The following is a 273,763-nucleotide window of genomic DNA, read 5'->3' as shown; positions in this document are numbered from 1 at the left end:
CCACAGTCCCACATCGAAAATATGAGCACAGTGCACACCTCCCAAGGCCTATTTAAGGAGACCCCTATCCCCAAAAGGAGGGGATCAGAACTAACGGTACGCTATCGATTGATCTGTCAGTTATCTTTACTAAAACCGTACTTACTAAAGCATCGGAGAGCCTTCGGCCGGTACCACACCGGTACCCCAAGGACTTACCGAACGTGACCTTTTGTAGGTACTCTCCCTTCTGCAGTAGAACATCTACCGAGGACAGTCATCTATCGAAGGCCTAAAATCACTAAGTTGACGAAATACGTGCAGAACCATTTTTTCGCATCAACAGTATTGATTTTACGCATAATCAGAAAATGATTGACGCATAATCATTAAACCCAGCACCTCTTCGAAATTGATTCCTGCATAATCAGAAAATGAAAGCACCTCATTAGCTGCTTTCCCTTATAGTTTTCTCTTATAATAATTTTTAACAATAAGTGATTTTCTCACAGTTTACCAAACGGGTTGAACTTCTCAAAATTAAAAAAAAAGCACTTATTACCTAAATAAGCAATGCCAAACAGACACTAAAAGCATTTAACCTTGCATCCGAATCATGTGCTCGATTCCCCTACCTAGTATCATTTCTATTGAATGAAGAAAAAAAAATTTATGCTACAAATATCTTGGGCCCAAAATATGGGCCTTGGCTTGCCCACAAGTCATAAATATATAAAATAAAATTTAAATTAAAGGCCCAGCTTGGCAGCTTGGTGCTTAAACCCTTAAACCCCTTCGGCATCAACCAAACTATCAAAGTCTCGTAGACGTTACCGCCACAGCAGCAGAGCAAAGCAAAGCGAAACGCAGCCATGGTGAAGTCGTACCTTCGGTACGAGCAGGCGGCGGTCTTTGGCGTCATCGTCTCCGTCGATTCGAACATTACCTACGACAGCTCCGGAAAGCACCTTCTCGCTCCGGCTCTGGAAAAGGTCGGCGTGTGGCACGTACGACAAGGCGTTTGCACTAAAACCCTAATCCCTGCTGTTCCCACTAAAGGGCACTCTCTCTCCGTCACCTCCATCGCGTCCTCGCATACTTCTCTGGTAAAGTTACGCTTTTGAATCTTCTACTTCTGTGTGTGTTTTTTTTCAAAATTTTGCAATTTGTTGGTTGCTGATAAATGGCAAGTAACGAAGTTCCTTGTTTTTGTGTGTGGATATAATTAATTCTGAAACTTTAAGTAATTGGATTCAATGAGCTTGAGTTAGACATTTTTTAGGGAAATTCTGACACTTGGTTTGGTTGCTGAGAAAGCTGAGTAAAAGTAAAATGCTCAATGTCCTTCAAATATTTAGTAAGGGGTTTTTTAAATTAATCACAACAGTGAACATTTTCCTAAGAGTTATAACTCCCAACTTTTGTGGCTTCGCTGATAATACAGTAAGTTCAAAACTTTCGAATTGAGTTGCTGTGTGCAGTAAGCTGATGGTCAAATTGATGAGAATCTAATATTTAGAAAGTAAATTCTATGTTTTTCTATGAAATGCTTTGTTTATGGGATGGTAACAAGGAAGGAGATTGGTTTGATAATTTAGATATGGTTTAAGAATTTCTTATCGACAATTTTATCCACTGGCTGGTGTGTGAGGTAATGTAACTCGTTTTGATTGCAGGTGGCTAGTGGGTATGCTGATGGTAGTATAAGAATTTGGGATTCTGACAAAGGAACCTGCGAGACAACATTGAATGGACATAAAGGAGCAGTCACTGCCTTACGGTACAACAAGCTTGGATCTATGCTTGCATCTGGAGGCAAAGATAATGACATTATATTATGGGATGTAGTTGGTGAGACTGGCCTATATCGCCTCCGTGGGCATCGAGATCAGGTTCATTATCAAAGTTTTCCAAATTAAACTTATAAATTTTGAATTTTACTGGAATCAGTGCTGAGCCTTGCTTATTGTTCTTAATTATCTCAATTTTCAAGTTTGACACTGAGATTTTGTAATTTTTATGGTTTGTTTCATTCATGTAATGTAGGTCACTGACCTTGTCTTCTTGGATTCTGGTAAAAAACTCGTCAGTTCATCGAAAGATAAATTTTTGAGGGTGTGGGATCTTGATACCCAGCATTGCATGCAGACAATTAGTGGCCATCATAGTGAAGTTTGGTCCATAGACAGCGATCCAGAAGAAAGATATTTGGTCACTGGGTCAGCGGATCCAGAACTGAGGTTTTACACCATTAAGCATGACATGGAAGATGGCCAATCCATTTCTAATGTGAGCGGAACTGAAATTGTGAACGGTGGTGATCCACCCACCCAAAATAAATGGGAAGTTTTGAAGCTGTTTGGTGAAGTTCGGCGGCAAAGCAAGGATAGAGTTGCAACTGTGAGATTCAACAAGTCTGGAAATTTGCTGGCCTGCCAAGTGGCAGGAAAGACAGTAGATGTATTTCACGTACTGGATGAGGCTGAATCAAAGCGTAAGGCAAAACGTAGGCTTCACCGGAAGAAAGAGAAAAAATCAGCGAAAGGGGCACCTGAGGTGATGGAAAATGGAGACACAAATCGTGGAGCTGGAGAAGATGGAAGTAGTCTTGTGGTTACAGTTCCTGATGTCTTTAAGCTTCTTCAAACAATTCGAGCTAGCAAAAAGATATGTTCCATCTCTTTCTGTCCAAACACTCCAAAGAGTTCGCTAGCTACAATAGCTTTGTCTTTGAACAATAATTTATTGGAATTTTATTCTGTTGAGAGCAACACAACAACAAAAACACATGCTGTAGAGCTCCAAGGACATCGATCTGATGTCAGAAGTGTAACACTTAGCTCAGACAATTCACTCTTGATGTCAACTAGTCACAATGCAGTAAAAATTTGGAATCCAAGTACTGGTTCCTGCCTTCGAACTATTGATTCCGGATACGGCCTGTGTAGTTTTATCTTTCCTAACAGCAAGTATGCACTTGTTGGAACTAAAGGTGGAACAATGGAAATTATTGATATTGGTAGTGGCACTTCCGTTGAAGTAGTGGAAGCTCATGGTGGCTCTGTTCGTTCCATTGCAGCCATTCCCAATGAAAATGGTTTTGTCACAGGAAGTGCAGATCATGATGTTAAGTTTTGGGAATATCAATTTAAACAAAAGTCTGCCCAAGTATGTATTTTACACCTTCACCTACTTGGAGTTCTAATCTTGCAGTAGTTTCATTATGGTTTTTTTCTTTTGGATACACTACTTATTTCTGGAGCATGATACTCTCTGGACTTAGTAACCTGATCTATGCTCAGAAGTGGTGCTGTTTATTTATTTATTTATTTCTAAAAGGAAATTATAATATATTAGGCATGCTTTCTGAAATCCATGAAAAGCTTTGATGATATATGAACTCAAATATGTTCTGCTTCTAGGACTTCTGGATGCTTAAGTCATTTCAACAATTAGGAGAATAAATCCCTACCCTTTACCTCAGGACATCTATATTGATACATTTACATATTTGTATGATCATTCATACATCTGCGTGCACGCACGAGGGTATAATTGGATATTTGAAGGGGCCATCATTTAAGGTTTTAAGTGTGCATATATCTAGTGAGTGAATGTCGTCATTTTTAATGGGTGTCTTATATCATAAAATTCCATTCTTGATGTTGATGGCCTCCTTTTCCATTTTTTTTTTCCTTCTCATAAATGTTACTATGTTTGAAACAGGATTCTAAGCAACTAATGGTGTCAAATGTAAGGACTATGAAGATGAACGATGATGTCCTTGTGGTTGCTGTCAGCCCTGATGCCAAATATATTTTGGTTGCGCTGTTGGATTGCACAGTGAAGGTCAAATTGACTTAGTCTTGTCCATTTTGATTGTTGTTTTGATGGTTTCTTCCTAGGTTGTAAACCAACACATTATTTGGTTTTAAATTTCAACTCTCAGAAATGTTGTACATCTGAATATGTGATATAATTATTTAGTTTCACTTTTGTTAGCATACGTGCTCTGAATCTATGTTCAAACGTAATATCTCTCTTGACATGCATTACATCCTTGATTAACTATGTAAAGATAGAGTGTTAGTGGCATCTGAAACTAATATATTGAGGATAAGGATATTAGATTGATATGACAAACTGATCTTAACATCTTTAAGCTATCTATGATGAAAACTTCTGGTAGGAAATGCTTAGAATTAGCTTTGAACAAATTATAGGGCATGGAGAAAGTAACCTAAAAGTTTATTGTTCCCTTTAATATTATTATTTTCTCCCTGAAATAGCTTCTTCTAGTATTTTAATATCTGCATTACTTAGTGCCTGTTGTTAACTTATGCATTATGTTTTCTATCCTTAGGTTTTCTTTTTGGACTCGCTCAAACTTTTCCTTTCCTTATATGGTCACAAGCTTCCTGTTCTATGTATGGACATTTCATCTGATGGAGATCTGATAGTGACTGGATCTGCTGACAAAAATATGAAGATTTGGGGTTTAGATTTTGGTGATTGTCATAAATCCATTTTCGCTCATGCTGACAGGTGCAGTTTTTGTATAAATGAACATAAGTTTAGATGTGTGAAGTTTTACTGACAATTTTGATGAAATGTTTCGGCAATGCAGTGTCATGGGAGTGCAATTTGTACGAAATACACATTACATGTTTAGTGTTGGGAAAGATCGCCTAGTAAAATACTGGGATGCTGACAAATTTGAGTTGCTTTTAACTCTTGAGGGACACCATGCTGATGTTTGGTGCCTTGCAATTAGTAACCGTGGTGATTTCATTGTCACGGGGTCTCATGACCGATCAATACGTCGTTGGGATCGTACTGAAGAGCCATTTTTTATTGAGGTAATTGCTCCTTATTGAGAAAAAAAAAGTAATTTCCACCTTAAATTTGTTTTATTAAGTAAAAGTTGATTGTGTAGTTTATGTTTTCTAGTGATACTTATGCTTTAGGTTAAAGATGAGACTTGTTTGTGACACGTGTTCTTCCCCTATTAAAATATTCCATTTGAATTGCAGGAAGAGAAAGAAAAAAGGTTGGAAGAGTTGTTTGAGTCTGACCTCGATAATGCGTTTGAGAACAGGTACGCACCCAACGAAGAAATCCCTGAGGAGGGAGCTGTGGCCTTAGCAGGGAAGAAATCAAAAGAAACAATTACCGCGACTGATTCAATTATAGATGCACTAGATATAGCTGAGGTAGAATTGAAGCGAATTGCCGAACATGAGGTATATTTGGTTTTTTGCTCTATAGTCTCTGTACTAGTTTGATGTCTGGCATGATGTGTATAATCTGTGTATAAATTTACTGGTAGTTCTAACACTATAACATAACCCAACATTGTTTCACCATGCCTATTCAGGAGGAGAAAAGCAGGGGAAAAGTTGCTGAGTTTCAACCAAATATTGTTTTGCTTGGTCTCTCTCCATCTGATTATGTTCTTCGCGCAGTTTCAAATGTCCAGACAAATGATCTGGAGCAGACACTACTGGTATGCTTGTAGTTTTCCTGACATGAAAACTCATTAAAACAAGTGAAATTTACTTATTGCAAGCTCAAATTTTAACAGTTTGACTTGTTTGTTTAGCTGGTTTTAGTCATTCTTCAAATGGAGGTTTTGTCTAGTTTGTTGAATTAATAAATTGGACCTGGCTTTAAAAATCATTGTTAGAATGCATAATCCTTGTCTGCACTTTCCTTTAACATTTCTTTTATTCATGCCACACAATTTGGCTGTGGAGCTCGTACAACTATATTTTTATATTTTAAAATTTTGAATCGAAACTGATGGCAATTATCTACCCCAATGGGATGAACTGATTTAAAAGTCACAGTACTCCTTTCATTGCCTCAAGCCTATTGAACTTCTCTTTCTGGGATTTTACCCTATGTTTGTGTATAGTATGCATGACCTGTAACTTCTCATTTTCAGTTCCGACGTTAACCTGGCTGTCTAATTTGAACTGCATTTATGTGCAGGCTTTATCATTCTCAGATGCTTTGAAGCTCTTGTCTTACTCGAAGGACTGGATTTTGCATCCTGATAAGGTTGGTGTCTCTGCACTTGTTCAAATACATTGGCATCCCTAGATTTCTATTTGAGGCACATGCTTGTATCTATCTATTCTACACAGTTTTTTCAAGTGTGGTTATTATCTATCATATCATGTAGTTGCTCCAATGTGTTTTTTAAATTGTTTGCAGGTTGAACTCATCTGCAGAGTTGTTACATTGCTAGTACGGACACATTATAATCAGTTGCATAGTACACCTGCAGCAAGACCTGTGTTGGGTGCTTTGACAGAGATTCATCCGAGAGTTAAGGTAATTGGACTGCCTGCACATTCTTTCATAGAAATTTTACGAGGTTAATGATGCCTTCACAGAATCAATACTTTTGTGTAGCTAGAATTTTGTGATTAAAGTCTATGTATCTGTTTTCTGTTGAGATGTTTGTCAATCTTTGGTAATATTTTAATAATGTGGAGAAAAAGCAATTGCACACATATTACTCACATCCACGTGCATATTAGCATACATTTGATAAGCTGCAGAGTTTTGCTTTTAACACTTGCTACTACTGCCTCTATCCAGAAGTTACTTGAAATTAAATTAGTTTTTAAAAGAAAAAGTACACTAAGTTCCCTTTTCTAGTCTTAATTTAAGGCTTTATTATTCCCTCCTAGTGGTGTGTATGTAGTTTCTACGTAAAACTAAAGAAACTTAAATCTCTGTTAACATCATGAGCATTGAATCTCTGTCAGGAATGCAAAGATATCATTGGTTACAACCTTGCAGCAATGGAGCATATTAAGGTGCGGGCATGAATCTTTGGGTATATCTCGTCTTTTAAGAAAAATAATTTAACTTATTCCATTTTTTGTTTCAGCAAGTGAAGGCTTCAAAATCAGGTGCATTATTTCAAGATGCAAAATCAAAGTTACAAGAAATTCGCGCCCAACATTCTAAGCGACTGGAAACAAAGACAGATCTGAGAGAAGAAAATGGAAGAAAGAGAAGGAGAAAGAACAAGAATTCAAGTGATGTACATGTTAGATTGTTCGACAAATGAGTTGAGTCTGCTAAAACTGGCTTATTTGAGAAATTTACACTCCGGCGTGTATTAAACCTACTAAATGGGAGAAGAATTCTCCACCGACTGGAAGGGCCTCAGCAATCTGCAATGCTGCTATCAGTTTCATCAAGGCAGGTGTATAAATCTCCCCAAATTGTTTCCATTTACTGCACTGCTGGTGGTCCATCCCAGACTTTCCAACCGGTGGATATTTTGGCCCCGTGTTCTGGGAGAATCTTCGTAGTGAAAAAGGATTGCGGAGATTCCGGTTTTGTAACAAGTTTAAATCAACCTCCTTATTAATGTATTAACCAAGTAAAAATTTTTGCTGGCTGATGCCAACAGTGTGTTCCTAGTACTCAGAGTCAAATGAATTTTCACATAAGATTTTGAGCATCAATGGTTTTTAAACCACATCCGAAATGGACCTCATATGCCTATATGGTTGTTGGGATTTGAGCAACTTTAGCGGCAAGAATTGTTCTATAATAACATATAATAGCCAAAATGCCAGTTCTTTCCAACTTGACATGAGGTAGAGTTTCTTATCACTTGCTTTGACCCGGAAGGTCAGTGACTCGCCAACCAACTTGTCGCCGGTAAGCCACAGCTGACGCCCACATCCGACTCATCATTGCCCATTTGAGCTGGTCGTGGCCCTTGACCTGCTTAACCTTTTAACTTGGCGCCCGTAGCCATTAACCTTTGACACCTTTCTGTATTGTCCCTCATCGAGTTCTCAACTCTATCATCTCTCTTTTCACTTCTTTAACTACGAATAAATAAAACAGTAAAAATGATACCAAGCTGGTCTTCGTTACCCTTCGTATTTATTTAATTTCACAACTAACAAACTGAAATCACTGAATTCTATGTAAAAGAAAATATAGCAAAAAAACACCAAAACTTTCTTCATTGACATCCGTCGAAAGCATTAGAACTCATGACATGTTTCTTTTCCAAGCTAGTCGAAGTTCTTGCCTTCGTAGGTCTGGCCAAACTGCCAATTCTTGGGGGCAACATTCACAGAGGTTATGGTTCTCCCATCACTCTCTCCAACCCTAAATGTCAGTGCCTCCCCAGAAAGCTTAGCACCAGTGACCCACCTCTGACCCCACATTCGCTCCAGCGGCGTCCATTGAAGCTTCCCACCCTTCACTTCCACACTTGTCACATCCCCAGAGCCAGCCGCATTCCAAACCAACACTTCATGGAAATAAGGGTTCCCAGTTATTGTAAACCTAATTCCTCCTTTCTTCTTGCATGGAACTCTTCGGTATTCTACCGGCACGATGCCGGCCTTGTGCTGGGCAACAATATTGAGGAAGACAGGCTTGGCTATGTCGAAATGCTCGCGTGGAGGATTGCACCATCCTCCATTGTCACTAGGCTGATTCCAATTTGGTGGGCAGTGGTTTGTTGCTGTGACTGCGAGAACTGGCTGCCCGGGTTTGCACCATTGAGGCGAGTCTACACATTTGATTTCAAAACATGAACCACATGACTGTCCTTTGTTAAACAATGCATCGCTTAATGCTACGGTTTCTAGGCCATAGCCTTCTTTAACAACGTCATGGTAACCACAAGCTCCACCTAGGATGTTGATTAAAAAAAATTCCATAAATTAGTCGCACAAATATTGTAAATATTCTAATTAATGGAATTTATGTCCTAATACAGAAGCAAGCAACCAGTAAGCCATGTGTCATGGAAAAGAATCTCAAATTAGATAGGAAAATGAGTTTCATATGGGAAATATTCTTGCACGGCACTTTAACCCAAAGTGTATCATCACCACTCTTCTCAACACTTGACATGTATTCATATGCATAACCACGGTTTTATAAATACAAAGTAAAAAAATCACTTGAATTCGATATCATTTGACCATTCAATTGAGTTATTGAAATTTTAGTACTTTCTTGAAACACCGTGTTCATTGATTTTGTAGGACACAATTGGATGTTGAAACGGTTTTCCGATTTGTCTAATTTTTTGTAAGGATGATCTATGAATGAAGACCTAAAAAATAGATGGTTTGGATCATTGGAAAAAAAAAATGTAAGGTACCCTAAAGGGCGTCCCCTAAATAAAATTATTTGAGGGATCCCTCAATAAAAGAGGACTGATATATATATATATATATATAGTTTGTATTGGGAATATATAGTTAAATGGAAGCCTATAATGACATCTTTTTGAACATAAATACGATATATACAAGTAGAAGATCTGGATCGCTTAAGAGGATTGATCATTAATTCATACCAAAGGTTCCGGAGCCTCCTTCATAGAATGTGGCATGAGCACGCTTCCAAGGGCTGGGCTTGAACCTTGGCCCATCCTCATCGTGCTCCTCCTTGGCGCCAAGAAGTACACGGTTAGCAGCAAAGACTTGGACATGGTCAGGTAGCAGAAGAAGAAAGAGCAGCAATGACCCCAAGAGGGCTTGCAATGTCTTCATTGTCATGGCTTTTGCACTCAGTGACGACATTGGCATGGCCATTAATTAATTAATTGGTATATATTTTTGTTTCTCAGATGTTAATTTCTGGCTTGGGTTGAGTATATATAGTACAAGATTTAACATATTATTGTAGCAGTTATTTCGGTTTAATTAGTTGGAAGTTGATTTGTGCCACTAGTGATAGGAGGAGGTGAACATACTTTACCTCTCGACCTCTCTTTCAAATGCCATTGCTAGCTATATATAGGGCTTATAATCTGAAACATTCATCTTTTAGCTACCTTTTTTTGTTTCGGTAGATTGGGGGCTGAGGCCAAGAAGCAGCTAAACAGAAACAAACGCAGACTTTAAAGGCCACACCTCTATCTTTTATAGGTCCCACTCTTATTCGGTGATCCTTTCTATGCTTCATTAAAATTTTGTCTTAAAAACTTCTTTAGGAAGAAAATTGGACAATACTTAAATGCACTAATGAATCTTCACCATTCACATATCATAAGAAGCCAAATTTAAGTTAAATTTGTTTGCTCTTTTGGTGAACGAAAACTTATATAATCATTAGTGAGGCCTTATGGACTTGTATGCCATTTTAATAATTTTTTCTATTCATATTGTCTATACAAACTTTGAAAACGAAGGCTAACGATACACCATGGCAAATAAAGCGCATCAATGCAACCCATGGCAAATCTCCAAGCCGCAATCTACATGTACTACGGAATATAAAAAAACTTCAAACTAAAAATAATCCACTGCCGGAAGTTGAATCTGAAATAAAAATAAAACTAATCTCAAGTAAAGTGTCCTAGCCCAAATCAAAAGGGTTGGATTAAAAAATTCACTCAAATGTCACAAAACTTGGAACATAGAGAAAAAAAAAAATCCTTTTAGGTGTAAGATTTCTTTGATATGAAATATGTAGAATAGATTGTCTCGAGCTCCCAAAATTTTAGGGTCGATTTTGTTCTTAACTCTCAACTTATATCCGTATTTTATGAAAGTGTCCTTATAAAGTCTTTTTTTAGTAATAATAGTGAGTCTCATGTACATATTATAGGAGAACATTTTTACTCACCGCTTTAATCAGATGTGTACTCTCACCCAACCCATGACTTGACATATATCCATACCTATAACTCGGTTAACTATTTATTTTTAAATATTTTAAAGTATTTAAAACTAAAAAATAAAACAAAATAATAACAAATAATATTTAAAAACAAAGAAAAAAAGTATATGTCTCCTTCTCTCCCTCCCCCTTCTCCCCCTCCAGTGAGAAATGAGAGAGGGGAAGGATGGTTTCAAGATGCCAAGAATCTACAAATTCCAAGCACTTCAACGGCCCAAATCTAAAGGATATTCCACATCCGAAGAAGTTGGAAAGGCGACGACAGTGACAAACAAGAGATGGCAGTGACGAAACTACGAGTAAATTAGAAACTGTGACACTGACAGACATGTCTTTTTTCCTTTTCCATTTTATCTTTCTGATTATTGAGGGTGAACGAGGAGAGGGAGAGAATGGTGGCCGGGTTGCTGAGGGAGGTGGCTAAAGAAAATAGGGCCTCTGGGTTGGGGTGGTTCGGGAGAAAGGGAGAGAGAAGGAGAAAGTTTTTTTAAATATAATTTTTTTAAAAAAATTATTATTTTATTTTTCAGTTTTAAATACTTCAAAAGATTTAAAAACAAATAGTTAACCAAAGTTATAGGTTTGGATAGATGTCAAGTCATGAGTTGGGTGGTGAATTTACACGTATAGTTAAAGTCCCCATATTATACATGAGAGGAATCTCCAAAAACTACTTCATTAACTCTCTTTACATGATGAAGGGTAAATATGTTACAATTCTTCAAAAAATGAAAGAGGAAATTCACCCAAAAAATATAAAATTCCTATAATGGATAGCCAGCAAGCATATTTACAATTTTTACGTACTCAACCATGAGGGGTCAAGAAGAAACCAGCAAGTTTTGTCTACTTGAAATTCTTGCCTTCGAAGGTCTGCCCAAACTGCCAATTGTTGGGGGCAACATGCCATGACGTTGAGTATCTTCCATCGCTCCCTCTGACTCGGAAGGTCAACGACTCACCGACCATCTTGGCGTCGGTCTCCCACTTCTGACCCCACAGCCGCTTCATTGCTGTCCATTTGAGGTTCTTGTTGCCCTTCACTTGCAAGCTCGTCACTTCCCCAGCTCCTCCCACATTCCACACCAGCACTTGGTTGAAATATGGGTTCCCAGTTATTGTGAACTTTATACCTCCTTTCTTCATGCATGGGACTCTGCAAATTATTCAAATCATTATATTTACATTAAACCCTAATTAACTTTGATTCAAAACATTCTATTATCTTGACATTGCCATTACTTTCTGTCTCATTTCATAGGTGAGAGTTGGATTATAAAGCATTTTCAGTTGGAATAAAAGATATAGGGCTTATTGTAGTAGTTCTATTTACACCCCAAAATCTCATAACCGACCCTGATATTTTTTCATGCTTCTATATCTCAACATTCCCCTTAATTTTTCCATCCTTTTTTTGTTTTGATAAATTTTTCCGTGGTTTTAAGGCCACGATCATATTCATTCTTCCTCCCACAAATTTTTTCTTCTTCATATTTTTATTTACCAAGGAGGCGTAGTAAAAAAGAATGTAATTACATTTACCTGCGGTACATGATAGGAACAATGCCAGCCTTGTACTCAGCAATTTTGGCGAAGGCAGGCTTGGCTATGTCAAAATGCTCGCGCGGAGGATTGCACCATCCTCCATTGTCACTTGCTTGGTTCCAGTTTGGCGGGCAATTGTTGGTACCGGTGACCATGAGAGTTAGCTGCCCTGGCTTGCACCACTTAGGGTCGTCCACGCATTTGATCTCGTAGCATGACCCGCATCCCTGCCCTTTGTTGAACAATGCCTCGCTTAATGCTGCTGTTTCTAGGCCATATCCTTCTTGTACCACGTCCTCGTATCCACAAGCTCCCCCTGCATTATTCATCAAAATCATTAGTCTTGATAATGATTTGATTTTTGGAGAATAAGTAGTATATCCTAATTGAGATCATATATGGAATTTGGTGTGTTACACTAAGAAATTAGAGTATACCACATTATAGACTGGATCTTTAATCTCTATTATATAGGCTTGATTCACTTGTTAATGGGTCATATCTTTTATAGATGAAGTTTATAATCTGATTGGTAAATATGGTTACATTGAAATAGAGACTAGAGATGTGGGTTTTCTTTTTCTTAGAGAATAGAGATGTGATCTACAATGTGATACGTAAATATGATAGAGATAGTTTATACGTAAAAACTATGAATTTTAATTTTTACATGGTAGATCTTAAAAAAAAAAAAATTGGGGATGAGGGTTTGAACTCATAGCTAGGTGGTCACATTTAAACAAAACGATTTTTTTTTTCGGAAGATGTGAGGCAGTGAATGTCTAGAAAAATAGAAGAAGCAAATTATATATTCATACCAAAGGTTCCAGAGCCCCCTTCATAGAATGTGGCATGAGCATGCTTCCAAGCACCGGGAGCGAACTTTGGCCTGTGGTGGTGGTTGTGGGAAACTACATGAATGTCATGCCCATCGCCATCAGCCACCAAACAAAGAAAGATGGGCAGCAACAAGCACATTTTATATGCCATTTTTATTTGTATGTAGAAGATTTGGTTCTTGGTTTTTCAATTCGATTTGCTTTAGATTCTTGTGCTGCGCCAGATTTTTATATGGTTCTAGAATTTAGGCAGTGTCACGATTAGTTCGGTTAACTTGGTTTTGGAAGGATGCAAGTGATCCGGGTCGTTACAATGCTGCTATTATTTCACAAGGATAAATATTTAGATATGAAGATATATAGTAGTTTCTATAAATTAACAAAATTCTACGAACAGGACGTGAAAGTTTTTATTTAGCTTCTTCTGCTTTGTGGTATAATCGCATCGTTTCTCTAGGTTCCTCACAAGGTCTACGGTGGCACCTACCCAACAGCAAGGCGTTGATCTTATATCGGTCGTCAATGTGACTGAAATCATCATCCACCAATCCGCGCGACCGCGGTACGCAATTGAGAGATATAATTTTTTAAAATTCGGTATAAGTCCAAAATCAAAAACAGAATTTCGATGAAAACAAAATATATGCAGCTCATGAGAATGTCTGAGAATTGGTCAGGTGAGTCATGTGATAGTTTTCAATGAAATCACTGGTCCCTGCACTTAGAAGGTGAATGGCTCCAGATAATGTGGCATTGGCTTTAGCTCTTCCCACCATACTCACCACTTCATTTTGATACTACCTGTAGTTATTCAGCTGCCCGGTCAGCGAAATGGCACCCTACAAAACCAAACCAGCCAATTAAATGGAAGTGGTAGCATTGACAAAGATCTTTCACGCTCAAACAGTAATTCCACCGCAGCATATATCAATACAACTAGATCATATTAACCCATCATCCACTTGCATTACTTTTTCGTTTCGAACTTGAACTTCTTTCAATATTGAAAAGAGAAATACTACTAAACTGATAGCTAGTTAGTTTGCATCCATACTTGCATTACCAATGATGAAAGAAAGACAATACCTACATAAAATTAATGAAATTACCTAGAATGTGTATGGGATCGCTTATTGCCTCTCATTTGGCTGCTTCCAACACTGGAAACTGATGTTAATGTTTTCTTTGAGGAATAAAACTTCTATCATTTATTGGCAAAAAAAAGATTATAAAACTAATGAAAGTATCTAGAATTAATTACCTAGAACAAAACAAATTAATCTATATCTTAACTTGAAGAGTGGGCCCCCGGGGCTTCAATCATCACTCTTATATGTATCAACATTCCTCCAACAAATTTACGAGACACGCATCTCTCAAAAACAAAATATAAAAATAAATTGATAAATGTTCAAAGTATTCTACATCCTGTGTTTGGATCTCCATATTGGTGTCCCGCATGCGGTTGCTTGATGATCCGTTGTCATTCTCAAACTCCCTGCCTCATTAATATGACTATTGTTACTATTATTATTATTATTATCAGTATCATTTGAGAAAACTCGGACTTGGATCTGGTTGCAAAAGTAGTGCGCGGAAATAGATTCAGGAGTTCTCTTGTTCCTCAGTGAGCCCTATAACTACAGTGAACCGAAATCATGAGCCCGAACCTGAACGCCAGAGCTGTGGTGTTGTCATCTGAGATTTCTTTGGCCACATCATAGGGGACGTAAGCACTGATCATGGGTAATTTGAAACTCACACTTGTCTGGTTCGAAGATTTTAATAACAACGGACGCAGCGAGGTCGATGCCAGCCTGAGGCCTGTGGGTTTGTGGCTATGAGTGTCACGTCCCACGCTGTGTGGGTACTGTAGGGCTGCTGAGTCGACTCGGGGGAATATTTGAAATGATTAATTGTTGTTAATGATTTCAGAGAGATGAATATTCAATATTCAGGGGGGCTTGTGTACTCACGGGAGTTTAGAATTGGATTGAGTTGTGGTGTTTTTTTTTTCTTTTTCAAGGAGGATTTCTTTCTGTTGAACCGTTAGCATGCAATTGCAAAGCTGATTGGATAAGTTATAAGGATGTGTATATATATTCCTCCAGATCCAGATAGATAGATAGTTAGTTGACTTGGGATGGATATTAGAATTAGATTTTGATTTTGATTTCTGGTTGGCAAAAGTTTAGGGGGAAGATTGGCTACTCTCACCACCAGCGCCAGGACAGACCCACAACCTTGAACTGGAAAGACTTACGTGTGGCACCCAACTGAATAATTTTGTATATTGAGACCTTTTGTTTATTTATCTTGCATATTGAGACCATTTGTTTATTTATTTATTTATTTATCTTGTATATTGTGACATTTTGTTTATTTATCTTTTAAAAAAAATAGTAACCAAAATAAATCTCCTTCTTCTGTCCAGTCCAGTCACTTTGCTACATATAGTTATATAAGAGGATTCATTATTGTCATGTAATTGTATTTGTTTGATAATGGTAAAGATTAATGATTCTTTTAGATCTATATATATCACCCCACAACCTCATCCATAACATGATTTTGATAGTCCTTCGAAATCCATAACACGATCCTGTCCGACTTGTCAACAAACACACCCACACATCCCCCACCTCAAGTACACGTGCACTTCCTCGGGGATAACAATCAGCATCACTTTCATAATCATCCAACACTTGAGCATAATCTTGGGGCAGCGGCACCAATCTGAATGTCTCCTCTCTAACGTCAAATACCACTATCACTTTCTGCTTCTTATGGATCTAATGTACGGCCCCATTGATGTACACTCCATTATTTCTTATCCCACGCGCTATATCAGAAAGAAGGTGGCTATGTTGGTGCACCTGCAATGGCCTCCACGAAGAATCCGTACCTATTGTGAATATGTTCAACTCAAAATCCCATTTTCTAAGTCCCCTGGGATCAACACAGATGAACTGGAGAACCCTATACTCGTTTGTGAGTGGATTGAACCCAAAGTTATAGTTAGCGGATGCCTTGACCATGGACGATCCTTGTGTATCTATAAGTACATCGGTATGGGGAAGTTCGATAGACTCGTATGAAAACAGGGCCAAACCAAGTGGATGCGCAAACCAAGCCATGCACAGTTTTCTCATCATGAAAACTCCCTTTGACAGCTTTGCACTGAGTCAGGTATGGAAGTTCGGGCATTCCCTTGTTGCTCTATTTTTGACGAGAAGTAGCGGTTATTGTATTTGAAAAGGAAGTGAGTGGTGTCCCTGCAGCGAAAGTTCAAGAAGGCTGCGGCAAAGGAAGGACTGCGGATGAGGGAGGGCCAAGACTTGCATACCCACCTGCACCGCATCATCAGATCCTCTGCTGGTAACCGTGGGAGTATATGCGAGAATATGATTTCAGTTGGAAGCTCTGGGATTGGATGATCATGATAAGCTTCCTGTAAAGTTTTGTCCACAATTATATATATGTAAAAATTAAGAAGAAACAAAGAGCAGCCAAAACGGCAATCATAAAATTCAAATACATATATATTCATATCAATCTCGGATTTACCATGTTCCTTGAACAACTTTCTCTAGCCACCGAAAGACCTCCAACCAACCACCAAGTCAAAAAAAGCCTTCAAATTAACCCTTAGAACTAGAACTCAAAAGATCAGGAAGCAACAGAATATATAGCACGCTAAGAGGTAGGAAGAAACCAAGAGATGCGATGCTTTTGCTAGGGTTTCCCTGGTATGGATAGGAAAACCAAAAAACCCTAGTCATACAATAAGTGGCCCACTCATATGGCAGACTTTTGGTTAGTTTTCTATCTATGGCATTGGCAGTATACGGTCCGACTATGGCCTGACTGAGTCAACCTTTTGATATAGGAAAATATATTAGGCTTACCACATTTTTATACCACATTGTGTACCACCTCTGTAATAGAGGTAGAACCCACAAATACAAGCCTAGCATTACCCTTTGATATAACACAATTTCTTTAAAAACGGTGTATGACTTCCTCTAAGCGTTTCTTATGTTGCCAGAAATTGTTAGTGTCTCCCTCTCTCTCAGTCACCAAGTTCTCCATTGATTGTTATTGTTTCACAAAAGATACTCTGGCAATGCACACGATTTTTCCAAAATTTGCTTAAGTCGGACTAGCTTGATATAAGGATTCGCATTTTATGGGAATTATTCAACTGTACTGTAGCCAGATATACTGTAAGCGGTATTTAGGGATAATGGAAGCACTTATGATCAATAATATTTTGAAGAAGTGGATTTCTCACAAACACACTATCAATGTATCACAGGAATTCGAACCTGAAACTCTTTGCAAGTCAATGCCCTTTTCCAATGGAGTAGACCACATTGGTCATGGACGGTTATTTCATTGCTCCTATTATTTCACAAGGAAAATTATTTCGCTTCTTTGCTTACATTATTCTTAATTTATTTACGTAACGTGGAAGGCATCTCAAGCAAGTACACGAACAGAGCCACACTGATGGCAGAATGATCAGAAGACAATAAACTCAGTAGCGGTATATAAGTTGCTTGTATGCATCTTTGTGATTTGAGTAGTAATCGATCTCCGCCTGCAAACAAAACAAATTGTGCAAAGCATCATTATAAGCATTTCAATGAAAGGGCATGCTAATGTTTTCGAGGACATTTTGTAATGGTTGAAATCATTTAATAGGTCAGCATTTAAAAAATTACATCCAAAATGTACCTTGCGGATCCCCTTTATGGCGACCAATAGCTTTTCACCAATTAAATCTGTGAAGACATTGTCTTCCTTTAGAGCTTCTAAAGATTCAGAAAGTGATTTTGGCAACCTTTGTAGTTCTGCGTCAAGGCTAGAAGGATTTGTATCTGTTCAATGAAGAAATATTACTAAGATGTTAGACCACAGTATCTAACATTCTTGAAAAGAAAAAGACCATAACCTCTATGGAAAATTTTGCTTAAAATAGTAGACAGAGAATGAAAAGAAATTAAAACATCAAGGATTATCGTGTAATCTTACCAATAGGTTCTGGGAGAGAAAGATGATTCCTAAGACCATCAATGCCAGCAGCAAGTATTGCAGCCAAGCCTAAGTGTGGATTTGCACACCCATCAAATGATTTGATCTCAAAGTTGCTCACCAAACCATGTTGAATTCCAGGTGGGCACGCAGTTCTTAGTGGAGCTTCTCTGTTGTCTTTTCCCCAGCACTTGTATGCTCCACTCCATGTGTTAGGCTGTATCCGGTCATAACTACACATCGATAATGGTTGAAAATAAGAGAGGATAGACCAATCCAAGCATTTTTCAAGCGAAATAAAAAGTATGAGAAGGCAGTCTCAGCTATGCTATTTCCTACTCAATTGCATAACAATATGGTGAAACAGTTGCTCGCAAGAACAACAATAAGTACAATAATTCAGGGATAAATAGGAGCACCTATTTGGAATTGGTGCTGTAAATGCCAAAATTGCAGGGAGATGATGTAAAACCCCTGCCAAGAATTCCTCCCCAACCTTGGACATTCCATGCCGAGAGGATCCACCAGATCCCATAAATACATTTTGTCCATTCTGCCACAAACTGATATGCACATGGGCTCCAGAGCCAATTTCATCTAGAGCATACCTGTCCAAGAGACCACAAAGTTATGTAGAGTAATATGGACATTGAAGGACAAAAATTTCTACAGACCTACAGCTCATCAGCTATCAGGTAAGAAGCAACGTTCAGCCAAGTTAAACATTGAGTCTCCATAGGCCAGAATTCACCTTCGCACAAAATTCTAAAATCCAAAAATTCTTTTGGGTCAATTTTAAACTTCTTTTTGCAATGAAATAAGCATCTAGCATACGTGGGGAAAAATTAGGAACCTACTTTGGCATAAAAGTTGCCAACAACCCATGCTTCCTTGTAATCGCCCTAATAACTTCACGGGTATAAATCAAGTTGTCAGCAGCATGCATACAAGCTGTGTGCCCCAGCGCCATCTCAAATTGTCCTTTTCCAGATTCTGCATGTAACTACAGTTTGTACAATGTAAATAGTACAGAAGCTGGTGATACTTGAATTGCATAATCATTTGGGAGGGGGCACTCTTAAACAAAGGATGGCCTAGAGTGCTATATTTTATGTCACTACACCTTCTGTTGAATTTTATTGAAATTTGAAAAGAAAAGAAAAACTTTCATATAAAATATCAGTAAGCATGGTATTATATGGAAAAGTTCCTCCTACAAAATACAAAAACAAGCAGCAAAGATATCATGAGTTTTCTTCTGCACCTGTTCAACGGTAATATTCAAGGAATGGAGAGCAGGAATAACTTCATGAAATAAATAGGAAGCAGCATCATATGATGATGTGGAGCAGTAGGGTGCTGAGTCAAATGGCACCAATTCTTCCTTCCCGTCCCTGCACAAGTTTTTCATTTGTATTCCAAATTATCACCATGCTTCTAAAATGTTCAATTACAAATTTACCTAGAGACAGAAGTATCCCATACCTTAGTATACCTTTCAAGATAAAAAACTCATTTTCAAAGCCTGCATTCATTACCTGGACAAATAGCATTAAAGGTTTTTTTAAAATTCTTTTAGTGAGATAGAAAACATATGAAACTTATTCATGGAAACAAGCAGTCCACCTACAATGTAAACATAAATTTAATAGCTCACATTGCAAACATCTAAAATCAAGATCTCCTAAGTAACAGCAGTCTATCAATTTGCATGAATTGGAAAGAAAGAAAAAAGTATTTTCTATCATTTAGAAGACCCTCATTCTTTTTCTGGATTACCCACCCTTAAGCCTCCTTTCTCAAGGGCTGGAGACAGAAATAGCATTAAAGTTAATTACCAGAGTTATACATATGTCAGACACAAACTATTCAACATACCAAGTTAAATTCATCTTTCAAAATTTTTGAAACCCTGCGTAAGGCCTCTCTTGGGCAGTATTCCCATGCTTCACCTGGTTTTAGGTGCATGTCAGCCAAAACCATTTCCTCTTGTTTTACCCTGTTGAGAAAAATATTGGTATTAAATAAATTAGTGGCAATAAATATTTTCACCTGTGACAGATTTTACCTGATATAGAAGCATATATAAGTCGGAAAATATTATTATTTATTAAATCATGTCTATGGCTACAAATAGTTTGTGTAAGTGATAGTATCTTAACAGATGTGATTATGCAAGGACATACTTGTGTGAGGCTGTGTGTATGTATGCATAGATTTTTCTATTTTATCAAAAAAAGTGTAGTAGTACATAGTATGTCACCAACTACTGCATGCAATCATAATAAACTACAAAGAAAAAAAAAGACAGGTTTTAACTTAATGTGTAACGAAAAATAATAAGCTCCTATAAGAAAAAGTCTAATAAGCTACACATATCATTTCAGTTATACTATACTAAGATAAATACATTGTTACTTAAGAAGACATATGTAGTGTAAATATTTATTTGAAACCTCAGCAGAGCTATTCAGTACCATGGGATTCTCCATTTAGTCGATAAATCAGGCATGAGTCTGATCTCACCCACTCCAGTCAAATTAGTCTCATCAGCCGGACCATCAGTGAATGAAGTCATTCCCATAGAAGCAAAAGTCAAACCAATGCCATTTTTTGTAACAACATAATTGAATCTATTTTTAGGAACAACCTGAAAAGATGGACAACAAATGGGACAAAAGAAATAAAAATTAAAAAATAGTCCTTATCCTATGCAAATTCAAGAAGTCACCTACAAAAACTAGAAATTGTTTAGTGGGATAACTTCCCCATTATAAAAGAACATAAGTATGCCATTCTATGAAAAATCAATAGCCACTGGTTTCGTACAATCATTTACTGTACAAGCTTGCTTCAACCAAGAAGGGATAACTAGTTGCACAGGTTGTATCTTTCATTACACAAATTGAATATATCAAACCATGGATAAAACATACGAAGTCATGGTTGTACGTCTGGTATGCTATAGTGCTCTAGAATATGGATACCGTGCCATGCGTGAGTATATGTGTGTGTGTGTGTGTGTATCCTTACACTCTCTCACAAGAATATAAAAACAAAAGTACTCATCAATTTTAAAACTTAAACCAAAAGGAAAAAAACTCACACGACATCTTTGTTGTCCAGAAGCATCAGACCAGATAACACGAACAAATAAGACATCATCTTCTGAGTCATTACCGTTCACTTTCACAAAGTTAGGAGATACACGATTCTCTGACCCAGAGGATTTGACAGAATAATTAATCTTGTAAAACTGAATTGCATTTTGTGAAAAGATGTCTTTAGCAGCCTCAATAGCTTCAGGAATTGAGAGATCACCATCAGCACAAGCATCACACAGGACAGAAAATACAACTTCACGTGCTTTTTTTGCACCTGTCAAAGATGAAGGGGCACTTGAAGTGATTACCTGCACAAAATATCTCTACATATACAGTTTATAATATTATTATAACAAACCTGAGTAGAAAGTTTAACAAACCTAAATAGAAAGTTTCAGGAAACGCGTAGCCATCAGTGCTGAACATCACCTGCGAATAAATTATGTTCAACACCCAATGTTTTATTAATGCATTTATTTATTTAGGGGGATGGGGAGCACACATGTACATGGGCATGCACACGCACAGGAAACATCTTTTCATTTTTCTTCTCAGTACCAGGACCCTTCTGCCGAATTTTCAGAGAGCTTAAGATGAATGTATAAACAAGACAAAGAGATACTTTCAGTCAGATCCTGGAAGAATGCCCTAATAACTAGACTGCTTCAATGGAGTTTATTGACAAGAAAAAGTACATATACCATTGTTAGAGTTTACCAAAAGTATTGTATTTACTCCATAAGCTCGTCATAGCAAGATATTGTATGATAGTGAAAAACCACTCTATGTGTTCTTAGAATTATAATGCGCAGTTCCTTAATTTATTCTAGGCTAAGGCTTCATGAGTTCTTACCTTCTTAATTGGAGCTAGCTCCAAAAGTTCTTTGACTGAAGATATCATCCCATGGACACTGAGCTTAGGTACAGCCAAACCAAAGTCAAGGTACACCTGTAAGTGAAAATGTTTGCGACCAGCAAGGTTATACCGAATGTGCAGAAAAATGAAACTCACTGAGAACTACAAAATTTTACCTGGGGATAAATGGAGGCTAGATATGATGCTTCTTTTGAAAATGGGTAGGATGCATGTAAAAGAACTATACGGCATTTAGAAAATCTCTTGTCCTCAAGCACATCCCGAAGATGAAGAGGATTGGATAGCCGCATATCCAAATCTTTGTCGCCAAAACTAGTTACAAGTAAAGAATATCAATTATTAATAAACAGACAACATAATTTTGAACAATCGTAGTATCATAAGGATTGAAGTACTTTTCTATTCTACTTCAAAAAGGACAGGGAATAATAGAATCTGTTTTGTGATTCCTAGAACTTATACATTACATTATTCACATAGAAATCAACATGAAATTTAATTAATTTCCTGACATAACCTTCAGAAACATTCCTTCAAACGGAGACAACAAATTCTAAGTTTTCAGTTCCTTTCTATAAGTATCAGCAATCAATCAAAGTATAATGCAAAACAATTTTGAGAAATTTAAAACTTCCAATTACCCTGTATGTATCTGCATCGGCAAGTCAAAAAGTTGAGCAACCTCCAAACTACGAATGAAGACATAGTCGATAAAACTTTTATTTGATATGCGAACAGGCTTTGCAGCTGGAGAGATAGACTAATCAGTATACCTTGTGGTTAACATAGAGAAAAAAAAACCCCATCCAAATGTGATACTCACCATGTAAAACCTCAGCTAGACCTTCCTCAGCATCCTTCTTAGTGACATTTGTATTAATTTCCAGGCCGCTGCGGTATGCAGCTATGCTTTTCAAGCCAAAAATCTTATCACCAACTGTAGCATAGTTGATAAGGAATTCAACAAAATCAGGGAGTTACATTTTTACACCAGTAGATGACAAAGTGACATAAATATCCCACAGCTAACTAAAAGGATATGACTTCAACTTTCCAACAAATATTTCGGTGAAAAAATCCAATGTCCAAGAAGATCCAACGGGCAATTCCTAAAAGGGACAGAAAATGGCAAGAACAAATAATTACTATGTGTTTGTTGCTCAGTCAATCAAAATAACTAATGATATCATCCATAATACTTATAATTACAACCCAACAACAAAAATGCCTGATAAACTGTAAACATAGATAAACATTTAAAATTAAAAAACTAGCTGAAAGCATCAAACACTCATCCAAGAAAAAGAAAAATGAAGATGCATAAGGTGTCTCACTCACTTCATTAAGAATCTCCTCAGCCAGATGTTCAATTCTCAAAATTCTTCCAACAACTGGTGCAAAATTCTTATGCCAATCTATCTCATGCTTTTTGTCCAACCTCAACCCATCATCAATGAGAATGGCGGAGATTCCTGCAGCTCTGAAGCAAGTGGAGCTAACCGACTGCAATCCGGCAAGTCTGCGATGTACTTCAACTCCATGCAAGGTCTTCTCACACCCATAGAGCTCGGCAACATCCTTCAAATTTCTCTGCAAGACAAAACGCAGTGTTTGGCACATAACAGAAGTTCAGCATCTCGATTTGACAAAACAGAACATCAGATAGATACGATCATAATCAACGAATAATTCAGTGTCGTTGACTTGAGTTTGACCGCGCCTAGAGGCGTAAGATAGCAGGGAAGCGTTGAAGGGAGGCGGAGACTGGAGAGAGAGCAGTGCGCATACCTTGAAGGAGAGGGAATGGGGTGCGTAGGATAAGGCGTCGCCGTTGGCTTCAGAGAAGCCACTAATGAAGGGTAAGGCAGAGTCAATGGCGACGATGTTGTGCGCGTGGGCGTCGACGAGCTCCGCTTCCTTCACCGCCTTTCTCAGCTCCGTCAAATCCATGCCGTCGACTGTTTCTGCGAGCGTTGAACCGGGAAAGCTAGGGGTCGTCAGTCTTCTATAAATTATAACAGACGAAATTTTTTACTTTTTTAACCCAAAAAGATATTATGGGTTTTTCTACTTTTGTCTCAACTCAATCTTCAATAACGGTCAAAAACTGTAATATCACTTGTGCCTTTTTCTCCTCCTGTGATGTCTACGGATTTCCAACTTTTATCTATATGAGTGGAAATGGAAGAATTCAATGAAATTATCTTGGATGTCGGATGTCGGATGTCTAGGAGTTTCGAATATTTTTCTCTCGTAATTTTAATTTCATTATTACTTGATTTTCACTTTCGTATTTATTTTTAAATTCTATAGTTTTTGGGTGACAGAAAGTTACATTGGCAAGAGAAAAATTGTAGGTGTTTGACTTGAAGCAATGAAAATTGTCATTGAAAAGCATTTTTATCTCTTTCTTTCATTCTTTTCTTAAAATCCCTTTTGATACAACACAACTTCTCTTAAAATAGTAGAGGAAATCTTTAAAAATATGCATATACTTCCTCTACTTTAAAAAAAAAAAATTTCTGGAGGAGTACATTAGTCAAAAAGCTTAACAATAATTATGAGTTGTTGTTTCTCCCACCTTTTTTTCTCTCAGTAACCAAGTTTTTATTTTTATTTTTCTGACTCTGATAGTTTATGGTTGTACATTGTTGACAAAGTTTTCAGTTTCAGTTTCCAACTGTAATAGCTGGGTTGGGTTGGTTTGGAAGAGATGGGCTGAGATATAAAGTAAGATAGTTTGTAGGCTAGTGTCTTCAATGGCTGTGAAAAGAAAAGGAAAAACTCAAGGGGTCGAATGAGAGCTTGCCGACTTTTACTGTTTGAGAAAAATGTCGAAGAAAAAAGTTTGGAGATTGAAATATTAGAATCGTGGTTGACAAACAATTAATCTTTTGTTAGCTTACATGTGTTATAAACTCACACATATTATAACACTGTATTTTTTTACTCTATAAATTAGTCATCCATTGATATTATAATAAGTGAATTAGTAACACCTACACGGCACAACGAAAATCACCACAAAAAATTATTCATATGTAGCATCCACAACTTTTTATTTTAGAATGGGAATTAAAATTTTTAACTTGGTGTTTTAATTTTCAAAGCATTTACTGAATTTGGTGACAAGACAGAGGGCAACTTGATCCTCTAGCTCTTACAGTTGTATACCCATAGAGGATGAAAGCGACCTTCAATTTGTCTTATTTCTTTGTGTCTGACTTTTATATTGGTTTGATTTTAGAGTTTTATCTCACCTTCGTATATTGCAGGCTTTATAAAATTTTTGTATATCTCATTGCATACAATTTGTTCTTGTGCAAGTGGTTAATTAAGATCGTTGTCCTTTGCATCCGAAGTCCTTCATTTCCCTCATCTCCCAATATTATTTGTATATAAAAAAATAGTTAATATAGCTTTGAGATTTTTCATTACGTAAATTAATAATTAGTAGTAAATACATAATAATAACGTGGAGTATTCCATTTTGTGAGCCTTGAAAATAAAATGCATATGAGCCTTTCTCTCCCGGCAGATACAATATTATCTTTAGGACCGTCTATCACGCGGTTGCATGTGACAAGCAGTTTTTCATACATTGTTTGACAAAAGCGTAATCTACTTGCATTCAATGTTTAAATGCCAAATGTCATACGATTTTTCCAATTTGCTAAAGTCGGGCTAGCTTCATATAAAGGATAAGGATTCGCATTTTATGGAATATACCAGCTGTCCGTAGGGATAATGAAAATACTTATAATTAATAGTACAAATATAAAATAATATTTCAAAAACAAAAATATCAAAAATATTTCCATTTAAGAAAATTACCAATAATACATATATTTTTTATTTTTAAACAATTCATTGAAAAATTCCAATCATCTTGCACTATCTGTATCCTTGACACTTGGTAGTTATATAGACACCAATATACAATAAGAAAATACTTAGCTCGTTGTATGTAAGAAACTCTTCCTCCTTGCAGACAAATTACTTCCTTGGCATAATGCAGGTGCTCATGCAGCTACGATTACCTTCACAAACAAATGCTCCTACACCGTATGGCTAGGAACCCTAACTGCCGACCAACAACCTCAACTGTCCACCACAGGCTTCGAGTTAGCATCCCAAGCTACTAGCTTAGTGATCACTCTAGTCCCATGGATAGGCCGCTTTTGGGGCCGAACTGGATGCTCCACCGATGCCTCCGGAAGGTTCAACTGCGCCACAGCAGAGTGCGGCTCCGGCCAAGTCACATGCAACGGAAACGGCGCCGTTCCACCAGCAACCCTAGTTGAAATCAACATTTTACCCAACGGGGGCCAAGACTTCTACGACGTGAGCCTCGTCGACGGCTTTAACCTTCTCGTTTCCGTCTCTTCGCAAGGCAGCACCGGCGACTGCCAGACCTCTACCTGTCCCGCCAACGTCAACGTTGCCTGCCCGGCTGAGCTGCAAGTGACCGGGTCCGACGACGTTATCGCTTGCAAGAGTGCGTGTATGGCTTTCAACCAGCCTTAGTACTGTTGCACTGGACCTAATGACCAACCGTCGACATGCCCTCCCACAAACTACTCTCAGATATTCGAGAGCCAGTGCCCTCAAGCTTATAGCTACGCTTACGATGACATCAAGATTATCAACATTATCAGAGCTAGCTAATGGATATGATATTTACGTGTATTATTTATGTTTTAGTGAGGTATTTTAAATTTTCCTAAAGTTATTATTTTTTTAGGACTTTTGAGAGGGGCGATAATATACTAAACTTACACATACTACACGAATATTAAGACTCGAACCCAAAAACTTGCCTAAAGAAGCAATTGCTCCGAATCAAGGATTTTCTTAAGGTTTTGTCAACCCTTGTAAAGAAGGGGAAAAAAAACTAGTATGTGCCTGTTTTACCAATTTTACCCCCATTAAAAGAAATGCATAACAAATGTAAAGGTAAACAAGTAATCAGAATTTCTTTTTCTGAAAACTGAAATTATATATTTTAAAATATGAAGATGTTTAGATGAACACATGTCCTTTTGTAAGTAGCCGGGGATAGTAGGAAGACTCGCTTTCAAATTAGACACCAGACTGCCGAATAACGAAAAATAAATAATGTCACTTTTACCCCTACTAGAGAACCGTTATAACGGTAGTTTGGTAACTCAAATTTGTCCTTCCCAATCCAATAAGGAAATGGTATTTCGACAAATAGAAAAAGGAAATGGTAAATATCATATGTGGCCTCGTCCAAAATTCCAAGAGCCCCTCAAATGGCTCCCACAGCGTCATCCTCTTTAGCCCGATTAGCCCAAAGCCCATGATCTTCTACGGCTGCTGGACGTTACGTATATGCAATCTGGGCCTAATTTTAACGACTGGGTTATTCCGAGGCAAACAGTTCCCGCGGGTCTGCCGAGATCCAGAAGTAAAATTATTCACTTGAAAAAGATGGCACCGAGTTAGATTAGATCTGTGCGGCAAAACAATTTACCGTTTACCGTTGAAAGTTTGCGGGGCAAATAGCTGCAGGGTCTCAAGCCGTGGCTTCTTCTCGAACATCGCTCCCCTTTTCTTCTTCTGTTTTCTTCTGGTTCTTCTATGGCATCGTCAAGCTCTGGAAGTTCAATTCCCGCTCTAGGTACTTTCATTGTAATTTATTATTATTATTATTTTTCACATTGGCACTCTCTGATCTTGAAAATTTGACCGTTTGGTGAGCTTTCATCGCAGAGGCTGTTCAAGTTCTGGTTTCGTCACTCGCTGATGAATCCCCCATGGTCAGAGAGGCCTCCATAGCCTCGCTCAAGGACATTGCTGCCCTGTACTCTCTCTCTCTCTCTCTCTATATATATATTATATAAATTGTGTGTTTATATGTGTATATTGAACTGTAATTGCCATTGCAGGAGTCCTCTCTTGGTTCTCGATTGTTGCTCGGCCAGTTCGCGAGGAGGACGTCGGGTATTTTTCAGTTCTCTGTGTCTATTTCCTTGGAATTGAAGTTGGGGTTTATTTCGATATATTTTCAAGTGGAATATGTGGTGTGATCGGGGTTTTTATTTTTAATATGACGGGTTCAGCGTTTTGGTAACATGGCTGGGGTTTTCCAAGTGATGGCATACGGAGTCAGAGCCTTGGACAAGGACGAAGTCGACCCTCTTTTCATGTCTAAGATCGCGAAGATTGCCACCACAGAGATCATCTCCTCCAAGGTACCTTGTGTTCTTCATCCGGATGATGCTCCGTTGATTTCTTAGTGGAACTACTTGCATGATTTAATTGAAGTGTTTTGTTTGATATAGGAGCTCAATACAGACTGGCAAAGAGCTGCATCAGGCCTTCTTGTTTCAATTGGCTTACATTTGCCAGACCTAGTAAGTTTCTTAGTATAAGCAGAAACTCACATTTTCCTATCTTACATTTATGCTATGACTTCACTCACTCTCTCCCACTCCCTCCCTTTCTCCTGGTTCTCCCTGAGATTCTTCATTAACCTTTTCTTCTACTCTGTTTTTCTTTTATTTTCTTAATTTGGCAGATGATGGAAGAAATTTTTCTACATTTACCTGGGCCAAACTCAGCTTTACCAGCTATGGTTCAGATACTAGCAGACTTTGCTTATGCTGATGGTTAACTATTAAACTATAATTTTGTTTGTGCTTTTTGTGGAGCTTGGGGTTTTCATATGTTATTGCATTTCTTTTTTGGCTTAAACTAAAATATGTCATACCTTATTTCTTTTGCTTTAATTATATTAAAGCATTGCAGTTCACCCCACGATTGAAAGATGTGCTTTCACGGGTTCTACCTATTCTTGGAAGTGTACGAGATGTCCATCGACCCGTTTTTGCTAATGGTATGCCAAATTGTCTTTGGCCTCTTTCTCCTGTTGAATTTCTCTTTGCCTTCTAATATTGTGAAGTGAAATTGGAGTTTACCAACATGTTTTCCGGTCTCCTTGGAATTAACTGAAACAACTTCATCAATCTGGCCAAAAAAAGAAAAAGAAAAAAACTAAGTCTATCTGTTTGATAGAGGAAAAAAAGGAAGAATATCTTAAATTGATTAACTCATGGTTAACATGCTTGATTGCCTGGTCCACCATGGCTTACTTAACCCATTCTCGTTTTAGGTTGGTTTCTAGTTTGGTTTTCTATATATGACTGAGTAATGCTGTCCAAAGCATGGCATCATTGAATTCATAAACACAGAGATGCTGGCCATTAGTTTGCATTTAATTACAAGACTCTTCCATGTGCCTGTTTTTACGTAAAGTTTGTAAGAAGTGTTTTCTTGGAAGTTGTAATTTGCAGTACATTTTCCGTTTCAATCTCTCTCTCTCTCTCTCTCTCTCTCTCTCTCTCTCTCTCTCTCGTGCTAGATTTGACACAGTTTCAGTAAAACGGTTACTAAGCTAATTTTACTCAATTATTTTCCCTATTCATGTTCACTGTCTTTGACCTATTCTTTTCAGCTTTTAAATGTTGGTGTCAGGCTGTTTGGCAATATAGTCTTGATATCCCTTCGCATTCACCTCTGGATGGTGACATCATGTGAGATCAAGTTTTTGTTGTTCGTAGTGTTACATTTTCTTCAGTCCTGGTTCCTTTTTTTTTTCATATGCTCGTTTCATATTTTATGTCTAAATGACTAAAAACTGCAGGTCATTTCTGAATTCTGTTTTTGAGCTTTTGTTGAGAGTTTGGGCGGCTTCACGGGATCTAAAGGTTTGGAAAGTATTTTTGCTCTATTTCTTATTGTAATATCTCACTATTTTCCATTGCGATTCTGTTTTGTTTATCTCCATTGCCATTTATTTTCTTTTTTCCCTGGATCTATGGCATGCTTTTTTCGTTCTTTTTATATATATATATATATATATGTATATATAAGAGAACCCATTGCATCATTTTATTGACATGATCTGGTTTTGATTAAACTCTTTTTTGAGTAGGTTCGCATATCTTCTGTAGAAGCATTAGGTCAGATGGTTGGCCTTATTACCCGGACACAATTGAAGGCGGCTTTACCCAGACTTGTCCCCACAATATTGGAATTGTAAGATTGATTTGTCATACATTATTTCTTCATCCTGGCTGTATATGTTTATGATTCTGCAATATACATATATGTTTTATGTACAAGTCCTTGTTAAAATAGTTTCTTTCTGGTCGTGTGCTTATATATTTTCAAGGACAAACATGGATACACACATCCTCACTAATTTCACATCCATACACATCAATAAGGATCATATGTTTTTTCTTTTTCCTGTAAATCAGGTATAAAAGAGATCAAGATGTTGCCTTTTTGGCAACATGCAGTCTTCACAATCTCTTACATGCTTCTCTACTGTCAGAAAGTGGTCCTCCTTTACTTGATTTTGAGGTATGTACACTCTATCACGTTCTTTTGTTTTTAATGAGTTTGTTGGTTCTGAAGTTTCAGAATACTGCTTTTGCATAGGTTGAGCTTGTTGATGTTTTTTTTCTTTTTTTTTTTCCTGGTTCAACCTTGTTACCAATTCTCAAGGAATGAAACACCTAATCTGTTGTAAAGTGAGACCATGAGTATGGCCTTATCACGGAGGAGGTCATAGTGTATATCATAGGCTTTAATTATCAAAAGTTGTTTTCTCTGTTGGGCTACTACTAATTTTGTTATGCATGTGTGAGATGAAAAAAATAATCTATTTGGTGCTGGTTTGTTCTCATGATGGTTTGCAGGAGCTCACAGTCATTCTATCAACACTCCTGCCGGTGGTTTGCATCAATAATGACAACAAGGAGCATTCAGATTTCTCAGTTGGACTGAAGGTGTAAAAATGTATTTCTTTATGATTTGTTGAGAGTAGAATCCCAGATCATGAGTTAAGCCTTGTCTTACATTCTACTAATTTTCATTATGGGTATTATTATTTATTGCTATTAATTTTCCATCTGTCAAATTGGTTGAATTTTGGGGATCTTTTCTTTACATCTTGCCTTTATGTGTACTTTATATTTTCTTCCTTGGATTAGCTAGCATGTTTTATCCTGAATAACTTTGACATTTGTGTAACAAGTAGGATACATTTTCTGTTCTTTTTTCCCAGAGCAACAAAAGTTGCTTCCTGCCTTTTGCTTCATGGACTTTGTCCACATAGTTTTCTGTGGTTTTGTGCTGATGTCGATGGCTAACTGTTTCAGTAGTCAATAATTATGTTACTTCTTTTTCTTGTGGGCAGACATATAATGAAGTTCAACGTTGCTTCCTGACAGTTGGTTTGGTATACCCTGAGGATTTATTTGTGTTCCTTATTAATGTGAGTATCATTTTCTTCCCCAAGTGTTTATTCTTATTGCCCAGTATTTATCTAACATACAAATGAAGCTGGTGTTTTTTTTTTCTGTATTAGTTTTCAAAGTATAACTAAAATTTTGGTGGTCTCTTTTGTTTTGTGCATGTCTGCTACCAGAAATGCAGATTGAAGGAAGAACCTTTGACGTTTGGTGCGCTATGTGTTCTAAAACATCTCTTGCCAAGGTTTCTTTACCTTCTGTTGCTTTGTCAGTGGCCTCTATTTTGATTCTCTTACATGATCTGACATCTTTATGATTTTATTTGGAGGCTATCTGAAGCTTGGCACAGCAAACGGCATAATCTCGTTGAAGCTGTACAGTTCCTGCTAGATGATCAAGATTTAGGTGTCCGAAAGGTGCTTTCAGAGGTATGTCGTATTAATTGATTGTTGTAAGCCTTGGGTTTTTCTTTTCTGCAAGACTTTCAGTAAAACACTTATGTCATTCCTGTCTCCTAATTTCAGATTGTTTTCCTTTGGTGTAGTTGATTGTCGTTATGGCTTCACATTGTTACTTAATTGGTTCGTCTGGCGAGCTGTTTGTGGAATATCTTGTGCGTCATTGTGCTCTAACCAATAAGGATAGTAATGACCTTGAGAGGTCCAAGGATGCATCAGGCAACCCCAATATTCCTTTCCAATACAAGAGATTGGAGGTTTGCATCTGATTCTATTGATTCCAAAACATAAATGCTGCGACTGATCTTCTTAACTGCCACAAAAGAAATTTATATTTTGATGTTCTTAACATTTATCTAACATTAGCAAGAAAGAAAATGATAAAATCTTGATGATATATGGCCCTGAAAATCTCTCATGTCAGTTACAGAATAAGGTGGATTTTTACTTTAATATTAAAATCATAGAGCTTTCTAAGGATCAGATTTGTGGAGGAGATTCAAGGTGTTTATAGGAAAGTAATACTTGTTGCCTAATATACATTTAATACTAGTTTGCTCTTCTTAGGTGAAAATTGGGACACTTTGTCCAGCAGAGTTAAGGGCAATCTGTGAAAAAGGCCTTCTTCTGCTGACTATTACGATCCCAGAAATGGAGGTATGCCAAATTGTCAATTCTGCATTCAGTACATCTGCTGTTATCTGATTGTTTGAGCTTCGGAAGGGGTTTCTCTGTACATGTATGAATGGTAATGTTATCTGAAATAAAATAAAAAACTTTTCTATTTTTGTGCAGCATATACTTTGGCCTTTTCTACTGAAGATGATTATTCCACAGGCTTATACTGGTGCAGTTGCTATGGTAGGACTTCCTCTGCATCCTCATATTATTTCCCTTTTTTGCATGGAGGTTATTTTAGATACCCAAAATTCAGCTGTTTTATTTGAATGCAATTTCCTAGTTTGTGGGGGCATAGATCTCATGAATTTTAACACTTTCTGCTGCTACAGGTTTGCAGATGCATCTCAGAATTGTGCAGGCATGGATCTAATAGCAATACTATGCTTGCTGAGTGCAAAGCTCGTGCTGATATACCAAATCCCGAGGTAGATTTCTTGTTATATTGAATTTTAGACTTCTCCTTGTGCACTACAAGACAATTGATCTCAGCAACCCTTGTTTTACTTGTGTTAATAGGAGCTTTTTGTTCGCTTGGTGGTGCTTTTGCATGATCCTTTAGCTAGGGAGCAGCTGGCGAGTCAGATTTTGACAGTAAGCATATCATAATCATATTCCTTTTTAACGTGCTTTTAGCTTTTGTCTTAAATTAGAAGGTTTGGAGGAATTTCATGTTATTGTTTATGCTATTTCTTTTCGAAAAATAAATAAATGATATTGGTAATGCTCTGGTGACCATTCACCTTATATTGGAATAGTCTGTAATTCTTCATATGTTGCCTTGCAGGTTCTTTGCTATCTGGCACCTCTCTTTCCAAAAAATATCAACTTGTTTTGGCAAGATGAGGTATATCATCATCATGCAGCTAAAAAATTACGTATTTGAGTTATATTTGGAAGGGTTTATGTTGGAATTTATGTACTGTCATGTTCTCATGAACTTCATTGGGTTAAAAGGTGGTAAATACCCTTGTGACAAAATCTTTTCAGAAAGAGAAGAAAAAGTAGTATCTGATGATGATCCGATTTGTGTTACCCAATTCTTTTGTACCAAATTCCCTGCTATTTCAGTTTTTTTGTTTGTTCTTTCTTTGGGAGGAGAAGAGAGGGGATGGTGGGGGTTGTTAGGTTTCTGTTTTGTTCCTGATGGACTTTTCTTGTCCATCCTGTTTTTGCAATTTCTTCTATATTAAAATTGTTGTTTCCTGAAAAAGAATTTGGCAAAAGATTTCACAGCTAAGAATTTACCTTTGTTTATGTGTTCTATTCTTTTTACTCAATTACAGTCAAAATGAATGACTAGTAATGCAGCCTAATTAATTTTGTTCTTTGGTAAGCTCTAGATTCCAAAATTAAAGGCATATGTTAGTGACACAGAAGATTTAAGGCAAGATCCTTCTTATCAAGAGACTTGGGACGACATGATAATCAATGTAAGTGCAATTGAACTTTGAAATTCGGTGATATCTGTTTCATTTTTCATAAGTATTCTTGTTTTTTGGGCAAAAAACTCATTGGCAAAGTTTTCAATTTTTTTTCTAACATGTTTCTGTAACGTCGTAGTTTTTTCATCTTCCTTCTTTTCTTTTGGAATGGGAGCAATTGGGTTCATGTTGTAAATTGGTAACATATAGGCTCATCCAGATTTCGTTGACAAAGAAGATGAATTAATCACTTTGATTTGTGTGACAGTTTTTTGCAGAATCTTTGGATGTGATTCAAGATTCTGACTGGGTGATACCCCTTGGAAATGCAATTACCAAACAGTATGGACTTTATACATCTGATGACGAACACTCTGCACTTCTTCATCGGTATTATTCCTTCCAAGCCAGTGTTGCTTTACTAGATCCTTACTAGATATGAGGAAGCAATGTTATATTCAGTATTGCTTTATTATGCTCCAAAGAGAGACTATTTTGAATGTTAGCAACGAATTTATGATGCTTGCTGAATATGAGAATGTGCACGGTATCGTTGGGTGTCTTACTTTTGTGGTCGATTGGGGTTTCCACTAATGTATCGATTGAGTTGGGAGGTGTTTTTAAAATTTGATTATTATCTTCTCTATTGCAGCTGCTTTGGTGTGTTTCTTCAAAAAGTGAATGACAGGGCCTATGTCCGTGATAAGATAGATTGGATGTATAAACAAGCTAACATCACAATTCCAACAAATAGGCTTGGTTTGGCAAAAGCCATGGGGCTGGTATCTTACTATTCATAGTTAATTTTCTACTCTTTCCATCTTTCCAGCATTTGTTATTCATTCCTTTTGGCCTCCCACGTCCAGGTTGCAGCATCCCACTTGGACACAGTCCTGGAAAAGCTAAAAGGCATTCTGGATAATGTTGAGCAAAGCATTTTTCGAAGGTTCTTGCCTGTCTTCTTGAATGCTATATATATACATTGTTAGATTCTCTGTGCGTGTGTCTCTACTACCCCAAAAGCTTTCTAGCTTTCTTTCTTTCTTTCTTTTTTAAAGGATTTTGGTACTTCTCATTATGCTGATTACTTTATTCATGATTTTGTGCTTTTCACTTGTTATCCAGAGTATGTTTGCAGATCATTAAGAAATTGCCATCATGGTACATTCAAATTAAACAAAAGGAAATTCGGTGTTGAGAAAAGTAATTATGTGTTTACATTATGAAAAGCTTTATGCTGTTCATTAGTACACCGCATACACTGAAACTGTGCAAACTTCCTCTGTTACCGGTGAAAATTTCAGACCACCACATTTAAATTTCTCCACTACCCACCAAGAGCAGGCACTGGGATATTGTGATTATGCTTCTGGATTTAATTGTGTGTCAAGCTTCCCTTCAAAATTTTGGGAGGGAGGTGGAGAACATGCAACAAATATCATCTACAAGGGTTTGTTTTTCTCTCCCACAACATGTATCTATAATGCAAGTGGAAACTTTAAGGTGGAATTCTCTAAAAACATAAAACGAGGTAACAATTTACCTAGCATGAAACAAATGTCCATCAAATAACTTTTAAGATGTGTTCCTTTGATATTTTCAGTAAATGTAGTTACTCATTTAAAAAAATTGTGAGAAATTGTTGACCGTGATGCAGTGTACCTTTATTTCTTTGTTTTATTATTTATTTATTTATATCTTTTCTGAGTTCCAATTGGCAATTTACTTTTTGTATGGGTGTAAATATATATTTTCTTATCGTATACAACATAAACAATTTTGTTGCTTCATTTATTGCAGATTCTTATCTTTTTTCTCTGATGATTTCAAAACCGAAGAATCTGATGATATACATGCTGCTTTGGCTCTAATGTATGGATATGCTGCAAAATATGCTCCGTCAACGGTAATTGAAGCCAGAATAGATGCACTTGTGGTATGATGTCTCGTCTTTTTCTTATCCCCTCTAACAATCAAGAAATAAAATATTCTTTTCTTCTCCCTTCTTTGTTCTCTGTGAACTTATATCGTGATTCGTTAAAGTGTTAATATTATTCAAAATGTAAAAGTCTAAGAATAGAGAGCAGGTGGTCACTCTCTGTATGCTTCACGTAAGCTTAGCCATAGTTTCTGGCCAGGGATGTGGGTGATACAGGTTGTTCATTCATGCAGATGCACAAATGTACATGCATTTCCTTGACTAAGAATAACAGTAGTTGTATTTCTTTAGTATAATGTAATGTGAGTGTAGACTCACACAGATACTGGAAATGAAGTCATGTGGTCTCATGGCTTGAATTTTAGTATAATGCAATCTCAGTGTAGACTCACACAATATACTTGGAGTATTAAGTCACAAGGTCTCATATGCTCGTGCACAAATTCACTCCTGCATGTCCATGTACATACAACAAGATGCACATTTAAAAGAAACTTCGGCAGCCTTTTCTCCCTTTTAAAGTGTAAATACATAATGTACTAAGAATCAATGGCATGAAAAGGAGGGGATTTGTATAATATAAGTTAGTTAGGTTTGCTACATCATTTTGGCGGTTTAATGTTAATGAGAATTTCATAAAAGTTTACAAATTCCTATTGCTTAGAATTCTGACCCTATAATGAATTTAAAAAGGCCAATTTATTTGTAAGTAATCATAAGAATTTATAAATTGATTACTTATTTTTAATGTAGGGGACTAATATGCTCTCACGGCTTCTTCATGTGCGCCACCCTACTGCAAAGCAAGCAGTCATTACTGCTATTGATTTACTAGGTTTGTTGAAATCATTAAATATTGGGTGTCATTTTTACACTTGCTTATTTTTAAAGCTGCTGCTGTGGGCTTGGACTTATTGTGTTTTGGTAAGGTTTTTAATATGCTCTTTATATGAAAATTTTGTTCATAAAACTTTGGCGACTTTCAGTTTATAAACCTTGTTCATTTCCATGTTTTTGTTTATAAAAAAGTTTGAACTTCCAAGAGCTTGTTCCTCTTGGGTTGGTTTACATCTTGCTAAGAGTAGGTTGTCTCTTGAATTGATTCTTTCTTTTATATCACCCCAGGGAATTTTGTTTCTTTCATGCATGTTTCCATAGAGATTGGGGCCATATGTGTGGCTGATTCTTGTTCATGTGGTGCTTGCATAGTTGATTCCAAGGGTGTAGGTCACGTACTTTTTCTTTTGGTTAAGTAAACATACTTTCGTTGAATCTGTGTAATGGTACATAGTAGACAAACTAAGTCTTCTGATCAATGCCTAAGAGTAATTACATCCACCTGAGAACATCATGAAATATAGACAAAACCCTCTAAGACACAACCGCTTCCCATGCTAATTTCTTTTTTCAGTCAATGGTCCAACTTAAACTCTAAAAGAAACATAGGCGATGACATGAGAGATACTGTTTATGTAGTAGATTGGGTGATGGTGTATACATGTTTTGTTGTAAAAGGCTTGATATTTTCCATTAAAGTGAGATATTATAATCACAATCCTCAAAATAGGATACAATTGCTCTTGCATAATGGGATGCAGTTGCTCGCTGGACACATTTGTTATGTTCTGTGCTATATGGTTTAGATGACTTGCATTCATTAGTACAATGCAACTCTTCAGAAACTTATGTGTTGATATTTCAGGTCGTGCTGTCATTAATGCTGCAGAAAATGGTTCATCATTTCCATTAAAAAGAAGGGACCAAATGCTTGACTATATATTAACTTTAATGGGACGAGATGACAGTGAAAGCTTTTCAGATTCTAGTCTGGAACTTCTGGACACGCAAGTTAGTAATATTTTTGGAGTTATTGTGTTTATTTTGCCTGAAAAACCATGGAAAATAAGTAAATTCTGGGAAAACACAATTTTCTAGGTGTTTGACTCAATTTTCCACAATCTAGGGAACCATATTTTTCCTAAGATTAGGAGAAACCTGGAAAATGTTTTGGGGGGATATTTTCCAATACAACTATAAATATAAATTTTTTAAAACTTAAATTTTTTATTAAATCTACACCTATTTCCTTTTAGAAATTATTCCATTGCAAATCAATGTCGTAGCAAAATGAATACTTGGAAGGAAAAAATTTCACTAATATATTTCCAAGAAGAAAATGATTGCTTGGTAATTTTTTTTTGAAACAAACTCCCAAAATGTGATGGTCAACTTCTGTTGTACCTTTTCCAATTTTCTCACTCTTCATTAATTTCTACAGGCCCGTGCTTTAAGTGCCTGCACTACATTGGTCTCTGTGGAGCCAAAACTAACGATTGAAACCAGAAACCATGTATTAAAGGTTTGCTGTTTATTTTGCTGATGCACTATTTGTAACAGGAAACACAATTTTGATTGGTTGTTGCTTAATTTTTTTTTTATTTATTGTGATAATTTTGACAGGCCACCTTAGGGTTCTTTGCTTTACCAAATGATCCAATAGATGTCGTCAATCGTCTTATTGACAACCTCATCACTCTCTTGTGTGCGATTCTTCTTACAAGGTATATTAAATCACATATAGTATGCTTTTCAGAAGTGTTTATTCTTCTCAAACATCATCCTGTCATCATTTTGAAGTCTTGCTCAACTGCTTTGCTTTTTGGTTTTGTTTTTGTTTCCTTTTTTTGTGTGAAAGTTACCAGATGCTTTACCAGGATTCTTTAATAATTTTGGAATATATACTAAATCATGTTATGTGCAATTTTCTATTATTAATTTATTCAGTTGTGAAATATTTGACACCTGCTGGATAAAACTATGAGTTTTCACTCTGGACGGTGAATCCCTCCTATATTTTTTGAGAATACAGATTTTTGTTGTACCCCAAAATTTTGTTTTTTGGTAGGGATTGACGATATAAAAATCTCAAATCAAGAAATTCTAAGCCTTGCATCTCTCAATATATAGAATTTTAGCTTCTTCAGTCATTGTCAACCGGTTTTGGGTTGGACAGTCTCTAACTCTAATGTGGTATCAAAGCGGGCAGTAATATATGTGCCAGGTTCAATTTGGTCACACATGCTCTGCACCACCTAATATAAGTGATACAGATGTTTCACTTAGTAGGCCATATGTGAATTGTAGGCTTCTCCATTCATTGCCAGTTTGTTTTGGGTTGAAGGCTCTAACTTTAACATACATATAATATGTCTTATGTATCCAAGCGTCTCTCTAAAACATACATATTAGCTAACTCCTTTGAGTTATATGTGTTTCTTTTCTTTACAATTTAATGTATAATGATTATGAAGTTATATGTTTTATAAATTAATTAATTAGGGAAATTCTATGGGGTTTATATGTTCCATACATATCTGCTTTATTTACAATGTCATGCATATTGCTTCTGATTAGCATTATATGACAATTTAGTGGAGAAGATGGGAGAAGTCGAGCAGAGCAGTTATTGCACATCTTGAGACAAATTGATCAGTATGTTTCTTCACCTATGGATTATCAAAGGAGAAGAGGTTGTCTTGCAGTACATGAGATGCTTCTCAAGTTTCGGACAGTTTGCATCACTGCACATTGTGCCCTGGGCTGCCAAGGAAGTTGCACGCACAACAAGCAATTTGACCGTAACTTGCATGGGAACTTTTCCAACTTACCATGTAAAAATATCTCTTGAAACAGCTTTCCATTTATTTTTGCTTTTGCCTACCCGCATTCTTATCATTTTGTTCAACTGCCAGCGGCTTTTGTATTGCCAAGTCGTGAGGCCTTGTCATTGGGAGACAGGGTCATTATGTATCTTCCACGTTGTGCAGACACTAATTCTGAAGTTAGAACAGTCTCTGCGCAGGTAATGTTTTTGCAGACTTAGCCTTTTTTTAAGCATCACTTAAGTTACATTTGGTTAATCCCCAATAGTGAAACATGTTACCCTCATTGTTATCTGGAAATGCATATGGATATCTAAATATTGTTTCTCAATTTGGCTGCATGTGACCTAACTCTCTCTGTGTGTATAGATTCTTGATCAGCTTTTTAGCATCTCACTTTCACTTCCACGGCCTGAAACTTCCAGTTATGGTGTGGACATAGAATTGTCCTACAGTGCTTTATCGTCCCTTGAGGATGTCATCGCTATTTTGAGGAGTGTAGGTTCATTGCCAGTTCTTTTCATACATTTACCTGCTTTCTTAATTTTTCTTCTGTTCTCTCATCATATCTTTCATGCGAAACCATGGGTGGACAAATGTAAAACTACGGAAATCTTTTGGTTCTTCTATATTCCCAGGATGCTTCTATAGATCCATCTGAGGTTTTCAACAGAATTATTTCCTCTGTCTGCATATTACTGACAAAGAATGAGGTAATTGCTTTTTTGATGAATATGTTTTTCAAAATTGAAACCAATAGTCCAACAACATCATCTTATTCTTGAGGAATCCTTGCAGCTTATAGCTACTCTGCATGGTTGCACATCAGCTATATGTGATAAGATCAAGCAATCAGCTGAAGGGGCCATTCAAGCTGTAATTGAGTTTGTCACAAGAAGAGGGAAAGAACTGAGTGAAGCTGATGTTTCAAGGTTACCAAATAATGAAATTTTAAATTAGTAACATATTTCGAAAGGGAATACAGAGTGTAGAGAGCTTTTCTCCTTTTGATTAAGAAATAGATTTACATGTTCTCTCACTTTGATAGTATATATTGTGTGTGTGTCTATAGGACGACCCAAGCTCTGCTGATGGCTGCCACCCATGTAACTGAGAAGCATTTACGTCAGGAAACTCTTGCTGCTGTATCTTTTTTAACCTCTATTATATAGACCGTCCCCTTCTTAAAAGGATCCCTCTTACTATGAAAGAAAGGGACCACCATATTGGGGCCTATCTGGCAACGTGCTCCAATGATCTAAACTGTATATCTTTGGGTCTCTGTTCAAGGATCATCCTTCGAAAAAAATCAACCAAGTAGGAAAGTTTTTAGCCATTTGATTATCATGGTAATTTTCACTGCTTATGGGAAAAATTGTAATTTTCTTTTCATAAAAAGAGGAATCTCGCTTTTGGAGCTGCTTATCTAAGTGTATAACTCTTTATTGTTGCCTGTTTTAACCTCTTTGCTGGTTGTGTCAGAAACGTCAGTACACTTGTCTATCTTTAATCCTTACTTCTGATAGGTAGTTCTGTTTTTCTTTTGGTTCTCTTTCCAATATTTGTGAAGTATCCTTAACTGCCAGAAGATTTCTTCTCTAGCTGAGAGCACTAGTTCGAAAGTTGTCTTCAATGAAGTTTTGGCCACATCTGGAAGGGATATAGTAACAAAAGATATATCTAGACTACGTGGTGGCTGGCCAATGCAGGATGCATTTTATGTGAGTCCCACGTGGCTTTCAGTTAGGATATTTTTATCTGTATCAGAGTTTTTGTTTACTGAAATATTACCAATAAAGTTCAAAAGGTTATATTGCTTCTGTTGCAATTGAGAATTGTGGTTGGTTGACCAAACATGAGAGAGAGAGAGAGAGAGAGAGAGAGAGAGAGAGAGAGAGAGAGAGAGAGAGAGAGAGAGAGAGAGAGAGAGAGAGTGAGAGTGAGAGTGTGTGTGTATGTTCTCCTTGCTTTGATTTGTTCAGTTTGATCTTAACAGTATTTATTCAGTCTTCTTCTTAACTTCTTGTAAGTTTATTATTTGACATTTGTCCTGCAGGCATTTTCCCAGCATACAGTTCTTTCATCTTTGTTTCTGGAGCATGTGATAGGTGTCTTTGGCCAGTATCCCATCCATAAAGGTGATTCAGTAAAAGGAGACAATCCTAGCCATTTGGTTGACGGTCAAATGGAGGATGACATTCTACAAGCTGCTATTATTGCTGTCACTGCATTTTTCAGGTTTCTAGAATTAGCCTTGATTATCAAAATTTCAGATGTATTTATTCAGGTTAGTCGATTTTATTATGTTCCACTTTTTTTTGTAGGGGTGGTGGTAAAATAGGCAAGAAGGCTGTTCAACAAAATTATGCTTCTGTTCTTGCTGAACTCACTCTCCAATTGGGAACTTGTCATGGTCTAGCTAGCTGTGGTCAACATGATCCATTACGGTAAGCATCTAGTACCCACATTTTTTATATATTGGTAATGTTATGTTGCCAGACAATTTGAGAAGATTAGATGCTTGTGTTGCCAGATTGGGAATCTGGACCACCTAATTAATGGCTCAGATTCATAGTACGGAAAAAAGAGCATGTCCGCTATGTATATTTTGTTCTTTTTCCAGAGAATTTGACGTGTACCAGATTGTCAGTTAAGACAGCACATCCAAATACAATTGTACCTCTTGTTTGACAGTTTGATGCCAACATAACATGTCAGACTGTGATTGGCAAGAAACTTACCCTGTATAAAGATCAACACACACATGTGAGTTGTAAGAATGTGTAGAGTTTAACTGTTAAATTTGTTATTTTGTCCCACTTTTCATGCTCTTTCAGGGCTCTTCTAACTGCATTCCAAGCGTTCTGTGAATGTGTTGGAGATCTTGAGATGGGAAAGGTAGAAAAGGATATAAAGACAACAATTACTCAGCTATGTTATTATGGATTCTTCAATTGTTTCTTGCAATCTGAAGGGAATGTAATTTAGATGTACTATCTATAGATTCTGGCTAGAGATGGAGAGCATAATGAAAATGAGAGGTGGATCAATCTTATTGGAGACATAGCGGGCTGCATCTCTATAAAAAGACCAAAAGAGGTAATATGGTTGACTTGAGACGATTTCATATTATTGTTTTAAATATCTAGTTTTATTCTGTGATCTTTAGTGGAACTTATTAGTTGAGATGAAAACAACATATGACAAATGACACTAGGTGGAGACTTCTAAGAGATAAATGTTTAAGCTGTGTTCTACTTCTATCACATTATAGTGAATTTGTTGATAGTGGTAGCTTGCCAATTTCTTATGGACACTTTTTTTTAAAGGTTCAAAGCATAAGTGTAATTTTAAGTAAATCATTAAATCGACACCAAAGATACCAAAGGGAAGCTGCAGCTGCTGCATTATCAGAGTTTGTTCGCTACAGGTATGCACAATATGTCAATTAATGCTCTCAACTTTTTATTGGTTTCATTTATTTCACTTTATTTAGTATATAGGTTATTTTTTATTTCCATGATATGAATTGTTATCGTGGGATCTGGTTGTTGCAAACATTGTTTGCGTGAAATGTCATTGTTGGTAATGTGGCTATTTTCCGTTCACCTTTGTGATTACCTGGGCCTGTATCATTGTTCCTGTCCATAATAACAATTGTTTGCTCTCTTTCCTTCAGTTTCTTGTGTGCTTTTGAGATTCAATTTAGTTCTTTGCTTATTGTTAGTTTAGTTGCTTTTTTGTGTTATTAGAAAAAATGATTGGTCAACTTTTTATTTCAAGTTATTAAATAATATTCTTGACAATGCAGCGATGGATTTGGCTCCCTATTGGAGCAGATCGTGGAGGTGTTGTGTCGACATGTATCAGATGAGTCTCCAACAGTTAGGCGCTTGTGTTTGAGAGGACTAGTACAGGTTTCCCGATTCTTACACACAATTGTCAGGAATGATTGTTTAGATTTTTATGCATGCTTCTCTTTCCTTAGTTTTTCTTTTATAATTATCAGTTTTTGCTGAAAAGCTTTCCATATATGAATATGTGCACTTCCCACTTCACTCATTGGTGTTTGTATGCATGTGCTTTTAGTTATATTTGTTTTGAGGTAAGCATTGCATTGTTTGTTGGAAAAAGAATTCTACTCTGGTATAGAATTTTCTTTGGCTTTCAAGAGAAAAGAGTCATTCGATTTCTTTTGGACTTTGGACGATGTTTTGTAATCATATGTCCATTCTCAATCTTGTTATTTATCTGCGTGCCTGAGAAAATTGTCTGATTTGAACATTTTTGTTTGATTGTTTGTCCTTCAGATAGAATTATATGCCTATGGATCTTATTATTTCTTGTTGTATTATATTCTTATTTTCATTCTTTGCACTGTGGAGGAAATGACATTTCTCAAACTATTGAGTTGCAGATACCTTCAATCCATATGTTGCAGTACACAACTCAAGTTCTGGGTGTAATATTAGCTTTACTCGATGATTCTGATGAATCTGTGCAATTAACTGCAGTCTCTTGCTTACTCACGGTGACTCCCACTCCCTTTTTCTCTCATGCATGTTTGTAATTTAATTTTTAAGAATTATCTTTTGATTACTTTTATTTTTCGTAATCATTGCTTTACTATCAATTTTTGAGTACTCATTTCTCATGTATTAGATGCTTGAGGCATCACCCAACGATGCAGTGGAACCCATTTTGCTTAGTCTTTCTGTACGGCTTCGAAATCTTCAGGTGCAGTACTTCACTCTTTAATAATACTGTTCAAGAAATTATTTATGTTTCTTGGTACCTCCTTTGTTACCATATTTTGATTCCGTATGATAAAATGTTTCCAAAATACTTGTAAAGTTGCGTACTTGTTCAAGGATATGTTGGTAGTTTATATTTTAGGCTTATTTATTGTTTTCCCTCTTGTGCTTTACCGAAAATCTCAATTTCCCCCCTACATTTCAATTGGTTCAATGTGCCACCTGTGATTTCATCCATGTCCCATGTCCCCCATTCCTCCAATTTTCAATGTTCAACATTGATTCTTTTTAGCGAAAGAGGTTGCCAGTAGTATCAGAATTTGCCAACATCCTGGTGACATATCACGGGGGATGCTGGCAACACATGGAAGGATAAACCTTCCACCCCCACATCAATGCCCGCACTCCTAAAAATTTGGTAATTCATTACAAAGATCTAATCATGAACGTTTCCTTCCTAAATTAATTTTGTTATTAAGTCTTCGGAGGAGCCGATAATAACACTTTCTATAAACATTCTTCAAATCCCTTTACTTTGCACGTACTAACCATGACATAATGCTGGGAAAGGATTAAAAAGCTTCTTCTAGAAATGAAGGGAGGAGGGACTTTGGTAAACAGTGGAAATTAACTTTTGAGGGATGTTCCCGGAAGTTATTTTTTAAGAAACTCGGTTAGAACAGTCTTTAAATTGGGCCCAAGGATACCATGCATTTTATGTCACTTAATATTTGGGAATAAGTTGGCATCTTGCATGTTGTTTGGAGTATGTTTCATTTGATTTTGCTCATATGTAGACTAATGTACCACATGTTTGAAACAGGTATGCATGAACCCAAAGATGCGAGCTAATGCTTTTGCAGCTTTTGGAGCACTAAGCAACTACGGAATTGGGGCACAGCACGAAGCATTTCTTGAGCAGGTCTCTTACTCATTCTGATCCTATGAAGAACTAACTTTGTTTTCATTTTTAAGAACTGTACCCTTTTTCTTTGATGACCTATGAATGGTCAATGTGAGCATAGACATTATTTAGATTATCATGGTTTAAATTTTTTTGGCGGTAGTTTACTCAATTATTGTTCTAACTTAGCCACTTGTTTAATTATTATGGTTAATGGAATAACTTTCCAACTTAACAGGGGTTTACCTATAAAAGCTCATATAGTTGTAATTTCTTTTCTCAGGTACATGCTGCCATCCCACGCTTGGTTCTGCATTTGCATGATGATGATGTTAGTGTGCGACAGGCTTGCCGGGTAATTGGTTAAAATCCCTTTTACATCTTCTGTGCACGAAGCTTTACAGATACATTTTTGACTTATTTTTTCTATTGATAAATAGAGTACTCTCAAACGAATTGCCCCCTTGCTGGAAATGGAAGGATTGTTGCCCTTGTTCAACATGCATTGCTTCAATCATGATCATCGGTATCCCTTGACATATTTTGAGGCCGAGTTTATGAAATGATTATGGCAGTAAAACTTTATATGGATACCTGAAGTCACACCAACTGTTCTCTTTTCAGAACTGACTACGAGGACTTTGTCAGAGACCTTACAAAGCAATTTGCTCAGCATCTTCCCTCTAGAGTTGATACTTACATGGCATCGACAATACAGGTTCCCATGCTGGAAAGCCTTCATTTTTTTTATTTGAAAAATATATGTCTTGGTTGCCATGTTAAGTGAATGTAATGCATATTTCAACTGAAGCATGAGGTAGCCTTAACCCTGCTAAGGGGTGGCAGCACCAAATGCCTATCCAAAAGGAAAGTTAAGGGTTCACTGTTTCTCCTACTCCATACACCTACATCTCATCTTAGATCCTACACCTTGTAGCCTTCTACAAACACCTGCATCCATGTCCTTTAGAGCTTTTATAACTTGAAATTTTTTACCACGCTGCTCACTCTGCCAAATGGTCTCATCCCTCTTGTGCTTGGTTGGGGTCTTAGGCTTCTGTCATCACACCAAGCTGTTTAATATCGATATTCATGTTAAACATGTTAATTGACTGATTTAAATTGGCATATCATGAAGATTAATGCTTGCTATATGTACCAAGTTGGCTTGATAAGATGGTGTGGCAGCTTGCATGGCAAGCCACTGATGGCTCGTTACATGCTGGGGTAGAGTAGTGTGATACGCATAGAGTGCCATGTAAGCTGTTACATCAGTTTCCAAACTAAAGTTTCTACAAGTTTTAGTGTTTTTTCCTATCATAAATAATGGTTGGCCTTTATAGATACTTCATAATGTCCTGTGATTTTATGGGTATAAGCCTAGCACTTCAAATGGTTATGTTACCTGTTTCCTTTTTTTGCAATATGTGTACCAAAAGACTTGTCTTGCATTTTTTTATGTTGCAGGCTTTCGATGCACCATGGCCAATAATTCAGGCAAATGCTATATACTTCTCCAGTTGTATGCTATCTCTGTCAGATGATCAGCACATTTTGACTCTCTATTATGCACAGGTCAGTTTCAGACAAGCGCTATCTTTTTATGACATAGCAAAGACTAACATAGGATATTGATATTCACAAAGATTCATGGCTTCATATAGGTGTTTGGAACATTAGTAGGCAAAATGAGTAAGTCAGCAGATGCGGTGGTGAGAGCAACATGTTCTTCTGCTCTTGGTTTGTTATTAAAATTCTCAAAGTCATCCTCATGGAAAGCAGCTCGAGTTGATCGTGTGGAATCAGGTCGAAGAAGTCATGATTCTTCAGCCTAAAATGAAGCAGAAATCTATAAAAGAGAAATTCAAATGGTCATCTTCATCTGTGTACTCGAAAACACATCCCCATGTTTGATGACTTGGATCCTGGATGACCACAAGTTCCGGAGTTTGAAGAAAAAGCAATGCATGAGGGAATGTGGAAGTCATGATGTTCATTTTCAAGGTGCAGAATGAAGCAGCTAGGGTGCATGTTTAGAGCTCTGCATTGACCTCTTTAGTATGTAGGGTTATCGAATATCGATGTCTATACTTGTAAGTGACTTATGCCAATTTCTCAGCTGTTGTAAATCATGTCAATTGTAGCCTTGTCAGTTGTCAATCCATAATTTGTGCCTAGGGTCATCTGTGTATTTGTTTGTTGTAGATTTATGTCACATGCATAATTTAGACTTGTCTTGTAACATTATGCCGATTTACCCAGAAACAAGTGAGTGTGTAAAATATTTGTAAATTCCAATGTTTAAACATACTATCGGTCATATGTGAACCATTTGTCACTTCATTTGCATATGAATTTTTGTCACGTGCTCTACTTCATCCAGTTGATTTTGAGTTTGAATGCTCTAAAATCACATGAATTTGAAGATTTTCATCGAATTATGAATGTTGCAATGGAAGCTCTCTCTTTCTTATGTATATATAGAATGTGTGTAATTTTTGTTTTAAGGTAAGAATAATGTTGCGCACACTGAAGCTGCTGCCTCCGCATTCACAATTTTTACAGTCCATGAAAGCCTGCAGCTTCCTCTGTTTACTTCTGTCAACTTCTATTCTATAAATATCCGTAGGAAATGCAGCCAAGTGAAAAGTCCTGCATGAAGGGGAAAGAGAGGAGATGCAAAGAGAATGAAAGTTAGGTGGAAGTGGGAAAACAGTCCACGGAATTCTGATCCATGAATTCTTCTTTCTTTGGATAACAAACAAATGCATATGTATGCTCTTACGTCACCAGAAAACTCACCATTGTCTGCTAGCAACAATTTTGTTATTTAACCCAAGCAAGAGGGTCTACTTCATAGAGCAACAATTTTATTTTCCATGGCTTCCCGTGATGAAGAGCGCCAGCTTCACTTTGTCTTGTTTCCTTTCATGGCCCAAGGCCACATGATCCCAATGATGGACTTTGCCAGGCTGTTGGCACAAAGAGGCATCACCATCACCATAGTCACCACCCCGCATAATGCCGCCCGTTTTCGAACAGTTGTTACTCGTGCCATACAATCTGCGCTCCAAATCCGGTTGGTCCAACTGAGATTTCCATCTGAAGAAGCAGGGTTGCCGGACGGATGTGAGAACCTTGACATGCTACCTGCAATAGGTTCGGCAGATAAATTTTTTTTTGCAACTGCCCTGCTACAACAGCCGGCAGAGAAATTGTTTGAAGAGCTAACTCCCAAGCCAAATGCAATATTCTCTGACGTGTGTTTGCCATGGACAATCAGCATTGCTCAAAAGTTTCACATTCCAAGGATATCATTCAGTGGATTCTGTTGCTTTTGCCTCCTTTGCGTCCACAGTTTACATACATCCAAGGTTCTTGAGAATGTAACGTCTGATTCGGAGTACTTTGTTGTGCCTGACTTCCCCAATCGATTCGAGGTTACCAAAGCTCAGTTGCCAGGACCCCTGACTCCAAATATGACAGATTTTTATGACCAACTTGAAGCAGCCGAGAAGGCAACATATGGGATAATCATGAATACTTTTGAAGAATTGGAGCCAGCATATGTTGAAGCATACAAGAAGGCGGCTAAAGTCTGGTGTATAGGCCCGGCTTCGCTATGCAACAAAGATGACTTGGATAAGGCGCATAGAGGTAACGAGGCCTCCATTGATGAACATCACTGCTTGAAGTGGCTTGACTCATGGGAACCAAGTTCTGTAGTTTATGCTTGCCTTGGAAGTTTATGCAATCTCATAACCGACCAGCTGATAGAGCTTGCATTGGGTTTAGAGGCATCAGAAAAACCATTCATTTGGGTTGTAAGGGGATGCAGTCAATCAGAGGAGTTGGAAAATTGGATTTCAGAAACTGGATTCGAGGAAAGAACGAAAGCAAGGAGCCTTTTGATTCGGGGTTGGGCGCCGCAAACACTCATTTTATCACACCCTGCAGTTGGGGGGTTCTTAACACATTGTGGTTGGAATTCGACGTTGGAAGGGATATGTGCAGGGCTGCCCTTAGTCACATGGCCACTGTTCGCAGACCAATTTCTCAATGAAAAACTAGTTGTACAAGTTCTTAAAATTGCTGTGAGTGTTGGGGTGGAATATCCAGTAAAGTGGGGAGAGGAAGAGAAGATTGGGGTAATGGTGAGAAAGGAAAATGTGCAGGAAGCCATAGAGAAAGTGATGGATGGAGAAGAAAGACAAGGGAGAACAGAGAGAGCCAGAGAGTTTGGAGAGATGGCAAAGAAAGCAGTAGCAGAAGGTGGATCTTCTCACCTTAACATGACACAGCTAATCCAAGATATCATGCAACAAGGAAGTAATTGCAGTGAGAATTTCAGAAAGTGAGAGATAAAAGATAGATTTCCAACTCCCTTGTTCTTTTTTACCAGACTAACATATTGAATATCCATCCTACAAGCTTAAACCAATTTGTACAGAATTCCTCTATTTACTTCTTTTACCTTCTATGGTAATAGTAGGCGCTATTTCAATGTTCCATATTTAGATGTGTGGGAGATATAGGGTTGCGTGGTTCGATACAAGTCATGAATGGAAATTAGCATAACCTTTATATCGGAAAAGTATCACAATAATCTAAGATAAAATTCCACACTTGTATGGATCCATTGGACCTCATTTCACCCAGGCCAAAAGACTTTCACCCTTAATCTTTTCTCTCCTCCCTGCACACACCGATGGTCACTCACAGAATGCTTACATCTCATCTCACAATCTGCTACTTCGCAATGAAGAATTTCTTTAGCCATAGTCAAAGTTTGCTGCTGCCTAACTTCATACTCCTTATCTTGTGGGCAAAATCACCGTGATATTTTCATCAGTTTCAACGTATCTTGCTAGTTTGGACTTTGGGGTGGTGTAAGTGGCTCCACCGCACAAGGCTCCTAATTTTTTAAGGCCACCAAAAAAAAAAGTTGATATAGATCCAAATTCCCATTGAGAAGTTGGGTTTAATCCTTGGATTTAGTGACTTCGATACAAGTCATTTGACTTTTGTGCCACATAGGATTACATTCATTTTTTAATATTTTCTGATATAATATTTTTATTTTTATTTTTTCACCCTCATATTTTGTTCCAATGTTGCCCCTATGCCTTGAATTGAGTAATAATAATTCACGTGATAATCTGAAGCCATTTACCACATTTGTCATTGAATAGAAAAGGAAAATATCTCAAATATATCCCAGGTAATACGTATTGTCATTTAGTATGGGTTCTGGTTAACATTTCTGGGTATAATTAAGCCTATGAAATGTGTGATATAAGCTACCTATTACACAGGTATTCGTTGTATCTTTGTTTACATTGACTGGCATCTTGTGGTAGGGGTACAATATGAATTAGTTACCTTTGATACAGGTATCACATTCTCAGCGTTGAAGAAAACTTCATCTCATATGTTTCTACCTAGGTATTTTTTACTATAAGTATTTTTCGTCGTCTACCCATTCGCCAGGTATAATTAAATAACAGATGTGGAATCTATGTACTTTTCTGAGGAAAAAACCAGTGGTATAGGCATAGTTTGCTAATGCTACCTACATAACAGGTAGGTGTTTAAGGAAAACGAATCATTTCCAGAAAAACAATTCCAAATGATTTTTTATTATTTAGGGATTAAAAAATACTTTGTTTCGTTTAATTTAAGATCTACATTCAAAGTCATGGGTTTTTTCAAAGGAGAAGGTTCAAATATGAAAGGAAGGTTCTTCCTCAATTAAGTTAGAAGCACCCTTGACTGCATCCAACCACTAAAGCGTTTACATTGAAAGGGAATCTATTCAACCCTATGTGAGGAACTGCACTCTAGCAACCCAATGTCAGAAGACCCAATCCCTATTTTGTCGACAATTGATTTCTTGCTTTTGACAATCAGGTTCCTAAAATTTTCATACCCAAAAAAATCTCCATTAATGTAGCAAGAAATTTGCAGCAAATGGGACGAAATCTGGAGCGCTTGGACAGAATGAACATGATTGCAGGAAATAACCATGAAAGTTGGGATGTGTCGATCTATTTACCTTTTCTATTTAATGGCATTGGAAGTAATTAAGTTTGACAAGAAGGACAAACTCTTTGTTTATATGTACACATGTTGACTTGGAGGACTTCTATTGAGGAGTCCAATATTGATGTCCTGTATCCATTATATCTATAAAAAATAGGACTTGTAACAATTTCTTTATATTATATATATTAATATTATAGAAATTGTATATATACTTTAGCGTGCTACATATTATTACAAAAGTGTGTGTGGCGGGAGCTTGCTTTGTAGTGCATATCCGTTACTAGAAGGGCCCGTGTTTGAGTCTCATTGAAGTCATTCTACCTATTTTTATTAGTATTGAGAAATTGACAATTCCCTTATTTGGCAACTTAAGCATGGAATTTATTAAATGATGCGCAGAAAAATCGTGGAAATTGAGGCATCAAACTCCCAAGTTTAATTTCCACCAAAATATGCGTCATTTCATAATTTCCATAGTGCGGGAATTCATATTTTCCAGTGTGCCAAAACTTGAATTAAAAAAACAGAGCCGAACTTTTCATTTAAAAAAAAAAAGAAGCCAAAATTTATTTCACAATTATTGTTTATAAAATGATCTTTTTTATGGTTACGCTAGTACAATGGTATTATGATATTTTCGTGTTAAAGAACATTCACATGATTGGGATGAAGAAATGTGATTTTATTTGAACCGTATGTACAATGGAAAAGAAGTTGATTGTATTGATCAATTCTGAATTAGCATAAGTGCATTCAAAAAGTTATGTAGAATTTTAGAAGAAAATGGTGGGTTGGTTCGAACAAGAAATATTTCAATTGAAAAATCTATAGCAATATTTTTGAAAATAATTGCTCACAACTTGAAATACAGAGTCATTGGTTTTGACTATTACCGTTCAATCGAAACAATTAGTTAGCAATTTAACAGAGTCCTATATGCAATGATGAGAATTAGTAAAGAATACATAAAATTCTAGCCAAGTACTGTTGGGAGTTCCAAAAGAAGCAAATGGCAGTGGTTTGAGGTACTTATATAACTAGAAAAGAAAAAAAGATTTTTATTTTATTTTTCAACTAGTTATCTTAAGTTTCACACTTATATTGTTTTATATTTCATGTTTAGAATTGTCTTGGGGCACTTCATGGAACTCACATTCCAATAATAGTGACTGCAGAAGAAAGACCAAGATATTGAAATATTTAATTTTTGTCATTTACAATTTACATGAGCTATTCAAACATTGAAAATTTTAATTTTTTGTCGTTTACAAAATTCGACATACATAAATCCAAACATTCAAATCTTCAATTGCCAGAAATTGAAATGACGGAAATCTAAATTCCATCATTTTAGAATTCTATGTAATTTGTAATTCTTTCATCCAAACAGAGGCCTAAGGTATGTTTTTGTCATTTCATGTTTATTGATGATGACTTTTAGGTCTCGTTTGGTTCACGGAATGGATTTGAGGGGAAATAATTTTCCATGTCATTTCTCAAGGAATGAGAATAAAAGATTCCTTTCCTACGTTTGGTAATGTCAGGAAAGTAATCGGGAGATTTCACTTTGTTTCATTTCCCATGTTTGTTTTGAGTAGGAATGGAAAACAAAGTTTGTATAATTTTTCAATTATACCCATATTAAATTAAATTAAAAAAGGAATGCATTTAATGATACGTTGTAATTATAAATTGTTCATAGGGACAAAATAGTTATGAAAATTGTGCATTGAATGTTGGCTCATTTTCTCAAACTTTCCTATGAGGAGGGAAAACAAAACCCAAGTTAAGAGGAGGGCTTCACTTTCCCCCCTACTTTCCCATGTGCCAGGCAATCATTTCCCATGCTTGGACTTACCAAACATGGGAAAACAATTGAATTCCCATTCTCAAGCCTCCTTTCCCATGAACCAAACGGGGCCTTAGTCATAAGTATTTTTGTATTAGATTATATATGGCCCTAATTTAATGGGCCCTGCGGGCTGTATTCAATTGAGATTTTAAAAGATTATTTTGGGATAAATAAGTCTTGTGGTATTCAATTAAGACTTTTAAATAATCTAAACAAGTCTTGTGGTATTCCATTAAAACTATTAGGATTTTTTTAAAGAGAGTGTCAAAATCTTGTGGTATTCAATCAAGACTTTAAACAAGTAACAAAAAGTCTTATGGTATTCAACAACTTGTGAATTTCGAAGGATTTTTTCTACTGCGAAATTTTGTGAGACTTTTTAGTGAGATGTATCCCTATCTCAAATCCCACCCTAACCCATGAGACTTTTTGTTTTCACGTGAGATTGTTTTTTGTGCTCATCCACTTCGCCTTTTCTCAAAGCCAACTTCAACACCCAAAGCTTCACCGCCACCAGCCATCTCTGTAACTCTACCTGCAAACCCACTTCACCTTCTCTGCTTTACATGCAAACCCACATCACCTTCTCTGCTGTACCTACAAACCCACTTCACCTTCACTGCATATAGCCATGATTCATGTTGTTTACTCATACGAGGTTTGGGAGAATTTCAATGGAAGTAAATTTTCGTCTTTTCTTTCCTTTTCCCCTTTTTTACTGGGAATAGTATACACTCCAGCCAAGCATATTGTTACTCTATACATGTCAACTTTCTTATGCAGTTTTTTTTTGGGAGCTTTGAGATTCAATGAAACTATCCATTAGACGAACAAGACTAGAAATTCACACACAAGATGACCAACAAGAATACTTTTTTTTTTTTTTTGTTCTTGTTGCCTTGGTCAGCATGGATAGAAGAGAAAAAGAAGGTGGTAGGGGATAGAAGAGAAAATACTACCACCAAAAAAAACATAGGGCAGAAACTCCACTTGCATAGAACCACATGATATCTCATAATAGTAACAGTTCATAAGGTAACACAGGCAAGTTCCTTTTACACTATTTGACTGGAGTTATCAGCTGTGCAGCAAGCCAGCGTTAAGATGGTAAAACCAGCAGCCTCCCCTATTCTGGGTTCACTATATTTGTCGGGCTAGGTATTTAAAAAAGTTTCACATTTTGGTTTGGGCTATGGCCCTATAGTCAGACCCAGATCTTATGATATAATCTTTAAAATCCAAAAGTTAAAAATCTTGATTATACAAAATTATCAATAAAATCTTATAAGTCATTATATTATGATTAAATCAGCTGGATTTTTTTATCGTTAAATAGTCTTTTAAAATCTCAATTGAATACACCCCTTAGTACATGAAAGAGAAAGGTCATAGGAAACAATCCACAAACCTCTTTGCTACTCTTGAGTCATTAGATTCTTCTTTGGATAAACTTAATAATGTATAGGTATGCGCTTACGTCACCAACAAAGAACAATTGAGTGGTAGCATCAAAGCTTTGATGTATCAGTACTTAAATAAGAGACTTAAGCCTGCTTAATTCATAGAACATTATTGTTGTTCATCCCTTCCTCTTAATTTCCATGGCTTCTCATCAAGACCACCAGCTTCACTTTGTGTTCTTTCCTCTAATGGCTTCAGGCCACATGATCCCATTGATAGACATTGCTAGATTGTTTGCACAACAAGGCATCATTGTCACCATATTCACCACACCCCACAATGCAACCCGATTTCAAGCAGTTCTTACTCGAGACCTAGAATCTAGTCTCCAAATCCGCATAATCCAAGTGAAATTTCCAGCCGAAGAAGTAGGATCGCCCGAAGGCTGCGAAAACTACGACATGCTACCTTCACCAAACTTGGTCGTCAATCTCTCTGCTGCAACTACCTTGCTTCACAAGCCAGTAGAGAAATTGTTTGAAGAGCTAACTCCAAAGCCAAACTGCATAATCTCAGACATGTGTTTAACATGGACAACCAGCATTGCCAGAAAGTATCACATTCCAAGGATATCTTTCTCTGGAAGAGGCTGCTTTTCTGACTTGTGCGTTCACAATTTGCGTGTATCCAACGTGCTTGAGAGTGTAACGTCTGATTCAGAGTACCTTGTTCTGCCCAACCTGCCTGATCGAATTGAGATGACGAAAGCTCAGCTTCCAGAGGGGACAGTGACAGCAAGACTGAAAGATTTTCTTGACAAAATAATAGCAACTGAGACTGAGACATATGCGATGATCATGAATACTTTTGAGGAATTGGAGCCAGCATATGTTCAAGCATACAAGGTAACAAAGGATAAACTCTGGTGCATTGGCCCTGCTTCCCTATGCAACAAGGATGACTTGGACAAGGCACAAAGAGGTAACAAGGTGTCCATTGATGAGCTTCATAGCTTCAAGTGGCTTGACTCAAGGGCACCAGCTTCTGTAATTTATGTTTGCCTTGGAAGTATGTGTAACCTCAGCTCTGAACAGTTGATAGAGATTGGATTGGCATTAGAGGTGTCGAATAAACCGTTCATTTGGGTTGTAAGGGGTTGCAATGAAACACAGGAATTGGAGAAGTGGATTGCAGAAAGTGGATTTGAGGAAAGGAATGAAGCAAGGAGCATCGTGATTCGGGGTTGGGCTCCGCAGACACTCATATTATCACACCCTGCAGTTGGTGGGTTCTTGACACATTGTGGCTGGAATTCCACATTGGAAGGGATTTGTGCTGGGGTGCCTTTGCTCACATGGCCAATGTTTGGGGACCAATTTCTGAATGAGAAACTTGTTGAACAGATTCTAAAGATTGCAGTGAGAGTTGGGGTGGAATTTCCAGTGAAATGGGGAGAGGAGGAGAAGATTAGGGTGGTGGTAAGAAAGGAAAAGGTGAAGGAGGCCATAGAGAAATTGATGGACGGAGAAGAAAGCCAAGGGAGAAGAGAGAGAGCCAGAGAGTTAGCAGAGATGGCAAAGAGAGCGGTAGCAGAAGGTGGATCTTCTGACCTCAACATTAAACAGCTAATCCAAGAGATCAAAGAACTAACTGCATAAAAAGAAACTAAGAAGAGTTTGAATGTTAGTTTGAATGTTCTTTTCTCAAGCATACTGCTTACTGCATACATTCTGTTCTGTAATGATTGTAAGGCAGTTGTTTATTTTAATATTATTGTTCTCATTACTGTCCTTAGGTTGATTTGGAATGTTATTACGTTCATTTAGATGTTTAAGATAAAAACTCCACACTTGGATTGGATGGATCCATTGGAACTCAAATCACCCAGCCAAAAGAGACTTAAAGTCTATGGAGCCGTATCGTGACTGTATGGATGGAGTATCGGAGCCGTATGTATTGATGCCATATCGATGCTGTATTGTATCGGAGCCCTATCTAATACGGGCATACCCCCAATTTTTGGCGTATCGGTGCAAAACACACCCTTAGTCTTTTCTGTCCTCCCTGCACAAACCAATGCAATGGGTACTCACATAATGCTTACATCTCACAATCTGCTACTTCACAATGAAGAATTTCTTTAGCCATAGTCAAAGTTGGCTGCTGCAAAACTTCTCACACCATATCTTGTGGGGCCAATCACCATGATATTTTCGTATTCAACGTATCAATGCAACTTTGGGCTTAGTAGTGGCCCCCTGTAAGTTTGTCTTAGTACATGAAAGAGAAAGGTCATAGGAAACAGTCCACAAACCTCTTTGCTACTCTTGAGTCATTAGAATCTTCTTTGGATAAACTTAATAATGTATAGGTATGCGCTTACGTCACCAACAAAGAACAATTGAGTGGTAGCATCAAAGCTTTGATGTATCAGTACTTAAATAAGAGACTTAAGCCTGCTTAATTCATAGAACATTATTGTTGTTCATCCCTTCCTCTTAACTTACATGGCTTCTCATCAAGACCACCAGCTTCACTTTGTGTTCTTTCCTCTAATGGCTTCAGGCCACATGATCCCATTGATAGACATTGCTAGATTGTTTGCACAACAAGGCATCATTGTCACCATATTCACCACACCCCACAATGCAGCCCGATTTCAAACAGTTCTTACTCGAGACCTAGAATCTGGGCTCCAAATTCGAGTAATCCAAGTGAAATTTCCAGCCGAAGAAGCAGGATTGCCCGAAGGCTGCGAAAACTTCGACATGCTACCTTCACCAGACTTGGTCTTCAATTGCTTTGCTGCAACTACCTTGCTTCACAAGCCAGTAGAGAAATTGTTTGAAGAGCTCACTCCAAAGCCAAATTGCATAATCTCAGACGTGAGTTTTCCATGGACTTATGACCTTGCTAGCAAGCATCACATTCCAAGGATATCTTTTGGTGGAACAAACTGCATCACTTTCTTGTGCGTTCACAATTTGAGCGTATCCAACGTGCTTGAGAGTGTAACGTCTGATTCAGAGTACCTTGTTCTGCCAAACCTGCCTGATCGAATTGAGATGACGAAAGATCAGCTTCCAGATGGGTCAGTGACAGCAAGACTGAAAGATTTTTTTGACAAAATGGGAGCAGTAGAAACGGAGACATATGGGATGATCGTGAATACTTTTGAGGAATTGGAGCCAGCATATGTTCAAGCATACAAAAAGGTAAAAAATGATAAACTCTGGTGCATTGGCCCTGCTTCCCTATGCAACAAAGATGACTTGGACAAGGCACAAAGGGGCAACAAAGTCTCCATTGATGAACTTCACTGCTTCAAATGGCTCGACTCATGGGCACCAGCTTCTGTACTTTATGCTTGCTTTGGAAGTATGTGTCACCTCAGCTCTGAACAGTTGATAGAGATTGGATTGGCGTTAGAGGCATCAAATAAACCGTTCATTTGGGTTGTAAGGGGCTGCATTGAAATACAGGAATTGCAGAAATGGATTGCAGAAAGTGGATTTGAGGAAAGGAACAGAGCAAGGAGCCTCGTGATTCATGGTTGGGCTCCGCAGACGCTTATATTATCACACCCTGCAGTTGGTGGGTTCTTGACACATTGTGGCTGGAATTCCACATTGGAAGGGATTTGTGCTGGGGTGCCTTTGCTCACATGGCCACTGCATGGGGACCAATTTATAAATGAGAAACTTGTTGAACAGATTCTAAAGATTTCAGTGAGAGTTGGTGTGGAATTTTCAGTTTTGTGGGGAGAGGAGGAGAAGATTAGGGTGGTTTTGAGAAAGGAGAAGGTGAAGGAGGCCATAGAGAAATTGATTGATGGAGAAGATAGCCAAGGGAGAAGAGAGAGAGCCAGAGAGTTAGCAAAGATGGCAAAGAGAGCAGTAGCAGAAGGTGGATCTTCTCACCTCAACATAAAACAGCTAATCCAAGAGATCAAAGAACTAACTGCATAAACACAAACTAAGAAGAGTTTTTTTAAATTTTTGGAAGAAAAAACTAAGAAGAGTTTGAATGTTCTTTTCTCAAGCATACTGCTTACTGCATACATTCTGCTCTGTAATGATTGTAATGCAGTTGTTTATTTTACTATTGCTCTCATTACTGTCTTTAGTTTGATTTGGAATGTTATTAGGTTGATTTAGAAGAACCAAATATAGGTGTGTTTTCGGCCTATTAATTTCTTATAAAAACAATAATTAAACAAAATAAGAAAATTGGTGTGTAAAGAGAAATCAAAATGACCAACCCAAATCACGAATCTTAATAAACCGAACAGACCTAAACTAATTTTATTGGTTCGGTTTATGGTTTGACCAAATTATTATCGACATGATCGGTTTGATTCACAATTTAGGCTCTAGACCAAACCAAACTGAACGGTGTCCTGCCTACCTTCGCATGTTATCCAACGGCTGCTGCAAAAAAGAATCTGACAGAGCAACCTACTGTTGGGTGCTCAGTGAGATCCCAACAAATATCTTGTATGTTCCATATTTAGCAATGGGAGATGCTTCACGTAACTCCAGAAATTCTTGGATAACAAAGGCAAGGGAGAAGAGAGTAAGCCAGAGAGTTTGGGGAGACGGCAAAGAAAGAAGGTGGATCTTCTGACCTTAACATTACACAGCTAAAAGCTCTAACCAATTTGTACAGAATTCCACTATTTCCTTCTTTTACCTTGTATGGTAATAGCAGGGGCTATTTCATATGATCTTTCATGTTCCATATTTAGATGTGTGGGAGATATTAATGTTGTTGGAGTTGCGTGGTTGGGTACAAGTCATGAATGATGATTAGTATAATCTTACATTGGAGGAGTATCACAATAATCTATTGCTTAAAAGTAAGTAGTCCCTTGCTAACTGCGCCGAGATGTTTAAGATAAAAACTCCACGCCTGGACCACTGGATACTTTCACTCTCTAGTCTTTTCTTTCCTCTGTGACTCACTGAATGCTTACATCTCACAATCTGTTACTTCACAAGGAAGACGTTCTTTAGCCATAGTCAAAGTTTGCTGCTGCGAAACTTCTCACACCTAGCCTGTGGGCCCAATCACCATGACATTTTCATCAATTCAATGTATCAATAAGTTTGGAGGACTTAGTAGCGGGCCCCCGCAGGTCTGTCTTAGCAGATGAAAGAGAAAGGTCAGAGGTAACGTTATCCACAAAGCTCTTTTCTACACTTGTGTGTCGGATAATATAGAAAAATCTGAGCAAACCCACTTAGTGTGTATATATATATATATAGATAATAGACTTTAAAAATACACTCAAAGTCCATCTACAATATAACAAAGAAGCTTTTAACTTCTTATAAATTATAAAACTGTATTTAATTTCTTAAAACAAGTCCAATCCTAAAACTTCATAAAAAATCCAAAACACTAAATAGGACATCAAAGTAATTTAATAATCAAAATTAAATTCAATATGGTCAGCTGTCATTTGTTGGTTCGTTTATAAAAATGAGTACATGACTAAATATTTCTATAATAAACTAACTAAGTCGGTTAGGACTCTCCTATATATAGGCTTGTTGCCTTAACAAATATATAAGCTGAAAAACAACCAGCTGTCCTATATCCCACTAAGGCTTATATCTAAGCTTTGTACCTTTTCTCCTCATTCAAATAAAATTTTACTTTGTTACTCTTCTAAAAGTTTTCTATACATAGTCAAGCTATTGTCCCAAACACTAAAACCAACTATTTCCTAAACCTCTTCATCCATAAACAACATTTTCTTCTCTGAGTCATAATCTTCTTTGGATAAACTAATACATGTATACATATGCTCTTACATATCTTCTTTGGATAAACTAATACATGTATAAACAAAGAACAATTGACTGGTAGCATCAAAGTTTTTATATATAGCAGTACTTAAATAAGAAACTTAAGCCTGCTTAATTCATTTCATGAACATTATTGTTGTTCATCTCTTCCCCTTAATTTCCATGGCTTCTCATCAAGACCACCAGCTTCACTTTGTGTTCTTTCCTCTAATGGCTTCAGGCCACATGATCCCATTGATAGACATTGCTAGATTGTTTGCACAACAAGGCATCATTGTCACCATATTCACCACACCCCACAATGCAGCCCGATTTCAAACAGTTCTTACTCGAGACCTAGAATCTGGGCTCCAAATCCGAGTAATCCAAGTGAAATTTCCAGCCGAAGAAGCAGGATTGCCCGAAGGCTGCGAAAACTTCGACATGCTACCTTCACCAGAATTGGTCTTCAATTTCTGTGCTGCAACTGCCCTGCTTCACAAGCCAGTAGAGAAATTATTTGAAGAGCTCACTCCAAAGCCAAATTGCATAATCTCAGACGTGACTTTTCCATGGACATATAGCATTGCTAGCAAGCATCACATTCCAAGGATATCTTTTGGTGGAACAGGCTGCTTCAGCTTCTTGTGCGCTCACAATTTGCGCGTATCCAACGTGCTTGAGAGTGTAACGTCTGATTCAGAGTACCTTGTTCTGCCCGACCTGCCTGATCGAATTGAGATGACAAAAGCTCAGCTTCCAGACGGGACAGTGACAGCAAAACTGAAAGATATTGGTGACGAAATGGCAGCAGCTGACACAGAGACATATGGGATGATCATGAATACTTTTGAGGAATTGGAGCCAGCATACGTTAAAGAATACAAAAAGGTAAAGAAGGATAAACTCTGGTGCATTGGCCCTGCTTCCCTATGCAACAAAGACGACTTGGACAAGGCACAAAGGGGCAACAAAATCTCCATTGATGAACTTCACTGCTTCAAGTGGCTTGATTCATGGGCACCAGCTTCTGTACTTTATGCTTGCCTTGGAAGTATGTGTAACCTCAGCTCTAAACATTTGGTAGAGATTGGATTGGGGTTAGAGGCATCAAATAAACCGTTCATTTGGGTTGTAAGGGGCTGCAAAGAATCACAGGAATTGGATAAGTGGATTGCAGAAAGTGGATTTGAGGAAACGAACAAAGCAAGGAGCCTCTTGATTCGGGGTTGGGCTCCCCAGACGCTCATATTATCGCACCCTGCAGTTGGTGGGTTCTTGACACATTGTGGCTGGAATTCCACATTGGAAGGGATTTGTGCTGGGGTGCCTTTGCTCACATGGCCACTTTTTGGGGACCAATTTATGAATGAGAAATTTGTTGAACAGATTCTAAAGATTGCAGTGAGAGTTGGTGTGGAATTTCCAGTGACTTGGGGAGAGGAGGAGAAGATTAGGAGGGTGTTGAGAAAGAAGAAAGTGAAGGAGGCCATAGAGAAATTGATGGATGGAAAAGAAAGCCAAGGAAGGAGAGAGAGAGCCAGAGAGTTAGCAGATATGGCAAAGAGAGCAGTAGCAGAAGGTGGATCTTCTTACCTGAACATTAAACAGCTAATCCAAGAGATCAAAGAACTAAATTGCATAAACACAAACTAAAAAGGATGTGAAGGATCTTTTCTCAAGCATACTGCTTACTGCATAGATTTTTGAAATGATTATAATGCAGTTTTTTATTTCACTATTTGTCTCATTACAGTACTTAGGTTGATTTGGAAGAACCAAATATAGGTGTGTTTCAGCCTATTAATTTTGTAAAAGCAATAATTAAACAAAAAATAAGAAAATTGGTGTGAAATAGAAATCGAAATGACCACCCGAAATCGCGAATCTTGATAAACTGAACCGGCCTAAACTAATCTTATTGGTTTGGCTTACGGTCCCGCTTGGTCAGTTCGATTCACAATTTGGTGTTGAAGAATACACGAGTCCCACATCGGAAACTTAACAAAATAGAAAGTCTCATAAAATAAATGGTTCCACTCCTAATAACATCGAGACCTTTTGTATAAAACCTCACACCTGCTAAACAGGTGGTTAAGTTGGGAGCAATATTGATGTTGCTAGTGGTGGGCCAAGGGTCTGTCCCTCTGAAATCTTAATATGGTATCAGAGTGGGTCGGTTGACTGGACCCGATTAAACCCAAATCAAACAAACTCAAATCAAACAAAAACCCCAAATTAAAAATAAAAGAAAAAAAAGAAAAAAAAAGTGATCGATGTGGAATTGGTTGCACGTGTGGTCCACTAAAAAGTGGTCTCACGTGAGGAGGAGTTTTGAAGAATACACAAGTCTCACATCGGAAACTTAACAAAATAGAAAGTCTCATATAATAAATGGTTCCATTCCTAATAACATCAAGGCCTTTTGTATAAAACCCCACACTCATATTTAGCAATGGGAGATGCTTCAAAAGTGCTATAGAAAACAGAGAATGACATGGGAAGACAATGAGAGTTTTGTAACATTATACTGTCCATAGAACAGAATTTTGTTCTACTCTCTCAACCACTACAATATTCTTGGATAAATCAATGCACATATATACGTATGCTCTTACGTCACCAGCAAAGCAGTTTGCTATATATAAATCACTACTCATTAAGCAAGTGACTTAAGCCTCTGCTTAATTCATAGAACATTTATAGTTGTTTATCAATTCCATTTAGTTTCCATGGCTTCTCATCAACAAAGCCAGCTTCACTTTCTCTTGTTGCCCTTTCCGGCCTCAGGCCACTTGATCCCAATGACAGACATTGGCAGACTGTTGGCACAACAAGGGATCCTTGTCACCCTAGTCACCACCCCACATAATGCAGCACGTGTTGAAGCAGTCGTTACTCGAGCCATAGAATCCGGGCTCCAAATCCGGTTAATCCAACTGAAATTTCCAAGTGAAGAAGCAGGATTGCCTGGTGGTTGCGAGAACCCTGACATGCTACCTTCACAAGACCTGATCTTGAATTTTTTTGCAGCAACTGCCCTGCTTCAACAGCCGGTAGAGAAACTGTTTGAAGAGCTTATCCCGAAGCCGAACTGCATAATCTCAGACATGTGTCTTCCATGGACAGCCAGCATTGCCAGCAAGTTTCACATTCCAAGGATATCGTTCAGTGGAACATGCTGCTTCTGTCTCTTGTTCATTCACAATTTGCGAGTATCCAAAGTTCTTGAGAATGTAACATCCGAATCAGAGTACCTTGTTGTACCTGACTTGCCTGATCGAATTGAGATAACGAAAGCTCAGGTTTCTGGGAGACTGACAACAAGAGTGGAAGGTTTTACTGAGAAAGTGGCAGCAGCTGAGATGGAGTCATATGGGATGATCATGAATACTTTTGAGGAATTGGAGCCAGAATATGTTAAAGAATACAGGAATGCAAGAAAGAATAAAGTCTGGTGCATTGGCCCTGCTTCACTATGCAACAAAGATGACTTGGACAAGGCACAAAGGGGTAACAAGGCCTCAATTGATGAACATCACTGCTTGAAGTGGCTTGACTCATGGGCACCAGGTTCTGTAGTTTATGCTTGCCTTGGAAGTATGTGTAACCTCATCTCGGAACAACTGATAGAGCTTGGGTTGGGGTTAGAGGCATCAAATAAACCGTTCATTTGGGTTGTAAGGGGATGGAAGCAATCAGAGGAACTGGAGAAATGGATTTCAGAAAATGGATTCAAGGAAAGAACGAAAGAAAGGAGCCTTCTGATTCGGGGTTGGGCTCCACAAACACTTATATTATCACATCCTGCAATTGGGGGGTTCTTAACACACTGTGGCTGGAACTCCACATTGGAAGCGATATCGGCCGGGCTGCCCTTGATCACATGGCCACTGTTTTCAGACCAATTCCTCAATGAGAAACTAGTTGAACAGATTCTAAAGATTGCAGTGAAAGTTGGGGTGGAATATCCAGTGAAGTGGGGAGAGGAGGAGAAGATTGGGGTGTTGGTGAAAAAGGAAAATGTGAAGGAGGCCATAGAAAAATTGATGGATGGAGAAGAAAGCCGAGGCAGAAGAGAAAGAGCTAAAAATTTTGGAGAGATGGCAAGGAGAGCAGTAGAAGAAGGGGGATCTTCTCACCTCAACATTGCACTGCTAATCCAAGATATCATGCAACAGGGAAGTAACTGCAGTCAGACAAACTAAGAAGAGATCATGTGACATACTTATCATATGGCATGTTGCTACTGACTACCCATAATTAAAGTTGTTAATGTAATTACATATCCCCAAACCCACTTAATGTTATTTTCATGGACCATGGTGTGCCTCAGTTGGTACTTCCTCAGTTGCTATCTCCTCTAATCTTAAACTAAATAATATTATACCTCTAATCAAAGGGATTTGGGTCAATGCATTGCATAGTTAGTCAAAGTCTTACGGTATCTAGATATTAAAGCATCTAATTATTGTGATAGCATCTTTCAGACTCCTAAAACATCCAAAATGAAAAATATTAACAAATTCAGAAGAGACAATTGGGCCACACGTGCCTTGAAAAACACTTATCATAAAACAAACCAAGATGTAAGCTCTGACCTCACTATATTCCAATCCATCTAATTCAAAAAGACCACACACATACACATACACACACTAAAGTCCATCTTCATCCAGATTTGGATATCTTTGATTTATTATCAATCTCTTCTCTCCAACAATTCCAATCGCAATGGCTTCAGAATCCCATGATGATCAGCTGCACTTTGTTTTGATACCATTGATGTCTCCGGGCCACCTTATACCAATGGCAGACAATGCCAAGCTATTAGCAGAGCGTGGTGTGGTTGTTACAATTGTAACCACACCCCTCAATGCCATCAGAATCAAACCGATCATCGATCGTTCCATCGATTCTGGTCTCCCTATCCAACTTGTCCAGTTCAGTTTGCCACTCCAAGAGTTTGGCTTGCCAGAGGGATGTGAAAACATGGATTCAGTTCCCTCAAGAAAATTGTTTTGGAATTTCTTTGCTGCAGTTGAAAAGCTGCAAGAACCAGTTGAGAAATTTCTTGAAACTATGAAACCCAATCCCAGCTGCATAATAGCTGATAAATATATGGCATGGACGGCTAACATTGCTCGAAAGTTTCGGATCCCAAGGCTTTTGTTTGATGGGACTAGTTGCTTCGCTCTCTTGTGTTCTCATAACATACAAGAACACAAGGTCCTAGAGAGTGTCTCAGGATCAGAGCCTTTTTTGGTGCCTGGTTTGCCTGATGAGATTGAGCTTACTAAATTCCAACTTCCGGGGAATATGAATCCAGGTTCAAAAGATTTCAGTAGTCTTCACGACAAAGTAAAAGAATCTGAAGAAGGGGCGTATGGGATTGTTGTCAATAGCTTTGAGGAGCTGGAGTTCGAATACGTCAAAGAGTTCAAAAAGGTCAATCAGGGTAGAGTTTGGAGCATTGGCCCAGTTTCACTATCCAACAAGACAGCTTTGGACAAGGCTCAGAGAGGCAACATGGCCTCAATTGATGAAAACAAGTGCTTGAACTGGCTTGGTTCATGGCCTCAGAGCTCAGTGGTTTATGCATGTCTTGGAAGCCTTAGCCAAGTTACAACCCTTCAATTGGTAGAGCTTGGTTTGGGGTTAGAAGCATCGAACCGGCCTTTCGTGTGGGTGATCAGCAGAAACAAAATAGATGAATGGGAAAAATGGCTATTGGAAGATGGATTTGAGGAGAGGATAAACGGGAGAGGTTTGTTGATCCATGGTTGGGCTCCACAGGTGCTTATATTGTCACACCCTGCAGTTGGAGGATTTCTAACACATTGTGGTTGGAACTCAACATTGGAAGGCATTTGTGCTGGAATTCCAATGATCACATGGCCCTTATTTGCTGAGCAGTTCTACAATGAGAAGTTTATAGTGCAAGTCCTGAAGATTGGTGAGAGTGTGGGGGCTAAAGTTGCAATTCCCTTGGGGGAACAAGAGATATCTAAGGTGTTGGTGAAGAGGGTTGAGTTTAAGGAAGCTATAGACAAAGTTATGATCAAGGAAGGGAAAGAAGGAGAAGACAGAAGGAAGAGAGCAAGAGAGCTTGCAGTTTTGGCCAAGAAGGCTACAGAAGGAAGAGGATCTTCTTACCTCAACATGACATTGTTGATTGAAGATATAAGATCGTGCAAAGCAAACAACTAGCAATATCCATTTAGGGTAAGAGCACATGAATCATTTTAAAATTTGTAGTTAAATGTTTTGCCATTAAATGCTTTTAATTAGCTGTTTGGAACTTCGGTGCATGATTAGAATTGCCAAAATTCAATCAAATACTCCTGTGCTTATCCAAATTTGAACTTTCTATTTCATTGTCAATCTTTCCCATTAATCTGACTGCCCATTTCATTCTGAATACCATCTGTGAATTTGTGCGCCCAAGAGGTGACCTTATCCTTTTGACAGACATGTCCAGATAGGCACAGCATGGTGTGCTTGTCCCAATTTACAGTAGTGTGAGTATAATATGGACTACAACCCGGCCCACTAAAGCTCATTGAACACTAGAGACACAACAAAAAGATAGAAGAGCCCAAAGTAGAAGCCCAGAAAAGCGGGATGAAAAATTGAGTGAAAGACAAAGTTTGAGATTACTAGTTTTTATTTTTTTATTTTTATGCAAGCGATATTGGAGGAGTGAGAAATCGAACCTAAGGCCATCTCCAAGTGAGAGCTATACCTCAAATATAACCCAAAATTCCCAAAATCCGTCTCCAAGAGTGGGCTATACAAAGGATTACAAAAAAAAAGGAGGGTTACACAAAGGGCCAATTCCTAAAATGAGGGCCACATGTGGCCCTTTGGCCTAAATACTTGGATGGGGGCCACCTGACGTCACCTAACAATTAGGTGATGTCATAAAGGCTTTTTTTTTAATTCGAAAAAAATGATTTTTTAATTTAAAAAAACCTTTTTTTTATTTTTATTTTATAAATGCCTACCTCATTCTTACATAATTTCTCACCACATCTTCATCCATTTACATATTATACTTCCTTAATTTCATCATTTTACATAATTTCTCACAATCTCTTTATTCTTTTACAAACTATCCTTCTTCTTTTTTCTTTTTTTTTCCATTTAAATTAAATTTTAAGTTCTTTTTAGAAATAGAAAAAATATAATCATAACATCTATAGGGCTAATCATGTGCCGACAAGTGGATGTAAAAAATCCTATCCCAAAATATTTTTCTATTGTCAAATGTATTTTAAATAGGGTATAAATAGTAGTTTAATTAAATTAACTAATAAATTTACATCATATACTTAAAACTATTAAAATATTAAATTTAGCCCTTTGTTGTCGGAGACAATTAAAATGTAGTCTAAAACTATTCCTTATAAAATCATTTTTTAGAGGATTAAATGTAGCCCTCCCCACCTGAAGATGACATAAGACCTCAGATGCATGCGTAAATACTATTAGCTAATTGAGTTACAAATCCTTGTCTGATAAATTAAGTGTTTAAAATTGTTTTAAAAAGAGCTAATAGCTCAAGTAACTAAAAATCTTTATATATGTACTCATTGTTATGTGTTCAATTTCCTATCTCCTAATTTGTATAAATAATAAAATAAAAAAGCTTACCATCAATTTTCGATGAAACAGAACATGTTAATGTGTTTTTGTGATTGAGACGTTTAAGGGTATAAAGAGTACTTCCAGTTTCTGGCCGGAAAATAGTACTTCCTATAAGAGATATAATATATACAAATTGATACCGTGACTGCTCACCTGCTTGGTTGTTATGACACATCAAACTTACTAACACGTCGTTGCTAAATAAAGTATAATATGATTTAGTTACCCTGTCAATTTGTTTTAATGCTCTTTGATACATTCATTTTCATTTGTGGAGTTGTTCAAGCAGATGTTGATAATTATCAATCGTCAAACTCTTGAAAACGATTACACAACATATAGCGACATGACGCTTATCGTTAATGTAGAGACGTGAAGAAAACTCTTATAAACAAATCTCTCTTTTATTTTTGTTACTGAACTGGACAAGACAACGTGTAGCTAACGTTGTGTCCAGGTCAGTGAAGCTAGAGTTCAAAAAAACAAACCTCTTTCCATAGAAATTGAAGTTGTTGAAACCTATGGGCACGCAAAGTATTGACTGAGGCAAAACCAAATGGGGGGTTGAGCCATTGGATATGTAACAGAAGAGACTAACATGCATGTGTAAAAGCATATGCTTATAAAAAAAACTTAGAATCCGTCCAAGTCAAGCACGTAGTAAGTAAACCACTATATCCCTAAGCGAAAAAAAAATCATAAGACTCGTAATATGAGGTGACTTTATATATGAGATCCAACCACACATCTTACACATGTAGAAATTGACCCAGTCTTATTTCCATTTTATTATTATTTTTTTAAATCTTTTTTGTAAGGGCAATTGACTCAGTCTTATTATTATTATATTATTTAATTTCTTCATAAATTTCATTAACCACCCAGTTCTAAAGTCATGAGTGTTGCTCACTCTATCCTCAACTTTGTTCATTAACCAAGAGGGTTGGAAATTGGAACATTCTTAGTTCCTCTAGAAGGGAAATTGAATTTTGACCACACTTGACCAAACTAGAGAAGCCCTTTAGTATTGATGAGGAAATTATATCTTCCCTTCTGGACAATCAATCAAAATCTACCACTTTGGTGCAGGGTTTGGATGCTTCTCTTAATGATTAGAATCTGAGGATAAAATTTACTGCACCGGTAACACTCACTCACTCATCATAGTGATAGATCATGTCCAAATTTACAGTTTTTTTGCACGCAATTAAAAAAAAACACATACACACTTGGGCCATGTAGGGTAATGAAATTGCATCTGAACATGACTCGATCAAACCCACAATTTTGTTGTTTTTATTTGACTATACATTGTTCAAAGTCAAGCTAACATTGGGAGACTAGGGTCCGCCGAAATCCAATAGTGTAGCCAATGTTGTCGACATCACATTTACAGATCTTCTTTCTGAAACCATACACCGTCTATACGCTTAATAATCTTAGTAGGGAAGAAGACCTGTAACCAATTTTTTTTTTTTCTTCCCTTTTTTCCGATATGGCTTCTCTGGCCAGGCAGAAGCAGCCTCACTTTGTCTTAATCCCACTCATGGCACAAGGCCACATGATCCCCATGGTAGACATGGCTAGGCTTATTGCAGAGCGTGGGGTGATGGTCAGCTTGGTCACTACCCCATACAATGCCTCAAGGTTTGAGGCAACAATTTCCAGAGCAGTAAAATCTGGCCTTCAAATTGCTCTTGTGGTAATCCCATTTCCAGGCCAGGAAGTGGGGCTTCCAATTGAGTGTGAGAATCTTGACATGTTGCCATCAAGAAACCTGCTCAGAAAATTCTATGAGGCTCTAAATCTGCTACAAGAACCGCTCGAACGCTACCTTAACGAGAACAATCTGCCTCCGAGCTGCATAATATCCGACAAGGCCCTATCATGGACGTTGAAAACATCTCAGAAATTCAACATTCCGAGGATTGTTTTCCATGGGATGTGCTGCTTCTCACTGCTGAGCTCTCATAATGTCAAAACCTCTGATGTTCTCCACTCTGTCACCTCTGACTACGAACCTTTTGTAGTGCCAGGGTTGCCCCAGAGGATTGAGATCACGAAGGCCCAGCTGCCCGGATCATTTGTTACCCTACCCGATTTGGAAGATTTTCGGGAGAAGATACAAGAGGCAGAATCAAAGTCTTATGGGGTTGTGGTGAATAGCTTTAATGAATTGGAACATGGGTGTGCTGAGGAGTTGGAGAAGGTGCTTGGTAAAAAGGTTTGGTGCATTGGGCCTGTTTCTTTGTGCAACAGAAACAATTTGGACAGGTTTTCGAGAGGCAACAAAGCTTCAATTGATGAGATGCAATGCTTGGAGTGGCTTCACTCTATGAAACCAAGGTCTGTCATTTATGCTTGTCTTGGAAGCCTTTGCAGACTAGTTCCATCACAATTGATAGAACTTGGGCTTGGTTTAGAGGCATCAGGGCAACCATTTATCTGGGTGATAAAAACAAGTGAGAAATATTCACAATTGGAGAAGTGGTTGGTGGAGGAAAGATTTGAGGAAAGGATCAAGGGGAGGGGTCTTTTGATCAAAGGTTGGGCTCCGCAAGTTCTTATTCTCTCAAGTCCTGCAGTTGCAGGGTTCTTAACTCACTGTGGTTGGAACTCAACAATAGAAGGGGCATGTTCTGGTGTGCCAATGATAACATGGCCTCTATTCGCAGAGCAGTTCTTCAACGAAAAGCTGATCATAGAGGTGCTAAGGATCGGTGTTCGGGTAGGTGTAGAAGTCCCGGTTAGGTGGGGGGATGAAGAGAAAGTTGGAGTGTCGGTCAAGAAAGATGGAGTGAAGAAGGCAATAGAAGCACTGATGGATGAGGGTGAAGAAGGCGAAAGGAGAAGAAATAGAGCAAGAGAAGTTGGAGAGAAGGGTACAAGGGCAATGGAAGAAGGAGGGTCATCTCACTCAAGCATGTCATCTTTAATTCAAGATGTTATGGAACAACCTAGTACTCAAGATAAATGTTAAAAGCTTCAATCAATTCCAGCAATAATGATCTCTTAGGCCAAATGCATGGCATCTCACATAAAGTATATGGCCGTAAGGTAAGGCAGAGGTTTCAAATCTTGGATTGTTGCAACCACAACCTGGATATAAGCAAGAGTTCGGTCAATGTAACAGTTTCAACTTTCAGTTGCAAATATTTTAATTTCCTCCAAAATGTTAGCTTACTACTGCATCGTAAATAACTAGTTATTTTCACTACTTTGTGGTATATGTTATATGAGTTGCACATGTAATTTGGCAACAGCTTGGTTTCAATTCAAGTATATTCTGTTGTTCTTTTACTCCTCCTCTCCGCCCACCGTTGTCCCAATGAGGGTTGGAGCCACACTTTGGCCCGAAGTGGCGGTGGCACCCCAAAACTCCAGCATTTCATGTAAAACGTATATTAATATATTGAAAAATCTATATTATTGGCCCCTAAGTAATAAATTCGCCACTGATCCTGATCTTCATTTTAACATGTAGTTTATTTTCTATTTTCTATTTTCATATTCAAATAGTATTGAATATTGTTCACATAAATTTTTGGTAATACAGAAAGGATCTAGTACAAGAAAATCCCACTGTTTTGAGTAATTAAAAATGCCATCCCACTTGATTATTATTTTAGTTAAATATAAAATAACTGTTTGTTTTCCGAGAGCTTGCTGTTCCTACTGGCGCAAGTAGTGGATCGTATTATGTTTTTATTTCTATATACTTGACAATATTATTATTTTTCAATTTGGTCAGCTTTTCAACAACAACAAAACTAATTGTGAATGCGTATGCTGATGTTGATGGGCTTGGTTCTTCTTCAATATTGGAGTGGTTAGCTTACGCCCGATATAAACCAAAAGGTCCAAACCAACCACATGCATATTAGGGGTGGGCATCGGGACCGAAAAATCGGAACACCGAACCGAATCGGTGAAAAAAAACCAATTGACCAAAAAAGTTAATAAATCGAATCGAAACTGGACCCAACCGGTTCCAGTTCTGGTTTTATACAGCACTACACCGGACCTGACCGGTCATATATATATATATATATATATTTTTATTTTTACAAAATTTTAAAATCTAATGCCATATTTTAAATTTTATAATCACTATTTTTCCAAGTTCAACTTCAAAAAATTTCTAAATGTATAAATTGGATTATTTGTTAATTTTTAAGCCAAAAAATATATAATTTAAAATTTTCAAAAATTTTTTTTTTTAAAATTAAATTAAAAATAAATTAATAATCCGGTTCAAAACGGGAACCAGTCAGAACAGAACCAGCCGATTTTTGAAATTTTTTTTGCCTAAATCGGACTGAACCGGACTGGTTAAAAAGTATCGATTCCAGTTTCGATTTGAGGTGAGAACCGAACCGAACTGCGCCCACCCCTATTGCATATCCATGTTAAAGATTCTCAAATACCTAATTCATCTAGATTCAAACAGTCAACAAAAAAGTCATAAGCATTTTTAGAGTGTACAAGTTACAGTGAAGTCATAGAAATTCTTATTCATAAAATTAGTTGGGAAATGTTGTGTTAGGAACAATATTTGTTTGCGGGAATTTTTTGTGTATTCTTCTCCTTGTAGGAGTCATATTTATAATACAACGAAACCTGAATGGGCAAGTAAATAATAAATTCTTAAATCTATTTACAGTAGGAAATCAAGAATTAAAGTAAATCAATTACAATTATAATAGGAATTCTTGGTGTGTAAGGAAAGTAAGTCAATAGTCCACAAGTCACGCCAACACTCCTCCTCATGTTGGTGCATAGATGTTGCCAATGCCCAACTGATCTAGTGAATTGTGGAATGCTTTACTGGAAATCGCCTTTCTCAAAATATCCACTAATTGATCCTTGAATTTCCCAAAACGAAACTGAAACACTTTAGCCTCAAGCTTCTGTTTGATGAAGTGTCGATCCACCTCAACATGTTTAGTACGATCAGATTTTGTGCAATGGCTATAGCAGCCTTGTTGTCACAAAAGAGATTCATTGTGGACGTAGGTTTATACCCAAGTTCAGTAAGCAACTTTCTTAACCAAATAAGTTTACAAATCCCTTTAGTCATGCCTTTGAACTTGGCTTCTGCACTAGATAAAGCTACTACATTCTGTTTCTTGCTCCTCCATGTCACCAATTTACCTCCCACGAATGTGAAGTAACCCGATGTGAATTTTCTACCTATTACATTATCTGCCCAATCTGCATCTGAATAACCATCAATATTTAGATGACCATGCTTTGAGAACATAAGTCATTTATCAGGTGCAGACTTCAAATATCTAAGTATCCGAAGCACTGCATTCATGTGGTCTTCACTTGGAGAGTGCATAAATTGACTGACAACGCTCAAAGCATAAGCAATGTCTGGTCAAGTATGTGACAAATAGATCAATCTTCCCACTAACCTTTGGTATCTTTCTTTGTTAGTTGGAACTTGATTCGGTTATTCTCCAAGATGATGATTCTGAACAATAGGAGTGTCCGCAGGTTTGCAATCTAGCACTCATGTGTCTGTTAACAAGTCCAAGACATATTTCCTTTGAGAGAGAAATATGCCTTGCTGATATCGAGCCACCTTAATTCCCAAGAAATACTTGAGTCCACCTAGATCCTTCATCTCAAACTCAGTAGCCAAATGGTCTTGTAGCTATGATATTTCCTATTTATCATTCTCAGTAATAATCATATCATCAACATAGATTATTAATGCTGTTACCTTCCCTTTCTGACATTTCAAGAACATAGTATGATCTGAGTTGCTCTGTTTGAAACCATTATTCTTTATTGCCATGGTGAACCGTCCAAACCATGCACGTGGTGACTGTTTCAATCCGTACAATGCTTTTCGTAACCTGCATACTGTTTCAGTCTGAGTAGTATTATATCCAGGAGGAATGTCCATGTACACCTCCTCCATGAGTTCGCCACATAGAAAAGCATTATTTACATCAAACTGGTGTAGTGGCCAATCCAAATTAGCTACAAAGGACAATAAGACTCTGACGGTGTTCAACTTTGCAACTGGTGCAAAGGTTTCTTCATAGTCTATACTATAGGTCTATGTGTACCCTTTTGTCACAAGTATTGCCTTGTGTCGCTTGATAGATCCATCTGCATTATGTTTTATAGTAAACACCCATCTATATCCGATAGTCTTTTTTCCTCGTGGTATAGTCTCCAATGTCCAAGTCTGATTTTTCTCAAGAGCTTTCATCTCATTTTTTATAGCTTGTACTTAGTTAGGATCTTTCAATGCTTCAGAGACCTTGGTTTGAATATGGATAGCAGAAAATTGATGCACAAAAGCCTTGACAGCTTCTCAGTGGATACATGATTTGCAATTAGATACTTGGATATCTTGCCAATATCAAGTGAATAACGGTTTGGTGGCTTCCCATGATTTTGCCTTAAAGGTAATTGATATCCAATAGATTTAACCTCTAAATGCACAAGTTTAGTAGAAGTAATTACCTCAAAGATATTCTCAGGAGATTGGTCAGTTGGTATTGTTGAGTGAAAGGGGGGGCCTTTATCTTGTTGTTCTGAGTTCTCTGTAGGAGTATGACTCGAATCAAAAACAGCTTCGCAAGGGTTAGGCGATCAATCGTTGTTTGGCAAAGAGCATTCGCATGTGCCAAACTCGGGACGATCGATTGTTATTGTTTCTTGGCCGAGAGCAATCTTTGTGCATAGATGAATATCTTCGTTTTCCAAGCTGCTCCAAGTGGGCTCTTCACTCTGTATCTCCCCCTGAATAGTAGAATTGGATGATGGGTCATAGAAGAACATCTCGAATTCCATAAAGGTGACATCCAAAGGGACAAGTTGTTGGGTATGAGGGTAATAACATCGGTAGCATTTCTAATGAGTGGCATAACCCCAAAAAACACAACGAAGCACACACGGATCAAGTTTGCTTGGTTGATTTTTGTGGAGATAAACGAAGGCCACACAGCCAAAAATGTGAGGGCTAAGCACCAAAACAGAGGCCAGAGGCCTGTGTTGCGCGAGCACTTGTAATGGAGTTTTGAAATTCAAGACTCCAGAAGGTGACAGGACCTGCCCGAATTCCTCGGAACCCGGAACGAATCCTGTAAAATTTTTGACATCTTACCGATGCCGAGCCGAGACTTTCTGTTGAAATTTCAGCAGAGTCTCCCCTGTAAATTTGGCTTTTCCCAAAATTTCTTAACCTGTTAAAACACATTTAATATCACCAACCAGCAGCATGTACAAGATGATTTCATGCAATTCACATAATCGGCATCCGGCCTTCAAATAATCCGAAGCAAAACCACCAACAAAGCTCTTAAGTCAAATAATGAAATTAAAACAAAGACCCAAATAACTTTAGCTCGCGACTACACCCGGGTGGGACTTCAGGCTACCTACGTACCCTTACTGAAGGATCAAGCCACACATAGTTCTTCCAACAGTAAAAATCACAATTCCTTAAATGTAATAAAATGTTAAAACAATCTTACGTTTGTAACCTGACTCTTAAATTCTTTAATTTCATATTACAACACAAACCACATTTAAAATTCATAACTCCCAAATCAAACCTTCTACATAAAACCATACCTGTAACTACCCGTACAGTACATATCTTGCTATCACCCACCAAGGGTATATAGAACACATAGTTTCATCTGAAGGCAACCTTTATATTTTCCGAAGGCAACAATATGATATTTTCTGAAGGCAACCGGTATATTTTTCGAAGGCAACAATATAATATTTTTTAAAGGCAACCAGTATATTTTTCGAAAGTAACAATATAATCCTTTCCGAAGGCAGCCGGGGAATAAGGGAAACTAGCCAACTACTTATGTAGACAAATCGAGCAGGTGGCTGGGGAAAATCCTGGCCGAACACCTGCAAAGTAATCTCAATGCAGGTATAGGCAAATCACTGGCTGGACACCTACAAAGTGATCTCTATGTAGGTACAGGCAATACATTGAGGGCAACTAGGGAATGGGAAAAACTAATCAACCACCTGTGTAGACAATCGGGCAGGTGGAAGGGGAAAATCCTGGCCGGACACCTGCAAAGTGATCTCAATGCAGGTACAAGCAATACACCAGTCGGACACCTACAGAATAATCTCTATGTAGGTACATGCAATTTCCACTGGCCGGACACCCACCTAAGCGGGTACATGCAATATACATTGGTCGGACACCTACAGAATAATCTCCATGTAGGTACAGGCAATTCAAATCATGTGCACACACTCTGCTAAAGGCAATCGACCCAATTCCCAAATCCTTTGTCAAAACTGTCATAAAGATTTCACAAATCCACTTCCCCAACACTATGTTCTCAATCATTTCTCGACTTGCCAAATATCCTTTTCTCAGCAATTGAACAATTCTCTTTGTAAACTGAGGCCAATCCGTTAACAAACTTCATAATCTCAATAACCCAAATATTTATACGTACCGATCTCAAACTCTCAAAAACATAAATTCCATATCCGAGGAGGTACATAAGGTAGTGCTAATAGCACTCGAACTAACATAAACCACAACCTCATGTACATCAACACATATCCAAGTATAAACAACTATACTAAAAAAAATAGTACAAATTTATTCGAAACAATCACATCCCGCAAACATACGAAAATAATTTCAGTACTCTGATAATCATTTAATATTTCCACTTCAAGACATATAATAACTCCAAGTCAAAGAACTCAATATGCATAATTTTCTATCCTTGAAAATAAAGTTCACTCACTTCATAATAATCATAACCCATCAGTCAAATATCTCATACTCAACTATTCCATAACTTCAATTATCTAACTAATAATTCGAGATCTTCATACAATAATATAAAACAAAACTCAAAATCCAACCATAGTTAACGTAACTCAAATAACGGTCGAGACTCGTTAATAAGGTCGTTCTAGTACTCCTCGAATGATGAAACTACATCGGAAGACTCACAGTCAACCGAGGAATCAAACTACCCAAACTTGGTCAATCGGATCCACAGGACCCACTACCTCCGTTTTACGATCCGGAAATTCCTACGGGTTCAACAAGGTTTACTAAACATGTTCTGCAAGTTTAGTCTGAATCAAACGGTCGAATCACTCGCGATCAGACGATTATCGATTAATGAAAAATTTAAGTTATTGAATCGGAACATCTAGGGCTCCAATTCATGATCCGCGAATTCCTCCACGATCCTAGAGATGTCTAGATTAACATATATTAGATTCAAGATGATCCAACATTCAAACCTATCAAACCCGAAAATCACACGATAGGAGAGATCCGTTCGGGGTTCGAACGTCAACCAAATTGGAATATGAAAGTACCTACGCACTCGTGAGGATCAGGAGATCATCTTAGAAAATAATGCCGGTCCATTACCTGGCCCACGCGCCGGCAGAGTGTGGATGCTTTGAGTCATTTCTGGCAGCCAAAAAAACTCCAAACAGCCGGCCAAGCTTCCTACCTAAGTGTAAAACCCCATTTGGAGTCACTTTTGTTCTTGAACATACCCCAAAAAATGGCCTGAGGTGGCCTGAATTGTGATCCCAAAACTGGCCGAACCATAAATCCAAAATTAACTCACTTAAGCTAGAAATTTCTCAAATCCTACCCAACCATCAGCTAGATCATGAAAAATAGGTGAGAAAGCATACCTCACTCGCCTGAAACGATGGTCGGGGGAGGAAAAACGAGTCGGCGAAAGTTTACGAAAAAGCTGTCCAAAACAGCCTGTTTCTTGGCTGTTTCCGGCAACTACGGTGGCGGATCGAGGCGGTGAAGGGCTGGGGCTGGAAGAGGAAAGTGTGATGGTTCTAACGGGACCGGTCTTGCTTGAAATGGCAGCCCAAAATGAAGAAATCACCCTTTGAAGTTAGCTGGTCGAGCTGCCCAAAATGAAGAAATTCTAGGTTTAAAAAAAAAATTGAACTTCGAAATATTTATGGTTATGCCACTGAACTTCTTTTGATTGCCATTTCTTCATTACAACTCCGATTCGAGTCCACTATGTGTCTACGGACTTATCTTGGTACTTTCTACGTAAAGATACCAGCCACTGCCCAGAAATCCTTTCGGATTAAAAAGTGACCAAAATACCCTTATCCTAAGGCTAAATTTGTAATTTCATATTTAATTAAATTAAATAATTTAAGTAGGGAATTTAATTGGAGTCGAGGTGTTACAGAAGGCATGCAGTTGATAAGGTGGACAGCAGTGATGACAACATCATCCCAGTGATGACGAGGAACATGGCCACCATTGAGAAGAGCACGTGCTATTTCAAGAAGATGACGATTCTTTTGTTCGGCAACACCATTTTGTTGTGGTGTCTGGGGGCAAGTTGTCTTATGAATAATGTCATGTGTCTGGAAGTAAGTTTGAAAGTCATTATTAACAAATTCTCCTCCGTTGTCAAAGCGAAGAATCTATATTCAAGCATTGAACTGTGTTTCCATATGTTTGTGAAAAGATTGGAACATGGAAAACACTTCATTCTTATTTTTCAACAAATAAAGTCATGTCATCCGTGTACAATCATCTAAGAATATGACAAACCAACGAATACCGGAATGAGTAGAAATTGGTGATGGTCCTCAAACATCAGAATGAATTAAAGCAAAAGGAATAGTACTTTTATTCATACTCAAAGGATAGGATGCTCTATGACTCTTAGCTAAAATGCAAGTATCACATTTAAAATCTGAGTCATTAAATACAGAAAATAACTCGGGTAATAAGTGTCTCATATAACCAAAGGATGGATGCCCCAAACATCGGTGCCAAAGCCAAATCTGTATGTGCTTGTCATCAGAAGGATGCTTCACACTGTTGGCACGTCCCATACTGAAGTCATCCACATAGTACAACCCTCCTCTTTTAGTACCACACCCAATGATCTCCTTGGTGAGAATATCATATGGTAAACAAAAATTAGGATAAATTAGTGCACAACAATTTAGTTGCTCAGTTGCCTGGCTCACAGACATTAATTTATTGGAAAAAGATGGAATGAGTAGAGTATTGGAAAGGGATAGATAAGGTGAAAAGGCGACAATGCAGGCCCCTGTCACAGGATAGGTAACTCCATTCGCATTAGCAATACTTGTGCGGCGGGATGTAATGGTGTGCAAAAAATAATTCGAATCAAATGTCATATGATCAGTGGCACCAGAATCAATTATCCAACCAGTAGTATCTCGTAGATCAGAAGTATGAAATACATAATCATAGTTACCTGAGTCATCCGAAGGCGAGGGACTACCAATAGGGTCTACATGCGGAAACAATGCTAATTGGGGTTCAGTAGAGACAAGTGCAGCACGACCGAAACTACTAGTAGTTTCTCTGAGCTTGCCAGCGCGGAGGTCCTCCCACCAATCAAGATAACCATTCAACTTAAAACAGGTGTCTCGGGTATGTTTGGGGTTGCCACAGTGCGTGTAACCACTTTCATCAGTCAGAGCCTTGGGACAAGAAGGTGGGATAGTTTTAGGATGTGGCACACCAGTAACAGTAGCATATGATTGGATCTGAAGGTGGGCTGCAATAGAGGAATTCTGGGGCTGTCTGGCATGAGCAGGGGGCCCTGATCGAGGCACACTCTTGGCCGCTAAGCCAGAGCCAGTGGGTGCAAATGAACCTATCATCACAACTTGTTGAACATCTTCATGGCAAACACAGGCATAAGCTTGGTCCACAGTAGGGAATGAAGTCATGTGAAGAACATCTGAAGTCATGTGAAGAACATCACTTCGGGCCTTATCAAGACGATCATCAAGGCCATCCAAAAATATGTAAACTCGATCTTTCTGTAGAATATCATTATAGCTCTTGATATCACTTTCATATTCTATCATATTGGGACGACGAAAATCAATTTCTCTCCATAAGCTTTGGAGGGTATTGTAATAGGTTTCAATGGAGCTGCCAGCTTGTCGCATACAGGAGACTCGTCGTTTCAGGTCAGAAACCAAAGAGGTGTCAGTGCCATCATAGTAAGTTGTGGCAATGGCTTCCCACACTGCCTTTGCCGTTGGAAAGCGAATGAAATTGCCAATCAAGCTCTGCTCTAGAGAATTGATGAGCCATCTCTTCACAATAGAGTTCTAGGTGCGCCAACGGGGAAACGTTGGAGCGGTCGAAGGAGGTTGTGGAAGATCGCCACTAATATATCCCAATTTATCTTTGCCGGAGATATTCAACTCGACAACTTGGGACCATAGGGCATAGTTGGTGCCATCCAACTTTATGCCAATATGTGCAGCGGAAGCTTCATAGGTAATCGTCGTCTGATTCGGGTTCAAGGTCGTCGTTTGAGTCGAGTTCGGGGTCGTCAACTGAGTTGAGTTTGGGGTCGTCTTGGTAAGATCCTAATTTAGGATCAGGTTCGAGGTCTGAGTCTGCATCTTCATTAGTTGAGACACCTGGATACTCAACTAGGCTTTGGTTGGTTGAGAAGGAGAGAGGAAGCAGTGGTGCTACCGCCATGAGAATTAGAAGAGTCATCCTCCCCCATGGTGGTGGTTAAGGTTTAGAAACTAGAGTCGGCAATCCTAAGATCGCCGCTCTGATACCATGCTAAAATATAAAACCTAATATGAGAATATTTATTTGTGGGAATTTTCTGTGTATTATTCTCTTTGTAAGATGTCATATTTATAATACAACGAAACCTGAAGGGGCAAGTAAATAATAAATTCCTAAATCTATTTACAATAGAAAATCATGAATTAAAGTAAATCAATTACAATTATAATAGGAATTCTTGGTGTGTAAGGAAAGTAAGTCAATAGTCCACAAGTCACGCCAACACAATCTAATATGTTATATTATCAGACTGTGGATTTCTTATTAAAAAAACGCACATTTGGACATGATTCTACTTGATCAAGCGAGACGATAGATAATCTGATGTCAAAGAAAACGTTACTCAAATTAGAAAGTTTGAGTCAATTGATCATTGTGCTTATAGTGGTCATCATGAAGATTGAAGGGTGGAGGATGTAAAAGCCACTCATTTCCATCAACGTAGGAAATGTCCAAGAAGGGGGCTACCTCAGATTCATTGAGTTGCCTTGCATACGAGGTTCTATGCGTATAATTTGAGCCCGATCCCATACAATCGTACTCCCCAAACAACACTGTCCTGCATTCAAATAAACACCTTCATAATTAGAAAAAAAAAATGACAACCAAAAAGAGAGAAGAGAACAATAGAATTTTGGAGACACCAAAAAGAAAAAAAGCAATATGAGGAGCAAAGCAAGCAACCACAGACTGGTCTCTAGAGGGGTCTCTCCAGTCATTCCATCCATCTGAAGCCACAACATCAGACATGTATGTTTTAGAAAACACCACAGTTGCATAAGCTCCCCAAGCTCGACCAAGCCACACTTTCCCACTTCCTCCAATGCTGCAATTCACAAACGAAAATCCGCTTTGCTCCTGCGCCGACTGTCTTCCTTGTGCCGTGACGGCTCCACTTATCCCCCGTTTGACCGCATTTGCTATCGAATTAATGGTGCACCCCTATCAATGCTTTAAAATTAGTACCAGACTAGTAATGCTAGAGACACCAAATCTCGTTGTCGTGGTGTTTTATTTGTTCGTATCTGAGCCTACCCTGCATCTCATTTATTTCCAACAATGCTGGCACGTCACATTAAATTATGACAAAGCCTGTTGATTATGGATGGATGATTGTGTTATAACTTATACCTCATAGAGTGATTTAGCTTTGCCAAAAATGAAATCGATGGACCCTTGAATGAAACATTCACTAAAATAATGCCTCCCACGATCATCATTAAGGGTGTCTTGGGCACCATAGAAGCCACATCCATAAAATGCAGCTTGATCTCCTGCAATTCTTAGTGCCACAGCCTGTGCTCCAATTCTTCCAGGACCTGGTGGCGGAGCTGTGTTCTTCTCAACAAAAAAAAACAGAAAATATTTCCCAAATTATTGAAATCCCACATAGGAAACATATCAAACAGTTCCATTTTCTTTACCTGAAAGCTAATATTGTAGGCAGTGAAATAGGGAGCAAAGATGGCAACTGAAGAGCTACGAGCCGTCCCTCCAGTAGAATTGGCTGTGTCATTCCATGCTATGATGGTGTTAAGATAGCCCTGACCTTGAAATATCAAATTGGTCTTGTTAGCAGCCACCGTCACCTTTTCCCTGCCATCATATATTTGATCATATGGTTAATAAGAATTAATTTGCAAACCTATATCCATATTTCAACTTCATTTTCTTATGGGACAGTTTCATTTTTCTCCCTTGGAATATATAATACCTGTAAGTACCCGAATCGATTATGATGAGGGTTCTATAGTTGCTAAGCTCAGGAGCAGCATCTACTGCCTTTTGCACGCTACTAAAATTTGTGCAACCCTTTAAGCCTACTGTCAAAACAAGGGACACATTGTATTCAGATACGAGCCTAAATTTCCATTTTGTGTTGGCACATTTAGGGCTCCGCCGGCGGCGGTGGTGGTGGTGGTGGTGGTGTCTGGACACAATGCTTCTCAAGGTAGACAATAAGCTCTCACCACTTTTCTTGAAAACTCCATCTAATATAGCAAGCTTGAAACTATTTTGAGCACTTTTGGCAATAGTAGAAGTTGAGGAGAGAGAGGAGGGGATGTGATGGAGAGAGATGATAGTGGAAACAAGTGCAATGACAAAGGCTGAGAACCAAAAGAAGAGGGTTGTTTTGGTTCTCATGGTTAAGGCTTTTGACGTATTTAGCTGAGGTTTGATATTATTTTGAGTTAAGAAGTGGGTTGGGGCTTGTGGGGGGGTTATAACTTATTTCATTTTGTGTCTAAAAATTGGTCATGTAAACTTGAGGGTATGGTGCTTGGCGTGGGAGGTAAGAATTGTATGAGCCTGTTTGTGATGTTTGTGCGTGTGAAGATGATTACAAAATCTCTGCTTTTAAAAGTTATGGTATGGAGAGAGAGAGAGAGAGAGAGAGAGAGAGAGAGAGAGAGAGAGAAGGCATGGAGATTGGAAAATGCATACGCAAAGCCACAGAGGAGAGGAGCTGAGAGGTTTTATTATGATCAAGAATCAATGATGAAAGGAGGGAAAGTGGTAAAGGTGTGGGCATGTGTGTGTGTTTTGGTGGTGATGCAGTGAGACTTGAACTTTAATTTTAATTCTTTGAAAATTGGAGGTGTTTCTTGACAACTTAGCACAAAGGGCACACCGTACACTACACTACTAAATTGGGCGGTGGGACTTGTAGCTCCATATAATCATGGAGGTTTCTGAAGAAAAAGTGACTTGAAATTTATGAAACCGCCCTTGCTATGTGGAACATTAGGTGTAGCTGCAGCCTGCAATAGTACTTCTTGTTCTGAATACAGCAGCTCATGCGAATCAATTGGGAAAAATGTTAGGCGGAGCCATTCATGCGTGCATGGTGACTCACAATCATAGATGCTTATAGTCACAGATGCTTAGCTTATAATACATCAACGGCTGGAAGTCGTCACCCTCGTAGGCACGGACAATCGTCCCAAGCAACCTCTTCAGTTGGAGGTGCATATGAACTATGAAAATACGAGCCAACCAGGGGGATTTTATACATATCTGGTACAGAAGGGGGATTTTGGAACATTGACAAACAAGGCCTTATCAATGCATCACACATGGGAATCAGTGTTTTTTTTTCCATATAATACAACACCAACACCTGCTGCTTCATAAGAAAATACCAAGGATGATTATTATGCTATTTTCTTTCTATTTTTTTTCTTGTGGGAAAAGAGAATTCAATTTTTAGTTTATTACATAATAGAATACTCGACTACAAGACCTACCACTTTCACCAATTTATCCCAAAATCTAACTGAAAAATAAACCGAGGAAGAAGAAAATTTGAGAAAAGAAAAGCACAGAACTTAAAAACTTTCATACATTTAACTCTTGTGCATGCAGAATATGTGCTCAATAAAGCCTTATAAAGAAAAAACTAAAGGACAAATAGAGCTATTTAGCTGAAGTTCAAGAAAAATGTTGATATGAACAGCAGAGGCTTGACAATTCCAATTCATAAAATTTTACAAACATGAACTGGAAACTAAAAGCTTGCTAATAAGGATAAGGCAAAAAGAAAAAAAGCTCTTTCATTTCCCCCCCTGCTCTCATAGTGTATTTACAACCCGACACTCAGGAACCTTTTTATGTAGCATTGATGTTCCTTTGAAGGTCACCATTTGGTAGCAAGTCCTTCTGTAGTTGGTAAGCTGCAGCAGCGCAAGGACACAACCGTAAATTTCAGGGCAACAAAAAGGCACAAAGAGAATGAGTGCATTATTTAGACACAATTAAAACATACCTGGTCCGGCATTATTTTTGTAAAACCAAATTTTTCAGTCCATATGGATTCTGCTTCTTCAGCAGCTGGCAGCACAAGGCTCTTCACACTCAAGAAGGCTAGCAGCTTCTCAATGCAGGAAAACAACAACTGGAAGTAGCCCTGTGAATTTTGGGTAAAAAAAGTTGAATTGTATCAAACTAAACTTGGAGTCATAACTTTGTTCGCGAGAAACAGAACCATCAAAACTGAAAAATTGTACCATAAAAACGCCAAGGACAAAAGAAAATTAGGGGCATAAGTTCAGCACAAGCAGCTCGAAATAATATTAAATATATTTCTCTATTTTAGTCTCACCTTGCCGTGGTTACCATTACTTGTAGCAACCAAAGGAAGTTCAGCGACTTCATGACCAAAAACACGAATAATTCCAGCTGATACCACAGTTGAGCTGCAATAACAGATGAGTTTTATCAATTATATTACAAGGAACCAAGTCCACGATCAGAGATCAAACAACTTACTTGACCATCAGTATTGCACAGTACATCCCCCCAAACTCTTGGCTCCTAACATTCCTTCTGAGAGAGAGAGAGAGAGAGAGAGAGAGAGAGAGAGAGAGAAAGACAGAGAGGAGAAGAAGAAGAAAAAGAAAATCTATTAGAATACTGGATGCACATGCAAAACTTTGGACTAGATAAACCAACTACAATACAAGGTCACAGATCCTTATGCTTACCCATAAACCATGGCTGGAATAAGGTCTCGCCCAGATTCTGAATCAATTATAGGATCAAAGCAATCCTGCAACACAGGTATGGGAGAATATCAATTGTTGTTAAGATGATGGTTCCTTTCATGTGTGTAATAAGTGCCTCTGCTATGCTTCTTGTCTGCAAACACTCACATAAGATAAGCCTAGCGTATAAAAGCACATTACAATTTACCATTCCTTTTTATTAAAATCAACAGTCCCATCAGTCATACAAGAAAGGGGGTAAGGAGCTTCACCCTAACAACCAAACTAGGACACCGACTGCGTCATAGAAAATAATAATAATAATACAACTTGAATACCAACCAAATTTTGCTTGGCAAAAAACGAGTTAAATGGAAGAGGGTCATCCTTGCCATCCTCTTTTTCTCTCTTAAAAAATGTTTGTTAGGAAAAAGATGCCAAAAGAAATTTTCCAAATTGTTGTTATATCGCTTTGTATCCCCTGACCAACTTTCTTTAGATAAAGATGTGTTTGTAACAGCATATCTACAGCATACCTTTACTCTTTCCATCCCCATCCCCTTACCCTTGCCATCCTGTTTCCCTTCCTTTCTATCAAAAGGAAGAACACTATGCATCATTCCTTTCTTTTATCCTTCCAATGTGATTACCCAATCCATCCCCCTTACCAATCAAAGTATTAGGCCATTTAGAAGCAATATAATCCTCCGGCAATAACACAATCCTTAGTGCCTCTTAAGTTAGGTTCCTAAACAAGTCATTGTGTTCAGCTCCAGGGAGAATATATGTAGTTCAAGGGGATTATGCTGCCTATATGCAATTGTGACCAAATTTCAGTTTTTATTTCTTTTTTGCTTGCAAAAGAATTTCAGCTAATTGGCATATGATGCAGAAACTAGTCTTCTTTAAATTTCCTTTTTTTTTTTCCTCATAAACGAATTGTCTAAGATACTCAGTTACCACCAAAAATAAATAAAAAATCATAAAAGGAAAATTTAAAGAGACATACAAACAAAAGTTTGTTACAATAAATAAAACAATACAAAAGTAAAAAGAATGTAACTAAACTAACTTATATTGAACCATGTTTATGAAGAAGCCCTCTAGAAGAAAGTAAATTACTGTGGGATGACCCTAAATTGCTGTAGGCAAGCACCACAACCTTTTAAAAGAAGAGAGGGAAGAACTCACATGGAAGATAGCAACAGCCTGTGCAAGTAATAAACGAGATTCCTGTGAAGCAATTTTGCCACTAATAAGTCTCCATCTCACATCTAATCCACTGACAGTTTCCAAACCATTTCCTTCCTGCTTCTTCTTTATAACATCCAAATGAGAGTCGGGAAGCTTCTCAGCTCCTCTCGTTAGCAACTTTTGTAAAATAGAATGAATTTTACTGCACTCCACGCAACAAAACCACTTCCCCTTTGGCAATTCCTGTCAAAGAAATGGCATCAACACTTCAATCAGAAATCTATTTTGCAAGTCCACAGGAACGAAAAGACTCTGGTGATATAAATCATTAAGCATCTGCTTTCTTTGAGGTGCTCACCTTTAAATTTGCCATTTTATGTTTCTTTAAACAGCCAACATGATATTCCTTCTCACACTAGCAAAACAAGAGGAGAAAGCACCACTTAGTGGTTTAAATAGAAGCAACAGTAATATTTTGTGGAAAAGTGCACTTCAAATGCAACCAAAAATATGAAAAATTAAAAAACACCTGATCACAAAGTATAATAGTTCGTGGACCAAATCCTGATTTGCTAAAATCATAACCTCTGCATGGAAGAACAAATAATCAAAAAGACAACATAAAGAGGTATATCAAACAATTATCCGTCACAAATGCATAACAAACATAATGACTAAGCCAACAAGATTAAATAGAATAGGTTTCCAATTATTACCTACATAAAACACATCCAGTCAATTCAGCTTCTATGTCTTTGACAATACGAATGCATCTTTGGGTTATCTGTTCTATAGGGTCAATTCCTGAAATCCTTCCAGCAGCAACAGCATTTTCATTATGTTCCACAAACTTTTCTCTTTGGAACATATTCTGGCAGAACTTACAGTACCAGTCACCACGAGGAACATTTGGTAGAGATGCACAGTCTGCATGGGGCAAACAATTCATACCGCAAACTCATATAAGGCAAATACAGTTGCGGAAGTGCATCAGAGGGAACTCAATGACTGCTCCATCATGATTCCACAAATTATCTTTAAAGTGATATACAATGCAAAGTAAGATCCAAATACAAGTGAACTGAATTTCAGATTTACTTCATTTACAAAAACTCAACAATTTTTGTAGACAATCACAAAACAAATTTTCAACATGTTTCTATCACATTATGAACTTGAAATATAATTAACAAAGGATTTCCAAATAAAATTTGTTCTTGATTCAATAACAACTTTATCTCAGCCATTCAAACAGAACCTCTTATTGGACTATAAAAGCAAATAAAAGGTCTTACCTTACCAATAAAAGAGGGAACTAGTTTTGAGTCGATGAAAAGAAAATATAAATTTTATATCGTACTCATAAGAATCATAAATTTCACCTCTGTGGAAAGCCCTTGGGCATCCATCACAAAGCACAAGATTCCCACCATCTGCACAAATGATGCACAAGTCATCGTTATCCTTGGATGAATATTTCCGACCTCTCGACAAAGATATTGCCAACTCGTGGAGAGACACGCCATTAGATGTGTAAATGTATGCATAGCTGCCAAAAAGTACAAACAGAACCATAGAATTATCAAATCTTTAAGGTAAATCGTGACATGGGTAGCCGCTGTATATATCACACAAAAACTTACGGTTTCCTGCGTGAAGCCCAACCTGCATGAGCCTCAAACTGTGAGGGGCTAACCTGCAGAATAAATAAAAGTGTCAAAATTTCCAATATGGGATTCATGAACTGTGAAGTCAAGTGGTAGCAGAAAATACCTCAGAGTTGCAGCAACGGCAAAATATTCCAAAGCCCATCTTATAACCAACTAGCAATTTCTGTCCACAGAAAATTATTATTTTATTTCAATACGCAGATAAATAACATAAAAGTATGAACAATCTTTTTCTCATCAACCTGTCCGCGTGCATAATATGCTACTTCCGTTCCATCAGGCAATCCATCTTCCTCAAAAACCAACTTATGCAGCCGCTGATCTCTTGAGAAAGATACAACCAACGAAGAAGCAGATTATTCATCTCACAAATGGAAAGAAAATACTTACATTCAAAATTATGCTACCTAAAAAAGAAGCATATTTATGTTAATAAAAACTGACAGGAGAGGATGCAACCTACTTTGTTGTAATCCTCCACTGACTCTTCTTTTGTGAAGAAAAGTACATTGAAGCAGGACTGGGAGACCTTGAGATCAGAATTGATTTTGATGACCTGTAAAAATGCAGACGACATATCACGAAGACATTAAACATACAGATAAATCACTGTCCAATATTTCTCTATCAAGACAATTTGGAAGGTGTTCATAAGAACAAACATAGCAAAAGGTTTCTTGAAAGAAGATTTTGTGAAAGAATCAGTTTTCTTGGCTTGCTATTAGAGCAGATTACTAGTCACAGGGATATAATGAACAGAAGCTTATCATTGATTCTACTTAGAAGGATACCAACTTTGGTGTTATCTTCCATCTACTCTTATAAGGCGAACACATTGGAGAAGCACTTCCGGAGGGATCTGATATCAAAACTGGCGGTGATGACCTGCAGTGAAGATAAAAGCATATAACAAAAGGGAAAACAAATTTTTGAAGAAGTAAACCTCAATCAAAATTTTACTATTTCCATAATCCACATAAGTTTTCCCTTTTAGAGACAGAATAGCTATAAAGGTTAGTTAATTTAATTTTACGATTTAATATATACAATAATGATACAGCAAAGAGAGGGGGGGAGGGGGGATGTCAACAAAGAAAGAGACATACTTTCTCTTCTTTTGCAAAGACAAACAGACTGGAGCACTTTTGGGGGACTTTGAAATTGCATTTTTCAGGGTCTTTGAGATTGCACTTTTCAGGGGTTTTATGATTGCACTTTTCGGGGATTTAGAGATTGCGATTCTCGGGGACTTTGATATTCCAATTCTCGGGGACTTTGTGATTCCAATTCTCGGGGACTTTGTGATTCCAATTCTCGGGGACTTCGTGATTCCAGTTTTCGGGGACTTTGGGATTGCACTCTTCAGGGACTTCGAGATTGAAACAGGCATCAAAGATCTGAAGACAATACAGATGCAAGAACATATGAGAAGGAATTTGCATATCAATACTATTCAATAACTAAAACTGAAAAAAAGGATACAACAACTGAGTAACATTCTTACACCTTCCATAAGGTTTCAGAAATATTATATTGCAACTTGTGACATAAATGTCACCTTAAGCAAAAACGCTAGAACTGATCCATGTATAATGGGACAGATAGAAAATGCAACCATAATGTTAGGATTTTAAAATTCATTTAATCAGCCAATATCCTATGTCAGAATGTGAGAAATAATGAGTTTGAGACTCTTTGATGCACCCAATGGAATCATGGTTTTCCAGAAACAGTTAACAAAACATTCTTAGAATCTCAGCAACAATGGAGCCAATCCCCAGCCTATGTCTAAATGAATATATATTGCCATATTAAGTAAATATGAAAATATATGTTACTGTCAATTTCCTTATAAACAGCAACGATGAATAATTTGTATCTATAAAGCACAAGCATACCACAACTAAACTGAATTTTAATCATTTTTATAATAAATGGGACGCATTGTACAACAGTTCCAACTTGCAATATATAAGGTGGATATGTCACTCCCTTTAACACAACATGCAGATCTTATGTTTGAAGATGCAAGTAATATAGAATGTGGAATGTGGATTTCTTTTTCTTTTAGAAACAAAATATAGAATGTGGTTATGTCATTCTATTATCCACATTACAATGCAAGGCTTAACACCTTTCAAAGGAAACTACTACCTAATAATTGCTCTTGCTACCCTAACTCTTGCCACTTAGAGACAAGCACATGAAGATAAGTTCCCTACCAACAAAAAGTTATTCAATACCCTTTTCGCACCCAAGGCCCCAATAAAGCAATACAGTATTATTAGGGTGGAAAAAAAAAATGGCAAAACTGTTTACATCATAGACTAGCTAATTTAGAGAAAAACAAGGGATACAATCTGAAAATCCAAAATCCACAAATTCCAGGTCAAAATTTGACAAGAATAACAATGCTGGAAGCGGTAACTTGAAAGAGTACCATACCTGAGACTATCACCAGGTTCATGAGTTGGACTGCACTCAGGCTTCTTTGACTCCATGCAAGAATAGCAGAGAGATCCATCATCCAGAGCACAGTATGGAGGAAACGACACTAGAAATGATAGAATACGAAGAAGAAGAAGAAAAAAAAAAAGCAATCAAGAAAAATTTCATCAAATAACTATAATCAATATGCTTAAAACTGCTTAAATACAAAAGAATATAAAGAGAAAACAAAAATAAAAACTATTCAAAGCTCACCACTGCAATTTTTACAAGTGAAATACTTCTCCGCAGGTGAAGAATTGATGAAATTCTGAACTGTTGTCTCCAAAGTATGGAGAGAAGCATTTCTGCACGCCTTCAAGAGATCAAGCAGACTCCTTCCGTTCTCAAAGCAAATATACTGTGCTGCCCGTCTGTATGTTTTACAAGCATGAATCTCAAATTGGGATGGTGGAATAACCTACATTGATTGGAAAAAGAGCAAAGCAAATAAATAAATGCATAAAGCAACTCACAGAACAGTTTATAGCATACTAAACCATCTTAGAGCAACAAGCATTACTCACCCTGCAGTTGTTGCACAAGATACATGAACATAGAATCCCACCATCCTTTATTATGCCCCGCAAACCAAATGCCTGAATTAAAATCATCACCACCTTTTAGCTCATTATCTGTACTAAACATATCTTTTTTTAAATGCATAAAAATGAATTTGGAATCAAACTACCTTCTTGCTACCCATGTAAATCACCTGCACCCCATCAACCATTCCAGTCTCAAAGAGCTCCTTGACCGTCGTAGGCTTCCTGTCCAACACAATCTTCTTTGACATTTTCAGTTCTAGCTTATTCCTCAGCGGGGATGCCAGTGTGCTGACTCCAAATGTATCATCCTCCTCTATATTTGAAATCACTTCAACTGGCACGGCCCCTGATGCACTTTCCACAGTAGGCTCAAACGTAGGTCTCAATGCTGATCGCGTAAACCGCCTCAATGGCCGGCCTTGCAAATCCGTTTCCCCCTCATTACAACTAGGCTCATCTTTAACTTCAACTTCAACCAAGTCCGCTTCCATATCATGCTCCTCGACCGAAGGCCCTGAGAGCTCACTGTAGGGCCCATATCCACTACACCTACGCATCTCCAATTTGCAATTTGGTTCATCTTTAACTACAAATTCAACTGATTCGCCCCTTTCAGAGCCCTGAGGAGAAGGGCTTTCATCAACTCTCAGCTCATCAGAGCTCTTGAGCCCATTTATTTCCGCATCATCGGAAAACGCATTTCGGCCATTGATCCGAGACCTTCTTTCTCGGGTATAAACAATTACACCATTCACAACAGCACCTTTAAACCTCTTAAAGTTGAGGTTCTCATAAACCCGCACACAAGGACTCGTCTGGGACTCGGTCTGAGTCCCAGCCAGTGAATCGGTGAGCTGAGACTGGCCCTCCAATACACAAGCCAATTCTCGCTTCATGCCGGTTCAATGAAACACCTCGCCCCACAAATCGTCCCCAAAATCTGCAAAGCCCCCAGGAAAAAAAAAATTAAAACAAAAATCAAAAAAAGTTTCCAAATATTTGAAACGATATTGCTAAAACCCTAAAAATCTAGGGTTTAAAACGAAAATTGAGGAAGAAATAGTGTACCAGGTATATCAGATGAGAGCCATGAGAACGAAATTGGTTCGAATTGTCACTCTGAGATGGCAACGAAATGTGAGAGAGAGAGATCGGATAGAGGTAAATTAGGGTTTTTGAGTGACTTTCGCTGATATATTTTTGCTATTTTGGGTGTAGATTTGGTAGAAGAGAGGCGCAGACGTCCACGATATCGCTGTTATTGGAAGGGGAACTGGCCCAACTCAGAGAGAGAGATAGAGAGCAGAGACAAGCATCAGCGGCCTATAGGAAGGGACCAATGGCAGGACCCGTAAATAAGTTGAGTTAATAGGTAAAATGACCAAAACATCATTACACCTAGTTTTCCACGCCATCCCAACATAACTCAGTTTTTCTTTTCCTTTTTACAACAAAGGAAAATACATTTTCAAAAAAATAAGGAAAATTGTTTTTACCAAAAATAATAATAATTGCATTTAGTCGTTCACCTACTCCAGTAATTATCGTTTTGATAATCCCAGTGAAGAAAATTACCAAATTACAACTACTCTTCGTTTTTCAAGCCATCTAAAACTCTGAAAGTTTGATACTTTTTTCCGCATTGAAAACAAATAAGTGATTGATAGTCATCAACTAGTGACTTGACGTGGAAATTACCAAATTATCCATGTTTTAAATAACTTTTATCCATTTCTTCTGTATATATTTTTTTATATTGAGTTTTCTACGGTTTTGCCCCTTGAACTATTTGCGTATTGTCAATTTAACTGTTTAACAATTTTTTGATAAATTAAGGACTCTATATATTTAAAAATCGCCAATTGAGAGCCTACCGTTAGATTCTTAAGGATGCTATCCACTTTTCCGTTAGATTAAGGTCAAATTCATAATTTCGTGAGAATTATGCCTTATTAAAATATCAAATAATAGTATTAAATAGTTGTTTAAAAACAATATGAAAATTTTTATTAAAAAATTAAAATTAAAACTCATCCCTCATCTTCTTCCTCAAACCCTAGCACCCCATCATCTTCTCACCCCCACCCTACCCTCTCATGAACGCCACTCGCCTCCACCCTACCCTAGTGTCACCGCCTCCCATCCCTTCATCTTTCTCTCTCCCTCTGTCTCTCTTCCCTTTTCTCCCTTTTCCCCCCTCTATGTTTTCCATTTCTCTTTCTCTTCCCCCTATGTCTTCAAACAAACCAGGGTTGGGGTTTGTATTCGTTGAGTTTGACACCCTTATGAACAATAACTAGATGTGTGATATGTATCTCGAGTGTGGATGGGTCTTGGGTTGGGATGGGATAGGTCTCGCAGGGTGGGGATGCGGAGTTGTATGGTGGCGTTGGGCTTGGTAGTTTTCTAGGTAGAGAGAAAAACAGAGGATGAGGGAGAGAGAAAGGGAGAGAAGGATGGAGGGGGAAGGGGGGGACTAAAAGTTGGGTCGAGGAATTGGGGTTCTATGAGGTTGATTCAGTGAATTGGGTGAATTAGAGGGTGTGTGGTCGATGGGGGTTGAGAGACAGAGAGAGAGAGAGTTGGGGTGTGGCACAGAGAGATTAGAGGTGGAGGGTGGGGGAGATGTAAGGGGAAAAATGGGAAGAGGATGGTGAGGGCAACGAGGGGGAGGGGAGAATGATGGGGAGGCTGAGTTGATTTTTTTTTTTTTTTTCTTTCCCTTTTTTTAAAAAATTTTAATTTGAAATGTTAAATATTTATTTTATTCACAAAATTTAAATTTTTTTAATTTTTATAAAATTATGAATTTACCCTTTATTTGGATAAAAATTGACAGTACGCCTCAATTGGCGATTTTTAAACCATTGGAGTTCTTAATTTACTGAAAAAATTATTAAGAAGCTAAATTGACAATATGCAAATAGTTTAGGGGCAAAACCGCAGAAAATCCTTTTTCCTTCTAACAAAGTGATATTCAAAACTAACCAAACTCATATGCAAAAGTGCGAATATACTACTTTAGTCAAATGACTTAACCCACATATATTGTTTCTTTCTTTCTTATACTTGTAAGTTGCATGGCATGATTATGATTAGAATTTATCATAATTTGCAGCCAGGAAAGAAAAAACATCTTCCCATTGCTCTCACCTGCCCCCCATAATATTTTCCTACCTAGATTCTTTTTAAATAACATAAAAATAATCAATTGATTTATCAATTATAACAGTAAATTAAGAAAAAGACTTTATAGTTTCATAAAGTTTGTCAATGTGTCAACGGGTCTGACTCAATGAAAAATGGCCCTAACTTGCAGACTATGGGTGTTTTCGGTGCGATAACCACACTGAAACAAAAAAACAGTTTATCGACTGACTATCTGCGATTTAGCCAAAATCCAAACCAACGCCGCACCACACAAAGACAGTTACTGAAGGTGCCAGTTACCGTAGGTAGATGGGGTATTGGTCGGTTACCAAACCTGGAATAACAATCCTGCCAAAAAAAAAACAAAAAGGTAGAGAAAGAGAGAGAAATAACCTTGATTCATCACAAACACAGAGAAGGAGGGAGAGAGAAATTTAAAAAATAAAACCAGACTTAGTTATTAACCTAAGAGCAAGTCCAACGGAAGGGCCCAGCCCGAGGCGAGGGGAAAAAAAAAATGGTGTTCCACCGCGCAGCCCAGGCCCGGGGGGGTCTGGGACCCACCAACTCGGGCCAGCCCGAAGGCTAGACGAGCCCGAGCTCCAACCCGCGGTCGCTGACGTCAGCTCCAATGGGAATAAGCCACGTGTCGCCTCCCCAGCCCTCCGATCAGCATCTCCGAATCCATCCTACGGCTGAGGCTTTTTTGGGCAATAAAAATATGAAAAAAATCGTAAATTTTTTTTTAAAATTCTAAAAAATTCTGATATTTTGTTTCTATAAATACCTATCAATACCCTTCACTTTCAACACCAATCCTCATACATTTCATTATACTTCTACTATTATTCACTCTTTACTCAACATTTTCCTCTTTTTCATCTAGTATTTTGATTTCATATTTTTATGGCTTCTTCTATCGAAACCGGAGGGGCTTGGAGCACCATGGAAGATGTTTCCTTGTGTGAGGCTTGGCTCCAAATTTGTCATTGTCCCGTGTCAGGCAATGAGATGAAATTTTTTCATATGTGGAAAAAAATTCATGCCGAATTTTGTGAAAAAATTCCGGGGTCTACTCGTACAGAGATGACATTATCCAGTAGGTGAAAAATTCTCAACAAAGAGTTGGGAAAATGGAGAGCTGCCCTAGCAAAAGCGATGGACAACTATAGAAGCGGGGAAAATCGTACTAACGAGGTAAGTATTTTATAATTTTTGTTTTATTAAGTTTAATCTCCTAATATATATATATATATTGTTAATATTGCTTGCATTTTCAATATTTTGTTAATATTTCTTGCATTTTAAATATTTTGTTCATATTTCTTGCATTATCAATATTTTGTTAATATTTCTTGCATTTTCAATATGTTGTTAATATTTCTTGCATTTCCACTTGTTTCTTAATTTTCTTGCACTTCTAATTTATTTGTAAGCTTAATTGCATTTCCATTATTATTTTTTTTGTTACTTGCATATCCAATATATTTTAAATATTTATTGCATTTCTATTTTTTTGTTAAATAAATGATACAAGCACAAATGTGGTTCGGTGCAACCGAGGGTGGCAAAAAAAGTTTCAACCATCATGAATGTTGGGAGGTGGTGAAATATTGCAAACGCTTCCTAATTATTCCGACGGATGATACTTTTTTGGTCTTTTCTATTTCCATAATCACCTTGCCAGGCAGTTGGGCAATTCTTCCATTGCCAGTGCATGCAGTCGGTGCTACCAATCATTCCTGGGAATCCTCGAGCTTCGGCTTTTTGTAGAAGTCGTTGGAGGTCCCTGGGAGTAGGTCTACGCAGGTAGTCCCTAGTGTACAGAGTTTCAACAGCTTGACAAAATCTTACCAAAGTCTCCAACGTAGTGGACTTCCCCATCCGGGCAATCTCATCCACCTGATCAGCAGATGCTCCATACGCCAACATTCGTATAACAGCTGTAAGTTTTTGCTCCAGAAGAAGCCCCAAAACCCCAGTAGCATTACACTTTTGAATAAAGTATGCATCATAATTGCAAATATCATACATGACTTTATTGAACAAATAAGGTTGCATTCTAAATCGCCTTCGAAAATCAACATCAGAGTACAAAGAAGTTGGGATAAAATAATCTTCAAAAAGATTCTTACCCCGAGAATGCCTATGTATTTCCACATTCCGGCGGCGGCCGACTTGTGAACCACGGCGGTGACCTTGGTTCTTTTCATCTTGCAAAGCCACTGCTATGAGAACTTGCTCATCGACTTGTCTCTGCAACTCATTGATTTCATCTGCTCTACGGTTTCTCTCATTTGTTTCTCGCTCTAGCCTCTCCAAGCATCTCCTAAATTCTTCCATTGAGAATGAATGAAGTATGAATTCTAAACTCTGAGAAATGAAAATATAGAAAGATGTGGTGTGAGAGGTATGAGCTGAGCCTCTGGTTTTATAGAAAAATTTGGCAAGATAGACATGCCACGTGACTTGATTTTATTGGATGAAAATCTTATCTGAAATTTGAAATTCATCCGAAATTTGAACCCTAATTTGTATGAATTTTGAATTTGAACCCACAAATTTATCTGAAATTTGAATTTTAAAATTCATCCAAAATTTGAATCCAAAAATCTTATCCGGAAATTTTATCTGATTATGAATAGTCTTGACACGTAGGAAACCGGAAATCTTATCTGAAAATATTACTCAAATTAATTATTTTCATTAAAAAATAAGGGGAAAAAACAAAAAAATGAATAGTAATTGTCCTTAGTCATGGCAATGGGTGGAAACACAAAATACTATTTGCAAGGGCAACCACTATTCACGTGAATAGTAGCTGCCCTAGCTCCACCCTTGCCATGGCTAAGGGCAAATGGGTGGAGTTAGAGAGGAAATAGAGAAAAATGAGGGGAGAGAGAAAGGAAGAAGGCCCGTGGTTTTTTGTTTCCTTGGGCAGTGAAAGCTGAAAGGAAACCTTGGACATTTATTAACACCCATTTAAAATATTAAAAAATCCCTTGACAATCAAAAGTTGTTAATATTTAGAATTTAAAATTAATTACATCACCCCATTTGCCCATTTTCCCACTAGAATATTAAAATATTATATAGAATATCAAGATAGGAAGAAGAAAATGTAATGGCGGAGAGAAACATTTCTCTCTCCTTTTTCTTTTTTCCTTCTTCCCTTTTCTTTCCTTCTGTCTTTTCTCTTTGTTTCTCATTTTCCTTTTGTTTTGCATTTCTCTCTTTTCTTTCTTTTTCTTCCTCTTTCTTTCCTTCTTTCTTCTCTCTCTATTTCTCTTCTTCTCCTTTTTTTGGCCTAGCTTGGTGGGGTTTTTGGCCTCTCTGTTTCTCAGATTCAAGGGAAAGACGAGGAGAGGAGGAAATTTAGAGACGACTAGGGTTCGAATTTGAAGGGAGTGAAATGAAATTAGGGAAAGTCGATCTCAACCTCTAGTTTCTTCGGCAAGTATTTGACAATTCACATGGCATAAAACCAATCCACAGGTCAAGAAATTTCATTTTATTCAAGCATTCCAAGCAATTCAGGCATTTCAAGCAAATTGAAGAACTCATGCTCTTGCGACAAAACCATTCAACATCATGCTCTCACAATAATATTGCTCAAGATCATGCTCTAGCAATGCCCAAATCAGAACTCAATACCAAGAGAAAGGACATGCTAAATTCTCAAACAAAAGCAACATGCCAAGCAAAACTTATACACAAGTTTTCCAACTATTCTAGCTGGAACATCCCATCTTTAGAAAATCACTAGAAATCAAACTTACAACCAACAAATCCCAAACTTTCCAGATTAGAACTAGACATATCAAGTTTCATTTTTATAAAATTTCGTTGCATTTAGATCTAGGGAAGCATATCAAACAGATTCTCAAAACAAGCAATGCAGCAGAAACTGCACAATTCCAGCAGCTTAGCCCTTTGAAATTGCACCAAAAATTCATTTTTCCTTCAAATGGCACAACACTAGTTCCAACACAACCATGGAGAAGTCTATTTTTATGCATCAAAATCTCCAAATCAGATTCCAAGAGAAACATTTCAAAAGTTCAAAGAACAGCCCACAAACTACTGTGAGATATTTCCACAAACACTTGGCATGCATTACCCAAGTAAGCTCGTATGAGTCTTGTTTATCACCAAGCTAGAATCCTAAATCGAAAGCTCAATTCAAAATTCAGTACCTAACTCACTAGTTTTGAGAAGTGCAATGGAATTCAAGCTTCAAGCATAGAAAACCAGCATGCAACAAAGGCATCAACATCAACTCATGAACATGCTTCAAAAAAATGGCTCCAGAGAGCATTACAATACAGAAGTTGCAGACCAACTTTGAGGCATCAAAAAAATTCAAAAAATCCTACATATTTTACAAACTATAGTACTCGAGCAGATGAACAATTTTTATCAAGGAAGTTTTCTGATCCGAGCTTTCGAAATATGACTTATGTACTGATGCACAGTACCCACGGGTTCGAATCTTGAAGAGAGAAGAAAGGAGGGTCATGCTATAAAAACAATTCAAATTCAGTCCACAACCACACCAATGCCAAAACCTAAAACACTCAAGCGCATCCACCATGCTAAATAGTCCAAAAGCTATATTAAACCGTGTCACCTTAGCCAATACTAAGCATATAGGCCAATACCAAGCATCCAAGCATACAAACCAAAGCTAAGTGTACAAGCCAATACCAAGCATACAAGCCAATGCCAAGCGTACTCACCAATGCCAAGCATCCAAGCCAATACCAAGCATACAAGCGAAAGCCAAGCATCTAAGCCAATACCAAGCATACAAGCCAATACCAAGCATACAATCCCAAAATCAAGTGTATACACCAATGTCAAGCATCCAAGCCAAATACCAAGAATACATGCCAACATTAAGCATACATGCCAATACCAAATATACACTTCAAAACCAAGGATGCAAGCCAATATCAAGCATACAAAACTAATATAAGACACACAAGTCAATGCAACTCTTGTAAACCACAACCATGCTAAATCAAGCATCTCTTGCCACTCAAGCACATCAATCACGCAAGCTAACTTATTTTGGGCTAAAATTCAACCAAGCCTTATCTTCTCTGTCATGCCACAAAATAAGCCAACTTTTGGTAACCCCAATGGGTAAACTTTAATATTACAGTGTCTAGGAAAGCTCTTCAAGGCGACACCCTCGGTGTCTAAGAAGGTTGGGTTTTAAGCAGGACTATTGCGACCCCTCCAACCTTCCTGGAAAAGACCTGGCTGTGATTTCGAAGACTCTTAATTGGTTATCCTTGAGTTGCTTATCGTTACATTCATATATATATATATATGACCAAGCTAGTAGTTTCCAAAATCATGCTAATCTTCATGCCAAGAAAAACAAAACAACTACGGCTAAGCAAGCAAGCATGGATATTTCATGCATATTGAAGAACCAGCCATGTCATGCCACTACCAATTATTTTGGGCTGAAATTGATTATTTGGCCCATCTCGCTGCCACTTAATGGCCCCAATAATCAATGGGGCTAATGTTGAGGCCCAAAAAGTCATAGGAACCCCAAAGACATTTAAAGCCCAATATAACATATAATGTTGGTCATGCGTTAATCCAAGCCGTATTTTGGGAATTAATTTATTAAATAAATATAGAAATAGTGTACATGTCATGCCAAACCAATAATAGATTTTTCATATGTCAATTACATACCCAGCTCACATGAACCCAAGTCATGTGGTTTAAGGGGCTTGCACAAGGGATTGTGGTGTGGAAAGTTACGGAAGTCCACAAGGCCTACGGAAGTTCTTGGATAATGAAGACTTTGGGCTAGCTACTTGGGAGCACCAAAGTCCAAGTCCATTACTTAGAGTTCTCCAATGTGGGTAAGCAAATGATATATTTTTCAAGCACTTTCTTTTACCCATAGGAAATGGTCATTTTCCAAATGTCTAGCTTTACCCGTTGGAAACAAGCCTTTTTCAGCACTCCCTATTACCCGCTGGAAACAAGCTGTTTCCAGCGCTTCCTTTTACCCATAGGAAATAATCAGTTTATGGTACCTAGCTTCACCTGCTGGAAAATAGCATGCCCTAGTGCTCCCTTTTAACCACTGGAAATATGCTGGTTCAAGCACCTTCCTTTACCTATTGGAAATAAAGGAAAACCCTCACTCTTTATAAATTGGCATTCATGGCTTAGTTAAATGGCACCAATTTTTCTTCAGCCATCAAGCCCTCTTATTTGGCTACTACAAGCAACACAGCAACTATCAACCCCTTTCTTTAGCTATCAGGCCCTTCTTTTAGCTGCTGGAGCAGCACAACAACTTCTTTCTTTGGCTACTGCAAGCATCCAAGCAGCCATCAACCCTCTTCTTCAATCATCACACCTCTTTCCTAGCTATTGCAAGCACCCTAGCCATAACCTCATCTCCTTGAAATCCATCATCTTCTCTATAAAGTCTCACCAAGCATAACTCCAAGTTTTTCCTTTCTTCCAAGTTATAAACATCATAGCCTTCAAACCTCAAGCTTTTCCTCATATCCTCATTCTCTTGAAACTCTTAAATCCCCATAGCCATAGCCACAAACAATAAATTCTTACCACCCAAACTCAAGTATATCAAACACCAAGCCAAGCACAAGCATTCTCATTTGCCAAACTTGTAGGTCTTTAGCTCCCACACTCCAAGCTCTCATGCCCAAGCTCATAAATATCTCATATCAACATCAACAAGTCGTCTTCAACTCATACAGAGCGAGCAACATCTTTACTCATTGTTGGAAGCTTCAATTTCAAGCTGTGTTCTTCCATCTTCCTTTCCCATAAACACATCCAGAGTGAGCAAGCATCACCTCTCACCTTTGGAATCTTTCATTTCTTCCCATTTTTTCTCTTCTGGCAAGCCACCCAAGAGCTTGACGAAGCTTTCGTCAAGCTCCATCCCAAGCTTTCGTCAAGCTTTCATTTCTTCCCATTTTTTCTCTTTTGAAATCTACTAAAGTCACCCATCCTCTCTCTCTCTCTCTCTCTCTCTCTCTCTCTCTCTCTCTCTCAAAAAGCTCCATCCCAAGTTTGAAACACCCAACCTTTTTGCAGACATAGCAAGGTCTTCATCTAGCTGCCGAAAGCACCCAAAATCTCACGCCTTAATCCTTTCTTCATGCTCATTTTCTCTTAGCTCCCAAGCCAAAAGCCTTTCATGCCAAGCCTAGTATTATATTGATTCACCAAAGCAAACTCTCGTACCAAGCATGTGCAACATCGATGCACTATCTCCAACTCTTCGTCTAGCTGCCGGAAACATCATCACAAAGCACTCAGACGTTGGAAGAAGAACAAAGTATTTCCCTAGGACTTGCTTCTCCCTCGAGATGCTTTGGGCCTAGTTCTCGCTAACTCAGAAAAATGGGCAATAAAAGCTTGATTCACCACTCTATGACGGTCCAAAAATCAACAAACCTGGACGAGCCTTCCGATGGAAAAAGACCCCAACAGATGCTTACATTGTTTGCTAATAGACACACTTAGTACTAACAAATTTTTATTCACAACTTTTCATACACTCATACACTCATACTATAATACTCAACTTCTCATACACTCATACTATAATACGTGAATTAATAATACCACATAACAGTTTAACCGTTATAAAAAAAAATATATTTGTTACTTCGTTATCACATTGAATATTTTGATGTATGTTTATTTTATTTATTAAAATTTTAATGGTGGGCATTAAACGAGTTGAACGGTTAAAACCGGCCAAATTAATTGGATCAATTTGATTGGGGTACAACACTGAATGTAATCTTAGACCAACTAAGTCAAACTATAATTAGCTCGGTTAGTTTGATCTATAAGCCGCATATGTGGCAATTTTATTATTTGTTGGCACTAGTATTTTCTTGTTGGTTGTTATCATGTACTATTATGTTTCATCCTCACATATCAACCTTTTATATAATTATATTGTTACTTTGTTACTTTGATAGAATGTTGAATGGTTTTAGGATGCTAGAAATTTGAAAATTAGAATGGTGAATGTAATATTGGTTTTATATGTGATAGAAACTGTTAAGATTATTCCTTGATGATTTTGGCTTCATAACATTGTAAGAAAGATTTAATGTATTTGTTTCAAATTTGAAATATAGAATGGTTGTGTTTCATGTCGCATGACTAATCTAGAAAATGAAGTTTTTTAAAATTAAAAAAAAAGGGATATAAGATGGTCTCATGTTCGAACCCCTATGGCACGTTGATAAAGTATGTGTGTGAAACTCTTCTCCCTCTTGTAGTTTAGACTATCACTTGAATATTTATAAATAAAATTAATAAAAAAAAACTGATATGAATTTATATTGTAATTGGGCTAAACCACTAAAATAATAACTAAATAAATAAATAAAATAGTATTGAGCTTAGACCTAAACCACCAAACTGCCCAAACAAAACCATCCATTAGCGGTTTGGCTTGGTATTTAAGTTCAAATCGAACTAAACCATGTAATTTAATAATAAATTAATTTAGCCGTGATTTATAAGTGAAACCAATCCAAATCGTAACGCGCTCACCTCTAATTTTAGTTGGCCATGATCAAATCATAGTCTATGAGTACTGGATACGCCTAAATATAAGCAAGCAGAAGAATCCTGATAAAAAGATTTATATCTATCTAATTCTGGCCAAATGGCCGATACCATATATCTTTTCCAGAATTCATCTCTGAAATTTTTAGAAGACATGGGGTAAAAGGGACTAATTTTATCTGTCGGTAGGGACAATTTCAGGGGTGGTCTCATTCAGATGTGAAATTCAACCGTTCATGAAAAAAAAAAACATAAAATATATATGACTTCTTGCTTTCTGCAGCAATTACCGTATAGGTTTATTCATAGTATAATGCAGAGATGAACTTATTAGCTAGTGTTCTGCAGATAACAATATATATGAAAAAGGTGTTTTAATAATTAAGCTACATTGCTATGGAATCTGATAGTAATAAGGCTAAATGCAATTTGCAATAATTAATGTGCAAGATTCTGGGAGCAGAGAAGCAAAATACTCAAAGATTTACAGACAGACAACAAATAGATTATTACTGCAATCATAAAGTATTCTTAGCCATAGGCCTGCTGCATATACCAAACCTTAAGCTTTGGCCAAAGGCCTGCATAATAATACATAACTACATAGTACATACACAGGAAGTCTTCATACCTAAAACAAGAAAACAGGAAAAGCACACACAGTGTCTGACTTTGACCGCGGGCCCTCACGATACCTTCCCGGAGCTCGAACACACGTAGAAGGCGAAGAGGGACGCTGCAGAAGCCGAAATGCCAAAGGATTGAAGTTGCCCTTTTAGAGAAATCCACCTCCTCAAGAAGGAGATTCAGCTACTTTCAACAATCTTTATTCTTCCCCAGGCTGCCTTGAAAGCGAGACTTATAATGGGGTTAAGTAGAAACACACTTACTTAATTCATAGAAATTAAAAACACCAACATCATCATCCAGACAAGCGAAGAAACTTAATTAGGCCACCCCCACCAGTTTGGTTCAAGCCATTGGCAGGAGTGGCCAAGCATGAAAAGGAGATGATGGGTTTGGCCCTGCAGCAGTTTTACTAAGAGGGTTTGATCACAAATGTTTGGATTGGTTGTTATAGCAAATTTTGGGTTGGTCATGAGAGTAATAAAAGGTGTGATGACTTGGGTAGTGTGTGGGGACCTTTTTGCTAAAGGAACCAAAAGAAAGTAGAAAAAGCTAGAAATGGAGGTTGCTAATTCAGCATCTTCCAAAGGATATGCCATTGCTTCAAATCTGATACATGACACCTCTTCCTCTTTCACTTTGGCTTTCATTTTTTCTTTTTACAAAGACATATGCACATATTTTTTTATAATGTCAATTTGGCATTGCTAATATATGCTTTTGTTGCGCACAGAGGTTTTGGGAGTGTGTGTGATGCAATAGGATTATACTAAAAGATTTCATGGCCTGCTAAGTGGCAAATGGTTGGACACTGGGCATAGTACGATGACCCTTTTTTTAATCTTTATCACAAATCACAGAACCAGTACAACAAGTGAATCTCAGCCATCAAATTCCCTTATGGAAATTTTTATGTCACCGCAACTCCGTCACATATTGATACTAATTTACGTGTATTGAACTTATATATTATTCAGGATAAAGATTTAATAGGTATGTATATGTTATAACAATGTGATTAATAAATATGATGAAGCAATGTGATACATGCAAACATATTATTCATTGATTAATAACTTGGGTTTTGGATTCTATGAGGGGATGAATCACTTGGCCTGGTAAGACCGGGTTTGCTGCGTGGCGCCAAATCAAGTGATGTACACGGACAGATCTTTGGCTTTGTTAACATGGAATTGCACCCTCTTTAGTCTGAAAATGTAAAAGCCTTAAGTATGTGATGCAAGGTAGGCTTTTTTCTTGAGTGTTCTTTGCTTTTATATTCTGAGTTGAGATTTCATGCTCTCATAGTGACACCAGCAATTTCGTTCCCTTATTTTTATCAATCACAGAAAGTTTGATACTCTTTCAATTGATTGCGTAATGCCTTTGAAGGAAGGTTCTCTCTTTGATGGTTCTTTTTTGTGCTTTTTTTTAAATATAATTATTATGAAATATTATTTACTTTCTTTTCCTACCTACTTTCTTGAGTTGAATTGCTCTTTGATGAGTCAAGTGACACCATTATAAGTATGGTGTGCTTTCATTTTTCCTTTTCCAGTCGTTCTAAATTTTGAGCAAACCGAAAACAAACCGATAATATTACTTTTATCAAATTCCATCCCTCCTTGATATTACTCGGACTTGATGCATACCTCCACTCTTAAAGATGTGATGCCCATCGTCAAAAGTGGTTCATATTTATATGGTGATTTGTACATTCTGTTTCATTGAAGTGATTTATATGTCGAAGAAAGATTTTAGTATGTTAATTTGCAGAAAGCAAAAAAAAAAAAAAAAGTGTCCAACTTTTCTTTAAGAAATATGTAACTTTAGTAGTAGGGCATTTGTCCGTCATATCCACGGAGAAATTGTGTCCTTGCACTATTCCTGTTATAAAAAATATATAGTTTTCCTCTTTCGTAAAGTCAAATACAAAAATCTTTATATTACAAATAACCTTTATTTATATGTTATTTATAATATAAAGGTTTTTGTATTTGTCTTTACGAAAAGAGGAAAAATATATTTTTTATAACAATTCCTAGCCTGAATTTTTTGTTAAATGAAAAAATGTGTGTGATTTTCCACTTGGTGAAGAAATTGGTGGTTAAACAATTCACAACAGTTGAAAGCTCCATAGTCTTTTCCCCTACGTGAGAGCAGGCACAGTGCACCGCACACACAATAAATTTTAGTATTTATAGGGGATCCATAAAGTTTTGGAAGAATATTATCTGATCCCAATCAAACAAGAGCTAACTAATGTGCTTAATTTGCAGTCCCAGGCGATAGAAGAATAATTAAAAAAAATTGCACACAGTGCTAAAGAGATGCTAAACTAATGTTAATTAAGTATAATCATTTTATTTGAATTCTGTAGTTGTAATTAACAATCTGTGGCATATTCTCCTCTACACTAATTCACTCATTTGAATATTCATTCAGGTGGGAAAATGTGATGTACAAAGATGCGTTAAAAAGCTACCTGAGATTGGTAGATCCTCAAGAATATAATATGACGTGCAGTCATTTTCAACAGGTCATGACATCAACGGAACCATCATCATTCATGAGAACCACCTTTTGCCACCCTTGGCTGCTTTGAGCTTCATCACAAGTTCCTCACGCTGAGCTTCTACTTCGGCGTATCTGAGGCTCATGTGCAGGTAGCGCTCGCGAATGTCTTTCAGTTCTGTCTCTAGAGATGATCTCGAGCGTTCATATCTTTCTTTTGCAGCTTTTTCAGCTTCAGCTTTCGAATTTCGACGAGTCTCTGAATCGTTGTGTCGAGCCTCAGACAACATCCTGCGGGGTGATAATAGATATGCATGTTAAGACTGAATCATACATAAAACATTTAAAGAAAGAAGGCAAATGCTACTTATTAATTTGTTTCTAAGGCATTATGTATCCTATTTCACTCACCTGTCAAGCTGAACTTTATAAGTGTTATTTGCCTCCAATGCCTTAACAAGTTCATCCTCGAGAAATTTAATCTTTAAACCATAGTCAACTCCAGCATCACGAGGACTTCCATCATGAATTTCATTTCCATTATCGTCCTGTAATGGCGAAGAATAAAAGGAAAATAACAAAACAGAAGCTTTGTAAAGTTACATGAAATCACAACATTGAGAGGAGTCCACAATCATATATTACTATGCAGAAATCAATTCTATATACTGTGTCATTAGCTGTAGAAGCAGGATTAATAATGAATATTTCAGATGTCTAACCTCTCTTTGATACTGGTTTCTATAAGGATAATTCTGATCTTTTGCAAGTCCTTGTACCTGACCAGTCTTCAAAAATGGCTTCCTTCTATTATCACGTCGATGACTGCTGTTCTTCGCCATTTCATTCTGTTTTAAGCAAAGAACGTTAGAAACCCATAACTTTACAGTCTTGACGTCAACTGTTAACAAGAAAATAAAGAATCAATGGCACTTACTTTTGGGAGCTTCATATCTTCACCAACAGGAATTACTTTAGTACTGTTTTTTGCGGGGCTGGAAATCTTTGGACTGCTAGAATCCCTCTGTTTCTGTCTTTCTTCCCTAGTTAATTTCAGTTCTTGTTCAAGGGCTTGAGACCTTCTTAGGTACTCACTTCTCTCCTCTTCAAGTAGCTTTATTCTCTGCTGATACTGCTCGTTAGCTCTCTTGATCTGGTTGAGTTCATTTTTCAGCTCAGCATCCTGTGCACATAAAGCCTCTTTAGCAATTAGATTACCTTCCATCTGCAGAATTTTTTCCTCCAAGAGAACTTTATTACGTTTGCAATCCTCCAATTCAAATAAGGCCTTCTCCAATGTTGAGATCTTCTCATGGAATGAACTCTTCTCTGCCTTCAGATCTTCACATTCCTCAGATATTGAATGAAGTAATGCTTCCAATTTTTCTTTCTCAAATGTGGTTGCATCAAGCTCATTCTTAAAAGCCAAAACTTCATTCTGACAATCAGTTAATTTCTGCAGTTGAACCTTTAAATTGGTAGATTCTTCCACCAGCTGTTGCCGTTCATAATCAGAAACTGTAAGCTTTAGTTCAAGATCATTCACAGTGGTCTTCAATTTTGCTTCACTTGATTTGTAACTCTCAAACAACTTCAATAGTCTTTCATGGTCAGCCATTGTTGATTCCTGGTTTTGTTTAGAAGCAGCAAGCTCAGCGGACAGGCCTTGTAGCTTCGGTTCAGTTTCTGTTCTCATAACATTCAATTCATTCTCAGTCTGTATTGCTTTTGATTGAACCTCTTGGAGAGCAGATTCAAGCATTGCCTTCTCAGCTCGTAATCTGGATGCTTCATGGATGGCATCTGAAGCTAGCTGTTCTCTTTCTTTTTTAGTTGCAGAAATTTTCTTGGTAAGTTGTTCTACCTCTTGCTGAAGACTCTCAACTTCAGTTGCCTTCTCCAAATACATCTCATTGAACAAACTTTCTTCCAAGGTAAGTTTCTCCCTATATGTCATGTTTTCATCAAGAAGTGCATCTAATTCTGAATTCAGGCTTTCCTCTTTTGAGGCAATGTTTTCCAGCATTAAAGAAAGATCTTTTTCCAACACTTCAACTCTTTTGGAGCAATCGGTAAAGCTCTTATGCGATTGATTCAACTTTGCTTCCAAGAGGGAACACTGCTCTTGCAACTCCAGCTTTTGTTTCTTCAACTCCTCATTTGATTTCTGAAGAGAATTGCACTCTTCAATGAGGCTCTCAGCAGTAGCTTGTAGCTTTGGGTTTGCCCTTTTCAGATATTCACCTTCTTCTCGAGCTTCTGACCACTGACTTTCCAAGTGCTTTAGTTTCTGCTTCAGTTCTACTTTATCAGATTCCATCTCAATTTTCAATCTGCTGATCTCATCTTGGAGACTCAGACAATAAGATTTAGACTTGTCTAATTCTAATTGATTGGCCTCCTTTTCATCTGTCAAGTATCTTTGTTGTGCTTCCAGAGCAGAAATATGTGCAGATAATTGTACGTTTTCTTGTTCAAGCTCTGACACATGAAGATCCAGTTCACATTTATCAGCTTCCAGCTCTGAGGATTTCCTTTCAAGCACCTTGTTGGAGGAAACATGGGAATTCACACTGCTGCTAATCACCGTTAATTCATTCCGCAAATCATTCAAACACTTAGAGCTTATATCACTTTCTCTTAACACAATTTCCATTTGTTCCTCTAGCTCTATTTTTTCTGTTTGAAGATCGGAAACCTTAGCTTCTAATTCATTCTGGACCTGCCTTAGAACCCCGATTTCTTCTTCTTTGGTTAGCAAGTTAGCCTCAAGTTTTGCTATCTCAGACCTGTTCTCTGTCAGTTCTTTACCCAGTTCAGTGACTTTAATTTCTAGTTCCATTTTCAAGCTCTCAAGTACTGGAACTGAAAGATCATTATTGTTTGTAATCTCCCCAAGCACTTTCTTATTAAACTTCTCCTCTGCATTCTGTATTCGTGATTTATTTTCAGTCACTGAAACCTCACTGGCTGGAAGATCAACAGGTGCGTGTCCCCCAGTGGAATTTTTCTTTGCTACCTTAAGCTTGAATAAGAGTTCCAAGTTTTCATCCGTCAGCTCATTGCAATCTCTCTCTAGCTCCTCCACCTTTTCTTTCAAGACTTCAATTTCTCTGATAAGATCAGCTTCACCTCCATTCATGGTGATGGAATCCATTTCTGCAGAATGCCTTTCTTGGAGAGATTCAGATAACTTTGCTTTCAATTTAACAATTTCTTGTTCTTTGAAAAATAATTTACTTTTGTATTCCGTCTCGATATCCAAAAGAGTTTGTTTGTTCAGACTCGATCCATCCTCTATCTCATGGGTTTTCTCTTCCAGGGCCTGCTCCAGCTGTTGCACCATGACTTGCAACTTATTCTCTGATTCCTGCAATTGTTGCAGCTGAAGCTTTAAATATCTGTTTTCCTCCGTAGTTTTTTTGATAGAATTCTCCATATCACCAAATTTTTCCTGTAGTTCTGAAAGATTCTCCAACTCCATTTCTTGTTTTTCAATTGTCTCTTCCAGCTCCTGGAGAACCGAAACCAGCTCAATGTTTGATTCTTGACTTCTCTCCAACTGCAGGGCCAAATTGGCTACGGATTCTTTTTGGAACTTCAGTTCATCCTGCAATGCCTTCTCATTCTGGGACGTTCCTTCTTCCAGAGAAGTTACATTCTCAGTACCTGTTTGTTTCACCACTGAATTCTCAAACAACAATTGTAAGTGTTCAACTTCTTTCTTCAAGCCATCACGTTCTGCATATGCTGCCGAAAGCTCCACATTTAAATTTGCCTGCTTTTTTGACTGATCAGAGAATTCTGTCCTCAGTATCTCCAAATCAAGCATTACCTTCCGCGCGTTCCTCTCCCACATCTTAGCTTCCGCATGTAGCTCTTCAATTGTAAATTCTGCAGCTTCCAAAAGGTTTTTAGAAGAATCAGTGGTTGTCAAAGGTGATTCTGTAAAATCTTTCCGAGAATGATTAATCCTGGAATTAAATGATGAATGATTTGATGGAGAAGGGGCATCAGCAGGATAATTTCCATGAGTTGTACTAATGGGGGAGTCGGTTGAATCTTGTCTTCCAATCAAGTGGTTCCCTTCACCACTAAGGTTGCTTCCTGGGGACGCATTATCCCTCCTTATGGAACCCTCTGCCGAGTCATAGCTGTTATGTGAACCTGATGCTGAGAAACTACTTCCCTACAAGAAGTGGGGAAGATATATTAGTTTCATGGTAACGATAGACCAGTAGACAGCTTGTTCATTAGCATTTTATTCCTTTAACAGGGTCTACGCAAATCAGAAAAATAATATAGTCTAGATATCAGACACTCATTAGAATTTTTTTTTTTCTCTAGAAAATCTTCATTAGATAAATTGATACATCAACAAACATAACATTTAATTTCTGGATCACGCTCCAGGTTCAATTGAAGCAACACAAGAAAAGCTACTAAAAGAAGCACGCGATGTTTGTATTGTAGCAGTATTCTGAAAACACAAGCGCTACAATAAATGAGGAAAGAATAGCAGGGGAAAGTTTAAACATACTCTACTGCCAGGCTCTCCAGGATTTGAGGTCAAGCCAAAATCTTTCATGGAGGAAGATCCGACGCTCCTCCCAAATGTACTATTAGATCCATTTGATTTGCTGTCGACATCAAGACCATTTGCATTTGGTTCTTCAAACTGACAGCTTGTCTCTTTTGACTCTTCATCACTAAAAACATGAACTGAAAATCTTCACTATCAAATAGAAAAGTAATTATCTGCAGACTAATGTAAGCAATCATTTGATACTAACCTGAGCCTTTTTCTTGGTGTTAGGCAGTTAATTTTCACCTGCAAAACAGCAAGATAAGCAAAAATCTGCTGAAAAGACAATTCGGAGATGACTTCTAGTGCAATGAGATGGGAGAATGGTGAAAAGAAAATGAATACTCAAATGGATATATTCAAGTTTTTACAGATACCTTCAATGAGTATTCACATGCACCCTTCTAGATTGACTTTGCATAGGCCAGTACTTTAATATCTTCCAAAAATGGTATAGATTTGAAATAATTTTTCATAACAAATGACGAAAGTATCGAAATGCAGGAAACAGTTGGAACAACCATGTTTTAAAGATGGTAGGCATCAATTTTCCAAGGAGATATATTCAGATGTTTTCTATCTTTAAGGAGATGGCAAAGACTATGCACATTCGCCAAAACATAAGAAATGTGCGTTGACTCAATTCAACATAACAAGGGGGTCAAGGGGGTCAATTTTTGTTCAACATATCAAACATCTAATGAGAATATATAAATTTTTATAACACACCTGCAAAACTGTCCCATAAGTGCACTTCTTCAATGGAAGAGAAACTGGAACAGAAGAGGTTGAACTTATATAATCCGACATATTGACTGTAGTCTCGCCAAGGATGCCGGATCTTGCCGATCCCTAGGATCAAAAAGTCATTTGGGAATCAGCAAGTAGATAAACCAAAGTCCACATTGAATCACAGAAGATAAAGAAAGTCAATTGCCAAAAATAGCATGTTTGTAACAAAATCAGTGAGAATGAGAAATACCATGGAAAGGACAAGCTTGAAGAAATAATCTTCCATCTCCTTTGAAGAATCATCCTGCGAAATCCATATCGATTCGGAAAGAGTTTCAGTCCATTGACAGTTTCCATTACGCACCACTGCTTTGCTTGATTTAGCAATTGGCTTCCCAGTTTCTACAGAGACAATGGATACAAACAGCTTGTCCCATCCTCTAGGAACCTGCAATCACAAATATCATCATCAGCAAGAAAGACATCAAAAACTCCATCTGCTGAAGGAAAAATCCATAGAACAGAACAGAATGATAGTGTGAATCAGAGTCACTTGATTCCACATGATCATCGGTCCTGATTCCAGGAGCAAAAGATACGGTGTTTGTGTACATATATGGAAATCAAAAACAAAATTTGATTATGGTTTGCAGCATTCAACAATTGTGCACTTCCCCATTATACATTTTGACATAAATTTTCATTATTTTTCCAAAAACTCTTGATAAAGGTCTAGAATTGACATAGATTAATCCCATCCTTTGGGTGTGGGACAGCTCGAGGTATTTACGAAAAAAAAATGCATATTACACCATAATTGTCTACCTCCAATGCAATGCTCAATATTAAGCACAAATGAAAACATAAAGAAATGAATATACCTGGAGGGCCTTAAAGTGAGAGAACTTGAAATCAACCCTCTCCCCTGATTTAGCTGGCCTGTTCTTGTGGAGCCTGAACATTTTTCTCTCAATCAATCTCTCCTTCTCCTTCTTCTTCTTCTTCTTATTGTTGTTGTTGCTGCTGCTGCTGCTGATAATTAGTTAATTAAGTTCTCTTACTCCATAATTACTTCTCATAATAACACATCTCCATCACAACCACCAACATTACCAGCTAGAGAGAGAAACAGAGCATGTCTGACCAGTGTGACCAAATGAATGAATGTCTGATTCTTCTGAATGAAGCGAGAAAACCAAAGTAACAAGGGAGAGAGAGAGAGAGAGAGAGAGAGAGAGAGAGAGAGAGAGAGAAAGCGTTAGCTAGCTGGTCATTGTTGCGAAGGTTGTTATTTTATTTTCCCTTCGACTTTTGGCGTTTGCCTTCTTCAATCAATTCGTTTCTTTGACAAAACAGAGAGAGAGAGAGAGAGAGAGTAAGCGTAGAAATGAATAAATGCGGGTGTGGGCAATGCAAGGCACTGAAACTGCAAATCGGGAAACAGCCTCCCTCCCTTCGCTTCTTAATTGCAGTTTCCTACTGCACTACAGTATCTCTGTACACTCTTCCCGCAGCTCACTCTACGCGCTTCCCCTCCAGTACTTGCGCTCCGCACTCGACACGTAGAACATGGAAGTCAGCGAACCATTCGGGTTTCTGACGTGTCAGAGACTCATTGGCTTGAGAAGAATTTAGCCTTTTATTTTAACGGCAACATCGAAGTTAATAGAAAATTAAGATTAAGGTGAGTGAGGGGTGGTGGTGGGGTTAAGAGGGGAAAGTAAGTGTGATTAATTGTTTGTTTTTCTATTTTTAGCCTCGACGCCATCGAATCGAAAGTCTTAGATATTTCCCAGATTTTCTGCTGCGTCAATGGGCCCGCTTATGCGTACAATGCTTCATGGCTGTACATGAGATGACAAGACATCGTGGGTTAAGTATTTGGAAACTTCCTTGTGTCTTGGTGCGCAAGTACTCTCAATTTTCATTTGTTTGGTTGAACATTCTAGGCTGGGAATCTCAATCTAAGGTAGCTCTCGAGGTTTGAAGTTTGTCTGGCCCGAAACAAGATGATCGATGCTTTGAACTTGAGATCTAAGGCTCCAAGTTATAAGTTCGAGTCTTGAGATTAAGTATTGTAGTTTAAGGTCCAATGTTTAGAATTTGAGATTAGATTTGAGCCTGATGATCAAGAGTTCAAAATTAGTGACCGTTCTGAGATTTTAAGCGCCCCATACAAAACTAGTAATATGACCTACTAGGATAAAGTCTTGAACAAAAACATATAAAAAAAATTGGAAGGATTATCAAACAAATAATTCAACAAGCAATACAAAATCACAAACTCAAAGGCGTCTCTAAAAGGCCGTTCAAGAGGTTATTTCTTAGGGTTAGTGGTTAGGGTTCGAGTGCGGAGTAAACGATGTTGGATACAAAATTAGGGTTTTGTCAAAGATTTGATACTTGTTGCTCTAAGTTTATGATGTGACTTTTAAGATGTGAGGATTAGAGTTCGAGTTTGGAGTAAGCGATGTTGGATACGAAATTAGGATTTTGTCTAAGATTTGATACTTATTGCTCTAAGTTTATGATGTGACTTTCAAGACGGTTAGGGTTTGAGAGTTTTTTTTTTTTTTTTTTTTATGCCCATTCAAGCTTCAAAACTCTAACTTAGTTATAGATCCAAGATTTATAGTTTGGTACTTAAAGTCAAGGTTTAGAGTTTTCTTTTGATTTTTCGGTTTAAGGGTTGATATTTGGTGACTAGAGGTAAGGAATTCAAACCTAAATGTGTGCTTACACCCCACCTTTATAAGTGACTAAATGCCACCTTTTTAAGTCCTGTATGTTGCTTCAGTTGAATGAAATTCTTCTTTAGATAAATAAAAAAAAGAGACTAACTCACATGCAGTGGCGGGGCTATGCAAAGCCCAGCCCAAAATTTTTCAAAAAAAAAAAAAAGACCTATATGTGTTATAAGTCCAACCCAAAAATAAAAAGAATTAAAAACAAATCCTACCTATATGTTGCCCATCCATGTGGTTCCATCTTTTCTATCCTTCTCTTTGGTCATTAGACTACTTCTTTCTCTCTGCTACCAGAGCAACAAGTTTCTCTCTTCTTCTTTTTTTGGGTCAAATTCTTCCTCTATTGGCTACATCTTCTATTATCTTTGGTGGGCAACTTGGCAACAACATCTTCTCTTCTCCTTTTGTCACCAACAAGGTATTATTCTCATTCTCTCCTTTGCTATATATCTTTAATTATAGTTTTAATTTAAAATTGAGTATTCTAGGGTTTAATTATGGATGAATTATAATTTTGAGATTTTGTTGAAATTAATTAGAGCTTTGATTAGGGATGAATTATTCTAAAGCTTTGATTTGAGATTTTGTTAAAATTGAATATTCTAGGGTTTAATTATGGATGAATTATAATTTTTGGTTTGGTTTTGTTGAGATGCTATTATGAGAATTTGTTTGATTTTTTGCTGGTATGTTTGATTAAATTTTTTTCTAATTCATAGGCTATCTTTTATTATGTCGGATCACAATCGGAATCCCTAGAGAACAAAAAATTTGTTGTCTTTTTTTTAAGAAAAAGAATGATGGGTCATCATCTAGTACATTATCTTCTAGCACTTCTTTATTTACTCTAATATGTGACGAGCAAAATCTTCATGAGTCTCCCATTGTTGAGCCTCCAGTTGAAAGAGTTGAATCTCAAAGAATCGATGATGATCATGATTTTAATATCAATTATCTTGAGCGTGATCCAGGATTACGTCGTTTAATATGCAAATATCCGGTGAATGAACAAAATAATGCGCGAAGAGCATATATTCTTTTAGGACCATGTCAACCTGACTTAGAAGATTATCCAAGCCACTTAGAAGGGTGGGACTTTCGTCGATTTAATAAAAAGTGGTTTGGCCAATTCACTTGGCTTGAGCATTCAATTGCTAAGAATAAGGTATTTTGTTTTCCATGCTTCCTTTTTGACATGAATCAGTCACACCCAACCTTTATTTTTGATGGTTTTACTTTTGGACATGCATTTACTTTTGGTTTTAGTTTTAGATTTTGTATTTGTTGAACTTTTATTTATGGATAGAGATGCATTTGAGGGTAAGACTCATTATGTCCTCCTAACTAGGTGTATCTTTTTATGTTTATTAATGAAATTCACTCGTATCGTCGAGTTTTATATGTAAGTTTTGCCCAACCGGCTTTTTAATCCTAGAACCACCACTGCTCACGTGTAACTCTAACATTCTTTTTAATCACGTACATTACATATTATGTATTGTGTAATGGTTGGCAGTAGAGTATTTTACCTTGAAAGAGTTAATTTATATATATTACTCTTCATTTGCTCTAATCAAATAGAAACATACAGTTGAAAAATTCCAAATTAAAGCCAAACTACACTTATCACTTTTGGAATTCTAAGACGGTGTAAAAATAATCGATGTAGATTGGTTTGAAATGAGAGAAGCCAGCAGAGAGACCAAGCTGCCGTAACTCATCCTCAGTCCGATTCTTGCCCTTGGCCCTATAGATTGTCATCACGAATATGTCGTTTTCTAGGAGGGCACGCGTCCTAGGACTGTCGTCTGATTTCGTTGGCAACACCGGCTCACAAGCTATCAGCTTCCCTCCTACTGGAAGCGCTTTGTAACAATTCTCCATGATCAGCTTGCATTCGCTATCCGTCCATGTTGATAAAACCCACTGCCAAGTGATACAATTAATGTATTAATAATAATAATCATGATAATTAACCTTCTAATCACTACATAAATTTGACAAAAAGTCAAAGAACTACAAATTGTACAAGATAATGGGCAAATTCATTACACAAAACTAAAATCCAACTCACTAGAAACCGACTAAAACTCTGATCATACTTTAACACCCGGCTCATTGCCTTACAAAATTTGTAGTTCTTTACTTTGTAACGACCCTCCTTTTGTGTTTTACTTCTTGTATTTAGCTCTTTGAGGTGAAATGAAATTTGATGGTTTAAAACCAAAGGTTTCCTTTTTGTTCTTATTCTTAATTTAGTTAACCATTTGTTGAATAAATGATGTGTTATGAACTCAAAATCAAATAAAGGAAACATTAACTCATTTTGGAAAGCTTAGAGCTAGAAGCCTATATATATATATATATATATATATATAGTACCCTTCTATTGAGGGACACTTTTTAGGGTTTCCTACAAAATTTTTCAAATCATCTATTTTTTAAGTCTACATTCATAGATCATCCTTGCAAAAAATTAGCCAAATCGGAAACCGTTTCGATATCCAATTGTGTCCTACAAAATCAATGAACACCGTACTTCAAGAAAGTACTAAAATTTCAATAATTCAATTGAATGGTCAAATGATATCGGATTCAAGTGATTTTTTGTAGAAATGATCTTTGAATGATCATCTACAAAATAGATGGTTTGAATTAGTGAAATATAATATGGAGTAGGCCCTACAAAGGTGTCCCTCAAATAAGAGCTCCATATATATAATCTTGTTCATCATGATTGATGCATTTAAAATAGTTAAATGAGTCATAAAATATATTGAGAAAGATGCTTTCTTGTTTTTTTCTATGTAAGAAGGATATGCTTTCAAGCATAGCAATTTGGTTTGATTGGGTAAATGGAAGAAGGATATGCTGAAGTTTAGAAAGTCCATGGATGATCTTACTTATATATATATATATATATATATATATATAATATGCGTCAGTAATTCTTACCCTGTTTTATCATTATTTAAAATTTAGAAGAATATGATCAAATGAGTTTTCTCCATTTGTATGTTTTAAATAAAAAACAGTTTTTTCCCAACCTAATGGGTTTGCACTTACCTTCATGAAAATAGCATCTCCACTGGGAATTGACTTGAACATGTCACCACCAACATGACTCACTCCTGCAAAAATCATTAACATATACATGAGCTCGTTTAGGTTAACATAGGACTGAATTTTTTTTTTTTTTAATACGAGTAAAGGCGAAAGTAATTATTGAAGAAACGAAGGGTAAATGCAGATCGATCGAGAGAATTAGGTGAAAAAATCTACACACAAGACTGATTTTTAATGCAATATATGATCATAATTTTTAAAATTTTGCCAAAATAAGATTTATTTAACAGATGATTAACTAATGCATTTAATCTATCTATATATATAAAGCAAAAGGCAGAGAATGGTGAAACATTCAAAATACCAGAAAATGCCCTTGGTTAATGCAAACATTAAGAATTAGAATTATTATATAAAGCAAAAGGCAGAGAATGGTGAAACATTCAAAATACCAGAAAATGCCCTTGGTTAATGCAAACATTAAGAATTAGAATTATTAATTAAATGAGGATAATATGGTAAATTCACAATTTTTCATATTAAAAAAATTAAAATTAAAAGAAAATTCAGATAATGAATCCTATTTTTATGGAACACAACTATCTATTATCTTTTTTAATTCTAAAATAAATTTAAATTTTTTTAAAAAAAGTCTCTCGCAGGCGCAGAAGCGCATGCAGAGAGGCTAGTATATATAAAGCAAAAGGCAGAGAATGGTGAAACATTCCAAATACCAGAAAATGCCCTTGGTTAATGCAAACATTAAGAATTCAAATTATTAATTAAATGAGGATAATACGGTAAATTCACACTTTTCATATTTTAAAAAAGAAAAAGAAAAAGAAAAAGCAGATAATGGATCCTATTTTTATGGAACACAACTACCTATTATCTTTTTTAATTCTAAAATAAATTTAAATTTTTTAAAAAAAAAGCCTCTCGCAAGCGCGGAAGAGCGTGCGGAGAGACTAGTAATGATACAGTAATTAATCTCACCAGCTATAGTTGGTGCCTTGGCAACGACCTCAGGCAAATCAAAGTTAATCCCTTCCCGAACACTAGGATGCTTCTGTAGGATCATCCGCAGGCAATCCCCAGCACTCCCACCCACATCAACCAATCTCCCCACTCCTTCAAATCCATCGTAGCCGTCCAATATTGCCTTCATGAACGGCACCGATACACCCGACATTGCTCTCTGCATCAAGCCGTTCATCTCCGGCTTCTTCCCATAGTACTCGTACGCCGGCTCACCGTTCACCTTCACGAACGGCTCTATCGTGGGGTCCACCACAGCCTCATGCACCATAGGCCACGCCCCCATTAGCACATCCTTCAAAAATAAAATTCAACATTATTATGAAAATATTCATCAAATTTGGATAATATCATAGATTAATAATTTTTTATATTAATTTTTTTAAACATAAAAACAAAATTATATTTTCATAAAATTTGAATGAGATCTCAATTCCAGCGACGGTTTCATCAGATATCTTACAACTAGAAGCTCTCTTTTTTTCAATCCAGTTCCTCCACCACCGCGAACCCAATTAGATTCAGGAAGTGTTGAAAATTCTTCCATAGTTTGGCCAAAAAAAAAAGTGTTGGGAAGAAAATGTGACTAAAGTCTATGTAAATACATATGAATCTATAAAAAAGTTTATAGAAAAGTAAGAAAGTTTATAATAAAAGTCTATACAAGTTTTTTTTTTTAATCCGGATAAAATCTATAAAAGTTATATATTTCCAAAAAATCTGTCACTTAAAAAAAAAATTCAAAATCATATACAATCCTAATTCAATACACCACTATAACTTGTACTAAACAAAATCCAAAAAAAACACACAATTACACCAAGTTTTACTTTATTAATCTTAAACAAAACAAAACAGTAAAAAATCAATTGACACCCGAGTGAGATTGTGTCAACGAGCATATAAAATTACAAAACCTGGTGGTGTTGGAGGATGTAAGGGCCGTACGACAGACCGTTTTGGTCGGTGACGAGCGTTTTACCAATCTCGGTGAGGGAGAACTTTCTTTGATGGGAGCCGCCGTCGTCGTCGGCGCTGACCAGGTGCTCCGCAAACACACCGTAGCTGGTGAGCATGCGAAGGATGCGCTGGAGGTTCTCGGCGTCGCCGCCTCCGTCGGGGAGTACATGTGAGAGGATGGCGGAGGCGGAGAGGGGCGAGTTTGAGCCGCCTTGCCAGATGGCATCGGGGACGTTGAGGCGAACGACGGCGTTTAGGGACATGGGGACGCTGATCATGTTGGCCAGCTCCAGTATGCCCAGTCTGGCTTCGTTGCTGGGCTGCTCTGCGGTGGTGGTCACGTGACTGACGTGATTCTCCATGTTCAGCTCAAAGATATTAGCTTACTTACCTTTCAGCTTCTTCTCGTGCCTCCCTCCTCTTTCTGTTTCTCTACAAAACCTATATTGTCCATAAAATTTTGAAGATAAGGTAGGTGGAGAAATATGATAAGTGGGTAGAATGCTGTTATTTCTACCTCACTGTTTAAATTTAGAAAAATACAATTCTATCTTATCATCTATTATTATTCACTAACTTCTCCGCACGTGCTTCTGCGCCTGGAGAGATTTTTTTTTTTTATATAATTTAAAATTTAAAATTTATTTTAGAATTAAAAGAGATAATGTGTAGTTGTGTTTCATAAAAATAGGATCCATTATCTTTTTTTTTAATTTTAATTTTTTAAATATAAAAAAGTTTAAATTTATCATATTATTCTTATTTAATTAATAATTTCAATTCTTAATGTTTGCATTAACCAATGACATTTTTTATATTTTGAATGTTTCACCATTCTCTGTCTTTTGTTTTATATATACAAATAAAATACCCTTTAATTATTAATTCAAGCATTTATCTAAAACTCTCTCTCCTCATATTTTGGACAATACAGATAAAATACCCTTTAATTTGGACGATAATCGAAATATTCATTGAAAAGGAGGCAAAAGCTCCTAAGCACAGCAAGGAATCAAACTACAACCAGTAGCAAATCTGGAATACTGGAAGAACATAACATATAAAAAGAAATTAAGGGAAGAAAAACACGAGATTAAGATTAAGAAAATAACATATATAGCAAAAAATAAATATTAAGAATTGAAAATGTTAATTAAATAAGAATGATATAGTAAATTCATATTTTTTATATTAAATTTTTAAAAAAATAAGATAATAAATTTTATTTTTTATAAAACATAATTATCTATTATTTTTTTAAAATTTAAAATTTAATTTTAAAATATTAAAAAAAACAAAACTGGAGGAAGAGGAAGTACGTATTGCTGTGAGTTTAGGAGCGTTTCTGTGGCGGAGAAAAACTCAAGGCTCGATCCTCGAGGTGTCAGCTTGTCTCTGGCGTTCATGTGATGAACCTGATAGGCTGATTATGAAAAAGAGAAAGTATATAGAGATTTTATTTTATTTATCTTTGTATTCTTCTAATGGACTTATGGATCTACATGGTGTACGGTTCCTTTCATGTAAAATAATTTTAAATTTAAATGCAACTCATCAATTTATAGCAGATATTGACTTAATCAAGTAGTGTGCTCTCTAATCTACACCCGAATTTAGTAAGAATTACTTTCAAAAGAAAGATAATTTCTGTCTAGGAAAAATGATCAGCCAATGAAAAGTCAATAATTTTTTTTAGTTGGTGAATTTTTTTGGTTAAATGTTAAATGAAATTAGTAAATGGTCACTAATGAATATGAATTTTTATCTTTTGGTAAGATCAAGGAATCTAGATAAAGTACAGAAAGAAGAAATTACAAAGACCCATTAGTATAATGGTTTGAAGTAATTGCTTTTTCAGGTAATGTCCTGGGTTCGAGTTCTAGTGTATGAGTTTAATATATTATCGATCCTCTCAATAGAAAAGATCATCATCCAAAAAATTAAATTAAATGAATGAAGGAAGAAAATACTTTTTTGGCTGTAAGTAATAAAAGTAAAAAACAACGGCCAAAAGGAAGATGAATGTACGTGCTACTTATTACAGATATGTATTATGTATTCCATTGATATTTCCAATTTCTTGAAGCTCTGACAAGAAAAAAGTGTTGGAATTGGCTCAAATTTGATGGCATGAGATTTCTTTTGTTATGGGCACCTACCTTGACTTTGTTGGCTTCACAAGTGCTTCCGGTGGCTTTGTTTTTTATTGATAAACCTATGTGGATGTGATATTGTGTTTCCTTGGCTCCATTGGGCAACCCAAGGCAAGAAGAAAAAAAAGGGAGATTCACTATTACAATTAATAAAAAAATTAAAATTATGAAATAAGAAAAACTATATATGAAATGAATTTTAAAAATACACCTAAAGTTCATTTACAACATAACAAAGAGACTTCTAACTTCTTATCAATTACAAAACTGACATCGATTTCTTAAAATAAGTATAATCCCAAAACACTCAATAAGGTATCAAAGTAATTTAATAATCAAAAGTAAATTCAATAGGGCCAGCTAGGGGCAGAGCCACTCCTAGGCCAGGAGTGGCCTTGGCCCCCCAATTTGTATACCTCCCTTCTATACTATATTATATACACTTAATAATAATATATTAGACATGATTATATACACTTAATAATCGACACCTTGTAATTTAAATTAATTGCCTTTCTAAAATAAATTAGACATGATTAAGTTCAAAATATTTAACTCTAACGTGTAAGTTTTAAATCATATGTATTTGATATACTTTATTTTCTATTTCAACCCCTTCAATCTTACAATTCTAATTCTGTCATTTTTTGAGTTTTTTTTTTGTTTTGTTTTTGTTTATAGAAATTAAATGGTATAAGATTGATCTATCTCATTAGTGCTAAGAATGGGTATATAACTAAATATCTCAACAACAACAAAATAAATAAAAAATAAAAAAATAAAAAAGAAGTGTTTCATGTCAACAACAATGATGACTTCCAGCACATAGTTTGGCTTTTTTCTTTTCACGTGGAAGTTGTTAGTGAGTCTCTCTGATTTAAGAGCAACTCTACCCATTTGCCCTTAGCCATGGCAAGTGGGGAGCTAGGGCAGCCACTATTCACGTAAATAGTGGTTGCCCTTACAAATAGTATTTTGTGTTTCCATCCATTGCCATAGCAAAGGGCAATTACTATTCATTTTTTTGTTTTTTTCACAAATTTTTTTACCTCAATAATTAATTTGGATAATATTTTCGGGCTCTTACATGTCAATACTATTCATATCTCATAATCGGATAAAATTTTTAATTTCAAATTTCAGATAAATTTTAAAAAAAAATTGGCTGGTATTTATAGAAAAAAATTCATTACTTTTTGGGTAATTTTTTTTAAAAATTTTGAATTTTTTCAATATTTTATTGTAAAAAAATTGGCTGCCGTTGGATTGGAGGAAAAAATCCGATCGGAGAGCCCAGACGACGCCACATGGCAACAGAAAAAAAAAAAAACCAAATGAGTGGGCTGACGCCAGCCTGGCGTCAGCAATGAAATCAGCCCAGCCCTCAGGCTTGAACTAGGGCTGAACTGGCCTGAGGGCCAGCCCGACTTCATGGGTCCCACTCCCAACCGGGGCTTGGGCTCCTCGCTGGAACTGGGTTTTTTTTTTTTTTTTTTCTCCCCCCAGCCTCTGGTTGGGCTTGCCACTGGAGTTGCTCTAAGGGAGAGGCTTAAGGCATTGGAAGAGTAGGCATTTGTGCCTCACCATTTGGAGGTGCCGTGAGCACCATTTCTCAGAGAGGCTAAATCAGAAGTGAGACACACTTCCACATAGAGGGAAACACTAGAGAGCATCACCATGAAGGTGGAGATAAACTCCTCTTTGGCTACACAAGATGTTGAGCGAAGATCAAGCCATTTCAAAGGCTGAGTCTTCTTCATTTGTTCCTTGTGTTTGTAGGAGGTTTATTTCTTTGTATTGTTCTTAGTGTGTTCTTTCCTAGTGAGCTACTTGACGTTCTTGGCTCGTGTGTGTGGTTAGCTTGAGAGTGACTTGGGTGTAATTGTGATTTGGGTTGTGAGGGTTAAACTCTAATTCTTAGGATAGTTGAGAGGGTTAATCTCATTTGGTTATAATCTCTTTTGGGATACTATAGGAATTTCTAGCTGTCTTCGAACTGGATGTAGGCTACACACGGACTGAACCAATATAAATCTTTGGTGTCGTTTGGATTTCCATATTTCATATTTTGCTCTTGTTGTTTGAATGGTTTCATATCCACCATCCAGTGCAATCCACTTCCACCGCGCACAACAAAAAGATCATTCTTGATGAAAAATTCTTTAATGGTCTAAAGCAAATGATATTTTATCTTATAAACATTGAACATTATTTGAAATGCGCCAGTTCCTAATTTCTTCTCCAATGTTAATTTGATTATTTAGTAATGTGACATATTAGATAAATCTCATCTTTGTTAGAAATAAATAAGGTTTCAAAGTGCAAATAAACAAACACCAGTCTTTCTTGCTTCTTCTCTCTCTCTCTCTCTGGCTCTCTTTTTTTTCTTTCTTTCTAAACATCATTAGTTCATTTTGGTAATCAATACTTGTACAGACTCTTCACATTTCTAAAGGACATTGGGATTCTCCCGTCAATGCATTTCTAAAGGACACTAGGATTCTCCCATCAATCTGACGCGTTGTTCAAGTAACAAGACGCTAAGAGGTAGAAGAAGATGAAGTTGCGAATGCTGGTTTTGCTTGCCGTTGGCTCAATTTCATAAACAAACCCTGCAACAAACAGCACACTGTTAGGAGACCCTATGCAATTCCTGAAGAGGCAAGTCCAACCTTTTTATTGATTTAAAATAAAACTTCTTCCTCTTTGTCCTCTCATCTGCTTGAAAACCATGTTAATTATTACAACGATCGCGATTAGATCACAAACAGTCGCAGACAGGCCAAAGAGAAGCATTTTGTATGAGTGATGTTATATGTACCACATACTGATAACATCACAAGTCACAGAGATGGCATCTAATTACATTAACGTCCCACATGGATCCCGTCACATGTGATGAATAATGTGACAGTTAGTTTCATTGATTTTATATATTAAGGAAATATGTGTCAGTACACTATATGTGATAAGGTTTTTGCATGTGAGTTTAGAAACGTTACATTTGTAGTGTGAATTGTTGCTCCTGTTGTCATGCTGATGTTCTGATCTGGAACCAGCTCAAAGTTGAGGTGCTGAATGAAGATGACCAGAGCAACAATAGCTTCCAGCAAAGCAAACTGATCACCGACACACTTTCGTGGCCCTCCACTGAATGGAATGAACCTACCGTAGATAATTTTGTTCACCCACAAATTAATGGTAAATGGAAAAATGCAAAGAAAGAACCTATATGAGATAGAACACCAAGGAGGAAAAAGTCCAGAGATAATGTAGCAGCTACTACATCCCGAAAAGGGCATAGATTAAAAGTACCTGAAATCTGTGTTTGTTTCATTAGGTACAGAGCCTTCCAAATCAAATCTTTCGGGTAAAAATTCTTCTGCTCTCTCCCACACCTTGTAAAATCATCAGAAAAATACACACCAAATACACTTTTAATTGCCAAGAAAATAAGTGAAACAAATTCACATTTCAGTTTCTTTTTTCTTCAATGTTCTGTTTCCATCGTTGGATTGCTGGTCTGGACAAATTGTGCATCGATTATGTACTTTCATTTTTCAGTTTCAATAAACCTCATATTTTGGTTGTTAAGTAAGATATATGGTGCACTAGAGTGGAAGCACAAAGACAAAGTTTAGGTGGAATCTAAAATCAAGAAGAAGGAAATGTGAAATTCAAAAAATAACAGAAAGTTTTTCCAAACTTAACATAAGGTGATACCTCTGAAGAATGATGGATATTGTATACTGAGATCATGATATCTTGACCAGCATTGACTTTGTAATTTCCTGGGAGCACATCAGCAACTTGAGCTCTTCTTATTAAAACCTAAATAAATTAAAGCAGTGGAACCACCAAGAAAAAAGATGAGTAAATATGAACTTATATTATACATGGATTTCAAATTTTTCTTAACTGCACTGCAGTTCACATAAATGGAAGAGAAGAACTATAACCTACAGGAGGATGTGGAAAGAGACGCAATGATTCCATAATACAGCGTGTCAAGAACTTTAGATTTTTTATATCATCGTAGGAAGGACGCCGTCCCTGTAAAACTGTATCAACTTCTTCTTGTGCTTTCACCAATGAGTGGGAATTCTGCATTAAGAAAATAATCAAATACATGAAGAGTAGAGTAATAATTGATACCTCAGTAACCTACTGGTATGAAAGAAACACATACAAGGAAAGGTACCTTACTTAGAAGATAAAGTGTCCAAGTCAACACTGAACCAGTAGTCTCATGTCCAGCAACCAACATAGACAGAAGATCATCTCGTAATTGCTTGCTCGATACCTGAAAAGTATTGTGTCTTCAGTCCTCAGTCCTCAGTCTTCACTTTAGAACCAAAATATATAGCGTGCTAGTCTTTACTTTTATAGATTAATAAACAACATCTTCAGTCTTCCTCAAACGAACATTTAGATGCAGATATACAGAAGTCCAATACAACCAAGCATAGGCTCACTTACACATAAAAAATAGATTTAAAACTAAGCTAACAACTGCTTGCAATGATAAAGGAATTAGGAATTCACAAAAACCTTCATTTTTAACTTTTGATGCTCACAGTTTAGGAAATGACTTATTCAACTTTATTGAAGGCAGTCTCAAAGCTGAGTGTAATTACAAATCACCCCTTCAAATTGAAATCAGAGTATTAACTAGTCAAAGCAAAATGAGATGAGTATTTTCGGCATATGCATCTGCAGGTGTTCTCACTAGTTTGCATTCATAGAACTGTTACCATGTGAGAAGATGAATGTTGTTTTTAAATAACAAAAATAGTGTTCTCCTATTCAACATGAACCTTAATTCTGTCAAAGCATAAACATTTATTCAAGCAAAGTAGCTGACATTCCTAACCAAAATAAAGCTCTCTAAATGTGGATTCTAAATTTATAAGAGAACAGTTATCATGATGAACGCTAGTATATGCCGACCTCTTCTCTACTTGCAAGCAAAAAGCGAAGGATGCTTGGATCAGTTTCATTTATATATTCTTCCTCATCAATTCTCTCACCCTCAGCTTCCACAATTTCTTTGCACTTAGCAATAAGTTCTTCAACAGAACTCCTGATCACTGAAACTGCTTTTTCAGCTTTTATTTGTCTTGGGATTATCTTACGGAAAGCACTAACCTGCAACAACCAAAAAACGACATCACCAACTAGGATCAAAACCCAAAAAAATATATATATATATATATACACATCAGCAGAGGATTAGGAGACTTGAGAGACCTTGCCTTCCAATATGGCAATAAATCAGTAGAGCGAAGCTCCGCCTCTTTCAATGCAGTGTAAACAGCATCAATAACAGGGCTATAAGCATTAAGAGAATCAAAATTGTAGTTGAATAAAGAAAGGCCTATAACATCAAGAGTTAGTTGAGAAAATCTATCCTCCATGTTTACAGCTGTTCCATTAAGTGCATCAGATTGTAGCTTCTCCACTAATCTCTCAGCACATTTGCAAAATACCCGATCAACTATCACCGACAAGTACTTCTTGTGAAGAGATGGCACCACAGCCCTGCGTCTAGCCTACTATGAATCATATATTACGCACAAATGAGATGGGGAAAACAACCAATTGAGACATATCCAGCTTTCATCTATTTAGTGTCGCATGTTGAAAGCTTGATGGGTGAAAACTATGATAACATGAGTGAAGCATTACTGAGACCAAATTTCATAGTTCCATGTACTACTCGGGTAACAGTGAATTCTAGACTATATAGAGTCCCTCTGGAAACGCAAAAAAACAAGTCTAACAAGGCAATCAATCCATAATGTAAGATTTGGTTTCGTCAAGAAAGAAAACAGCTCACTACACACTTTCTCTTCTTCTCTATCAATTTGTCCCCTTCTTGATAAAAGTTATATCCAGAAACAAATGGAATAACATTAATAAAAGTTGTATCCATAAACACTTGGAATACAATTAATAAAGTACTTTACTTTTATTTTATTTTCTTTAGTTTCTCCTACCCAATTTTCACACATTCTAAACATAAGGTATAGGTGCTACATTATTACCAAAGCGCCATACATATTTAATTATAACAACTAATAACCATCATTCTAAAGAAGAGAAAATGGATTAATAATTGGTTTGTAATTCTTCAGTGCAACTGAGTTGTGTGACTATTTTAACAAAATATGTGCTCTGATAGAACAATCCAAAACTGTATATAGTGGCGATTGGGAAATTTTGTAGTCTGAACCAAAACGAATTACAGGATGACATGATTGTGGCCAACTACCAACTCAACTCTTCAATTTAGTTCACTCCAATATCTCACCTCCCAATTAAATTGTGGAATGTAATACACTTCAATTTATCATATCATAATAATGTAATATGCATGCAATCTTATATCTTCACCTCGTTATATATAACTACATTCACATATTTTCATTTCCTTAGAGTAGAATCACGAAAAGTATGTGTGATGTTGCTAAGTTCATATGCTTTCACTTTCTTCCGATAAAGTCATGAAAAGTGGGTGATTTTTTTATTTACACAAATTAATGATTCCATTAAGGTTTAAAGAAAAAGAAAATTTTGAAACAATCATGAAATACTAATTGGAATAAAATTACAAAAATACTTTATCTTTATTTTGTTTCTCCTTCCCATCCAAAAAATAAGAAAATTTTGAAACAATCATGAAATACTAATTGATATGCATACGGTAAAGGTACCACATTATCTGACACAAAAAAAGGTGCCACGTTATTAACAAAGCACCATCCATATCCAATTATAACAAACCAACAACCATATACAAAACACAAAAATAGAGCTATGTATACTAGAACAATCTACACCAATATAATTTCAATTATTGTTGTGTATTTTGTTTTGTTTCAACAATAAATTGAATAGCATTACCGTCCAAAGTGGGCCTTCAGCGATTGCAAATCCAGAACCAAACAAAAACTCAGAGACCTCAGCAACAAGACCCTTCGCATACTTGCCATAATTCCTCAGCACATGCTTAGCAATAGCAGGGTCACTGACCACCACGAAGTTTCTAGGCCCAGCTGCAAGCCTGTAAATTGGACCGTACTGGTTCATCCATTTGAACAGAGGCAGAAACAGAGCACCACCCAGAAGCTCAGAGACGTCCTCCAGCTGAGCACTGGCAATGGGTATGCCCGAGTCGTCGTTTTTGGATATGGTCAGGGTCCGGGTGAGCGAAGTGAGCCAATTCGGGCTGACCCACGAACTGGGCTTGGAGTTTGTGGTGGTGGAGGTGGTTGTGGGCTTGGAGGTTGATGTGGGTTCTTTGTCTATGGAGGCTTTGACGGAGACGGAGTGAAATTGGGTGGTGCGTTTGAGAGAAGAAGGGGTTGGGAGGGGAGAGAAGGAGGAGAAGGAGAGAGATTGAGGCATGGCTTTTGTGGAGGAGTGAGAGTGTACGACGCCAGTGTTGTTTCAAAGTTGAAGATAACTAACTGTAATTTGTCAAAAATAAGTAAGATAACTGACTACATGCAAATCGGTAAGCAACTCCCACTGTCTTTAGATATTTTGGTCCAGCTTTTTGTAGGCTTCAATTGGGCTTAAGTTGATTCATGGGCAAGAATGAACTTCCAAAACTTTGGCCAATTAATCCGACTCTTGGCCCAAGCTTTTTCGACCGACCCAAATTGTTCTTCCTCTTTACAGTATGTTTACTTATTTGATATAGTGAAAGTCGTGAATTGAGTAAGCAAGGAATACGGGAGAGAATGAACGAGTATGAGATCAATTACTCCCCCTATCAATCTAATTCTTGGTTTTAAATTACATAATTTTGTATTCCTTGCTTGGGTAAACACAATCACCCTTATTACTAAATTAAAAAAATGGAATAAGAATAATTCAAATACAAATTATATGCAAGTAAACATGCTATTGGTTTTTTTTCCCTTTTACATCGAATTATACGACGGTTTAACTTGTAATTTGTGACCATTTCTTACATTTACAAGATAAATCTCATTAGAATCAAGAGCTAATTGGTTCCCTTAACATGTGTTTCTTAGATTTTTTGTTTTCTCGTATATAAGAAGTTTATATGTTCATTTAAATTATAACTACTAACGATACAAAACTTGATTCAACTTTTCAATTTTTATAGAAAAATTCTCCCTCCTCCTTTTTCTTTCTTTCAATTATTTTTCCATTCGTGACCTATGCATTTTCTCCAAGAAAATGTTTTTGCTCACAATTTTAAGCAAATGTACGCTTACCACATTTATTAATATTTAACATGTATTCATAGGAATAACCATAATTAACTCTTTATTTTGTATTTATAGAATCATAATTATGTCCATGAACATTTGTCAAATATTAAGAAGATAGTGCCTTCGGTAAAATAGTGAGCAAAAATACTATCTCCATCTCATTCTCTCGCAACTCATGGGTCAATCCTTAATTGTGCCCTTTATTTGACAGTTGATAATATGTCCAAGTCAATTCCAGCCAACAACTATCTCGTGGCTACGCTAGCAAGACCATTTTTGTCCAAGTTAAAATCATGTGTCGGCCTAGAAACATGGGTCTAATCAAAGCCATCTATACTGAAGTTCAGCTACAGAAATTTTGACCTAAGACTGTTTGAATATTGTCAAAAGTTTTTGTTGATCAAAATTCAATCCAATTTCTGTTGAATGAGTGGGTGATCAACCACATCTTTTTATTGGAATTGTTTAAAAAAGCGATTAACCACATGATTTGTCATAAATATCTATTGGTCTCTAATGATATTTTTCTTTCAAATATTAGGTTAGAGTATCATAAGTTTGAAATCTTCATCTTCCTCTCGATGAAAAAAGAAGCTACATAATTTTCCGACCCATTCCTAATCGTACGAAAATTAAAAAATTATCATGAACATCCAAAACAAACTAGAACATCCAGTATACAAATTAAAACCACAGTCACTCCACCTCAGTGCTGATTTTTTTTTTTTTTATAGGTTTAATGGTATAAGTTAAATTTAAGTAAAGTAAATAATAAGTCTAGTCCTTTATTTAAAATAAACTCAGCTCTCTATGTAGAAATAAGCCCACTCATGAAGCATGTAGGAAATAGTAAACATGCAATCCTAACATTTGATTAGAAGCAGACATCATAATTTTTCTTCTAGCCACCGAAAACGCCATATTTGAACTTTGAGAGCCTAGAAGAAATAGCTCTGTACCAACCTATTTTCAGTGGCTTCTTCAATCTTGATAAGTTTTTCTCTTTTTTTAAAATTCAATTTCCATTTTTAATTGTTGTTGTTAATTTTCTATTATTTAGGGTTGGGCTTTGGGGATTGTTGATATATGTTTTATTTTTGTAACTTGATTTATTTATTAGCATATATGATTTTTAGTGTCTAGTATTTATTGTTAGAATATCATGTCCATATGATAATAATAGACTGGCAAAGAGAGGAAAAAATTATTCATTCTTAAAAAAAAGTGGTAATGCGATAACAATGATACACATTTTGCATATAATATTGATACTTCAATTCCTAAGGAACTTTCTCAACTCGGATCACAAGTAGTTGAACAATGTGTTTGATTTGGTATTTATTTATATTTTGTACGTCTTTGTGTTATATTTGCTCGTAATGTGACCTTATTTGATTTACAAAATTTTATTCACATTTTTGTTTCAAGAGAAGAAAAACTTATAATATATCTCCTATAAAAATAAAAATAAAATTAACCTAGTCCTATAAAAATTCCTGAGTCAGCGATTGGTTAAACCCACTTTCAAGTCATTTTTCACTCAAATTCATCCCAAGACTGTAAATATTTTTGTTGTTGATTTTTCATCTGTCTTTAACTTTTGAGAAGAAACAAAAAAACGTGGAGCATCTTCCACCCACTGCACCACCAGTGGACAGCCCTACGACCCTGAAGCTATTCAATGAGTTCGCCAAGTAAACCGGTAGCTATCTTTTTCTACTCTCAACGACTGACTTGAACCTTTGTAATTGCATTGTATTTTTCAAATAATATTTAAGAAAGTCGCTCCCTAATTAAGTGCTTTTAAAAAAGATGCTGACCAAACGAAAAAATCATTTAGAAAGCTTTGTCAACGTATATATAAACTTGACTTTGCCAATGCATACGGAAGCATGCAACAGTGATGTGAGTTCAGATTTTGCCGTAACTTCATCAAGAGATGAATTAATACAAGGGCTTGTTTGGACCTTTTTTTTTTTAATTCATATCAAAAACACTTTTTCGTGGTTTCTCTGAGTATTAGTCCGTTTTTCAGGAGTGCTTTCAAATGGATATGAAAGAAACAATTGTGTTTAAGGGTATGTTTAGGAATGTTTATGTGGAAGCGCTTTTATTAAAAGTTCAAACGCTTTCATTATATATAAAAAAACCCTGCGACAACGAGAGTCAAAAAAAACCCATAATTTGTAAAAACTACTTTAAAAATACAAAAAAGAAAAAGAAAATTATATATAGGAGAAAATTAATTTCCAACTACTCATTGCTACATATGTAATTCGAACAGCTAAAGGTCAACGAACGAGGCAGATTTTCCACCAGTTGTTGGCGGCTCCATGCATAATATATATTTTTAATTAAGTAAATAATTTCCTAGACTCAAGGAAATTCTTCCTCTTAGGCTCACGAGATGAAATATACTCTAAGAAGCTGGCAAAATCAGTGTCCTTGTAAAGCCTTGGATTTGATTCATTGACAAGTTTCGGCGACGGTCCAACTGATCGCATGAAAGGTAGAGTATGCAAAGAGGCCACTGAAATTCGACCTTTTGTAGAATTCACCAAGACTCTATGTAGAACACTCTTGTATTTTCCATTGCTAAATATCTGTCACAACAAAAACCAAGTCTTAGGATATACGTTAAAAGAAAACAATAAATTAGAGTTGTATTAGCGAAGATGAAACTCACGTGTATTCTACTTTCATATGCTGATTACGTCTCTAATAGAGATAAGACTAACTAATGAATTATATAATAATCTATTCGTCCATGTAATTTACATGTGATTCAATGCATGTAGCAGATAACTTTTAAGTGACCAAACAAACACTGACCCAATAATTATTAAACTCACCTCAAGGTGATCACCAACGTTGACCACAAAAGAATTGGGGATTGGTTCAACGGTGACCCATTGATCTTGTTTTTGGATTTGAAGTCCTTCAACTTCATCTTGGAGAAGAAGTGTGAGAAAGCCATAATCAGAGTGGGGAGGCATCCCTAGGGTTAGATCCGGTTGGGGGCATGGCGGGTAGCAATTGACAACCATTAGCTGGCTTCCATCTTGGAATTCTTTTAACATCTCATCTTCTTCTGTCGTGTTGTTCTCTGTGGTTCCCACCAGTCGTAAGCTCTCGAAGATGGCTTCCATTAGCATTAGGAATAAGTATTTGGTTTCTTGTGCGTAGGTAGCCGCCAATTTCCTATGGAATAGAAACCAATCAATATATTTAATCTCACAACAATATGTATAAGTGAATAGAGCTAGAAGATGATTCAAATTTATCATTTTAGAATTCTAATTATTGGTTAATTAAGAATTAAACTAATTGCTCAACTAGGGTACAAGGAGCTAGCGATTAGATGTGGCCTCTCACGAGCAAGGACAGCTCCTAATTCTAGGAGGTTATAATATATCTTAACAAATACTTTAAGAGCACACTTACCCACATAGGATGAGAGAAGAGTTAAATAATCTACCAATACAACTATTTGTATGGCGTTAGTTGACCAATTTCTAGTAGACTCGTACTTAATACACGTGAGACTCATATATGCAAATTGAATTCATTGTTTCAGAGATGTGATGAGTAATGTAGTCTGTAAATATAACACATATACAAGCTTCGGTAAAATAAAAGTGATAAGAATGAAGCAAAAACTTAAAATTATAATAGGTCACGTGACTTCGACCATATCCCATTTTACCCCAAAAAACCATGCTTTAGGTTGAGCGAGCTCTCACCTCATATCCACCGGTGAAGAAGGCCAATGAGGAAGGACATCTGGTAAAGGATGGCACATTAGCTTCAAGAAGTCTCTCCAGCAAAACACCTTATCTTTTTTCTGGTTAAAGCTAGTTCCGTATCGAACAGGAGCATGCATATCCGAGGACATGTACTTGGCCCTCTCCTCAAAAGGGAGTTCGAAGAACCTTGTGCTCACGTCGATCATGCTGCTTATAACATCACTTGGAATGCCATGGTTTACCAACTGCATCAACCCACAAATCACAAATTACTTTGATGGTTTAAGATGTTAAACTCGTTTACAAGCTCAGTATGTCCCTAACTACGAGTTACTAATTAAGACCTACCTGAAAGAAGCCATATTGCTCACAAGCATTAGCCAGGGACTTGAGGACTTGGGCTCTATTTGGACCCTGCAATTCCTTGAAATCAATGACGGGGAGCTTGAGATTTTGGTTGGACACATTTGGTTTCTGGTCACTTGAATTGGGTCGATCCAAAATGGGCAATACGTACTTGCTTGGAACTTTGCTTATTCCACTCTCGTACAACCGCTTCACTCCATTCTGGTACTGACTTTCCCCATTCTCAGTTGTCAGCACTGCCATTGTTGGAGACATGGAGTATTCCAAAAGCTAATCCTGAAAGGCTGCAAGGATGATTAAGGAAAATTATGTTAAATTTCTTGTATCGCAAACTTGTATACGGCTGCAACACAAGCACGTGATTGTGAGAGGAACGCGTATACATACATCCCATCCCACACAGGTAGACAAACTTTTTATCTGTGTAGACGTGGGATGTACTGTGTTTGCAAAAGGAAAATTGAAAAGAAACAGTTAGGACATTCGTATAACTACCTCACAACTATCTTTTTCCGAAAAAGAGAAAGATAATAAAAGGAAAGTATAGTGGGAATAAACAAGGAGGAAATGGAGATGGTGGATAATGGGAAAGTTTTGGAGGGATATATAGAAGAAAAACTGGCGAAGGACTTGACATGTACAGGAGCAAGTTTTTGAGATGCCGGTTTCGGTTTTTTCGAATCCGTAGGACTGGTTCCATGGATACAGAAACCGTTGACAAAGAAAAAAAAAAAATTTGAGTCAGAACGCACGAGGTTGTAGGGACAAGAGGTATAGGGGCAGCTTTGTCCTCTTTTTCCTAGAGCCTTCCTACTGTTCATCATCTCTCTTTCCTTCAAAGTATTTAAAACGGCAGGATACCAAGGCTGACTTTGGCATGCAGCTCATCACATATAGATTATTATATAAGTAGCTCGCTAGGGTCCCTTTCCATCTTTGGGTCATAATGGTTTTTTTATTATTATTATTGATTTTATTTTAATACATTTAATTGATTTTCTTTATTGATTTACTTATTTTGGTATGAAACAAGATTCATTTCTATAATAATTATTATTATTATTATTTTGGGGTTAATAAGTTATATATTTAGTATGAATTTCCATAATCATGGTCAAACTCAAAATTCAACACTTGATTTTCACTTTACCAAGCCTATATTTTTTACTGCGTTTGGTAGTACACCACAATCTCCATCCATCCATGAGGTGTCTTGCCGTAATTTTTTGTTGTGTTTATACCTTACCTTTTCATTTAGGACTCATTCTATGAATGATGCCATTTGTTAGGATGATTTGAAGTAAAATCAAGTTAGGCATTGGTCGATCGGTTTCTTCTTCTTCTTCTTTTTCAACCGTAAAAAATAAAAAATTAATAAAACTACTACATTTACTAGTAACCATATTCGTTTATTTCTATTAGCGATGTGGTCTACAATGTGCATTCTTCATTCGAACACACTAATTAAAAGAATATCAAAATGTACATATATATGGTTTTGTGTATTAGATACTCACATATTTGTGTAAAATTTAAATATTTTTACAAATTATGTAATTTTCGAAGAATCCAAAGGAATATGTATGAATTACGCGTAGTTATAAGAGTTAGAAAGCAGGTGAATATACGTACAAACATCTGTCGAAGAATCCAAAGGAAAAACGACGATTTTCTTGAGAGGCAATGGTTGTAAATCACTCGCAAAGGATTGGCAAGTTGCAAAGCTTTTTCTTTCCTTTTTGTCACTACTTTCGTTCAGTCCACACAAACTTGTTATTATTGGTTAGCACTATCCGACGTCTAATGAACGTTAAACGACTTTCTGCTTGTCACCATATATGTCGGTCCAACCGAATATCTAGGTCTTCTTTTTTCCTTAATACTAATAGGCTTCCTTTTATCATAGAATTTTTTTAGTTCAATTTATTCATAGATTATGGATCTAGCTTTTAGGATAGCTGGATCTTTATATCTTATATATATATATATATATATATATATATAATAACTTAAAAGTGGCTGCACCTGAGGTTTTAGGTTTGATTCCTCCTTCTTCTTATCATTTGTATAAAAAAAAAGTACAACTTAAAAACAAAAAGGAAATAAGATTTCACGACCTATTAGCCTCTAATCTTGTGGTATTTGTTTCAACTTGGTTGGATGAAGTCTCTGATTCACATGGATGATGATGATGATATACAATTGTTTGTAGTAAGTTCGACATACTTAATTGTGAGTGGCTAACCATTGGTGTTGTAGCTTTATTGTGACCGTATTGGCCTTTCATAAAAGTAAATCGTAGTTTGTAAATATCATATCTTTAGTCAAAAAGATATTTCATACATGAAGATATCTCAAGCCCCTAGCCCCTAGATAGCACGACGCTAGCTAGTCAAGATGGATGAAGTGGACACATATAATGGAGTCAAGATTAGGTGATAGATCACGAATCAAATAACAAGTTTGGTCATATCCCTATGTACGAAAAAAAATATATGATTATACCTCAAAGAGAGGTTTGTGCATTAACTTGAAGCCTGTGGGTGGTATAATGTGTATGAAGTGTTGATCACAGAGGGCGAAAATATACTAAACTTATACACCCAATACGAATGGTAGGACTCGAATTCATAATTTTTTTTTTAAAAAAATAATTATTTCAAACCACTACACTAATGATTCATTTGCGACATTAACATATGAACATATGTACAAAACGTAGTTTACTTTTTTCAACTTCAAGTGAACAAAATAATACTACTATACTCACACATGTACAGAGCGACCGAATATTCTTCTCTGAAACTAATCAACTACAGCAGAAAAACTCAACCGAATAATTAATAATAATTCTCGATCTGAATTCTTCCCCTGCACAAAACGTAGACTATCTAGATTCATCTGAATTAAATATGTATGTGTGTGTGCTAGTAAAACCCTTGCATGGAGACCTAGCAGCCGGTCGTGATCGATTGTTGACATTTTGTTGTGGGTTATATTTTCTGGCTGAGTCATTGCCCCATTTTCTTTGTGACGTCCGATCATAATCCATATGATGTAATTCATATGTGATAAAGCTGGTGCCATGTGGCAGCAAGAGTAAGTACGTAATTAATTAATTAATTATTGGTTTAATTAGGACACCAATTAATCTTGTTCTCCTCTAACCCACAAAGAATAATTATTTTTAAAAAAACACACAGAAAATGTCATAATGACACTCCTCAGTGACAAACTTATCCATGCATACAGCTGTTAAGCTCAAACTTTTGTGCTTTAGATTAATGATTGTACGTAATTTTTTTTTTATTTTTTATAATTATGATAAGCTCAAACTATGTACTTAAATTAGTGTCTCTAATTTTTTTTTAAAATTATGATAAGTTTTTCTGAACGTGGGCGTGCATATATTCTTATTATATGAGGAAGTTTCCGCAGTCGATGGCTAGCTAGGGTTTGTAATTTAGTCCAACTAACTCCCATCTTATATATAATTTAGGCCCCGCTGGCCACTGCCAGGAGGAGGCAGATATTGATACTGTTTTCCTTGTAATTAGCAATGTTAATTTCTTGTTGGATTTATTAGTTGTTAGATTAGGTGAACCCTAGCTAACAAAAAACCAAGTTTTGTTATAGATTAAAATATATCCTAACTAGCTAATCTAGAACTATATATATATATATATTAATCACTTGAATCCGATATCACTTGATCATTCAACCAAATTATTGAAATTTAAGTACTTTCTTGAAGCACCGTATTTATTGATTTTTTTAAAATCTCAATTAGATGCCTTAATGATTTTGAATTTGCATGATTTTTTACAAGGATGATCTTTGGATGAAGATGTGAAAAATAAATTATTTGAATTGTTGGAAAAAAATTTATAAGGGACCCTAAAGATGTCCCTTAATAAAATGGGTATATATATATATAATTTTATTAGTAGAGTATAATAAGATACTATATATAATTTTATCATTAGGGGTGTTTCCTATCGAATTCCCTCAATGCCCTTTAATAAATCCTTATATTATTGAACTGTTAAGCACGAGTGACCTAGGATTGTAGGACCCCTCTGTCTCTCTCTCTGTCTCTCTCTCTAAGTCAATACAACCCTACCATGCAAAACAGGCAACGTGTGTGTGGGTTGGGGTGACGAGGGAAACTGGTTCGAGGGTCAAATAATGGTTTGTGCTCCCCAGTTAAATTCTGCATAATTTTGTCCTTTTGGACCTCATTCGTTGCATGCTTCGTATCCACGTCAGATCCTCAATATTTTATGTGTTCGTACATGTATGCCTTATATTTTATGTCCTTCCCTGTATATAGTCCACGCCTCACCACTGCTTTTCCTCTTTCAAATTCATTATTTTTGTTTTTGTCGGATTTTAATTTTGGACCATCTTATTGCTTCAATTACTTCAAGTTTCTCGAATTCAAATGGGTGGTGGTTATGTTTCAAATCTAGATCCTGCGTTCAATATAGTTTGATCGTGAATTTTACTTTTACGGTTGTAGGAACTTTAATTACATAGGAATAAATGAATTATTAGATATCTAATTAGATGGGTTTTTGTGACTGATCGTCTTTCAGTTTGAATTATGAATGCAATTTATCGTCTTTCTCTAAACAAAATAAAAGATGAAGAAATTATTACAAAAACTACGTTCAAATGTCATTTAACCTATTTTAAATAATAAGAACATAACAGGTAGTTTTTGTGAAACCGGTGTGAGAATTCTCTGTTTAATAATTATTAGATATAATTCAGATGCAAGATGTCAAGACAGGCAGATACATTTCTGTGATGATCCTCCTCCTCTCTCCCATCTCCCAACTAAACTCCACCTGACCATTGATGAGATTAAACAGGCAAAAAGAAAAGGCATGCTCAACGCCCCCATATGTACAGAACATAATCTGTTGACTGTCCCTTCAATTAAGTTCTTCGGTCTCAAGTGCCCTGCAGGTGCCTGCGAGAAACAAAAATGGATGCGATCAGATCAGTTGTCGTTTTTTTTTCCACATTATATATTTATTTATGGTTAATACTTCCAAGTTTAAGATAATTTATACCTATGGTATTACTGGAAACTGACCTTTCATCAGTTTTTAAAGTTTCAATAATCTCTCTCTAAAGCATATATGTATGACAAATATATGTATACAAAACCTAAATATTTGAGAATCATTAATCTCTCTAAGACTATGGTCAATGTAATTCCTCAACTTAAGAAAAATTATAGAAAAATGATTTTGCATAGTTTAAGTTCAATATATGCAAACCAATTAGTCTTAATAGTAGAAGAGAAAGATTTCTTCACCATGCATGAAAGTAGTAGAAACATATGTTCATATATTAGAAACTAGCCATATATACGTAATTGTTGGTTTTTTTATAAAAAAAAATAAAAAGAGGAATTTGAACTTGTGACATCTCCCAAAAACTCCGGACATTTGAAAATAATAGAAGTACTGCATGTTAACTATGATGAAAATAATCTATTAGAGTAAGAGAAAGAAGGAAGAGAGGCTCTGAATATTTCTCTGAATTGTGTTCTTTCATTACATTGAATAAGCCTAGAACTGATGCTTATATAGAGACTAGAGATTACTTCTCCACTAAGTAAGTTTAGTAACAACTTTAACTACACATCTAACTAAACACGTGAACTATTTAACGAACTGACCACATAAGCATCTGAGCTGTTTCCAGCTCATAAGTGCCACATCAGGATAATTTGTGATTACTCTTAACATCCCCTCTCAAGTTCAGCGTGAGAAGGATTAAGGCTGAGATTGAAATAATATTTTCGAAATATGGGACTGTGAAGACCTTTGGTAAGAATGTCAACAATTTGTTCATCGGTGGGAACATATTGCACACTAAGATCTTTACATTGAACTATCTCCCTGATGAAATGAAAATCAACATCCATGATAAGCAATTTGTTTATCTTTTTGGCTAGATTGCCGAGTTTGATGTTCAAGGAGAAATTTTGAGGTAAGATCCTGTACTTGGGCTCTAAGAATCCTATGCTTATGTCTGCTGTGAAGCGAACAGAGAAAAAAAAAAAAAAAAGCCATGAAAAGCAAGGTTGACTAGTCAAAAGCAGCGGACATGGTGACACGCCGTCCCACTCAGAACTCCGGGCTAAACTCTAGATTGTGCCCCTCTAAAAGCACACCCTAACAATAAATTTGCCCTTTTTTTTTTTTTTCTCAACTAATTAATTTCTTCAGGGCCTTTTTGAAACATTGTCCGGAAAGGGAAGCTAACATGTGTTATGTATGTTTCACAAAATCATACATTCATTTGAATCCCAGTAAACCAATTAAAAAAGTATCATATAATTTCTCCAAATATTTGGAAGCACCCCACAAGAACCCAAAAGACTAAAACATAATAAACAAATTGGATTCACAACAATACAAGAGCTGTGAAATGCATAGGACCAGGAAAAAAAAAAAAACCTCCACATATATATATATATATATATATATATAAGGAGAGAAAGAGAAACCTCCACATCTTTGAGTCAAAGCGAGCATAGGTATAAGATGATGGATATGGGTTCAGTGCTAATTATAGATCAGAAGAAGCAGACGAAGAAGAAAAAAAAGAAAGAGAGCATATGAATTTATGGGATAAAATTATTTTTTTGGTGCCCCTTTACTTGTTGGGCCCTGAGCTCGTGTCCTGCTCGTCTTGGGCCAAGGCCGACCCTGATTGAATGCGATCTCATTCATCGTAATACAACAATTCACAATGTATATTACTTCATGGCTATGACTGAATAAAACAGGGTGGGAATATCAAATTTAACAAAGGTTCGTATACCTTTTTGGGTGTCTTGTTTTGTTTGGGTGCCCTGAGTATATTATGGGTGCCTTCCCATTGTCGAAACCCTTAAACCCCCTCTCTCTCTCTCTCTGTCTGTCTCTCTCTCTGTCTCTCTGTCTCTCTCTGTCTCTCTCTCTCTCTCTCGCGGTTTCCAAGCTGCAAGATGCACAACATGGCCAGCTACTGGCCACTTGCTATTCCCATAATTTGTTGATAATTGAGAGAACCATACACCAAATAATGCATCACTCATAAATGTTGAAAGTTTTATTAATTTGAAGTACAACCTACAGATGCCTTATTATACAGAAAATGTTCATCTCTTTACAAATTGTATACAAGTTTATTGTGTTGAATAAAAATTGGAAAATAGAAACCTTTAGTTTGCAGGAGGCAAGAGGGGTTCTTCTGCAGGCAGAGAGTTCTGTTTTCTTGTCAAACTTGACAGAAGCCAGTAGAGCAAACCGGCAGAGAAAAAGCTGAAAAACCAAGCATTGTTGTAGATGATCACATAAGCATCTGATATTGAAGAAAGAAGGCCAATTTTTTGCAAGAAGCCTGGAACCACAGGCAAAATCCCAACAACAAGAGCTGCCATTGCTGCCAAATTGTAGCCTCCTGAATAATAATAGTCCCCAAAAGGACTTAGTGAGTACAAGTCCTTCATGCTTAGGTTTTTGTTATGGATAAGATAGTAATCTGCTAGAATTATGCCTCCAATTGGACCCAACAGAGCAGAGTATCCAACTAGCCATGTGTACACAAAGCTCTCACTTGACTTGAGAAGCCTCCATGGCTGAAATGCAATTCCAAGCAAAGCTGTGAGAATAGCTCCTCTTCTGAAGGTGAACTTTGAAGGGCTGAGATTCACAAGAGCGTTTGCAGGGGCCACAACATTGGCTGCAATGTTGGTTGTGAGGGTGGCAAGGCTAACACCAAAAATGGCTAGAATGATCGTTGTGAACCCTCCAATTTGCCCGAGAAGTTGAATCGGATTCGAAATGACACGCCCGAAAATCACTTCTGTCGAGCAGGTTACAGCTAGGCCAACAAATGTGAATGCCCCCATGAAGATTGGTAGCCCGGCTTGACCGATGATTTGGTCAGTCTGGCTCTTGGCATATCTGGTGAAATCTGGTATGTTAAGAGCAAGAGTAGCCCAAAAGCTTATATTAGCAGTTAAGGAAGGGAAAAAGAGGGACCAAAATTGCTTGGAGGTGAGCCTAGAGGACAAGGAAAGCATGTGGCTGAAACCACCAGCTTTGACATAAGCCCAAATGAGAAGGCAGGAAGTGAGTGCGATGAGAACTGGAGCTGAGTATTTCTCAAGTTCCCTAATTCCATCCATTCCTTTCCAAACAATGGCCAATTGGGCAAGCCAAAACACAATAAAACAACCAAATTCCAATGGTGATGTGCCAAGCCAAGGTAAGACCTGAGACAAAGAAGACTGTTTGATTGAATTTGGTAGCAAAATGAAAATGGCTTCACCACCAATCCAAGTCTCAATTCCATACCAACCACAACCAACCAAGGCTCTAAGAAGAGTGGGAATATGAGCACCATAAATACCAAATGAGGAACGGGCTAAAACTGGGAAAGAGATGCCATATTTTGTCCCTGGATGGCCAGTGAGGACCAATGGGACTAATAGTATTATGTTGGCTGCTACAACTGTTGCAATTCCTTGCCACCAAGCCATGCCAAGGTCAACAAGACTACCAGCTAAATAGTAAGTTGGCACCCCCACAACTAGTCCTACCCAAAGACTAGCCAATTCCCACCTGGAAAAAGTCCTTTGATCAAGTGTTGTGGGCTTGAGATCGTCGTTTGTAAGCGTGGGATCGGATTCGAACTCATCGAATTTGGGACTTGGGTTGTGTTGTGTTGATGCCATGGTGGTGAAAATGGGGCTTCTTCCAAGTGAAAGATGGTGGAAATTGGCTTGGTCATGGTTGGCATTGCATCTGATAGTTATGGTAGTTGATGACAATAACGGTGTGGTGGTGACAAAGTTACAAGGTCTTGGATTAATTCTGGAAATTGCAGAGGGAAAAGAGGGGTGGGGATGAAGATGGAGATTGAAGCTAAGACTTTTGGACACCATGATTCACTGGGATTCCAGATGAGCATGGAATCTGTGGTATCTGTTTGAGATAGATGATGAGTGGTGGCTATTGGTCAAGTCCCACAAAGTTATTGTATGACTTTTCTGCCTTGGATCAAGAGCTAGATGACAATACAAGTCTACTAATCTAATATATTGTATTTTCTTAATCAAACATTTGAATAAAATGTCAGAGTAAATTATAGAGTTTTCTTCGATGATGCTTAGGAGAATTATATCTACACGTTAATCTCCGTTATTATTATTTCTTAATCAAACTTCTGAAAAAAGCTTCAGAGTAAATTACATAGCTTTCTTTCTTTATTATAACTTTACAGATTTCTTCATTATACTCCACCATGCCACATGCCTCAAAGATACTTTTTATTGAGACATCAAAGAAATTTGTATTGGGGCTCTTGACTTTGGATAACCCACCTCCTAATCCCAGGTTGGCTTCCTTAAGAGACTAGTAGGAAAGAAGAATATTGGCACGAGAAAAACTTCTCATTTGTCTTAAGGGAACATTTTTTTTCTAAATACAATTGATAGTCTAAACTATACGGGGATGTAGATTCTCTTATACACACATTATTAAGGTGTTATATGGACTCGAACCTGAGATCACTGATCTACAAGTTAAGGTTATTTTCCACTAGACTAGACCTGGAAACTTAACACTATTGGGAGATGAACGTAAATTTGAAACCTATTATTACATATGTGAATCAGACAGCCTGCCTTGGTAGGAAATTGTAATACTCTTGCCTTGTTTTCATTGTCTTGACTCCTTAGAAAATAGGCACAAGCCATCACAGCTTGGACCTTAATTTGGTGAAGACGGCCCATAGTAGACACATTTTATCCACCTTAGACCCATTTGTTGTGAGAATCTAATTGCATAAAATCCATTTTTCTTCTTGAATGTTCTTTCTTTTACTAATGGAAATTGAAACTTGCACGAGTTTACAAAGATAAGTTTCATAGTAATGTTGAAACAGAAATCATGACATTCTGACATGGATTTCAAACATGCCTACTATCCTAGGCCCTGGATCGGCTTCAGCAACAAAACCAGATATTCCAAATCAGACAGAGACCAAAGTTTAAACACAAAATATTGCTTCTAGATGGGTTCTTGTGTGGGAAAATTGTCAGCATCCACCATAACCCAACAACACACGCCACAACAAGCCACTGATGACGGAGTCTCCATGGCACCCAAGTCAAATTATTCTTGCTTCATTGGAGAACGAAGAATCTCTATAAACCTGCACCTACTCATCATCTGTACGGCTGTGACCTGTCCCCTTAAACAATCCAACTGTCCAAACTCACATACAAGATTTAAACAAAGTAGGTGCACCGCTTAAACTTCTCCAAAGGACCAAATCTTTCTTGTCTCGATCTATCATCTTTTATTAATATTGATATCCACTCACTCAAAAAAAAAAAATTAATAATTTCAATATTAAAATCATCGCAAATTTTACCATTTTGCTTCTGATGCTTACACTTGGGCAAAGCCGTACCACAAAACTGCTCCTCTCTCAGTGACCACACCAGAACAGCTACGTGTAAACCACTTGAAACACTCAACGCATCGAATGATCGTATCCCAAATATATTGCATACAATTTCGAAATCAAAGGGTGCTCTCTACACTCTTTGTGGTTATATATATTTTCACAGCCAAGTGTCATAGTGGCATAGTTTTAAAGACCAAAACCAAAAACAAAAACCAAACAAAACCCAAATTGAAATGAGAGATGGAGAATGTTGGGTCTCAAGTGGGAGGAGCTGCACCCTCAGGATCTTACTTCACACCCCTTCTGATTTCCATGGGAGGCATAGTCTCCACAACCCTAGCAATAGTTGCATACCATTTCATTGTGGTTAGGTTCTGCCTCAGGAGAAGGCAGAGGCTGATGCAGATGCAATTACAAGCAAGCCTCTCGCAGCAACCACCAATCAGCCAATCCAATGGGGTTGATGAGAAAGTCCTAAGTTCAATCCCAATTCTCTCATACTCAACCAAAAATTGTGAACTTTTTCAGGTCGATCAAAGCGAGTGTGTGATTTGCTTGGGTGAGCTAGAAGATGGAGATATGGTGCGTTTGTTGCCCAACTGCAAGCATGTGTTCCACAATCCATGCATAGACAAATGGTTTTTGGGACATACAAATTGTCCAGTTTGTAGGGCAGCCATAGCTGTGCCTATTGTCTCTGTGGCAGCATTGCCTGTGGAAAATGATCATGATCAAGTTAGAGACAGAGAAGTGGAAGCAGAAGTAGAAGCAGAAGCCGAAACCGGGATTAATTACTCACCACACCCTCATGATCCAGAGCAGGGTGTACCTAGCGCTTCTATTACTACTACGAATTCAACCCAATTACCAAAACCAAATTGTTTGCTTAGGCATTGTGTGTCTCTGGTGGTGTTGCCTATAGAGGAGCATAATAAGCAGCGAAGTTTTGCGAAGGGGTTGGAGAGGTCTTTGTCTTTGGATCAATCCCATGTTCTTATTGACATATACAGAGAAAGTGATGACAAGCCCTCTTCTTCATCTTCAATATCTTCTTCTTCTTCTTCTTCTTCTTCTTCTCCTTCATCGAAACCGGTTCTTGTGCAGTGTGGATCATTGAAGGCACGATCGATGAGGCAGCTAGATCGAATGTCCTCAGTTTTAGTAAGATCTCTTTCCCAACTGCGGATGAGCCAGAGTATCAGCATAGCTAATGGCCAAGGGGTTCTTCCTTGTTAGAAATTTTTTTATTTTTTTATTTTCAAAGACGAGAGTCGAACTTTTGCCCGATATAATGTTGAATCAAGTTCTTTTACCTTACTAGGATGTTTATTTATTTGTGACAAAATTGTTATCTTTGTGAAAAATAAGAAGCTAGGATGACTTTGTTCAAAAATATTTTTTTCCTTTTTCACACCCTACACATTTTTTGGTAGCTCATTATCAAATCATATTTACCCATTGAGATGAATACATGCATAAATAAAGTTCTCCCCACATAAGAATTTATGGTTCTGTCCTTGATGGAATAATTGTTGTCAAAAAATGGCCCAGTCCTTGCTTGTGATGGACCTCAAATCAGTTAACCCTACTAGACATGGATAATGATTGGGCCTTTTCCTTCTGAGGAAGCCATTTTCGTACACTGCTACAGAGCATATCAGAAAAAGTCAAGAAGTAACAGCTGTCAGCAGCAGTGGATGCCACCTTTAGCATCCACTGAGATTGCGTGTGAGTTGAGAGATGTGATTAAACACCAATCCATGGCAAACAAATCAGACAATCAAGAAACCAGAAAATCACACTGGTCAAGTTTTTTTTTTTAATTTTATGCAAAGTATGAAGAGAACCAAAAAAAAAGGATGTAGGACATAACTGAATATTCTTTTTGGGGATGATGGAAAAGAGAGTAATTCTTCTCCTGCTTTTGGTTCTAATTAAATTCATATGAAGTCGATTGTGATAGTTGCTTTGTACTTGTTTTTGTTTATTTGTAATCGCTTTTTATTTAGAAAGAAGAAATTTATATTGTAAGTTGTAATTGTTTAAGAATAGCAAAATTATTGAAGGGTTGAGTCAAGTTCAATCATGATCTCTAGAAAAAGAAAGTTAAGAAAAAAGGTCAATGGTCACACTAATTGTATATCATAAATAGTAATAATATACCTACCTTCTTAGTTAGACTGTCAAAAGAGGCACCATGTGATCCCTAACACCTATCAATCCACATCCACCCCACCTAAATGTTGCGCTTCCCCTTGCTTGGCATAATCTTAGACGGTGCCATAAAACCGCATAGGTCACTCTCCTAATTTGTTTCACTAAAAATTGACAACACAATTAGGAAAATGGTCTTTTTTTTTTAATCGTTACAATGCCTTTGGATAAATTCATACATATATTAGTATCAAATTAAATGCATTAAGTAAATTCGAGATTTTTTTTTTGCTCGTGACATGAGAGTTCACATTTAGAACGTTTGAGTTTACAGCTCGTCTCATGCTTACTCTTTTACCACCACACTATTTTTATTGATTCATAAGTCACGTCAACAAAAATAAATGTAGAATTCAACTCGTAAACATTTAAAACATATGAATTCAGAACTCGTTTCATACTTACCCTCTTATCAACAGACTCATTGACCACATTGATAGAAATTGAATTGAACAAAACTAAATGTTGCATTTACCGAGCTCTCCAAACTCGGTCACTTGCAAACTACATGTATTAAATAAACTCGAGTAATCTTTTATTATAAGATTTATATTTCGAACGTCCAAGTTTATAACTCTTGTTTCATGCTTACCCTCTTGCCACTAAGCCATCCTCACAAGTTCTTTGGTCACATCGGCAGAAATTGAAAGCAACAAAAAAAAATTGGAATTCACCGAGCTCCCCAAACTTGGCAAGGATAAGAAAAAGTCGATTAGTCCTATTACCATACTCTCTACTTTGTAATAAACAACTAGCTTTTTCCACGTGCTTCTGCGCCTGCGAGAGGGTTTTTTTATAATAAAAAAATTTATTTTAGAATTAAAAAAGATAATGGGTAGTTGTATTCTATAAAAATAAAGTTCATTATCTGATTTTTCTTTCAATTTTAATTTTTTTTAAATATAAAAATGTGTGAATTTATCATATTATTCTCATTTAATTAATAATTTTAATTCTTAATGTTTAAATTAACAAAGAACATTTTCTAGTATTTTGAATGTTTATTCTTGTCTTTTGCTTTATATATACTAGCCTCTCTGCATGCGCTTCTGCGCCTACGAGAGGCTTTTTTTAAAAAAATTTAAATTTATTTTAGAATTAAAAAAAGATAATGGATAGTTGTGTTCCATAAAAATAAGATCCATTATCTGAAATTTCTTTTAATTTTAATTTTTTTAATATGAAAAATTGTGAATTTATTATATTATCCTTATTTAATTAATAATTTTAATTCTTAATGTTTACATTAACGAAGAACATTTTCTGATATTTTGAATGTTTCACCATTCTCTGCCTTTTGCTTTATATATATAGATATATAAACAATAAAAAGCTTTTGTTTCTTTATGTAAACGGCCCATGTGGTGGGTGGGCCCATGAAAAACTAAAAATCGGATTCCACAAAGACGCGCTTTAAATTTCTTAATTGACATGTACACCTTGCAACTATCAATAACAATTACGCATTATTGCATCTTCACAATGAGATAATTTGTTGTTTTTGGGGACCCAAAACCCAAAAGGAACAGACTTTTCTTCTTCTTCTATACCCCCAATACCAATATACCCATTTGTTTTGTATTTTTTTTTTGGACCCCCCACCTCCAATTCCAAAGGCTTTGTAGTTTGCACCCCCTTTCACTTTCTTGAACATAGACAGCAAAGAAAAGAGACTGGTTTTTTCTGCAGAAAACAAATGCTGGGTTGTGAATATAATTTGCTGAATTTTGAAGGGCATTTCTTCAAATTAGGACCCAAAGGGTGCCCTATGTGGAATGCCTTTTCTTCTTCTTGTTGTGGAAGGAGGTGGAGGCGGCGTGGGCGGGTATATGTCTTGTTGTGAGCCTTCACGCAACTCTTCTTCCTCTCTCATTGCCCCTCTTCCTTCTCTTCTCCCATTTCCCTCCTCATTCTTTGCCTCCAAGGTAAAGTTTGCATCCCCATTTCTCTTTATCCCTACAAGCTTTTATCATTTGGAAACAAAAATGGTAACTTTAATACTTCAAAATTTGCATTCATTCAACCAATCGAAAAACCAATTCCATAATGTTGCTGATAAGCAATGATCATTGTCAATGGTTGCTTGAGCACAATGTGAAGCAACAAAGCAAGAACAAGGAGCTTTTGATTTTGAAGAAAGAAGAAAGAATTGGATGCTAACCTTACAGCCCAGTGAGCAGAAACGAAATGTGTCCAAGAGGCTTCTGCCACAGATTTCACAAATGTGAGGAACCCCTTTGTTCCCAGCCTTAGGCTGAGGCCTCTCATTCAGAAACATAACTCTGGCACTGTTTATAACATATGTTTGAACTCCACTTATATCCAATACCTTCTGTACCTCTGAAACTCTCACCACATCATGGTATGAAGATCTCCTTATCTGCCAAAAGAAAATCCAAGAAGGAAAAAAGAATAAAACTTCATCAAAATTTGGGATTTTTTATTGCAGAAAACACAATGTTAAAACGGATTAGGTGAATTAGAGAAAGGGGATTAGATTTTTTGAAAAATTTGGACCTACCTGAATGACTTGGTGATCTTTGTGTCTAGAGGAACGGCAATAGAAGCAAAAAGCATCACCACTGCAATCTAAGCAGAACATGTTGCACTCACTTCTGGCTGCGTCTCCATGAGTACGGCAGACTGAGAAGAATGAGGTGCTTAGCAATTGCTCCAGCCATGGAGGTACCAGCATTGTTGTGTCCTGTAAATTCAAACCCAAAAGTCAAAATGAGGATTGAAATGTAGAGATTCAAAAATGGACCAAATGGTGCACATTTCTAGAGAGAGAAAGAGAGAGACGGAGAAAGCAACATTACCATTATCAAATTAGCTGAATGTGCACAAATGGGTATCTGAGAAAATGTGATGGTTTGTCAAAGATTAGGCCTTTCTGTGAGCCCAATGGCCAAAATGGTGAAATTCACAGGCTGAGAGTACTTGCAGATGAAAATGCACAGAGAGAGAGAGAGAGAGAGAGGGGGGGGGGGGGGGGGGGTTGGGGAAGGAAGAGGGGGGAGAAAGAGGAGAGAGAGGCAGAGAGCCTAAACGACCTGCAACTTAGACTTCAACAACACAACAACGCTTAGACTAGGGGACAAGGCTCATAAACTAATGTGGCGACGCTTAGAGCTTGAACGGCTGCGATTGGGCGTGGTGGCTGAAGTAAGATGGCAGCCGTTGGATGAATGGACAGGGATGGGTAGGTTTGGCGCTTACGCTACTTTGGATCTTCTTTGCGTCTCTACGTAGGCTCAAGGTCACCCACTTGGCTACGCATAGGCCAATTAGTCGTTCATCAAGAATGATATGACCCTGTATTCACTCCACGTGGCAGAGATTCCACGTGGCTCAACAAGGACGGTCCAATTATGAAAGGAATCAACAATTAATTGTCGATGCTTAAGAGGGTAAATAGCGAAAATGATGGTTTTAACGTTTTTGAACTGTTTTCAAATAAACTACAGCATAATGCTCCATTGAAATTTCTTTCTTCCAAAAATACATTCATAGTCGTACTCATTGCAGTAATGTTTTTCCAACAGACAATCTTGTCAAATTATCAATATGTAACAAACTTTCAGTGTGCACTCAATTCGTTCAAGTGATTTAGAACATTTATTCTTGCTTTCGATGATTTGTGTTCGATATTTCTCTCTTTTAACATAAACACATTTCGCCAATGATTCAAAACTAATTGTCTCACGACATAATATGTCAACATTTTAAAAACACACGTATGAGCAAAATTGACAAATGTAGCCATGCTGTTTTAACTATATAATTGACACAATTGCACTGGCTGACGTTTAGGTAGGTCACGGAAGGCTCTTTATATGCATAATTTTAGGCAGCATGTCATGTCGGAAGTGATTTAATATTACGTTGATTACACCAATGAATGAGCTATTTCAATGTTGTTTATTATTATTATTTAAAATTATTTAAATAAAAATGAAATTATATAAAAACAAATGAGATTATAAATTGTGCCGGCATAGGATTCCAGCATTGGGAAGAATTAATAAACATAACTGCAGATTAATGGCCTCACCATATCCATTAGAAGCCATTCAAATGTGGGGGGAAAAAGATAATGACATGGTCGGTAATTAGAAGGATTTATAATCCTAGTACATGGTCGGTAATTAGAAGGATTTATAATCCTAGTAGTGATGAGACCATTATTAACTAGATTAGTAAAAACAAAACAAAATAATGTATCGGATTAACAAGTGATCAGATGTAACATCTTGATTTGTAATTGCATCACCAGGTGTTTATGGGTTTATTTTATTTAATTTTAAACAACTAAACTTGGTTAGGAAGGACACAAGAAATCTATAATTAATTTTGTCTAATGAAACTACTACAACTATTTGTTTCGATCTTTCTCTACTATAGTGCTTCGTTTTTTAATATTGAAAAAGGTTTTAAATTCGAGTATTTCTTCTCCATTATTAATTTGATCGATTTTGGCGCTTCCTGATGGGAGAGAAGAAAAAAAAAGATTAGTAATTCTTCATTAGCTTCTAAGGTTATAAGATGTATTTTTTACTCAAGAAATAGTCCAGAGAAAGAATAATTTGATCAAATATTAAATTTCATCTTATCATATCGTTTAGCTACTAGATGGTAGGATTCAAGCCTTTTATTCAAAAGTGTAGAGTGTAGGGGGGAATATATGTGATTAAAATTATCAGTGTCGAATTTTAAGAGGGTTGAGTTTCATCATTTGGTCCTGATCGATTTATATAAACATCTTAATTTTATTCTTCATTTCCAAGTATCAAGACCACTTCTATGATATGGAAACTGATCATCTAGTTTGAGTCTCTCATAATATGGAAACGATAAGGGCATTTTACTTTGTAGATATATATAGATAGATAATAAAATGTGGAAAAAAAAATGTTGCTATATAAAGTTTGTGCTTAGCGCAAAAATTATAATATTTCAGGAATTGTAATTTCGCATGCACTACAAGTTAAAGTGGGTCGCTGCAGGCAGGCACTACGGGCCAAAACCTGGGTTGACCCATAGCTAAAGCCCTACTCGAGTTGTTTTTTTAGTAGGGTCAGGGCCAATGGTTTCAAACCCGGCCCTAACTCGTTTTAGCTTGATGAGACCCGATTCAACCCTAATTGACCAATTATGGAACCCTAGCAAAATGATGAATTAAATCTTTTTTGTCCAAGTTTAAGCAGTGGCGGAAATAGGATTTCATGTGTTGGGGGGCCTCTCACAATATATATATATATATATAAATTCAAACTCACAATACATAATCAAGAGGACCAAAAAATCATATATATTACATATATATATAAAATATTTATAACTTCTTCTCCTTTGGTAATCTCCACATAAATTGGAAGACCCATTAAAACTCGATGTGGATACCTAGGTTTATAGGTATAGGTTCGATGCGTGAGTCCAAGTTAGAGGATCCCAGTTACGAGATGAGTTATTTACACTAACATCTCTTGAGGTTTTTGGTGTTTTCACAAAATCCCCTCAGGTCTCAAAACTTACACAAACAACACCTGACGTTTCGAATTATTTTCACAAAACCCATTTTCGTTGATTGTTTGTCCAAAATTGATGATTTCATTGAAAAAAAATACTTATGCAAATGACAAAATTAACGTCAATGAATGTATATGCAATCTAATATCTAAGGCAAACTTTGTCATTTGGAGATTTTTTTTTTGGTATGAAATCATCAATCTTTAGACGAAAAATCAATGAAAAGGAGTTTTGTGAAAATAATTTAAAATCTTATGGAGGGTTTGTGTAATTTCTGAAACTTCATGGAGTTTTGTGAAAAAATAGAAAATCTCAAGGGATATTAGCATAAAGAAATCACAAAATAACATTAATATAAAGAAAATATGATGCATCAAGAAACACTGGGTAAATGAATGAATGAAAGGACAAACATCAAACCCTTGAAAAGAAACTAGAATCTACTAAGCATTCCGGAAAATAACTGAATATAGAAAGGAAAAAAAATCTCAAATTTATGTATAAGATAAGAGAAATTGATGACTACCACTTCATAACTTTGCTTAAATAGAAAGCATTAGAAAAAAAAAAACCCCTAAAATTGAGTAGTGCTCATATCAAATTCAATCCAATCTAATTTTGAGCCGTGCTCCTATCGAGTTCAATCATATACTCCAAATGAGGACATGTTAAGGTGATTTTCCTTAATGATGATTCAGACCCTTTATACTTAAGGTGATATTCAATGATGATACTTTTTCATTTGAATTTTTTTTTTCTTTCTTAACCTCGGAGAGAATTGAAAGAGAAACAAAACCAAAAAAAAAAAAAAAAAAAGTTGAAAAAACACTTGAATATTATATTTGTGTCTCTGGTGGACTAAAGTCACGTTAATCTCTTTTGCCTTCTTTGTTGGTTTCTTAACTCCTAAGAAATTCCTTCATGCAAACAGTATGAAAGTTCTGTTAAAGAGAGACAAGCTTTTGTATCGAAGAGATTAAAGGTAAGGTTGAAGACAAAATGAGAAAGAAGAGACCAAAATTATGGGGTTTTTTTTCACCTTCATGAAAAGCAGTTTTCCCCGTGAAAGACGAGAAAGGGGATCGATGATAAAGGCAGGTAGCTAGGCATGGACAATGATGTGAAACCGATGCAAATTCTGCCGAGGGGATGAGACTCAAAAGCTATGTGCCCAACCAAAAAGACTTCAAAAAGAGCCCTAATAAGCTTCTAAAGAGACTCCACCCACTCATTCTCAAAGCTTGGCATCCTTAATTAATTCATTTATCTGTAAGATGCTTATTATATGGCTTAGACCACCACCACTTTGGCTCAAAAGACTACACAAAACGCATCTTATTTAGTCACTTTTTATGGATTCCTTTGCTCATAAAATGTATTATATCATATATACAAAACGGTATTACCGTGCAAACGCCATTGTAAACAGAGAGAAAAGCAAGGAGGGAAAATAACAAATATATAGCGTCCGCACGGTACTTTTGAATGTGAATAGGAGAAAAATCTGTATATTATATTCTTTCCTAATCATGTAAAACTTGAGTATACTAATACGATGGGACCAAAAAAGGACTGTGTGACTTTGACATAATCTAAATTTTCACCAAATAACTCGTTTGGAATCGTGTGCACCAATTGTATGAGTAACACGAGATTTCTTTCCCATCCTGTCAATTTGTTGGCAAACAAGTTTTGACGAGTTGAGTGGGAATGGTTTTTTTGACAGAGTCATGTTCAGCCGATCAGGGCCAATATTAGAGGGGTTGTGAACTTGTGAGCTGTGGGCTATGGCTGGTTGCAAATGCTCAAAAACTCTGCAAATAAATGTAAGCCGCATGAGTAGATTAAAGTAGCACAATTTGAGCTTGAGCATGCTATTAAATATTCTAGGTTTTCATTTTGCACTTCTTCCAGTTTTCTTGGGGGGTTTTTTTTTTCATGGGTTACGTACGCGTACCATACGCAACGTTCATTTAAGTAGTTTTCTTAATGCTGCAAAGGCCATGGAAGTGCAATGATTTTCGCAAAATATGCAGGCTAATTGAAGGGCCGAACACCTTTGTGTAGGAATTAATCAAGGCTGTGTGTGTGTGGCAACAGGGAGAACATGAACAATCTTTAATCTCACACATTGTCTGTAATAATTATATGTCATAATCTTCATGTTACCTAACTAATTTAATCCTTAACATAACAAAACAAAATAAAGAAGCTAAAATTAGGTTTTACGACTTTAAATATTGCCATAAAAAGAAAGGTTCAGAGAGAGGAAAGGTAAACCAACTACAATAAGAGTTTCAAGGTTTAAGAATAACAAACTGTACTACTGTATGTTATTACTATTTCGGATCACTGAATGAGATCTTTATATTAATTAGATGTAGCATATTGTCATTCTGGGTAAGCATCAAATTGGACCGTGGATAATACTAGCTATATATCCAATCTTTGGCACGGAAACTTTTCAGTGTGACGGTAACACTATTATTTGGTGTTATCTAACACATGTTTTCGTTTCGAACAGATTTAGATTTGTCTAATAAAAAGGATGTTCAATAAATTATTAGCCAATTCAGGGCTCCCTATAATTTGGAATTGTACTCTTCTTTTCCTTGGAGGAAAAGAAAAAAACTATCTATATGTTAGGATGTATTAATATTAGGGTCTCTTTTCTGCTCACAGGATCTATAGTGTACTTTGTTAGGGTTGAGAAAGAGAATATCAGTTGCTGGAATGACATATAGTACAGGCAAAAAAAAGAATGGCTTTTAAGGTTGAGCTTAGGTTTTAAACTTTTCTTCCTTTTTATGTCTATTAGTTGTTTGTTGAGCTAATAACTTTTTGGGTTAACTGATGATTTACCTCATGAATTTGTACCTAACTTTTGATTTACCACCTATCCTTTTGTTTTTTTTAGAAAATTAAGAATATGAACTTCTTTTTTTCCTCCAACCTTTAATTTGAAAGAGATAGTGATCATCAACAGCCTATAGAAATGTGTAACATTTCAGAGTGGGGATTGTTGTTCCTTGTCTAGTAACATTTTTCCTTAGAAAGTAAGATGATCCAACTTTTCCAGCCTTTAATGTTCTTGGATGGATTCATTATAATGTCCCTTTGTGGATGTAAAGAGTCGTCTGTGGTCCTACTAGTACTATGGGGATGATGTTTCTTCATCATCAAACGGGAGAAACAGAATGGCTTTTAGTTACTATTGGTAGCCGCAGAAAATGATTAATGCAAATAATCATAATGCCATTTTTGATTCGTAATTCAGAGATTCAGATTTGAGGTTTAAGGTCGGCACTTAAGATTTTCGAGTCAAAATGAAGATAAGAAGTTCGGATTTGAAGTTTGAAGGCAAAAGTTAAAATTTCTATGTCGAGTTGAATGTGTAAGAATGAAATGAAATTTCCCACTTCTAATTTGAGAATGCTCGTTGTATTATTTTGGAAATCTAGTCTCTTATATTTCATCATTGGATTGGAATCATTGTTCTTCACATTGAAGTTAAATGCTGAGTTGAGAATTAATAAGAAACCATATGGGTCTTTTTCACACATCCGATAGGTCCTTTTTCTCTCTCTCAATCCAACCACTCAATCCCCCTTAACACAAATTCATGATATAATTTTATAGCTTAAAACATTGTCTTTAGATTTTAACCACCAACACGATTAGCCAGCCTACTCTCCACTGTCGTTAACCAGCCAAGCATATATTTGGTATAATAATGCTGTTTACCTTCCAATCGTACTTCAAATCTCATTAAATACCTTGAGCTTGAGGGATATTTTGCATTATTGCTTCTTTACAACCAAATTGAGAATCTCCTTTTTCTCCTCTATATATTTTATTTTGCATTATCAAACTGCAAGGAAACTTCTCCTTTTTTTTGGAGGTTAAAGAAAAGAACTTTGTTAAAAGGAGAGAACAATTATATAGAAAGACTCAAAAGAGATGGTATTGTTTGGAGTTGTACTTTTTTTTTTTTTTTTTATAGTCAACCAAAAAGCATAGTCCAATTCTTCCAATCTACACTCATTAATCCCACCTTTCAATTAAAGCTAACTATGGCCAAACAAACACAAATGGACAAAGCAAATCTTAAACAAACAGTTGAAAACCAATTAGATATCAGTATAATGGTATTTCTCTTTTCGATGTTAGAAGAAGTGGTAAGTGTGAATATCAGAGTTGACTATCCGTAGGTCGATGCTTGTCGGGCTCCAGTTGGGTATATTTGTTGGGTTTTACTTAGACCATAAATTTGGGGTCCATTTAGGCCCATAATCACGGCCCAATGAGGGCAGAGTTGTTGATGACACTGCCCAGTTGTTTCTTTGCATCTTCTGTGATCCTTGTCTTACTCACGCGTTTTCAACCAATCAGCCAAAGCCACGCGTATCACAATCTCGACGGAGACGTAACCGTCGATACGTGCTTTCTAACATAACCGGGCAGTTCGAAGCTTCGAAAGTCCTCGTCGTCTCTTGGTGCTCCAACTCCTCCGTTTCTCTGCTCGCTCTGCTTCGTACAGCTCAAGCTTCCTGTCGATTCGATTCGATTCCTTGACCTAGCTCGATTGATCCGACGGTCCAGAAGCTCCTCAAGCCATGTCCATGTTCAAGTTCTGGTAATTTTGCTTTTCGATGTTGGTTAGGGTTTATTTGTCCTAGCGTTGAATTCCGATGCCGAAGCTTGATTTTATGGCGTTTTCGTTCATTTTGCTATCTGATCATATATGTCGGTTTACAAATTTCCAATTTTTTTTTTCTGCGAATTTGATGTATTTCATGAATTGAATCGATTTGTGAAATTGTTGGCAATTGAATTGATTTGTTTCTGCAATTATAAATTGGAAACTGCATGAATTGTGATGCAAGTAGTTTGATTGGTGTTGTGTTTTGGAGAGGCTGAAGGTTTAACCGTGGTTATGTTCACAGGGGATCTCAGGAGGAACAAACTCAGCCGCGGCCGGAGGTTGTTACTCCTTCACAGTCATGGTACCCTCCATCTGTAGTTAACTCTCCAACCTCTTCTCGCCCTGGAACTCCAAGCAGCACTTCTTCTAGCAGTTTGAGCTACCAAAGGCTTACAGAAAAGGCACCGTCTCCATCACATGTTTCGCCCGCCGAAGCTGCCGGTGTTATTGCTGTTTTGAAGGACAAAAGGTAGGGATCTTGGTGCTACAAATATCTGTTCATTATTTAGAAATTATGGTTTTGCTGTTTCAGGGCTGATCAACTCTTCAACTTATTACTGATGACAATGTTCTTAGCTATATCGCCCCATATATAGGTTGTTATATATCTACATTTGCTGCTTCTTTTGTTTCAGATTGTACTTTAGAAATCTGGATATCCTTATAGAGTCCTTTTGTAATATACCATTCGTTGATGATTGTTTTGGATAGTTATAAGTTTTGTCTGAGCTGGTTATAAAACAAAGCTCAGAATTTTTGGATAGACTGAAGAATGTTGAAAATGACTTGATGACTGAATACAAGAAAGAAGAAACCTGGATTTATTTTAGGTGTACGGGCAAGCTTAGAACTTAGGTTTTACATATCAAGACAGGATTTGTTCACACAATCATTGGTTTAATCAATCTTTGAAAGAGCATACTTGTTAAATCACATATTATTCAGTAAGTGACTCTGTTATTGCTTAGTCTGTATAATTGAGAGACTTATATTCTAAAAAGTAGTAGCATATTTTGCACCCTTCCAGTGTTAATGGTTAATTATGTGATTTTGAAATACTAAAGTTAGTTGGCGTGGAAATTTTCTCTTCCCTGTGGTATAAAACCTGCTAAATTGTGTTGTTATTCCTTGCTTGCAGCTTGTGATATATGTCTGAAAATGGTATTTAATGTGTTTAGTGTTGATGAGCTACGGAAGCTTTTGGCTGACAAGGATGCATACCAGCAGTTTTTCCTTTCCCTCGATCAGGTCAAAATTCAAAATAATGTAAGTTATAACTTTTGCTGTTGTACTCTTGCTTTTTATGTTTCAAATGCTGCTGCACACACGCACCCACACTGATATTAACACTAGATTTTATTTAGCAAATGCTTGGGAAGTTGATATCTTAACTATGATTGTTAGCATGATGTGGAGTTGCTTTGTTTCTGATACTTTTGAGTTTTGGGACATGTCTTTATCCTGTCTCTTATGTCTCTACTGACAACATCAGCTACGAGAGGAGCTACGGAGGGAAACGCTGCAATTATCCAGTGAGTTATTTGTTCCATTTTCCGATCTACTTGTCTCCTGATGTTGAATTATATATACATGAGAAAACAAAGCTTAAATTTATCTTTGTCAAACAGGGGAAAACTTGGAAAAAGAACCACGCATGGTGGAACTTAGGAACCAGGTGAGCATTTACAATGCTTATTTTTTTCTCGTACTAGTTACAAACTTATTGTATTGATCACTGAACCTCCTCTCCCATTTTTTGGTGTCCACAGTGCAGAATAATTAGAACAACCGAGTTGGCCGCTGCTCAGGAGAGGCTAAATGAGCTTGAGAGGCAGAAAGAAGAAACTTTGAAGCAATATTCCCCTTCTTCTCTTCTCCATAGGCTTCAAGGTATGCAGTAATGATAGTTTGAAATTGTGCAGTAATTTATAGGATTCTGTATTGCTAAGGCAGCAATATGCCATTTCTTACAAAATTGCATTACGCATGAATCACAATCGAGTTTTTTGGTATATGAAATGTTGTTTGGCCGTGCAGAATCGATGAATAAGACAGAGGAAGAATCCGAAAACCTGCACCAGCAGCTCATTGATAGGGAGGTTGATCTTGGGGGTTTTGTGGAGAAGTACAAGAAGCTTCGTACGACTTACCACAGGCGAGCACTTGTTCATCTTGCCGCAAAAACTTCTTCGATTGGATGAACTTGTTATGATAAAAACATGTACACGTTTTAGACAATAACTCTTATTAGAAAAAGTTGAAAAGAATACATTTGATGGTTGCTTCTTGTGGCTCTGTTTGTGCGTACCATTTTGGCGATCTATTTGTCTTCTCATACAAGCATTCAATTTTGATTGTAATTCTGTGTATAAGCATAATGTTTTTCCCTATTTGGGTTTTGATAGCTTTCAAATTTGATCAAAATAGTGCACATAATATGAATCCATATCATCAAAACAACTACTACGCACATAAAATCTTTAATCTTTTACAACATAATTGCAGTAACTCAACCTAAACCAAACAAGTGGAATGCTATTCCTCCAACTCCAAGCGATCCAGCTCCTTCTCCCACTTGAGCCCTAACATTTGGCGACCAAAAGGAACCATGAGATTATACTGGAAAACCTTATTGTTGATGTGCTTGACCTGCAATTTCAAAGCCTCAGAAGTTTCAACCCATTTTGAGTGGTCATTTTTATTTGCCCAAGCCTTCTTCAGAGCCAGCCTCCACTCAGACACCTGGCTCCTTATCTCCTTGTTGAGCTCGACCCACCGCGGTGCACATCCATTTTTGGATAGAATTCTGTACAGAGTGTCCTCAGCTGGGTCTGCATGAGGGTTTCTAGTTAAGTTGAGGGGCTTCCCTTTTCCTGGTAAATTCTCAAACTGCCCCTCTTCCATTGAATGCCATATTCTTTGCTCAACCACATTGATTATATCTGTTTCTGACCTGCCCAGTGCCCACCATCCCAAAATTCAAAAATTATGATCATAATAAGAAAAACCCAAAATTAGCAGACAAAAGAAAATTCGGGTTTGGTGGACCTGATGTTGTTGCGCTGACCACGAAGCTCAGGAGGGAGTTTACTGTCGTTGACGGCGTCTATAACCGACGATAGACGGTCTAGCACTGGCTTCTTCTTCTCCGCCTTGTCAGATTTACTAGACGACGATGACGATGATGATGATTGCCGTCTCGGTTGGGACCCACCATGGACGACGCTGATAACCGCTGGAGATGAATCGTACACCGTTGATCTCAGAACCAGAGACGACAACGACGAAGACGCTATTGTTCTTCGCGCGAGGCGGGTCGCCATGGCTTCAGTTCAGACCAATTCGGACCACTCTTCTTCCAGCTTCTCTCCACTTCTTTGCTTTTTGGTAAGCTCGGGGAAAAACAATTATAAAAAAAATAGATCACCGTATCTCTATAAAGAGTATAGCCGTGCGGCTGTACTATTTATTAAAAAAAAATTTAAAAGGACCCAGTAATGCCGCCTATACTCTTTTTTATATTAAAAAAAATTAGGAGTCTAGCCGACCGGCTATACTCTTTATAAAAAAATCTTTTTTTAAAAAAAAAATGACCCCAGTAAAGCCGGCCGGCCATACTCTTTTTTTGAAAAAAATATCCCGCGTACAGCCGGATGGCTATACCGTTCGTTTAACAAAACACTCGGTATGGCCGCGCGGCTATACTATTTATATAAACAAAATAGCCGCCTGGCGCCTGCCTCCCGCTTCGCCACGTGTCAAAACCGTATAGCCAGGCGGCTACACGATTTGTATTATTCAAAAAATCCAAGTATAGCCGCGCGGCTATACTGTTATTATTAAAAAGGACCCGCCTGGTGCTGAGCCCATTTCACCACGTGTCAAAAAAACGATAGCCGCGCGGCTATACTATTTTTAATGAAAACCGCAGTCTAGCCGCGCGGCTATACAATTTTTTTTTTAAAAAAAGGGAAGATCCGCCTGTCGCCCAGCTCGTATTTGGCCACATGTCAAACTAGTAGAGCCGTGCGGCTATACTATTTTTTAATAATAAAAACCGTAGTATAGCCGATCGGCTATACTCTTTTGATTAAAAAACACCCCAAGTATAGACGCGCGGCTATACCATTTATTGAAAAAGGACCCGAATGGCTTCTTTCGCCCGCTTCCTCATGTGTAAAAAAGTATATCCGAACGGCTATACGATTTTTTGATAATATAGAAACCGTAGTATAGCCGCTCGGCTATACGATTTTTATTATTAAAAAAACCCACTACTGATACTGATAATCAAATAAAATGGGAACCAATTATTTGAAGCTTAAACAAACGTGTGTCTCATTTACCAAAAACAGAGTTGCTTCCATTAGGGTTTAGGAGGAAACCATGAAAGATAATATACATTGATAAAACAAAATATAGGAGGAAACCATGAAAGATAATATACAGAAAGAATGAGAAAGCATTTTTATAACTGTGTACCTTCCCATCTTCTCAAGAACTTTTTCACGTAATAACTTTTTTCGACCAATCATAACATGTCATACGTAATAAATTTTTCACGTGTGAGTCTATAATTGACTAGGGATAGCAAGGCAGTGCTATTCCCATTTCACAAAAAAAAAGTTTTTGCATTCGCTCACTCTTACAACAAATTGAGCCTCGTGCAGTGGCGTTCCATTCAAGTGTCGTGTTGTGTGAACGTGATATTATCACTTCACATAAAACATAAGTTGTTATTGATTCATGAGGACTTTTAGTTTGAATGGATTTGAATATTTGCCCTTGCACTCGAGGTAAGTTTGAATCACTCCATTATGATACGAACAATCAATTAGGTAATTGCTAGCTATATATGTACAGTCAACTGAAAAATTCAATAACTAGCAATAATTTTTTGTTTCCTATATAGTGTTTCCCTATCAATACGTCTACACAATACAAGTATGTATGCCTGTTCTTGGCTATTGCTCACCATGCCTTGAACATCACTTATCCTTCCAGAAGAAGCAGACGCATATTTGTTCATCTAAGCAAATAACAAGAATTTCAACTCCATGCCAAGGCATGCCTTTTTTCCATTGTAGAGATACCAGTTAAGGCCAATTACAACCATATATTCCCCATGGTTGACTTCCAAACCGTCCATACCATATAGAGGGAGTACATTTTGTAACCACTTGTTATTGTATAACGCGATTATTATGTTAATTAGCATTTAATTATAATAATTGATGTAATAAGTACATATATATTGTCGAGCATTAGCTCACGTTAAGTTAGCATCAATTGTGTTAAGCTAATTATATATGATAATCTTGATGAACATATTGTCTCACAAACATTTGATTCACCGAATTACAAGTTCAAACGAAAAGTTTCCAAGAAAAAAAAAAGTTACATAAGATAAGAAGTAAAAAAGTAGAAAGAAAAAAAAAGTATTAATTATATTTAATTAGTAGTGGCCTCCATGGCCATTATCAGAGTGATCATCAGTATCTGGTTTCTCGCACGTTGGAGTGGTATAATAGAATGGATCAATTGTGTATTTGACCAAATCTCTATACATCAAACTGGGCCTATTGAGCTTCACCCCAGTTCGTCCACCAGCAAAATTGGTCGGAATGTTACACGTGGCGTCTGGGGAAGACACCAGCCTCACTGAGCATAGCTTGGCTTTGAGTTCTTTGCCGTTGATGTTCTTGTTTATGATCAAGTCGAATTGGCCCTTCTCGTCAGTCAGATCGCTTCCGTAGTACACAACCCTGCTTCTCTCATCCATGCATGTCACAGACACCTTCCCACCTGCATTCATATAATTAATTCATTAATCAGTGACAACAAGTACGTACATATATTAATTACTCGTGACTTCACAACACATCAACGGATTAACAGTCATTTACGCACGCATCAACTTACGGCAACTTACGAGGAAGGATTTTGATACATACCTTTGATGGGTTTGGCACCATGGACCCATTCATTCCAACCTTGGGTGCAATCTTGGCATAGTACTTTCCCACCTACATGGATGGTTTTGATTTTGGATTCCTCATAATTAGAAGCATCAGCTGTTTGGGTGCAACCCATTACAATCAATAATACTGCAAATATCAGCATCGCCATACCTCTCATCTCTCTTAATTAATCTCTCTCAAATTCTCTCTCCGTCTCTAATTAAATTGAGGAGGAAGCAAATATATAGGACACATAATGGGTTGTAGTTGGGTGGAATGGAAGGGCACTACTTGGGACGTGCATTCCACTTAGGATATGCAGATTGTTAAATTATGTACCAATTTTTTTTAATAATATGAATCAATTATTAAATATGAAGGTCATCTTTTCAATTATCTTTATAAATTATTCAAGACAACCAGCTTAATTTGAATAAAATAGAAAGTTTAATTATTCAGATTGGGAGCCCCGGAAGCATGAAGGAAGACTTTCGTCGTTTTTTGATTGGGGAGGAGCAGAGGTTGAAGTTGAAGTCTATTGAGAACAACAAATCAAGGATTGTCGTTGTTAATACGAGCAAAGGCGACAATAATAATTGTAGTAGCAGCTTGCATGAGGTTTTGCATGACAAAGCGGTCATGAATTTGATCAAGGACACCAAGGCTGCGATGGAGATCAGGGCTTACAAGGAGTTTTCGGACATGGTATCGAGCAATTCGGATCAAGCGTGTTATGGTGCGAAGAGCGTGGAGATGGCGCATGAGTTGATGGCCATCGAAACGCTGTTGATCATGGATGATTTGTTTGAGAGGGCAGAAATCGGGACAAGGCATAAGTATGTAGGGTTGGTGAAGTCGGTGAAAGAGGCGGGAGGGAAGGCGATTGTGTTTTCGGCAAAACATGTGGCCAGAGTTGAGCTGGCCACCACCGGCATTGCCACAACTTTGAGGTTTCCAATGCCTGATCTTGATGATGGTTTCGTAACATAAGAGCTTTCATATGATATGTAGGGTTTGTTCATTTCAATCAAGAATTTGGTTATTTTATTGACAACCAAAAAGTACACCAAAAATATAGCAAACAAATTGGATCAAACTCCAAACTCACTAAATGATTATCACAAATGACTTCATACAAACATGGCCCCTAGTAACAAGAAGAATGGATAATTAAAAACAGAAAACTTGGACTCTATTTTGTTACGCAATTGTAACATTTACAGAAACTAGACAGCGAACCCATCAAGCAATATACGTAGAGGTCCACAAATAACTTCAAATAAAAATAAAAACTCTTGGCAAGATGTGCTCCTCTGCTACAATGTCACCGCGTATTTTCTTTTCCAAAACTGGTTGTGCTAAAGCTGCGTATGTCCTTGAGACCTTAGAGTAAGCCAGCTGATTTAAGAGCACCTTCAAATGCTTCTTCAGTATTCTGAACCTGTTAACGCAGCAGCAACAAGAAGACAGCAATTAGATACAATAGTTTACAGTTATTTATCTCCTCGATAAGATATTGATAAATTTTGGAACTTATGAAGACTCAAACTTCCTAATGTATAAAATTTGAAGTTTCCAATCCTTTCCTGTCAAACAATAAAAAGTTACTGAACTTTTGTTTTTAGAAGAACACGGAGGACTCAATTTTCCATGAACAAATTCAAAGTTAAAGCGGGATGAGGTGCAAGATTATTACCTCTGTTACTGGGGAGTTGAAATACTGCTCAATCTTTGACATGATCAATTCATCCCAATCACCACAAATCAAGTTAAACACAGCCCCTGCACGATTACACATGCACATCGCTCGGTCAATGTTTCCATTTCACATTAGTAACTCCAAATTTACATAGCAATGTAATATCAGCATACTACCTATTTTGTCAGATCAAGAGAGTAATATAATATACCAAAAACATAAACAGCTATTTTGTTTCCTTCTTCAATGAAACATGATCAAAGGAGATGCTGTGCGCCACATATTTCCTAATTAAATAATAGGTCCAACAACTGACAACTCTATTACATGGAAAGAGCCAAAATATATACGAAACAGAACACCAAAAGACACACTTCGGAATGAGAAACTTACCCTTGCGACCAAAACGCCCTGCCCTTCCAATTCTATGCAAGTACACCTCATAATCAGGCTCTGGGTCATGTGTCCTGGGGCCACTTGTGTATTTGATTGGGAGATCATAATTGACTACACAATTAACCTACAAAAAGGTATCATGTCAGCGTGTAAGTCTTGTAAGGCATGTCAGACAGAAGGGGAAAAGAATGGAGAGAATGTGAACCTGCTGTTGGTCAAAGCCTCGAGCGAGTAGGTCAGTTGAGATAAGAACTTGGGTTAATCCATCCTTAAACTCTTTGACTATTTTGTCTCTATCTTCAACAGTGAGAGCACCTTGAATAGTAGTAACCGCATAACCATCTTCAACGAGTGTTTGATGCAACATTCTTGCGCTGTTTTTTGTCCTTACGAATATAATTCTCTGCCCCAAGTTCTCTCCCAGTTCAAATATTTTGCTTTTGATGATTTCAATCTTGGTCAATTCATCAGGACAGTACACCTTGTACTGCTTTACACCCTCCAAAGATAGCTCTTCTTTCTTTACGAAGAGTTCATTACCACTGCCTTTGATCACTCTTGAAACAAAATTTGTGACTATTTCATTAAATGTAGCAGAAAACAAAAGCACCTGAAAACAAATGTGACATAAGGTAGTTAGTCAATCACTACTCACTACGATTTTTTTTTAATATTTTAAGGAGATATTCTGAAGACAACACAATAATTTAATCACACGAACATTCCCCGTTGAAACAGCGGTCAATGTGCACACCATAACCATTCCTTTATTTCCACTACCAGCAACGTTAATTATCATTACTAAAGATGTCCAACCATAAAATTCACAGTAGTACAGAATCTTCAAGAAGAAACAGTACTGAAACAAATAAAATATGGATAAACTCTCTTATGAAAGTACCTTTACAAACTAGCTGAACTTTAATATTTTTATCGTCAAACCACTGATGAGAGTTTTATAAAGTGGAAACTGATTCAAATACTAGTCTCATTTACACCTTAAACAAAGGTGTTGCAACAATAAGATTGAATAATGTGGGAACTAATTCCATACTAGCTTTGCTGAACCTTAAACAAAAGTGCTCTCATTAATAAGATTTTAAAAAGTAGGAACTAATTCCGATACTAGTTTCGTTGAACCTTAAACACAGGTGTTTTCAATAATAAGATATTGGAAAAAATCATGAAATAAAATATACAGAAACTACGAATTTGACGCAATAAAATATACATTAAACCTTAGGCGCAATAAAACTTTAAAAATAAATTTGACGAACCTGGCAGTGAGGGCTAAATCTCTCTATATCCTTCTTTATCCTTAAAGAATCATCCTGAAAGCCATCCTGCACAAAAGTATTTAGCGACTTAATACATAAAAGCATAAATCATTGCTAGCCAATCATTTGCAGTAGATTGATACACCACTTAATGCTTGAAGAGAACAGACAGCAAGGGATGCTCAAAGCACACATGCTTAACCAACTTATACCCTTAAACCACAGGTCTACTCATATCACATTACCATAATAAAATAAAAGACCCTAGATATATCGTCCATGAGGCTAATTTTGTTCTCATTAACTGATTGAGGTGGCATTACACGCTTAGAAAACATACAATATCGTACAATCCAGAATCCAGATAACGCAGACAAGGTAACCATGAACTTCTAAAAAATTAATCAAATCTAGTGGCATGATATGATTACCTTGGCCAACATGTAATCAGCCTCGTCAAACACAAGAATCTTCACACGGCTTACGCCCAGCTTCTTGATAGACATCCATTTCTTAATTGTACCAGGGGTTCCGATCACAATTTGTGCTGATACTGGTGCTCGAGATTGAATGGACGGAGCACTCGTCCTCTCCGTTGGGACAGCACACTCTGCTTTTATCCCCGTGTACTTCCCCATCTTCTGAAGGACCTCCATATTCTGCCACATTCACTTACCACCATCAATCCTCTAGTCTAAAAAGCTCAGCTATATTCAATTTCCAAAACAAAAAAAAGAGCCTTTCTTTCTTTCTTTTAAGTAAATTGTATATTATTCACCCTATAATTTCTATTCAAATTAATAAAAGAACAACAATTGGAGTAACAATCTAAGAAAAGAATGAAACTTTACCTGAATGGCCAACTCTCTGGTGGGGCATATACAGAGCGCCTGAGGAGCTTTAACATTGGGATCGACCCGGCTGAGCATCCCAAGCACGAAACAAGTGGTTTTGCCCGAACCATTGTGGGCCTGAGCAATAAGATCTTTGTGGGGAGGGGTTAAAATCATGGGCAAAGTGATTGCCTGGACTTTACTGGGCTTCTTGAACCCCATCTCTACATACAAGCCCTTCAGCACCTCTGGCGATAGATTCAGATCCTCGAAGCTACTCGCCGACGTGTACGGCGTGTCGCCGGTCGTAACCTACATCGAATTAAATCCCCAAAATCATTAACAAAATCAACCAATAACCCTAGCCCTACTGCCATTTGAATCAAAACCCTAATTCAAACAAAAAATTGAAAATTTCAGAGAGAGAATCATACGGCGCTAATATTAGAGTCTTCGGGGTCGTCGAGGAACTTGTTCTCGGTGATCTTCAATTCGGCAACGTTCACTTCCGGTTCCGAAGTAGACGGCGCGTCATTTTTCTTCTCGGGCTCCTCGGGAGGGTCGTCCTCCTCGTCAGCCCAGCGCTTTGACTCCGGTTTCGCCGGCGGTGGGGGAGCACTGGTGGCCGTATCGGACGAGGAGTTGTCGTTTGGTTGCGCCGCCGTTTCGATGGTGGCATTGACTGTGTCGGCGGAAGCGTCAGTCTCGGCCATGTCGTGCGATTCTATAGAGAGAGAGAGAGCTAGTTTCCGATCGGTCGAGTAAGAGAGTGGTGAGAAAGTTGGAGGCTTCAGTGTGGTGTGCGAGGCGGTTTATATAAGAGTCGGGTTAGCTTAATACTGACGTCCGGGTTTAGCTTAATAGTGACGCGGTAACAAAACAACGGTACTATTTTTATTTCCCAGTTTAACTAGGACTCTTTCTCCGACCTTCAAAATTTCTACAATTAATTACCAAACTAAAGCTGCCGCCAAAAGGAACTTACGCAATAAGGTAATTCCTCCTTAATTTGAAAAATCTGCATGCTAAAATTACTAAAAAATTTAAGGTTTGGACAAAATTGGTACTTTATTTCGCATCAAAGTTCCTTTGTTTTTTTTTTGGACCTGCAGATCAACTATATATTTATGGGCTTATCCAGAGTTTCAGCCCAAGTGAACCTGGGAGCATTCTCCACGGCCCAACCACGAAGAGACCACCCCGAGCTCCTAGCCCAATTTTTATATTTTCTAGTTCCATATTCGTTAAGAGTGTTGTTAGACGAATTCTAAGATTAATTTAGAGAGTCTTGCTGTGGAGATGGAAATAATATTCGGGAGATTCTTATTTCAAATCTTAAAATGAAAGATAGATAATAGAATCTTACAATGGAGATGAAATGCCAAGGATTGTGCATTAATATAAGTTGTTGATATAATCAGTTTCTATCATGCTCTTTTAGGTCCCAGTAGTAACCGAGCAGAGAAACTAGATTCGGATGTCTGATGTTTCCTAGTTTCTTTACTTCTCTTGCAAATTCTTTTATTCCTTTTGCTATACCCTCCCTTAGCAATTTCACGGCCAATACATGACCTGAGTCAAGCATAGCTTTGTACATTGTTCCATGACAACTCCTTCCAATAGCTTTTGCAGGAGCCATAAAACAGATGTAAATCACTAGCCAATTTATCTGGAGAACAAGTTTTGAGCACATCAGGATTCTCAAGTGGTGGTTGATTTTTAGAAGGTGATAGATTTGACGATGATAAGAGAGACACAGGAGCAGATGTCCCTTCCTCTTTTTTCATGTTGCCTATAAAAAAGAAAAGGAACCCATAAAACTTTTGTAAGATGTTAGAATATATGTAGAGGGCAACAAGTTCAGTCCCAAAATAAGAAAATTACAAGGATTTACAAGAATCAAGTTTTGAATTGAAGGAGTTAGCAAATCTACTCCCACATCAACTTACGAAATTAAAGATTTTGATGCAAACCCAAAATCTAAAAAAAAGGCAAGAATTCATGTAAAAAAAGAAACTCGATTTACGTAAATATTATGATTGCTACAAGCGACAAATCACATTATGTTGCCAGCAAATGTGCGAAATATGTTACCTCTGTTGAAGAATATAAGTCTCATATCGGAAACTTGACTAAATAAAATAAAATATATAATGAATTGTTTCACTATTAATATCACCGAGACCTTTTGTGATAAAACATCGCACCTACTGAACTTTATAGATGATTAAATAAGGGACAAGTGAGCCACTGGCCCATCTCTCTAAAATTTAACAACCTCTCTTAAATTACTCTTTGAACTGTAAGATGGAAATCCTCTTTTATTTTTATTTTTTTGTTATGCTGCAGAATATTTTCTGTGAAAGCAAAAGCATTCAACAAAGAGGGTGCGAAAAAAAAAGAGTCAAAATGGTACTTCGCTGTCGTGTGAAATGTACAAATATAGAGCGGTAGCTGCAATAGCAAAAGTGGCTTGCACAACAAAAAGCCGTCCTATTGGCAACTAACTCCCTTCCAATACCATGGCCCTTCTAAACCCCTTTTTTATATTAAAAGCTAAAGTTGCCGTCCATAAAAGCACATTTTTTTTTTCTATTTCAATTCAAATGCGAACCTAAGCAAATCTTATAAATGAATATACTTTCTTGTCATGCATGATGTGAGTTTAACGTGGAGGGATGTGATTGTCATCATCACAAAAGTCCCCATCCATTTCATCTTCTTTTGAAAAGAGTGGAAAGCTTCCTTCATATATACATTTGATTTGCAGATGTATGCATTTTAGGGTTTGGTCTATATATATATATATACATATATATATATGTAAAGAAAGACAGCTCTTTTGTAGTAAGTGATGTTCAACAAGAAAAGCAATCTTGTTTTATTGGCTAGTTAGTCAAGATTTATTAAAGAATTTGGTTGATGGAAATTGCAAAACGTCTTGAGGATATTATGCTTTTAAGTACGCAATGTAATTAGGCAGATTAAATGGCCAAGGCAGAGGATCAGGAAGAAAGACAGTCCATGAAGAAATCTCTCTCTATTAAAATTAACTAATTTTATATATTAAGAGTTTTTAGAAAAAACCTTACTCACGCGAGAAAAAACTTTCCTATCTTTCTTTAATTGTTCTTGTCTCTATATCTCTCTCATTCTCTAACAAGTGAAATGAGGAGAAAGATAGAGAAAATGAGACAATGAAATATAGATAAAGAAATATTTCTCCTTCCATACGTGCATGAATAGTTATGGTTGATTTTGAACTATATATTTGCTTAATCAATCTCATATTGTGAATTTCGTTGATACGTACTTGAATAATTATGAATTCACACTATGAATTATTGAGCCTCATATGGTAGTTACATTCCATATTTCTACAATTTAGAATTTGGGTTTAATGACATGACATGTCAATAACATATAATTGAGGGTTTGTGAAGACGAAGAAGACTTGACAAGAACTCTCGCTTTCATCCAACACCCTCCATCTAAAGCTCCACAATTGATTTGTTTTAGGTCGCATTGGAGTTGAGCTGGCTAGAGTTGTGACTTTTTGCTCCATGTCAATTTCCACATTTGCACCCACCAACCAAAAAATAAAAAATAATATATAAAATAAAAAATAATAAAATTCTTAGTATTTTCGCGGGCTTTTCTTACGAAAGGGTTGCTTGTCTTTTTTCTTTTTGACAGAATGAAAGGGTTTCTTATAGTACAAACATTTTATACTTCACCTTCCACAACTTACATATGATTAGCATTACAGCATGCACAATTCAAGATTTCAAATTAAAGATTATAGCTTTACCTTAAAAACAAACAATCAAAAGAAGTTAGATCTCAATTGCAAAAGTTGGCTTTCGTTTCGACTCAAAAACTCTCTAATACTTAATAAATATTGTGAAGTTAATATGAGATGTGAGCGCTAATTGAACGACGCTTGTGTCGACCAGCACTCACATGGATGATTATTATTGATCGATTGGTTGGCACTTTCATCTCGCAACTTACGATCCTACTATCTTGAATAGATGATTAAAACTCTTGAAATTTTTAGTAATTTTCAAGATTAAAAAACATAATTATTATTGTGGAAAAAATGGTACTTTATCTATGATTGTCGTCTGACATCCTGAAGTACGGCTAACATTTCCCTTTCGCTATAATCTACACCCCAATTTTCTTTTACGATCACAATCCCACGCGCACGAAGAGCGTGTGTCTGACACCAGCCAACAGTTACGAGCGTACCGACTCGGGCTCGTGGCTTTCTTCGCTGGTCGTCTAACGGTCAAAAAAAGCGTGCTGAATACGCAGCGGGCCGTACGTGGACCGACCAACTCAGTCTTGTCACCTGGAAAATCGGTCATTGCCTTTTCGCTATTTCCACCCATCTTTTTACTCCTTCAATTAAAATTTCAGATGAAACCAATTTCTCAACGTATGACAATTACAAACACTTCTGCATGTACATAATTACCCTTACGCCTTGCACTCATTTATCCCTTCTTCTATGGCTACTAGCCGTAATTGAAGGGTAAAATCGTCTTTGTAGCCGTTGTTAATCTGCTGGGGTGCCCAACTCATTTCTCATTAAACTAGTTCCAAAGTTCTGTTTAAGCAGCAAAGCCTCCCTCTGTCTCTCTCTCTCTCTCACTGCTTCTGACAGTCTCCCTCTCCCTCAATGCGCAAAAGCAAGAAAAACCAGCACCACCTCGATCCTCGCCACTAAATTTTCCCTCTCAGGCAACTCAAACGCACCGTTTCGCAGAAATGCGGGTCTTCAAAGCTCCGATCTTGGCCTCCGTCGCCGTGCTGCTGTCTCTCTCTGTTGTCTACTGTGGCTTGCCGGCCACCTTTCTTTCTCTAGAACGGGCCTTTCCGCCGAGTCACCGAGTCCAACTCGACCACCTCCGAGCTCGAGACCGAGTCAGGCACGCCCGGCTCTTGCAAAACGTGGCGGGCGGCGTTGTCGACTTCTCAGTCGAAGGCACCTCCGATCCCTACGTCGTCGGGTAATTTTATCATCTGGGTTATCTTTAATGTTCTTGTATGAAGCTTTTAATATGTTTGTGTTAATGGGTTTGTCTCTAATTGGTATATATTCTTGTGTGAGTTGAGTTTTCTTCTGGTTCTTTGTTAATGCTTTTTAATTGGGTAAGCATTTGTGTACACGGGTGTTTATTTATTTTGTCCTGTTTCCTTTTCTAGCTCCGTTTGGTTGATGAGAAAGTGGAAAAAGGAAAGAAAAACAGAAACAAAAAGAAAAAGGCTTGAGTCTTGTTAATTCTTGCTGTTTCGGTTCCTTTACAAATGAGTTCTTGTTCCGTACTTTCTTAGCGACCAAACGGAGACCCGGTGCTTGATGATTGATGGGTTTTTAGAGTACGCAATTTGAAGAAATATATAATTTGTTTTAAATAATTTATGTTGAAAACGTTGACTAAAGTTTGGCTTTTTGCTGTTTGCCTCTGGGTGTTGTTTTGAATCAGGGTCGATGGATCTTTTTCTTGTTTCTGTTCAGTTCTCTTCTGTTTTTTTTCTCTCATTAAGATAGAGCATCATGGGCACCTTTCTGGTCCAGTGTTGTATATCAAGTTAATGACTTTTGTTCATCTTCGATTTTTCTATATTGGTTTTTATCCAGGCTTTATTTTACCAAAGTGAAATTGGGCTCTCCGCCAAAAGAATTCAATGTTCAGATTGATACTGGAAGTGACATCTTGTGGATTACCTGCAATTCCTGCAGCGATTGCCCCCAGTCCAGTGGACTCGGAGTAAACTTCTGCTTCTTTTTCTTGCTTTGTGTCATTCTCATAATCTTGCTGAGTAAAGAGACAATTCTAAGCTTAACTATCTAATGTTCCATGTTTTACAGATTGAGCTCAATTTATATGATTCTGCCAGCTCGTCAACTGCGGGGCTGATCCCCTGTTCAGACCCAATGTGCACCTCCTCATTTCAAACTTCATCAACCGAATGCTCTCGTCAGAGTAATCAGTGCAGTTACACTTTTCAATATGGAGATGGAAGTGGAACAACTGGTTATTACGTATCAGATGCGCTATATTTTGACATGATTCTGGGGCAGTCTTATATTGCTAACTCTTCGGCATTCGTTGTTTTCGGGTGAGCTGTTTTAACTTGTACTGAGATGATGTGTGGATAAAAATGTGGAATGGAAACCAACCATTGACGAAAATAGGAGAAAAGCGTGAAAGAGGGAAAAAGAAAAAAAATAGTAACTATCATGAAGATTGTTTTATTTTTCTCAATAAATAAAATAAAAATTGTTGTCTATGGGAGTATATAGCTTATACATAGTTACTATAAATTTTGAAATGGCATGGTTGACAGGCCTCACCATTTAGCAGTAATAGTGACTATGCTCCTTTAATAACGATAAGTATGTCATGTGCCAGAACAACAATAATTAATTATGCAGAATTTCTCTGATTATAAGAGTGGTGTGTGTTTTTTAATAACCTGTTGCATAATCATAAAACTTTTCTGACTAAACAAGAGTAATGACACATCTTATATCATCATGACTTTTTAAATTTGCCTTTAGATGCCTACATTAATGTTCATGTTGTTTCTGTTGATTGAAGCTTATTTCCTTGGCTGATCGTGTTGGAAACAGGTGTAGTACCTATCAGTCTGGGGATTTGACTAAGACAGATAAAGCTGTGGATGGGATATTTGGGTTCGGGCAAGGGGCTTTGTCTGTTATATCACAGTTGTCATCTCGAGGGGTAACTCCCAAAGTGTTCTCTCATTGTTTGAAGGGAGATGGCAATGGAGGGGGTATACTTGTTCTTGGTGAGATTTTGGAGCCAAATATTGTTTATAGTCCCCTTGTCCCGTCACAGTATGTCTCTATCCCGTTGGAATTTCTCTTATTTATTTCTGGTTGTAATCTTTACTATGAAACTTTGAATTTTATGAAGTGGGAAGTTTAAAGATACAAGTATAACCCAGTTTAGGTTATTTTCGTGCCTTTGTGTTGCTATATCTGTACCCACAATTTATTTGGCCACTGATGGACCTTGAATATGAAATTAATTTCTACACTAAGGATTGGATGTTCTAACTTAACATTGAGTCATGTCACTTTTGGCTTTTTAAACTTTTAGTTCTTAGCTATTTGATATTAGCACGGAGATTATTTTTGAGTCTGCATGGTTGGAATAAGAGGGTTACTATCAGTCCACCAACAAGGAATATAAGGATTACCTACTTCAGCTCAATTTCTGTTTTGAAAAATGTCTTAATTCATTCCTATTCTGCTCAGACTTGATAGGGTTCATCTTCATTCATCCCCATCATATAATGCTTTGTTTTCTACTTAGATGATGTATTATTGTTTCACTGATTCGGGCCAGTTTGGAGACTCATCAGGCAGATTGCTCGTTTGGTGTGGGTTGGGGGGAGGGGGATGCCAACTACACCAGTTTTTACTTCAGATATTTTCTTTTAATTGTAAAAATTGAATTACTTATGTGCAACCTTATTTTCTAGATTTCATGTCACTACATGTTTACTTTTGCTGTAATGTAATGTTCACTATTAATTGAAAATTTTCATGAGTTTCTATTTTTTTATTATTCAGCTAATGCAACTGAGTCCTAATTTACTATTTTCAGGCAGCATTATAATTTAAATCTGCAGAGCATTGCTGTCAATGGGCAAATATTGCCAATTGATCAAGCTGCTTTCACCACATCAAACAGCCGAGGAACTATTGTTGACTCAGGAACAACTTTGACATACCTTGTTGAAGAAGCTTACGATCCTTTTGTTAGTGCTGTAAGTTTATTCACTTGGTTTGGTTCGATGATTCACTTAATTATATTCATCTTTAGCATTGGGATGAAATAGGTCATTTTGGTAGTGGGTTATTCATCATTAACCTTATGTCTGGGTTTATGATGAAATTTCATGGGCGAAGCTCCCATTATTAAGGCACAAAATTAAACTCACTTCCCATTGTGACTTCCTTTTCTGTCTTCTCCATTCATTTCATCTCTCATTCTAGTTTCTGTCTGGGGCCAACTTGACTTTGATGTTGTTGTGCAATATCTGCTCCTTCCTTTCTATTTGAGTTCAGACTTCCTTTTAATGAATATATAGCATGGGAACAATCAGCATTGGGAGGAACATAATGGTGGTTGTGTCTGGTCTGAACAAGAGTATTTTATTATTAAAATAAGATATCTTCTCCTTATTAAAAGCTGATTTTGTGTTCGGATGTGTAGATAACTTCAGCTGTTTCACAATCTGTGACTCCCATCATTTCAAAAGGAAACCAGTGTTATCTTGTTTCCACCAGGTTGGTTCTATCTCTGAATATTTGTTAAGTTCCCTCTGCAGAAAAGCTATGGAGGGTGGGCATAATAGTGGCATGTTTATCTCTCTTTTTTATTATATATATATATAATATAATATAATATAAAAACCTGAATGACATTTAGGTCCATTTTATGTTTCAGTTTGGCTGAGGTATTTCCTCCAGTTAGTCTAAACTTTGCCGCTGGTGCATCAATGGTGTTGAAACCCGAAGAATACCTCATGCGTACTGGTTCTAGTGTAAGTTGTTCCTCCGTCTCCCTCTGTAAAAGTTCTTATTTAAAGTCATTGCATTAGACATGATTTTTGCAAATTGCATGGCATAAGTGTAATGAGCCATTCTATTGTTACAGGAAGGTGCTGCTGTGTGGTGCATTGGTTTTCAGAAGGTTCAGGGAGGGGTGACAATTTTAGGAGGTTAGACCCTGAATTTAGTCTGGTTATTAAATTTTTATGGACAAAAGTTTACTGATATTGGTTGGAGGAAGGAGCAGTTTGCTCGGAGTCTCAATCAAGTCATATATGCATCTGCAGTCCGTAATGAGTGTTCTTTTAATCCATTGAATTTGATTTATAAAACTTCATACAATAAGACTTTTTGATGAATAACTCAGTTTTAGAGGCACGTTTAAAAAAGCAGAGCAAGGATTCAGGCTGTGCCTTTAGATCTGACTCTGAGTGCATAAGAAGAAAAGGAAAAAGGAAGGGGTTTGAGCTCACCAATAAATTCTAGTGCAATGCTCGCATGACATACTGTGCATATTTTCAGTGTTCAAAATGTCTAAAGAATCTGTCATGTACTCCAGCATTTAACTTCCTTCCCTACTCAAACAGAAATGTGTTGGCTTTTCTTGAATCCTCTTTAATTTTTCCCATTGCATTTATTTTTTTTAGAAGCTTATTTATGCTGGGGTTTATGCTAAGTAATGTATTTTCTGGTCTACCTGGCGGTGCACAATGCAATGTCTTCTGAGCACTTTGCAGTTATTTTTGTACAGTTTAATTTTACTGATATATGTGCCATCTTATGACCTTTTTTGTTTCTTCACTTGCAGATCTTGTTCTAAAAGATAAGATATTCGTGTATGATTTAGCTCATCAACGGATTGGATGGGCTAACTATGATTGTAAGTTCAATTATGAGTCCATATTTTTAAGTTCCCCTCAGCACCTATGTCATATTTTGAAAATTTCTCTTTTTCAGGCTCATTGTCTGTAAATGTCTCTGTAACTTCTAGCAAAGACGAGTATATCAATGCAGGACAGCTGAGTGAGAGCAGCTCATCAGGAGACATGCTATTCAAGCTGCTAACAACAGGAATTGTGGTTTTCTTGATGCACATATTGGTCTTTGTGGAGTTCCATTTTCTGTAATTTAAACCTCAGATTTCGATTCTCTTTTCGAAGTGTATTGGATCGGCTGATCTTTATTAATAGTGATCAGTGGGCCTTCTGCTGTTATGTGTATTGCCAAGCGCCAGGGGTCACAACAATGTGTATCATCAGTATGATGTGCTTCTGATTTGTGTGACTGGGGGGAACCATCTTTCTTCTGACTTGAAGGTTTGCTGTCAGGGTCGCCATCCTCAAACGGTAAAATTTTCTTTGTACCGTCAACTTGTGGCCGGTGGAAGCACAGCAAGCAATTGTAGCTAATGCAGCTTGATGTAGCTAGGCATATAGAAATTCTGAATGTTGTCCGAGTCAAATGTCATTTTTGTTTACTATTTTTACTTTATCATTCCAAGCTGTTCAATTTGTACAGAGCTGAAACAAAAAAAGTTTCAGCGTTTCTTCTTCTTGTTGTCACATGTTTTGTTCTCACAGAGATTAAGAAGACAGTTGACTGTTGTTGGGTGCAAATGTTGGAGTTGGAGACAACTCAAAAGTATTTTGGGCATTTGTGTGAGTTTTGTAGTTTTGATGATGATTAAATTTGAACCCCATTTTTATAAATTTTTATGAAATTAATTAAGTTGAATTGCACTCAAGGAGTTGTAATCATATGAAGCCCCAAACAAATTATTTAATATGGACTTGTTTTTGATGAAGCACAAGTGTTATGACCCAAAAGGAAAAGACCCAAATGTTCTTTAATTTCTATACATCATGTGCCCCATGCAGTTTTGTCACAGCTTGATGGCTGTAGGTCCTTGTACGGTACCGTATAACTTCCTCGTCTAAATGTAATTGTAAAGCGATATTTTAAGCAATGCAATGAAAACTAGTGTTGGTGATCGGTAATCTTTGTCTCTTTTATCACGTGATGAGGTTATATAGACCGGTTAAAATTCGTTATAAAGTTCCTCGTCTCACGGATAATTTCTTTTCGATTACTCATTGTAGTGAAGTTAAATGCACTCATTATATGTAAATTTTTCTCATTGTCATAAAATAAAACCAAATACCAATTGAAAATAACCAATAAATAGGAGAAAATAAGTGAGCAGCGAGGATTGTGTCCGTGAAAAAGGGCGTTCCTTGGGTTAAAATTCTGGTTGTGAAAGATGCCGATAATCCCTGTGAAGAATTGTCTTTTCTGTGAATATGGTGCGTGAAGCGTTTTTCGCAGCTTTGAAGCAGTCTCATAAGCTCTTGGGCCACGTGGCATTCTTCATCCACACGTGTGACCTATTTTCATGGTTCTAGTCTTAGTGGTCTGATTAGCAGGAGCACAATTTTATTTAGTTTTTTTTTTTTCTAAAAAATAATTGTCATTATTCCTTTATTATCTCCCAATTATTATAGATTAGTTTGACATCATATCTAACTCAACTCAACATCAAAGTTCTTATCAAAATAGCTACTTTTATTTGCAATTCTTGTCTAATCTCGAACATGAAAGTATAATTTCTCATGTAATCACATCATCATATCCACTGACAATGTTAAATGCGTGGATGGTAATAAAGCATTAATCACTTTAGTGTTTATGTCGTCTTAATTGCATAAAGCATTTATTTGACTAAATGAGTTGAAACTAAACATTCCATCTAATCTTTTTAAAATTGAGAAGCGTTATTTATGCTTTAAAACTAAATTAATTCTTTGTCGCAGTCAACACACACTCCTGTAAATTTTCTATAAATTCTGTTATTTTTATATTTCTTTTTCTACACATAATCTAAAATTAATGATTTTTTTTTTAGCAAGTAGCAATGATCTATATATTTTTTTTGGGTTAAAAGTAATGATCAATATTAGAAAACAAATAACATTCCTTTAAAAAATTATATTACCAAATGTTTTTTAAAATTCCATAAATTTCAAGATAAAAACAAAACAAACCCCGCCAACAACTCAACCCAGGAGATGTTTCTGTTGCGTCGCGTCCAACCAGACTCGCTGTGTATAATTCATGACTGATGACGTGGTAAAACCAAATCGCACTCCTGATCCTGAAACGTCACATTGTTTTCAGTGAGATGGGCGTGTAATTCCCCCGCGTCGAGTCCGCGCGTGGAGGCGGGCCCACCCCTACGAATGAATCCTTGTGAAAAGGCCCCCCTACTCTCCCATGCAAAAACTCCTCATCGACAGTCAGTGTCCTTCTCTCTAAAATTCCCAAAAAACAGAAAAAAAAACAAAAACCAAAAAAAGAAATCTCCATTTCCTTCCAAAATTCTCTCTCTACACTCATCAAAATCACTCTCTTTCTCTCTCTGTGTGTTTTTGGTGCAATTACTGTACAATCAAGAGACGCCCCGATTTGATTCAGAACCGCTAATAAAACACAGAGCACCGATTGCAACGAGCATTGTTATTTATCGGTTCCCTGAGGGCTTGAAAAAGGCTCTGTGTTTTTTTGTTTTTCCGTTTTGTTTTTCTTCTTTCAGTTCTCTCTGTACGTTTGGTTCGATCATGGCCGTTAATCCTCTGGCGGTGGGTGTGCCGACTGCGTCGCTGTACGTCGGAGACCTTAATCCGTACATCACCGATGGTCAGCTGTACGATACTTTCAGTCAGTTCAAGTCCATCACGTCCGTACGGGTCTGTAGGGACTCCACCGACGGCCATTCTCTCTGCTACGGCTACATCAACTTCATCAACCCGCAAGAAGGTAACTTTTTTTAATTTTATTTTTTTTTTTGGGTTGTTGTGTGAATTGTTATCTTTGTTCTTGGGTAGCGTTGATTTTACCTTGTCGTTTCGTGAGAAAGGAAAAGACTTGGGCTTGGAATTGAATTTGTTTGGTTTGATTGAGTTGAGGTTTTGGTTTTTGATTTGGTGGTGCTCCGTTTCGTTACCGAGACAATGCAGGTGACTCACTTGGGATTGTACCATTGTCTGGGAATTATGAGAATTTTTAATCTGCTAACTAAGCCTTGTACTGTGATTCCGATTCGTTTGGTAATTTTGGTTGTTCTATGTGAACGAATTAGTTTTTTATTTAGTTGAGTTTTAGTGTTATTTTTCAATTGTGTGGTGTTTTGAGCTAAGATTCTTGTTTGCTATTGGAAATCCATCTTATGAAATAGAAAAATGATGAACTATATCTTTGCAATTTTGATCTATTTGGTCGTTCCACTGTTTGCCATTTCTTGATTGATGTGTTTGGTAACAGAAAAGTTACAGAGGAGAAAAAAAAATGAAAATTTTGAGTTTTGTATTAAGTTTTTCTTTCGGTGGTTTACACTGTATGTTGTCTTAATTTTAATCTGATTAAGCTTTATTTGATTTTTCTCTAATAGCAATTCGAGCTATTGAGGTGAAGAATAACTCTGAGGTGCATGGAAAGGTGATAAGGGTCATGTGGTCGCATCGTGATCCTGATGCGAGAAGAAGTGGAATTGGGAATGTGTTTGTCAAGGTATGTTCTGTTGCATTAACAGTAAGTCGTAGGTGTTATCTTTTCTCTGATGTAAGAACTTATGGTAAAACCATTTTGGTGATCTGTTGCAGAACTTGAGCCAATCGATTGATAATGTAGGGCTTCAAGATATGTTTAAGAAATTTGGAAATATATTGTCTTGCAAAGTCGCCACGTTTGATGATGGGAAGAGTAAAGGCTATGGCTTTGTTCAGTTTGAGTCTGAGGAATCTGCAATTGCTGCTATTGAGAAGCTAAATGGCTCCACTGTGGGAGACAAACCTTTGTATGTGCAGTTCTTTTCTTGCTCCATTTTTTGTTCAAATATTTCTTATTTATAACACAGTGCATATGCACTGATACATTTGTGTTTGTGTATGAATTCTTCCTGTTGGTTTTATGTTTTCCTTCTTCTTGTCTCTGGATATTAACCATGCGAGAATTACAATTCATGTCACAGGTATGTTGCCAAATTTATTAGAAAGAGTGATCGAGTTTTGGCCAATCCTGATATGAAATATACAAATTTGTATGTGAAGAATTTGGATACAAATGTCAGGGAAGAGATTGTGGAGGAAAAGTTCTCCGAGTTTGGGAAAATTGTTAGCTTCACTATTACAAAGGATGACAATGGGAACTCTAGAGGTTTTGGGTTTGTGAACTTTGAGAACCCAGATGATGCTCGACGAGCAATGGAGGCAATGAATGGATCACAACTGGGTAAGTTAGGTATCTTACTTATGGCCTTAATTAATTCGAAATATGGATGCATTTCCTGATACAGGAACTCTTTTTTTTTGGTCCTGTGGTATATATATTGAGTAGGCTCCAAGGTTCTGTATGTAGCAAGGGCACAGAAGAAGGCAGAGCGTGAGCAAATGTTGCGTCGGCAATTTGAGGAGAAACGAAAGGAGCAAATGGTGAAATTCAAGGTAGTTGTCTTCCCCATCTCTCTCCCAAGGTCTATTTTAGTAGCATCTAATCTTTGTTTAATTTGTAGGGATCAAATGTGTATGTGAAGAACATTGATGATGATGTCACTGATGAAGAGCTGGTAGAACACTTCAGTCAGTGTGGCACAATTACTTCTGCAAAGATTATGCGAGATGAGAAAGGAATAAGCAAAGGGTTTGGTTTTGTTTGCTTCTCTACCCCTGAGGAGGGCAATAAGGCTGTGAATACTTTTCATGGTAATAAGTTGATTGCATGCATTTGAGCTTTTTAAGCTAACAAATTTCATATGGTAACCTTTCTTAGTTGATATTTAATTACGATTGTTCTTAAGAAACTAGCATGTAGACATTCTGTGTTCCTCCAATTTTAAAATAACTTGTGTTCTTTGACTTATATGCATACATTTTTTAAGTTGTGTTTCGATTATGGCTTTTCTTACAGGGTTAAATTTAAGTTGTATGTCGTGCTTTCTTTGAGCTGCTAATCAGTTTGCCATTGGTATCTCACAGGATATATGTTTCATCGGAAGCCATTGTATGTGGCTATTGCTCAGAGGAAAGAGGAAAGACAAGCACAGCTGCAGCTTCAATATGCACAGCGTATGGCAGGACTTGCTGGTCCTTCAACAGCAGTCATCCCTGGTGGATACCCTCCTATCTATTATCAAGCTCCCTCTGGTGTTGTTCCACAAGTACCTCCTCGTCCGGGACTGATGTATCAGCCTTTGGGATTGAGGCCAGGATGGAGAGCCAACGGCTTTGCACCTACGTCTGGACCACCCTATCAACCACCACCGGTTTCTGTTGTGAGTACCATTCTGCCTATTTCCAGTTATTTTAGGTCATCTGCATTCCATATTTTATTGCAATCTGTTTTTTTTTTCTACACATTCATGCACAATAAATTGTGTTTCTGGAAAAATCAGAGAATTATTATGGCCAAGTGCTTATGCTACTAAAAATCTCATCTACAGATGCCAAGACAACATAGGCAAAACAGGGGAAGAATGAACGGACATATGCTTCCTCAGGGAAGTGCATATATGCCACATTTACAACAGTCCACTCAGCTGTCACACTCAGCAAAAGATTCAAACAATCAGCAGGTTAGCTTTCTTTTACTAACAAGCTTTTGTCACTCATTGCTCACCACATGTACTACTTGATGGTCAGGCCTTGTATATGACCAGCAAATAGGAAAAAAAAGATTAGAAACCTACAAATTTAGTAGTCTTGGGAGGATTAGGAATGAAATGAATAATATTTCCATCCTCCGTGCCTATTACTGTAGAGGTTCTAATCCGTGCAATCCATGCATTTCAGCGGACGGGGCAGGCTAAGTATGTTCCTAATGGTCGCCAACGCGACATGAATAAAGGATCAGGAGTCTCAACCATTGCTTCCAATTCTGTTGGAGGTGGGTCTCAAGGACCAGAGATGCTGAGTAGCATGCTTGCTGCTGCTTCTCCTGAGCAGCAGAAACAGATACTTGGCGAGCATCTCTACCCACTCGTCCATAAACATAAGGTGATACTTTTACCACATTGATGTTTAATTATTTATTTTCTCATCTATGGAAGATGTAGGTTTCAGATTTATTGCTCCATCCATAAGGCTATTGACACCAACTTAAACTTAGCATTTTCACTTGCAGCCCGACCTTGCCTCAAAAATTACAGGGATGCTGCTGGAGATGGACAACTCAGAACTGCTGCTTTTATTGGAGTCACCAGAGTCTTTGGCTGCCAAAGTGGGAGAAGCTGTTCAGGTGCTCAAGATCTCCAAGACTAAAGTGTCTAACAAAGATGCCATTCATCCTAGTTTTCTCTCTGCTGAGGTTGCGGTCAACTGAAAAACGCAACTGCAGACGGGCCTGGTTAGAGGTTTTGTTGCTGCTCAAGCTTCAGGAGATAATTTTTGATATTTAATTGGCACCTTTTCGGTCTTTGGCCCATCACAATGTTTTTTAGTTTTCTTCTCACAGCAGAGTAATTTCTTTCTTTTATAGAACATTAAACGTTTCCTTGCTAGTAGTAACGATAGAAGTGATAAAGTTTTGGAACTTAATATTTTGGGGTTTTGGAACCAAATTCTTTTAGTATTTTGGCATGTTTTGATTTAAATTTTCTGTTGCATAAGCTTATCGACTGACACAGAAGACACAAAGGGGCTTTGAAAACTTCTGGTTGTAGATTCATATTTTAGCCTCAAATGAGCAGAGTTCAGGATTTTCAAGAAACGTTGGCTCTTTTGCTTGACGTCTCTCTATCTTCTTTTCTGTTTTGCCCTTGCTTTGTGTCTACAACATGAAGGAATGAAGCAACTCCTTCAACTAGACTACAACAAGAGGGAATGCGGCTCCAAAAGCCACACGAAATGTGACATCCCACATCAACCAACGGAGAGGGGGTGATGTGCCTTATATGTACATGCCCGCCTCCATCTAGCACGAGGCCTTTTGGGAGCTCATTTGCTTCGGAGTCATGGAAACTCCGAAGTTAAGCGAGTTGGGGCTAGAGCAATCCCAGGATGGGTGACTCACTGGGAAGTTGCTCGTGAGTTCCCAGAAACAAAACCGTGATGACAGAGAGGGGGGATCCAAATTGGACAATATCGTGCTACGGCGAAGCCAATCCTGGGATGTGATAATTTTGTATCAGAGCTACTCTGTCGTGTGGTGCTAGTGTGCCAACGAGGACGTCGGGCCCCTAAGGGGGGTGGATTGTAACATCCCACATCGACCAACTGAGAGAGGGGTAATGTGCCTTATATGTACATGCCCGCCTCCATCTAGTACAAGGCCTTTTGGGAGCTCACTGGCTTCAGGGTCATAAGAACTCCGAAGTTAAGCGAGTTGGGGCTAGAACAATCCCAAGATGGGGTAACCCACTTGGAAGTTGCTCGTGAGTTCCCAAAAATAAAACTTCGTACTACGGCGGAGCCGATCCCGAAATGTGACATAAAGGACTTTGAGCTAGAGATGTGTAGTGTAGCTTCCATATCAAGCTCCAATTCTGGTTAGGGAGGCTCTTCACTCTCTAAAAGGCAAAGCAGAAACTAAAAATGTATGAAATGTTAACTAGGACCATTGTTCATATCAATTATTTTTATTTTTATTTTATCTAAGAAATTAATTATTATTTGAATATATGGTATAAATTCACAGTATGACAACTTAATATAATAATAATAAACATGTCAAGATGTTTAATCATACAAAATTTCCCCTTCCACGCATTCCTCTAGTAATAATATTAGCGGCAAGACCTTTGAAATCCAAAAGCAAATCACACTTCTTGAGGCAACATTTTCCCTCCTTTTGTTTAAAAATTTAATAATAAAGATGGGTCAGTATTGGGCCTCTATAAATGGACTGGCCTTTAGAAATATTTCAAATTCACTCCAATAGAATGTTTATTAATTTGTAATCGAATTAAGAGGAATTAAATTGAGAATGAGTTGGATTGAAGAGATTTAGAATTTGGATTCATATTGAAGTTGTTTACCAAATCATATGGAATTATGGTAGGAGTGATACTAATTTCTTATAAGTTGTTTACTAAATTCTCATAAATTGGAATTTAAATTAAATTGATTACTAAAATGCCATCGTTAAGTTAAAGTAGATGATAAATTTGAAATTTGAAAAATTGTGTGAGGATATAATGGGTAAAAAAAATGAATTCCTAATGAGTTAATTATTGAGGAATTAGAATACCACCTCCCACCTAAAAGTCCAATTCTTCCAAAATTAGGAGTTGAATTCCTAATTTTGTGTGTGTCCCACTCGTATTTTAATTCATCTAAACACAGTAGTATTCCTAAGAGGAACCCCTTACTTTTTGGTGTGTTTAGTAATTAGAAATTGGAATTGGAATCAGGAATTGAAAAATAAGTGGGGGCCACACAAAATTAGACATTAAATTCTTGATTTTGGAGGAATTCAATTCTTGGGTGGGAAGTGGTATTCTAATTTCTGGAGAACTAGTCTATTAAGAATTCATCTTTTTTACCCATTATATCCTCAAACAATTTTAAAAATTCAAAATTTGTCATCTACTTTAACCCAACAACATGGACATTTTAGTAATTAGTACCACTACTACCCCAATTCCATATGGTTTAGTAAACAACTTTAATAGAAATCCAGAATATAACTCTCCTTAATCTATATGGTTTAGTAAACAACTTCAATAGGGATTTAGAATCTAATTCTCCTCAATCCAAATCCTCCTCAATTCAATTCACCATCAATTCAATTCCTCCTAATCCAGGGTGTATTCAATTAGGATTTAGAGCATTTAAATTTTTTTTGTTTAAGTGCTAGCTAGAACTTATGGAACTTTTGAATTCATATAGAACTTGATAGACTTTCAGAAGACTTCTATATAATTTTTTAATAAACTTTCTTAAGATTTGTGTGGTTTTTATTCCAGACTTATATAATTTCTTTAGCTGATATGGTTCCTTGTTCTTTGTAGTCGTAATGAGAAAACTCCAAATCAGCTGACTGTCAGAGGAAAAAAAATGAAGTATAATAAAATGACAAGGCCTTGGAAAAAAAAAAACAAAAGACGTGCTCAAATAGGTCTCCGTCTTCAACAGAAACTTTGAGCCTGTAGCCATCCTTGTTTTGTTTGCTTTGAGATCTCATCAAAGCCATGACTTTATTAAACTCCTCCCTATCAATGTCTCTGTTAATAATACATGTAACAAGTTAGCTTTCTATCAAAATTAGCTACACATGAAATTTTTTTTACTTATAAATTGACCAGATGGAAAGTATACAAAGTAAAATTATTTTATATAGTAACATTGTTGTCAATGTATCTAATGGTGATCCAATTTTAAACAACATGAAATAAAAAATCAAATTCATAATATCTTTTTCTTCAACAACATGAAATAAATTTATGTTTAATGAAAAGCAAAATTCATAAGAAATATAGTGACAAATATATTACAAATTTGAAAGAAAAGTTTAAGGAAAATATTTAACGTTCATTCCATTATCCTTGATTCTCATTGGTGATGTGCCCAACATCTCTCAACATATCCAAAGCTATACCAACTCTCCATTCATTAGCATTCTGTCGTTGCTGTTCTTGTGTGTGGAAAGTCGTATATAGATATTTTAGAAGAAAAACAAGTAGTAGCATGCATAAATCCTAGTAACAAAGCATAAACCCTAGTAACAAGCATAAACCCTAATCCCAAACTATAACCTAATAACAAGAAAAACACTATGAAGAAAAATCATGGAAAAAGAAAACTCAACGAGATATTGATCAAAGAAAAAATAGGGAGCATACCTTCACAGATAGAGGAAGGAAGTTGTTCGTCTTCTGTTGCAGAGAGAAAAACATCTTATGAAAATAAATGGGGGAGGTTGGATTTATTATGGTCTTTGTTATTCATAACTCTCCCCTTAAAACATACGAAAATTTATCACTTAATGAAATCTTTCCAAATATATGACATTTCGAATACAAATTATTTTAAAACCTCTTTTAAAGTTTGTATAATCCAAATTGAATACACCCATATTTGAATGGACTTTTTAAAAGTTCATACAAGTCGGAATTGAATACACTTAGACTTGTAAAACCTCTTTTAAAGTTTGTATAAATCCAAATTGAATACACCCGAATTTTTAAAATATTTTTAAACGCTTTATAATCCTAATTGAATACACCCTCCATAATAAACATACTAGTCCAAAATCAGGAATTCAATTCCTAATTTTATGTGAGACTAGCTTACTTTTTAATTTCTTAGTGTAAAATAAACACAAAAATTTTCATAATTATTTAAAAAGTAAAGGGTTTCAATTCCTCATTATAAAACACACCATGATTTCAATCGGTTAACTAGCCATAATTTTAGTCGTATATCCGTTCGCTACATAAACCCAAACCCCTCTAAAAATCATTACCGCCAAGTATGGGCACTCACGGACGCAGCAAAAGCAAAAAGGACGCGTCGTCGTCTTCCAAGAGTCGACGCAGAAGAAGATCCGACGACTCCGAGTCCGATTCCGAGTCCGAGTCGTATTCCGAGTCCGATGCCTCTGACAGCCGCGACTCTTCTCCTCCGAGGAGTTCCGGTAAGCGCAAGGAACAAAGCCGTAGCAGAAATAGCAGCCGCCGCAGCGGGCGCCGGAAGGACTCTTCCGACGACGAGTCGTACGACAGCGATGAGACTGAAGAGCGTGACCGCAAGAAGAAGAGGTCGAAGAACGTTACCGAGGATCAAATCGCTGAGTACTTGGCTAAGAAGGCGCAGAAGAAGGTTCTTATTTCGTCCGTTAGGGTTTTTATTTATTATTATTATTTTAAAATTTGAATTGTTATTGATAGTATGGTGCGCTACCTTTTGATTGAATAGGCAACTCGAGTAGCCAAGAAGATCAAGTCTAAGACCGTTTCAGGTTATTCAAATGATTCGAATCCCTTTGGTGATTCCAATCTCAATGAAATGTAAGTTCTTGTTTTTGTTTTTGTGTTTTGGGATTTATATGAGGAAGTTTTCTGATAGAGTTTTTAGCTTTCCAATTTCAAATGTTGAATTTGTTTCACTTCGATAGAAGCATTTTTCATTATTGTGTTTCATTGTGTTTTGTTTGAATTTACTAAGTTTCGGATGTGAATGTTTTGAATACAGCTACAGTTGCTTAGTATTAATTGCGTGTCTGATTGCTAAACTATCTGTCTGGTTTATGATGGCTTACAGTCTGACAGATGTGTAAGTTAGGGATGCTTTATTGTTTGTAAGGTCTATATATGAATTCATTCTGTTCTGTTTGCAGATTTGTGTGGAGAAAGAAGATTGATCGTGATGTTTCCAATGGTGTTTCCCTTGACGTGTTTTCAGTTAAGGCTGAGAAAAAAAGACAGAGAGAAAGAATGGTACATAGTTCTAGCCCAACATTGCTTCTTTGTTGTTTCCTTACTAGTTGTTGTCTTTTTGCTTTCTTGTATCCAATGGCTTTACTGGTCTTATATTTGGCATTATGTAAGATTAAAGTTTTTGTTTGAATCAGTTAAAATGCCTGATACATAAGTTAGAGGACATGTCTGACATAGTTTTTTATTTGAGGTTGCGGAAATAAATTTTATTGAGTTTTGGAAGGTCTCTGGAGAGTTTGATTGAAATTTATGACATCTCACGTTACTGGAATCAACGTAAGTTGTTGTAGCAATAAAAGATGGAATATATAATACAAGGAACTAACAAGCTTAGCTATTGAAGTCTGTGCGTTGCACTATAGGGACATCAAATCGAATCATAGTCTTCATGAGGTATAGGAGAGAGAATTACATTCCTATATGTTGTTCACGGGCCTTATTGTTAAGAATGAAATGGGAACTAAACCCCATCAGCAAAGCATGTCTGACTAAAGCTCTTTCCTTTTGTCTAGGCTAGTCTTTTTGTTTGGTGACTGTAATGTACGTATATGATGACACATTTATTGTGGAGGGAGAGTTGGAAGTATGGCAAGTTGTCTTACACTATGACTATGGTTATTTTTACCATGTCACCGAGATTATAGTCATCCATTGTTACCTGACTGTTAGAGTGTGTCAGTATAATATACCTACATATATATATATATATATGTAGAGAGAGAGAGAGAGAGAGTTCAATATATTCGGTTTAGGGCTCAACATATTCGGTTTCATTGGCTCTGCATATCTAGTTTATTGACTCTAGATAACTTTCTGATATGCCATAAAAAAGAGCAAGAAGAAGACAATAACGAGAAAAAGAACAAGAATAAGACTATAGAAAACCCATTATGTACGTGCTAAAAGGTTTTTTGATGTAGCATGTGCTAAAGAAGTTAGCTAAAAACAAGAAGACTAGAAAACCCATTAGGGCCGTTAGTCAGTAACCCATGTGCTAATTAAGTTTTTTGGTGGAACATGTGCTAAAGCAGTTTGCTAAATAAGAAAAGAAAATAGAAACTAAATGACTTAGAATTTTATTAAAGACTTATCATTTTATAGTGAATAAATACAGTCCATAGGCTTCGCTACTATTTTTAATAAATCCCACGACCAATATGATTTATCGATGCCATGTTGCTGCCTGAGGTTGCACAATAAATGAATGTCCTGGTCTATGACGAAAACTCAGGATTTTTCTTTGTGGATTTTTATTAATTTACTATTTTCTAGTTTAAATTTATTAGAATTTTAATATTTGTTTAAATTCATCTTACAGGCTCAGATTGAAAAGGTCAAGAAAAGAAGGGAAGAAAGAGCACTTGAAAAAGCACAACATGAGGAAGAAATGGTAAGTTTATTGCCTGATATGGCATGAATTTTTCCGTTCAAGTTCTTAGAGCAACTCCACCCATTTGCCCTTAGCCATGGCAAGGGGGGAGCTAGGGCAGCCACTATTCAAGTGAATAGTGGTTGCCCTTGCAAATAGTATTTTGTGTTTCCACCTGTTGCCATGGCAAAGGGCAATTACTATTCATTTTTTTGTTTTTTTCACAAATTTTTTTACCTCAATAATTAATTTGGATAATATTTTCGGGTTCCTACGTGTCAATACTATTCATATCTCATAATCGGATAAAATTTTCAATTTCAAATTTCAGATAAATTTTAAAAAAAATTGGCTGGTATTTATAGAAAAAAATTCATTAATTTTTGGGTATTTTTTAAAATTTTATCCGAATTTTTTGCAGTATTTTATTGCAAAAAAATTGGTTGCCGTTGGATTGGAGGAAAAAATCCGATTGGAGAGCCCAGACGACGCCACATGGCAACAGAAAAAAAAAATCAAATGAGTGGGCTGACGCCGGCCTGGCGTCAGCAATGACATCAGCTCAGCCCTTGGGCTGAACTGGCCTGAGGGCCAGCCCGACTTCGTGGGTCCCACTCCCAACCCGGGCTTGGGCTCCTCGCTGGAACTGGTTTTTTTTTTTCTCCCCCCAGCCTCTGGCTGGGCTTGCCGCTGGAGTTGCTCTTAGTGGAGAGAGTTGGAGTGCATTTTGCCATTTGGAGTGATATTTTTAAGATAGCTTCTTGCCTTGTTTGCTGTTTTGTTAAGTAACTTTCATTTCTTTATGTAGGCACTGCTAGCCAGAGAACGTGCTCGGGCTGAGTACCAAGACTGGGAGAAAAAAGAAGAAGAGGTATGGTGCTGGATTTAATCAATAAACATTCTCTTTTTTGCCTACTTTTCATACATTTTTCTGTTATGATGCTCGTCTACATGATTTTGTTTGTTGTCATTTTGTTTTACCTGGAAATTTGATAAGTCTACATGTTCTCCGTACAGTTTCACTTTGATCAAAGCAAAGTCAGGTCAGAGATCAGATTGCGTGAAGGGCGTATTAAGCCAATTGATGTACTGTCCAAGCATCTCAATGGTTCAGATGAATTTGATATTGAGATAAATGAGCCATACATGGTTTTCAAGGTAAAATTTCCACCTGATGAGACTTATGCTTGCTGTCATGATAATTCTATTTATTCTTCATTGCATTTTATTTGCTTCTGAACTTTACGTAGTTTGGAAATCATTAGGCACCTGTCCCCTACAATGAGTGGGAGATAAACTGAGAGTTATTAAATATTCCTTTCGGGGTTCTTAAATGTGTGTGTGTGTGGATGGGTGGGTAAGTTATCTGGAAGGGTATGGCCCTACTTGTGCTTATCGCCTTGGAGAATTCATACACTCACTTTCAGGGACAGATATATTATTGAAGTTGGGTAAAGGAACATTGAGCTAAAGTTTTTCCCTTTTTTCTGTGTTAGTTGGAAAACTTCTTGTTGTAACTAGTCAAATGTTTGGAAAGCTAAGTATGTTTATCTATTGTTTAGTGTGTATGTTTAAGTGCTGTTATATGATGCTTTGCACATTGTTAAACTTTAGAATGACATGGATTGAACTTTTCTTATTTGTTTTGAAATGAATATTATTCACATTGGCATTTGACATGTCCGATGCAGGGCTTGAGTGTAAAGGAAATGGAAGAGCTAAGAGATGACATCAAAATGCATCTTGATTTGGACAGGGCAACACCAACACATATAGAGTTCTGGGAGGTATTATCTGTTTCTTTTCCTTTTAGTGGCTTTTTACCTTTGACAGTGTTTTTTGTGGATACTTTACCCCCTGTAATGGGTGCTGTCATGCTAATAAGTTGTTGTCTTCTGTTTTTGCCTTTGGTTTGATTAATTCATTATTCTTATTCTGTCGATGTGGTGGGGACTCTTAAACATATAGCAGTGTTGACGCTCGTTTATTTTTTTTATTTTTCATTAAATTTAAAAAAACGTGTTTCGGTGGAGTGGTATTGGGATTAGCAATTCAATTGTACTCAATGAGCGAATCTCAGAATCAAAGGCACATGAAAGGATGCAATTTGGCCAGCTGCAAACCATAGTTATGATTACTTGCACTTCATTTTGATTGCCTGAAGATTTGTTGATTAAATGTAAATGTTACTTAAAATAATTAATGTGATAATGTAGATTTGTTGTTGGACTGTATCCTGATATGTACAAATTGACAGGCACTTTTGGTGGTTGCGGATTGGGAGCTAGCTGAAGCTCGGAAGAAAGATGCATTGGCTCGAGCTAAGGTTCGTGGAGAGGAACCTCCTGCTGAGTTGCTTGCGGAACAAAGAGGCTTGCATTCTAGCATTGAAGCAGATGTCAAGACTCTCTTAGAAGGAAAGACTTATAGTGAATTGGAGGCGTTACAGTCCAAAATTGAGTCACAGATGCGTTCTGGAACAGCCAAGGTTGTTGAGTATTGGGAGGCTGTTCTTACACGCCTCCATATATTCAAGGCCAAGGTACCTATCATTGTCTTCTTTAATGTATGTCTTTGCATTTTATTTACTACTGCTTCGTTTGGCCTTATTACTATTTAAATTGTTGCAAATACAGGCTTGTTTGAAAGAAATCCATACTAAAATGTTGCACAAGCATTTGCAACGCCTTGAGCAACGGGTGGATGGTGAAGAGAACTTGGATACAGTTCATGATTTACAACCTGAAGAGGAGGAGAGTGAGCCTGATGTTAAAGGTATGCACACTTTTCACCTTTGGATTTAGGCATTTTGTTAACAAGATGATTTTGCTAATATATTTTTATATGTAGATGCTCAAGCATTTTCTCCAGAACCCTTAGAGGAGGAGGCAATTGACGTGGCTGAGGAAGAGGCAGGATCATTTTCACCAGAACTGTTTCATGGAGATGAAAATGAGGAAGTGTTTGACCCTGAAGAGGACAGGGCTATGCTGGTAGGGTTTCTTCTTTCAGGTTTTGTTCTGAAGTTTTTATTTACTTATTTTCTTTAAGAATACGTGAGTATGCAAGCTTTTAAGTGCACTGGTTGATGTGGACATCATTTGTTAATTTCCTGATTTATTAGTTTCCTAGATTCTCTAGTTTTCCAGATTTCACTAGGATTTTAGTTTCCAGATTTTAGTAGGATTTGATTTAAGTTTCCTAGTTTATTTGAATTAGTTCCTTGGTGGATTAGGATTTCTGTTTTAGTAAGGGATTTTTATCCTCCAAAACCAAAATGTAGTTCTTTAAAATTCAGTTGTTGAGATATTAAGAAATGTTTATTTCCAGAGATTGGAGACTACTTGGTGTAAAGCAATCATGAATGTAACTGTATGAGTTGCTTGTTAACAGGAAAGGAAGCGTGTGGCTGTGCTAGAAGAACAACAGAGACGGATTCAAGAAGCTTTGGCATCAAAGCCAGCTCCACCACCAGAAGATAACTTTGAGATGAAGGCCATGAAAGCCATGGGAATCATGGAGGAAGGAGATGCAGTTTTTGGCTCTAATTCTGAAGTGAACCTTGACTCACAGGTACTTCATCTTGTCGATTTTTCCCTTCGTTACCTTTCCCCCTCCCTCCCTCCCTTCTCTTCCCACCCCCCCCTCCCCCAAAAAAAAATCATATTTAAAATGAAACTGAAAATCTAGTTGCGCATCTTTCTTCAATTTGATGAATGAATGTGGATGCAGGTATACTGGTGGCATGACAAGTACCGACCTAGAAAGCCGAAATATTTCAACCGCGTTCACACTGGATATGAATGGAACAAATACAACCAGACTCACTATGATCACGATAACCCACCTCCAAAGATTGTGCAAGGATATAAATTCAACATCTTCTATCCAGACCTTGTGGACAAGACAAAGGCCCCACATTATACTATTGAGAAGGATGGCAACAGTAGTGAGACATGCATTATAAGGTTTCATGCGGGACCACCTTACGAGGACATTGTAAGTTCTCTTGATCTGGTAGTCGAATTTTGTTGGTGATGATTCTGTTCAGGATCAAGTTACTTATCATACTCATGATTGCTTTACAGGCATTCCGGATAGTAAACAAAGAATGGGAATACTCTCATAAGAAGGGCTTCAAATGCACGTTTGAACGTGGAATATTGCACGTATACTTCAACTTCAAACGATACCGCTATCGCAGGTGATCTGCTGGTGGTTTGCTACTTTTTCCTCTAAAGCTGAAATATATGAAAGTGAAACCATTCCATAAGTTTTGTACAAGAGATTCTGTATTTGCTATCTCTCTATAGAATACAAGATTTTGAATTCCAATTGTATTATAGTCCTCAATGCTGCCAAATGAGCATTTACAGTTTGCTGGCAACTGCTCATTCAACCAAAATCTGAGCTCAAGACACCAAAAAAGAATAAACAAATTTTTTTAGAACAACTCCAAGAACTGTTAATCAAGAGTTTGGATTCCTTGCTTATGTTTTCTGTGTTGTTGATATTGTACTTGTACATAATGGAGTTGGAAGTCCTCACATGACTTGTCATGCTTAAGTGACAAGGGAAATGTCGTGCGTAAAGATGCAATTTCGGCTGTTGATACACAATCTTTTTAAAAATTTCTTATACTTGTAAAACAGGTGACCCATTTAGAGTCTTGATTAGGACTGAAATAACTCATTATTAGTCCATTATCCATTTTGTGGTGGAAACGTTTTGGTTTTTCCTTCCCACCAAAGTTATTGTGGTTATTTTATAATTTTCCCACAAGTTGGGTTCATCTTTTGATATCACTCTTGTCACGCTTGATAATTTATATAATATTGACACTAGTGGTTATGCAAACGGTCTTGATTTTACTTGCCCAAAAGAAAGACCATTTGGTTTTATTTTATTCCTACACTGGGGGAAAGCTTTGAAGCAAGGAGAACAACCATAATAATAAATAATAATAATAGATATTAGAAGTCAATGCACTCTTGGTGTTTAGACTAATCCCAATTTAAAAGTTGCTCTTCATCTCTATTTTCCCCACTCTTTACTTGCACGTTTTTTTTTTCTTCATGTTAATATTGTTTTATGGTCTAAATGATGTCGCTTTGCATGTATTTAGGACTTTTCTCTACTCCCCTTTTGATAAAAAAAAAATTGAAAAGATAAAGAAATATATGAAGTCCACAATTTTGATATTTTTGGCTTAAATAACGATGATACGCCTTCTTGTCCACCTTCTTATTATTAATGAATCTTCATCATAGACATGTCATAATTAAAATCTTTTATTTACTAAATTACAATTTAAGAATCATATGTACAAAGAACCAATTAACGATTTTGATAGCAATTAAAATTCTCACGCTCATGTTAGGCAGATGTTGATTTTGGAGTTTAGATTTTATTTTGTAATAAGAATTTTTCCTCTTCTCTGGATCCAATTAAAGCTTTGCAATTTAACATTCCACTTGAGTTTGTGGAAGAGACAATAAGCAATAGCAACTAACAATCTGGAGTCTGATGCTGGTCTGCATTAGTTACAACTCCACACTTTAATCATTACAAAAATAAACCCTATGTAAAAAACCCGCAACTAACTTTATATAAATACAATGAAAATTGTTATTAGCACTTCAAAATAGTCATATTGCACTCTTTACCACGACCAGTATTTAGTAATGATTTGAAATTTACAAGATATGAATCTATGACAAGACTAGACTTCAAGCAACTAACTCTATATAATGCTTCACTTTGCTTGATAAAATTGCCAATTTCCTATTCAAACATTCTAAGCAAAATGCTTTCCTTGTTTGCAAAAAGCTTGCTTGCCTTTTCTCCATGCCAACCAATTAATGTTGACATCCTAAATATAAATAGATTCCAATAACCCCAGAATTGGAAGTCCATGTCTTCTCTGCATCATAAGGAAGCATCTGATCCCAACCCTTCTTTTTCCCTCCACTCAAAACCCATCCTTGGAATCACTTTAGCTTCTGTGTGCTACTCAAAATCTAAGCCTTTCTTGGCATTATCTATCTCCACCTCCTTCCATATCCTCTCATTTGGAAACATGAATATTCAAAGATTGTATCATATTATCCATAACAATATTTATCTTCAATTTTTATATAACTTTGTGTTAAACCACACGCACTCATCAAGGAAGAACAATCTGAAACGAATTCTTCTTAATCACAATAGTTGATTTGCTCTCCAAATATTTTGTATTTACTGCTATTCAAGACTTTTTCCGTTTATATCTTTATTGTGCAATTATAAATATTGTAATATTTACACGAAGGAATACAACTTGAATTCAAACTCTTACACTTTGTCTTGTTTGGTATGTTAAGTTGTCTACCCGTCAAACTCTTACACTTTGTCTTTATTGTGCATTAAAATAAGAGTTCGTCTTATTAACAATCTAACGACATAGCATGTTACATAGTCCAGTAGGAGAACATTTCCACACTCTAGTAATAGTACAATACATTTTCCTTTTTCGGTTACATTAAGAGTACAGTAAATTCATATAGTTTCATCAAAGCTAATCTCATTAGTTTTGAACCACTTCATGACCTAAAACTTGAATTATGCAGTGGAGTTCTTGAACAACATCCTTCATGGCTGGCCTATCCCCCTTCTTTTCCCTCAGACAGGCAAGTCCGAGCTCTAAGAAAAGCTTTATGCTTGCCAATATATTCCCTGCAGGCTCCTTGCTAAACAGCCGCTGATCCACAACTTCCATAATTGCACCATTGTTGGCTCTTACACTCACATAAATGGCTAAATTCACGTCGTCCTGATCACGCGAGAAATCAATGGCTTTCTGTGATGTTAAAAGCTCAAGCAATACAACCCCATAACTATAAACATCACTCTTATCAGTTAACTGGTAGTTGCGATAATATTCGGGGTCTAAGTACCCTAATGTTCCTTGAGCACATGTTGAGACATGGCTCAACCCTGGACAAGCCAACCTGGAGAGCCCGAAATCTGCAACTTTGGCGTTGAAATCGTCATCTAGTAGTATATTAGTTGACTTGACATCTCTATGGTAGATGGGAGTATGAGCAGCAGAGTGTAAATAAGTCAATGCTTCAGCTGTTTGTAAGGCAATTCTGAGCCTAGTTTTCCAGTCAAGAAAGGTGGAAAATTTACCATGTAAATGGTCACTGAGTGTCCCATTTGATATGTACTCATAGAGCATCAATGGCTGCGCAGCTTCCACACAATAACCCAAGAGTCTGACCAGATTTTTGTGGTTGACTTGGGAAAGTATCCCAACTTCATTTAGTACTTGTTCTGTGCTCTTGATGTTGCCCACTTTAGCTGACTTGACAGCCACCACAGTCCCATCTTCAAGCTCTCCTTTGTAGACTTCTCCAAACCCACCACTCCCTAAAACCCTGTCTTTAGAGAAACCTTTAGTGGCTTTCTTCACATCTTTTAAGTGAAACATTCTAGCCGATTTCCCGTCATTGTTCTTCAACTTGTCTTCTCTTGCCTTGGTAAGCTTTTCCTGCTCAGAGAATTTGCAGGACCTTTTCACTGTAATTATCGCTATAACTACAGCCACAAGGAAAAAAGAGATTACCCCTACTGAGACCTTTAAACGCAGACCGGCTTTCGTGTTCCTCTTCTTCCTTGAGCATGTTCCAAGAACATGGTCCCAATAGTAGCCCCTATTGCAAAGGCAGCGAGAGAGGCCATTGGAACCAGTAGGTGAACATTTGGAAGCTTGAGAGCAGTCAAGCTGTGTTCTACAAATTGGTTCAAGTGGAGGAGCCCACTGAATTTCCAATCCCTCTTCCCATTGGTTTGCAGGCTGGTTTATATCCAAATGAAGGATGCTTCTAAAGGCTTTACAACCTGAACTGTGAAGCCGTATTTTGTAGGCTGAAGGCGTCCCACCAGCAACAAAAGTGCAGCAAAGCTTAAGCTTGCCTGCGCACTGAAGTGCTCGGTTTGTGTCAACATGTCCTGAGCTTTCCAAGTAGCGGTGACAAAGGCTAGATGGAGTGCAATTAAGAGGAGAAACCAAGAGCCGTGGAGAGCAGTTAAAGAGGAAGATGGTGTTCGACGAAGTGATGTTAAAAGGAAGTGACTGATTCAACCAGAGGCCCTCACTCACCACCATGTCTTGAGTAACACATTGGCCAGGCAGCCATGGGGATGGTTGTACCAGCATGCGCTGATTCGGAGCCATGATTTGAAGCACAAGATAATAACTTCCATTGAGGGCATCAACATAGAGTTTCTTAGAGGAAGGGTCACAATGGAGAGAGTAGTCGGGGTCGCCACAGTGGGGGTTTGTGCTCAGGGGATATGGAACTTTTATGGAGCCACATTCCGGGCAGGTCTTTTGAGAAGAACAGTAATGATCTACACAAAGAAGGAAGAAGAGATGGCAGAAGAGGAAGCCTGGCATTATGTTTGGCTTAGTGACCATTTTGCATGAACAAAGGGGAAGCAATGAAAAGCTTGTGCTGCATATGGGAAGGAAGATGGGGTAAATAAAAGGATACAACAAGAGAATAAAGTGGGTGAAACAAAAACTGGAAAGTCTCTGCAAGAATCTTATGTGAAAAAAATCATAAAACTTTTGGATTTTATAGGACCTGTAGATTCTTCCTTTATTCTCTAGGGACAGCATTTTAAGCTGAGACCTCTACTTAAGGAAAGCTACTACCACAAAAGGCTTCAGTGCAACAAACTAATGATATGCCAACTTTTCTGCTTTCCTTCATGAAGTTAAGCAACATATCAATAGATTAAGAATAAAATCTATTATAAAAATAAAAGGCAACATAATGGCTCTCCCACCAATGTTCTGCTCTCCAACAAGCATACACGTGGATCACATTCAGATAAGTTAGGGATGCATAAGCAGATTAAGCTATGTTCTGCATAAAAAATGAAATAGAAAAGATTTAACATTCATAACGAGAAAATAGGACAACAAGAACATAAGGGCCTGTTTGATAACTATTTCAATTTTAGTTTTTAGTTTTCATTTTTTGTGCTAGAGTATAGAGGAAAAAGAGGGAGAATGGAAGTGAGAATGAGAGTAGAGATTGGATTGAGAGGGAAGATGAGAGGAGAGGATGGGCAAAAACTAAAAACTGAAATCTATTTCAAATTGTTTTCACTTTTGTTACTCCTCCCTCTCATCCTCTCTCTCAATCTCATCCTCACTCCCATTCTCACTCTCATTTTTCTCTATACTCTAGCATAAAAAATGAAAACTAAAAACTAAAAATGAAATGGTTATCAAACGGGCCCTAAATGACCCAAAAAATAAGTCATTGTTATAAGCAATCAACGATCCGATCGTTCAATCATTTAATCATCACAGACACATGCATGGAAAACTTATGTCTCAGAACAAAAAAGACAGCTTTATGGTTTCTATGAAGAGAACAGCAAACATATCTTCTTCTTTTTTTCCACAATATTTGAGCTTCTAATCTCCTCATTTACATGAACAAAAGAACACGACGAGCGGTAGGAAGAGCATCATTGCATTTGCATTAACCTTCAACAATTTTTACAGGAGACCTGCACAAGAGAGTAACAATATAATTTTCAATTGCTACATATCTTCCAATATAATTTATAAATATAAAAAGTGGTTAACTAACTTCAGAGAACCCATTACTTACCCAAATGGGCTTTGCTTTATGGCCAGTAGTTCAACATCCAACTGCAGATTAAAAGAAGGTACAAAAACAGTGAAGAGGAATATAGAGCAGGGCCCATGAAAGAAAGATAGCAGAAAAGATTGAAAGAATAAAATGACAATTTGAAAGAAAATAGTGATAGAGATAGATTAGTTCGTATACAAACAAAATTACTAAAGATTCTACACTTGGGATGAAAGAGAATGGCAGAACAAGTCATTATGAATAACATCTGGAGGGAATTTTTAACCACGGATGCGTGAACACTGCAGTTAAGTGTAATACACTTAAGACCATGGAAAAGGCTTAAGAGAGAAAGAGACATTTGTGGATGAAGTCCTTTGAAGGAGATTAAATTATGTTACCTCTATGGTTGCGTTTGGAGGGATTTCCTGGACTCCTTTGCTTCCATACGCTAGCTCGGGAGGAACTATTAGCAGTCGCTGCAAAATAAATAATTTAGATGAAAAAGGAACCCAAAAGGGTACATATCAATGCTGACCCCCCAAAAAGAAGAAGTTGTTATTCAGTTGTTTAAGTGGTCTCAGTCCAATGAAGAGAAGATCAGAGACTTCGACCTGTTATTCTGTTATCATAAAGAACAAAAGATCTCCAAATATTAAAAGAACTACCATTTTGTAAGAATCATAAAATTTCTAGTCTGTACAATTTCAGAGGATCAAAGGAATATATATCAGATGCTTGAGACTCAAAATTATTTGTAGTCTCTACATAAATCCGTCCAGATTCCAGAACACTGTTCCACTCAAGGCTTACTAGAAAACACCATAAAAATAAACTCCAATTTTCTTCTTCAAATTGTAAACACAAGTTATGCAGCAACAGTGCTTCAAGATATAACAAATAAATTTTATTCCAAAACACTGATCTCACCTGGCCTCCAACCTTCATGCCTTTTACACCAAGATCTAACCCTTTAAGGACTGATCCCCTCTCAGATTGGCCAACGTCAAATCCGTATGGCTGCAGCATCCAAGCATACATATAACAACTATAAGATAAAAGAAACACTTACATGTGACACAGTATGGTGAGTGCAGATAGCATAGTCTATTTTCCTTATTAACATGAACCATAAGTACACAGTTCAAGATAAAACTAAATGTTTAGTAAACTAAGATGTCAAAATCTCCAAAAATTGCTTGCTGGAAATAATTAAAAATTGGAAGTAATCTGCACAACGAATAATTTAGGAATTCATTTCAGAAATTATGAGCAGGGATCAATGAGAATCAGTTAACTGGTAATTCATCATAGGAAAGATGGCATGTTAAGAATGTCAGCACTTTAACTGAAAAAAATATAACTGTTTGTGCATATTTACTAAGCAGAAAAGTGTTGATATATGGTCTAGATAGGTATTCCAGAAGCTATATTATGTAATCATAAAATTGGTTGGTTCCTTTGATTGTAATATAGAAGGAAACTGAAGGTGTCCGCTTCTATCTATATGCATTTGAAATTACTGTTGAAATGACCTATAATACTGCGTATACATGTGAATAGCAGCACCAGTCTAATCTTACCGTTCCTCCTCCAACACCAAGTCCTTGTCTACTTGTCATAAAAGTGATACCCTTCCACTTCGCAACATAATGAACCTGCAAAAATATTGACATTTTTAATGCTTAGTTTTGGAAAATTCTAGGAAAGTATTATTTATGTATTCTCAATATTGAAATTTAACTTGATCACAACCGTACTGCAACCCGGGATCCTGTCACTGCCTCAGCTCCACTCCCAACCTTCAAGTCATAGTACCTGAGGAGTGAGGAACAATTCCATCAGTACATAATTCTTGGCATAAGAAAAGACATGAACCTTCCACAGGTGAAATCAATAAACAGCATATTGCATCGTAAAATAGGTATGAGTTTATTGTAATACTTTATTTATTATTATTTCAGACGCAGAGCTTTAAAAACTCTAGAAAATTACATTCTAAGCTTGACAAGAAATTTTTTGAAGTGCATTTATCTACATGTAGCATGCCATCAACATGAAAGCTCCAATGAAATGCCACGTTTATGGTTTAATGTACCATGAAAGATTATAAAAGGAGAGAGGGAAAGCATAACAGGTGAGCAGAGAGTTTATAAGTGACGATAGTTTACTAACTTCAGACCACTGGGAAGGGTTGTAAATTCACTCTCAGGTATTTTCGCTCCTCTTAGCTGCAGAAAATAAATGAATGTCACAATTTTTGAATGCAAAGACTATTTTAAAAAATAATATTTCTTGTTTTTTTCTTCTTAAAATTTAATTTCGTAGCAGAAATAATCACCAAAGTATAATCTCGAAGATAAAAGAACAAAAAGCAAAAAAATATTTTGATACTCACAGCTCTCCTACTTGTGCTAACAGCTTCAGCCACATCACACACATACAAGCCAGCAGCTGATTCATTTCAAAAAGATGAAGAGGTCAATAAGCCTGTGTATACAGCAATTGTGCTTTCATGGTAGGAATGAAACATCATATGAAGATATGAAAAGAACAGAGACAATTATGAGAAACGAAAATAGACAAAACCCACTAGAATTATCTAAATTTCCGCAGGGACAGATTTCCCAGACCTAATTTATTAAAATTAGCAATGTCAAGAAGTTCTTTTTCTTTCAACAAGATGAAACCAAAATTTTTATTTATTTAATTTTTACACTTATGCGTTCAGATTAAAGAAAAGGAGTTAAAAGTAGGGAAAACCTGAGGTTAAAAGAGAACCAATCAAAGCCCTCCTTCCCTCATAGTGTAATGACTGGTAGGTTGGTTTTGCAGCATCATCTGAAAAGGGCAATGAGCATTGACATGGTAAGACATGTAAGTTCCTCTTGAGGAGTCTCTTGCCTGTGAATTCAAATAAAATTGCTTGAGTCTCAATGAACCCCAAAAGACAAGCTGAGAGAGAGAGAGAGAGAGAGAGAGAGAGAGAGAGAGAGAGAGATTACTAGTAATGGGTTCTGGGAAGGGAGGCCTGTGGAGCAGAGTTGGATTGTGTTGGTGATAAGGAAGAAGGAAGAGTTCCATGGTGCAATAATGGTTAATAACACTTAAGACTGACCGTTAAAGAATCAATGCTTTAGTTGGTTTAGTTTTTGTAAGAGAAAAAGAGAGAGGATAACACTTTCTATTTCATCCACAGCTTTATTGTCTCAAAATCACCAGGTGCTGCCAAATGGATGGAGTTCATCATTGTAGTATCCGTATTCACAAAGACTGGGCTCCATCAAACTTTGGGCTCGAGACCCCCTTTTTATTTTAGTTTTTTGAATTTTCAGAAACAAAAAAATTGTGAGAATTTGGAACTTTTTTTAGTTTTCAGAAATAAATGTTTTAAATATACAAGATATGTTATTTATATATTTATACTTCGTGCATGCCATGTCTCATAGCTTAAAGGGTCATATTCATATCAAGAAAACTTCATACAAATGCTTTGGTTATTTAGATTTATAGTGAAAGCAACTGTCAGAAAGATTGGTTCCATATGATTTACAAAGTCATCATCAGTCCCCCAGTAGGGTTACATGTGATTTTGAAGCTTAGCATTTTCATAGCCTTTCTCAACCATTAAAGGAGAAATTGGCCTTCTATGAGACATCTTACATGTGAATTTAATATCTGAATAGCAAGAGATGTAATATACTGATATGTATGTGTTCAAGCACTAGCGCAAGAACTCCTTGCAATGTGATGTGCCTCTGCATCAGCTGAAACAGAATGCCTTCCAAAACACTTGACTTCTTCATTCCTTTCTTTCTCACCCAATCTTCTTCCTTTTGCCTTGTCACTGCCTTCCACCAATCTTCTAAGCCTTTGAAATAGCTTTTGCCTTTCCGAACAAGCCTGATCGCCGCTCACAATTCCAAAGCAAGGCTCATTATGCTCCAAAACCATGCTAGCTAACCCATAATCTGCAATTTCTCCGCTTCCTTCAAAATCTGTTGCCAAATTATTGTTCTTCTCCTGATCTTGCTGCTCTTCTTGTGCTTGATTCCTCATCAACTCGTGCCTTAAGCAAGCATTGCTCCACCGCAAGTAAACCAGTTCCTTCAGTTCAGCTGCACGATCCTTCTGCAGCTGCTCTATTTCCTTTTTGAGGACTTCAATTTTGATCCCTTCTCCTCCAATCTGCAGTATGTGATACCTCAAAGCGGTTAGACTGTCAATCTGGAAGGAACAAAAATAGATACCACATTTTCCTTTCTGGCAAGGCACCTAATAGCTTCTAATTTTCTTACCCCTTAAGTGCATGTTTGTTGATCATATGAATGAATACATACATTAGCATATGTGATTGATTGAAAGTGGTGTCACCTTGGAGATTGAGGAAGCTGATTTTTCTGCCAATTCAAGCTTTGCCAAGAGCACATTTTTCTCATCCTGCACTTGGCCCAAAACCACTCTCAGCTCCCCAACTTCATCTTCCAATTTCTTGATAACCTTTGTCCTTGTTTCTAGTACATCATATATCCTCAAAACTTCTGCTTCCCAAGCTTCAAGCTTCAAATCTTGTTTTTGCATTATTCGAGATTGCCGACTTGCTTTCCTCAAAAGCTTCTTTACCTTTCTCTGAAGAAATCCATTTTCTGATTTCCAATACTCAAGTTGCTCCAAAATCCTCAAATATTCTACTACCAACTTCTCAAGCCTTTGGCTCTCAGCCTCCATGGATGAAAATTCTCTGTTGAAAAACTCAACATGAGCCATTTCCAATAACAACATATTCCTCAGCTCCACAACAACAGATTTTTTCTCTTCCAAGTAACAGTAGTGGATAAATTGCATCTCCAACTCAGATTCTCTGTTTTGAAGATCATCAAGTCGGATTCTTAGGAACGAAAACTCTTCCTCCAATTCGTGTTTATTATATCCAATCTCCAAACTTTCTGCCAAATTCATGACATTTGCATCCATGATAATTGGTTCATGATCTTCCATGGAAAACACACATGTAGAACTGAAACTATGAAAGCTATCCCCATCTCTAAGCACCTGATCATCAGCTTCTGATAAAGACTCTTTAGGATTCAAGCTTCTTTTAGCCATAAGCTTTGCACAGATGAAACCAACCACAGACAAAGCTAAAGGAATCCCAGTTTTAAGCAGCATAGGCCTTATGATGACCTCTACCTTCGATGTTGAGCTCTCCATCTTACAAATCAAACTCAAAACACATTATGGAATTACAAGGGAAACTTGGTTTTCTTGAATGTAAAAACTTTTTTTTATCCTGATGGTGGTCAAATAATGCAAGTTTTATTATAAAGCTGTTTAGGATTCTTTGCCTTTGTGTTTTGTTTTAGCTTTCCTCACAGAGAGGTGTAGAGGTCTCTGTTGCCTTTATATTACACTATCAGATAGGCCGAGAGCCCTTTTGTGTCACTTTCATTTCATTTTGTACTTGGTGCTGTTTGGAATCTAATTACTTTTTATTTTTATTTTTTTCAAATCAAACTCTATTTGATTGTATTATTCTAAGAATTTCACACGTGCTTAATATGTCCTTATAGAGGTCTCTTTGGCCGTTCTTGAGGCCCCTCAAGCAAGCACTGCTCAGACTCCCCTCAAATATAGAAAATACGAACAACGCACATGGGATGACACTACAGTGGAAAAGCAAGCCAAACTCTCATCTTCCTCCTCAAGTGCATCTGGATTCCATTGACGCAACTCAATATAATACTTCCCCTTCCCCTCCATGGCAAATGAGAAAAAAAAAAGAGTAGAAAATATGGACAACATTTCTATAGAATTGAAAAATACAAAGTTTATCTTAAGGAGCCTTTGTTTTTAGGAACCTCACAAGACTTGAATACTGTTGACATATAAGCTTTGTATTTCACCTAATTATACACACATCATCATGATGCACCATAATTTACCTTTTCTGATTTTCCTCCTCCTGTTTTTTTGTCCTCTCATAAATAGTTTTATATTCATCTTGAGCACTCTTGCTTTTGTTTTGTCAATGCTATGAGTCTTGTTTGATAAATCATACAAAATACTTTTTGTACAATAAAAAACCATCTAAAATGTGAATTTTGAGCAAAATAACTGCTCTAATTGTTGGGAAAATCTCATTTGATGATGGAATTCTTGTCATTAGCTAGTCAAATAATCTGATAGTGAAATTATTAAAATTTTGGTAAGGCCTTTAAAAAAAAAATTATTATCTTTTAAAAAAATTTATCCAAAAACAAATTGCAGTAAAAATTACAAATTGAGTTTATTATTTAGACTGATGTCTACCATTGGATATAATCCAACGGTAACTGACCAAGACACTCCCTGATCTCCGTGAACCACGTGAAGGGACTGTTTATGTAAATAATAAATATGAAAGCGCGAATCGCAGACACAATGTCTCCAAAATTGCGAGACCCACAGCCACAAACAAAAGGTTGAAGTAAATATTTTTCTCGTCTCACCTAAAAGTCGGTCAAAAACTGCATACTCCAGATCGTAGTCTAACCTGCCACTGCGTCACAGACCAATAGCCATCTACCTTTACTATACTTGTCATTTTCTCATTGGCCCTTCGGACGAGCTAAACGGTGAGTCTGCGTGACTAAAAGTAGAAAGACAGCAAAACCCAGAAAACCTCCGACTCCCTTCCTCTCAAAAACTGCCGCCATTTCCAACCAATCAACCAATGGAGGCCCTCCGCGTCAGCCCAGCCCATTCCCCACTTCTCCGGTCACAACGCCTCCAGTCTCACCTCCCCAATGGGCCCCAGAAGCTCAGCACCCGCCGTCCGATCAAGCCCTTCGTTTCCGCCACGCTTTCCCGACCGACGGCCGATGTTTCCGCCGAACCCTCCACCTCCTCTGCTTCCTTCGAGACCAGAACGACGCCGTCTCCGCCTCCCCACCGGGTGTCGGCCGATTCGCTCCAGTACCCGCCCGGCTTCCTCGGAGCCGTACCCGACCGTACTGCCACCGACGGAAACGACAACGGGAACATTGTCGACGCCATGGAATACTTGACGAACATACTGTCGTCGAAGGTGTATGACGTGGCCATCGAATCGCCGTTAGAATTGGCTACGAAGCTGTCGGAGCGATTGGGAGTGAGAGTTTGGATGAAAAGAGAGGACTTGCAGCCTGTAAGTGTTGTTCCAAGTGTTCATTTGAATAATTTGGATTGGAAAAATTGGGGATTTTCGACTGAAACTTTTTTGTTGAATTTGCAGGTCTTCTCGTTCAAGCTTCGGGGAGCTTACAACATGATGGCAAAGCTTCCAAGGGAGCAACTGGATCGAGGGGTTATTTGCTCCTCAGCTGGAAACCATGCCCAAGGAGTTGCCTTGGCTGCTAAGAAGTTGAATTGCAGTGCTGTGATTGCAATGCCTGTAACCACACCAGAAATTAAGGTACATTTTTTTTTTTCCATTTTGGAGCTTAATTTCACAGTTCTAATTTGTGGGTTTGGCTTATTGAATGTTGTGGAATTGTGTGTTGCTTGTTTGCAGTGGAAATCTGTTGAGAGATTGGGCGCCACGGTTGTTCTTATAGGGGATTCATATGATGAGGCTCAAACTTATGCTAAGAAGCGGGCTCAAGAGGAGGGAAGGAGCTTCATACCTCCTTTTGATCACCCAGATGTTATTATCGGACAAGGAACGGTTGGGATGGAAATTATGCGTCAAACAAAGGGCCCATTGCATGCAATTTTTGTTCCTGTTGGAGGTGGTGGTCTCATAGCTGGAATTGCTGCATATGTAAAGAGGGTTTCTCCGAAGGTTTGTATGGTTTTGGTGTTTTTCATTTTTTGAATGGATTACTGGGCAAGTGACTTGTTCAAATTTGTGCGCTTTCTTCATGGAAAGATTTAATTTTGCCTTTCCTTTTTTCGTTAAAAAAAGGCCTTCAATTTAGCATCACATAATGTATTGTGATATCTCTTGTACAGGTAAAGATTATTGGTGTGGAGCCCTCTGATGCAAATGCAATGGCATTGTCGCTGCATCATGGTCAGAGAATAATGTTGGACCAGGTTGGAGGTTTTGCAGATGGTGTGGCTGTGAAAGAGGTTGGTGAAGAAACCTTCCGCTTATGCAAGGACATGGTAGATGGTGTAGTTCTTGTTAGCCGTGATGCTATATGTGGCTCAATAAAGGTGAAAACTTCTTTCCAGTCTTGAAACTTGCATGGGTGAGTTTCTTTTGCTTATCATGCATTCTTAGGTAGTAGACTTCTTAAACAAAACTTCTGTTCACATTTTCATGTTATAGAATTTAACCTACTTCTATCTTTGTAACGTACATATGTTCCCTGTCTTTTTTGGTGTAAAAATTCACATATTCATTTACATATGTGTAAATTGAATAACTACCAGCCAAAGTTCTTAGTTAGCAGTTAGAAAGTATGTGGACGAAGGAATTGGGAATTTGCTCGAGGACTTCAAATGAAGATAATCAATCTGTTTTTGGATGAGTTGTTTCTGGTGGACATTATGTAACATATATGAAAGAAGATAATGAAGTGGAGTGAATGTTCAAATTAAAATTGTCCCAGGTACATATAGTAACAACCTTGGATTTCCTTGAAGCAAGTTTACCTTGGCTGGCATTATTGCAAGGCTTTTTTCTGCTCAGGGGTCTGTCTACTTTGTTGCTTGTCCTTATGTCTCAGAGCGAGCCCTTTTTCTGTATATATGTTCTATTTTCATCCTTTGAACTTTGATGTCATACTAAGGTTGTCTGCTCTGTGGTCTACTTATGACATCGGAGAGATATGTGTTATTAATGAATTCATTTATGTTCAGGAGTAACCTCTTTTCTATGTTTGGCTATTTGTAACAGTAATAAGTTCAAATGCAATTTGGGTGCTAGTTTATCTCATTGAGAAAGGACAGCCAACACTGTAACTTATCTTTAATAGTTTTGAGATCTTAGACTTCACAAGCTTAGTGTTTGTTTTGCAGGATATGTTTGAAGAGACTAGGAGCATTTTAGAACCAGCAGGCGCTCTTGCTCTTGCTGGAGCTGAAGCTTACTGCAAGTATTATGGTCTTAAAGGAGAAAACGTTGTTGCAATAACCAGTGGGGCAAATATGAACTTTGATAAACTGAGAGTGGTCACTGAACTTGCTAATGTTGGTCGGCAACAAGAGGCTGTACTCGCAACTATTATGCCAGAGGAGCCTGGGAGCTTTAAACATTATTGTGAACTGGTATGCTAATGGTGCTTGGTCAACTGTTTTTTTCTTTTTCCCTTTCCAACTGAAGTGTTCTTCATGGTGTGAACTGAATCATTTTGGTTGACAGGTGGGCCCAATGAATATCAGTGAATTTAAATACAGATATAATTCTGATAAACAGGCTGTAGTATTGTACAGGTAAGCACTAGTCATCTTTTAGGTTTTACTGACATTATTTTTCCCAATTTCTTTTGTGTGGTTAAGATGGGTTTACTTATGGCTGTTTTGTTCCCATAAACAAAAGCTTTTTACTTGGGATTAGTAATACGTCGAACTTTTTTTTAGATATTTCTTTATCCTTTTATATCATGTGCAGTGTTGGTGTGCACACAGCTTCTGAACTTAAAGAAATGCAAGAGCGCCTGGAGTCTTGTCAACTCAAGACTTACAATCTCACAAAAAGTGACTTGGTTAAAGATCACTTGCGCTACTTGGTAATTCTGCTAGTTACAATCGTGTTCTCTCTCTCTATCTCTCTCTCACACACACACACACACAAATTCATTTTTGTTTAGTTTGTTGCATCTTGGTCCTAAGTTTACTTTGTTGTGGATCTCTTTCAGATGGGGGGCAGATCAAATGTTCAAAACGAGGTTCTTTGTCACTTTGTGTTCCCAGAAAGACCTGGTGCTCTGATGAAGTTCTTGGACGCTTTCAGTCCACGTTGGAATATTAGTTTGTTCCACTACCGTGGACAGGTCGTAATTCAACATCTTTTTGTTTGTTTGAATTTTAATAAACAAAATCTGATGGTATACTTGTTTTTCCTATGCAATAGGGTGAAACTGGGGCAAATGTGTTGGTTGGAATCCAAGTTGCCCGGGGCGATATTGATGAATTTCAAGCTCGTGCGGGTTCTCTTGGATATGACTATGCAGTGGTGACTGACAACGATGAGTTCAATCTTTTAATGCATTGAGACTTTCACATTGCTATGAAGGGGAAGCTTGTGCCTCCAGATGACGTTTTAATGAGCAGAGAAGGGAGACAATGCCTTATATGTTTGATAGTTTATTATTGTATCTTACAAGTTTAAGAGAAGTATGTATTGAGGGGGAAAGTACGATATTTTAATTGTCTGTATTTTAAGATCATTGTTCGTGGATGTCAACCCAGGTCTTGTTTTGTCCAATCGAGTGGGTATTGGTGTTGCCCCCTTAAGGTCTACTATGTTTTGAATGAGAAAAGCGGTGTTCATGACTCATTAGCAAGTAGAAAAAAAGAGTATTGAAGGCAATTAAGAGAATGTGACTTTACTATTGGAAGGAAGTTGAGCATTTCATTGTCTTCTCTTTTAGCTTGAAATCTCCTTAATATTTATCTTTTGACTTTGGTAAAACTATTTCGGTAGAATTATTGTTCTGTTTTTCTATAAGCTCAATCCTATTCTCTTTTCATTTTTATTTTTGTGCGAGTAATACCGTGAAAAACAAAGACGTGAGATTGCTGCTCATATGCCTTGCAAAGGCTGAAACCAGTTCATATTGGGTACAATACAACTCTCTTCCTGATAGCCTAAATTATGCCATTACGTCTATTGCGGCGAGGCTGTACAAGCAAGAGAATTGTCCCCAATGATGGCAAAAATAAGTTTTTTCTTTTGCGAAAGAACTCAACCAGAGATAAAATAAGTTAGTCAACTATGCGAATTTTATGGCAATACTTTGTGGTTCCTATCAAATAGTGGTATTTTGAGAATTTTCTTTACCATTTTATTAGGGGTGTGCAAGATGCAACTGACCGATTCAATTTTAATTGGTTTTCAATGATTTGGCAAATTGGATTGGATCTCTTACTTCCAATACCGACATGATTGGATTGGATGATGAATTTGCTTGTTCAAATCCAATCCAGTTCAATTAGTTTCATGCTTGTTTTGCTAATGTAGGTAATTGTGATTAAGAAAGTTATGCACATTTAAGTCATTTGATGGAATTAGGTTTAGTATATTATAGAATATAAAAAATTTCTCTAGCATTTTATTTATATTATACATTTACATATAGTAAAATATTTGATTATATTAAACATGACGATAAATATTTCACTATTATCCTTTTTCATAATGAAAACCGATCATTCAATCTAATCTAATATCAATTGGATTAGATCGGATTGGATTGAAAAAATTCATAATCCAATATATATTGGCTCGGATACGAATTGATTTGAACCCATGCACACCCCTACATTTTATGGCAATCCCTTTATCACTAGGGTTATAAATAATACTAAGTTAAGTATATACTCATTTCTGGCATCAGTATTATAACGAAACACAATAACATAGTTTTTAAACCTATAAAATGGTGATTGAAAACACAACTCAGTAGGAACAAAAATCTCATGTTACACGAACACACACCCACAATGAAAATATCGTACTTTCTCCTTCAATATGTATAATAATAAATTAGTATCAAACTGACCCAAAGTGTCTCCCTTCTCTGCTCATTAAAACGTGATGGGAAACGCAACACAAGCTTCGCCCCATAGCAACGTGAAAGTCTGATTGTTGGTACCTGTCAGTTTCATCCAAGTGTTTGTAATGACGGGGATCCTCAAGGTAAATCTCCGCTGGCAAATGGATGATTATTAAGAATTCTGATGGTAGATTTGTAAAATGTGTTACTTCGCGCACAAAGCAAATCATGTTCTCTTTCGCTGTTTATTTGGAAAAGCAACTATTTCATTTAGTAGGTCAAATTCACATTCCTTTCCCGAAGTCCTTGCTGTAGAAACTTACTAGAGACAAAGGAATATAATATTTGGCTGTATTATTCTTCTCTACAAAGAGAAAATAAATAGCATACAAGATATCATGTACAGGGAAAGTAATTAAGCCTAAAGTCGACAACTAGAAATTAGCTAATTACATCTAATTGCAAGGCTAATCACCCGAGGTCAACTATACTATATTCAGACAGTTAACACTCCCCCTCAACCTGGAGAACAGATATCTTGGATTCCCAGTTTGGCAGAGTAGACTCAAAGACTTTGCTGGAGACTCCCTTAGTTTAGTTAGAATATCAGCAAGTTGATCCTCGCTTCTCACATATGGGGTGCAAATCACACCTTCTGTCATTTTCTCCTTAATAAAGTGTCTGTCAATCTCAACATGTTTAGTCCTATCATGTTGAATTGGGTTATGAACAATGGTGATGGCTGCCTTATTATCACAACATAAGGTCCTTATACGCAATCTTCAAATCTATTAGCAAAATCATCAACCAAAGTAATTCACACACACCATGGTCCTTGGCCCTGAATTCTGCTTCAGCACTGGACGTAGCAACAACCGACTACTTCTTACTTCGCCATGTCACTAAGTCACCACCCACAATTGTGCAATACCATGTAGTGGATCTTCGATATAGAACCAGCCCAATCTATATTTGTGTAGGCTTCAACTCTAAAATGATCAGGTTTGGAAAATAAAAGACCCTTACCATGTGCTGATTTCAAGTATCTAAATATTCTTTCAACTGCATGCATGTGAACTTCTCGTGGCTCGTAAAAAGTGCATAAACTGACTAACAACACTCACTGCATAGGCTATATATGGTCGTGTATAAGCCAAATAAATCAATTTTCCTACCAATCTCTAATATCTCTCCTTGTCAACATGGGTTTCATCAGTCTGTTCACCTAATCTATGATTTTGTTCTATTGGAGTGTGCACAGGCTTGCAAGCTAGCATCCCTGTTTCAATTAAAAGATCTAGCACATATTTTCTTTGTGAAACAAAGATTCCCTATTTTGAATGAGCCACTTCAATCCCTAGAAAATATCTCAGGATACCCAAGTCTTTGATTTCAAAATCCTTAGCCAGCTGAATGAATAAAACTAAGATATTTTACCATCTAGTTGAGAAAGATTTATCTAGATATAAAGGATAGGTTGCAAAAATACATGTATATAGTTGAAGGCAATATTAGAACATTGATTTGTAACATACTTTTTAATGCTTTTTTTATTTTATTTTAATGATGAGGAGAGGAATTCAAGTTACTTCTCATAATGGCCATTAGGCCATAACCAGGCCCGCTTTGCTGGTCGACGGCCCATCCGAACGTCCTGCACAACGAGAAAAAACTGTTCATGGGCGGGTCCTCTTTTATTTATAGTAAATTTATATAAATATTAAATAGTGTAGCCGCGCGGCTATACTCCGGATTTTCTTTTTAATAACAACAGTATGGCCGCCCGGCTTTACTGGGGTCTTTTGTTGAAATTCATTTTCACATAGATACTACAATCTTTTCTTTCTAAGTGTTATTTCCCAAATCTTGTTTATCAATAAGAGTAGTTTAAATTATTATCCATTACTATTAGGCTATTACCCAAATCTCTATTGTTCCTTTTTGAGTATTTACTTTTCCAGAGTTATTACCCATATAAAGAATTTAGCATTTTCACGTTTAATATTGTATTGTACGCGTACATATGTATTTTTCATGTTTAATACACTTATTGTTTACAAACTTTTCAATAATACACATAAAATTCACAAAATACTCATATATTATTGAATTAAAATATTTAAATACTAATTATTCACTAAGTAAATAATAATTAAAACATAACTATTAATTAAAGTAATTAAAAAAGAGAAATTTAGATTATGATATTCAATGAGTATAGCCGTGCGGCTATACTCTTTAAAACATTCTACAAACCCTAAACCCGAAATATAATATTTATAGATAGTATAGCCGCTCGGCTATACTCTCTTTTTATTTATTTATAAATAGTATAGCCGCGTGGCTATACACCGGATTTTTCCATTTTTAAAGGTCTTTTTAGTATAGCCGTCCGGCTAGACTCTTTACACATTGGGCCACACATTCAATAATATATTAATAAAATATTTAAAAGTATTTAAAAACTTAAACAATAAACAAATTTTAATAAAAGAATATTAAAAGAAGGTAAGAAAAATTGAACTCCCCAAATCGCACAGATTTGAGAGAGAGATACGGAAAAAAAAAAAAAAAAAAACATGAACGAACAACCAGAGAATTGAAGAAGAAGAAGAAAAAAAACAGAGTAAATCACAAAAGCCAGCGCCACTCCCATCCTCTGAGCCTTGACACTCCACACCCATCCCTGCAGCACCTCTCTCTTTCTCTCTGTCTCACATGTGGGTTGGGTGTGCTCTCTGTCTCAAACCCCGCTCCTCTCTCTCTTCCCTCGAAAAAGCACAGCCCCAGCCCCTCTCTCTCTCTTTCTCTCTCTCTCTCTCTCTCTCTCTCTCTCTCCTATCTAACACATCCCAACACTGGATCTCCCCCTTCACCAGATCCATGGGTGTCTTGATATGTATCTGAAATTTGAATTCGAGCCTTTTAATTTGACTAAAATTTCAAATTCGTGCTAATTGGTTTGATAATACCGGACATTTGTTTTGAAATTTGCATTTTGAATTGTCCATCTTGGCATCTTGAAAGGAGATGTTGCTGCCCTTCTTTCTTTTTTTTTCTTTTTGGTAATATTTGCTGCCGAATTTTCATCTCTGCTGAAGTTGGGTAAGTTGAAAATGAAAGCGGCAACTCGAGCGACTCAACTCGCAGTAATCTGGGCGAGGTGAAGTTTGGTTGTGTTGGAGAGGAGAGCGGCGGTGGCGATGGGTTTGGGCTGGATCGGCGGGGTGTCAGTCGGAGGAATTATTGAATTAAAATATTTAAATACTAATTATTCACTAAGTAAATAATAATTAAAACATAACTATTAATTAAAGTAATTAAAAAAATAAATTTAGACGATGCTATTCAATGGATATAGCCGTGCTGGCTAGACGTTTGTAATATTCTTTTTTATAGAGTATAGCCGCACGGCTATACTCTTTCCACCAAAACACGCGCTCAGCGCTACGCGGGCCCTTTTAAAAAAATAAATAAATTGTATAGCCGCGCGGCTATACGTTATTTTTTATTTATAAAAACATGTATAGCCGTGCGGCTGTATTGTGGTAGTTTATTTAAATTTTTTTTTAAATAAATGGCTATGCTCTTTACATAGATACTGTGATATATATTTTTTATAATTATTTTTTTCCCGATTTTTGTTTATCAATAAGAGTAGTTTAGAGCATTATCCATTACTATTAGGCCATTACCCGAGTCTTTATTGTTTAATACACTTATTTTTTACAAAATTATACATGCAAAATTCACATATTATTCACAAAATACTCACATATTACTGAATCAAAATAAAATATATTAAAATATTGAAATACTAATTATTCACTAAGTAATAATTAAAACATAACTACTAATTAAAGTAATTAAAAAAGATAAATTCAGGTTATGCTATTCAATGAGAATAGCCACGCGGCTATACTATTGTAATATTCTATTTATAGAATATAGCCGCGCGGCTAAACGCTTTCAAAAAACACACACTAAGCGCTAAATTAACAAATAATAATAATAACAGAAACCCCAGATGAACTGTCTATGAAAATAGGCCTCAGTGATGAACTATCAATTAGGCAGGAGGAATAAAGAAAGTAACAATTTAGTCTAAGTGTGTAAAGTGCTGGCCTTTGAGGCGGGCCATCACAAGGTCCATTTACTCAACTGACTGGCCATTCCTCATAAAATCATAAACTGCTTTCAAGTAAATTTGCTACAATGTATCGTACATATATATATATATATATATGGTAGAATTTTATAGTAAGGCCTTATATTCAAGGCCCTTAGACGAGGCTCTATCTCTTAGCTATGCCATTGAATTAAATTTGTTAGTTTGATCTAATGGTTAAGCGATAAGGCCTCATCTCAGGGCCTATAGAATAACCCATGTTAGAATTTGCTACAATATCTCAGTGCCTCACCTATGATGACAAAGAGGATGACCTCATGAATGCTTCACTGAAAAATGTTAGTGGTGGGTCATAATTTCCTTGCATTGATGATTTCTCTGATTATAGATGTACTGCAATAATAATAAAAATTATATATATAGCAAAGGATCATATAAGGGACAGCTTTCAAAAAATCATGTCTGATAGCAAAGGAAACTATTTGTTCCAGACACGGCACTTTGCATGATGTATAATGAATGATATGATATGATCCATCTTTGGTTTTGTAGGGTGCCATTTCGCTGACCCGGCAGCTGAATAACTACAGGGAATATCAAAATGAAGTGGTGAGTATGGTGGGAAGAGCTAAAGCCAATGACATATTCTCTGGAGCCATTCACCTTCTAAGTGCAGGGACCAGTGATTTCATTCAAAACTATTACATCAATCCCCTTCTTAGAGTCTACTCACCTGACCAATTCTCAGACATTCTCATGATATCCTACTCCACTTTCATTCAGGTCACTCCAAACTCAGATTATGCATGCTGCATGTTTTCCCCTTATCTTAACTTTTTATATACAGCACCACACACACACGACCCAAAAAGTAAGAAATAATCTCATAGCTGATTGATGTTTGCTGACGAAAGCCAAACCTAAACCTAAAACTAGAAATTGCAATTGCGCATAACACAAACCTGAACCCAAATAAATGTACAGTGATCATATAGTTCTAGATTGCATGACGATTCGCAGCTACCTATGGTGAAGTTAAATTGAAAGCTTCAGTAAGGGTGCGATATGGGGGAAAAGGTGTCGTAATGGTGACCTTGAATTTAAATAGAAAATTCAATCATGTTTGATACAGCAAAGTAATTGGACATCATTCTGCATCTGTTTCTTCATATACACTCTCATGACATAAGCATTACTGTGGCAGAACTTGTATGGACTGGGAGTGCGAAGGATTGGAGTCATAAGCTTACCACCAACTGGGTGTTTGCCAGCAGCAATCACCCTATTTGGCTTAGGAAGAAACCAGTGCATCCCAAGGTTAAACCAAGATGCCATTTCATTCAACAATAAGCTAAACAACACATCTCAAATTTTGAAGAGCAGACTCCCTGGTCTCAAGCTTGTAGTGTTTGATATCTTCCAGCCTGTCCTGGATATGATCACAAACCCTGGTGATAATGGTAAAGCACCTCTGTTCAATAGTTGATCAATGTGAAAAACACAAAAACAAAAAAGGGCAACAAGAAGAACCACCATACTAGTTACGAAAAAACAGTTGTTTTTAGCATCAATAGAAAGATTCTCTCTATTGCTTTTGTTTGGCGTTTGTTGTGTTAGTTTAGATTAGATAGTTCGAATATGTATGGGATTGATTATTACGTTTATTGCTTGATAACCAAATTCCAATATCTGACAGGGTTCTTTGAGTCGAGAAGAGCTTGTTGTGGAACAGGTAGATTGGAAACCTCTAAGCTTTGCAACTCTAGGTCTGTAGGAACATGTACCAATGCAACTGGTTATGTGTTTTGGGATGGCTTCCATCCCTCTGAAGCTGCCAACGAGGTCTTGGCTGGCAATATACTTCAGCAGGGTTTTGACCTCATATCTTGAATCTATATCCCCAGTGGCATAAGCTAAGACTACTGCACTCTCTTTATCTTATAAATATTATGATATAAAAAATAGGTATTTAGTGGTTTAGTTCCAGAATTTAGTTTCCTCATAGTCTGAAGTCTCCTAAGCTATACGTGTTTCAATCCTTTGTGTTATGAGATCATTTAAGTAAGATCATGGCCCAGTTCTCTAAACTGGTCCAAGTTAGTAAAATTAATATTGCACGCACAAGCCTGAAGTTATTGAATATGCTTTCTTAATGATTTGCCAAATATTTTTTATACATGAAAAGATAAAAAAATCTAATATGTCAAACTATAGGTGGAAATTACCATCTTAGTGGATGATATAAAGTATCTTGGTTTAACCCTTTCTATAATAGCTCATCTGTAATAATTTTATTGTTTAAAAATCCATGCAATCAAGGACGCTCAAAATCCATCTTGCTTTCAGTATGTAGCAGGTGAGAAATACTGTTACAAAATAGAATTAACATTAAGGGTTCAGTAAGACAAGTAAAATGCATAACCTGAAGGGGATCCTTAAGAAAGTTCAAATCCTGCATTGGAACTGATTGCATATAGAAGTTTTGCTCTCAAAGTGCTCGGACGTTTGTAAGTTGGAAGCTGCAAACATCACAGAGAATGAAATCATAAGTGCGGTTTCAAACCGAAAAAATTAAAATGAGCATCAGTAGCAGCAGATGTAATTGATAGTCTGGTATCTGTTCTGAACTCTACTATTGCAATGTTATTGAAAAATTAGAAAGGGGTAGGAGGGCATTTTCCATTTATTGTACCTTCAGAGTATTATAGCAAGTTGACGCTGATGGAAGCCGCTCAACATCCTCTCCTTTCATTGCTGCCCAAAGAGGGATATCGCATGCAACCTATATAAGACCAAATTCCTGAGTAATTGCATACTAGATACATACACGTAGTTGTAAGATCAATTACATACCTTATGGATTGTAAACATCGGTTGCAAATGTTTAAATCCAAGTAATGGAGCTCGAGAACAACTGGTTACGAATTTTAGAAGCATACAACGTTCACTAGGTTCAAATCCTTTGAGTACCTGTGATAATGGTTGGAAGAAACTCAATAAAATTTAAAAAGATCATAGGTATCCTAAATCAAAATGCGCATCTATAAGACAAGATACAAACGAAATACCAAAATTAAATATGCCACATGATACAGAATAAATTGAAAAATCAGAAAATGATGAAAGTTGGCTGTTCCTCTTCTGGTGAAAGTCAGACATGAATCAGCACTGAGATTTTCTAGAGAGAGAGAGAGAGAGAGAGAGCAGAATACTTTTATATGAGCATATTTGGTCTGGGATGTTTAACAGAAAATAGGCAGGAAATACAGAATCCAAATCAAATCATTGAAAAAGGAACAGGTCAGTATTTTACGAGAACCATCTTGGAGAAATTAAAATTAGGAACACCTAATTATACAAAACATAAGCTCATTCAACCACCATAGAATAGTCAATACCTCCCAAAAGATTTTAATCGTCCGGTTCCCATCAGAGTAACCGCCAGTGTACCTTGTATTCTTTCTTAAATCATCAACATCAATGTCATGGTTTCCACCTGAAAGCAACTGTATATGGTAGTTATAGATCAGTATTTGACAACTAACTGAATTCATGTGCATCAAAGTCAGCACTCTTAAAGGAAAAGTATTTGGAGGACTTGATGAATCATAATACTGGCCCATCATGACCAAGTACATTGTTATTATTAAAATATTTCAAGGGGAAAAAATCAAGACATGAATTATGATTATGATGTAGAACAGATGGCAGATTTTATCGCGGTTGAGCTAGAAAAAGGACGTAGTGGGAATATGCAGTTTTGTCGTCCAAGCTCTGATTAGGACGCAAAATACCATTTCGGAAAGGGAACGACGCCACGAGTGTAACTCACCGCTTTGCCGTGACATATGATGGATTTTGGCATTCTGAGGTCGTTTGGCCTTCCAAAACTGCAGTTAAAGTTTGGTAGTCAATTTTCCAATAAATTCTGTTTTGGACAGTTTAGGAGTTACGTTATTAAGACTCCAAATTAATCCTGTTTTTTCAGTTTTATGTAATAACTCCCCTAGCAGTTGAAGGGTTGAGGGTTGAATTGAGTATTTAGACAGGTTTGTCTAACATTTCTAGTAACTCAGTTTTTAATAACATTATTCCAAGAGAGCTTCTCTTAATTTTCTGGTGGAATCCAGTTTTTATTGTTACTCACGGTTTCGCTTGAAACCTTTGTTTCTTGTGCTGCGTCAGATTATTTCACAAGAAGAAAAACTTAAGATAGATAGCTCTAAAAAGGATCATTTAGTTAAGGCGACACTTATATTTTAACTCTCCCGGTCTCATCATTCGAATTTCAAAGTTTTTTTTTTTCCGCTGCAATTTCTCCCTATTAGAGGAATAATTTTGCTACTGTTTTTAAATGGTATTATTTCCAAAGGGTTAATCGTTTTATTAGTCCCCCAACTTTGACCAGATTTGCATTTGAGTACCTCAATTTCCAAAATGGTACCCGCGGTCCTTTAACTTTAGTTTCGCTTGGACAACTAGTCCCACCGTTACTTCTGTCAATTTTTTTGGTAAATTTAGGGGTAGATGGGTCTTTTCAGGTTGGTTTTGAGGGACAAAAAAGACTTTCATCTCCAGCACAGAGTAATTGGAGTTCTCCATGGTCACCACCACTGGATTACCCTTACTTGTATTGCCCTTTGCCCACCACCTGGAAAAATCCAAGCTTGGAGCCATTTTTGCTTTAACCTCTCAGTCTCAACTGAACTGTTATGAAGTACAAAAGTAGGTTATCAAATCCAACTCACAAAATCTTGAACCTCACTGTGTCCAGTAAATCTGCAGAAATTAGATCTCAGCATTGAAATGCTCAAAAACCCATTTCAGGTATAAGCACATAAAAACAGAGCCAACACTAAAAATTGAAAATTTAGCAGGAAACCTTCAAACTCCAAATTTAAGAAAACTCACAAACCCATTTGAGGCCTGGTTAAAAGAACCAGATCCAACACTGCAACAACTTCACAAAACCAGTTCAAGCCTCAACATTTCAAACCAAACGCAGCAAAATAGAAAGACAGAGAGAGGAGTATGTGCGTGGGTGTTTCTTACGGGGAATTACCATTATGGGGAAATGTTTTTAAGCATTTGTTCAACGGTTTTAGTCACCTGATTAGCCCATTAAAGAAGCAAACACAGACCCCATATTACCTTTCCACATATTACCATTACTGGTTTGGAATAAAAGTGCCTCTAAATCCATAATTCATTATAAGAAATTGTTGTCGCATGTGTGTTGGCTTCTCCTACTAACCTAGAACAATACAAAAAGTTATCAATTGAAAGGAACACTGGAACCACCACTAGAGCCTACAACCTACAGCCATGGTGGTTATGGTGCTTATGGTCTTCTAACTTTCAGTTTCAAAGAGAACCAGGAAAAACCCCTGGGCGAAGACACTCACTTCATTTGCCATGATGCCCAGACCGTCGGAGTGGCGGACGGGTCGGCGGCTAGGCCAGGAAAGGCGTCGAAGCAGGCAAGTAATCTGCTCTCCAAGCTTCCAATCTTGACGATTCCAACTTTTACTCAACCAATATGTGAGTTGCAGAAGCGGATTGCAATTTTTGGTTCTTTAGGTTTTTGGCGGCAGGCTCTCTAAGGTCTATTTCAGAGGGAAGGCAAGTTGTAGAAGGGGGATAATAAAACCAACCTAAAAGACCCATCTACCCTTAACTTTAACGAAAAAATTGACAGAAGTAACGGTGGGACTAGTTGTCCAAACGAAACTCAAGTTAAAGGACCACGAGTACCATTTTGGAAATTGAGGTACTCAAATGCAAATCCAGTCAAAATTAGGGGACTAATAAAACGATTAACCCTATTTCCAAATGTCACCTTATCAGCCAACTACCTAAACCAAAGATGGAATGAAAGTAAGACCTATAAAGATGATGCTCCATTTTTTTTTCTTCAAACTTTTGGAATCAAGAGAAAAGGGACTAGGTCTTAACTTACAAGTTTAAGATGATTAATATATTAAGCATAAGATTAAAGGGCAGATTAGTTTACAAGAGAATCATATCTTATATGAATCCATCCAAAGAGAATGCACCCAGCAGTCATACAGTCATATTCACTAGAACAATAAACAAATCCATGTATAGAGGGCCTTACCTGATTAAATTCACCTGCATTAAATAATTTTAGCCAAGATGGTGAGATGAGATCAGTTAACCCTCTATAGAACGCATTTGAAAAGGGAAATATCTGCAATTCAACATTGAAAACAAGGTAATTCTTCTCACCAATAGGAGTAATAATAACTCTAATCTTCAAAACATTAATTGAACAGGAATGAAATATAAACCTGTCGGTTAAGCTTATAATCAGCTATTGCATGAATGTACTGCATCTTGTTCTTGTTTATCACAGTAACATCTTTCCCATCAGGCTTAAGCTCAATAACTTGCCTTTTTCCAAATGATTCTTCAGTTACAGTAAAATCCAGACAGAGTTCCTCGACATCACCCTCATAGTGCTGCAATAACCACACAAGTAAAAGATCGAAATCTTTAAAGAAACAAAATGCATGACAAAGCATATCAGTACATGTATGACAAACTTGATCCAGAATGGAGACTTCAAGACACTTAAAGCTCGACATGAACCAATCAAGGGTGCTTTATCTCAAACTGTACAGACAAAGCAACCAATAACACCTTAATTCAAATAGTTTGGGTTGAGATGCAACCACATAGACCCTATCAAGTTTACAATATGCGATCCTGATGTCATACAGCCTTCGTTTTTTTGGCCAAGTAATTTAATATAGCCCTTTAAGGAGCAAGGCACATCAGTTTTATCTCTTAAACATCTATAATAAATCTTCAACAGTTTTGTTATTGTATCCTAACACTTAGTGCACTAATATGGTTACATGATTATCAAACTAATGATCAATGCTTCAGAAAGGATTTAATGAGAATGGAAGGACCCAGACAGACAAACAAATCCAAGGTTTACCTTGACATACATGAGATTCCTGTAAAGCTCTGGATCAAGTGTTGATAGTTCATCAAGAAAGCTATATCGACCTAACAGCTTTTGTATAAAAACATGTGAAAAGGAGTAATCTAGCAAAATTCCTTCATAAAGAGCTTTGCCAACAACTCTTCCAAGGAACTCAATCATCTGGATACCATTCTCCAGATATCTTGCAGATGAATTAGGGATCAGAAGTCTGTCTGAGGTTGAGGTTTGGGAGAATAGCCCATACCTGATCAGCAGAAAAAATGAGCTCAGAAAACTGACTTCTAAAGAATCCAATAACAATGCAAGGAAGCAAAATGTAACATATACATATCTATATAAAATCTCAAACTTACTCGGGAGCAAAGGCTGCTTTTGATATATCAGTCAAAAACTCTTTAGATAATCCACCATAGTCCAGGCCAGCCTCGGGAAGGCCACATTCACTGACAAATGAAACATGGATGGATGACTTTAACCTTGACCCTAGAGAATTTAATTGCCGAAATCCATCTTCAACAATATGACCACGATGAACTACTATCTCAACTGATCGAGAACCAGGTCCAGCGACTTCACCAGCCATTTTTCGGGAGGCTTTATCCATCTTGATAAACTCTCTAAACATCTCAACTCTGCCATGATACTAAATTATGTCAGGAAGAATAATTTACTGTAGAGGTCTTAAAGATTTTTAGAAACAAAATTATGTCAAAGTTAAAACTCAAAAGAGTCAGTAGTGAAGAATCTAGCCATGATTCCATACTGTCAAAGGTAAAGAGTTAGAAAACTACGCGGTGAAGAATAGTATAGGCAATGAAGACGCAAAAATAATCAACCCACAAATTGTCAATCCCTACTGCCCCACCAACCCACCCACCTACCAGTGCTCACTCAAACCTCACAAGCCAGAGAAGCCATGTAATGCATATTACATAGAAGAACTTCTGCACTCTCACTTGGAAACATATACTAACCAAACATTCAGGTGCACGCACCTGTGCAACCTCAAGGCGTATGTCACAAGGTCAACAATTTTCACTGGAAGCCAATAACAGGTCATCCAAAGGCCACAAAATGGGTTTCATATATCCAAAAAAAAGGGGGATCTCAAAAGTTGAGGAAATAAACAAACTGGGCCAAAAATACAGGGAAAAAATAATTGAACTATGAAATTATTGAGTTTTCCGTTATTTGATTATTTTCTTACCTTTCTTCAAATGGAAATACATGCGGGGTTGTAGTTATAACAGAACCTACACTTGGAACAGGCGCAGCATCATCTGATCTTACATTAGCTGAGAGAACTTCATGAGTTCTGGCAGCTACCGCGATTGGTGGGCGGTTTTTTCTAGCAGGTGAAAGCCACAAAACAGAGGGGCAGAACTGGTGCCTGCAATCCCTTTCATACATTAAGTGCAAGCATCTGATTGCAGATTCCATAAGGGGTCTATCCTGCTGTCCAATACTTTGAGAAAAACCATTATAAACTAATGTATTGAGGACAGATGTAATTTTCCGTTGTTGCTCCAGTGTGAATGGCACCTATTCATGCATAAAATGCTCGAATGATAAGATTTGAATAATCAGAACAATCACTGAAAAATAAGAAAATCATGCATATATATATATATATAACCTGTTACCTGTTTTTCGTAGAATTCTATGTCATCAAGAATCAAAAGTAGGTGTGAATAGCTTGCACAGAAAAGATGAAGCATACATGAGATATCTCTAGAGATACCTTGAGGGCCATGCTTTACAGGTTCTATATCCCAAACATCAGAAGAATCCTCGTCAACAGGTCTAGGCTTAGGTTGATTATCACTCAAATTTGTATAATCATTGCCTTGCGACTTGCCAGTAATTTTATGCAGAACAGTGACCCACTTATTAACTCCATCATTATTGGCGTGTTTTTGTTTTTTCTCAAAAGCCCCAACTTTTTTGTCATTGACTGAAATTTTACTAATACAGTCATAATTGTCTGGATCAGTGTGACAATCCCTGGGAAAAAGGTTTGTTTCCAATGCTCTCCATAGATTCACAAGAAACCCAGGAGTAAAAGATAGCATGTTAAGGACTGGCAACGATCCAACTGTGGGGTTCAATAATGAAAATATTCTGAGCATGTACGAATATAAATGCACAATATCTAGCAGCTCCAACTTCCTTGAATGTTCCAGGTTTTGTTGTGTCTCAGACCCTTGAATATGACCAACTTTATCCATTATAGCCAAAAGATCTGTAAGATGCCACTGCTGGGAAATAGGTCTAAACATATCCAAGTACGACATTTTAAAGGACCCCATCTCACCCTCACATAAAGCTGCATGGGTGGGCTTCTCATGGGTTTCAACTTCACCTTGGAGATTCTGGTTCTCCTTGACACAGTCAACATTCTCAAGCCTAGACAACAAGTTTTCTGCAAGAATGTTAACAGCACGGACATATGATACAGAGTCCAAATCTTGATGGAACCCTCCAGGATCAACAGAATCATTCTCTGCCCCTGTTGCTAGGCATATAATGTTTGCAAGAGCCCAACCTGCTGGGGGAATCACCTTGGGAAGAAAATCCATCTTTGATTGATCCACATCTAACATTTCCTTTAATATTTTCTCTTTCAAAATCTGCCATCACCTGCGAAAGTTTGATCAGTCCCCACATGTTTGAATCACAGGGCTAAGAAATTATATTTTGAAAAGAAACTGGGATTTAATGAATTAGATGTGATTATGCCCTGACATATGATGATGGAATTTATAAATAAAATAAATAATCATACCATAGAACGATAGATAGATGGAATTTATGAAGAATTAACATAAAACAAAACCATCCCACAAAACTAATACAACCTAAAGTAGAAAATGTCAAAATAGAAGGAAAAACATGGTGTCAAATTAATGGAGAATGTTATGGATCATTGTAACTTGAAACTAGAAGGTACATCCACAATATATTATATTCATCTACAAATAAATGTCAAAAGAGTATTATTAAACCATTAATAAACTCACACAACCATTTTCCTGTAAAATATATTTGCATTCATCTATGTAAGAAGAGATAACAGTGTGTCCAAAATCTTAATAAGCTTAGTTTTTGCTCTAAACTGGTCCAGTCACACTATACCGAGACATCGAGTCAATGTATTAGTTGAAATAGGATCCCTGTTCAATGGCAAAGAAATACCAAATATTTCATTTTGAAATGCCAGGTTAAGCTTGGAAGTATGCAGCAGTTGCACACTAGTTATAGATCGTAAAAGAAAGTTCCCCTCACCGGTTGACTCATCATATCCAAAAGAAGGATTTTCATAACTACTTATAAATCTACTTAAGACGTAACTAATGAGTACATTAAAGGAAATACTTTACCAAAAAGGACTTGCAAAGATTTAGTTCAAATTTAATGAGCCTTACCAGTAATGTCTGAAAACAGGGTGAGAGAATGGACTTGTGCCTCATAGCAGATAGAAGAAGAGCTGGAAGACGTTGAGTAAGGCAAGGAACTGTAAGTAGAAAAACAAAGTAATTCTCGGTAACATAATGGATATCCAGCAAGCCAGGACCGTCTAAATCAAACTTTGCCACATGAAATGGCCTAAGAGCTAAAGTTATTGTACTTGCAGTAATCAAAAATCTATCATCTCTTTGTACGCTACTACTGCTTATCCGTGAAGAGCAAGGAGCATCTAATGTGCTAATGTATCTTCTGATAGATAAGTAAAGACCACTTTCGCTACTTCCCATAAACCAAACTAAATCCTTCACTGCTGTATCTGCACTCTGACAGTCATGCTCAGTAACGCTCTTCCACCCTTTAAGATCAGTTAAGACAACAACAAAACGCATTGCTAGGGAGGTGAGAGCAACAATATCTTGACCCCCTGCACGGGAATTGTCACACTCCGAAAGAATAAACATGCAGAGAGAAATCATCCTCCGTGACTGATAACTCCAGACTCTTCTCTCCTCAACAGTGCCGATTGCCAGGGAGCAATAGTTTTTCATTGAGTCTATACATGAAAAATGAAATCAACCCAACTGCTAAAACAAACCGAGGAAACTATTTAAATAAATAAATAGAAGCATACCAGTGGAAGTCACGGTTTCCAGCATAATTTGAAAGAAATTCATCGTAGAGTAAATTTCTCTGGGCTGGATGTTCCTGTGCCGAGTCGATAAACAAGTAATAAAGAAAAGAAAAGGCCTCACTATATTGCTGGAAAGCCATGTTGCAGTGATAGCTAACTCAGCATATTGGTTCATCACATTCTCCCATTCTTCTCGAAGCTCCGAAGCCACCATCTTTGTCACCCTGTAGCGCCTCCACACTCTCTGAACACATAAAAATAAAAATAAAAATACACTCCCTTATGTCTTCCAGTACAAAATCGAAAATCCACTTGCTTTTTTGCTGTTTTACTTCTTTCCCACATCAAAATTTGTTTAATTTGGCCAAAATTTAACAAACCAATGCAGAAATTAGGAATTTTTTCGCTTTTAAGAAAAGAAAAGGCAAACACCTGAATGAAGACCGCAGCTGATGAGGCTCGTCTGGCATATTGACGAAGCTCTCTTTCCTGAGAGACCCTCTCAAGCAAAGCGTCTCTGGTAATCTCCTTCGCGCTCGCTCCTCTTAACGACACCTGAGCAAACCGATCGCCATTAAAATCAATTTTTGAGCACAAGTTATTGGAAACGCAATAACAATTTTCATGAGGGAGATTGCTGAAGCATAAATTGATTGTGCTGTTGAATTTACAGTACCTGATGTTTGCGACGTTCGTCCATGGAAGTTGGAACTCGGCGATCGTACAGTCGATGGTTTTCTTCAATCTCATTCGCTTCTCGTCAACGACGATCTTTCATGACCGTTTTCCTTGGCTCCGGGCTTTTCCCATGTCGTTATTGTGTGTTTTTAAATTTTTCTTTTTTCTTTTTTTAATGCACATTCATTTTTTCCCCACCCGCACCAAAACACGCGTAAATCCCACCTATTTTGTTAAGGTTTTTATTTTTATTTTAAGGAATTGTTAAGGTTTTGTTTTATTCCAATACATTATCTTCATTGTAAGATTAACTACTATTATCCAGCAAACTTGGAGTCCAAACTTTGGCTTGACATAATCATACCTATTCAATCCTTAATTACAACCCTTATTTTTCCATGGGGCACTGATTATTGGCGGACTCATGAATTTTTCAACGGAAGTGCAATATTTAAATGCTAAAAACTCAACAAAAAAGTTAGACAACTAAATATCCTTATAATTTAAACAATATTAATATCATTCATAATTAATTGAAAAAAATAACATTACAATTAACCTACAATTGTTGCCGACGATGTTTCATATTATGAAAATGCGCATTATATTTTCATTACTAATACAAGAAAAAATATTTTTCTCAATGTAAACAACCAAGCTATCACCCAACCATTGATTCCCTATTTTGTTAGGAAATGGTGTTTCATAATATTCATAACTGAAAAAGTTCTCTCAACCAAAGCAGTTGCAATGGGTAAAGCCAAAGAGAACTCTCTCAATCTCATTTAAATAAGGAATTATGGAGGCCCTATTTAAAGCCCACGAAATGGAAGGTTTCCCCTTTTTTTCTTTTTTCTTTTTTTAAGATCTGGTATAAAATGACGTCGTTTTATACCCGATCTAATTCCATTAAACTTAAACCATATTTTGTTTCTACTAATCCTCAACTCCAAGCTAGTAACATCTAGTTTAATTTTCATTTTTTTATTAAGGAATTTTTTTTTTTGGGACAAAAATGTGATATAATTTTATCAATAGAAAAAAATAAAAATAAAAAATAAACATACACAATCTAGTATGCCTAACCATCGAACTGCTGCAACACAGTGTACAAACCAGAAGTTACAACAGGTTTTTTTTATGATTTTGTTATGGTTCTGGTTGTTGTTGGCGCCCACCTTGGGTACAACAAATGAACACCATTATCCAACCCACCATCGCCGCCTTACCTCCTCTGCCTCCTCCTCCCTCTTCTTCTTTTCCTCAAAACCCCTTCTCTCTCTCCAACCCTAAACCCTCACTACGCCCTTCTCTTTCTCTCTCTCTCTCACCTCCTTCAAGTTCAAACCCCAAACTCAAACCCCAACTCCTCCTCAACTTCACCGCTTTACCTCCCTCCCAATCCCTCCCAACCCAAAAACCCCTTTTGCCTTTAACCCCTCCCAATGGCTCTGACCAAACCCACTTCTTGTTTCACCATCTCCTCAATTTGCTTCGCCTCTCGGCTCGTCACGGCGACCACGAGCTCGCCAGGGCCGTGCACGCCTCAATTCTCAAATTTGAAGAAGATAACCATCTGGGTAACGCTCTCATTTCAGCTTATCTCAAGTTGGGTCTTGTTCCTGACGCTTACAGGGTTTTTCAAAGCCTTTCCTGCCCAAATGTTGTGTCTTTCACCACTTTGGTTTCGGGTTTTTCCAAGGCGGGTCGAGAAGACGAAGCTGTGGAGCTTTTCTTTGGGATGAGGAATTCAGGTATTGACCCTAATGAGTTTAGCTTTGTTGCGGTTTTAACTGCTTGTATTCGGATTTTGGAGCTGGATTTGGGTTTGCAAGTTCATGCCTTGGCGGTCAAAATGGGATACTTAGATTGTGTTTTCGTTTCGAATGCGCTTATGAGTTTGTATGGTAAATGTTCTTGTTTGGATTATGTGCTTAAACTGTTTGATCATTTGCCCGAAAGAGACATTGCTTCTTGGAATACTGTTATGTCAAGTTTAGTGAAGGAATTTAGGTATGCTGAAGCATTTGAATTGTTCCGTGAACTGTGGCGAACTGAAGGGTTTGGAATCGACCGTTTCACCGTTTCAACCCTTTTGACTGCCTGTACTGGTAGCAGTGCTTTTAGAGCAGGCAAATTGGTTCATGCCTATGCAATCAAAATTGGTTTAGAGGCCAATTTGAGTGTTACCAATGCACTTATTAGGTTCTATGCTGCGTGTGGGAGTGTAAATGGTGTGAAGTCTTTGTTTGAGAGGATGCCTGTGAGGGACGTTATTACGTGGACGGAAATGATTACAGCCTACATGGAAGTAGGTTTGGTGGATTTGGCTATAGAGATGTTTGATAACATGCCAGAGAGGAATCCTGTTTCTTATAATGCTCTGTTGGCTGGTTTTTGTCGAAATGGTGAAGGCTTGAGGGCATTGGATTTATTTACAAAAATGTTGGAGGAGGGTATGGAGATGACGGACTTCACATTGACTAGCGTTGTTAATGCTTGTGGCTTGGTCATGGATTGTAAAACCAGTGAGCAAATTCATGGGTTCCTTATCAAGTTTGGTTTTGGGTCAAATGCTTGCATTGAAGCTGCACTGCTTGATATGTGCACAAGGTGTGGTCGGATGGCAGATGCCAAAAAGATGTTTCTTCGGTGGCCAGCTGAGCAGGACAGGTCTGTAATTTTGACATCAATTATAGGTGGGTATGCTCGAAATGGGCAACTGGATGAAGCAATTTCTCTGTTCAACCTTAATCAGTCAGAAGGAAGAATGGATATGGATGAAGTTTCATCAACTTCACTACTCGGTCTTTGTGGAACTATAGGATTTCATGAGCTGGGGAAACAAATCCACTGCCATGCTTTTAAGCGTGGTTTCCTAACTGATGTAGGAGTAGGAAATGCCACGATTAGCATGTACACTAAGTGTTGGAACATGGAAGATGGTGTCAAGTTGTTCAATATGATGCCCACTCATGACGTAGTTTCATGGAATGGTTTGCTTGCTGGTTATCTTCTCCATAGACAGGGTGATGAGGCCTTAGCTTTCTGGTCAAAGATGGAGAGGACTGGCATAAAACCTGACAAGATTACCTTTGTTTTGATCATTTCAGCATACAGACACACTAACTCCAACTTAGTTGATAATTGTCGTAGTTTGTTTCTCTCCTTGAAAACTGTTTATGGCATTGAACCCACCTCAGAGCACTTTGCTTCCTTCATTGCTGTTTTGGGGTACTGGGGTCTATTGGATGAAGCAGAGGAAATAATCTGTAAGATGCCTTTTGAGCCTGAGGTTTCTGTTTGGCGAGCTTTGCTTGATAGTTGTAGACTCCGTATGAATACAACAGTTGGCAAAAGGGTGGTGAAACGTATACTTGCCATGGAGCCCAAAGATCCATCTTCCTACATACTTGTATCGAATCTGTATTCAGCATCTGGGAGATGGCATTGCTCTGAAATGGTTAGGGATAAAATGAGAAAAAAGGGATTCCGGAAGCACCCAGGTCAAAGTTGGATCATTCATAACAAGAAGATACATCCATTCTATGCAAGAGATAAATCTCATCCCCAAGCAAAAGACATATATAGTGGACTAGAAATACTGATCTTAGAATGTCTAAAAGCTGGTTATGTGCCGGACACAAGCTTTGTTCTTCAGGAAGTAGAAGAGCACCAGAAGAAGGATTTCTTGTACTATCACAGCGCAAAACTAGCAGCGACCTACGGGCTTCTGACCAGCAAGCCAGGAAAACCAGTTCGGATCGTGAAGAACATCCTTCTATGTGGAGACTGCCATACATTCTTGAAATACATGTCTATTGTCACCAGAAGAACAATATATGTAAGGGATGCTTCAGGAGTACATTATTTTTCTAGTGGTCAGTGCTCATGCAAAGATTACTGGTGACTTATGGTTGCCTCATCTTTTTGGTAGCCAATTAAGAGGTTTTGTGAATTGTAACATGTTTGTATTTAGAAAGTGTAATTTTCCAGTAGAATTGAATTACAAGAGTTCGAGTAAGTGAACCTCCGAATAGTGTTGGCAGAAAATAGATAAAGCCCAATTGACAAACAAATCAAATCACTTTTTCATGGTCTAATTTCTAAACCAAACCATTCATTCTTCAGCAACTAGCCTGTTTAATAATCATTTCACTAAAAATCGATTTCATATTTCACTGTTCTTTTTTTATTTGCGCGCGGCGCCCTCCTTCGCTGATTTCTTTAATGAATCGGACCAGCTCATGATTTCCTGAAAAATCTTACTACAAAAGCAAAAAGAAACCTTAAAATTTGTGCTTAGAAAATGAATTAACCTCATAAACGAAAAAGAAACTAATCCAGAAAAACTAATTAAGAAAACCTGACGACGTTGTTGAGGCTCATGAAAATTCCAGAAAAAAACGTAAGTCTCAATAGTATTGAGTTGAGACCACCTTCTTTCGCTTTGTGAATCAAATCCGGTCACATCTACATGCAAAAATAAATAAATAAATACTTATTAAGATAAAACTCATTCAGATTTATTTTTATTTTTTTTGTTTAAAAAAGAAAAGAAATGAACACATGCATCAAATGTACTTCGTGGATAATGGATTGAATCAGATGGTATTATTCTTCTCTCTTCCATCGTACGAAACCTCCATGGCTTTGGAGGACAAGCAAAAGATTGGAAGAAGAGCAAAAGTCAAAACAAGCAATCTCGTAAGTACAGCCGTGCGGCTATACTTACGAAATATGCTATTTATATAGTATAGCCACCCGGCTATACATTTAAAAACTTCTATTTTAGAGTAAAGACGCGCGGCTATACCTGTGAAATATGCTATTTATGCAGTACAGCCGCCCGGCTGTACGCAAAAAAATTATGTTTATAAAGGATAGCCGCGCGGCTATACGTTTAAAAAATTCTATTTATATAGCCGTTCGGCTATACTTATGAAATGTTCTATTTATAGAGTTCAAATATTTTTTTAAATAATAGTATAGTTGCGCGGCTATACTCTTTAAATATGTACTGGCATCCTTTTTTTTAATAATTTTTTTTCCTAATTCTCCTTTATGATAAGAGTAGTTTAGAGCATTATCTATTACTATTAGACCATTACCCGAGTCTCTATTGTACCATTTTAATTTTGTACTTTTTCAAAGTTATTACTTGTATAAAGAATTTAGCATTTTAGTGTTTAATACTCGGTAAAATACACGTTTTTCAAAAAGTAAACATACAATATACGTATGTACATATTTTTCATGTTTAATACACATATTTTGTTATAAAATTTTCAATAATACACAAAACATTCACGTATTATACACATAATTTTCACATATTATTGAATTAAAATATTATATAGTTACCGAACTTTTCAATTGTAACTTGCCAAAAAATTTCCGAATATGTATTTTATTTGTATTTTCCACGTTCAGTATTTAACTGACTACGAAAGAATTTGAGCGGCTAAGACTATTTCTTACTTGTTGTAAGATAAATGCAAGATGGTGATTTCGCAATCTCTTTGCCAGCCAAAAGAAAATTTTCAAACAAAACTTTATGGGTATGGTAGTAAGAGAGGTGGTAGTATTGTTCATGTAAACTGTTGTTTGAAAAGTAAAGCAATTACCAAGACCACTCTAACTTAGCATGCAATTATGTACCACAAATAATGTGTGCATTAACATAATTTAGTAGCACTCGAGAGAACGAGGTAAATCAAAGGCAAACATTCCCATGGAAAGAAAAAGGAGAAGGAAAATTAAACTCTCATATTGATTTCCTATGAAATATTTCTTTTGAATATCTACTTTGGATATGTTGAAACTAGTAAATTAATAACTATAAAGTATAAACTAATGGAAGTAGGCCACAAAATTTCAAAATTGCTAGGGCACCCGTATTTGCAAACTCTTAAACTAGAAAGCTTATGTTTTGCTTCCAGCGTAACCTCTCTATGTTAACTGTCTTTCCTGAGCATAAGGGTACTTAGGGGCAATGGCGAAGCCAAGATTTTATGTGTCTGGGGGCCTCTCACAAAATATAAATAATAAAAACTTTGAACTCACAAGACATCAAAATATCAAAAATCATATTTTCTATATTGTCTATTCATTACAGTCATAATTGTCCTCAATGAGTTTTCATATTTTGAAATCGTTGCATAACAACCTCGTCATCTATACTATTAAAAATGTCTTTCTCAATATATGCAACCAAACAATCATTCATCCACAAATCCCCCATTCGATTGCGTAATCGATTCTTCACAATATTCATAGCAGAAAATACTCGCTCTACACTTGTGGTCGCAACATGTAGGATTAGTGCTAGTGTCAGAAGCAAGTACACTAAAGGGTATATCTGATCTTTTTTTTGTCTCAACCATCTTTTGCGCAATATCAGTTATCCCTTTCAATTTTGTAAATTCATTGTTAGAGCTCATGTCCCAAATGTAATTCTCAAGTTGTTCTTCGAGTAATTTGGGGTCATGCTCAGAAAAATCACTTGGATAAAATTGGGCAAATGGCATCAACTTTGCTTTATCAAAAGCAGAGAATGAATTACTTGGACTCAAGCATGCCATACAAAGAAGTAATTCAGTATTCTTCTCATTGAACCGATCATTTAACTCTCAGAGCTGAATATCAATGACATCAATGAATAAATCAACACAATAATGATGTAAGTTTGTGATGGGCTGAGCTTTACATTTTGGTCTCCCTCCACTGGAAAAAATATCAATCATTTTAGTAATTTCAATATGATACTTGCCACAAAAGAAAGAAACTTGATCAAGTAAAGATTGGTTGGTCTGGTCGTGTTTCTGACCCAAGAAAAGATAAAAAGGCTTAGGTTTATTGATTTATACTAGAAGGCAATATATAATAATAATAATAATAATTCTAATCCTTTTAGAAATGGGTAGTGTATAATTTTAGGATATTTAGCTGGCCCACGTTAAAATCTACTGGACCACGCCATTATGACTTAACTTCTTTGGCTGAAATCTTCTTGGGCCCATATCTATATGGCTTTTAAATATGTAGCTAGACTCCTAATACTAGTACTATTTTTTTTTTAATAAAAGTTCAGTGGGGGTTAGTGACTGCACTAGTCCCTAAGTGCCTCCGCCACTACTTAGGAGCAAAGTTAAGATTTATCAGTCTAATGATTTTTCAAAATCATATCAATTTTGAGTAAAGATACCCTGTGTATGAGTCCTAAAACTCCCACATCCAGTGTTAACTGATAAGGGCAGATCAGGTTGAGCAATGGTGCTTTTCATGCTCTTAGTTCTTACTGCATAATTTATTTATTTATTATTTTTTTTGCAGCTCTACTCTTTAAAAAAAATCTAAATAAAAAAGGACCCGCCTAAACTCTAAACCCTATACCCTATGCGCTATTAGGCGGTCCTTATTTATTTATTTAAATAATACAGTTGCACGGTTCTACTGGGATTCTTTATATATATATAGGGAGCTTCTATTGAGGGATTCCTTAAATATACTTATTTGAGGGACACCATTTTAGGACTCACTCCGTGTTGTATTTTACTAATCCAAACCATCTACTTTGTAGATACTCATTCAAAGATCATCTCTACAAAAAATCACTTGAATCCGATATCATTTGATCACTCAATTGAATTATTGAAATTATAGTACTTTTTTAAGCATCGTGTTCATTATTTGGTAGGACACAATTGGATATTAAGACGGTTTCCGATTTGTCTATTTTTTTCCAAGGATGGTCTATGAATGTAGACTTAAAAATAGATAGTTTGGATCGTTGAAAAAGTATTTGTAGGAGACCCTAAATGGTGTCCCTCAAATAAAATTATTTGAAGGATCCCTCAATAGAAGAAGACTAACTATATATATATATACACTTAAAATGTATATCCGTGCGACCATATTATTTATTAAAAAAATTAAGAAATGTGAAATTAATAAACCCTATACCATATATATTAATGAATTATATACATGTATGTATAGTTTATAGGTGAGTTGTTCCCTCACGTCTATTGCTAACCACGTTGATACTTTTCATAGTAGCAATTCTTCTTTATTATAAGCAGCCTTGGAAGACTTAACCAAAAGTTAACCAATCCAATTTCATTACTTCCTTTCAAAATTAACCTCTGCCCCTTTGAAAGTTTAGCTCAGTTTCCTACTTTCAAGTTGCATGCAGTTTTTTTTTCTTTTTTTAACAGAAACCACACGGGTACACGCAGCCCCGAAAATATTAGAATAAAACGGGAGGGAAACCCATACATTAAGCAAGTGACAAACAACAAAAAGAAAAGAAAAGAAAAGAAAAGAAACAAAGAGAGAGATTAGAAGGGGAAGAAAAGGGAAATAAAAGCCTAGACTTCTGACGTCGCCCGTTGCAGAAGTAAATGAGAGGTGTCGACTCACGAGGCCCAACAGCAACAGCTAAACAACATCGAAAAGACCTTATTGCCCTTCCCTTTGGAGTTGCTCTCTCTCTCTCTCTCTCTCTCTCTCTCTCTCTCTGCCATGGCCTTGAGCTTCTGCTCATTATCCATAACAAGCAACAACTAAACAACAGCAAATGCGGGCAGCTTTGGCCACCTTAATAACAAAATAATAATTAACAACAATACATAAGACCAAACAAATGTGTCATCTTCTTCTTCTTCTTCACTGATGTACAAATTTTCTTACGTGATTTTCGTGCGGTTAGGCTTTGGCCTTTTGAGAATTAGATGCTACGATTTGCTACACGACGAATTAGATGCAGTAAGATTAAAGGGCAAATTTTAACTTGAGTCCCTTATTGTTGGCTTTTTCTTTTTATTTTAGTTTGCTTGAGAATGAGAAGCATCAAATATTCCTATTTAAAAAGAGGAAATTAATAAAAGAAAGAAGCAGCATAAGATAAGAGTGTACTTGCCACAGTCCAAGAAAACATAAATACGTTTATTCTTTTGTACAATCGAAAATTATCTGAAATTTGCTGTATTTAAAATAAAAAGTGTGTTGTGTTGTGTGTGGGTATAATGTGTGCATTTACTAATTACTAAAATGAATTATTTTGTTATGGTGGCAATTTGACATTTCGTAAAATAACATTTGAAATTAAGTATTATGATATGTCAATTTTAATCGTCACTCTATGGTGTTATTAGTGAGGGCATTAGGGCTATAAGTTACGTTGATGCTTGTATAATTAACAAAGTTTCCCTCATACTGTGGATGTTCCTCAGTTGGAGATATTTCTTTTGTTCATTAATAGTAGATATTCTTCCTTTTTAAGCTCTTCGTCATTATATTTATTCTTGAGCTGGATAATTACACGGGTTCACTTCATCAACATTATTATTATTATTATTATTATTATTATTATTATTATTATTATTATTATTATTATTATTATTACTTGCTTCATAAATACTCACCTTGGGAGTCTTACATCATGTGCCCTCGTGCGTGGGTGCAGCAAACGGCGAGTGTAATGGCGAGATGAGAAAGGTGGGAATTAAATAAAACTTATCGGTGGGAGGTAGTAGAAAATTAGATGGAAAAATTCGAAAAGGTCAAAATGGGAAACACAAAAGTTGCATGAGGAACTCGGAAATAGAGGGCAGCATAAGAGGACGCTTGGCGTGAAGACGCAACCATTTATTACCAAATGTTGTCTTCTCCCTACCAGAAAATAAAAACCCCAAAACTCTCCCACTTTCTCAGCAAACAAACAAGGCAGCTTCTGAATCAGAAGCTATTCCTAAACTAGTTTAAGAATCTCTCCTTTAGCTAGCTACCTCAAAACTTGATGGCCAATAGCAGCAAAAGATGGGGCAATCAATATGCATGTTCTTCTTCAGCTTCATCAATGGCCATCTTCTTGTTTGTAGTTCCATTGGTTGTGGTTTTTGGGTTGGTTTCTTTGTTGGGTCCAAAAACCTCCAACTGGGTTTTCATATCTAATTCTTACCCTTGGCTATGGAGCTCACAGAGCACCAGCCCCTCTCTGAACTTGACCGGTGCTTCAAATTCTTCTTCAGAGTTTCCTCCCCTAAACGATGACGTTTTGGGGTTGAGATCGTCGGTTGTTGTGGTGGATATGCACAGCATAGAAGAAGCTCACTCGGATGACTCTCTTGAAAATCGATCTTCTTCTCCTCCACTCTCCATTGAAGCAGCTGTTCCACCAACACTTGCACAACCCGTAAGAGAGCTCCACTTTCTACACATGCATTTACAATTTCTTTTCCTATTTTCTATGGGCTTCATTTTTGAGTTGATTGCTTGCTTGTTCTTGCCATATTCTTGTTGATGCTTTTGCTTTTTTCATTGAAAATAATTCAAGAATTAATTTATTTTTCTTTATGGGGTAAGAAAAATACATTAAATCAAAACAAAGAATTCGGCTTGGCCCATACTTTTAGAATTTTCTGTAATTTTTGGCTGGCTGCTCTTTGACCTACAAGTCTAAGGAAAAAATCTTTTGCAGGAAGAAAGAAAAAATATGCATTTCCAAATTGACTGCATAATTAAATTAATTTTTCTTAAACTTTTTATTAGGATCGAGGAAATACATACATATATATATATATATGTTGATGCATTTTGACATGTTTTAGGTTTCCGTAGAAGTTGCTTGCTGTCACAGTTCAATGTCCCTTTCCCTATTACCTCTCGTTTTGGTGAATGATTTAATTGAGAAATAATAAATGAATTTAATTGCTTAGACCCTTTACGACACTCTTTGTGCTTTTGTATATCTACTCATTACGTGTTTAGTTTCTACTAATTAAGTACTGCCCCACGTAAATGTTCCAAACTTATTAATGGGGTCACATTCTTTTGTCTTCCAGCGGTTGCTCTTTGTCTGAGCAATAATTTGATTCTTGTATAGATTTTTTATATGAGAGCAGATTAGATATTAAATAATTGATTAAGAGATGGTAAATCTAACAATTAATCAGTTCAACAGAATGGTACAAGGCAAGACGACTACGCGAATGAGACGCATGTTTCTATAATGAAGGCTGAAGGACAACGAAAAAATACTAATTTAGGGTGGCTGGAGGCCCGCCTTAGAAGAGCTCGAGCTGCCATAAGAGAAGCTAAATTTGGAAATCAAACACAAGATGTGGACTACATTCCAAATGGTCCCATGTATTGGAATGCCAATGCCTTTCAAAGGTACCTACTCCGTATTTGAGTCTTAATTATCAAATAATTTTGTGGGTTACTATTGAGAAGGCCAATTGGGTGTTTCAATCTTTCATTGTTACAAACATGTATTTTGCAACTTTAAAGATGTGACACAAATTGTATACCAAGGGATGGCTAATTGCTCTTATTTCGAACATGTTATCTCATTGATAGTGCCCCTTTGAAATTACAGGAGCTACTTGGAGATGGAGAAACGGTTCAAGGTTTTTGTTTATGGAGAAGGGGAACCCCCCTTGTTTCATAACGGCCCTTGCAAGAGCATATATTCAATGGAGGGGAATTTTATCCATGAAATTGAGGTGAATAAGCAATTTCGGACCCGCGACCCTGAGAAAGCACATGTTTATTTTCTTCCTTTCAGCGTGACAATGTTGGTCCGCTTTGTGTATGTGCGTGACTCACATGATTTTGGTCCCATTAGACAAACAGTAAGAGACTATGTCAATATTGTCTCTGGAAAATATCCCTATTGGAACCGAAGCCTTGGAGCTGATCACTTTATGCTTGCTTGCCATGATTGGGTATGTTACTCTTACTACCTAATATTAATTACCGTCAAATTGTAATGTAGCACAAATACTAGCTAAACCAATATAACATTCTGATTTAAATTACTTGGATTATGTTTTAGGGGCCAGAAACTTCAAACTCAGATCCTCATCTTCGAAAAAACTCCATTCGTGTTTTATGCAATGCAAATACCTCAGAAGGGTTCAACCCCTCTAAGGATGTATCCTTTCCAGAAATCAATCTTCAAACTGGTGACACACATGGGTTTCTTGGCGGGCCTTCTCCAAGGCTACGCTCAATCCTAGCTTTCTTTGCCGGAGGGGTTCACGGCCCTATTAGGCCGGTGCTGCTAGAGCATTGGGAGAACAAGGACGAGGATTTACGGGTGCATCAGTACCTTCCAAAGGGTATTTCTTACTATGACATGATGAGACATAGCAAGTTCTGCCTCTGCCCAAGTGGATATGAAGTTGCAAGCCCAAGGGTAGTGGAGGCAATTTACACTGGGTGTGTTCCTGTGCTGATTTCAGACCATTATGTGCCACCATTCAGTGATGTTTTGAACTGGAAGTCTTTCTCTGTGGAGGTTAAAGTGAGTGAAATTCCCAATTTGAAGAACATACTAATGAGCATTTCTACAAAGCAGTACATAAGAATGCAGAGGAGAGTGGTACAAGTAAGGAGGCATTTCGAGGTCAATTCTCCTCCCAAGCGATTTGATGTGTTCCATATGATCCTCCATTCTATATGGCTCAGAAGATTGAATGTCAGAGTGCATGATGATCAATAAGACCTTTTAAGTAATTGGTTGAGGTTTGTGATGTATGCCTGTCTATAAGGGATGAAATTCTTTTCTTGTTCTGGGATTTTCAATTTGTAACAAGTGAGAAATAAATTACATTCGGTAGGTTTTCCTTTTCTGTGTGTGTTTTGATTTTATAAAGTCCCTATAAAAGTACCATTACCAATTCTTTTTGGACAACCCATTTTTCATAAGAAAAAGAAGAAATAGCTGTTGGCTTCCGTGAATTTGTGGTGTTACTTTCTTGGACTTCCATTAATAATGAGACTTTGACACAATGTGCTGGAGTGATTTTATTAGGAGATGTGCTATCTCTAGAATTACATGCACCAAGTATAAATCTCAACTTTGATTTAGGACCCAACATAATTCTAACTAATTCAATTCAAACATAATTCTAACTAATTCAATTCTAAAAGATGACAGTCACAATGATTGTATTGCTTTCATATAATTGGATTAATAAGAAACTAATATGTTATCTAATCTCCATTATTTACTTCCATCTCTGCCTCCTAATAATATGTTATCTAATCTCTATTATTTACTTCCATCTCTGCCTTCTTTGGCTCTATTTTGGATATATCTTTATTTATACGACAATCGTACTCAAAAACTACAAACGTATACACTTCTTCATTATTACTTCCATATTTTAATTTTCTCCAGTATCTCAATATATAAATATAGACATGTGCACCCATTTTCATTTTGAAACTTGTAGACAATTTTATAACATGGATAAACAAACATTTTGCATAAACAGTTTCTATATGACATTTTATAGCGTCACAATTGCATGTTAAAAGGAATTCATCATGCATGATGCACTAGAGTCACATATCCGGGTTGGGTATAAATTTATTAAAAGTAGACAAATAATAGGTGATTAAGTTGAACTAATAGAGCAATTGATCAAAAAAGAAAGAATAAAAAACGTAGAATTAATAGAGCTTGTTGGATTGGGCTTTATTGGGCAATCTAATTAGACTGGGTTTTATCTACATTCCAAGCCGACCGACGCCGTATTAATTTGTCCTGATTTATAGACCAAATGGAAGTTCAATTAGAACTCTACATTCTTCTTAGCCAAAACTTATCCACCCGAGCAAAGAACAACTCAATACAAAATGTGCTAAAAACAACTTATCCACCCGAGGAAATCGATCAAAGAACCCAAAGCAAGCCCAATTCGCCACCTGGCAGAACCCGTGGAACGCAACCATATCAAAAGAGAAAAGACCAAGGACCTAGCCCTTCCTAAACCCACCGACATGAGCCCCGAAAGTTCTCAGGTCCCACACTGCCATTCATCCCTTTGCATGCAAGTCGACGTGTTGAAGTCTCGTCCCACAATACCACGTAGCAATTTACACCGCGCTCGGGCTCCACGTGTCACCTTCTCAAAACTCCACCAATTATATATACTACTAGGCCACCTCTCACCTTCTCATGTACCAAAAGGAAAAAATAAAATAAAATCGAAGACTCGAAAGCAAACATACAGTGATAAAGTTCTGTGTGAAATTTTTGAGTGCAATTTGGAGTGTTTCAATGGCGTCGAGGCAAGCCAAGGAGAAGAGAGCCGAGGCCGCAGCAAGGCTCGCAGCGGATGAGTTGAGAGACGTGAACAAAGGCCAAGTCTATGAAGAAAAAACAAAGATTGAGACTACTTATACGCCTAACGATGAGCTGGGGAGGCCAGCAGAGCAAGTGCATGAAGAGAAGCCTGGGGTGATCGGGTCGGTGCTGAAGACGGTGACCGGGAAGCTAGAGCAAGCGAAGGATGCTGTGGTGGGGAAAAGCCACGATGAAAGTCATGTTGAAGAGAAGGCCAAAGAGACCACGGGCGCCGCGGGGGAGAAGATAAATGAGTACACGGGTACCGCGGCTGAGAAGGCGAAACAGTCAAAGGACACGGCAGCTCAAAAAGCCAAGGACGCAAAGGACACGGCAGCTCAAAAAGCCAAGGACGCAAAGGACACAACAATGGGGAAAACAAGTGAGTATACTGGTTATGCAGCACAGAAGGCCAAGGAGACTAAGGACGCAGCAGCTCAAGAGGCCAAGGAGGCAAAGGACACGACAATGGGGAAAACAAGCGATTATACAGGTTATGCTGCTGACAAGACAAAAGAGACCAAGGATTATGCTGCTGAAAAGGCTAAGGAGGCCGCCGAGAAGGCGAAGGAGACGGAAGACTCGGCAATGGGGAAAGCTGGTGAGTATACAAACTATGCCACTGAGAAAGCAAAGGAGGCAAAAGACGCAACAATGCAGAAAGCAAAGGATGCTAAAGACACGACTGTTGGGAAAGCAAGCGAGTATACAAATTATGCTGCGGAGAAGGCCAAGGAGGCCAAAGACACAACAGCCGAGAAGGCCAATGAGACCAAGGACTACACAGATGAGAAAGCAAAAGAAGGGAAGGACACGACTGTGAGTAAGTTGGGCGAGCTGAAGGACACGGCTGCCGGCGCTGCTCGAAAAGCCATGGACTACTTGTCTGGTAAGAAAGAGGAGACCAAGCAGAAGGCTGCGGAGACTGCAGAGCAAACAAAAGATAAGGCTGCCGACACTACTGAGAAAACAAAAGAGAAAACTTACGAGACTGCAGAGAAAACCAAGGTAATAAAGAATAATCGTTCATTCTCGTATTCATATATATTTGAAAAATGTGTTGCACAAATGTGTTATATTTTCTTTCATTTCCATATTAACAAAGTCTGATTGGTCGAGTTTTGTTAAATATATGCAGGAGAAGTTGAGCGAGACTGAGGAGGAAGCAAGGAGAAAGATGGAGGAATTGAAGGTGGAAGGGAAAGAGTACAAGGACGAAGCTGGTGGTAGATCCCGTGAGGCACGTGACATTGAGGCTGAGAAAGGGAAGGCAGCCAAGGGAAATATATTGAGCTCATTTGGCGGAGTGACCGGTGCCATTAAAAGCAAGTTAACTCAGCCAACCGATGTTGTGGAGAGGGAGGAGGTTGATGTGGCGGAGACCAGGCCAGGTGAGGTGGCGGGTAAGCTCTATTCGTCTGACCAGATGCATGGTCAAAATTTCAACGACGTGGGTCGTTTGGATGGAGGAAAAGCGCGCGTGGAGGTGCACATTGATGACGACGGAAAAGTGAGGGTGGAGAGCCCGGGTAAAATGTGATCGCGTCCACGATGTGTAGTGTGAAGCTGACCTTGTAATGGTGGTGTCGTGCTTTTGTTTTTTTGTGTCGTATTTTGGGTATTTTTTGTTTTTGTTTTTGTTTTTAAGCTACTTAAGCTCTGCCTTCTGATGTATAACATCTTACATGACCCTTGACTCATCACTCGTGTGTTGTGAAAGGAAATAGTATTTTGCGTTCTTTAGTTCATTTGGGCCACAAGTGAGTTTAAGCCCAACTTAACCCAAGTATCTATGGGTCGATCGGAATATCCGATGATGATATGCTAACCTTGACCCGACAACCCTAACTTTTGTTAGGACTTTTTTTTATTGAAAGGAGCGATATTATACTAAATTAAATTCAAACACACAACAAATACACAACACGGATACGGATGTTAGAATTCAAACTAAATTAAATTCATATATACAACACAGATTCGGATGTTAAAACTCAAATTCAAGATCTTGTCGGAAGCAAGAACTCGGGATTTTGTTGGGGAGTATTTAGTTCAAATCATTAGTTTAGGATCAGATATGAATATTGATATTCAAACTCAGGACCTTGTCGAGAGTAAGAATTCGGGACTTTATCGGGAAGTATTTAGTTTAAATCACTAGCTTAGGATGTTGTTGGGGGAGCAATTAGTTCAAATTACTATATCAGTGGGGAGTATTTAGTTCAAATCATTAGTTTAGGATCAGATATGAATACTGGGATTCAAACTCAGGACCTTGTCGAGAGTAAGAATTCGGGATTTTATCGGGAAGTATTTAGTTTAAATCACTAGCTTAGGATGTTGTTGGGGGAGCAATTAATTCAAATTACTATATCAGTGGATTCTTTTGTGAGAGCAAATAAATTCGACGTCTGGATTCTTTTGTGAGAGCAAATAAATTCGACGTCGGGCGTCGTGTGAAAACGAAGACAAATTTTTTCACACAAATCCTAAAATGTATTATTTAAAATTTAAAATATTTAATTTTTTACAAGACAAATCCTAAAATGTATTATTTAAATTTGATAGAGAAGTTATTTAAATTTACATTTTTTAATTTAATAATATATATATATATAAAGTAAAAGACAGAGAATGATGAAATATTTAAAATATTAAAAAATATCATTTGTTAATTCAAATATTAAGAATTAAAATTATTAATTAAATAAAGATAATATGGTAAATTTACACATTTCTTATTTTTAAAAATTAAAATTGAAAGAAAAATCAGATAATGAATCTTATTTTTATGGAACACAACTACCCATTATTTTTTCTAATTCTAAAATATTTTTTATTTTTTATTTTTTAAGTTTTACGCGGGCACGGAAGCGTGTGCGAAGAGGCTAGTATATTTAATATAGGTTATCAATTTAAGTTGAGGGAATAAATTTCATATATTTTCTTAACTATTTATTTTCTTCCATAATTTCCCTCAACTCCATTAATCAGGAAAGGAATAACTCTCTTCCCTCTATAAATGGAAAAAAAAGAAGTTACAAGGAAAGAACGTTTGAAAGAAAATATTCATCCGCGAATATTCTCCTAGAATGAAATTTTCACAAACATCCATATGGATATCCCCAAAATCAAATATATAATATATTGCAAGAAAAGGATGGCTTGGACGCTAGAAATTAATTAGCGTATATTGAAATTGGAAGAAAGGGATGGCTTTAGACACTCATTAGTTGCTTCAGTATAACATTGGTGGTTGGTGGCGTGATTTAAAATTGTAGGAGTTATAGATGTTTTGATCTGTATTTTAATCAAAAGATGTGAGTTGAAACACGTTTAGTTATTTAATTATGAATATAAATATGGTATATTTGTCGTATTGCATGCCTAGAAAAATAGAAAAGTACTGTGTCGTTTTGTACTTTGTTAATCCGTGTAAGGGAATAGAAAAATAGACAAATCATAGAGATAGTGATAAGATGGAAGTTCACTATCTCTCATGTTGCGCCACTCTATCGCATCAAATCACATCATGTTAGGAATTTTCCTTAATTAAGAATCGTAATCATTGCTCTTATGTTACTTTGTGTTGGAAAATACCAAAAGGGCAAAAGCGATTTAAGAGATGAGTTGAAGTGGTCTTAGCCCTGTTTGATTCATTGAATGAATTTGAGGAGAAATCATTTCTTATGTCATTTCTCAAGAAATGAGAATGAAAAATTCCTTTTGTAAATGTATAAAGCATATTGCATGCGTTCAACAGGAAGATATAGATAACTATTGCGATGGTGATCAGATCAAGTTCAATATGTCATGTTGAATCACATCAATATATCATGTTGGGAAAATTTTCCTTTTTTTATTTACATCGACAAAGCACATGTGCTGAAAAAAGGCCAAGGGATTAGGTGATAAAAAATACAAGAGAGAGTCCCCACCTAGCACAAACGATGAAAATATTCATCACTTCTTGATTTGAGTGAGGACATTGCACAAACAAGCCGTAGAGTTGGAAGTGGTCACATGTGACCCAAATGAAGTCCAAAGCTGCCATAGTGAGGACATGTTAGAGTAATCAAACGAATGATGAGAAAAATATGCTCACTTGGTATAACATTTTTTAAGGTCGAGGATAAATCCTCGCCTCGTATTATGTATTCTCAATTAATTTCAAAATTAACTTGTACAATGGTTAAATCAAGACGGACAAAAAGAATCGATCGATTAATTTTACAGTTCAAAACTTGTTAGTGTCACATTATTTTACAAATATCTTGGAATATTTTTAGATGGATATCCAAAACCATATCACCGGGGATCCATCAGTTTCAAGGTGTTCATAATTATGAAAAGAGTGGAAAGTTCTATAATGGTACTCTACATTTGCACCAATCTTTGAGTTTGTCGACCCTTCTCTCTCTTTCTCTCTCAGAATCTCACGCAGCAAGAGAACATAAGACGGAAAAAAGACAAAACTTCACTACCCGTCAATCAATTTCTCAACAATAATAAATTTCTATGGACAAATGTCCCGACATGCTCGTTCGAATATATCCTATGCATATATTGCAATATCTTTTCGAATATTCTTGTCTGTTTCAAACTTCCTTTTTATTCTATTTCTTAAATATTTCATGTTTTTAAATACTAAAAATGAAATGCAAGTGCAAGTACTGTTATGTCATGCTTGATAAATTTCCTGAGCACCAAAAATTTCTTGTGATTCAAATGGGGCAGGGAAGGCCAAGGAGATTAAACACAACGTTTGAGGCAGTGAGATCATGTTCAATCCATCAAGTAGAGAAATCTGTCACATTAATACATCATTTTGATACATAAAACATCGACAGTCAGAGTCAACATGTACGTGTGTATACGATTGATTTTAATATTTTTATAAAACTAATCCAAATGCCTTGAACTCGTTGCTAGAATAATGTCCAAAATGTATGGTCGTAATTGACAAATATGCGTAGTATTTGTGTTGGAAAAGGCCAAAATGGCACACTATACTACAAATTTGAGGGCTATAGATAATGGAGTGTTCTCCACCTAAAAGGAATCTAGGTGTTGATTAATACTGAGAATTAAAGTTGTACCAAAAAGACCTGAAATTGGCGCATGTGACCGAAAGTGAAGTTCAAAGCTAACATAATGACGATTTAAGAGTAAACAAAGCAATAATAATACACAAGTTTATGTCCCCTCTTCGTGTCACTTTGTGCTACCTACAAGACAAGAATGTATATTAATGGATCCAAACTTTATCATCGCAATTTAGAACACTTATATAGATATTTATCTACAACCCTATCATCGCACATATTATATACATTTCAAGGTGAAGATATATATATATATATATACTATATATCATGCATTCTAATCCACGACTATATCTCACCTTATTATTTTTGGATAATGTATCTCTTTTATGTAGATAACATTTTGACACATGTATAAAAATAATTTATCAGAAAAAGAAGACAATTATTAATCCCTAAAATAACTTTTTTTTTATTTTTTACAAGCGATATTTTACTGTAAACTAATCTAAACTATAGGGAGAGGGATTTTAACTTGGGTACAGATCTAGTAGGGAGCACCTCCACTCTGACGAACTTCGCTAAACCCATGTCTATGGGATTGAAACTGTTTTAATGATTGAATGGTTGAATTGAAACCCTCATTGAAGAGAAACACTTTCATGCAACTGAGATATCACTTTTTGCTATTCCCGGCCAATAATGCAATGACAATTGGAATAACTTTTCAACGTATCAAACAATTATTAGCTGGGGATAGCAAAACAATGCTATTTGCAAATAAGTTTTTCTGCTCTTCAACCCCCTCACCAAAAAGATCCAATCTTCTGCTCTGATTTTATCTGTCATAATCTACTTTACTTTTGTTCTCTGTATGCCACCTTATTAAAATTTAATCTAAGGGATATAAATTGGACACATCTAACTGTAAAATAAAAACTCAATTTACTCTTAATTAAAAATAATTATAAAAAAACCCTAACTTGACTAACACCTAAACTTAACGTTCTAGAAGTTTTTTTTTCCTTCTTCCTCCTCTGCATGTCTACCCCCACCCCCAAAATCTTTTCGTTCATCTCTGTTCTTCTACAGAAAGTGAAATCGGTGGAAGTTAAACACATATACATATTATTGAAAGGAAAAAAAATAGCTTGGGCTGTCTTGCAACTTAGAAACAACAGAAGCAAACTAATACCTTTTTAACTTTAACTTGCATCACTCGCATCAATTCATTCCAAATTACACAACTGGCAAATGCTAAATAATTTAGCAAATCAGGTGATGTGGGATATGATGACTGTACCCAACGCAATTAACTTCTCTCAATGCTCCATTTCGTTCCTGAGAAATCACAACCCCCAAACCAGATGAGATTCAAAATCCAAATTTTAGTTTCTTTTTCGGAATTTCTCAACAACCAAACGTGGAATTTGAATGAGGAACAAAATGCGATAACAAAACTTCGGAAACAAAAAGTGGAATTGTCTCTCTTCATCATTGTGGGCATAAATTCCCTGTTTTTTTCTTTGAAAACGTAGAGTTTACTTCTATATTTTCTAACTTATCTTCATTCTCACTCCAGGTTTTCTATTATTTGGGCAAATTTAATGATTTAATTTCCTATGCCTTTGGAGCTAGTTTCTTATTCGATGTGTCATAGGATTCTTGTTATGTTCATACTCTTCTTGGTAAGAATGTTTTTGTGTTCTAAGATTGGAGAAAGAAAAGATTGATGAGTGATGCAGACGTGCAGAGGAGGAAGAAGGAAAAAAAAAAACTTCCAGAGACGTTACGTTTAGGTGTTAGTCAAGTTAAGGTTTTTTTAATCATTTTTAATTAGGAGCAAATTAAAATTTTATTTTACAGTCGATGTGTCCAATTTATATCCCTTAGATTAAATTTTAATGAGGTGGCATACGGAGAACAAAAGTAAACCAGATCATAACAGAGAAAATCAAAACAGAGAATCCGAGTCCTCACCAAAAACACCCCTCATTATAAAAGCTCCCAAAACAATTTGACGAAACTCATCAATCAACATATTTTTCTCTCAAAACCTTTCCACTACCACCTTATCATCATCAATGTGGTCTACTTTAATTTTCACCTTATCTCTGACTATAAGGTAGACTTTGAGTTTGTTGCATTCAATTTGTTTTCTTCTTCGTGATTATACTCATGTTAATAAGAATATGATCGCTTAGCCGCCATAGATTTTGATGAAATTAAAGGAGGTTCTAAGTTTATAAGAAAAATGGTTCACGTTTTGTTCTGCGAACTAAGACTAACAAGACCACCGAATACACGTTACATAATAAGCTGGGTTGTCTTCTATATTGATCTTTGTATAAACTTTAATAAAAATACTACAAAGCTTCGCTTTCTTTCATTTTTTATTCTACACGGCATTTGATATGCATATTACATTATTAAATTAAAATTATATTCATATCGTGGAATTTAATATGATAAGGTGATGACATGAATGTACGTTGGGAAAAAAGTTCAGAAGTTAGCTAGGTCAATTGAGGGCGATCGATCGAATGTCTCCAGAATCCCGGGGCTTCTAACTCCTGTCTATTTTTGGTTTGGGCTTTCTTCTCCCTTTTGGGGATGAGATACACATCTCTTACACGTATATGGATGATCAATAATTCTTACCAGCAAGAGTCACCACTTTGAGCCATCTGCTACCACGAATCTGAGAAAATGACAAAAAATAATAATTCTTTTTTCTTAATTAATTGTTTCAAGTAGATATATGTGAACCCAACTTGTTAAAGTATATGGTGGAGACTCCATCATTATAAATGACTTGTTACAAGTATTTTAAGGAAAACACCAAGACATTGGAAATGCAATAACTTTAGTCAAAGTTTGCAAGGACTAACTACGACATATGAAAGAGAATGCATTTGAAGCTTTGTTTGATTAAGTATCTTTCTTTTGTGTCAAACATGATATCTTGGTTCCAAACATGAATGATACATATGTAGCTCAATAGAGATCACATCGAAGAGTTCCTAGAATAACACACCTCCATCATTATTGTGTGGACATCTTTATTCAAATCATTGAGTGAGAACTTGTGGAATTAAATCATCGCTTCAGTGAGGTAAATACTGAGTTACTTCTTTGTTTGACTTGTTTGAGTCTGGATGATTCATTCATAGTTTTTGACAAACAAAAGCTACTTCGTTTTGTTGAATTTTATCCTTAAGATTTTAATCCCCAAGATCTCGTGGCACTTGAAGATCAGCTTTGAGATTTATATTAATCATATGTGTACGATGACCCATTTTTCTCAATTGAAAGGAATTGGTAGCCTTGCAAGAAAAATGGTGGAGAAATGGTTGCATAAAACATATAATTATGTTTATTTGCTTCTCACATTAGCCTTAACTTTACCAGTTGCAACTGCTTCCGTGAAGAGAGCATTTTCTGCTATGAAAATTGTGAAAGGTCCACTTCGCAACAGAATGGGAGATCAATAGCTGAGTAATAGCTTACTTGATGCTACGTTTCTAGAATATGAAAACTCATCGTGGACAATTGTAATGTGTTTTTTTTTTCTATTAATTATGAATTATAATATTATCATTTTATTTTTATGGATATATTTTGTATAATTTTTTTTAAACCTTTAGAGGTTGATCCTGAAATAAAATTTCCTGAATCCGCCAGTGGGTGGAGTCACCCAAAAACTTCTTGGTTTCCCTTGCAAGTAATCATAGAGTTTTTAACTGTGCTCACCAATCATGGAGTTTAGTTGGTCCCCCGCTGATTATAGAGCATAATGTCAAGGGTTGAAAATATCGGACAACTTCCTGCCGTAACATGAAGCCCACTCTCGATGACCGTACAAAGTATGATTGGCTGGGTCAGGAAGAAATAATAATTATCTAACCCCAGCTTGAGACATCTGAATCTGGAGTCATTATTTTCTCTCGTCATACAGTCAGACATGTATGAATATAGATGGAAATTATCGAGTAAGTCGAAGTGTGCAGAATTCTAACTCACAGTCTAAAAACATAACATTTATTGAAATCTTTTCACCGGAACATATCTTATGAATGATCTTTCCCTTTGTTTATGGGCTGGCCTAGGTTTTATGGATGGAAGTCAGCCTAAGCTGATGAAGTCTCGAAATAGTATATATACATATATATATATATATATATATATATTTCATTTGTTAGTTAGCCAATAGTTATCACTATTTCTAGCATCAAGGCAAAGACAACACAATGTAAGTACGACATGGTCCTGCAGGAGTTTTGACATCACCCTAAGTTTTTAAGCTCTTTCTGGAATCAATAGTTTAAGAGCACATGCACCAACCATGGCTTTTATATTTCACTGAAACTGCTGGGACCTTTTTTTGAAGGCTTCATGCACAAATTAACCAGACGTACTTGATTTCTGAATATATGACCATAGACTAATATTACTTCACAATCTTGAGGCCTCCATCCATCACAATCTGGTATATATATATATGTTCTTTTGACCTAAATGATGGCTCCACTTTTGTTAAATACTCTAATCATCAGTAATCAACAGTAATTGTCAGTGATTACGTAGGTTTTGGGGTGATAGTATTGTCAGTGATTGAAACATATTCTATCTGTGGTATGCACAATGAGTCATCTTAGATTGATTCATAAGAAACTTAGTGAGAGAAAATAGTAACTTATGTGATCATCAGCTTATTAAAGGTAGCAGTTCAATAGAAGAGATCTCATATTCAATTTACATAAATGCAAAGACGATTTATATTTTTGATTAGTCTCATTATCGTGACATATATAAATCTTGTTGTGAGTGTGTTGACTCGTTTATAAATGTACCATTCTACATACATATCTCCTTGTTTTGTCGAAAAAACCATTCAATTTAATTTGCATCCCAAAAGAAAAATGGCAGTTCAAATTGGACCTACATGTAAACGTGCACACACCTACACCCTTCTTTTTTGGTTTTAGTGCACATGCAGCAGTACTGCCCCACACTTGCTAAAGAAAATCACAATAATTTTTCGAAACTGCAGATCTAAAATGCATATAAATCAAAGTTAACTCTAAAGCTTATATCAACGAGAACCAAGCTATCACTGATCGGAAAATAAAAACAAGAACCAAGCAATCACATTTTATCAAACTTATATATATTGACTGAGGTTGGGGAAGAAAGGTACCACACGGTGGCTTTGTCTTCTGAGAATATGTCAAGGAGATCTTTATTAAGTTGTGTACAAAGCAGCAGGACCACGTTTGAGCCAGAACCATTGGCGAAAGGACAATTTGGATTTCTACCATTTGATGATAGAGGCCTTTTTTGTTTTGCTTTTTTTTTTTTCTTTCCAAAAGGTGATAGAGGCCTTTCTAGATACCTTTAAATTGATCATGTTGTGCTTTCCTTTTCTCAAATTTCAAATTGGTATCTCCCTCTTTCCAATGATTAAAAATAAAAAAAACCTAAATCCAGTAATTAATTACACAACTATTTATTGATTTGATTTCTTAAAAAAAATTTCGTCTTAATTTTAAGGAACTAAGTTATGCTCTTTTTCTAATGGAAAACAACACAACCTCTCTAATTCAAATTGTGACATATCTTTTCTTGTCCTTTTTGCTAACTAGCATCTTCGCACATGCCAACGTTTACTTTTATTGGAAATAAATAATAATTAATTGAAAACTTTTTAGTTAATTGGTGCTTCAGATAGATTCTGATCTTAATTTCTTATCAACTGTTTATCACATTTTTTGTTTATTTTTTGGTTTTCAATATAAGTGATAAGACTCTAAAGTACAAAATGGAGGGAGTTCTTCACACGCATACATTACCAAAATGGCATAGAGATTTGAACATGAGATAACTGGTATGTAAGTCAAGACCTCTTTCCATTGGGCTAAGAGTTTGTTGGCCCGGAACGAAACATCTTTTTTTAATATATATATATATATATCTATAGAAAAGTTGATATAGATTCAAATTTTCATTGAGAAGTTGGGTTTAATCCTTGGATTTTGTGACTTTAGTACAAGTCATTTAGCTTTTGTGCCACATAGGATTACATTCATTTTTAAATATTTTCTGAAGTAATATTTTTCTTTTTATTTTCTTAAAATTATTTTTTATTCCAATGTTGCCCATTATGCATTGAATTGGATAATAATAATTAGCCATTTACGACCTTTGTCATTGAATAAAAAAGGAAAATATCGCGAACATATCCCAAAAATCATGTTACAAATAGTCATTCTCCTTCGAATAGGGATATACATAAGTTAATAAATCTCATAATTTTAGGACAATTTATTATTTTGGAGATATAACTTCTCCTTCAATTTAGCTTATAACCACCTCCACGTTTTTCTTTCTTCTTCTTCTTTCTTGTTATTCGTTCGCCATGTATTCTTCTATCTTCTTCTTTTCTTTATCTATTTTTTGTTATGTTAATATATCCATATTCTTCTTCTTCTTCTTCTTCTTATTCTACATACCTAGGTAGAGAATTGGTGCATTCCATATTGTACCTATTATGTGGGTTAAATTATGTTGTACTAATACTAATTAAACAGAACATTGTCTTTGTCGGGTTAATTTTGTTCATCAGAATATGTATATCATATTTTTATTTATGCTTATGGCATTTTGTAGGAACCTAAGCTTACTTTATTGCGTAGGTAAAGTAACATATATATGTTTTTCTACGCCCTCGACTTGGTGTATGTAGGTGTTTTGAGTTTGAGTTTAGGTAACAATTTTTATTTTTGTTCATCCTATAGTAGAGGTACATTATATACTCTTGTGGATATATTATCCTATGGCGTAGGGTCCTATTGCCTATTGCATAAGTATATATGTGTTTTTTAATATTTTCTACAAAGTGTAAAAGTATTTTATGTATCCTTTTTTATAGGTAACATACAGTTTTATTTGTCTATTTTTGTATCTCACTATAGGTAGTAATATAATTTATGTTCCTAACTAGGTAGTATTCTAATTTATGTTCCTAACTTATAGGTAACACAACTTATCACTAAGTTTTTTTCGTTGCTAATAATAACACTATTTACCTCTATGCCAAGTACATCATTTCATGTGGGTACTTGTGATTGGTATAATAAGTGGATCTTTACTTTTCATTGATTAAATTATATTTTATTCATATATTAGGTAACTATTATTAAGGAAAGAATTCAAAATTTAAATTCTGAAATTCAATTACAATGAAATCATGCATTAAATTTAGATTTTCAACGTGTTCTCCTTATTTACCTCAAAGGGTAAAATCGACACAACAAAAAAGCAATCAATGTCAAAAGACCTATATCTAAAACTAAAAACTCGTAGACTAAACCCAATATAACATCTAACCGTTTTAGATCTAGATCTAAGAAGCCCAAATTATAATACAAGTGATAGTCTAAAGGGTCTTCCCCCATTTTCAGAGACAAAGGGTTTTTCCTATTTATCTTAGTTTTATTATGATTTTCATCCAACCATTATAGGCGGCTGCGGCTCAGCATCGGATCTTCACCTGCATTTCGTCGTCGGATCTCCACCACCATCTTTTTTGCAATTTCTTTATGTTCAAAATGAGTTGCAGAGACTCTTTGGGTTCTCTGTGTAGTTTTCACCTCTCCTTTTGTGAGAGTTTTTCATCTCTCCTTTGTGAGAGTTTTATTTGTATTGTTATGACTTGGTTTTTTCAAGCTTTATCTTTTTTTTATTATTTTAAGTTTGCAATCTTAGTTGGGATGCCTATGCCAGAGTTTCTTCGATCATGTCTGATCGTTAGTGGAGACATACCAGATTGTCTTAATTTTGATATTAGACCGCTCCGTTATTGTAATAGCCCTTTTGTGGCTAGTTTGTATTGGCCCTTTGTGGCTAGTGACTTTTTTGGCTAAATTATGAATGCAATCATAGAATTTCTCAACAAAAAAAAAAACAAGTGGGAGAGGGTTTCTCACGCACACATACTACCAAGGTGTTATGGGGGTTCAAACTTGAGACCAATGGTCTGTAAATCAATGCCCTTTCCCACTAGTCTACAACCAAACATCTTTGAATGACACTCAAGTGGGTCAACTATAGAAATTAGGTCACATATCTCCTAATTACTATACACAACTTGTGATCACCCTCCCCTAAAGTCGGCGCAAAGATATCTCACATGTCAACTCGTCACATGAATTATAAACCACTCAACTAAATACGGCCTTAAAAAAGTACATATAGCATTATTAACCAACAAATGCTTATTTATAGAGAAACCATTGCAACATATAATATATATATATATATATATTTTACAATAACTTAACATTCAAGACCTTTCAAAGGACCCATTAGTGTAATGGTTTGGAGCAATTGCTCCCTCCTTCTCCTTCCCCCCAGGGCAAGGTCGTGGGTTCGAGTTTTAGCATCCGTGCAGTGTGTGTGAGTTAAAGACGAAGCCACATTGAGTTCACTGAGGTCAAACGACCTTATGGAAGCTATGGAAATAGACTTGGAGGTCTACCTAAACCGACAATGCGACCCTATGGACTACATTCTAACTGCTCGATGTTTTGATTAAGGAATATGAAGGAGATGCGCCTGAGGGAGAAGAAGCGTACTGTGCTCTTTTTTTTTTTATAACTCCCTGAGCAAAATGACGTCGTTTTAAGCCAAGTCATTTTATAAATAAAAAGAAAAGAAAGTTTTCCTTCACCTTTCCCCCCACCCCTCAAAGCCCTTCCGATAATCACCCCCCAAAAACCCCTAATTTCTATTATTCTCTTTCCAAACGCTAATCCCAACCTCCCTAATACCCACTTGCTATAGTGCAGCTGATGTGTTGCCACTGTTGTCCACCATCTATTATTGCACCACAATTATTGTTTTTCGGTTAATTGATATGGGTTTGAAATTTTACAAATTGAAATCACTCAAAAACATGAGTCGAAAAAATGACAGATTGAAATCATTCAAGTATATTTGTTCAAGAAAGAAATAACATTTGGAAGAGAAAAAATAGATTAAAAAATAATAATAACTCTCTCTTAAATTTTTTTTGGAACATTTACACCATGACCACATGGGGTTCGAATCCTGAATCCATTACTGATGTGAGTTTAGTATATTATCGTCTATCTCAATAGGAAATGTCCTAAAATATATACATCAAAATAGGGGTGGGCATCTCATCCGAATTATCCACGTATTGACCGTACCATACCGACGGTTTGGTTTGGTTTGGTTAAATAATTAATTTTTTACTTTTAATTATTCCGATCTGATCCAATCCGTACCGAAATGTTTGGTTTGGTTAACGAAAACAAAATTCCTAACCCGACAGAAACCCGTACCGATCCGATATTTATACTTATTTTATTATTTAAATACAAAACAAGAAACCAAAGGTAAATACAATCAGCATTTTGTATACTCGTTTATCACTACTGTATCACTTCTTTTTCACCATTATATCACTGTTTTATTACCATTTATCACTGCTTTATCACCACTGCATCACTTCTTTATCACCATTGTATCACTTACCCGAGTACTATAGCACTTTTTGGTCAGAGATGAATTTATGAACTTCCTATGTTTTCCAGTTTCGACCTTTGTCCCTTTTTTACCTGTAACTTTCCAACTGTTGATCCAAATTTTATGTTCTTTATATGGTTGGATTCAGCATGAAAAACTAAAGAACACATTGTGGAACAAATGTCAAAATCATTTACATAAATGAAGAGAATTCAATAAAAAAGAACACTCAAAGATTCAAACAACAAACACAAGTGGCTCCTAGTACATCCTGAGTACATATTGAATGATATATGACTAAGTTATTTGATTTCATACTTGGATGAATTAGACTATTGGATTTTTATATTTTACAAGGATAATTTGGTGTATTTGTTCAAGAACTTATGTAACGTGAAAGTATTATAAATTGTATTTTTATTAGTATGTTTTTATTACGGTACTACCGGTGTACCATCCAATCCGAATCGAATATTAAGTTAACTGATCCGAAGTCTACCGAAGTCTTTGGTTTCGTTAACGGATGAGAAAATGGTCTACCGAAGTCCTTGATTTGGTTAACGGAAGAGAAAATGGTCTATCGAAGTCCTTGATTTGGTTAACGGAAGAGCTTTCTACCGTTCCGAACCGATCTGTGCCCAGGCCTACATCAAAATGTGTTCCACCACTTCCATGATAGGAACTGCCACTTGTAAGAGCAGTTCCAACGGGCAGCTGAGCCCAAGGCTAGGGGAAAAAAAAAAATTGGTTCCAGCGGTCAACCCAAGCTCAGGGGGGGGGGAGTGGGTCCTACCTACCAATTCGGACCAGCCCGAAGGCAAGTTCAGCCCGCGGGCTGTGACGTTAGCACTTGTGTCACGCTGATGTCAGCGAGCGTGTTCAATGCACGCGCCAACGGTAAAAAAAATTTGAACCAGCGCGCGCTGACGTCAGCGCGACGCCAGTTCCAATGGGAAGATGCCACATGTTGCGCCCCCAGCGCTCCGATCAGCATCTCCGATTCCAATCCAACGGTTGGCATTTTTTGGGCAATAAAATTATGAAAAAAAATCAAATTTTTTTTTAAAGAATTCTAAAAAATTCAGATTTTTTTTTCTATAAATACCTATAAATACCTTTCACTTTCAACACCAATCCTCATACATTTCATTATACTTCTACTATTATTCACTCTTTACTCAACATTTTCCTCTTTTTCACCTTGTATTTTTATTTCATATTTTTATGGCTTCTTTTATCGAAATCGGAGGGGCTTGGAGCACCATGGAAGATGTTTCCTTGTGTGAGGCTTGGCTCCAAATTTGTCATTGTCCCGTGTCCGGCAATGAGATGAAATTTTTTCATATGTGGAAAAAAATTCATGCCGAATTTTGTGAAAAGAATTCCGGGGTCTACTCGTACGGAGATGACATTATCTAGTAGGTGGAAAATTCTCAATAAAGAATTGGGAAAATGGAGAGATGCCCTGGCAAAAGCGATGGACAACTATAGAAGCGGGGAAAATCGTACTAACGAGGTAAGTATTTTATAATTTTTGTTTTATTAAGTTTAATCTCCTAATATATATATATTTTGTTAATATTTATTTCATGTTCAATATTTTGTTAATATTTCTTGCATTTTAAATATTTTGTTAATATTTCTTGCATTTTAAATATTTTGTTAATATTTCTTGCATTTTCAATATTTTGTTCATATTTCTTGCATTTTAAATATTTTGTTAATATTTCTTGCATTTTAAATATTTTGTTCATATTTCTTGCATTTTCAATATTTTGTTAATATTTCTTGCATTTTCAGTATGTTGTTAATATTTCTTGCATTTCCAATTGTTTCTTAATTTTCTTGCACTTCTAATTTATTTGTAAGGTTAATTGCATTTCCATTATTATTTTTTTTGTTACTTGCATATCCAATATATTTTAAATATTTATTGCATTTCCATTTTTTTGTTAAATAGATGATTCAAGCACAAATATGGTTCGGTGCAACTGGGGTGGCAAAAAAAATTTCAACCATCATGAATGGTGTGAGGTGGTGAAATATTGCAAACGCTTCATAATTATTCCGACGGGTCCCGCTGTTGTGTTAAATGAGACGCCACTCCGTGATTCAATAACATCGGATTCACCTCTTGATTCCCCTATGAGTCAAGACTCACCCATCGAAAATGAGCTGAGGCCCATTGGCCGAAAGGCCGCGAAGGCAAAGAAAGCGGGTAATTCAAGCAATAATAATTCAAAGTTTTTGGAGGAAATTGTAAGGCAAAACGGCATAAGAATTGAAATGGAGCAGAAACGCCAGGATAACGAGTTGGCCCTTCAAGCCGAGTATGCATGAGAAAGGGAGTATTTGCGCAAAAAAAATATGGACAAGATGGATCGGGAAACCATGGCGATGAATACAAGTCATATGTCCCCTGAAAAAAAATAATTTTGGAAACTAGAACGAATGGATGTTATGAGAAGAATACTTTTCCGGGATGATGGGCCTAGCAACACGGATTGGTTAAATGATGGAAACCATTAAATTAGTTAGCATACCTTTTATGTATTTGTATTTTTCATGTTTTCTATTAAAGAAGTTGTAATTCATGTATTTTATTTTAGTAGTAGTAATTCTTAATGACTTGTATTAGATTTCTTTATTTAATAAACAAAGCATTCAATAAATTACCTTTTTATTCAACATATTCCATACTTCAAACAAAACAAAATTAAAATATAAAAAAACTACAAACATACCACAATAATAATAACAAACCACAACCAAACCATAATAAATAAAAATACAACACAACCTAACCATAACTAAATAAAACATAACCAAAGCATCTATGCTCCATCATTCATCTTCATTGCCTTTCACTGCCCATAGATGCTCCATCAAGGGAACTTGACGCATTTCATGAATATACGAAGATTGCATCTCTATATATCGATCTATCATTCAGGTCATGAAATGACCATCCCTCACCAACGGTTCCGGCTCAAACGGTTCTCCACTTGGCCCTATGGGCCTTTCATAAATCCGTGTCAAGGCCGTGTTCATTGGATCCGGTTCGTAGACCTCTAAAACATCATAATCGTACTCATCCTCCACAATCATATTATGGAGGATGATGCAAGTCATCATAATGCTTCTGAGGATCTCCTCATCAAACATACGGGCCGCACCTCGAATAATCAACCACTGAGCTTGAAGGATGCCAAAACACCTTTCGACATCTTTCATGTATCCTTCTTGATAGGTAGCAAATAATTTTTGCTTCTGGGATCGGGGATTCGGAATGGATTTGACAAAAGTGGTCCACCTCGGGTAGATGCCGTCAGCTAGATAATACCCCGTCTGGTACACTGTATTGTTGACTTAATAGGTGATATTGGGGCCCTGGCCTGTCAATACATCGTTGAAGACCGGGGATTGACCCAGCACGTTGAGGTCATTTTGGGATCCTACAACTCCAAAGAAGGCATGCCAAACCCATGTGTCGAAGCCAGCAAAGGCTTCAAGGATGAACCTTTTTGGGCTTTTCTATTTCCGTAATCACCTTGTCAGGTAGTTGGGCAATTTTTCCATTGCCAGTGCATGCAGTCGATGCTACCAATCATTCCTGGAAATCCTCGAGTTTCGGCTTTTTATAGAAGCCGTTGGAGGTCCCTGGGAGTAGGTCTACGCAGGTAGTCCCTAGTGTACAAAGTTTCAACTGCTTGACAAAATCTTACCAAAGCCTCCAATGTAGTGGACTTCCCCATCTGGGCAATCTCATCCACCTGATCAGCAGATGCTCCATACGCCAACATTCGTATAACAGCTGTAAGCTTTTGCTCCGGAAGAAGCCCCAAAACCCCAGTAGCATCACACTTTTGAACAAAGTATGCATCATAATTGCAAATATCATGCATGACTTTATTGAACAAATGAGGTTGCATTCTAAATCGCCTTCGAAAATCAACATTAGAGTATAAAGAAGTTGGGATAAAATAATCTTCCAAAAGATTCTTACCCCGAGAATGTTTATGTATGTCCACATTCTGGCGGCGGCCGACTTGTGAACTACGGCGGCGACCTTGGTTCTCTTCATCTTGCAAAGCCACTGCTATGACAACTTGTTCATCAACTTGTCTTTGCAACTCATTGATTTCATCTGCTCTACGGTTTCTCTCATTTGTTTCTCGCTCTTGCCTCTCCAAGCATCTCCTAAAATCTTCCATTGAGAATGAATGAAGTATGAATTCTAAACTCTGAGAAATGAAAACATAGAAAGATGTGGTGTGAGAAGTATGAGCTGAGCCTCTAGTTTTATAGAAAATTTTAGCAAGATAGACATGCCACGTGGCTTGATTTGATTGGATGAAAATTTTATATGAAATTTGAAATTCATCCGAAATTTGAACCCAAATTTGTATGAATTTTGAATTTTGAAATTCATTCGAAATTTGAACCAAAAAATTTATCTGAAATTTGAATTTTGAAATTCATCCGAAATTTGAATCCAAAAATCTTATCCGGAAATTTTATCCGATTATGAATAGTCTTGACACGTAAGGACCCGGAAATCTTATCTAAAAATATTATCCAAATTAATTATTTTCATTAAAAAATTTGTGAAAAAAACAAAAAAATAAATAAATAGTAATTGCCCTTAGCCATGGCAATGGGTGGAAACACAAAATTCTATTTGTAAGGACAACTACTATTTACGTGAATAGTGACTACCCTAACTCCCCCCTTACTATGGTTAAGAGCAAATGAATGGAGTTACTCTAAGGCTTGCATGCGTAGACCTGCCAACTCTGAAAGTTAAAAAGACAGAGAACTGGAATCTTGAGTCTGACTGTGTGAGAAGTACACCCACTTTTTCACCGTCCGACACCGAGGTAACCGAGGTAAATGGATGTGAAATTTACACTTAATGATTAAGAGATCAAAAGATTGAGAAAATAAAAAGAATCGTTGATGCCAAAAAAAAAAAGTTTCAGAAGATCTGGGAGTAATCGTCTGATTGATTGATAATTTTTGCCAAAGAAAAGGAAGGTTTTCTTTGACACGTATTGACAATTGTTAATTGCTAGTAGAGTGATGTCGTTTTGATCTTACACTGACTTTTTGTTAAAGTATTGAGCGAGCGTTGTCACATAATATTAAATGTCATGATTATCGTCTTTAATTAGGATTTAATTATTTAAAACAGAGGGAGAACAAAACTTAAACATTTACTGTCTAGTCAAAATATAAGACGTGTTACATAAATAATATGTTACGTTTTAATTAATCTAATAAAATATTATCATTTGTTTGATTTAAAAAAAAATTACGTGACATGTCATATAGGAGCGAAGTCCTAATCCAAATTTCCCTAATGGACGTGACTACGTTCGTTTTATGAATGGTTTAGATGGCAACAAAATAAAAGGAATATTTTCTAGTGTATATCCCTTATGGTAACTCTAATTCATAAAATAAATTTGATTCAGGTCACCTTAGGTCTGATGCCCTAGTTGATCCATGTGACTCTAGATGTGTCGTATCACTCTCATGTCATGTGTGCTCTTCTATTAAACGACAATTCACCCTCTCTCCTTCTCTCTCTCCATCTCTCTCTCATATTATATAACGCTATTTAAGCCTCTTGGAACACATTGGTTCTCTCTATCTCTCTCGCATTGTTTTGTTGGAAAATAGAAAATAACGTATCTGGGCGTCCAGCGAAGCCAAGCGAAAACAGAACCTTACAGTTATATCTTCTTCTAAATAAGTGCTCGGTGTTTCTGCTAGAAGCGAGAAACCAACCAACCACTGTTCGATGGCCACAAGAGGCTTAGTTTTCTATCTCCTATCAAGTTTTTCGGTGGCTATTCTCTCTGTGTTCTTCGTCACGCAGTACCAGAATGGTTACGACTCTCCCCTTCAATCCCGTCTTTCTCTCTCTCTCAATTCCAATCTTTCTTCCCACCTCTCCAGCACAGACAAAACCTGGCCCGTATGTCTCCTTCTCTCTCTTTTTTCTCTGGTTTTGTGTGTGTGTGTCTCTCTCTCTATCTCTCCATACATGCATATATTTATGTTATGTTTATGAGGAAATTACAAAGTGTTGCTTAAAGTGTGATGGGCTTTGTTCATTTTTTTTAATGCAGGAATTGAAGTTTAGTTGGAGACTTGTTTTGGCGACAGTGATTGGTTTTCTGGGATCAGCATGTGGGACAGTAGGAGGTGTAGGAGGGGGTGGAATATTTGTTCCTATGCTTACTTTAATTGTTGGATTTGATACAAAGTCTGCTGCTGCTCTTTCCAAATGTAATTTCATTTCTCTACACATCTTCTTCCTCCATTCTTTTGATTTATTTCAACTTTCAAAGACTACCTTTTTCTTCTGGTTTTCATTGAGTTCATGATGTCAGAAATTTTATTTAACACATATAAAAAGAACCTATATATAATCACATGGAATCTATTACATATATGGCCAGAAAATTTAATTAAAAAAAAGTCACATGTTTTAATATCCAAAAGGGTAGCCAGAGCAATGATGTCTTTCTGTCTCCCACTTGTGTCTTCCCCAGATTCTGAATTTTGCCCCTACACTTTTGTGCTTGATTGGCTTAGATACATATCTCTTACTTTATTGAGTAAATGTTATTTCTTTTTTTCTGTTTTGTACTTTCATAGTTACTGAATTTAATTTGGATGTGCATGTTGACTTGGTCACAGGTATGATAATGGGGGCATCTGCATCATCAGTCTGGTACAATTTGAGAGTGCCTCATCCAACAAAAGAAGTGCCAATTATAGACTATGATCTGGCCCTTCTCTTTCAGCCCATGCTCATGCTTGGCATCACCTTGGGTGTGGCTCTCAGTGTTGTCTTCCCCTACTGGCTCATCACTGTCCTCATCATTATACTCTTCTTGGGTCTGTAGAATCACAGTCAACATGTATTTCTTATCCAACCCAATTTCATATATTTTTTAAAATTTTTGTTAATTTCAATTTTTTCCTTTTTGTTTTTTAAATTGTATCAGGAACTTCATCAAGGTCTTGTTTTAAAGGGTTTGAGATGTGGAAGGAAGAGACTATCATGAAGGTCAGACATTTTTGACTGGTATTAATTATGCATTATGTAGAATATTTGAAGATTATTATCAAAGTTGACTGATTACATGATGAATAAATTTCTGAAAATTTTGCAGAAAGAATTTGCAAGGCAGCAAGCAACTGTAGTGGACTCTAGGGGTGAACGTACGACACAAGTACATCTGTGTGACTTTGTATGCGTGTGTGTGTATTTCCTTCTGTTCCTGAAATTCAATCTACTGTCTTTTTTTTTTTTTTTGGGTAAGGTGCAGTTCTAATTGATACACAGTACGAGCCATTACTTCCTAGAGAAGAGAAATCAATACTGGTAAGCAAAAGCTGGCATATAAAATTCTATGATGTGTTAATTATCTTCTCGTGGTAAGGGGCTGAAAATTTTCCATTTTTTTTCAGCAAATATTAAAGTTCAACCTTAGGTGGAAAAGGGTTGTGGTGCTGGTAGTAGTTTGGGTTCTTTTCCTAGTTCTTCAAGTCCTCAAGGCAAGTAGATCTCTCTCTCTCTCTCTCTCTCTCTCTCTCTCTCTCTCTCTCTCTCCCTGATTGCCTACTTTTGATACTTTATAAATTGAGTGCAGAATGATGTAAATGCTTGCAGTGCATGGTATTGGGTCTTCTTCTGTTTACAGGTAGGCATACTAGTACAACTAGATAAGTGGAACAACTTGTTCCTTAGCTCTATTGTCCTACTGTTCTGTGGGGACAGGCTTTTTCACCCTTTTGTTCTGTTTCTCCAGTTTCCCATTGCACTTGGAGTGTTTGGATATGAATCAGTCAAGCTGTGCAAGGAGCACAAGAAGAGAATGAGCACAGGAAACACCGAATCAATTTGCGAGGCTTCGATCGCATGGACTCCTATTCACATAGCGTTCTGTGCACTCTGTGGTATCTTGGGAGGCACTGTTGGCGGCTTGCTTGGATCCGGTGGAGGATTTATTCTTGGCCCTCTCCTTCTTGAGATAGGCGTTATCCCTCAGGTGAGAACCTACCTTGTAAAGTTCAAGTACTTTCAACGCAAAACATTGAGCTTCATGAAACTACAAGTAAAGTTTCTTAAAAAATCTAAGTTGGAGTAACCATCTTGCTGCTACCATGAACAGGTTGCAAGTGCAACAGCTACATTCGTGATGACATTCTCCGCGTCCTTATCGGTGGTGGAGTTCTACCTGCTCAAGAGGTTTCCTATTCCATATGGTATAGCTTTCCTTTCTGGTCTCCTTTTCTAATTCAGTTAGCAGCCTATTTATGATACATTTCATTTGATGATCACAAGAAATTAATTTTTTTTCTTCTTCCAATGTGAATTCCTTTTGCAGCTTTATACCTCACAAGTGTGTCTGTCTTGGCTGGCTTCTGGGGACAGTGCCTTGTAAGAAAAGTAGTTACAATTCTCAAGAGAGCATCAATCATTGTGTTCATCCTCTCTGGTGTCATCTTTGCTAGCGCTATTACAATGGGTAAAACAAACTTTTTTTTCAGACCTGAAATCATGTTCCCAGTTACTCGAAAACGAAGTTTTATCATCCGTGTCTTGGTTTCTTATTTCTGGGGATTTTTTTTTTCAGGTGTGATCGGCATAGAAACGAGCATCCAAATGATACAAAATCAAGAATTCATGGGATTCTTAGACTTCTGTAGCAGTCAGTGATCGCTGGCAACAATACAGAACGATAGCGAAAAGATAAAAGGTTCCAATAAAATGCAATGGGAAAGTTTGCAATTGGAAGTTTGTATATTATGAAGATCATTAGGAACTGTTGGCCAACAGCTAGTTGACCAACCCCAGTCAACATCGTTGTGTTAAAAACAAGTGTGCCTTGTCTCTCTGGTGGCTTGCTTGTTAGCTCCTGGCTAACACATGAACCCCTTGTGGTGCTTTGTCTCTGGTTTAGGTTTGGTTTTGCTCGTTAGCTCCTGGCTAACACATGAACCAAAGTGTGGCCTTGTCTCTGGTTTAGATTAAGTTGCTTGTTAGCTACTGGCTAACAACTCATGAAATAAGTGTGCATTTATGTAGGGTTATGGGGGCATGTTAGCTACTGGCTAACACCATCATCAACCGACCTCATGTAGTGTTTACAGAATTTGGATTCCTCTCATCTATTATTCCATATAATATTGGTTTGATTCTTAATTTTTATAGCATTGGAAAGTTGCCGAATGATTTTCAAAATTGATAATTTGGGATTGCCTCCAAGAAGACCTCCTCCCAATTGTTTACACTAAAAAGTTCAAGAAAATCAATAATTTCCCATATAATATTATGGCTTTGGCTGCCATGCTGCATAAATTGACTGTATCTGCAACTTTGACCACAAAAGGGCTTCTTTCTCTGTAAGTGGAATTTCTTTTCTTGGGAGGATCATCATGATGAAGAGCACATGTGGCCAATATTTGAACATATGTTGCCTCGTGCATGGTTTTGAGCTTTTTGTTTTTGTCTCACATCACATGGGATATTGGGGGGTTGGAATGTTTTGCACGACTTGAGAATGAGGGAGAGAGAGACTCCCACCACCCCAACAACAAATGGAGACCAACATTTAGTTTTGTATTTCAAGTGTTTGTGATTGATTGTGTGGCAAAGAATAATAAGAACGTATGGGACGGCAAGAATCTCCCACCAGCCCCCATGGAGACCCCAACATTATGTGATCTATATCTAATATATAGTTAACTGTCGACCGCCTTGATTTTTGTTGTCATGCCTGTTTGATTTGGCTGATAATAATCTGAAAACGAGTTTTCAAATTATGGTAGTCTTAAAATCTACTTCGTATTCTCAAAAGGTTAATGATTTCAAGAGTGCATAAATTCTATAAAATATTCAGTTTGTAGTGCATATGACTAAAAAATGAGCGCCAAAATCGTTATCCTCTCCAAATATAATTTGTTAAACCATTGAAATTTTACTAATTTGTATTAGCGCATTTTCTGAAGGTTCTCAGATTTCGAATCTTAACAATAAAAGAAGGCCTCAAAAATAAAAATAAAAATAAAAATAACATTATGTGATTTAGTGTTTCAAGAGTACCAATATCACGATTGGAGTTCAGTACATGAATCACATTGAAATGAACATTTTCACAGACGAGCTGGTTGTAGGAGAAGTGTACAGTGTTTGCCAATTGCGCTTGAAAGAAGGTTCACTTGTAACCGGAGCATCAAACTTCCTTATGCTGAAGTTTGCCAGCATTAGAAGCAATCCCGCAAAATAAATTTGTAAGTCAAGCCAATCGAAGCAATCTCAGAGCCCAACAAGAAAACTGATGAAGAGGCATATTCCGTAGACAAAAATTATCCTAGGATTCTACCTGGATGAACTACTTACGGCTGCCTTGGAGGGTTTACTACTAGATGGGAGGTCTTTGACAGGTTTAGAATCGGAATTAATGGCAATATTTTCCACTCCAGCCTCCATTGCCTCCCTCTCATCTTTTTCCCTCTTGTTCTTTTCAGTCGTGTCATGGTCCATGCCTTGTTTCTTATCAGAAGCCATAGATGGTTCCAATAGTCGAGAACCTGCATTAATCCATGGATGAAGAAGGCATTGTGCAGCAGTAGGCCGTTTCTCAGGGACAAAGTCGAGGATGGGAACAAGGAAGTCAGTTAAGTCACTTGCATCTTGCTCGCTGAATTCATACTTTTCTACGAGAACCTTATTCAGGGGCCAAAAACGCAAGCGACGGATGTGCCTCAAATCACCATATCTATTAAAGTAATCTCGGGAATATCGACCACCTAAAGCAATCTGGAAAATAGTTGACCGGAATTTAAGTTGGATGAAGTTCAGTTTAATTTTAATGGTAGGGTTTACAGATTTCTCACCTTCCGTGGCATCATTCCAAGAAGCTCCATCATCAATGCTAAGTGGTCCTGCAATATATCAATATAAGATTTACTCCAGTAATTTTAAAAATAGAAAATAATAAAAACTTCCCAGGTTTAAATGCTTGAGATGATTGAAAGAAGTCAATTTCAAAGCATCATTCCGTCAATTTACATGCCTCAGGACTCACGCTAAACCAAAGCATTTAAAGAAAAATATTAAAATGAACAGCACAAAACTATTCTGATCTATCAGTATTAGGGAGCATACTGAAGAACTATTATGGTCAGTCCTTCTAACGGTGGACAGTGGTAGAAATTGACTTGTCATTTATAGACATGAAGATTCTATTGTATGTCTTAATGGAATTGACATCATATGAAACTTTCATTGTGTGAGTGTTACCAAAGGGAAAAACTAATGTGGATTCGAGAGTACCATATGCAATAAAGAAAACAACACAACCGAACTAGGGTTTTATACATCCATACCTCATCCCTGTCAAAGTTGTCGCCACTGTGGGGATCAAAGAGTACATCACCAGTTGCAAGCTCGAAACAAATACAAGCAAAAGACCAAAGATCTGCTGAGGTAGAATACTTTGAGCCAAGGATCACCTCTGGACACCTATACTGTCTTGTTTGGATATCGTTTGTGAACTGTTTGTACGTCCAACATGCATTCCCAAAGTCAACCAATTTGCACTTCAGGTCAATTGATGCCAACAACTTCTGCCTTGTGGTGCGATTCCCTCTCTTACTACCCTGACTTCCTGGGCGAGTGCCCTTTGGTCCATCAGCATCTGATGATCTACTCATACTGACAGAACTAGTAGCCTGATTTTCGCCGGAATGCACATTCAATTTTGTATTAGGAGATGACTCTACTTCGGTGGATGTTTCTAGATCAGCATCAGCTTCGTCTCTATCCACACATCCTTGGGCTGCTCGTTTAGCCTTTCTTCTAATCTTTTTCTTCTGGTTCCTACTCAAATCCCCATTCAATGCCTTTGCAAACCCTGACTCCGATGCATCCTTGTCCTTACTGCTTGAAAGAATAAGAGGCGCGCTTGACTTTCTCGGATCCTTGAAAGGGTCTATCGTTGACAACAACAATATGTTCTCCGGCTTCAAATCAGTGTGTATAATCGAGAGCTGTCTATGCAAGTAATCCAATCCAACCAAAACATGATAACAAATCTCCTTAACCATATGGAGTGGTACCCCGCGGTAATCACTATACTTAATAAGTGTCAACAGATTATCACCCAAGTACTCAAAAACCATACAAACATGTTGTCCATTCGGACCCGAATGCTTAAAATGGTCCAGAAGCTTCACTACACATTTTTTATCATCTGTGTCCCCCTCTGCAATCTGTTTCAAGATGGTTATCTCATCCATTGCCGCCTCAGTGTAGTGGTCAGCACTCTTTTGCACTTTCAGAGCAACATAACGCTGGTTTTTGTACAATTGGCAGACACCCAAAAAAACCAACACATTTTCATTAATCCTCCATTGAGTAACTTAAAAGTTAAAACTAAACATGTGAAAAATTAAAGAAACCAAATATGATGTTTTATGTTTTGCATTAACCAATATGGTGGATTAAAAATTTGATTAAAATTTTCCATTCCTTTTCTTACATTTTCAAACTCATCATACAATGATACAACAGCATATCAAAAAACGCAATAAAAACGAAGTATCAGCAAAGAAAAAAGAGAAGACAGGGTGAGATAAGTACAGAGTGGTGGGTGTCCCAAGCGAGCCAGACGGTGGAGAAATGGCCCCAACCGAGCTTCGTCTGAACGACATACCGTCCGCTCTTGAAAGTGTCGCCGATTCGAACAGCGTGGTAGCCTCCTCGCCTGTAGTCTTCGGTGCCTTCGTCCTCCGACGTGTAGTCGCTGCTCTGGCTCCGATCGTCGTCCTGATTATCCCCCATCCTCCTCTTCTTCCCCAACAGATCCACTTCAAAATCCGATCTTTCTAGGGTTTTCGGGTTCCCAATTGGAAATTGTGATTTGGGTATTGGTGAAATTTGAAATATATTTATTTATATATAAAAAAGGCGTTATCTTGGTTACTGAGTCAAGAAGGGAGCCTGAGAAACTGAGAAGCAAAGAAATATGTGTATTTGTTAGTCATCTTCTTTCACAGTTTTGTCTTGGAGTGGTGGGGTTAGGGGGTTTCCAAGTAAAAACCAAGAAAAATATGAAAATGGGTTTTGGATATCTTCTTCTTCATCTTCTTGAGGTTCAGTGAGGTGTCATCATCCTCCTCCTCATTATTAACAAGCTAATGATCCATCTCACTCATCTGTGCTGTGCTACCTTTTTTTTTTCTTTTTCTTTTTTCATAAATATAAAATGAAAAACTAATGATCATATCAAGTTCTCTTTCAAATATCCTGAATAGTAATTGGACAAAAAAAAAGATTTTTAATATCCTATCTTTAGTATAGAAGTCAATCCCAAGTTTCCAACCAACTCTAGAGCATATTGCATTATTTGGCTGTATGTAACATTTATTATAGTTACAAATTGACCTTCTATAATAATATATACAAATTGACAAACATCATGTATATATATATAGGTATAGTGACTGTTATATACCACCCTAAAACACAAAGGCATTACCATGTCTATGCCAACCCTTTAAAATTACATAGTTGTCACAAGCTAATGATTTCTTACTAGATATATTTGAGATATTATGTGTTCCAAATGTTGAATTTAAATCATATATGTAAATAAAACTCCACCTAATTAGTAGTTCATTTTTTTTATACAAGCGATATTAGAGGGGGAATCGAACATAGGATCTCAGATGCATGGTTAAATATTCTTAACCACTTGAGTTACAAAGTCCTTATTTAGTAACTATGATAACGTAATGTACCACATACATAAAAAGTATAATATATAAAATGTTGTGCTAAGTTCGAATTGGTGTTTTTTCTTTCATGGATTCAAGATAAGGAAATATTTTTGCTTACCACTTTAACTCAATATGTACTCTTAACATCATTTCAACACTTGACATGTGTCCATTGACATAACCATAGTTAACTTTTTACTTTAAATTTATGAAACCATAATTATATCAATAGACACGTGTCAAGTGTGGTGAGAAAAATGCTCCATTCAAGATAACTGGGTGGAGTTGAGATGAGTACTGAGGTATAAAATTATTCTATACCTTTGACATTTCTTTTATGTCATTACAAACTTACTATTTTAAGACAATTATGGTTACTGAATTTAGGTAAAGGAAACTATACTTGATGTGACAAGCCCAAATATTTTTGTGGCCCATCTCAAACATTGTACTGGGGAAATGTAATCTAAAGTCCTGGGCCGAAAATACACCAAAATAGAACGGGTCCAATCTGAGTGGCATTTTCGTGGTTTTTCATGGGATATAAGGGTTATTTATTAAGAAGCCTGATATACATACCCGCGTTATAAGCATTCAGCTTCTAGGGTTTCCGCCACAACAAGAAGAGCAGCAGTCGACAACAGCAGGAGCAGGAGGCAGCAGCCATGGTTCTCAAGTATGCGTCTTTCTCTCTCTCGCTCTCTCGCTCTCTCCCTCCCTCTCTACATGTCTCGTTGAGATCTGATGCTGAAATGGTTTCATTATCGTTCTAATTTTTCCGATTAAGAATCCTCTTTGTTGATGATGCTCGATTGTCGATGCAGTCGTTTTCCTTTTCCTTTTTTTAATTTATAAATTTGGCTTCTGTTTTCTAATATGCCATTTTAGCGTGCTTGGGCGATAAACTGTTTCCCTGCTCTGATTTGTGTGTATATGCTTTTCTGGGTGAAAATTGATTTTTGCTAATTAAAAATGTATGTGCAATATTGGTAGAAACAAGCTGGGTAGAGTTTGTTAATGATTGATGAACACCCAACAATAAGTTCTGAGTTTTGACTAATTAAATCTGTGAAAATGTAGTATTTTTAGCTACTGTTTATATTAAGATACGGTAATCGTGTTGAAATGGTTGCCATTTCATGGTTCACACGAGTTACGGATACCACTAAATCCAGTTCCCTTTCGACTGGTTGGTTTTTACAATTTTCTTAAATCTGGGTAACTTGGTAATTGTAGCATCTAGTCTCTGGAAAATGGTAAAACTTTCTGGATGTCTTGGCTTGAATCTATGTGGAACAGTCATTATGTTAAGTCTTCTTTGTTAGGTCATTATGTGAATGGTTTAGGTTTTCAGGTTGAGGGGTCCCTCTTCCCTCTCTTGGCTACTTTTGTGGTTCTGTTTGATAGCATAAATCTGTTTCAATTGATCATTTATAGTACTAGTATTGTGGGTTGCTTATAAAAAAATGTTTTTGGCTTGTCAGGACCGAACTCTGTCGTTTTAGCGGGGCCAAGATTTACCCAGGAAAGGGCATCAGATTTATTCGTTCTGATTCTCAGGTAAACTGTAAAATCAAACATTTGTTTTAAGTTCCGTCATCTCAGTTTATATGATTAAATTGTTTTGTTGGAAAGGCATTGTATCTTGTAAATAATCTGTGGTGTGTTCTGTCAGGTCTTCCTGTTTGCCAACTCAAAATGCAAAAGGTACTTCCACAACAGGTTGAAGCCATCAAAGCTTACCTGGACAGCCATGTACAGGAAGCAGCACAAAAAGGTGAACTTGCATTTTTGTTTGATGTATAAATTATATGATTCCATTATTCCAATTTTTATTCTTTTAGTTTTAAGGTTACTTAAGTAGTTGGATTAGATGTCTTGAAGCCCATTTTGGTAATCGATAGGTTTTGATAATCTCTTTTCATCATACATTTGTTATATTGCAAATGCAATTAATTTTTTTTTAAGGAATTCAGCACTGCAACCTTGTCCTGTAGTAGCCATTCTATTTATATGAAGTAGCCGGCAGTCTGTTTTTGTATTTGTATTACTTATTTATGTAATCTTGACACACTCAGGATATTGCTCAAGAAGCTGTGAAGAAGAGGAGACGTACCACCAAGAAGCCTTACTCAAGGTCTATTGTGGGTGCTACACTTGAGGTTATCCAGAAGAGGAGAACTGAGAAGCCCGAGGTTCGTGATGCTGCAAGGGAAGCTGCTCTCCGGTTTGTGTTCTTATCTATACCTTTGACCCTGATTCACTCTATTATGTCAACCTTTTATGTTAATGTTATTTCAGCTTTAAATTTCATGATTGCTTCTACGATCATGATATGGAATCGTTGACTTGATGTCTGGATATGTTCTGTAGTGAAATCAAGGAGAGGATCAAGAAAACCAAGGATGAAAAGAAGGCCAAGAAGGCAGAAGTTACAAAATCCCAAAAATCTCAAGGCAAGGGTAGCGTTACCAGGGGAGGTGCACAACCAAAGGGACCAAAGCTTGGGGGTGGCGGTGGCAAGCGCTGAGCCACTGTTCTGTTGCCTACTTGTTGGGAAGTAGAGTAATAGATAGGACGTGTTTGTTTGTTTGAAGATTTTGTAAGGATTGATTGGCCATGCTTGATGGTCCATTCGTATTTTTCTTTTATCTATCTTATATCTGTCACTTCGATATTACTAAGTTTCAAATAGTTATTCTGTTGGATTTTAACTTGATATTTCAGCTTCAGCTTAAGCAACTTTTTCCTTTTTGCATTAAGATTCAGAACAACGTTTTTCTCCTATGGTTAATAGGTAATGGATGGGCAACCGAGCTTTTCAGTTTAGGGGCCTTTTTGGCCCAGCCTTTGTCCCTCAAACTTGCCTGCAAAATCCTGTAACTTACTTTAGGTCAGGATAAATCTGGTTTTTGTTTCACGCAATTTGGTTTATTTCGTCACATGGCAATAGATCTAACAATAGCCCAAACTCAAAAAGGCCCAAATTCAAGAGCATTCTTTGTCTGTCCCTATGAGAGCTCGAAGCCAACGAATCACTATGGGAGCTCGAAGGCAGCGAGATGGAGCCGTTTTGAATTTGTTCTTTTTCATTTGGTGAAGAAGTGAGGGTGAAGACATTTTCAGGAATTCGTAACTTTGTCAAATTTTAGAAGTTTTAAATAAGGACCATTTTCAAGCTCTTGGCTCCGATTCTGACAAGTCTCACCAGCTTAATAGGTTGATGGCAATTTATATGCAACGGGAAATGTTTTGAGATTTGAGTTCATATGGTGGGACTAATCCAATAAGGGGAGCGGGAATTGAACATATGATCTCGGATGCAATCAAAATTCCATGTGACGAAATAAACCAAAATTCCTAAGTTTTATTCTATGCTTTGCTTTACTTTAATTTTTTTTTTTTTGGTTGGGAGAGATAAAGTAAGAGTTGGTTTACTAGACCCTTCGCTAAAAGGTCTGATCCAAGTTCATAAAAAAGAAAGAAAAAAACACTGTACTTGCTTGGGCTTGTCCAAGCTTGGCTGTTGATTCAACAACATTCACCATGCACCCGACCAACACCTTTTAGGCAGCATGTATAAAAGTAGAACGCGAACTGGATGTTACCCAAAAGGAAGAGACATGCACCCAAAAGCCCCAAAAACAAAATTTTAAAAAATTTTTTAAAAAAAAAGATTTGAGGGAAGTGATGAAAAAGATGATGAATTTGCCAATAACAATATAGAAGTGGGCAAAGTTAATAAATGTCATGCTGATCATTAGGTCCACTTGGGTGAATGTAATGTCAATTCTCTAATTTAGTACCGAGCCAGAGAGCCAGAAGAAAGTAAAGTACTAGTTCCTCAAACTAAGCTAATAACTAAAGCAGAACCCTGAGAAAATTAAAGTTATAAGTAACTTCAACAACAACAACAACAGCCTCTTAGCTTAGGGATAAGAAGGCAGAGCTCCCCAGAAAGGTGGCGATACTGGGTTATATTCCTCAACATTGAAGAGGTAGTTGCACTCTGCCACCTGATGTTGGCTCGTCCCTCCCCCTTTGTTAGAGCTCCGAATGGCGACCGACGTGCTCTCCACCGTCTCTTCACCGGAGATTTCAGTGTAGCCGGTGGAAACTTGTTTCCTAGCAACTTCATCTCTCAGAATTGTCTTCAATTTCATGACCTATATCACCATATACAGCGCACTTAATTAATAGAGTACATTTTTAGTTGACTTGTCAACTCACTACGGTCGGTAAATGTGAGACAATTTTTATTGAATTTCCTTTATAAAAATTCACAATGGGTTTTCAGCTCTATTTTCTAGGGGGAGAGAGAGAGAGAGAGAAAAAAAAAATGCATGGGTTGCATGTAATTAGTTAATAAAGGAAAGAAGCTTTATAGTTAATGTATGCCAATTACTTAATCAATGCATTATTACCTCTTCTTGGAGCTTTTGCTTCTCTTTGGAGACCACATCATACTCTTGTTTAAGAGCATCATACAAGCGCTCAAGCTGCTTGGCCTTCCACCTGGCTCTTCTGTTTTGGAACCAAACAGCAATTTGCCTAGGCTGAAGGCCAAGCTCTCTTGAAAGCTTCATCTTCCTATCAGGGTCCAGCTTTATCTCCTCTTGAAAGCTCCTCTCAAGTGAGTCTAACTGATCAGTTGACAATCTCTTCTTCTTGTCTTGGTTAGAGCACCCATAACTGCTGTGGTTCCTGTCCAGTCCAGGAACCAAGCCTTGTGAGCTCTCAGACATCATTGCTTGATGCTTCATCTCCATCCCTGAAAAAATTAATTAAAACCCAACAAATTATAATTTCACTGTTTTTATATATGTGAACTTGCATATTTTGTGTAGTTTGACCTCAAAATGACTGAAGTGTGACTTCTCCAAGAAAGCAGGGAGGAATTTATATATATAATTGCTTGAAGTGGAAAGTGTAGAACATAAAAAATTAAGCTGTACAATAATAGTCAATGGTGGTGCTTCTAGTTAAAGTAGAAGGTAGCCATGCTTCTTTTTCATGATTCTTGCTGAGAGCACATAAAAAGCAAAACCATAACAGGAAA

The 273,763-nt window shown here is 36.9% G+C and overlaps 42 protein-coding genes and 1 pseudogene across 48 annotated transcripts; 23 read left to right on the top strand and 20 right to left on the bottom strand.

Annotated features, from left to right (window-relative positions):
• Positions 788 to 7,485, top strand: LOC18769471 (WD repeat-containing protein 3). The gene is made up of 12 exons (XM_007203932.2): positions 788 to 1,085; positions 1,656 to 1,871; positions 2,026 to 3,147; positions 3,706 to 3,828; positions 4,343 to 4,524; positions 4,607 to 4,838; positions 5,013 to 5,222; positions 5,357 to 5,485; positions 5,974 to 6,042; positions 6,199 to 6,318; positions 6,759 to 6,809; positions 6,884 to 7,485. The coding sequence occupies exons 1-12, from the start codon at positions 852 to 854 to the stop codon at positions 7,064 to 7,066; spliced, it is 2,871 nt and encodes a 956-aa protein (XP_007203994.1). The 5' UTR covers positions 788 to 851; the 3' UTR covers positions 7,067 to 7,485.
• Positions 7,728 to 9,612, bottom strand: LOC18770429 (expansin-A9). The gene is made up of 2 exons (XM_007202342.2): positions 9,338 to 9,612; positions 7,728 to 8,662 (listed from the first exon to the last, which is right to left on the bottom strand). The coding sequence occupies exons 1-2, from the start codon at positions 9,573 to 9,575 to the stop codon at positions 8,034 to 8,036; spliced, it is 867 nt and encodes a 288-aa protein (XP_007202404.1). The 5' UTR covers positions 9,576 to 9,612; the 3' UTR covers positions 7,728 to 8,033.
• LOC18770277 (expansin-A9) lies at positions 11,448 to 13,200 on the bottom strand. The gene is made up of 3 exons (XM_007203334.2): positions 13,029 to 13,200; positions 12,208 to 12,526; positions 11,448 to 11,821 (listed from the first exon to the last, which is right to left on the bottom strand). The coding sequence occupies exons 1-3, from the start codon at positions 13,198 to 13,200 to the stop codon at positions 11,512 to 11,514; spliced, it is 801 nt and encodes a 266-aa protein (XP_007203396.1). The 3' UTR covers positions 11,448 to 11,511.
• Positions 17,286 to 24,122, bottom strand: LOC18770442 (protein fluG). Its single transcript, XM_020568533.1, has 18 exons — positions 23,856 to 24,122; positions 23,406 to 23,657; positions 23,109 to 23,176; positions 22,891 to 23,006; positions 22,709 to 22,814; positions 22,223 to 22,379; positions 22,044 to 22,139; positions 21,571 to 21,619; positions 21,193 to 21,464; positions 20,564 to 20,736; positions 19,965 to 20,085; positions 19,572 to 19,624; positions 19,351 to 19,480; positions 18,944 to 19,089; positions 18,506 to 18,694; positions 18,087 to 18,319; positions 17,790 to 17,932; positions 17,286 to 17,652 (listed from the first exon to the last, which is right to left on the bottom strand). The coding sequence occupies exons 1-18, from the start codon at positions 24,015 to 24,017 to the stop codon at positions 17,590 to 17,592; spliced, it is 2,529 nt and encodes an 842-aa protein (XP_020424122.1). The 5' UTR covers positions 24,018 to 24,122; the 3' UTR covers positions 17,286 to 17,589.
• On the top strand, positions 25,251 to 26,735 carry LOC18770241 (annotated as a pseudogene).
• LOC18769061 (protein SHOOT GRAVITROPISM 6) lies at positions 27,560 to 47,524 on the top strand. Its single transcript, XM_007203146.2, has 51 exons — positions 27,560 to 27,711; positions 27,804 to 27,894; positions 27,980 to 28,034; positions 28,154 to 28,285; positions 28,376 to 28,447; positions 28,612 to 28,702; positions 28,834 to 28,929; positions 29,548 to 29,626; positions 29,737 to 29,800; positions 30,028 to 30,131; positions 30,356 to 30,461; positions 30,800 to 30,889; positions 31,300 to 31,377; positions 31,531 to 31,598; positions 31,683 to 31,782; positions 31,899 to 32,069; positions 32,380 to 32,469; positions 32,608 to 32,673; positions 32,823 to 32,918; positions 33,010 to 33,084; positions 33,278 to 33,337; positions 33,834 to 33,923; positions 34,183 to 34,304; positions 34,567 to 34,696; positions 34,781 to 34,860; positions 35,715 to 35,850; positions 36,607 to 36,688; positions 37,556 to 37,701; positions 38,132 to 38,212; positions 38,314 to 38,414; positions 39,286 to 39,524; positions 39,606 to 39,715; positions 39,885 to 40,013; positions 40,154 to 40,228; positions 40,314 to 40,447; positions 40,588 to 40,660; positions 41,105 to 41,236; positions 41,572 to 41,753; positions 41,840 to 41,962; positions 42,353 to 42,413; positions 42,519 to 42,614; positions 42,845 to 42,945; positions 43,327 to 43,432; positions 43,933 to 44,046; positions 44,178 to 44,252; positions 45,093 to 45,191; positions 45,457 to 45,528; positions 45,614 to 45,699; positions 45,798 to 45,891; positions 46,641 to 46,748; positions 46,838 to 47,524. Exons 1-51 carry the CDS (start codon positions 27,672 to 27,674, stop codon positions 47,006 to 47,008), a joined length of 5,172 nt encoding a protein of 1,723 aa, XP_007203208.2. The 5' UTR covers positions 27,560 to 27,671; the 3' UTR covers positions 47,009 to 47,524.
• LOC18769884 (UDP-glycosyltransferase 73C1) lies at positions 48,006 to 49,728 on the top strand. Its single transcript, XM_020567905.1, has one exon. The coding sequence runs from the start codon at positions 48,053 to 48,055 to the stop codon at positions 49,529 to 49,531; it is 1,479 nt and encodes a 492-aa protein (XP_020423494.1). The 5' UTR covers positions 48,006 to 48,052; the 3' UTR covers positions 49,532 to 49,728.
• On the top strand, positions 54,441 to 56,296 carry LOC18770770 (UDP-glycosyltransferase 73C1). The gene has a single exon (XM_007202789.2). The coding sequence runs from the start codon at positions 54,672 to 54,674 to the stop codon at positions 56,127 to 56,129; it is 1,458 nt and encodes a 485-aa protein (XP_007202851.1). The 5' UTR covers positions 54,441 to 54,671; the 3' UTR covers positions 56,130 to 56,296.
• On the top strand, positions 56,864 to 58,657 carry LOC18769066 (UDP-glycosyltransferase 73C1). The gene has a single exon (XM_007203676.2). The coding sequence runs from the start codon at positions 56,979 to 56,981 to the stop codon at positions 58,437 to 58,439; it is 1,461 nt and encodes a 486-aa protein (XP_007203738.1). The 5' UTR covers positions 56,864 to 56,978; the 3' UTR covers positions 58,440 to 58,657.
• LOC18769064 (UDP-glycosyltransferase 73C1) lies at positions 60,062 to 62,124 on the top strand. The gene has a single exon (XM_007201916.2). The coding sequence runs from the start codon at positions 60,408 to 60,410 to the stop codon at positions 61,917 to 61,919; it is 1,512 nt and encodes a 503-aa protein (XP_007201978.2). The 5' UTR covers positions 60,062 to 60,407; the 3' UTR covers positions 61,920 to 62,124.
• Positions 62,818 to 64,678, top strand: LOC18770760 (UDP-glycosyltransferase 73C6). The gene has a single exon (XM_007201914.2). It carries the CDS (start codon positions 62,996 to 62,998, stop codon positions 64,469 to 64,471), a length of 1,476 nt encoding a protein of 491 aa, XP_007201976.1. The 5' UTR covers positions 62,818 to 62,995; the 3' UTR covers positions 64,472 to 64,678.
• LOC18771504 (UDP-glycosyltransferase 73C3) lies at positions 64,752 to 66,660 on the top strand. Its single transcript, XM_007203666.2, has one exon. It carries the CDS (start codon positions 64,998 to 65,000, stop codon positions 66,471 to 66,473), a length of 1,476 nt encoding a protein of 491 aa, XP_007203728.1. The 5' UTR covers positions 64,752 to 64,997; the 3' UTR covers positions 66,474 to 66,660.
• Positions 69,077 to 71,353, top strand: LOC18770133 (UDP-glycosyltransferase 73D1). The gene has a single exon (XM_007204430.2). The coding sequence runs from the start codon at positions 69,409 to 69,411 to the stop codon at positions 70,891 to 70,893; it is 1,485 nt and encodes a 494-aa protein (XP_007204492.1). The 5' UTR covers positions 69,077 to 69,408; the 3' UTR covers positions 70,894 to 71,353.
• Positions 80,716 to 83,119, bottom strand: LOC18771035 (probable pectinesterase 15). Of its 2 annotated transcripts, none has more exons than XM_007203038.2 (5): positions 82,241 to 83,119; positions 81,951 to 82,122; positions 81,658 to 81,864; positions 81,218 to 81,468; positions 80,716 to 81,085 (listed from the first exon to the last, which is right to left on the bottom strand). In XM_007203038.2, exons 1-5 carry the CDS (start codon positions 82,669 to 82,671, stop codon positions 80,875 to 80,877), a joined length of 1,272 nt encoding a protein of 423 aa, XP_007203100.1. In that variant the 5' UTR covers positions 82,672 to 83,119; the 3' UTR covers positions 80,716 to 80,874. The 2 variants fall into 2 exon arrangements, with proteins under 2 accessions (XP_007203100.1, XP_020423870.1); XM_020568281.1 differs by having other exon boundaries at positions 80,943 to 81,085; positions 81,211 to 81,468.
• Positions 83,846 to 92,211, bottom strand: LOC18771769. The gene is made up of 21 exons (XM_020568280.1): positions 91,978 to 92,211; positions 91,053 to 91,849; positions 90,889 to 90,960; positions 90,578 to 90,782; positions 90,320 to 90,428; positions 88,981 to 89,271; positions 88,670 to 88,759; positions 88,338 to 88,430; positions 88,117 to 88,198; positions 87,978 to 88,037; positions 87,848 to 87,900; positions 87,587 to 87,753; positions 86,921 to 87,131; positions 86,734 to 86,791; positions 86,563 to 86,619; positions 86,202 to 86,447; positions 85,011 to 85,075; positions 84,796 to 84,852; positions 84,629 to 84,722; positions 84,293 to 84,433; positions 83,846 to 84,200 (listed from the first exon to the last, which is right to left on the bottom strand). The coding sequence occupies exons 2-21, from the start codon at positions 91,803 to 91,805 to the stop codon at positions 84,099 to 84,101; spliced, it is 3,006 nt and encodes a 1,001-aa protein (XP_020423869.1). The 5' UTR covers positions 91,806 to 91,849; positions 91,978 to 92,211; the 3' UTR covers positions 83,846 to 84,098.
• Positions 105,627 to 112,542, bottom strand: LOC18769168 (intracellular protein transport protein USO1). Its single transcript, XM_020569216.1, has 9 exons — positions 112,003 to 112,542; positions 111,372 to 111,569; positions 111,119 to 111,241; positions 110,598 to 110,635; positions 110,345 to 110,513; positions 106,742 to 109,993; positions 106,527 to 106,652; positions 106,216 to 106,352; positions 105,627 to 106,095 (listed from the first exon to the last, which is right to left on the bottom strand). Exons 1-9 carry the CDS (start codon positions 112,081 to 112,083, stop codon positions 105,858 to 105,860), a joined length of 4,362 nt encoding a protein of 1,453 aa, XP_020424805.1. The 5' UTR covers positions 112,084 to 112,542; the 3' UTR covers positions 105,627 to 105,857.
• LOC18771218 (caffeic acid 3-O-methyltransferase) lies at positions 115,396 to 119,395 on the bottom strand. Its single transcript, XM_007202022.2, has 4 exons — positions 118,890 to 119,395; positions 117,931 to 118,267; positions 116,935 to 116,999; positions 115,396 to 115,794 (listed from the first exon to the last, which is right to left on the bottom strand). Exons 1-4 carry the CDS (start codon positions 119,292 to 119,294, stop codon positions 115,495 to 115,497), a joined length of 1,107 nt encoding a protein of 368 aa, XP_007202084.1. The 5' UTR covers positions 119,295 to 119,395; the 3' UTR covers positions 115,396 to 115,494.
• LOC18771385 (carotene epsilon-monooxygenase, chloroplastic) lies at positions 123,345 to 128,625 on the bottom strand. Its single transcript, XM_007204130.2, has 9 exons — positions 127,992 to 128,625; positions 126,341 to 126,637; positions 126,036 to 126,233; positions 125,287 to 125,388; positions 125,049 to 125,189; positions 124,809 to 124,916; positions 124,401 to 124,483; positions 124,088 to 124,250; positions 123,345 to 123,697 (listed from the first exon to the last, which is right to left on the bottom strand). The coding sequence occupies exons 1-9, from the start codon at positions 128,493 to 128,495 to the stop codon at positions 123,626 to 123,628; spliced, it is 1,668 nt and encodes a 555-aa protein (XP_007204192.1). The 5' UTR covers positions 128,496 to 128,625; the 3' UTR covers positions 123,345 to 123,625.
• Positions 131,443 to 134,150, bottom strand: LOC18770766 (protein DMR6-LIKE OXYGENASE 1). The gene is made up of 5 exons (XM_007204308.2): positions 133,942 to 134,150; positions 133,429 to 133,730; positions 133,078 to 133,325; positions 132,187 to 132,535; positions 131,443 to 131,937 (listed from the first exon to the last, which is right to left on the bottom strand). Exons 2-5 carry the CDS (start codon positions 133,699 to 133,701, stop codon positions 131,689 to 131,691), a joined length of 1,119 nt encoding a protein of 372 aa, XP_007204370.1. The 5' UTR covers positions 133,702 to 133,730; positions 133,942 to 134,150; the 3' UTR covers positions 131,443 to 131,688.
• Positions 140,537 to 142,547, bottom strand: LOC18769823 (purine-uracil permease NCS1). The gene has a single exon (XM_007203782.2). The coding sequence runs from the start codon at positions 142,400 to 142,402 to the stop codon at positions 140,675 to 140,677; it is 1,728 nt and encodes a 575-aa protein (XP_007203844.2). The 5' UTR covers positions 142,403 to 142,547; the 3' UTR covers positions 140,537 to 140,674.
• On the top strand, positions 143,741 to 145,342 carry LOC18769644 (RING-H2 finger protein ATL52). The gene has a single exon (XM_007202727.2). It carries the CDS (start codon positions 144,172 to 144,174, stop codon positions 145,165 to 145,167), a length of 996 nt encoding a protein of 331 aa, XP_007202789.2. The 5' UTR covers positions 143,741 to 144,171; the 3' UTR covers positions 145,168 to 145,342.
• Positions 147,542 to 149,124, bottom strand: LOC18769572. Its single transcript, XM_007202533.2, has 4 exons — positions 148,965 to 149,124; positions 148,667 to 148,849; positions 148,307 to 148,525; positions 147,542 to 148,108 (listed from the first exon to the last, which is right to left on the bottom strand). Exons 1-4 carry the CDS (start codon positions 148,965 to 148,967, stop codon positions 147,893 to 147,895), a joined length of 621 nt encoding a protein of 206 aa, XP_007202595.2. The 5' UTR covers positions 148,968 to 149,124; the 3' UTR covers positions 147,542 to 147,892.
• Positions 156,029 to 158,798, top strand: LOC18771047 (vacuolar protein-sorting-associated protein 37 homolog 1). The gene is made up of 7 exons (XM_007202448.2): positions 156,029 to 156,310; positions 156,621 to 156,848; positions 157,558 to 157,645; positions 157,872 to 157,911; positions 158,008 to 158,054; positions 158,149 to 158,269; positions 158,417 to 158,798. The coding sequence occupies exons 1-7, from the start codon at positions 156,291 to 156,293 to the stop codon at positions 158,578 to 158,580; spliced, it is 708 nt and encodes a 235-aa protein (XP_007202510.1). The 5' UTR covers positions 156,029 to 156,290; the 3' UTR covers positions 158,581 to 158,798.
• On the bottom strand, positions 158,793 to 159,783 carry LOC18770484 (dnaJ homolog subfamily C member 28). Its single transcript, XM_007203959.2, has 2 exons — positions 159,428 to 159,783; positions 158,793 to 159,332 (listed from the first exon to the last, which is right to left on the bottom strand). The coding sequence occupies exons 1-2, from the start codon at positions 159,700 to 159,702 to the stop codon at positions 158,915 to 158,917; spliced, it is 693 nt and encodes a 230-aa protein (XP_007204021.2). The 5' UTR covers positions 159,703 to 159,783; the 3' UTR covers positions 158,793 to 158,914.
• LOC18770669 (proline-rich protein 1) lies at positions 161,659 to 162,542 on the bottom strand. The gene is made up of 2 exons (XM_007203389.2): positions 162,334 to 162,542; positions 161,659 to 162,184 (listed from the first exon to the last, which is right to left on the bottom strand). Exons 1-2 carry the CDS (start codon positions 162,515 to 162,517, stop codon positions 161,835 to 161,837), a joined length of 534 nt encoding a protein of 177 aa, XP_007203451.1. The 5' UTR covers positions 162,518 to 162,542; the 3' UTR covers positions 161,659 to 161,834.
• On the top strand, positions 162,817 to 163,329 carry LOC109950403 (protein PELOTA 1-like). The gene has a single exon (XM_020568996.1). The coding sequence runs from the start codon at positions 162,817 to 162,819 to the stop codon at positions 163,327 to 163,329; it is 513 nt and encodes a 170-aa protein (XP_020424585.1).
• Positions 163,361 to 167,524, bottom strand: LOC18770901 (DEAD-box ATP-dependent RNA helicase 38). Its single transcript, XM_020568628.1, has 8 exons — positions 166,979 to 167,524; positions 166,563 to 166,856; positions 166,143 to 166,370; positions 165,712 to 165,777; positions 164,640 to 165,044; positions 164,432 to 164,558; positions 164,036 to 164,121; positions 163,361 to 163,780 (listed from the first exon to the last, which is right to left on the bottom strand). The coding sequence occupies exons 1-8, from the start codon at positions 167,255 to 167,257 to the stop codon at positions 163,724 to 163,726; spliced, it is 1,542 nt and encodes a 513-aa protein (XP_020424217.1). The 5' UTR covers positions 167,258 to 167,524; the 3' UTR covers positions 163,361 to 163,723.
• Positions 170,665 to 176,837, top strand: LOC18771064 (aspartic proteinase-like protein 2). The gene is made up of 10 exons (XM_007203811.2): positions 170,665 to 171,562; positions 172,195 to 172,324; positions 172,426 to 172,676; positions 173,191 to 173,418; positions 174,194 to 174,356; positions 174,806 to 174,879; positions 175,040 to 175,136; positions 175,250 to 175,313; positions 175,952 to 176,023; positions 176,101 to 176,837. Exons 1-10 carry the CDS (start codon positions 171,321 to 171,323, stop codon positions 176,268 to 176,270), a joined length of 1,491 nt encoding a protein of 496 aa, XP_007203873.1. The 5' UTR covers positions 170,665 to 171,320; the 3' UTR covers positions 176,271 to 176,837.
• Positions 178,130 to 182,870, top strand: LOC18770874 (polyadenylate-binding protein 7). Of its 2 annotated transcripts, none has more exons than XM_007203976.2 (10): positions 178,130 to 178,956; positions 179,588 to 179,706; positions 179,799 to 179,992; positions 180,167 to 180,426; positions 180,532 to 180,638; positions 180,707 to 180,896; positions 181,170 to 181,465; positions 181,634 to 181,765; positions 181,983 to 182,186; positions 182,314 to 182,870. In XM_007203976.2, exons 1-10 carry the CDS (start codon positions 178,380 to 178,382, stop codon positions 182,509 to 182,511), a joined length of 2,277 nt encoding a protein of 758 aa, XP_007204038.2. In that variant the 5' UTR covers positions 178,130 to 178,379; the 3' UTR covers positions 182,512 to 182,870. The 2 variants fall into 2 exon arrangements, with proteins under 2 accessions (XP_007204038.2, XP_020423393.1); XM_020567804.1 differs by having other exon boundaries at positions 182,299 to 182,870.
• Positions 186,483 to 193,429, top strand: LOC18770875 (cactin). Its single transcript, XM_007203783.2, has 13 exons — positions 186,483 to 186,950; positions 187,047 to 187,138; positions 187,468 to 187,567; positions 188,886 to 188,957; positions 189,745 to 189,807; positions 189,954 to 190,094; positions 190,628 to 190,723; positions 191,194 to 191,478; positions 191,573 to 191,711; positions 191,787 to 191,929; positions 192,330 to 192,509; positions 192,669 to 192,935; positions 193,025 to 193,429. Exons 1-13 carry the CDS (start codon positions 186,603 to 186,605, stop codon positions 193,142 to 193,144), a joined length of 2,046 nt encoding a protein of 681 aa, XP_007203845.2. The 5' UTR covers positions 186,483 to 186,602; the 3' UTR covers positions 193,145 to 193,429.
• Positions 195,304 to 198,009, bottom strand: LOC18769574 (wall-associated receptor kinase-like 20). The gene is made up of 2 exons (XM_007203208.2): positions 197,567 to 198,009; positions 195,304 to 197,434 (listed from the first exon to the last, which is right to left on the bottom strand). The coding sequence occupies exons 1-2, from the start codon at positions 197,599 to 197,601 to the stop codon at positions 195,502 to 195,504; spliced, it is 1,968 nt and encodes a 655-aa protein (XP_007203270.2). The 5' UTR covers positions 197,602 to 198,009; the 3' UTR covers positions 195,304 to 195,501.
• On the bottom strand, positions 198,220 to 201,792 carry LOC18770294 (peptidyl-prolyl cis-trans isomerase FKBP16-4, chloroplastic). Of its 2 annotated transcripts, none has more exons than XM_020567730.1 (10): positions 201,598 to 201,792; positions 201,356 to 201,433; positions 200,991 to 201,046; positions 200,768 to 200,823; positions 200,353 to 200,410; positions 200,176 to 200,250; positions 199,523 to 199,612; positions 198,994 to 199,071; positions 198,611 to 198,651; positions 198,220 to 198,506 (listed from the first exon to the last, which is right to left on the bottom strand). In XM_020567730.1, the coding sequence occupies exons 1-10, from the start codon at positions 201,674 to 201,676 to the stop codon at positions 198,479 to 198,481; spliced, it is 639 nt and encodes a 212-aa protein (XP_020423319.1). In that variant the 5' UTR covers positions 201,677 to 201,792; the 3' UTR covers positions 198,220 to 198,478. The 2 variants fall into 2 exon arrangements, with proteins under 2 accessions (XP_020423319.1, XP_007202512.1); XM_007202450.2 differs by having other exon boundaries at positions 201,356 to 201,496; positions 201,598 to 201,789.
• On the bottom strand, positions 202,064 to 204,385 carry LOC18770796 (protein CHUP1, chloroplastic). The gene is made up of 2 exons (XM_020568714.1): positions 202,967 to 204,385; positions 202,064 to 202,780 (listed from the first exon to the last, which is right to left on the bottom strand). Exons 1-2 carry the CDS (start codon positions 203,801 to 203,803, stop codon positions 202,310 to 202,312), a joined length of 1,308 nt encoding a protein of 435 aa, XP_020424303.1. The 5' UTR covers positions 203,804 to 204,385; the 3' UTR covers positions 202,064 to 202,309.
• LOC18771681 (threonine dehydratase biosynthetic, chloroplastic) lies at positions 205,241 to 209,171 on the top strand. The gene is made up of 9 exons (XM_007203703.2): positions 205,241 to 205,757; positions 205,845 to 206,024; positions 206,124 to 206,393; positions 206,564 to 206,770; positions 207,578 to 207,826; positions 207,921 to 207,991; positions 208,170 to 208,287; positions 208,417 to 208,551; positions 208,632 to 209,171. The coding sequence occupies exons 1-9, from the start codon at positions 205,305 to 205,307 to the stop codon at positions 208,770 to 208,772; spliced, it is 1,824 nt and encodes a 607-aa protein (XP_007203765.1). The 5' UTR covers positions 205,241 to 205,304; the 3' UTR covers positions 208,773 to 209,171.
• LOC109950402 (GDSL esterase/lipase At5g03810-like) lies at positions 214,663 to 216,821 on the top strand. The gene is made up of 4 exons (XM_020568995.1): positions 214,663 to 214,743; positions 214,958 to 215,188; positions 215,610 to 215,865; positions 216,102 to 216,821. Exons 1-4 carry the CDS (start codon positions 214,663 to 214,665, stop codon positions 216,293 to 216,295), a joined length of 762 nt encoding a protein of 253 aa, XP_020424584.1. The 3' UTR covers positions 216,296 to 216,821.
• LOC18770161 (E3 ubiquitin-protein ligase UPL7) lies at positions 215,472 to 226,527 on the bottom strand. Of its 3 annotated transcripts, XM_020568513.1 has the most exons (15): positions 226,157 to 226,527; positions 225,913 to 226,035; positions 225,481 to 225,724; positions 224,807 to 225,402; positions 223,025 to 224,011; positions 222,589 to 222,923; positions 221,735 to 222,013; positions 221,373 to 221,625; positions 220,717 to 220,887; positions 220,524 to 220,616; positions 217,804 to 217,911; positions 217,259 to 217,375; positions 217,098 to 217,187; positions 216,828 to 216,924; positions 215,472 to 215,853 (listed from the first exon to the last, which is right to left on the bottom strand). In XM_020568513.1, exons 1-14 carry the CDS (start codon positions 226,178 to 226,180, stop codon positions 216,841 to 216,843), a joined length of 3,504 nt encoding a protein of 1,167 aa, XP_020424102.1. In that variant the 5' UTR covers positions 226,181 to 226,527; the 3' UTR covers positions 215,472 to 215,853; positions 216,828 to 216,840. The 3 variants fall into 3 exon arrangements, with proteins under 3 accessions (XP_020424102.1, XP_020424103.1, XP_020424104.1); XM_020568514.1 differs by lacking the exons at positions 215,472 to 215,853; positions 216,828 to 216,924; positions 217,098 to 217,187; positions 217,259 to 217,375; positions 217,804 to 217,911 and adding an exon at positions 217,946 to 218,295; XM_020568515.1 differs by lacking the exons at positions 215,472 to 215,853; positions 216,828 to 216,924; positions 217,098 to 217,187; ... (1 more) ...; positions 217,804 to 217,911; positions 220,524 to 220,616 and having other exon boundaries at positions 220,749 to 220,887; positions 221,383 to 221,625.
• Positions 226,866 to 230,195, top strand: LOC18769195 (pentatricopeptide repeat-containing protein At5g03800). The gene has a single exon (XM_007203066.2). It carries the CDS (start codon positions 227,351 to 227,353, stop codon positions 230,066 to 230,068), a length of 2,718 nt encoding a protein of 905 aa, XP_007203128.1. The 5' UTR covers positions 226,866 to 227,350; the 3' UTR covers positions 230,069 to 230,195.
• Positions 235,810 to 238,861, top strand: LOC18769058 (probable glycosyltransferase At5g03795). The gene is made up of 4 exons (XM_007202050.2): positions 235,810 to 236,356; positions 237,125 to 237,336; positions 237,542 to 237,890; positions 238,001 to 238,861. Exons 1-4 carry the CDS (start codon positions 235,961 to 235,963, stop codon positions 238,667 to 238,669), a joined length of 1,626 nt encoding a protein of 541 aa, XP_007202112.2. The 5' UTR covers positions 235,810 to 235,960; the 3' UTR covers positions 238,670 to 238,861.
• On the top strand, positions 239,816 to 242,047 carry LOC18769124 (late embryogenesis abundant protein ECP63). The gene is made up of 2 exons (XM_007201908.2): positions 239,816 to 241,309; positions 241,440 to 242,047. Exons 1-2 carry the CDS (start codon positions 240,236 to 240,238, stop codon positions 241,839 to 241,841), a joined length of 1,476 nt encoding a protein of 491 aa, XP_007201970.1. The 5' UTR covers positions 239,816 to 240,235; the 3' UTR covers positions 241,842 to 242,047.
• On the top strand, positions 260,340 to 264,135 carry LOC18771216. Of its 2 annotated transcripts, none has more exons than XM_007201977.2 (12): positions 260,340 to 260,881; positions 261,036 to 261,195; positions 261,610 to 261,810; positions 261,921 to 261,982; positions 262,089 to 262,137; positions 262,245 to 262,300; positions 262,387 to 262,473; positions 262,569 to 262,619; positions 262,728 to 262,967; positions 263,091 to 263,184; positions 263,307 to 263,447; positions 263,556 to 264,135. In XM_007201977.2, exons 1-12 carry the CDS (start codon positions 260,705 to 260,707, stop codon positions 263,636 to 263,638), a joined length of 1,401 nt encoding a protein of 466 aa, XP_007202039.1. In that variant the 5' UTR covers positions 260,340 to 260,704; the 3' UTR covers positions 263,639 to 264,135. The 2 variants fall into 2 exon arrangements, with proteins under 2 accessions (XP_007202039.1, XP_020423624.1); XM_020568035.1 differs by having other exon boundaries at positions 260,497 to 260,881; positions 262,239 to 262,300.
• On the bottom strand, positions 264,964 to 268,228 carry LOC18769727 (serine/threonine-protein kinase SRPK). Its single transcript, XM_007204128.2, has 4 exons — positions 267,566 to 268,228; positions 266,311 to 267,276; positions 265,819 to 265,866; positions 264,964 to 265,741 (listed from the first exon to the last, which is right to left on the bottom strand). The coding sequence occupies exons 1-4, from the start codon at positions 267,764 to 267,766 to the stop codon at positions 265,301 to 265,303; spliced, it is 1,656 nt and encodes a 551-aa protein (XP_007204190.1). The 5' UTR covers positions 267,767 to 268,228; the 3' UTR covers positions 264,964 to 265,300.
• Positions 269,291 to 271,456, top strand: LOC18769922 (60S ribosomal protein L24). Its single transcript, XM_007202621.2, has 5 exons — positions 269,291 to 269,380; positions 270,189 to 270,264; positions 270,380 to 270,481; positions 270,783 to 270,931; positions 271,078 to 271,456. The coding sequence occupies exons 1-5, from the start codon at positions 269,370 to 269,372 to the stop codon at positions 271,232 to 271,234; spliced, it is 495 nt and encodes a 164-aa protein (XP_007202683.1). The 5' UTR covers positions 269,291 to 269,369; the 3' UTR covers positions 271,235 to 271,456.
• On the bottom strand, positions 272,439 to 273,473 carry LOC18769447 (putative homeobox-leucine zipper protein ATHB-51). The gene is made up of 2 exons (XM_007202827.2): positions 273,129 to 273,473; positions 272,439 to 272,870 (listed from the first exon to the last, which is right to left on the bottom strand). Exons 1-2 carry the CDS (start codon positions 273,471 to 273,473, stop codon positions 272,634 to 272,636), a joined length of 582 nt encoding a protein of 193 aa, XP_007202889.2. The 3' UTR covers positions 272,439 to 272,633.

The sequence above is a fragment of the Prunus persica genome, chromosome G7 (genome assembly GCF_000346465.2).
Source record: "Prunus persica cultivar Lovell chromosome G7, Prunus_persica_NCBIv2, whole genome shotgun sequence".
Classification (NCBI taxonomy): Eukaryota; Viridiplantae; Streptophyta; class Magnoliopsida; order Rosales; family Rosaceae; genus Prunus; species Prunus persica.
The sequence above is the reverse complement of the archived record's forward strand: the minus strand, read 5'-3'. Positions and strand labels throughout refer to the sequence as shown.

Excerpts from the sequence above, each read along its gene's own strand:
- LOC18769644 (XM_007202727.2), top strand. The coding sequence starts at position 144,172 with ATGGAGAATGTTGGGTCTCAAGTGGGAGGAGCTGCACCCTCAGGATCT.
- LOC18771769 (XM_020568280.1), bottom strand. The coding sequence starts at position 91,805 with ATGAAGCGAGAATTGGCTTGTGTATTGGAGGGCCAGTCTCAGCTCACC. Across the intron at positions 87,132-87,586 it reads CCCAAGGGCTTTCCACAGAG|ACTGTGCATCTCTACCAAAT; the intron begins GTGAAATTTATG and ends TGCCCCATGCAG. Across the intron at positions 84,723-84,795 it reads TGTGCAATACTGATGGTCAA|CTCAACTGTGGTATCAGCTG; the intron begins GTAAGTTGTTTG and ends CTGTTATTGCAG.
- LOC18769124 (XM_007201908.2), top strand. The coding sequence starts at position 240,236 with ATGGCGTCGAGGCAAGCCAAGGAGAAGAGAGCCGAGGCCGCAGCAAGG. Across the intron at positions 241,310-241,439 it reads AGACTGCAGAGAAAACCAAG|GAGAAGTTGAGCGAGACTGA; the intron begins GTAATAAAGAAT and ends AAATATATGCAG.
- LOC18769727 (XM_007204128.2), bottom strand. The coding sequence starts at position 267,766 with ATGGGGGATAATCAGGACGACGATCGGAGCCAGAGCAGCGACTACACG. Across the intron at positions 267,277-267,565 it reads CTTGGGACACCCACCACTCT|CGTTATGTTGCTCTGAAAGT; the intron begins GTACTTATCTCA and ends TACAAAAACCAG. Across the intron at positions 265,742-265,818 it reads TTGGAATGATGCCACGGAAG|ATTGCTTTAGGTGGTCGATA; the intron begins GTGAGAAATCTG and ends ACTATTTTCCAG.
- LOC18771035 (XM_007203038.2), bottom strand. The coding sequence starts at position 82,671 with ATGAGAACCAAAACAACCCTCTTCTTTTGGTTCTCAGCCTTTGTCATT. Across the intron at positions 81,865-81,950 it reads CCTACAATATTAGCTTTCAG|AACACAGCTCCGCCACCAGG; the intron begins GTAAAGAAAATG and ends TTTGTTGAGAAG. Across the intron at positions 81,086-81,217 it reads AGAGACCCCTCTAGAGACCA|GACAGTGTTGTTTGGGGAGT; the intron begins GTCTGTGGTTGC and ends ATTTGAATGCAG.
- LOC18769447 (XM_007202827.2), bottom strand. The coding sequence starts at position 273,473 with ATGGAGATGAAGCATCAAGCAATGATGTCTGAGAGCTCACAAGGCTTG. Across the intron at positions 272,871-273,128 it reads AGCAAAAGCTCCAAGAAGAG|GTCATGAAATTGAAGACAAT; the intron begins GTAATAATGCAT and ends ATGGTGATATAG.
- LOC18769066 (XM_007203676.2), top strand. The coding sequence starts at position 56,979 with ATGGCTTCTCATCAAGACCACCAGCTTCACTTTGTGTTCTTTCCTCTA.
- LOC18771681 (XM_007203703.2), top strand. The coding sequence starts at position 205,305 with ATGGAGGCCCTCCGCGTCAGCCCAGCCCATTCCCCACTTCTCCGGTCA. Across the intron at positions 206,025-206,123 it reads TAACCACACCAGAAATTAAG|TGGAAATCTGTTGAGAGATT; the intron begins GTACATTTTTTT and ends GCTTGTTTGCAG. Across the intron at positions 206,394-206,563 it reads TAAAGAGGGTTTCTCCGAAG|GTAAAGATTATTGGTGTGGA; the intron begins GTTTGTATGGTT and ends TCTCTTGTACAG.
- LOC18769168 (XM_020569216.1), bottom strand. The coding sequence starts at position 112,083 with ATGTTCAGGCTCCACAAGAACAGGCCAGCTAAATCAGGGGAGAGGGTT. Across the intron at positions 111,242-111,371 it reads TCAAGCTTGTCCTTTCCATG|GGATCGGCAAGATCCGGCAT; the intron begins GTATTTCTCATT and ends TTTTGATCCTAG. Across the intron at positions 106,096-106,215 it reads TATAAAGTTCAGCTTGACAG|GATGTTGTCTGAGGCTCGAC; the intron begins GTGAGTGAAATA and ends ATCACCCCGCAG.
- LOC18770766 (XM_007204308.2), bottom strand. The coding sequence starts at position 133,701 with ATGTCTCCAACAATGGCAGTGCTGACAACTGAGAATGGGGAAAGTCAG. Across the intron at positions 132,536-133,077 it reads TCTTCACCGGTGGATATGAG|GAAATTGGCGGCTACCTACG; the intron begins GTGAGAGCTCGC and ends TCTATTCCATAG. Across the intron at positions 131,938-132,186 it reads ACGTTGGTGATCACCTTGAG|ATATTTAGCAATGGAAAATA; the intron begins GTGAGTTTAATA and ends TTGTTGTGACAG.
- LOC18770770 (XM_007202789.2), top strand. The coding sequence starts at position 54,672 with ATGGCTTCTCATCAAGACCACCAGCTTCACTTTGTGTTCTTTCCTCTA.
- LOC18771504 (XM_007203666.2), top strand. The coding sequence starts at position 64,998 with ATGGCTTCAGAATCCCATGATGATCAGCTGCACTTTGTTTTGATACCA.
- LOC18771047 (XM_007202448.2), top strand. The coding sequence starts at position 156,291 with ATGTCCATGTTCAAGTTCTG. Across the intron at positions 157,646-157,871 it reads AGGTCAAAATTCAAAATAAT|CTACGAGAGGAGCTACGGAG; the intron begins GTAAGTTATAAC and ends TGACAACATCAG. Across the intron at positions 157,912-158,007 it reads GGAAACGCTGCAATTATCCA|GGGAAAACTTGGAAAAAGAA; the intron begins GTGAGTTATTTG and ends TTTGTCAAACAG.
- LOC18770760 (XM_007201914.2), top strand. The coding sequence starts at position 62,996 with ATGGCTTCTCATCAACAAAGCCAGCTTCACTTTCTCTTGTTGCCCTTT.
- LOC18770901 (XM_020568628.1), bottom strand. The coding sequence starts at position 167,257 with ATGGCCGAGACTGACGCTTCCGCCGACACAGTCAATGCCACCATCGAA. Across the intron at positions 165,045-165,711 it reads GATTTAGCCCTCACTGCCAG|GTGCTTTTGTTTTCTGCTAC; the intron begins GTTCGTCAAATT and ends ATTTGTTTTCAG. Across the intron at positions 163,781-164,035 it reads TCAACTCCCCAGTAACAGAG|GTTCAGAATACTGAAGAAGC; the intron begins GTAATAATCTTG and ends CTGCGTTAACAG.
- LOC109950402 (XM_020568995.1), top strand. The coding sequence starts at position 214,663 with ATGTTAGAATTTGCTACAATATCTCAGTGCCTCACCTATGATGACAAA. Across the intron at positions 214,744-214,957 it reads TGAATGCTTCACTGAAAAAT|GGTGCCATTTCGCTGACCCG; the intron begins GTTAGTGGTGGG and ends TTGGTTTTGTAG. Across the intron at positions 215,866-216,101 it reads CACAAACCCTGGTGATAATG|GGTTCTTTGAGTCGAGAAGA; the intron begins GTAAAGCACCTC and ends AATATCTGACAG.
- LOC18770277 (XM_007203334.2), bottom strand. The coding sequence starts at position 13,200 with ATGGCATATAAAATGTGCTTGTTGCTGCCCATCTTTCTTTGTTTGGTG. Across the intron at positions 12,527-13,028 it reads AGGGGGCTCTGGAACCTTTG|GGGGAGCTTGTGGATACGAG; the intron begins GTATGAATATAT and ends TGAATAATGCAG. Across the intron at positions 11,822-12,207 it reads GTTCCTATCATGTACCGCAG|AGTCCCATGCATGAAGAAAG; the intron begins GTAAATGTAATT and ends AATAATTTGCAG.
- LOC109950403 (XM_020568996.1), top strand. The coding sequence starts at position 162,817 with ATGAAGGAAGACTTTCGTCGTTTTTTGATTGGGGAGGAGCAGAGGTTG.
- LOC18770874 (XM_020567804.1), top strand. The coding sequence starts at position 178,380 with ATGAATCCTTGTGAAAAGGCCCCCCTACTCTCCCATGCAAAAACTCCT. Across the intron at positions 179,993-180,166 it reads ACTGTGGGAGACAAACCTTT|GTATGTTGCCAAATTTATTA; the intron begins GTATGTGCAGTT and ends TTCATGTCACAG. Across the intron at positions 182,187-182,298 it reads CACTCGTCCATAAACATAAG|CATTTTCACTTGCAGCCCGA; the intron begins GTGATACTTTTA and ends ACTTAAACTTAG.
- LOC18770875 (XM_007203783.2), top strand. The coding sequence starts at position 186,603 with ATGGGCACTCACGGACGCAGCAAAAGCAAAAAGGACGCGTCGTCGTCT. Across the intron at positions 188,958-189,744 it reads CACAACATGAGGAAGAAATG|GCACTGCTAGCCAGAGAACG; the intron begins GTAAGTTTATTG and ends TTCTTTATGTAG. Across the intron at positions 190,095-190,627 it reads AGCCATACATGGTTTTCAAG|GGCTTGAGTGTAAAGGAAAT; the intron begins GTAAAATTTCCA and ends TGTCCGATGCAG.
- LOC18769058 (XM_007202050.2), top strand. The coding sequence starts at position 235,961 with ATGGCCAATAGCAGCAAAAGATGGGGCAATCAATATGCATGTTCTTCT. Across the intron at positions 236,357-237,124 it reads CACCAACACTTGCACAACCC|AATGGTACAAGGCAAGACGA; the intron begins GTAAGAGAGCTC and ends TCAGTTCAACAG. Across the intron at positions 237,891-238,000 it reads TGCTTGCTTGCCATGATTGG|GGGCCAGAAACTTCAAACTC; the intron begins GTATGTTACTCT and ends ATTATGTTTTAG.
- LOC18770669 (XM_007203389.2), bottom strand. The coding sequence starts at position 162,517 with ATGAGAGGTATGGCGATGCTGATATTTGCAGTATTATTGATTGTAATG. Across the intron at positions 162,185-162,333 it reads TGGTGCCAAACCCATCAAAG|GTGGGAAGGTGTCTGTGACA; the intron begins GTATGTATCAAA and ends ATATGAATGCAG.
- LOC18771064 (XM_007203811.2), top strand. The coding sequence starts at position 171,321 with ATGCGGGTCTTCAAAGCTCCGATCTTGGCCTCCGTCGCCGTGCTGCTG. Across the intron at positions 172,325-172,425 it reads CCCAGTCCAGTGGACTCGGA|ATTGAGCTCAATTTATATGA; the intron begins GTAAACTTCTGC and ends CATGTTTTACAG. Across the intron at positions 172,677-173,190 it reads TCGGCATTCGTTGTTTTCGG|GTGTAGTACCTATCAGTCTG; the intron begins GTGAGCTGTTTT and ends TGTTGGAAACAG.
- LOC18771385 (XM_007204130.2), bottom strand. The coding sequence starts at position 128,495 with ATGCCTCAATCTCTCTCCTTCTCCTCCTTCTCTCCCCTCCCAACCCCT. Across the intron at positions 126,234-126,340 it reads ATTTATTGCCATATTGGAAG|GTTAGTGCTTTCCGTAAGAT; the intron begins GCAAGGTCTCTC and ends TGGTTGTTGCAG. Across the intron at positions 124,917-125,048 it reads GTCTCTTTCCACATCCTCCT|GTTTTAATAAGAAGAGCTCA; the intron begins GTAGGTTATAGT and ends TAATTTATTTAG.
- LOC18769574 (XM_007203208.2), bottom strand. The coding sequence starts at position 197,601 with ATGCTGTCCCTAGAGAATAAAGGAAGAATCTACAG. Across the intron at positions 197,435-197,566 it reads AATAAAGGAAGAATCTACAG|CACAAGCTTTTCATTGCTTC; the intron begins GTCCTATAAAAT and ends TCCCATATGCAG.
- LOC18769064 (XM_007201916.2), top strand. The coding sequence starts at position 60,408 with ATGAACATTATTGTTGTTCATCTCTTCCCCTTAATTTCCATGGCTTCT.
- LOC18769471 (XM_007203932.2), top strand. The coding sequence starts at position 852 with ATGGTGAAGTCGTACCTTCGGTACGAGCAGGCGGCGGTCTTTGGCGTC. Across the intron at positions 3,829-4,342 it reads TGTTGGATTGCACAGTGAAG|GTTTTCTTTTTGGACTCGCT; the intron begins GTCAAATTGACT and ends TTCTATCCTTAG. Across the intron at positions 6,319-6,758 it reads AGATTCATCCGAGAGTTAAG|GAATGCAAAGATATCATTGG; the intron begins GTAATTGGACTG and ends AATCTCTGTCAG.
- LOC18769884 (XM_020567905.1), top strand. The coding sequence starts at position 48,053 with ATGGCTTCCCGTGATGAAGAGCGCCAGCTTCACTTTGTCTTGTTTCCT.
- LOC18770294 (XM_007202450.2), bottom strand. The coding sequence starts at position 201,676 with ATGGAACTCTTCCTTCTTCCTTATCACCAACACAATCCAACTCTGCTC. Across the intron at positions 199,613-200,175 it reads TTGGTGTTGGAGGAGGAACG|CCATACGGATTTGACGTTGG; the intron begins GTAAGATTAGAC and ends TGGATGCTGCAG. Across the intron at positions 198,507-198,610 it reads ATAAAGCAAAGCCCATTTGG|GTCTCCTGTAAAAATTGTTG; the intron begins GTAAGTAATGGG and ends TCTCTTGTGCAG.
- LOC18769823 (XM_007203782.2), bottom strand. The coding sequence starts at position 142,402 with ATGGTGTCCAAAAGTCTTAGCTTCAATCTCCATCTTCATCCCCACCCC.
- LOC18770442 (XM_020568533.1), bottom strand. The coding sequence starts at position 24,017 with ATGGATTTGACGGAGCTGAGAAAGGCGGTGAAGGAAGCGGAGCTCGTC. Across the intron at positions 22,140-22,222 it reads TAGCCTCCATTTATCCCCAG|GTGTACCTTGACTTTGGTTT; the intron begins GTAAAATTTTGT and ends TTTCACTTACAG. Across the intron at positions 20,737-21,192 it reads CTGGACAACAAAGATGTCGT|GTTGTTCCTAAAAATAGATT; the intron begins GTGAGTTTTTTT and ends CCATCTTTTCAG.
- LOC18771218 (XM_007202022.2), bottom strand. The coding sequence starts at position 119,294 with ATGGAGAATCACGTCAGTCACGTGACCACCACCGCAGAGCAGCCCAGC. Across the intron at positions 117,000-117,930 it reads CAAGGCACCAACTATAGCTG|GAGTGAGTCATGTTGGTGGT; the intron begins GTGAGATTAATT and ends TGATTTTTGCAG. Across the intron at positions 115,795-116,934 it reads GAGATGCTATTTTCATGAAG|TGGGTTTTATCAACATGGAC; the intron begins GTAAGTGCAAAC and ends ATCACTTGGCAG.
- LOC18771216 (XM_020568035.1), top strand. The coding sequence starts at position 260,705 with ATGGCCACAAGAGGCTTAGTTTTCTATCTCCTATCAAGTTTTTCGGTG. Across the intron at positions 262,138-262,238 it reads AGTGGACTCTAGGGGTGAAC|GTGCAGTTCTAATTGATACA; the intron begins GTACGACACAAG and ends TTTTTGGGTAAG. Across the intron at positions 262,968-263,090 it reads AGATAGGCGTTATCCCTCAG|GTTGCAAGTGCAACAGCTAC; the intron begins GTGAGAACCTAC and ends TACCATGAACAG.
- LOC18770796 (XM_020568714.1), bottom strand. The coding sequence starts at position 203,803 with ATGGAGAGCTCAACATCGAAGGTAGAGGTCATCATAAGGCCTATGCTG. Across the intron at positions 202,781-202,966 it reads CAGCTTCCTCAATCTCCAAG|ATTGGAGGAGAAGGGATCAA; the intron begins GTGACACCACTT and ends CACATACTGCAG.
- LOC18770133 (XM_007204430.2), top strand. The coding sequence starts at position 69,409 with ATGGCTTCTCTGGCCAGGCAGAAGCAGCCTCACTTTGTCTTAATCCCA.
- LOC18770429 (XM_007202342.2), bottom strand. The coding sequence starts at position 9,575 with ATGGCCATGCCAATGTCGTCACTGAGTGCAAAAGCCATGACAATGAAG. Across the intron at positions 8,663-9,337 it reads AGGAGGCTCCGGAACCTTTG|GTGGAGCTTGTGGTTACCAT; the intron begins GTATGAATTAAT and ends TCAACATCCTAG.
- LOC18769195 (XM_007203066.2), top strand. The coding sequence starts at position 227,351 with ATGAACACCATTATCCAACCCACCATCGCCGCCTTACCTCCTCTGCCT.
- LOC18770484 (XM_007203959.2), bottom strand. The coding sequence starts at position 159,702 with ATGGCGACCCGCCTCGCGCGAAGAACAATAGCGTCTTCGTCGTTGTCG. Across the intron at positions 159,333-159,427 it reads GGTCAGCGCAACAACATCAG|GTCAGAAACAGATATAATCA; the intron begins GTCCACCAAACC and ends GGCACTGGGCAG.
- LOC18769061 (XM_007203146.2), top strand. The coding sequence starts at position 27,672 with ATGGCATCGTCAAGCTCTGGAAGTTCAATTCCCGCTCTAG. Across the intron at positions 39,716-39,884 it reads TTAGAACAGTCTCTGCGCAG|ATTCTTGATCAGCTTTTTAG; the intron begins GTAATGTTTTTG and ends CTGTGTGTATAG. Across the intron at positions 41,237-41,571 it reads CAATGCAGGATGCATTTTAT|GCATTTTCCCAGCATACAGT; the intron begins GTGAGTCCCACG and ends TTTGTCCTGCAG.
- LOC18769922 (XM_007202621.2), top strand. Across the intron at positions 270,482-270,782 it reads ACAGGAAGCAGCACAAAAAG|GATATTGCTCAAGAAGCTGT; the intron begins GTGAACTTGCAT and ends TGACACACTCAG. Across the intron at positions 270,932-271,077 it reads GCAAGGGAAGCTGCTCTCCG|TGAAATCAAGGAGAGGATCA; the intron begins GTTTGTGTTCTT and ends TATGTTCTGTAG.
- LOC18769572 (XM_007202533.2), bottom strand. Across the intron at positions 148,526-148,666 it reads AAGATCACCAAGTCATTCAG|ATAAGGAGATCTTCATACCA; the intron begins GTAGGTCCAAAT and ends TTCTTTTGGCAG. Across the intron at positions 148,109-148,306 it reads TCTGCTCACTGGGCTGTAAG|CTTGTAGGGATAAAGAGAAA; the intron begins GTTAGCATCCAA and ends AAATGATAAAAG.
- LOC18770161 (XM_020568513.1), bottom strand. The coding sequence starts at position 226,180 with ATGGACGAACGTCGCAAACATCAG. Across the intron at positions 221,626-221,734 it reads AAAGCAGCCTTTGCTCCCGA|GTATGGGCTATTCTCCCAAA; the intron begins GTAAGTTTGAGA and ends TCTGCTGATCAG. Across the intron at positions 220,888-221,372 it reads GGAATCTCATGTATGTCAAG|CACTATGAGGGTGATGTCGA; the intron begins GTAAACCTTGGA and ends TGGTTATTGCAG.